The following is a 288358-nucleotide window of genomic DNA, read 5'->3' on the forward strand; positions in this document are numbered from 1 at the left end:
AACCATCCCCTAAATATATGCAATAAAAATAATCATTTTTATACGTGAATAATTTTAACAAAACTTTTCGCCTTTATACTTTTAATCGTTAATAGGATTTTCAAAAATCCCATTTTTTTACTCACATTGTCGAAAAGGAAATGTTCTCCTTTTAAAACCACATTGTTTTTATTGAATTTCTTTTTACATACCTGAATCCTAGAAAATTGTTGAAAATCTTATAATATTTTCATTTATTTTTCTTCTTTTTATGCATACAAAAAGAGTATACTAATAATGTGTGTATGTAAACATATTAAATGAATATAATTTGTATATACATTTATATACAAAAATAATATGGAAAAAAAATATAAGATATAATTTTAAGAATAAATCTGTGTACTTCTTATATGCAATATAAGAAGCAATTAACCCCCTTTAACTTCAAATTAAATTATATTGTACAAGAATAAATAATAACTTATAAGTGTACAGATGTATGTATGTATATTTTCAACATGAATATTCATATAAATTTTAATCCTTTGTAACTGTTTATTTATATATTACAATATACATGCATATACATAATATAAATACATTTTTTTATTTGACTCTTCACTTCAACAATTTTTCAAAGTTAAAAAAAGAAGAAATTTACAACGTAATTCAGACTTAATTTACAAGAACATAAAATTACAAAAAGAAAAAAAATAACAACGCCTATAACTAAAATGTCAGAGTACAAATACAAAAAAAAAAACAACAAAATTCTTCCTCCACCTCTCACATTATTAAAAAATATTATTAAGAATAACTTCTGAATATACACCAGAAAATTATACTAGAATATCCGCCTTTTTGACTCCAATTGTCGGAAACTTTAAAGCATTTTCAACTTAATACAAAAATATATAATATATATAAGTACACAGGGTGTTATATAATATTTATGCATATGTTAGTATTATGTTATTGAATATATATACATATGTATGTTTGAATGTGAATAAGCCTTACTGAAATTTCAAATTGAAAAGATGAAAAAAGATATTTATTCACTTGATGCTGCTTACGCTATACGTATATCGATATTATATCGTCGGCTGAGAAAGAAAACAGCGTATAACATTTATACGTCGTTATCCGATTTTATCACCATTGGATTCTCCATAGTCGATTCTATAAGTTGAGTTACTTTATATTTCTCTAGCTTTTCATTCTAACATACTTTTTAAATAAAAACGAAAATATTGTACAAAGCATTTTTAAAAACTAATTAATAACAAAATAGCGTAAAATGCGTTTACTTTGTTTTATTGCCAAACCGTAACTTTTTACAAAATTTAAAATAACGTAATGAATTCTTACACTATTTTAGTAGAAAATTTATCATTCAGTTGTTAATTTCAATACCAAATAAAAAAGTGTATGTTACTTTTACACACTTTTTAAATTTTAATAAAAAAAATTTTTGCAATAAACTGAAAAGTAAAACGGTGTAAGAATTTGATACACTGTTTCATATTGTCTTATACACTACTTTAATTTTGAATTTTGAATCGTCTTCCCTGGCAAACAATGCAATAAAACAGCGTACAAAACAAACGTACATATGTACATTATACTTGTTTAATTTTGTTTAATTCTATATGCATCTTCATGTATAAGACAAATATTTTTAACAAATAAGTATTCTGTTGGATTTTGTTGATCAGTACAGAACTTAAAGTTATAACTTTTTTAATAAGTGAAGCAAATAATTAATAATTTAAGGCAAAATTTTATACTCACAACAATTAAAATAATTTTGTTGTGTCACGTAAAAAGAAAAGGAATAAAAATTTTAATGATGAAGAAGTGGTAACGTTTTTCGAGAAGTCACCAGAAAATTCTATTACAGACTTTTCTTCTGGCTCTGATGACAATTATGAGCCTAGCAAGAGTTCAGCATCTGAAACGGGTGAAGCGGAACCAGAAAAACTTACAGAATGTTTTATAGACTAAACGTTTGATAATGAAAACATTACATCTACATTTTTATAAAGTACTAATCTAAGTGAAAATGTAAAAAAGCAATAAAAAAAATTAAAAAAGAAAGAATTCAAAGCAAAAGAACGTTACAACGGAATTTGCAACTGTCAACACAATTGCGTTGAAAAATTTCCTTAAGATGCAAGAATTAATAGTAATAATTCGTATTGAAAGCTGGGTGATTATGGAAAGAAAAGATTATTTCTAAAACATACTTTCACACACAAAGTATACTCGTATACAAGAAAACGACCGCGAATGTCTCGAAAAAATTTTACGCCTTGTTATACATTCTATGGTAAAACCGTTTGCAAAAAAGCTTAACTTAAGCATTATATAATACACATAAAAGTTGGCTAGCATACTTATAAAAGAATCTTTAATACAAAATTTAATAACTCGTTTCATGTGCGCAATATGAAAACATGATCAATCAATCTTAGTTAGAAACATTCAGTAGCATTTTATCAAAACTTGGCAGAAAAAGCCTCATCTAAAAATAATTTATCTAAATTAAACGAACCAAGCTATTCAGAAGACGAGATTGAAGAGCTATAATTAATTTTTAAAACTAAGTTTCAAAATTTCAAGTAGAAATAATGTACATTTGAATTATCTTTTATGTTAATATTATTTATTTTTGTTTACAACTTTTCATGTTACATTAATATCGATAAAAATACCTGTTTATATTTTCATATGTTGAGTTAAAGTATGTAATGTTAATTTTGTTTCTCAAATTATATTAATTTTTTACAAAATAAAATAACGTATAAATAAAAATGAAATGGTGTATACCATACAAAAAAATTAAAATGAAACAGTGTATAACTTTCTTCATATAATTTCTACCAAAAATAAAATAGTGTAAGAAGTACCAAGAAATTTCAAACCTCTAATTTTCTAAGATCTACAAAAATTTATTTAATCAAATTTATGCAAATAAACTATTTATTCCCCCAAAAATGTTTAACATAACTTTTCAGGATAGTCAAAGATGACAACCGGAAGATTTTAGATTCGAAACTTCATTTTCATTTTGCAAAAAACTTCAAACGCGATTTACTCAAAACTATACCTTTTTTTATACACTGTTTTATTTCTCAGCCGACGATATATATATATACATACATATATCAAAATGTATTTACATAAATATATTATTATTTGTATAATATAACTGTTTCTATTATATATAATTAAGTGAAATGTATGAAAATTTAGAAGAAAATAAAATTAATAGGTGAAAACAAAAATTAAGTTTGACAATATTATAACAGATTTTTCTGTATAAAATAAATGTATAATATGAAGGTATGTAGATATTTTGTAATGAAAAAACAATCTTTTTATTAGAATACTTTTTGTTTATATTCTCTAAATTTTTACTCTACATACCTTTATTCTTTCATAAATAATAAATACATTTATTATATACAGATATAATAACTTACTTACTTACATAAAATTCAAAACAGACAAATTCACACGGTTATGGTATAATCTTTAATAAATTTCTAGTAGGTATGCAATATTTTCCCGATTGTATAAAAGGATTTGTTTTATTTTTTTTTCTTGTCTTCTTATACTTGTTATACTTTTTCTTCTTCTCTTTTTTCTCCGTTTTTATTCTCTATTATTTGATTTGAATTGGTGTATTCTCGATTAAATACATAAAAAAAGAAAACAAAACATATTAGAAAATATCAAAAGGCCTATACAGAAATGTATAATTTTCCCAAGAATAACAAAGCAATACAGGAAGGGTAAATAATATAAAACGTTAAAAGGAACAACCAGAATAAATAGTACAAATAAACGCGACAATTGAAAATTTGGCAATATTTTCCCAGTTATAAACATATGAATATTAAATGAAAACTAAAACAATGAAAATATAAAAACAATAAAAAATAAAAATTAAACGAAAAGATCAAGATAAAAGAACTGGCAAGTCTAAAAATCACATATAGACTTTAGAAATAAAATGTAGCAAAAATTTAGTTTTTGTAAAATCTACTGGATGCCAAAATAAAACTGAAATGGGAGTGGAATAAAAGATATGAAGGGAAAATAAACAATACAACAATTGAAATATATAAGAAAAAGTTTGAAGTTAAAGGAGTTTTTTTGTATAACAATAGCTAAATTGTACAGTTATAGGGGATAATGTTGAACATTTTTAACTCTACATACTAAAATTATATCCAGTCATTTTGAATAATATAATCTTAAATATAAAATTTTTGAATGTTTGTACACACACATACATACTATAATAATATATTTTATATGGCTGTAAGGATAAAAGGAAATATAAATAAAGTTAACACACTTCTCATTTCATTCCAATATTATATAAGACACAATATGAAATTTTCTTAAATGATGTTTAAAATTCATATGACAAACCCATGTATTATTAATATAAAAAAAGGGCTACCAAAAACTATGGTTAAATTTTAACTACAAGTTAAAACAAAACTGGAACAATTCTTGTTCGAATTTGTACTATATTTGGAAAATCTTAAATAGGTCAAATAATATGAATATGCGGGTATAATTAATGGGGCGCTTACTTCTATGTAAGCTTCATTCTTTGAATTTTCCCATTTATTCATTTATTTCGATCGTCTAATAGACAAACAGAGGTCACAAATATTAATATTTGAGAAAATTTGCTAATTATTAAACTAAAAAAGGGGTAAGTAAAATAATAGAAATTGTGAAAATTGTTTTTAGTTAAGCACTAAGATATTGGAATATCAATCGAGTCTTTCAGGATATCGTGGTGGTGGTGCAAGATATTAATCAAGATTTTTGCATGTGTCCGATCTTGTTGCAGAAGCATTCGTAATAGATGAATTTGTTTTCTGTAATCTGGAAGAATTACAAAACAAATATCTCCTTGGCAAAGTTGTTGAAATTAATAAAAAACAAATGGAATGGTTTCATAATCTGACTGGCTTTTTTCTAAAACTGGCTGATTTTGGTAAATTTTTTTGCTTCGGGTTATCGAATTCGAGTTTTGCCGATGGTTTCTTTTTGGCTTAGTGTTTGGTTTCTTGGGGAAAGCCATGCGGCATTTCATTGCTGACTTAGATTAAGATTAGATTTACTGATTAAGACTAAGAGCACGATCATTTGTAATGTAACCAAATGTGTGCCAAAAACTGATTATATTGCTTAAAGAATTTGCACAGAAAACTGAAAATTTCAGAATTCCTCTAAAATTTCGATAATGAATACAATACCTTCCTTATCGTTTAGAATGCAATTCTTTAAAAAGGAAACTATATATGACTTCAAGGGTTTTTTTTCACCCATTTTTCTATATTCATCGATAATTTCCATTTTTTATTTTCATCTTTTAAATATTACCTCACTCAATATCAAGTTCAGCCAATTTTTAATGGAGTTTTATCGTATAACATTTTGTTTTGTCTTGTTTATGTGTATACATACATATATTTCCCCGAAAATCTTAACTTTTTAACTTTGTTTTATATTGTATTCGAATGTAATATGGCTGATTATTTGTTGCTCTTTTAGACATTCAGAAAAATTATATGAAAAATGAACTCTTAATTTTTTGTTTTTATTTATAATTTTTTCAAGTTGAAAAAATGCGTTACGTTAGGAGTGAATCATTAGAAAACGGATGTTAAGTGCTTATATGATATTATATATTACAATATTCTTTTGTATATACTTGTTCGTATATATACGTATTACATTTTGTATATTTAATATATATACATATATATATATATATATATATATATATATTTAAAATAGAACCTTTTGTATAAAGAATTTTAATTTGTGCTTCAGAAATTTTTTTATTCATTACAGTATATTATGATATATAGATATGCTATATACATATACATGAACTGCTTACTACATTTTACATAATATTTACATATATACATATACATATTATATTTATATGATTTTAGAAATTTAAAGATTTGACGTATGATGATGAATTTCAAGATGATTTTCAAAAGTTTTTTTTATATAAAAATAAAGGATGTTTGCATATATACGTGTAAATATACGTATAGAAGTATATATATATTTTCAATTGTATATATGGAAATAAAAAATAACTAGATTTTCTAAGTTAAAAAAAAATCTTTGATAATATTAATTTTAATTTTTTCTACTCTTATTTCAATGTAAAAATTTTTCAATTTTTTTTTTATATCATGGAATTTAGATTTGAAATGCTATGGAAATTCTCTCATTAAGAAAAATTTTATTATAATCAAGTATAATTTATAAAAGAATAAAGTAAAGAAATGGAGTGTGAATTCGACCTACACCTAATCCATATTTTTTGCGTTCCTACTAAAGAAATACAATAATCCGAAATTCTTCGTAATAATTATGAGAATAATTAATAAATGGGGCACTACTTTGTACGAAAATCCTTTTATATATAGGTACTCCTATATACTATTAAAAATGAGTTATAAATTTAAAATATTATTGCAGATATTTTGCATATATCAGAATAGTAATGCACTTAACTATTCTTTTCAGGTATTGCTTTATATGGACTGGTCTAATTGAAATTGTTATATGGCAATAAATGGAACGCTGTATGATTGCTATCTACTTTGAAAACTTTATGCTGAAACTTTTTTTTTATAGTCATGCAATTAACGGTATGTAGAATCAATTTAATTTCATAGTTGAATCTCAGAATTAAACTGAATTAATTTATTATACTGATGTAATGACAAGAGTAATGTAGCCAAAGTAAGGTATAGTAAGTATTTGGAGAATAATCTAATTTCTAAGATGCAATTTTGTTCGTTCATTGAGAAAATATATATATCAGGAATTTCTTAAATTCGGTAGTTAAAGAAATTATAAAATTAATATTATATTCAAAAAATTCAATATTCGACATAAAAATAGAATTGACATTTTCTTGTAGAACTTATGGATATGCAAGGTTTCTGAAAATCTATTCGCCATCTTTTCTTTCTTTTATGGATCTAGTCTTTTTCATTTCAATTGGCCGTCATTATTGCAAGTTATAAGCAATAATTAAGGCTCTATAAAATTTTCTTTTTGAAGATTTCTTTCATCCTTTAATGGACTCTTTGCCAAAAGTGGCAGAATATGGAAATCGTCAAACTTCACTAAAAACTACATACATGGTTTTTGAAAAATACGTTATAATAAAATTCTCCAAAACTTAGTAATAATACAAAAAAAATCTACATAAATAAAATAAATAACTTCAAAAAAATTTGTTGCCAATAATAAAGAATTTGTTAATTTTGAAAAGTGGCGACTTAATGGGAAGAAAAATTAGAAACACAATTTATTTTAAGAAGTAGACAATATTAAAAATTTGATATGTATTCACTATATTGAAAATTTGACAAACGAGTTAAAGATATTGGTTAACTTCAACGATCACGTCATGTCACAGTTTTATGTCATTCTAAAGTCCTTGTATCTCTGCTGTCAGTGTCCCTCATAGTACAAAAAGCAAGTTTCTATTAAAAATAACATTTGTGCTTTCGACATAGAAAGCTTACTTACTACAAAACAAATGGCTGGATTGGAAAAAAAAGAGTAAAATTATTAAGCACATTTTTTTTTTTCAACATTGTTGGAAATGTGCTAAAAATATTAGCAATGAAAAAATTGGTTAAACCCAATAATATTAAATTTTCTCATTTTTTTCCCTCTCTTTCTCTGCCCTTGTTTTTTTCTCTTTTATCTAATCAATATTTTTAAAGGAGGAATGCTGGTATAGTTTTTTTTCCTTCTTTTTTTTTCTTTATTTTTAAAACGAATTTCCTACTAACAATGACAACATTTTCATTATTATGTAAATTTGATATAGTCAATCAAAAAATTTAATCTCAAACTTTTCAAATGCTAAAAGATAAATATACCGTATTATTAAAAAAAAAAAAAACAAGAACGAGAACGAAACCAAATAAAAAATAAAAAAAAATAATAAAAATTCCCTTTTTTTCTGTTATAATATTACATACACATACATACACATAAAAAACGATATAAAAAAACTTTTATATTCATTCTAATATACTAGGAGAATAATATTATGGAGGAGAAGCATTTGTTTTTTCGTTTCCTTTATTATAATACTGCCGATATGTGTGCGGCATCATACATATATTCCATTATATTGAACTTTGTTCAATTTTCCAAATTTAACTTATAGCTTCTGAAACATAAAACCCAACCATTTTAGAATATAAAATATTCAGGCTTCATATAGAATTTAGTGAAGAGCCTGAAAAGAGTGTTGCTTCTTCATTGTTATTATTTGCTTTTGTTTTTTGCCTTTTTTTTCTCTCTTTCTCTTAAGGATAAAAAATAATAATATGAAAAAATAATTTTTTTTTTTTCACCATAAAAGATTCATACATATATGAGGGAAAAAAAATAAGAACAGAAATAAGAAAAATAATAATAGTTCTATTTTTAATATCTTAACTTATGTGACATATTATAAAGGGTCTGATCTACTCTATATATGCATGCATGTGTATAAGGTAACAGAAAAACACACTAGGAGGAAAAGGCAACAAATTGATATAAGGAAGAAAAAAAAAAGAAAGACTAAATTTTTAATTTTGTTTTTCTTAAAAAGTTGCTTGGTTTTTACTTTCTATATAACCATAATATAAAAGATTTTGTTCTCATAATGTCTAATGTATTTTCATATTCATTCATTCATACTCCGTCATCTTCTGTATATACACACATACGTCATATTATAAAGATATATTTGAAATTCTTTTTTTTATATAAAATTTTATATAAACTCTTCTATACTGCGATAGAAGATTTGAGTCTTTATATTATCATTTTTAAGTTCCCCAGATTTTCATCTATTTGACATTGAACTGATTTTCACTCTTTTTTTTTTATCTCTCTTTATACAATACTTATAGTTTTTTCCACAGATATCAACAGAAAATTTTTTTTTTGTCATTTCAAATTCTAGTGTGACTTAACTTATATATAATTGTATTTGGAAAATACAAGTAGGTTAATATAAAAGAATTCTTATTAATTTTTAACCTCTTATTATTATCGTTATTGTATAAAGAAAACAAAAAATTGAAAAGTCAATTTTCAATATGACACAAACTTTAATTTGTTTTCAATTCATATACTACTAGCTACTTAGTTTTATTGTTCGATTTTGTATTAATAATATGGTTGTGTTATTAAAATTAATACAATGATTTTATATATAGCTGTTTAGTTGAGATTCAATAGAAAAATTTTTAATTTGATGTCTTGAATTTATATAACGACAATAATTTTTTTAGTATATACGCTTAGGACTGTACAACACCATTATAGCTACCTCAAGAAACATCTAAGAACAAATTTATAATCATTTTATAAGTAAATTAATAATAATTTTACGATTCAATTTCTTATCCAGATAGTATTTCTGAAAAAATTAAATTTTGCATTTCCTTTCTATACCAAATAATTTATTTAATTTATCAAATAGTCCGTGTTCACTTGTGAAAACATTTACATAGAGTCCCAGTGTACCATAATATGTACGCATATGTAGTACCATATGTACCAGTGTAGCATATTTTAAAAAAAAACAAAAATTTTTTTTAAAGCTCCATAACCGGGTATGAATTAAAATTAATTTCTGTATAAAAAAATAGACTATAAGATTTCACAACTTTTTTAATTAGATACCATTTCAGATTTTCTTAGCGGCAACACAATGGGAACTTGTGAATTTTTCTTTATGTTTACCAATTACATGACACTCAACGTTCTGTAATTAAAATTATCAACCAAAAAGTTTTGCAAACACAAAGAAAATAGACACTTAAGCTATATTTTTTAATAAAATTTTAAATTGTATTGTTTAATGCTTAAAAGTAGATAAACTAATTAAGGCTAATATAAGACAAAATTAACTTTGGGTTTAGATTAGGTAAACGCGCATACGAGTATTATGTGCAAAAATGTCGCAATGTTGGTAATACGCACATCAAACTACTGAAAAAACATTTTAAATAGAATTTAAAAAGTGTATATAAAGGCAAATTTCAGTTTAGAATAACAAAAACTTTTTACCAAATATACGACATGAATCACTTTCATATCCGTACGAACGTATGTTCGACAGGTATAAGCAAATATATTAGTAGGGCCAATGTGTTTGATAAAAATTGTTAAAAATGTTTGGTTCTTTATCGTAGCTGCCATATAACTCCATAAGTTATTTGGCAGAAATTATTGGAATTATAATATAGAAATTTTGTGGAAACAAGTGTATTTTTAGATAGGTGCCGTACAATTTCAATAGTAGTTTGACCATGGTTTAGAAAATATTGAAAACACAGAACTGAAATTTTGCATAAATTAATATGGGTAATATGGTAACTTAAAGTCGTAGTCTGTTCCATAGTCAGCTATGGCATATTTACTCGCACCTAGGATAACAAATTCGTATAGGTATCACATACTTGACACAGTCAACTCTATTCTTACTCGTTTTTTTTTAAATATTACGAGAAAATTACCTCAAAAGAGTAAATTAAAAATTTCTTAAAAAAAAAATTTATCAAAATAATAATTTGTTATGCATATTTCATATTTCTAGGTCTTCATATTTGCTAAATTTATATTATGCAAACACAAAACATGTTAAAAATGTTGTAGTTATTCTAGTCCCTCGGACACTACTTCTAGAAGTGTACTAGTTAAACTTTTTGTGCCTCACACAATATAGTTTGAATCGTATATGAGTGCAATATCGAATATTTTGATACCAGTTTTAGATATAATAAAATCAAACCACTTTTAAATCAAATTACTTTATTCCCCATTAAAAATATAGAATATTACCCAAGAACCGAAAGAAAATCAAATAATAATTTAAAAATATTTTTAAAGTAAAAAAAAAAAAGTGAAAAATTAATGATATAGTTAACGCTAAAGTTGTACGTATATATTCGGAATATATTATAGAAAATTAAATAAAATTATAATATTTACTATTTAGGAAACTGAAAATATTTCCAATTTAATGAAAAAACTCAACGAAAACGAAAATAAAAAAAAAAACTGTGCATTAATGACAAAAACTGCAGTGAAAAAATAAAAATTTTTTTTTTATAGGTATATGAAAATCCTTTTTAAAGTGGTATAATATCGCGTGTCCTGTCACCATTTATAAGATTCAGTCAAACGTAACGACAATAATACATAAATTTCGTGAATATAAACATAAAAGTATATTCACATATACATACATATATACATACATGTATGCATGTATGTTTTTTTTTTGTGTAACATTTTTTCCCCTATACTTTTAATTTAACTTTGTATGTTATCCTTATAAAAATCTAGTGCATTTCATGAGCTAACATAATTACGTACATTAATATGTATGTTTGTACATACACAAAGTACAAATGCATAATAAAAAATGTACTCGCAAATAAAAAATTATTTTATAAAAGTATTTTGCTATTCTTTTACGATTTATTTAATTTTTTTTTCTATATAAAAGCGCAGTATAAGGTTTTATAATCTTTTGGATTGAGTCAGGTGAATCACTTGTATCAACTGAATACGTTTTTTTGTTTGTGTATTTCTTTGTTTTTTTTTTTATTTTGGTTGTCTTAATTTATTGGAATTCAAAAAATGAATATTATGCATAATATACACTACATGTGTACTACAGTACAATTGTATGTCAGTATATTTTATATAATTATGTTGTATTGCTGTATATATTTGAAATATAAATCTACATATACAAGTGTGTATGTAAAAACTAAACGTCAAACAAATAAAAATATTGCAATATAAAAATGAAAAATAAAAAAAAAAACTTTTTTTGCACATTTTTTAAAAGGTAGGTAATCATATGAAATTCAAATAACAAAGTACATACCGTAAAAAAAATTATATATTAAATGAAAATAAATTACAAACATATACTAAGAATTTTCATAGTATACGAGTGCATATTATTATATAGGGTGATTCAGAAATAAGAGCTGGATCAACAAAACTGAAAAAAAATTCATGATTTTGTGGAAAATCAAAATATTCTTGTTTGAAACCCTTTTCTCGTTGGATGAGGTGGTACACAATTTTTAGGAAAATTTCATCAGATTTATACTTGCACATATACATATTGTATGCATATTTTTGCTCACAACTTTAAAGACTAATTCTTTATAAACTAATAGTAAAAATTATGGTAGGTAAACTGGGCGTATAGCATACGACAGCAGAGTGAAATTTAATCATTTTTAATATTTTCATCGTCTTGAAATTTTTACATTTTTGCCCAATTTGCTTTCGGTGAACAAAACTGAAGAATTGCAATAAATTTTCTCTAAGTGAGTTTTTTTTTTTTTTTGGAATTGGAAACGAAACATTATTCCTTTTAGCAATATTCGAGTGAAAATTAATATTTGTAAACTAAAATGTAAACGGATCCTTACTCTCATCGATAATTCTCTTTAAGAAAATTCAATATTATTCAATGATTGCTAATCTTGTATAAAAGAAATAGAGGATAAACACTTTAACATAAATGGTATTTAGTACATTTGAATAATAAAATGATCACAAATAATTAAGTCCAAAAAAAACCAGATCTCAATCGAAATTCAAAAGAAAATTTGAATATAAAAACAAAATTACTGCCAGCAACTGCAAAATACGAGTACAACATTTTCGCTTATTATCACCGAATTATCATTTCTTTTTACAATGTAGAATAGGCACAACGTATACGACCATATACTCGTATACTTAATCTTTGTAATCCTATAAAAAACACAAAAAGGATAATAAGTGTATTTTTGAAAATATTTTATGAAAAATAAAAAAAAAATGGAAGAAGGTATTTTGCGGTTAACGATTCGAAAAAAAAAAGAATTATTTTTCCATCATCCCATCCTTTGTTCGACGAAAATATTACCAAATATTCAGAACAGTATACGACACAGCACTCTCATTCAACCCTAAATATAATGGTACAGTACAAAATATGAACGTTCAATTCGATTTTACAATTTTAAAAGAGAAAAAAAAAATATTTTCAATATGAGAATCTACTAATATTACCCAATACAAAAATGTTATTCGTTTCACTCTTCCTTTTCACTGTGAGCCAAAAAAAAAATTTTTATAACATTTTAATGACAAAAATCATTATTATAAGCTCATTGATTTAAATATTCTCACAAAATTTCTTTTTGCATTTTGAATTGTAATAAAAATGTAAAAAAAAACCATATATGAAATTTTTAAAATTAAGCACCACAGTGTGACATTTAGCCTACATAAAATATTTTTCAAAAAAAAAAAAACAATATTAAAGAGCACAAACTTTTATTCTTTCACAATATGGTGTGAATTATGCCGAACTTCATTTACATACATACATATATTACTCGTAAAATGCACTTTATTATTGATAATGGCATTTATCATCAGGGATGGGCAAACATAAGATGCTTTTATCACATAAATTCTCACCTGCTTGAATAGACCGTATGTGAATTCATACGATTATTTGAAATACGTAAAAAAAATTTATATAATTTTAACGTTATTTTTATTATGAATTTATGGTAATTTCTATTTGAATTGATACAAAGTATTTAAAATTTAAATATTGCACATTATTCACATTATTCGGTCCTATTCTTAGAATTCGGTCATTAGGTAATATTTCGGTCCTATGGGCATAAAATGGTCCTTTGAATAAAATTTGGTCCTATGGATATAATTTGGTCTTACGGATAGAATTCGGTCCTATGGATAGAATTCGGTCGTATGGGCATAAAATGGTCCTTTGAATAAAATTTGGTCCTATAAATATATTTCCGTCCTATAAATTTATTTCAGTCCTATGGATTTATTTTAATTAATGCAAAGTATTAAAAATTTAAATTTTGAAACGTATTATACAATTTGGCTTTATGTATAGGAAATTAGAAATATTGCTGTTATAAAATTACCGAAGAATTACCCATATTATGTAAAACGAATATTTACACAAATATTTTACGAATAAAATTTAAATACGCACGTTTTCAAAAATACCAAGTTAATGAAAATACGACTATAATTAACACACATTTAAACACTGTAGACATTTCAATGTGTTAATTATAACACATTGAAATATCTACAGTGTTACCCGCCCATTTGAATTTTACACTATTTCAATTACCCACCAAATTTCCGAAATAAGTTAAAATTGAAATACTTGAGACTATCTTTTGTTAAAAATATTCGAAAGAAATTTTGAAAACAAGATATATATATCCAAAGTGAAAATAAAAATTTTTAGAGCCGTATTTAATGAATCGGAGAGCCGCACTTGCCTCTTGTGTGCTATACTTTTAATGTAAAATTATTCCATAAACTTAAATTCTTACGTACACTACACTTACATACTTACATATTATATAAAATTTTTGATATCCAAAAGCATAAATATTTTTTATTCTCTAAAGAATACAAGCACAAAAAAAATCAGAATCTAAGAAAAAATAATAAGAAAAAATACAACTATTATTGCAACAATGCAACTATGCACACACTGTTAAAAAGAATATTTTAACTTGAATAACCTTAATAATAGAAAAGAATAGCATTTTTAGATAATTTTGCAAAGTACAACTTATAAAAAAAAGTTTTGAAAATTTTTTTTTTATTTTCCAAAAAAAAACAGACAAGAAAAAGAAATCTACATATATTTAAATTAGTGCATACTTACACTTTATTCTCCTCTATTCTCAGATACAATATCTTTTAGATCAGAATGAATAACATAAGTACCTGTGGGTATGAATATAAATTTTGAACAAAAAAAAAAAGTATCATCTATATACTAAATTGCGAGTCATTTGAAATATTCAAATTTTTCCAAAAAAAAAAAAAAAAATTAAATATGAGAAATGTCGAATGGCTGCTGTTCAAGTAATTCAAATAAAATTTGAAAAAAAAAAATTTAGAAAAGAAAATTTAACTATTTTTTTTATTATTATTATTATTATAATTTTATGAGAAAGTTTAAAACTGTTTATATACGAATATTATACATATGTATGTAGGTATGTGAATAATTATAGTTTTAGATTTAAAAAATAAAACTTTAGACAAAAAAAAAACAAAGAACAAAAAAAAACCAAAAGGAACCGAAATGAAACAAAGAAAATATTAAAAAGTTTAAAATTCATATTGTATAACAGTTTTGAAATTTTAACATTTTATATAAATTTCTATAACATTATAGCACTGTTAGGTCTAAAAATATTAGAATGACATAATTCTTAAAAAAATCATATTTTTTTTGTCTAAACTTTTTCTTGAATAATAAAATAGTTAGAATTCGCCTATTTAAAACTGTGAGGTATTATTATTATTATATAAAATGGTCAATCAAAAAAAAAAAAAAACTTTTTTATAATAACAAGTTTTATATTACCAAAAAATACACACCTTAACCAATATTTCATAACAGGGGTGGCAAAGTTCTTTAAGAACCCGAATAATTTTTCATAATATAAAAATTTTTCGAGATCCAAAATTATTTTGTACTATTATACAAAATTAACTTATTTAAAATTGTAAATTAAAAATTATATCAAGTAGCAAGACTGATACAAATTGTTTCCTTCAAGTTCAAAGTCAACTGCCCATTATACAATGAAACTTTAGAAATTCAAAACCGATCTGGAGTCAATCAATTACGAACGATTATGCCACTGCTCATCTTTATTCGCATAGTTTTCTATGAATCACTTGACTTGGACGGAAACGAAATTTTTTATAACAATACACTTGCACTATAATTTGAAGAGAGATTTGGAAATACATAGGAAACAATAACAATTTTTCAAAATATAATAGAGCAAAAATTAAAAGGGAGCTCAGGTACAATTAACAAGAGATACAAAAAATTCTTTAAAGAGGCTCGTGTGTATCACTAACCGCAATTTGGCCACCCCTGATTTATAAAATAAATATGAATTGATGAATATTTGTTAAATATGTATAGCTCTTATGAACGGATACAATGTTCTCTATATAGAAGAAATCAGTATACAATTTTGTACAAAGGTATTCATTTATTTTTAAAGTTTCTTGTTTTAAAAATAGAAAAAATTAAAAAAAAAACACTATTGAGTATCAAGTTAAATTATTTAAAGTAAAATAATTTACAATTTTTTTTTTCACCTTTAACAAAATGGAAGCTTCATAATATATTCAGCAGAATCTGTTATATTGCATTTATTAAATTTACTTCCGATTTTACTTAAGAACGGAGAGATAGATTTGAATTGCATTAAATTATTAACCAATTCTAAATAAAATTATTTTAAGTTCTTAAATTGGATAAAATTTATAAAATCTATATAATATAATTAATTTGGCTCTTTTTAAAATTTTGGTATAATATACTTGTGTTTTATTGAAATTTGTCGAAAAACTGTAAGTACCTAGCTTCTTAATAGAATTATTTTCTATTAAAAATTACTTACATCTGTACTGTGAAAATTCTATTATACAGCAATAAAATCTTAGTTATATAAAAAGTATATAAATATAATTAATATTCAATTGTTATATGAAAATGTTGAAATCATCTACAGGAGTAATGTACCTAAAACTATTCCTCTCAAATAGTTTTTTGTGTGTAGGCTGCTCTGATGTAATTGAGAGCACATTTCCAAACTATTACTGTGATTTTCTCATAACATTATTTGTCTTTCCCAATAACCAAAAGTTTCATCGAATTAGTTTTACGAATCCAGTGAGTTCCGGACAATATTCATTTTGAATTTTCACATTGATCTATTCAAATATTAGAACAAAAAAAAAACACTTTATGATAGGTAAAAAAATTTTTTTCATTAGAATCAAATTGAAACAGAATTTAGTACTCAGACAGGCATTCAATTTTTAATTTTGCAACTGTTTGATTGCTTATATTTGTATTCGTTACTTTTATATTGAGGCTTGCACACATTCTCATTGTATGATCACATGCAAATTATCAACCAAACTGCTTGAATCTTTTTTCCAAAGTGATTGCAATTTCTAATTAACACACTCGATTTGAACTACTCTAATTCGTTTAGTTGTATAAATGTTTTTCTAATTAATCAGTAATTGCTAAAATTGCATGCGTCTATCTGAGCCCATAATCAATTTTGTTGATATTACAATTACTATACTTAATATGAAATTGCATTTCGAATTTTTTAAATACATTTTTACCGACCGTATTGTATAAACAATAGGTAGGTTATGTGATGGCAACAAATTTTGCATATCGAGTTTTCGGTGGGAATGCACTTCTCCATAGTAGGGAAGTGTAAATAAACTATTTTTAGCAACCTGTCGGTCTGTCGGTCTGTCGGTCTGTCGGTCTGTCGGTCTGTCGGTCTGTCCGTCTGTCGGTCTGTGTGTGCACGCGTGTATCTCAAGTTCGGCTGAACCGATTTTGATGAAATTTTATATGTAAGTTTGTTTCCACCATGGCACGGATCGATCAACTTTTGGTATATATCAGGCCTCGGGAACTGCACTTTTTAGCGGGCCTGTTTTACATTTTTGAACATTTTGAAGAAAGTATTCAACCGATTTACTTGAAATTTTATATATAAGCTTAGCTCGACCGTCCGCAAAAATTCGTATGTTTTGGAAGAAATCAGGCACCGGCAACTAGACGTTTACTACGGGCCAAATATACATTTTTGTGTATATAAAGAGAAATAATCAACCGATTTCATTGAAATTTGATATATGAACTCCTCGTATTAAAACAATGAACATGTAAATTTTTTGGAAAGATCAGGGCTCGAAAACGGATTTGCGGGCCGATTTTACATTTTTCACCATTTTGAAGAAAGTATTCAACCGATTTACTTGAAATTTCATATATAAGCTTTTCTCGATCATACGCAAAAATTCCTAACTTTTGGAAGAAATCAGGCACCAGCAACTGGGCGTTTACTACGGGCCAAATATACATTTTTGTGTATATAAAGAGAAATAATCAACCGATTTCATTGAAATTTAATATATAAATTCCTCATATTAAAGCAATGAACATATAACTTTTTTGGAAAGATCAGGACTCGAGAACTGATTTGCGGGCCGATTTTACATTTTTCACCATATCCACAGAACAAATTGATGGAATTTCTTGAAATTTGATATTTGAGTTCTGGTTGTTACCCAAACTAACTGGCGAGCATTTCAGGGAATTCGGGTGGCACAAAGCGAAACTCTACTAAGAGCCAAATTTACATTTTTCTAAGTATGTTAACTATAAGCTTACTAATGTCGTAAAAATTGGAAAGAAGTATTTAACAGACATTTTTATAATATTCTGTAACACTTTCATTTAACTAGACAATACACAATGCGGTCGGTTATGTGCTGACCACATCAGATTTTTTTATTTCAATTTACATTTGATATTCAAGTTTTAGTCCAATTTTTTAAAATATAAAAAACTATACACTAAACTATTACGAAATTGAACGTATGAGAACAAAATCGGAATTCCAAAAAGAAAACTCAATGCCAAATTCCCCCTTTCGCAACAAAAACAAAAGCACGTTAATATTATTTTCATAAATAAAATTCTTTTATTTATTTTAATATTTTTATTTACTTTTAATATAGTTCAAACATTTAAAAAACAAATTTACTTTTTTCCAATTACTTTAATTGAAAATGGATTAAAAAAAAAATACCAGGATAAAAAAAAAAGCTTGAATTTACCCACCTACCATACTTTTGTAGATTTTTTCTGTTTCTTTTTTTTAAAGCCAATAATTTACAAACAAATGAAGGATAAAATACAAACGTAAAAAGTAAATAAAAGAGCGCGCATGAAAAAGAGTAAGAGAAATAGAGGGAGAACGAATTCGTTGAAAGAATTAAATTTTGAGGTGATAAAAATGGAAAAAATAACAAAAAAACATTGTTGTAATTAACAAGTACACCTACCGTTTTTCGCGTAAATTAATTCACTTTATACACACACTCTTATTTGTGTATTTTTTAAACATTTTTATGATACAGGTTAGCTCTATTCCTTGGGGAGTTTTTTTTTTTTTTTTTTAACTTTATTTATTGATTATTCAATTACAAAAATATTTTTTGAAGCAAAATTTTAGTTTCACTTAAATATTTTAAATCTTTTGAAAATCTTTTGTAGCATTTTACATTTGGGGTTTTTATTCTCCTTATATAAGTATTTTATTTAAAATGTGTATATGTTTTTTTTAGTATTTATATTAAATTCTTTATTATACATATATTTTATATAAATAAACAAAACAAATTTTCTATTTCGTGGGTATACGGATATAAAAATTGGATTTACTAACGTAGAAGCAGAACGATTTTAATATTTAAAAGGTATGGAAAAAATAACACTATGCGAATTCCTTATAATGCGAATACGTTAAAACAAACTGAAATCAAATGAAAATAAATATATTTGTTTATATATTTGTATTATATATTATTTATATTATTATTCAATTTAATTTTGTTATAGACTCTTATTATATTTGTTAATGTATAATGTATATACATACATATATAAATTAAATAAACGTTAAAGTACTCGTATAACATTCGAAATATTTTTATACACAACATTTAAAGGAAGTATGGTATGGCAAGGATTTCATTAATTTTCCAAAGTGACAGTTTTAACTTTTATTTTTCTTCCTATGTATACATATATATTTCCTCTATATATACATACATATAAATAACTGTGAATAATAATATTGTACAGCTTTAATCGCGTGTTCTAATTTTCTAATAAGTGTGTACTCTAGCTTTAATATTAAAGTTGAAGAAAAAATAAAATTATTTTTCAACGGAAATTGTATAAAAAAAAAAAAATTGTGGCAAAAACAAAACTCTTCTATATTTTTTTATAAATAAATTTTTTTTTGCAAAAAAAATAAATAAATATAAATTTAATATGAATGCATTTGAAAAGAGCAATTGTGTGGTAAAATGTTTAAGTGAAAATTTTTGCAAATTTTCTATTTTTTTTTTTACAGAAAACTCTTAAGCTATGTGTTAAATTATTTGCCGTATTGAAATGAATTAGAGTTTGTATATAAAAGATTTTTAAATAAGTAATACTTAAAAGTCAATCAATTATGATTGCTTGCTAACACAATACAAGTCGATTTAAGAATTAAATTTTAAAATTATTTAAATACTATTTCTATCGTATATTATTTTTGAATGCAAAATATATTGGTAATGTCTCTAAACATTTGGAAAATATTTCAGAACATGTTTAACCTGTTTCCTTGAAAAAAAATCCGAGTCACAATTGTAAAACTGTTTCCATTCCAATTGAAACCATTGTTTTGCTTTGAACGCGGTGACTATGCAAAACATTAAGTAACATAATATTAATAATAACCCCCCCCCCCCCCCCCCCTCTTATTTGATAAAAACGACAAAAATATTTTTCCGTTGAAATATTTAATTCAAATGGGCTATAATTATCATTAAATGTAGAGTTCAAACATAAAAAACCCACCAAGTCTAACTTAATTTAGTTGTTGATTTATAATCGCAAATAAATTGTAAATCTCTATATTTTAAGAGTTATTTTAAAAATTAAACTCTCAACATTAAGTTGAATGAAAATTTTTTTTTATTTTAGCACCGAATTGTAAGTCATTTTAATCATATGTCTGTCCGTCGATCAGTAATAACTACAAAACTGATTGAGCTAAATTCATCAAATTTCCACAAATTATTTATAGTAGTAAAAACCCGAACTCTATTTTACGAGTAATTGGACGTGATAGAGGCAGTGGTTCCGGTAGTTTCCCTATAAATTCAAAAACTATTTGGCTATAACTCAAAAGAATATCGAAATTTTGCGCGAGCAAATATAAATGTTACAAGAACAACTCTTGGCCATCATTTGCAATAAAATTTTCTTATGTGAGTATATTACAACTAAACCAGTAGTTTGTGAAAAAGCGTGGCAATGAACATACAGCACTTAAGATCATGCTTTCCTATAGATATGGCAAAGCTGAAACGATTAGTTAATCTTCCAATTCTCGTTTTTAATAACTTTCGAATCAGAATTTTTGCTTTTTCTAAGTTTTTCTGTGTATATTTTTCCAATTAGATTATTCGTTTTTGCAAATAAATTTTCTCTTTTTTCTTAAAAATCAACTGAGCTGGTCACCTGTCAAAACAAAACAGGGATTTTGCAACGAGATGCGGAATGTAACAAAATTTTTCTCCTTTAAAAATTACATGTCATTTATAATCAAGTCCTAGTTATATATTTTGGACATGGTTTAATAAAACGATGTTTAATTATGGATTTAAAATGTATTTTCTTAAATCCAAAATCCTAAAATAGGTCAGTCAATTCTGATTGCTCTGCATTCGACATTTACTCAAGTATTATACCTGCATTCGACATTTTCTCAAGTCTATTTGCTTAGTTCTTCAAAAGTAGATTGTTAATTTGTAGTTTGTTAATTTTGTCCAACAAAATTTTCTAATTCAAAGTTTTCTATATAATAAAAATTAATTTAATTCTTTTTAAAATATTCTAGATACGTATGTTTTAATTAACGAACATTCTATAACTAAACATTGTTTTGATCCTTAATTTAATTAATGTTTACAAACAAAATTCGACTTGCATTTCAAGAAAAATTTATCTGCACTGAAATATTTATTTTCCAGATTAGTAAATACATATTATTATGAACTAATCTAGCAAAATAATGAGAACTGCAAAAAAAATCAATTAAACCAATTCGTATTAGAAATCAATGATATTTTTTTTGTGCAATAAACGAGAACATTAAAAAAAATTTTCTAAAATATCTTGCATTAATTTTTATCATTTTTTTTCTCAATTTTATGACATTTTTAATAGTTTTTAATATGAGGAGAGTATAAGAATAAAAGTATAAAAAAAAGTATCCGAAAATTCTGTCAAAATGATGTTTAACATACACACACATACATGGAATATATTCAAAATAAGGACATTAAGGATAAAATTTCAAAATGCATAACAAGAAGATTTTTAACTTCTTGAATTATTTACAATCTCTATATATATTTGATACAAAGCAAATCTGGTACTCTTTATTGACATCGAAAGCAAAAAAAAAAATGATAAATTGTCGAAATCTAGTCAATTTATTTAGAACATAATATTTTGGTTATGTAGAGAACTAAAAACTTTTTAAATATGTTCTGGTATTATAATGCCAGTATATACCAATACCAATTGCATAAACAAAAGAAAAAATTGAATTAAAAAAGAAAAGTTTAATTAGCCAAATTAATCTGGTTGACCTAGTTTATTTATTTTGCTTTCTTTCCTTTTTTTGGTCACTCAAGAACATACTCATGTTTTATCTAGCTACTATAGAATTACAAAAAATATTTTCAGTTCATATTATATAAGATTTTATTTATTTTTTGATTTTAAAACTAGATTCCAAAATTGAATACAATTTTAAAGGTCACCACAAATCTTATTCCTATACAAAATACAGAGTATGTAATTATTTGAGATCAGTAAACTAGATATTCAATTTTCAATTTATTTACTTCAAATTCTAAAAAACTAAAATCTCAATAAATATTTATAGGGACTTGAAATTTTAGATAAAGAAAATACAAAATTATAAGTTAGAAGAAAAAAAATTTAATATTAGTTTCGTTAATATTATTTCTGTTCTTTAGAATAGTTTTCCAATTCTTTCATTTGTAAATAAATGTACATATGTATATATAGTTATTCGAAAGACAATATAAAATTAATATTATACTTATATTTTTTCTTTTCTTTCATTTAGACGGGAATTAAAATATGTCTTTAGGGTACCCATATTAAAATTCATACTTAAATTTTATATACATATAGGAAAATATTGTATACAATATAATTACATAACATATATATACAACATTTTATATGCTTTAAGGAGAAAGGAAAAGAGAGAACAATATTGTATAAATTTCTATTCATTTTCGTCCTTTATATTTTGTAGTTTTCGTTTTTTTTTTTTTAAATAAGAAAATAACAGTATCATTATCGTAAATTATTACAGCAAAATTTGATATAAATTTTCTTTTAATACCGTATATATAGTAAATTTATTCTAAAATAAAAAAATATTTCACTTAATGTACAGAAAATAGTTTGTTGTTTTTTTTTTTTTTTTGCATTTGCTATTCAAAAGTCCTTTCTTAAGTGTACATATAGATTTTCTTATACACCGTATATCTATAAAAATTGTATTTGTATTATACAATATAAGAACCAAAGGTATAATAAATTTGTCAGTTCGTTTTGTAAATTGGTTGTAAATTGGAAGAGAAATTGAAAAATGGTGCATAATAATGAAAATTAATTTTAATATTTATTTATTTTTGTTCTTAATTTCATTCAATTGATTTATTCGAATGCTATATATGGATGTGTAATTTCAAAATGTCTATGGATTTCAAAGTTTGAATTTTAATAATTATGCAGAAATTATGGTTACATTTGCTTTGGTAAATATTCACGTACATAGTTACCAAAATTTATGGATATTGGTCTTATGTGATTACTAATTTGAATGATTTTAAATTTTGCTTAATTGATAGAAAATGTAAAAGTAATTTGAACAATTAAACTTACAAGACAGGAGTGGAGCATCTAAATTTGTGTAATAGAAAGTTTAATATTTACCTTAAAACTACTAATAGATCAACTCACTAAACTGGAAACATCAATTTTTTTTAAATTGTTTCTTTGCAGTGAAGTAAGCTTTGATAACTTTTTTGGAAAAAATTAATTACCGAGAAGATATATTAAACGTCTTTTTTATCTGAAAATAAGGGTCTAATTAAGCCAACTTAATTTTATTAATTAAGTACACTTTATTTTTGTTTTCCCTGTTTGTAATGTCTTGGGAATATGCAATTACAGAGCACATAACTATAATGTAAATATTGAAATTTTAAATGTGTTTAAATCGTGGGCTTAAAATATTGGAATCAAGTTGAATTTAAGTATTTCATGAAAAATTTCAAAAAAAAAAATTGCAAATTTTTTTTTACAATTTTAACATAGCAATGTTTTTTCCACTTTAGTTCTGAATAATTTAAAATTTTAGTTTCCAGATTGATGATTCTTGCCATATATCTATCTACTCTCAAAGAAGAAGCAAAAAAACCTTTAAATAAAAGGGATTTAAATAATAAAAGTTGAACTCATGCTACGCTATTGAAAAGAAGTAAAAAAAAAAATTAAAATACCTATTTGATTTTTTAAACTCTTAAAATTTAATTTAATTAAAAGCGCTATAAAATTTCATTTAATCAACTAAAAAAATGGGCAAAAAAATGAGCACATTTTAAGTAGTATACTTAGCCTTCCTATCAGCAGAGTTTTATGTAAATTTATTAAAAGAAAATTCAAAAAAAAAAAATTTTAATTTATTAAATAAAGTAAAAAAAAAAAATAAAAGAGGAACAATTTTAGTTCATCTTTTTTTTTATGAAATTTTAATGACATTAACTTAAAAATATTTGAGCAAAATTTTAATTTCAAAATTTCGTCAAGGAAGTTTTGTTTAAAACAACTTTGGTACATAACCAATTCCATACCTTGTTTTCTTTTTAAGTGTTAAAGGTACCTTGATATTTTTTTTTTTGCATTTATTATGATATTAGAGATTTCACTTATTATCATCCTTTAGATTTACTATGGTCTCCCTCTTTCCAGATAAAAATAAAAAACTATTCTATGTGTTTAAAGCCGAACTGAATTTTTTCAATAAAATCCAAAAAAATGTATACAAGAAGGTGTAAAAGAGGTCATTATGATCCTTTCAAATAGAAAATATACTTGAAAAAAAAATGTAGATAAAATAGTAAAAGAAACTAAAACAATTAAAATTGAAAGCAATGAATAAAGTAGAAGAAGAAGAAGAAGAAGAAGAAGAAGAAAAATAAAAACAATTTTTGTTATAACTTTTCACTGCCATTTCTTATTCATTCTTCCATTTTGAAATTCAAAGAATAATAATGAAAGTATCATTTAAATTTTTTTTTTCTTTTCTTTACCCTTTCTTTCTTTTTTTAAACATTTTAATGAATAAGTTTAATAAAAATCACAATGAAAACTATTTTCATGAAATAAAAGTTAAAAATAAGTAAAAATTTAAATTTGCAAAGTTGTTAATTGAATTTATCATCCTAAGGAATTTCACAGAATAAAATTAAAAATAACAAAAAATTTGTAGGTGATGGAGGAATAGGGGGGAAAATGGAGGGAAAAACTAAAACAATTTAAGTAATTTTAAAATAATTTTGTGATTTTTATTAAATTTATTAGTAAACAATTTGAAAAACAAAAAATAATTCTTTTAAATATGGTTACCTTCTTCCTTTTTCTATTTATTATTTTTATATCTGAATTATTTACCGTATAAAAAAAATTTAATTTACTTATATTCTGTAAGAATAGGGCTTAGAGTGGCCCAAAAAAATTTGCTATAATTTTTAAACCGACGAGTTTGTAAAAAATTATTTCTTAGATGGTTTGCGAAACAATTATGAACAACTTCTCAAACCGAATTTTCAAATTTTCCTAGAAATGATTCAATTTCAAACACGCTCAATTCCAAACCTGTTTTTAATATCACAATTCAGTTGTATTCACAATATTTTTGATTCCGAACTCGTTTGATTCCGAACAGTTATATTCCGAATTCGTTTAATAAAAACTTTCTTAAAACCACGCAATTCTCAATTATCAATTTGCCTAATTTCATTCAATTTCGCTCGCAATCAAATACGATTTATAGTTTTCATTGTTTTCAGCTTTTCTATCTTCTCAAACTTTTTTGTAATTTTTTGTGTATTTCAAAAAGTTTTCACCCATTTTCAACACAAGTATAAGCAAAAATATTTTAGAAGCTCGCTTAATTCACATAATGCGAATTTATGCGAGCATCGCTTAATTCCACGACTCTTCCAGGTCCAAACCTTTTTCTATGTGATATTAAGCGCGTTCGACTGTAATTATTGCTGCATATATTTACAAAAATTTTGCATACTTTTAGGGTCATCCTAAAATAGGTTTTAGATTTATTACAGTTAATGGCTATTCAACAAAAAAATAGAATTAAAATCTTATAACATTTTTCAATTTTATTACATACAAATTGTGTATGTACATATAAGTTAATTCATCTACTATCCATAATAAAAATTTATAACTCCTATAATTGCTGAATAAAAAATTCTTTAAGTATTAATTAGGTAACTGTAAAACATCGATTACCAGTTTTTGTATACTTCACATTCTATGATTGGTTATGATTTTTACCTGTAAAATAAAAGAAAAGTTTAAAGAAATTAGCAACGATTAAAAAATTTAATTAATGAAAATACAAAAAAATTTCATAAAATTTTAAAGGAATTAAGCACTAAAGTTAATGAATGTGCAAACACCATTTTTAGTTGCACGCTTCAATTTCAAATTGCAGAAACTTTAAATGAAGTCGTCAATGCTTTTAAATAAATTTTATTTTAATTAACAAAATTTTAATTATTAAAGAAATAAAATTTTCAAATTTACAAAATTGATATTCGAAAAATTATTTGGAATGAAAAGAATGTCTAGAACTAAAAGGGTAGAAATGCAGGACTTAATTTTTGTAATGTTAAAACTTTACAGAAACATGATTATGAAGGAGAGAGCAACAGTAGGTATAATTTTGTCTACATGAAAAGTAACTTATGTCACAAACAACCTGTTATATATAAATATTCTAAATTTCAATATTTGGATTACTGTTATACGCATAAAACTTATAGGTCGTCCATATTTCATATTTTATCTTAACAATGAAATAACTTTTTATATTCATGTGGGCATCATGCATACATACATACATATTTATATATACATCTTTATATTATATATCTAATGTCATATGGGTATCTAACTTATAATTTCAATACACACATAACACAATTTAAACAATAGACAAAATATTTTCAAAATAAAATTATAAAAAATTTATCAAGAATAAGAAGAAAAATTAAAAAAAAAAAAAAGGAAAAAATCAAATTAAAATCAATAAATTCTTTAAAACAAAAAACTTTTTTTTTGGTCTTAAAACAAAAACTGTTTTCCTTAAAATATTTTCAATAGAAATCAATAGATATTTTCAATAGAATAATATAGGATGAGGAACAGAAGTAGAGGGTATAAGTTTGGGTAATACTAAAAATATCATAAAAAAAAAATTAAATGCCAATTCATTAAAAACTTCTATTATAAAAATATTTTCCTTACTAATTTTCTCTGAATTGTTTTTATATGAATATTTTCTATAAAATTTAATGATTTCCATATAAAAAGAAATTGTATTTAAAATTTTTGTCTTATATTAAGTTAAAAAATTACGGAAATTGTCCTTAAAAATTTCTCCTTTAAATAAAATATTTGTTAAAGCTATAGTATGTGTGTGTTTGTGTGCATACATGTTTTCTTAGTATGTGTATATATATGTTTAATATTTTCATCTTCTTTATTATAATCTTGAATATTTGATTGACACTTTTGTCGGGTCCTTTATCTGTTCCAAATTTAAAAATTCCTCACAAATAACAAAAAAACAGCATGATATTAAATTGTTTTTAGATACTTCTTGTAATTGAATTTTTTTTTTCGAAACGAGATTTTTTCTTAAATTTTTAAATTTTTTTTTTGTAAAACATTATAAAAATAGAAAAGATATTTTAATATTTAATGAAATTTTATTTGTGTAGGTATTATGAATTAATCATAATCTTTCCCGTTCTAATATAAAAGAAGATATTATACAAGTGTTGTTTAGGAAGCAATAGTAGCATAGTGAGACATTTAGGAAGCAATAGTAGCATAATGATTTTATGATAATATCAGTGAACTACGTTAAATACCTTTTAAATGTTCTTCTATTGTTGTATTTTGAGCTTATTTCTCTAAGGTTTTTAAATTTCCAATTCGGAAATATTATCAAAATGATTTGAAAGAGAAAATTCTTTGAAATACGAAATTTTTCGTTTTCCCAAATTTTAAAATGCATTAAACCTCACAGTTCTATTAAAAAACCGCGTTATTATGCTTTGAGACTTGACTTAAAAATAAAATTTTTTCTAATCCCTTTACATTATTTCCAAATTATACTCTCTTTAAATTTTTGTATATACAATTGTATTTCTGGGCAAAAATCTCTCTCTTTATTTTCTCTTAAAAAAATCTCTTTAAATTTCTTTATACAAATGTATTTCTAAGCAACATTGGATATCATTTCATTAGTACGTTAACCTTCATTAAAATTTTTCGATCTTTTTGAAAGGATCATGTAATTTTTCAAATATAAAAATAACTGAGTTGCATAGTGACTAATTAATTTATAACATCTGTGAAATAAATCATAAGATTATCAAAAATTTCTTATATGGGTAGCACAGTTTAGCTTGAATTAAAAGCTTTGAACAAAACTACTGAGATTATGTAAAAATTAACAACGGTTTATAATAAAGAAATTCATATGAAAATTCCAAATTCAACAAATGGGTACGTAAGGATTTCCAATATATTCGCATTTAGTATATTATATTCTTTAGTTTTAACACTAAACAAATAAAAATTTTTTGTATTAATTCTTCTTTTCTTCCTGGAATCCAACTTCCGTGCGAAAACAAATTTATGGAATTGTAATGAATTCCATAATTTCCATTTAAGGAGACACCGTATTTATGTCCTTGTCTTCTACCACTTAAAAATTAATATTAACTTTATATAATATCACTAGTATACAATTCAGATGAAGTGTTTCAGAAAATATAAGAGCATCATGTTTTCATACATATACAGGGTGATTCAATGAGAATTTTTTTTTAACATTTAAACACTCAAATTAAAGCTTGAGAAAGTGGCCAAAATTCTGCAAAAAAAAACTTCAAAAATTCAAAAAACTTCGTACGAAATTATCGGGTTGGAAAAAAAAATAAGAAGGTAAAAATTAAATTTTTCCAAAGTTCGAATGCTTGGTATTCCGAATGTACATAAAATACAAACTAAAACTTAATATTTATTTCAAGCTCTGTTTTCAGGCCCTTCCAAAAACTGGTTATTTAAAGGTTCTACCTTTTTCGGAAGGGAAGTTATAAGCAAAAGAATTTGGGCAAGTAGAAATTTCGTGAAAATTTTTTAAAAGTCCTATATAGTTCTGAACAAAAATTTTACTCATTTTTGATGCCCTAAATGATGGTATATATTATGTCACTGATTACTGAATTACCCTGTATATGCTTATATACCGTATTGTACTCACTTAATTTTTAAACTTTGACAAGAATACTTTTAACCTCTAATATATTGGATGGAATATAAGATTATTATTTGAGTTTCACAAGAAAAATAAAATTAAAATAGAAAAAACATTTTATTAAATTGTCCTATTTCATAAATTTCATGTTATACTTATAATTCTATTTAATTTCTCCTTTGTATAAATAATTTACATATAATTTTTTTTCAGTGTTTTCTTTAAAAATTACATTTTGTTTCAGATTTTATTTTCATTATTCAATAATTTGAAAACGTGTCTGAATAAAAAAAGCTCCTTCCTTTATATACTTGACATGATTTTTTTTAATACACACATATAGATATATATATATATATATATGTACTTTATTTTTATTAAGATTATGATTTAAAAATATAAAAATAAGAAAAAAAAATATTATAAGAACAAAGTGTTACAATTGATAAAAGACTATTGACAGAAACACGTATTATGCATCCCTACCGTAAATCGTGCATAATGAAAATATGTAAAGCGAATAGAAGATTCTGAGAAGAATAATATTCTTATAATGATGTGTTTGGGTTTATAAAGTAGATCTCAACATTTGAAGATGCAATTTCAGTTCATCATTCGCTGTTTTTTTTTCTGTTCCAAACTGTCTATATGCATATAATGCTGTTGTTATTTTATGCTTTAAATCTGAAATAATTGTTGTACATAATAGTACACATAGATTACACTGTTATAATATTTTGTATGAATACACGAATTGTACAATATAGTTGTAGGAAAATACTTTTGTTACTTGTGGTACAATTTTAATTTTTGTTTTCTTTAATTTTAGTTCGCCACCCGTTCTATTTTCCCTTTCATTTTATATATATATATTTTTTTTTTTGCTGCATGAATGTTTATTATAATAATAAAATCCCTAACTGTGTAAATGACAACTTGTTTAGTTGCCTGCAAGACATTTGGTTGTTGTACGGATGAAAATGAAGAAAACACACAAAAATAAATACTTGCAGCTAGAAAAGAAAAGAATGAGAAAAGAAGAGAAATAAATACAATCTCTTTCTTACTTTCTATATATATTTTAATATACAAGATATTTTGCAATGTATTATAAATGTGTGTGTAGTTGTATAACAAAATTATCTTTACATAAAATTAGAACCAACGAGTTGTATTTCGTTTCATACGCCATTTAATTAAATTGTTAAATAAGGATATTAAATATTTAAATTTTATAAAAAACTATTTGAACTTGAAAATGCATTTGTATAACAATAATTCCAACTACACTAACATAGCTCATATAAATATAAGGATAATTGAAGGGAGTAGACAAGAACTGTTATAACTGTTATATTCCTTGAGTTCTTAAATGATTGTGTAATACGAAAATAATAAAATTCAGTTCATAATATCTTTTAGTTCAAGTATTTAATTTCAATTATATTTTTTGCAAATCTTATTAAGAATATTTCGAAAACGTATACCAGTTTTGTAGTATTCTAGGCATTCTAAGTTTTAATTTGATTTACTCATGAATTCCAGTTTTACTCTATTAGCACGGGCTCCATTTAAATTTTAAAATACCAATCAATTAAAGTAAGTTATAAAAAATCACAAAAGGCAGCAAGTTGCTAGTTTGAAAATTATTAGAGTAAAATTTCAATAACACACGTTCGAATTGGCATACATGAATGTTGACAACATAAACGTTTTCTTTAAAAAAAAAACAAAAACAAAATTTTTAGAAAAAAAAACCAAAACTACAATGGGTAGAAACAAGAAAAAATAACAAAATTTTTACCATTAATCTTACTTAACTAGTTTTTGAATACATACATACATACGTGCATATTATACATACTTATGCAATGATACGTGCAACAAACCTTAACAAATTTCAATAAAATACCAACTAATTTTCAAATTTTATTAATTTTTTTTTCATTTTTCATTTCAAATCAAGTGTTTCGAATTGTTTGCAGTTATTTAAATTTTGTTACACTTGTAATTTAGACTTTGTTTCATAACTATATTATTGTTAATTTCATAAAAAATCATTAAGTATTTCAAAATGTTGATAAGGTTGGAAATAAATTGAGTAACAAATTACTTTAAGTAATGAAGTATGGTGTTAATATTTCCCGTTTATTTGAAACAATCTCTCTTAATAAATAAAATCATTCCGTTTCTGTGAATAACAGGAATTCATAAAATTTTCCTCCATTTAAATTATCAAAAGCTATAAACAAATTACACCTTAAAGGTAGATTACAGATACGCGATACTATATAACATGTATACCATTTAAAGACCCTCCATGAATATGAAAAGAAAATCACATATTAATAAAAAAATTTCACTTTTAACTCAAAACTTAAAGAATGGCGTATAAATAAAAATATCATTGCTACGAGGATTGTATGACGACGTTGATGACAACACAGTGTTGTATGTTTTGTATGTAAGTCCTTTTAATTTTTCTTATTTTATTTATTATGTTGCATTTTTTCTTTTTTTTTTTTACATTTCGTATTTGTATGAATTTTTTTTTGTATTTCATTCCAACTTTAATGCTTTTCATTTATTCATTTTATAAAATATATCTTGACATCGTATTAGAATGCTATGGTGCATGGGAATCAAATAAGTGCATTATAAATCCTTAGAGTCAGTTGTATAATAATAATTTTTGTCACATGTGTACAATATGTGTACCTACTCTTTGTATCAACACGTACATATATGAATGTTGCATACTATATAATTTTGCGTATATTTATGATGTTTACCATGAACACATTATTTTTAATTTTTTTTTTTTTTTGAGATATGTGAACAAGGTGTTTTATTAAAGAATCGTTATGAAATTGTAAAAGTAAGATTTATCTTATATCATACTAAGTATAGTATAAAACTTAGTATAAGAGGAATACAAATTTTGTATTTTCTAGTTTTCTTAAGAGGCATAATATGAGAAATTAGATTTATTCATTGTTATTAAAGTAATCAGAACCTGACTCCCATATTTTATTATGTATTGCATAATCTCTCATTATTTCATGTGAAAACACTCGCTAATTCATAACGTGTCATATAGTATGTTTCAAACATAAACAGGGTTCCCAAACCATGAGGGGAAACGACACGAAAGTAAGGTATTTTTGATATTATTGGGTTAGGCCTCTGGTAATTTTTATTTTCGATAATTTTAGCTTCCATAAATTAAAATTTATTTTCATTTTAAGATCCTTTAAAATTTAATGATTTTTCTGGTATAAATGGCGTTATCTAACCATTTAAGGCAGATAAAAAAAATAATTGACAAATGAAGAAGATGGAAAAATCTAGTAATTGAGATGTTTTTTCGGCTATAATTTTGTACTTTCTATTGAAAAACCCTTGACATAAAATAGAATTGCAATCACTGCTTTCACTTTTTTTCTGGTTTCATTTTCGTAGTCATTAAAAATTTTAGAATGCTAGGCTGTCCTCCATCGGAACGTTTTTCATGGTTCAACTTATTAAAAGTTCACAATTTTTCAAAAAGAACCCAGTAGTTGTCAAAAGAAATACTTATTTTAGATTGAAAGTGTAATTGCTAGCAAACTACTACAGAGTTGGTTTTTACAATAGCTTGTAATAAAGGGAGTATATTACAAACTAGATGCACGTAAATACAAATTCCTTATTAATGACTATTATTGCTCCAATTTTTTCGTTTTCTCTTATGAATCACCTTGTACACATGAAGAGAAATTCAACACATCAATTAAAAAACAACCAAAAAAAAAAATGATTGAGTCTCAGGATTTAAACTACTTTTTAAAAAGTGTTGAGTATTTTTCACTAGTTCTTCTCTATATTCTAATAACATATTTTATAAAGTATGAAAGATGTGTTCTTTCATTGTTGCATCTATGTTTACACTTCATGCTATCTGTTTATTTTCTTTTTATTCTTATTATTTGTTAAGATACGATTTTTTCTACTCATTTTAGCGGTCTGTTCAACAATGACAATAAAAGATCATATAAATAAAAAGAAAATGAAACGCAAGAGAAAAAGTTGTGTGTAAAAAGTTTAGAAAAGAAATTGTGAGGAAATTATAAAATTTTATGAAGACACAAAAAATGGAAAATACAAACATGTTTGAAAGTGTGTTTATCAAATTAATTGAGTGTTCAAATGATTTTGAGTAGAAAATTTGAATGCATGTAAAATAAAATTTAAATAAAGTTGTGAATCAATTGCGAAATAAGAAGCACAATGCTATGTATTATTCGTTTAATTGCTGTTTGAATATACGCAAATATTTTATTTCTAACTCCTTTATAACTGGAATGAATCGATACCTTATTGCAAAATTAAAGTTTTTAATTTTATTAAATTTCAAGAATTTTACAGCGTTTCTTTGAGTTTGAATCCATTTAAAGCAAGAAAAGTATAATAGCTCCTTTAACTCTTATGCTATAAACGCAATCTTTATCTAAGCAAAAACATTGAATATCGTACTTTTAGAGTTTTGTGATCCAGAGAATTAAACCCACAACCATAATTTATATGGGTCACTACAGTGCTCTTCAGACTTGTTCTTCTCTTCTGTAAAGAAAATATTCAATGATGAATTCTTCTTATTTCTGTTATGGTTTTCAGTGTTTAGTTATAGTATGTAAGTGGTGTACCTCTTAATAATTTGCATAATAGACACAATTAGTTCTTTTCAACATTTTAGGTTTTACAATTTCAAGTTGTAATCTTATAGTTTTTAGCAAAAAATTGTATTATAAGATTTTTATATCTCCCAAGACTATACAATTTTAAAAACAATTTGAATGAATCATAATTAAGTATTTTGAAGCAAATATTTTTATACAAATACAATATGGAACTTGAAATACAAATTATATCACATACTAAAAATATATTAACTGAGAGCAGGCCCGATTTCGTCTTGTTTTGCAAAAAGTACGCGCCAAACTTTTAAAGTAATTAACAATATGCATTAAACATTCCACTTTGCGTATAATAGTTGCATCCCCGTTTCCAACGCTCATTGCATATGTTTGCTTTGCATTTATAGTCGATCCAGAGCTGAGTTTAAATATCAACAAAATTATTTGTGTTTAATGCGCATTAATACTTAACAAAATACGCTTAATTAATACTTGTACAACAATAATAAAAAATTTTATATTTTTTACGTTCACATTTGGTCTATAACTTAAAACAATTTAAATTAACTGCAATTAATCTTTGTTTTATTTTCATAACCTGCAACTTAGTTAAAGAAATATTAGATATAAAATGGAAATTGATATAGATCTATAGTGCAGCAGGAAAATACTATTGAAAGAGAAATTTAAAAAAAATAAAAAATAAAAAACTTTATAAAAAATTACAATCAAATCCCAAAAATGGATAAACATTAATTTAAATAATTGACTTAACAAATTTGGTAAATCTTTTTTAATGAAAGAAGAAAAAAAAATGAAAATTACTGCAAGCAAGTCACGGTATAACCTAAGAGGTCGTCTTGGAAAAATGAAAGCATTGAATGAATGTGAATGTAAAACAGTAGAAGAAAGAAAAAAAACGGGCAAAAATACTTACTCATTCTCTTTTACGATAATATGAAAACGCAAATTTTTAACAAACAAAATTGTTAAATCTACAAAAAGTAGGATAGAAAACTGAAATGAAATCAGAACTTTGATCAAAGAAAACTCAAAAATTTTTATAGAAACAAAAAAAAAAAAAAAACAGCTAATGAAAAATTTGACAGACTTTAAAATAAATCATGCAAACTGCTAACATTTAAACTAGCAGTTTAATTAACTTCGGTTTTTTTTTTGTTTTCTACCCCACTTTGCACACAAAAAAACTTACAAAAATTAAAAGAGTTGAAAGTTTTTCGCTTCTCTTTCTTCTTTTTGTATAACAATATTTTCTTTTGGCTTAACACTCATTTCAATATAAAAGTTATTTATTTTGTTTCTCTTTTCTTTTCAGTTTTCTTACGATATTTTTATTGCAATAAAATTAGTTCTGTCTTAAAAATAAGCCTTTTTCCATTTCTTTTGTTGAAAAGTTGTTGCACCTCTTTTCGAACATTTGCAATTTATTTTTGTTGTTTCATTATTTTATTTTTTTCTTTACAAATCGGTATGTTGGTATTTTATAAAGTTTTTTAATTTAACATACAGTAGATTTTGTTTTTGTTTTGGGTAACTTACTTAAATTCTGATAAATACGTAAACTGAGGTTCAATAGATTAAGAAGACAGAAAAATTCATAAAAACAGTTGCAAAATAGAACCGGAGTGAGGAGAAATATTGAACAAAATCGTTACGAATCGTTACGGTAGCTGAGAGTAAATAAATTTAAAATATCTTGTTTAATGTGAAATATTAGAGTCATATTTTTATAAATCAAACGAGTTGCTTAGGACAAGCGCCAATTAAGATGAACATTAATATTGGGAGGGAGCCAAAACAATCATCACTTAGACGAACAAAATGTAGCTATTAAATTGCCTAGAAAAATCCTCATTATTTAATGGTAGTAAGTTAAGGGTTAAGAGTTTATTAGTACGAGACGTAAAAAATGTAGATTAAGTTTTATGGGCAAACAAAAAAAAGGCAAAAACAAAAAGGAGTTAAACTTTAATCATCTAACCCAAACATAATTTAAATTCCTTAAAACTATACACCTCAGAGCACCCTTACCAATATCAAGATGAAAATAACTAAAATTAGAATTGGGTGTAACGCAACATCCTGATCATTGGCTAATTCCAACCATAATCCGTACTATGATGACAAACATCAAAAAGTTCCAACGACCTCAAGCTGTTCGAATTGTCGCTAAAAGACACCTGAATAAAAATCATGTCAGCAATTATCCGACTAGAGCGTAAGATAAACCATTATTGCGACACCACAAATTAAAACTGTCCAAGTCGTTCTGTAACGAAAAACAATCACTTTTAGAAAAAACCGTTTTGTTGTTCCAAGCCCACACACTTTTTTGCAAACTATTACCACATTTTTTTGTTTATTTAAGGTTTAATTGGTAACTCTGTTTTTGAAATTGAAATCTTGTTAAAATGCCTAAATGCTCTAATGCTTTCTAAACTAAAATTGTAAGTATTCATTAGTACAATTATCACTTTATCAAAACTAAAATTTAACTAACTCTTTTATATTATTCCTTGTTTCTTGAAAACGAAATAAAATTTGTACATATTTTTTAAAACAAATTATTTTTATAGATAATAAGGAAAAATTTAAAATTTTCCTGAAACAAACACATCAAAATTTAGTTACAATTCATTAAACATTTGTTTGAACTTTTGAATTTAGGTGTGGAATGATATAAGGCAAACAATAACCAGAGAAATCTGATTTTTTTAACACATAAATAATGGAAAATGAGAAATTTTTTGCTATAAAGTAAAAACTTAAAAAAAAATATTGTAAAAATGTTTTACGATGTTCAACAATCATCAATAACCGTGTAAAATCGCTGATAGTTAAGCGATCAAATTAAAAGTTGAAAAAAATACTTTGAATTAATAACAAGAAAAATTAGTAAATATGCATAATTAAACTCTTCACAAATTTTATTTGAATATTATCTGCTTTTAGGCGGATAAGGTCTTGAGTTACTATTTTTAAAGGTGTAACGCTTTTTAAATGTGTATTTCAAAAAAGTATAAGCAAGTCAATTATCAATAATTGGATTCCGTGTTTCCCAACATTCTACTTCTTCTAGATCTAGCATAATTTCAACAAGTTAATATGTAGTAGAGAAAACAGAATACTGTTATAATATAATCTCAAAATGGTAACTCTAGAAAGCGAAATAGACGAACAACTAAATTTATAATACCAATTTAATGATAAGACAAAAATAATTGAAAATAAAAATTTTCAAATCATTAATTTCTTGCGATGCGGAATTAAAAATGAATGATTACTCGTATATTGTACGGAAAAAATGAGAAATAATTTCTTTTATATAAAAGTCTTTTTTTATTTTTTGTAACATAATAACAATACACTATTAAGACCATAACACAATACCGTGCACCATTATCTAAAACTTGTAAAGCAAAAAGTGTAAATTAAAAAGAAATCTTCGATTAAAATCAATTGGAAACGTATTGATACCTCTTGAAATATGGTCTTGACTACCAAAATATGAAAAATATATTTTTTATAAATAAATTGTAAAATATTTTCAACCACTTATGTATGATAAATGAATGTAAAGTCGAAATACAAGAGTGTAAATTTTATTCTTTTCGATTTTAAATAAAACAGAGTTTCGTGCGAAAAAGTCAACAATATCTGTGATAAATTTTATTAATTGATTTTGTAACTAAACGCTTAATTAAAAATTTTCTTGATATTTTGAAAATTAAGAAGTTAATAAGGTAAAATTAATAATATATTAGTTTATTATTGTTAAATTATTTATGAGAATTTTTTTCAATAAACCAAGAAAAATTCTCATACATTGGAATAACATACACACATAATTGGTTTTCATATTACTCTATTCCAATTAATTTGCCCACAACTGCCTAAACGCAAAAATCATACTCATACTTTTTTCGCTAAAATTCTAATTTTAATGAGAATTCAATTAAAAGTATTGTGAGAGCTTCACAAACTGAAATTTCTCACAAAACAATTATTGCAGACCTTCGCATTATAAAAAACTAAAATAAAATATACTCTAATTCAGAGATTTTCAATAATTTTGCATTTTAGTTTATTACTCTAAATTATTCCTTTGTCAGCTCTGTGCATTTGTGGAAAAATGTCTGAATCGAAAATTTAAAAAATTTATGAATTTATGGGGGTTGAATCAAGTATTCGAAATTTTTGAAATACAAAAATGCCTTCTTTTTAAATGTCGGGTGAGAAGGGTATTACATTTAAATGTGTTCTTCTATCTTTACAATATCCGCATACAATTTCTGTTACACTTCTTTGTGCCACCACAAATTCTGATCATAGGTAATTCTGTTATGATGGAAGCTGTAACTCCGATAACTCCAGAAGATATACAAAAAAAGCATTGACAAAAATTTTTCATTCTTGAAATGATAAAATTTTCCCTACATTTTACCTCTTTTTCAATAGCAACATTTTTATTCAGTCCAAATAAAAAAAAAAGAATCAAAACACAAGAAAAAATTATTCTCATAGTTTTCCCTTTTTTTTAAATTTTCTACCAAGATTAAAAAACAAAGAAATTTTTGTAATTGCAATTTCAATTTTTTATGTGGATTTCTTCTATAAAACTTTGAATATTATTTTTATATTTTTTTATTTATCATGCTTATTTTAATTCAAAATCAAACTGTTGTGGAAATATGCAAGTTTTTTTACAATTTACAAACATTTCTGAACTAAAATTATAATAAAAACTAAATTTGCAATAACACAGCAATTTCGAAAGTAAATTTCGAAACTTTATAAATTTTTTTGAAGTTTCGTTCAAATAAGACACGAAGAAGTTTTATTAAAAAAAGAATTCCTTAAAAATTATAGAAATCTAAAGTACCTATATATAAATGCTATTAAACATTAATACATACTATAAACGTTTTTCGAATTTCTAATTTCGAATAACAATTCGAAACTTTAATAATTTCTAAAGATATTCCAATATTCACAGTTCTTTTTCGAAGTCTAACCAATAAAAATAGTAATAACAATTAACTATAAAATGTGTTTAATTTTTGATTAATAAGATGTGAAGTTGGTAATAACAAATACCATATCCAATGAAGAAATTTACCATTATAGTTTTACAGTAACAATTGCCTCGATTTACTGCTCTTCCGCCTAGATTTGCAGCCTGTTAAAAGTTTTACTTTTACATTTCATTTCTCATTCTCTCACTTCCGTTACTTTATTACGTTTTTACGCTCGTTGCTCGAACTTTTAATTAGGAGAGTTCAAAACAAAGAGCAAATTTTTTAATACATTGAACATTTTAAACTGATGTTTCATACTCCCAAATTTATTTTATGCTAATATTAAGGAAATTTTTGATTTCGCTATTAAATTTTAATTTCTTATATTAAATATTTTGAATCATTTATCAAAAATGAAATACATACATAGATGTTGATTATTCGATCATTTACCAAAAAAAATTAAAAACAAGTAAAAACGTTTCAGTCGGTATAAACCGATTGAATTATACCCTGCACCTTTCGTTATTATGTAGCAATTACACGAACCCGTGAAGTCATTCTATAGAAACTTCACGGATATGTCTGACCTATAATTGGACATCCGACTGCCAAGTTTCATGAATCTGACTTTATAATTTTTCCAAACATTTAAAATTAGCTTTAGGAGTTGTATGGCAAGTACCTGAACCTGTCAAGCAATTCCATCAAAACTTCATATATCTGATCTACAATCGGACACACAACTGCCAAGTTTCATGAATCTGACTTTATTATTTTTCCAAATATTAAGAATAAGCTTTTAGGCTTGTATGGTATCTACTCGAACCTGTCAAGCAATTCAACCAAAACTTCAGAAATATATCTGACCTGTAACTCGACATACAAGTGCCAAGTTTCATGAATCTGACTTTATTATTTTTCCAAATATTTAAAATAAGCTTTTGGAGTTGTATGGCAAGTACCCGAACCTGTCAAGCAATTCCACTAAAACCTCACAAATATATCTGATCTACAATCGGACACACAACTGCTAAGTTTCATTAATCTGACTTTATTATTTTTCCAAATATTAAGAATAAGCTTTTAGACTTGTATGGGAGCTACTCGAACCTGCCAAGCAATCCCACCAAAACTTTAGAAATATGTTTGACCTATAATTGGACACACGACTGCCAAGTCTCATGAATCTGACTTTATTATTTTTCCAAATATTAAGAATAAACTTTTAGACTTGTATGGGAGCTACTCGAACCTGCCAAGCCATCCCACCAAAACTTCAGAAATATATCTGACCTATAACTCGACATACAACTGCCAAGTTTCATGAATCTGACTTTATTATTTTTCCAAATATTTAAAATAAACTCCTTGAGTTGTATGGCAGTTACCCGAACCCGTTGTCCGAATTAGTCCAATAACAATAGGGTTCGTCCTTGGCACAAAAGAAAAAACTTGTGAAAGTTTGGTGTGGATATCATTATTCGTTTTTGAGTTATCGTGCGATCGGACGGACGGACGGACGGACGGACGGACGGACGGACGGACGGACGGACATGTCTCAATCGACGCAGAATTTTACGCTGAGCAAGAATATATATATATGTCCATACCGCAGATGACTCCTTCAAGTAGTTACAAACTCCATACCAAAGTTAATATACCCTTCACGAAGTGCAGGGTATAAAAAACAACAAAAATAAATCATTATTAATAATAATAAGGTTAGGTTAGAAATACTGCTCTCCCCACTTTGTGTATCCCTGTTTAAGTTGTGGATTTAAAATTAAATCTTAGGAGAATTTTATTTCAAGTTTAAATTTTATAAGTATCAATAATATACCGTCGGTTAAGAAGCAGAAAGCATTAAGTCAGGAAACTGTGTTTTGAGTAAATTCAATTTGAAAAAATCGTAAAATTGTAAAACTAATCAATTAGTGCAACCATATTCCAGATTTGCATGATTCTTTGCCACAACAAAGATTATATTATTCTGATTTAATTCATCTATGAAATCCGAATTCTCAAAAAATGCAGTTAGTGCTTTCTGCATTTTAACCCACAATACTGTACTTTATGTATGTATTGTGTCACATTATATAACGACCATAATATATCTACCAAATATATCCGATTATTATAGGTACCCATAACATTAAAACCGTATTTTTATGTATATATATATAAATAAATTACGGTATATACATACATATACTCGTATGCAGACAAATCATGTTTCGTTATAAACTCTTTTCACAAAAACAAAAAAAAAAAATTATTTAACATTTTCAGTATATATAAAGGTTTTCAAATATATTATATTTTGTAATTTATTATGTTGCAATTTTCTAAGATTTACTATCACGTATTTGCCACTCACATACGAATATCCAAATATTATTATGTGTATAGCTATATGTGGGTACCTACTAGATATATACATAACATTATTATATACATTAATTTTACATGCACGTTATTATATTTTGGGTTTATGAATGTTGTTTAGTTTTCTATCAAATAATTCACTATTGCTATACTTTACACTCTTTATATTATCATATAAAATTTAGGATACTACCTACATATATGTATATGGAATAGCACGTTCTTATAGTATTATTATGTTTGGATAATATACAAGTATTTAAGTTAAAACTCTTGTGAGAAATGATAATGTAAGTTTTATGTACTTTTAACAAATTACCTCTAATAAATATTTTAAGTTATACTAACTAGAATCTTTTTAAGTTGCTTTTAAAATAAAATTGAAGGTGAATGTAATAAATTATGAAGCAGATATAATAATGAGTAGAAATTTTTAAAAAATATTACAAGTAGTTATAAAAGAGTAAAATTTTTTAAAAAGTCATCAATTTAATCAAAATGTACCAGCTCAATCATTTTAGTTTACTCATCAAAAGACGTATACTATGTTTGTTCTTGTATAGCGATTCTTAAACTTTATTAGTTTTGTGTAAAATTTTCAATGCAGGGTACTTGCATTTTAATATTATGCAGTTAGATTAATTTTTGACAAGCAATTATTTTGATCCTTAATTTAATTTTTTTTAATGTTTCATCAAGTGAATTTTGGTATGACATTTTTGCAACAACGTAAAAATTTGAAAGACAAATGATTAATTACTAAAAGATGACAGAAAATTATAAGCAACATGAAAAAATTCAATCCAAAAATTGCCAGCAGAGTTTCAATAACTTGGAAATGTTAATTTTCTAAATAAATTGCTCATTAATTGCTGATTAATGATAGAAATTCAAGGTTACTGTTAAAAGAGTAAGCACCTAGTAGAGAAAACAGTAATCTCTAGTAGAGAAAACAATAAAAAAACTGCAAATTTTTAAAAGCAGAACTGCACACTTTGTTGAACATAATTTAGTAAGTAAAATAACTAGACACGCGGTGATTTTCCAAAGTTCTCCTCTTTTTATTTCGACTCTAACACTCGTTTGCACCTCTGGAGTTATTAAATCTCTTCCGCCTAAATGAATATTCTACAAAAATACCGGTTTTAGGAAAAAATTTTTAGTAATTTTTGAATATTTTCTATAGGTATTATGTATACATTCTAAATTGTTATACAAACTATATGAAAGAATTTTAAAAAAAATAATTTAAAAATTTTTCTCCATACATACTTATTATATTATTTTTTATTACAGTATACTTAATTCCTAATATTGGTCAGATCAACCACATTCTATTTTTATTTTGGTTTCTTATTTTATAGCTACATATAAAGTATATTAGACTAAATATTGAAAGTGTTACTCTTTATTGTTACAAGGTTCTTGTTCTTATTTCAAAATTGCTTATTTTCAATATTATTGTACACTCTACCCTGTTTTTACTCTGTAATTATTTTCATGTTAATTTTTTTGAAATTAAAATATAAAAATAAAATTTCTTATTTACTATTGAGTAGATTTATCGTAAAAATAATAATTTCATTCAGTATTGTATACTTAAATTATGTGAAGAAAATAAAGGCGTTAATTAATTTAATGAGCAGAAGAGATAATAAATTATATTAGATGTAATAGAGTCTTGGAGATATTGAGGAGTTGAAGAACCTAGATAAAAAAATTTTATGTAAGCCCGGTCTAATATCATTTTATTATAAAAATCACCCATTCTTAGATCGAGTATTTCGAAATGCTCCCAAGAACGAATAATGTAGATTTTCAGTTAAAATTAATTTTCTTTCTGAACTATTGTAAATTAATGATTTCATAAAAGCTTACATTAAGGAGATCTGTAATACTCTTTTTTTACCAAAAATAACACGGTTAATCTTAAACATTATAACCAAACAAAGCAATAATGAATAAGTTTCAAATTTAATCCGATTGATGTCCAATAAAATGAATTCTCAAAAATACTTATATATACACATATATTTCTCAAAAATACTCATATCCAAATAATCAAACCAATTTTGAGTATTTCCGGAAAACTTATTGGAATTTGTGACGCGAATGACAATTAGATCTCAATAATCTTGTTTGCTATAGTTCTGCCTCAATAAAACCACCATACTTTGTTAATTTTTTTTATATAAAAATTGTAATTCAGCTTAAAATTTTTCACTTTAAATTTTTATCTAATATAGAGTAGAGAAGCATCTGGTACGTAAATTAAGAACAAGGTTCTCATGCAATTAATTCTATAATATGATTTTCTACTATATTGGTATACCAAATTTTATATAAGTATGTATAGCTGCATTACATTTAAACAAAGTGCAAGTTTAACTATTGTGGTTTTACATATATTTCTAAAAATATATCTTATGCATATATGTATGTATGTGATTGTAATTCACAAAATTTTTGTATTTGGGTGACTTCTTTTGTCTACGAAAATTTCTTTTATTATAATAAATTTTGTTTTTTTTTCAATTCTTGTTTTTCTTATTGTTTTTACAATATTATTTTGAATAATTTTTACATGATGGTTTCTGACATTCATGAAAATTCATAAATTATAAGACAACAAAAATAACAAAACTACAAAAGAAAACTATTGTGAAAATATTTTTCTTTTTTTTTTTTTAATTTTTTTTTTATTTTTAAGTTTTTCTTTAACTTTTTGTTTGCTACAAAACTACCTAGTACTACAACTGCATAATTGCAAAAAAATTAGTTTGTTGAATAAGAAACAAAAATGCCATTGAATGGCAAATGAAAGGAGAGAAGAGAAAAATCTTGATGAATTTCAATTATTTGTAAATGACGGAGGGAACAATTACCTATCACAACAAAAACAAAAAAGCAACATTATTTTTATATTAAAAATTAACAAAAAAAATTAAAAAATAAACAAAAAATAAAAATTTTATCTAATTTAATTTAAAAATGATGATGAAGATTTCCCATTTTCATAAGTTTTTCATTATTTTTTATTTAAAAAGAAAACCAACTTTTATTTAAATTACTCTTTAGTATTTTAACAGTAGATTAAAAGTTTTTAAAGAGTTTACTTAAAGAATGCATTTATGGTTACAGTTATGTGATATGCACAGAATGCATTGCGCTTTTGCAATGTGATAGTGAAAAGTATTCCATAATAATTTATAAAATTGTGATATACGAACTTGGTTGTAACAGAAAATACTACAATAAATTTCATTTGGATTTTCTTAATTGTTCACATGAGAATATTAAGTTAAACGCATTAAAAACAAATTTTTAGTAATTTATGACTTAATGTACACTCACCACGTACATAATAGGTTATGTTTGGCAATGTAGTGTAAATTTTCGCTCTTTTTGCATATTGAAAATTGTAACTTTAATGCAATTTTTCTTTATAATTTAATGTGGTCGCAGGTATTATAGTTGGAAAAATTAGAAAAATTCCTGAGAAAATTGTGAAAATTTTGTGTAAAACAATCAGTGCTGCCATTTAGAAGAAATGCAAGATGAAATCATAATATTTAATATTATTAGATTTTTCATTTGAGGTCATTTTGCGGAAATAATTTTGAAAGAAAGAAGTGTTTCAGACCTCGGCCGGGTTAAAATTTTTACATCTTTTCTTAGAAATCTATAACTTTTTATCTCTTATATATGTTGTATTGTTACACAACTTTCATACAAGACAAAATTAATTTGAAATAGCAAAAATTCCATAGTAGATACTCATTTGTGCCCAAAACTATGCGCTCATAACTTATATACACAATTACATAAAATTATTTTTTTGTTTGTTTTTTTAAGAAAACACCATATTATTTGCTTTTTTTTTATATAAATATTATATTTGTGTAGAGAATTTTTTATTTATGTATAAAACATATAAAATTTCCTTAATTGTTTTTATGATGCAATTGTTTTAAATGCAGTTGCCAAAATTTTTGCTATCGTATTTGAATCAATTTTACAAGTTTTATAAATTTCACCACAATCAACTGTATTTAAACGTTTACCATTTTCTAATGCTTCTTTAATTGCTGTACCATCTAACATATATTCAATAATATCATTTTTAGCTAATGCATGTATAAATTGATCAATTTGATCTTGTGTTCCTTGTAATAAATTTGTTTCAGTTGATCGTACATATGTACAAACGGCACGTTGTACACAACCAGTTGAATCAATATCATGTTTAGCTAAAACATCATCTAATTTTGACATTGCTGTATTTAATGTATTTGAATCGAATGTATCGGTTTCACTTCTTGCATAACCTTGTCCACCATAATAACCAGTATTAAAAATACTTAGAATTTTTGGTATTAATAGAAATGCACCTAATCCAATTATTGAACCAATAACAACACCAGCTAAATCAATTTTTGGTGGATTATAACCAGCAACACCAGTACCATATGTATTTAAACCACCACCATAACCAGTTGTATAACCTAAACGTTCGATACGATCTTTAATATTAATATTTTCAGCTGTAATTGGATCAGATGTTTCTTTTGAAAAATTTTGCATATTATTTCCTTGTTGTTGCATATTTTGCCATTTTGCATCTAATCCTTGTTTTTGTGTATGATGTGGCACTGCACCAAATACAAATGTAATTAAAAATAGAAATTTTCCGAAAAGTAATAATTTTTCCATATTTTTTTTTTTGTGGTTTTTTTTTTCAGAAATTTATTAATCAACGAATTAAATACTTTGACACTATGAAACTAACTGTTTAAAAATGCATATTAACAGTTGCTTTTATAAATAAGAAAAAAATTTGTCAAAAAATTTTTTGGTTACAGTTATTTGAATTTAAACAATAAGAGGATTGCGACTGATTTAATATTAAAGCAGAGGAGGGAAAAAAATAATGTTTTTTTTTTTAAGATTTTCCGGCTTAAAGTTTATTTAAAGAGTAAATATAACAAAAATAATGAAAAAAGAGTACAAAATTCTAAAGTGGTTGTTAAAACAATTATTTTCACTATTTACCTATAAATTGCGTTAGTCTTCCTATTATGTGATGAATGCAGTTCAAGTGGAAAAATTACATGCCATATAACTTGAACTATCAACATAAATGATAATTTTAACGTTATATAAAAAAGTTTAAATATAAATAGATGGTATAGAAAAAAAATAATAACAATAATAAAAAAAAAAAACAGCAAAGTGGGTAAATTAATGACTAATGTTTTTATTGTGTGTTGTTATGGAATCGTTGATTTTGGATCATATTAAAATGGTAGTAGTTTTTCGCGCAAATTCCAATCTAAATTCAAACTTATATACACGTATCTACTCTTACAGTAATATTTTCTTCATTTCTTTATAGATTTTTTATAATATTTCATATTTATCTATACATTTTGCATTGTTATTAAATTTATGTATTTTTAATAATGTTTTTTATTATAACCAGATGTGTAATGCCATAATCATAATAATAATAATAATAAGGAACAATAGATGAATTGAATATTTTCTGACAAAAGCATATTTTTTCTTATGATTTTCAATTTTCATTATAAATTTTAATATTACAATTATATATTTTATTACATATTAGATGTCGTAATATTTATATTGTAATAGTTTTTCTTTAAACAATAATCAGACAACGAATAATTTTTCTTATGAAATTTTTAAAAACAACAAAAAGTAACAATGAATGCGTTTCTCGAAATGGTTTCAATTGTCTATGTAAATATAATAATGTTTTCTATGTCTAAATCTATTACAAATTTTTGAATGTGCAACTTTAAAAGCAAATTTCCGAGAATAATCAAAAAATATGAAAAAAAAAAAAACAAATTCATTTTATATTTTTAAACTGCGGAAGCAAGACATAAACAAATTTAGGAGCAGATTTTATAAATTTTTCTTTTTAATTTTTAATTTTGAAAATGAAAATTTTAAAATTTTTGATTTATGTTTTAAAGTGCTTAACATATTTTACGACAATTTTTTAATTAATATTTTCTTTTCGATTATAATTTGAATAAAATTCATTGTCAGTGTACATTTTAAAAATTTCAAAAGAATTTTCCAAGAGGACAGGTAAGAATTTTTATTTTATTATCAAATATATTACCATTACATTAGTTTGTTTATAAAAGAATATAAAATTAGTAAAATTTTTTTGATTCTAATATTTTTCAAAAAAAAAAAAATTTATTTTTTCATTTTCATTTCAAATTAAAATCAAATAATTGCCTAATATTTTCACAAAAGTGAATGTATTTATGTACATAATTATGTACATACCTAATGTATGTATGGACGTGTGTATACAATTTTTTTTTGTTAGTAACTTTCAAATATCATGTAAACAGCATCCGCCACCGCAGATTCTTTCGTTCCGGGTAATTTATTATAGGAATGAGACTAAAATCACAATAATTTTTTCTTCTAAATTGCACATATTCCCATATGTACATACATATGTACACTATGTATTATAATATAAATAAATGTAATTAGTATACATAATTTTTTTTTTGAAAAACATATTTACATACATAAGTATAACGGTATTTATACATTCATAACATAACATTCGTAGAACATAATTTTGTTTATTTGTTTGCTCTTAATCGACTAAAAATTTTCATCATATTCATTAATAAATGTATATAGTAATAAATATATATTGGTACGTGTGTATGTTCATGCACAATTGTGTGTTAGAATATTACAGTTGAATCAGTATAACAGGAAAACTTGTATTGGCGAAAATTACAACAAATTTTTTGTTTCTATCAGTGAAATATTTTTACATTTTATGAGTAACATTTATTTACAAATTTTAGAGAAAAATACAAAAAAATTTACAAAATTTGCTCCATTTTCTCTAATATAAAAATTTTTTGAAACTTTAATAGTGTTGATGATCGTGTTTGTTAAATGTTAGTTGAAAAAAAAAATAGTGTAACAATCCTCGATAGAATCGAAATTAAAATCAATGCTCAAACGCTGCAAATCAGAAATGTCCTACAACTAAGATAAAATTGTCTTTCTCTTGGAGTTATTTTTATCGAGGTTCAACTGTATGAACGTAAAAAAGAAATGAATTTTTTGTGATTGTTTCTAAAACTTTTAAAAAATTGAACATTAAATTGGTATAAAAATGAAATTTTATAAGAAAAAAAAATTTTTCATTTAAAAATAATCATCGAGCATCTTGAAGGAACATAGAAATGTTATTATGACCTAAAAAAATTTAAAAAAAAAAAAACAAATTTATGGTTTTTTTCTCTATAATTTCGACAAAAATATCTATGAATTTTTTTTTTAATTTTTTTTTCCTTTTTTAATAAACAAAGGGTAAATTATTGAAAAAATATTGAAAATATGCCAAAAAAATTACTAGAAAACATACACAACGGCTGTTCGCAAGACGTTCTATATTAATTTTAGCAACCTTGATTGAAGATTAAACTAATATATTATTGTTATTGTATTATAATAGAAAGCGATTGAGGTAGAATTTATTATTACTAATAATAATATAATTTTAATATTCCTGTTACAAATAGATCTCGAAATTAGATGACTATACCATAAGGTTAGGTACTACGAAATTGCAATCAAAGATGTAATTTTTAAAATATAGAATATGCTATATTGTAATTTAAGTGTCGAAATTCTATTTATATAATTTTGGGAATTAAATAATGGAAACAATTTTCTGCTGAAATTATATTGTTGTTAATATACTCGTATATACATTAATCAAATATAAATTAAAGCTGTATTATGGAGAAGATTTCTGATTCTGAATTAAGATTACTAAGATTAATTTACTTCTCAACGAAAAGATTGTAGCATTCTTGATTTTATATTGCAGTTAAATTAAGTTAATAGGATTTCAAAATAAAAGGAGTGAATGAATTTCAAAATAAAAGGAGCTTAGTGAATTTTGAAAGGATAACAAACTCGAAAATGGAAAGGAGGCAAAAGTCGTGATTTTTTAATCATCGGTCAAAATTTTATATAAATATTTCCAATGATAGAAATTTATTAAACAATGCCTGTGGAAATTATACTTTCCAAAATTCAAAAGAGCTATAATTTATCACTTTTAATTATATGAGACAAATTTAAAAAAAATCGAAATGGGTCATAGCTTCACAAATAGGTCTAAATCTTAAAATCTTTCAAAATAAATTCATAAAAAAAGAATTTCAGATTTATTAAAATAAACTTATTTCAAACTTACAATGCAGAACTAACTTAATTTATTTTAGCGAAAATGGCAATACTGTTCGTATGACAAATAAGAATACCTACTTAAAAATTTTTATTTATACTAATACTATGCGGAAAATTGAGTAGAAATATTAAGAAATTGAGAAAAAATTTACAAATATTTTACTTTAAATAATTTTAAAGAATCTAAATAATTTCTCTATATTACCCTGTATTTTCATACATATGTATGTGAATGCACAGAATAGTTTATATTTTCAAAAATTACGAATTTTTCGTTTAAAATTTTAATATTATGCTTATTTAATATATTCTAAAATATTTTATAATCATAGAGTCGCATAAAACATGTTATTCTTATATTGGAGTGTTATTTATTTTTGATTTAAAATATTTAATAAATATTATAATAAAAATTAATTTTATATAATAATAACTGACATTTATTAATATTAACACAATATAACAATTAAATCTAGTGAAAAAAATTTATCAGCAAAAGAACTATACAATATACTTAATGCAGAAGAAATTTAATATTAATTCTGTATTTAAATCTCTTGAAATTTCAATCAATTAATATTTATAGACAAATCAGTGCATAATTTGGAAACAAAAATTTCAATTCAGAAAAATTTTCAAATATATTTGTATGCACTCAATTAACATAATATATACATTTATAAACTTTTCTCAATAAATATACATACATTATTATTTAATCAATGATCAAAAATTATTCGGCAAACATCCAATTAAAATTTAAAATTATAATATAGTGCATACTTAAAATATTTCGATACAATGTATATAATAATTATGATATACAAAAAAAAAAAAAATTTTAATATTAAGCAACATGTCTCTCTATCTCTCTCTATAAATACTATATGATTATTTTAATATTGAGTGAATTATCAGTGCAATTAAAATTAAAATAAGTAGAAAATTTCGAATAAAAAAAAATAGAAAAACCACTAACAATTTAATGACAATTTACTACATAAAATGAAAATAAAAAAAAAAATTATTTTTTTTTTAAATAAATAAAATAAAATGCATTTTTCTTGTATTTTAGGTTTTTTTTCACTCTCGCATTTATAAATTGTGACAAAATACACTTATGTCTATTGTATATGAAAATTAAATTTTAAATTATTTTGTTGCAAATTCTTTTTTAATTATATAATAATATATTGAATTTAAAAATTATAATGTGAAACAGATTATTTAACATAAAAAACAGATTTTTATAAATTTTTTTTTAATTTTGTCATTTTTGAACACAAATTTTATAACATATTAACAAATTTTTTTTAAATTACATTTCGTAATGTTATACGTATGACAAAATCATCTTCACATGTACATATGTATGCCAACATTTTTGTAATTCGACAAACTCATCTACATTTTTATGTATAATTAAAAAATTACAAGAATTAATATAATTTTTGTTATGGTGAATAATTTTTTTTTCTTACCACTTTTTCAAAAAATTTTGGAAAAACTGCTTTTTAGTTTCACTCTGCCCGTCCGTCCGTGAACCCATTTACAAAACCTGTACAGCATTGAAGATAGAGAAATGAAAATTCCCGATAAAAAAAAAAAATTTTACCTATCTCTCCCCCCCTCTAGAAGTTATAGAGGTTGGAAAGATCTAAAAATGCCATTTTCTGACTTCTTATTTAAAGGAAACCATAAACATTTTTCAAATTTTGTTGAGAATAAGAGAAATACTGTTGTTACTTGATCTACTACGGCAAATTTATCGTTATCTAAAATTTTTTTTTTTTTTCAAATGCTTGATATCGTTTTTCTTCTAGACAAAGGGTTAAAGGAGTATAAAAATTTTAGCAACTTTTGGACACTAATAAATAGTTCATTTCAGCAGAAGAAAATATTTTTACACCTAAAATCGCCTGTTGGAAAATTTGAATTTTTGGCACCTTATATTTCTGAAATTGGTTGCTTTTCCAAATTTCTATAAACGTAAAAAGCTAACAGTAAATTCCATACCATTAAAAAATATAATTATTTTTCTTAATTAACCCTTAAGTTCAAGCATTATGTTAACGACTCTTTCAATTTTTTGTTTTTTGGTTTATTTCAAATATTAAATATATTGCTCATCGTAAACGTCTGCAATTTTTGAAAATTATTCGTATATGAATGAAACTAATTTTAATAATGTAGTACATCGCTAGATTGTTTTTAAAAGCAGTACTTTTACTTCTTGAAGGGAAAAGTGCTACTTTACATACCACTGGTTTGACCCAACTCTATTTTGAATTACAATAATAGTGATGACGATTTCTGTACCACTACACATACATTACAGTATTAAAATTATATTAATTGCTAAAAATAGATTTTATAATACAAAAATATTAAAAATATATTAAAAGGAAATACAAGAACTAATATAATTTTTTTAAAAGAAAAGTGAAATATTCTATATAGAGATTAAAAGTAGAAATTATAATTTTAAATTGTACATATATAGTAATATACACATATAAATATGTTAATTTTTTTCTTTGTATGCGAGTAAAATTTTTAGCCATATTACTCTAATATTTAATTTAAATTTAGAAATTTTAAAATTTAGTACAGCGAAGAATGAGGATGAATATTAAGAAAATGACATGTTTATACATTATTTATACATACTCATGCATAATATATAAATAAATAATTTAAAAAATATAGTTATAAAACTGTAATACAAACACAATATGTTATTCTATAGTTTTGGACAATATGTATATATGAAATTTGTATACGAAAGTTCTATATGTATAAGTACATTAAATGTGTTATATACGAAGTTCATTCATCTAACTGTATTTTAGCTAAGTGTTTTAATGGAGTATAATAAGGTAAAATTGTATTTTTTTCATTATTAAGTATTTTTCATTGAAATTAATCAATTTAAATGAGAATATTAGTTAATTTAAAAGTTATTCGTAAAATTTCCTTGGTTCTTATGGATTGTATTTATAAAATTACATAATTTTCGCATCAAATTGCATTTAAAATTTCTCCTAATAAGTCGAATTGGAAATTTTAATTATTTAAAGAAAATTTCAGTTCTTAATTATGTAAAATTTGAAATTAGAAAAATATATACGGGCCGTTGTTCGGACGTTACTCCGAGTTGAATTCAATAAAGTATAAAATAATAATATTGTGAGTATAGGTCAAAGAATTTAATTTAAAAATTTCTACTAAAAAATACTTTCTTTTCTCCTAAATCCAATTTAAAAACTCTCTATTGAAAAATTTCAAATATGCAAAATAAACGTAAATTGCATTCTTTAACACCCTCCTCCATATATGCATAAAACATTTTAAGAATGAAAATTAAAAATCATATTAACATACATTTTGTGTATTTAAAAAATATTTTTAGACCCACTGAATATATTACATTTATATGATATACGTACATATACATATGTTATACGTATATGAAATTTAAATGAATATTATGAACTTTTAATTTATTTTTAGAAAAATTATTTCAACTTTTTTTCATACTTAAATTCATTTGACGTAATATTGACCATATTTAAACAAGATATTAAAATATTATGCGCATTCTATATACACATACATATTTCTATATCGCCTGCGCAATGAACTCATATACATACATATATTATGTAGGAATAAGAAATTTTATTGTATATAATAAATTACAATAATACTACATTATTTATGAAAGAATTTCATCTTTTTTTTTTTAAATTTCAATTTCATTTGTACGTTTTTATAATATTTTATATAATATGCTATTAATTTTTAGTATGACAATTATTTTCTGTAATAAAAATACATTATTATTATATTACAAATGATATTTTATTTTGCTTCATACATAATGTTATGTAATAGTATATTATATCCGACTGCCTATTCACATTACATGTACATATGATATATACATATTTATGCACTTATAATATTCCAATACATTATGAGTATATTGTTTAAAATCAATGTTTTAATTCTTGCTATATCATGCTGAAAACATACGTATACAAAGTAAAACACCTTTCTCTGTAAATTCTCACATAATTTGATAGCATTTTAATGGAAAATTTCTTTTTATACACCTGCTTTATTTTCATTTTGTTAAAGGTACACTTATATGTACATATTAAATATAAATATGTATATGTGTACGATACACATTTAATATATTATCTAAATTAAATTAGTCAAACGAGTAAACTCATTTCCCCACATAAAAGAAGAAAAGAAAGAAAAGAACAGTACCAAAAAAAAAAATCAACAATTCATTTTATTTTGTTCATTTTTCCCTAAAAATCAACAATTTTTTCCCGAAACAAGCCTTGGGTTTTAATATGATTATATTTGTAACACTTCTTGGATTTTCGTTTCTTTTCTTTTTTTTGTATTTTAGCATATTACTCAACAATTTGTACTTTTTATTATTTTTCGAGGCTTTTTAAATTATTCATTTCCCTGTTGTTTTATTCTATCCTTTTATATATTTCTGTTATATTAACGTTGGTGTATATGAATTTTTTACATACTTTCTCTCATATGTACATATATATTTTATATATACATGTATATATAAATTATGTATACTCTGTAACATCCATAAGTACGTATACAATTTTTATTTGTGTTCTTAACCTCAGGTTTTTTTTGTTCTTTCTCATTTTATTTCGGCTATATTGTGTGTGTCTTATTTTTTTTTGTTTTATTTATATTTTGGCTTTTGTTTTCCTGAATTTTCATAGGAAAAATTGAAAATTTTCCCAAGAGAATCAACAGATATATTGATTTAATTGATTGTCTGCGTTCAGAAGAACAAAACAATAAAAAAACGAATAAAAAATGAGTAAAATAATTTTTCTCTTTATTTCATTTTTTTTTTGATTTAAGTGGGGAGGTTTCGGTATTAAAAAGCTTCTCTAAAAGAATAAAAGTTCTATAAGTACCAAACATTCATATATATACAATATGTGCGTGTGCATTATATATATTATGTATATAAGTAAATTACTTGTATATTATATATTTGTACTCATTATGTATGTGTATATTTTATGTACATAATGATGTAGCCAAATGTATTATATTTACAAATCACTCAATATAACATTGTGAACATACAAACATACCATCATTATTGATAAAGCTAGAGAGTCTGCAATACAGTAATAAGTATGAAAAATAAAAATAAAAAATGGAGCAAAAAACGATAACAAATTAAAAACAAAAAAAAATGATAAAAAAAAATTAAAACAAGCAAGAAAGAACGAAAACAAGTGAATAACTTGATTTTCAATTTGGTGGGGATACTTACTCAATAATGATGATGACAACATCCAATTGAACTCTTAGCACACTTTTCTTTTATTCTTTATAAAAAATTTTAGTATACATCGTAATGTATGTATGTATGAATGTATATTGTACATACTTATAGATTTGTTTAAATGGTAATAAAAAATGCGCAATAATACCGTTATATTTTAACTTTATGATTCAAATATACAAAATAGTAAAACAAAACGAAAAGAAAACGTTTAATACTACATTATACATAATATACAGGATGTTCAAAAATTAAATGAACTAGCAAAGAAATTGAATTTCATGCAAAAGATTAGTTATTGCAATGTTTCCACATTAGTTTGATTACGCAAACGGTCTTATAGACATAGGTTTAACAGAACAGACTCATTGTATACATACCTATTGTATGTTTTGGAATATTTTGAAACGTGATTTTTCTTACAGTAAATTTTATAACACATAAAAAATTTTATGACATAAAGAATAATTAAAGTTTTTCTAAAATTTATGAATATTTTCTGATTATATTTTCAAGAACAGATCAAAAATAATTTAATAAAATTGCTATAACTTTATAGATGTCATTGGACTCTGTATAAGAATTTTTCTAATACACCTATAAAGAATTTTCTGTTTTATCAGGTATCTGCATTAATTTCAATATAAATAGCATTAATATAGTATTACACCTAATTACTTAACATGCTGAACATAATATACACATGTGCTTATATACCTATATTTTTATATTATATTTGATAAATTACGTATGTATATTATTATGGGAGCCTCGTATTATATACAATTAATGCATAGTAATTTACAACATTGTATACAATATTTTTAATGATTTTACTTGCTTCGTATACATACCTATTGTAACATATGTAGGTATTTATGTAAGAAAAAAAACATTTAATACAATTATTATTTATTTGCATATACATATGTATGTAAATGTATATTTATTATCACTCATGTAAAATGTAGCTATATATTCACAAAACGTATAATTTTGAGTCTAGATCAATGTTGAAGGTTTATATTACAAAAAAAAAAACAGTATCGTTTAAAATATTATTGAAATTTGATGCTTGAGAAATTGCTGTATTTAGCAAGATTCTAAACAATTCATTTAGTACATACAACAGCAACATAAAACAAAATCGACAATTCTGAGCTGAATTTACATGGAAATAAAACCATATTTGTAATATGACTGTCCCAATCAAAAACAAACTTTAATTAATTGAATATAAGAGATAGCTATGAAGTTGGAAATCGCCCTTTAAAATAATTTCCTATTTTTTCTGTGTGGATGTTCAATTCTAACAAAACAAAAAAGGAAGGAAAGGTCTAAAACGCTGCATAAATGTTATTATACTAGAAGGGCTTAATTAGTCAACTTTTCTCAAGTGAAATTCCAAAGATTTAAGAGAAGAGTATTGCCCCAGATAGGAGATGGTGATTTAATTCCATTGGAAAAGAGCGTATCTCGAAACCAAAGATATTATTACAAAAACATTCATAATATATTTTGTACTTATATATACGTTATGTATGTACACGTGTATTTATAAAAATATATTTTAATGTATTAGTAATTATATAAATAAAAGTTCAGATACATAAGATTATAAATACATAAATAGAAGAAAATTTTCTTTTAAATTGTACAATGCGATTTTTATCTATACATAATGTGGCTGCGAAAAAGATATGAAAATGTGCACCCCATACACATTTCTCCATGAATAATACTCGTACATAAACATAATATTGTTCGTTATACATACATAAGAAGAAAAACTCATGAAGCAACGTATTTCAAATCACATATAATATTTTTATATATAAAAGGATAATAATGTACCTATAATATTGAATAAGAATAACGGACGTTATAAGTGGAATTTCTGATTCATGTATAGTTAAAGAGAGAAAAAAAAGGGAGAAAACTTTATTGGAATTTTTTCGTTAAGAAAATTTGTTTTTTTTTTTTCTTTTAGAAATTCATACTCTATATAGACGTTCATACACTTATTCTGTAATATAGACATGGTATTATTTACAAGAAGTGTAGGTACTTATATGTTTTGTTATATTTGTACTTTAACTTTTGTATATACAAGAATATTTATTTTTTGAATTTAATAATATAAGGATAATATATATAGGAAATATTATTTACGTATATATACGAATTAGGTAGAGCGGAACTTATTTTATGTCCTTTTGGTTTTCTTTAAAAAATTCATTTTTTATCATGATATTATACTTGTATATAAATACAATATACTTCATATATATATATTCGAATCAACTTAGAAAAAGAAATTAAATAATACTATACTTGAATTCTCGACTGTACTCAAATCTACATTTCAGCGAAATCATGTATTAAGTTCGAACATGATAATGCAAATTGGTCAATATAAAGAAGTTGGGAAAAAATGTATCTTAGAGAGTTTTTTTCTATTTTTTTTGCTTTTTTTTTGGAAAAACGTAAATTATATGGTTTTATTTTATATATTTAAATAGCCCCCTCTTTAAATCCACCCTCTCTTTTATATTGTCCTGTCTATTAAAATAATCCAAGAAATATTTTTAATTTTGTATCATACCAATGTAGTAAAATGACTCTAATATTGCTCACACTAACCTAACCGAGCTAGACTACTACGGAAATAAAATTGATAAATAAATTCAACACACTCGATTTTAATCAGGGTGCTTCATTAATATTATGTTTAAATTTTTAAAATTAGTTCCTTGAAAACTACTTATTCTGTTTTAGGTAACTTTAAACCCATATTAGGTACACATTTACATACATACGCCACTGAGATACTCATAAATTTTGTATACATGTATATATAGATAAAATTACAATGGATATCAGATTTCTGGAGAAAATAACGGGAATAGCAACGCTTTCTAGAATAATAAAATGGTAAAAGAAAAATCCTTTTTTCTTTTCTATTTTTTTTTTTGTATTTTTTTCTTTTTATCGTAACAAGGAAACATATATATATATATATATATATTTTTATTGATTGTTTTCTAATGTTTGTAAAACTCTTCGATTTTATATTATTCTTATTATTATTGTTATGATTATTATTATGTATCTACACTCATTGTTATTATTCTTTATTATATAATGTTCGTATTCAATTCATTTAATATTAAATATGAGAAAATGTATACATTAATAAGTATATAAGTATATTTTATGTAATTCTTTTAATATGGTTAAGGTGGAGACTGTCGACCGACGACAATATTATAAAAGAAAAAAAAAATCTAATAATAAAAAAAAATTAGAGTATAAAGTATGTAAAAATATTCATATTATTATTATACATACATATACATTTTATTTTACTTCAGAATGATATTCGAATTCGTAAATATAAAGAAAACAATATTCTAGAAAGTAAAGTGGGTAAATACCTATTCTCATATACAATAAAATATGAGGGCAAGAAGACAAAAGAATCTATTTGGCGTGAACTAAAAAAATTCTAAAATAAAATAAAAAAAGAACGTTTAACAGCAAAATTTTATATTTAAAAAGAAATTATTTATTGAGTACACTTAGTTATAACATGAAAATATTATATACATACATACATACAATCACAAACATTTAAATATAAATTTGTACATCAGTAACTCAAAACTAAAAGGGCCCGACGAAATTTGAAAAATTTTTATATTATGTTTAAATCGCTTAGATTTTATAGATTTATAAGTACTTTATAAGTACAATAAAACTATTATTTTTAATTAACTTGGAATAACAAACAAAATTTTTCTATAAATGTTCATTTTCTTTCTAAAAGATAAACCGAAACCGAAGTACCAATAAATTTTAAAAAACACTTTTTCCACCAAAATTTGTTAATGTGACTTAGACCATTTGTGCTCTGGGACTGTATTATATTATTAGAATATCTATAAGTACTTATTTTATAAGCTATTAGGCTGGAATTTTTATTATTACAATTTTTTGTCTTTTCTTTTTTTTTTTTTTTATTATTTATTTATGCTCCTTGTTTCGCTTTATAAGAAAGAAAATGGCCCGTTCTGTGCGTAAATATTTTTTTTCTTCATTTTTTTATTATTATATTTTTATTTTTCTTTCCTTTTATTTTCTTATACTCTTATTTAACTTGCATAACACATGCATGTATATGTACATATACGTGTATGTGTATCTAAGAAGTTCTGAGTTGATTTGAGATAATTATTCTTAATAGTTATTCCATTTCTATAAATAAGTCGGTAACAGAGACTTCTCTTCTCCTTTATGATAGTAGATTTTCATTTAAGAAGTAACGATGATGAAGAAGAAAAATTATAAGTAAAAATAAGAAACCGATATACAAAAAAAATGAAAAAATTTTTTTTCTGAAAAGGTGTTTTTCCTCGTTTATGCTGCTGAACACGAATACTTATGGGGTGGAAACACAAAAAAAAAAAAAAACAGAAAATAACAAAAAGAAAAGATAATAAAAATTAACTTTTTTCCTTTGATAAAAGATACAGCCAATTAATTGGATAAGTTACCTTTTCATGAGAGAAGAATACCACATTAAAGTTGATTTATGGAAATCGGTTATTTTTAATGGAAATGAATTTGTTTTGAAATCATCTTTACCTGAAAATACAAAAAAAAAAGAAAATTATATTAGAAAAAAGAAAGAAAAACATTTTTGGAATTAGAAAATTAATAAGACAAAGTATTTTTTACCATTAAATAAATATGTGTTTTAAATAAAATTAGAATAATATAAACAACATAGTGGGAACACTTATATAACTTATTAAATACATACATACATACATATGTATGTGTGTAAATAAATAGAAAAGCTTCATTTTCATTAACAAATAGTATCCATGAGGTTTAAGTTTATTTTTTATTTTAAGGGCGAAATCCCTTAATGACTCAATAAAATTTGTTAATTATATGATTTGTAATAGTGACGATGAATCATTATACTTATAATATTATCGAAATCTAATCATATTAAATTAAAAACAAATTTGTAAAATTATTGGATATCGAATTAGATTAGAATCAATTGATTTACCTGCAAAATTAAATAAAATAGAAAAATAATTGGTTAACCCAAATCTAGATGAAAATAAAAATTTATTAATATGTATATTTGACACCAGTTCTTTTGTTAAAATTAATATAATATTAGTTGACCTTGTAAAGCAATATTGGTCCGCCATTTCGACAGTAATTAGCATTAATATGTCTGACACAGATGAAAAATAAATTTTTTTCATATATTTTAAGTTGTATTTAAAAAAAAAATCAAATTTTGGCAGTATTGGTGCAGTATAAATTCTAACCTAATAATTACATATATTTATATAATTAATTTCAGATATACAAGGTATGTATTCTGTCTCGCGCATTATAATTGTAGAATTATATTTGTATTTTAACGATTTGAATGAGGAAATAATTTCAGGGTAAAGTAGGATAAGTTTATATAGGATAGGATGAATCGTATTTAGATAGGATAGGATGAATATTGCCTAATAAATATAAATATTGCATATAATTAGAGGGAATGTCGAATAAATTTTAATTGAATTAATAAAAATTCAATTACATTGCATATTAAATAATTTTTAAGTTAGAAGATTTTGAATTTTTATCACCTATCCAAAAAAAAAATTGAGAAAAAACGTACTTATTAATCCTTATCACTCAGTCCGTCTATTCCTGTGTTTGTTTACAAAACTTTAACACTCTTAAAGATAAAAAGTCGAAATTTTTTAAATAAGTTGGTCTTTACCATATGAAAATGTTGTATCCTCAAAGTCTTAAAAATGCCATTTTTTGAATATTTCTTGTAAAGGAATTGAATTCTGTAAACGCAGAAAAGTGGTGGTGAGCTTTCTTACGTATTTTGTTTATCAAATACCCGTCATTTTTTTTTCAAATTTTTTATACCGGTTTTATTCTTGACAATAAGCTGTCGAAATTTTAACAGCTTTAGGATTCTTAAAAACACTTCATTATACTAGAAAAAAAAATTTTTTTTTTATAATTCGATCCCTTCTCAAGTTATCGAAAAAAATAGTCGAGAATTAAGCCTTAAAAATCGAAAACAGTATGATTTTTAAAAACAAAAAAAATACGATTTGAATTCATATTTACAAAAAATTCTTAAACTAAAATGAAAAATTTTATATTATAAATTAAATTTAATAAAGTAAAAAGTATAATTTATCTACTATTCAACTTTAAATCTATTCCATTTTTTTAAATTTTCATAATAAACTGTATAAGACTATCAAAATTCAGTAATTTCAGAATATGTTTGTGTATATTGTGTATAACATTTACTTTAATATTATGCAGTTAATATTATGTTTTACAATTTACTATAAAATTTTTATAGAAGGTTAAATTTTCTAACAAAACAATAATACCATGGTTCTTTAAAGTCTAAAGAACTAAAGAAAACTAAAAATGTATTAATAATGCGTTTAATAATAATTGATGGATCAAATATAGAATTGTGAAAAAAATTACCTAACGTACGTATATAAGAACTAGCAATTTCAATAAAATTTCCCTCAGGAATAAATTTTTGCTATTTAAACAAAATAAAATATTATTTATTTTGAAATTTTCTATGTAAACTTAATAAAAACTTTTCTATAGTGTTTTAATAAAAAAAAAGACTTACTACTCATTATTTTTTAATGATTTATTTAAAAAAAAAATGTGTGTTTGTGTTGAACATAAAAAATGTGTTGATATGTCAGCTATCAGATTGAACTTTAAACTTTTCTATATGTCATATTATACCAATTGAAAAAATATATAAGTACATACATAAATTCCTTCTTTTTATTAATTTCAACTTTAAAACATGCTATATTTTTTTTTAATACTATTCTTTTTGCAATTTCTGTAAGTGTTGTAGATAAAAACGTACTTGTTAATGTTATACAATACAATCATCAGTATATATATATATAAAATGAATTATTATATAAATCCTGACTTATTCTTTATTTATCACACACATACATACTATACTATACACACATATTAAATAAAGGTTTTTAGGTTGCATGTTATCCATAATAATAATTTTAAATTGAGAAAATAAAAATTGAAGAAACAAAAAAAAAAAAAAACAATAAAAACCATAAAATGTCGCCGATGTAAAAAGACGTAACCAAGTAGAAATTTTCTGATTTATTGGAAAAATTAAAGATTTATAATAGTGCTATGACAGGTATTTATGTCCTTGTTCATATTTATATACATTATATGTATACACATAAGTATATACTTGCATATTATTGTTCTCTTTTGAAAATTGAAAACAATAGCAATACATACATATAAATTACATGTAATTTTTATATGCATTGGTTGTATGCCGTATATAGTCATAATAAGAATGAATATTTGTACGTGTGTATATATATATATATATAAACAAATTTCATGTATATGTGAATTTGATATTTTATTGCAGATATTTTTTTTAAATTTCAATTTTTCAAAAATTTCCTTTAAAATTTACAGGATTAATCGCCTGTCTACCCTCCTGTCTGGTGTTTTTATATTGAAAAAATTATTAAATCTATGATTTTCTTATATTGTAGAAGACATGAATATTGTAGAAGACATGAATACAATTATTATTGTTATAATAAATTATTAATGATTATAAAAATTTTTTATTGAAAAATAAATTCTAAGTAAATCTTAAAGGAAAAGAAACAATTATGAAAATAAAATTTTGATTTTCATATTTCCAGATTCGGAGACGATTTACAAGTCATATTAACATTAATGTATAAAAATATAACATGTATTTGACAATAAAAGCAATAACACCAAGGATGAGTTCGTTCGAGTTTTAAGTTATTATTATTAAAGATAAAAATTAAATTCAATCATATCTGAAAATTAAATTAATTATAAATTATTCTAGATACAATAAAATTGTAATTTAAATAATAATTGTAAAAAATGGGTTAGAAACTAATTTAAAATAATAGAACAAAGAATTACAATATCATAAATGTACAAACCACAAATGCACGTTATCTATATTCACTTGCTTTATTATTTATTATTTTGCGGAATAATTTCCTAAGCAATATATTATTATATTACTCATTTACATACATAATCATATATAATAATGCACCAATATAATATCATATCTATATGCATTGCATTATTATTTTAGACTCCTTCACATTATTATTACATAATGTAAATATAGAAAATTCCCCAATTACACTAATTGTACACACATCAATATACAATGAACTACAAGTACTATTTATAAACGGAACATAAAATGATACCCATATACAAATAATTATATTTTGTTAGTTCAATATACTTCAATGCTACTTAGTATAAATATTGACAAAGAATATAGGGAAAATTTGTATAAAAGAACAATATTATGTAGATATTTACATATGCGTATAGGTACGCACATTAAATCTCGATACTATATCCTCGTATGTATATGAATAATTACCAAAATTATAAAAATAAAAGTTAAATTTACCTTTATAACTATTTTGTGAGAAGGCCAATAATGACAACCATATTATTTACGTACATTAATGTATATTTTTGATTTTAAAATGTAAAAGTTAAAGTTGACACCACAATGAAAATATAGAAAAACTCTGTAATATATCAGATACGATTGCAAATATTATAAAACTGAGAGGATGTAATTTTTTATTTTAATAGTTGGATTGTTTGAAGGCTATGTTAGAAGAGGATCACTTTCTATACAATTCGATTACGCTTCGTTTACAAACAGAATCCAAATATTAATTTGTATTTCAAAAAATTCCCTTTAAATTAATTTGTTAGACATAGTCAAAAATGTAAAATAGACTCTGGGAAAAATTTTTTTTAAAATTTAGAGTCACTGCATAACCTGCCTTGCTGTATGCAATGCAGTAATTAATATAATCTATATGGAAAGAATTGAAGAACTTAAAATACAATGTGTATATACAAACACACTTACATTTATATAAAAAATTAATGTTTATTTTAAAAAAATACTTTATTTGTAACTCATATTTTCAACTCCATGTACAAACAGTCTATCGATCTTATTATTTCCACAGTATTCTGTAGAAAACGCTAAAGAAGATTGAACGAACAAAAATAATACTTTTTGAGGTAATTAAGGGTCTCTCACTTGAATCCTGAATTTGAACTGTATAAAATTATATATTAATTTTTTTAAAAATCTGCCTATAGCTAAAAGTACTAATAAATTTCTTTTTTTCCTGCTGTATAACATTGGTTTTGTAAAGAGACATTGCAATATTAAGTCTAAGTAGAAAGACACTAAGTATTAAAGCATTTCTAACTAATCTATTAACTAGAGTTTCTGTACTGTGCGTTACAGATTCAATTTTCCGATTATAAATGCTCCTATAAACGGAATATGTAAAAGCTTGAACAGAATAACATTCGGTTGGAATTAAAGAAATAGGAATCAGTTTCACGTCAGAAATAAGTTCGTTTTATTAACAGTTATTAAAAGTTAATATTTTAACTTGATTATTTGGTTTTCTCACATTCTATAAAGACATCATAAGTATTATCGACTTTTATTTATTTCGCCAATTTTGAAATTTTTTCTCCGAAAATCGCAGAGTAAAACATGTAATTTAAAGAAAACCACTCTAGGCTAATAATTGAACCTCCGACTTCTTTTTCAATCAATTTGGTGTTCTCAAAAAATAGTATTTTTAGTATAATTAGAATATAAAATAGCATCTACAGTATAGCTTCAAAAAAAAAATTCTATTTAACTCCACTGTCTAAGACAATTTTAAATATTTTTGAATTCATTTCAAAATATACTCAAACATGAGTTCAGAATATGTATAACACTACACATAATTTCCTACACATACGTAGTTATATAAATATGTAGGATGTAGTTAAGTCGTACAACTTTGAAAAGTGAAAAAAAAAAATTTAATATTAATAATATTTATGTATCTTATTACAGTGAATTTGCATCGATTATTACAGTGCAGTGCAGCCAGTCGTTTATATACAAGAAAGTTATGTAAAAGAAAAAACAAAAAAAAAATAAAATATAGAAAAACTTTGAAAATTTTTGTTTTTTTAATAAAAAAATTCAAGAAAATTCCATTTATTGCATTTGCACACACAAGAATATCATGAATGGAGAAAAAGCAAAAGAGAAAAATGCAATATTGAACTAAAACTCAAGAAAAATTACTTTTCCTCCATAAGTTTTTTTTTTTATACTTTGTTGTACTTTGTTTATAAAAAAAAAAAATGAAATTTGTTGTTTTTTTTTTTTTGTTGGAATTTTTTTGCCAGTTTGCATAACATTTTTATTTTTAAATTTCTTGCACTTCTTCAATTTTGTTACGGTTTTCATTTTCATTTTCATTTTTTTTTTTCCTTTCTTACTCTTTTATACCATTAATTAATTAAAGTTTACCCAACACACAGCATATACGAAGTACAGTGGAAATCTGTAACTGATATTATGGTTGAAAAATAAAGTTTCGTTACTTTCTTAAAATTTATTTATTTCTGATTTTTGTTTCTTTGATTTGATTTTTTTTCTGTTTTTTGCTCAAAAAAATAATTCAGAGAACACAACCTGTTTTTGTTAAGTAACTTTTCTTTTTTTTTTGTAACTATGTACATTAATAGCTACTATATAAGTACATAGGCAGAATAATATAGTTTATGCTTATTACAATATGCTTATTGCTATAAGTACTTGTAAATTTTGTCTGTTGCCTAAGTTCAATATAGACTGAGTGAGTTGTTTTTTTTTTTTAAGCAATTGCATTAAGGTGTAAAATAAGAGAGGTATTTGGTTATATACGAAAATGTTAAATTGCACGGTCTGCGATGCGTTTATGATAATGAAACACTTTAAATGTGTGATACTTAAATGAAATAACACCCCCTGGTACAGCACAGAAGATGGATTAATGGACAGAAAATATAATATGATAGATAAGGCGAATTTATTCTGGTAAATTTTTTCATATTTTGATATTTAAAATAATTGGTAAATTTTGAATTTGAATTCATAAGTAAATTTTTGCTTCTAGTATAACAGAATTTCAACTAAAATAAAGTTTGAGAATGAAACAATTATAAATGTCAAATATTATAACACTTTTCAATTTCGAAAAATAACAATATCTGGGGACTGGAACAGATTTTTTTAATGCTGTCACTTACGAGCTGATCACATCTGATTTTTCCCCTATACATATAACGAATTCTATATTAGAGCCATGCAAATATTATTTTCGTACATATAATATACTAGTAATTTTTATATGTAGGGAAATATTTTTTTAATTTTTTTCATAATATTCAGTTTTCTTGTTTTGGTTCTTTTTAAAAAAATAAAATTTGTTACTTTTCTAGACTTTAAAATTTTTAAAGGTATCACATAACATCACGGTTTTACGATTTCTTGTTTCATTTTCGTTTTATTTGTATATGTACGTATGTATATTATTAAAAGGAACACACACATACATTTATGAAACATGTATGTAAAACTATATTTTAATTGTGTATAAAAGTAAATAAGTAATCTTAGTACTTAAATATGTTTATGATACTTTTATTAGCTTGCATAAAAAAAAAATTTGTTTTTCAGTATACCGTATATGTACTTATAAACATATACACAAAAACATATACCTATCGATTAATGTATACTTAAATTATAAAATGAGCTCAATCTCAAACTTATTCATATGAGAATTCATTTTAGACAGATTGTAATAAATTCTTCGTATAACAGTTATAAAATATGTATATATACTTATATGTGTATGCATATAATATTACTCATATAAAATTTTGTAAGTTTAGGTTTATTTTTCGATTGCTAACTAGTTTGAACATTGCAGAATTTTTTTTTTGTCAGAATTTTTAGAAGCTAGAATTACGAGATAACGAAATTGTTTTGCTCTATATTTTATATAATAGAAATATAATATATGCATATATAATTTGTTATAATATGCATATATATTTGTTATAATATGCATATATAATTTGTTATACATGCCATATATGTGTATTACAATATATATACAAATATTAATAGTAATAAAAATATTTAACCTTTTTTAATTTACTTCAAAAATATAATTATGTACATTATATACACACATACATAAAATTGTATTCATATATTACTTGTAAATTTAAATTATCTTAAATTTTAAGTTTAAAATTACCAAGATATTTTATGGTAGCCTTATTTTAGAAAAATAAGTTTTACAAATTAGAAATTCCGTATTAATAATATTTTAAAGCCCGAAAATTTTTTAGTTTTTATTACAAGTGAAACGACAGTAATGTTCACAATTAACAAGTATTAATTAATTTTTATAACAAATGCCTATCTTCTGGAATTCACTAGTATAACATCAATTACAATTTAATCAGCTTGAACCACATACTCGTATAACGTAAGCAAAATTAAGCTTAAGGTATAGATGACGCAGTTAAAATAAAATAGTATTTTATATGACAATATCTCTTACTCTTTTTAAAGATGTAAATATAACACTTCAATCGTATATAAAATTCTTTGCTACACAAGTGCATATTATGGCTAAATGAAATGTTTCCAAAGAGCTTGAAGATTTTCGTATAAATTTACCATTCTATTTATTAGATACTCAGGTGGTAATTTCAAGTGTTATAATATGCTTTTAGGTAATTCCTGTCGTTAAACGAGCTCAAGAATTTCACATTACGGCTCTCAAGGAAGCTATATATACATTATATCCCGAAATGAATCATTTCGTAACATTCATATAATATGTAGGTATTCTACACATATAAATACGAGAATCTGAAGAGTTCACATCACAACAACACCTTATTGTGGAGCAACCATCGATGTCATGGTTCTATTTTTTTACCTTTTCAGAGTTCTCCATAACATACAAAGTTGCATGTACCTTTTACAATAAATACAAAACTCATTGACTTGCTTTTGTTCATGAAATCATAAAAACTTTTTTTTTTGTAATCTTATCTTTCAAAGATTTTTTGATAACAATCAGAAAATGGATCTGGTTATTAGCGCGTACCTATTTATTGAAAAAACAAAAAAAAAAGAATCCATACATGCTTACTTTTATATAGTTAAAAGTTAGTTTTTAACAGAAATGGGGTGAAAAAAAAGGTTACATCTAAAGTTCTTATCTTGATTCCCAATATTTTATGGAATTTTGTATGTGTAGTTGGCAGTAAACCTTTCATATCTGCCATTCATTATCGATTATTTCATCAAAACAATTTTTTTTTTTACTAAAATTTTTCGGTTCTTTCTTTTTTTTTCTGTCGAAATCGAAATTATATAGATAATGTTATCAGAGGAAAAAAAATGAAACTATTATATTTTATGTTGTTTAAATTAATAAAAAAAAAATTTTTGATGTAGGAAATTTTATCTTATCGTTTTTTTAATAGATTGATAAAAACTCCAACCATAACAACCATATTTTTAATCTGTTCAGAAAAATTGTTTTTATCTGCAATGTTCGGAATTTTTACCTGTCAAAAACTTTTTTGGTTCAGTTGTACAACCGTAAAAATATATTGCTATTGAACAAAGTTCTTTGAGCCAAATAGAAGTATGTATTTACATGTAATTGAGGAAATTGTATGCTAATTCAAGGAAAGTAACATTAATGTAGAATTATTTTAACGTATACTTTTAGTTTGATAAAAATCCCGAAATATTCGACTCATAAAAGAAAACTATAGGGTAAACTCGTATTACAATAAGGTAATTTCGTATTACTATAAAAATGACGTAGTAAATCGGAGTAAAAATTCGAAAATTGGCAATTAAAACGAATTACCAAACTTGAAAGCATATAGCCCTAACGTATAGTTATGGAGAAGAAATAATGAGAGTTAACGATATTCTGGGATGAAAAATTACAATATCTTTTATGATAATAAATTACAATATCTTTTATGATATAACACTATTAAAAGTGCGAGACTTATGCGTCTGAAGTCGGTAGTAAGAACAACTGCAACTTGTATGACAATCAGAATGCCTGTCTTATCTGGCAAAATTGCATCATTTGTTAAACGAATGATAAAAAACGGATAATAATTTGTTAAAGTGAAAAAAATTATAAACCGTTTAGTGATTTAATAATATATCGAAACCACAATGCAACACACCACCCACATAAGGGATTTACTGTATTTCGAAATCAAGCGTTAATTTTTTTAATATTTTCGCAATTAATATACTAATTGCACAATATTTGAAGTGAACTACTTACTCCATGGCTCCGAAATGTTTATATATGTTTATGTAAGTTAAATAGTTTCACTACCGTTTTATAAACACCCCAGATGTGTTGCATCATTGATATTGCTCAATTTCACATTTTCTTTAAATGGAAACAAAAGCATTACGAATGAACAAAATAAAATTTAACATTCAAATTCGTACTAACCCCTAAATCCAAAATCATGTTATTGAAATTCAAATAATTTTGCTTTGATTGCGCATATTTAAGATCAACAAATAATTTTTTGTAAATTACATATTTAATAAATTAATTAACAAGTAAAAACGTTTCAGTCGGTATAAACCGATTGAATTATACCCTGCACCTTTCGTTATTGTGCAGCAATTGCTCGAACCTGTGAAATTATTCTATAGAAACTTCACGGATATGTCTGACCTATAATTGGACATCCGACTGCCAAGTTTCATGAATCTGACTTTATAATTTTTCCAAATATTTAAAATTAGCTTTTGGAGTTGTATGGCAAGAACCTGAACCTGTCAAACAATTCCATCAAAACTTCACAAATATATCTGATCTATAATCGGACACACAACTGCCAAGTTTCATGAATCTGACTTTATTATTTTTCCAAATATTTAAAATTAGCTTCTGGAGTTGTATGGAAGGTACCCGAACCTGTCAAGCAATTCATCTAAAACTTCACAAATATATCTAATCTATAATCGGACACACAACTGCCAAGTTTCATGAATCTGACTTTATTATTTTCCCAAATATTTAAAATTAGCTTCTGGAGTTGTATGGCAGGTACCCGAACCTGTAAAGCAATTCCTCTAAAACTTCAGAAGTATATTTGACCTATAATTGGACACATGACTGCCAAGTTTCATGAATCTGACTTTATAATTTTTCCAAATATTTAAAATTAGCTTTTGGAGTTGTATGGCAAGAACCTGAACCTGTCAAACAATTCCATCAAAACTTCACAAATATATCTGATCTATAATCGGACACACAACTGCCAAGTTTCATGAATCTGACTTTATTATTTTCCCAAATATTTAAAATTAGCTTCTGGAGTTGTATGGCAGGTACCCGAACCTGTAAAGCAATTCCTCTAAAACTTCAGAAGTATATTTGACCTATAATTGGACACATGACTGCCAAATTTCATGAATCTGACTTTATTATTTTGCCGAATATAAAAAATTTGCTGTTGGAGTTGTATGGCAGCCACCCGAACCGGTGCAGCTATCCCATTACAATTTCTAGAGCATGTGTTGAATATAATTGGACACATGTATACAAAATTTTTTATTTATAGCTTTATTAGTTTTTGAAATATTTAAAATAAACTCTTTGAGTTGTATGGCAGCTACCCGAACCCGTTGTCCGAATTAGTCCAATAACAATAGGGCTCGTCCTTGGCACAAAAGAAAAAATTTGTGAAAGTTTGGTGTCGATTGCATTATTCGTTTTTGAGTTATCGTGCGATCGGACGGACGGACGGACGGACGGACGGACGGACGGACGGACGGACGGACGGACGGACGGACGGACAGACGGACATGTCTAAATCGACGCAGAATTTTACGCTGAGCAAGAATATATATATATGTCCATACCGCAGATGACTCCTTCAAGTAGTTACAAACTCCATACCAAAGTTATTATACCCTTCACGTAGTGCAGGGTATAAAAAGAAATTTCCAACACATCAGAGAACAACAAAACGTTCAGACAATCAAATTGTTGTATTGTCAACACCTTTTTAGCAGAAAATTAAACTATTATTCTCAGCATTACATTCTTAGCATTTGAACATGAGGGCATGATTTAGAATATCATCATGTACATACATTCATACGTATATATATATATATACGTATATATACGTATATATACATACAGATATTCATAAAAAATGATTGCCGGTAACATTTTGTAAACCTTTTTTTGAACATCGTTTTTTTTGCTCCATGCATATTTATATGACACTTTGATAATATCAAGTCAATTACTAAATTTCCATTTTAGTATTGTTATTTTTGCAAATATAACGTGATGTTACTAATTAAAACTCATGTTCCTTTTCTATATTTTTTTTTACACGTCATGTTTAAATATATTTTGTGCATATAAGCAAACCTATGAGTGAATATAAAATAAATTTTTTGTACACTTATCACTCGTATAACGCAGAATTCGTGTGTTTTGGAAAAAAAGAAACTAATAAGCATGCACTGTAGCATGTAAGTCGATTGTGTTAAAATTCTTTTTAAAGGAAATTAAGTTTTATATGATTTTAGTAAGAGTATTTTATTAAGTCAGAATATTTTTTTCATTCTCAATTTCTTCAATTGCTAATATTAATCTTGAATCACCTCAAAAAAGCACTGATTGTAGTTTTGTATAGTACGTTATACAAAGAAACATCATGGTTTTGTTTTACTTTTTCCTGTAATTCCTTGCAAGTACTGACCTCAACTCAATTGAATTATTTACCAAATATATTTAAATTGACGATTTCAATTCAACTCAAAAAATTTTATGACAGTCTTGTGCAATCTTATATTTATAATATAAGTTATAAATATAATATAAGTTGTATAACATTATATGAGGTTCAGGTGTACTTCAAATTATTAAATAATATTTAACATTGTTTATAATGAACAATTTTATTTCGAACCTTATAAAATCTAAAGCAAAATTTTATACAAGAAAATAATTAAAAACTAGTATTTTATTGTATACTGAAATAAAATTGCCTCCACGCAATTTATGCTGTAGCTGCTGGTGTGCTTAAAAACGATTATACAGTATATAACATATGTATACGTTATGTGTACACCATTGTCAATATAAAACGATATATATAATAAATTGAGTCATAAAAACGAAAACGTAGACTGGAATGACCATTTTTATATTATATAGGAATTTTACTTTTTTTTTCTTAATTGTAGACGCACCAGAAATTCCAACAGGCGGAATCAACTTAAAGGCAAAAGCAAAGAAATGAAAATAGTAACATATTATGTATAGCATACCATAATAATCTGCACAATTTCCATTCACTTCTTTTAATGTAAAACAAATAGTATAGTCTAAATATAAAAATACGATAATGCTTAATTTTTGCTTTAACAAACACAAGTAACAATATACAAACATATATACCAATGCATATAATATATTAAATCTTTTGCATGATTCTTTTATTATAAATAAAAAGAAAAAAATGAAAGTGGTTACACAACTTAGTAACTTGCTTTTAGATTGGATTTTAATCATTCGTTCATGGTATGTGGCAAAAATAACCTTAAAATTCTTCTTTAATTCTTAACTTAAACTCTGGTCAAGTTTTAAAATTTTCTTTCTTTCATTTTCGTTGAAAATTTTTTAAAAAATTTTTTCAATGCCGGTTAAAAAGCAACAAAACCAGTTTTATTTCGATTTCAATATTGTTAAAGGTTGGAGGTTCTTGTTTTGCAAAATTAAAATTTATAATTTTACATCATTAACTATATTAAGTGATTTTTTAAAATTATACGTATTATAGTGATGCTACATTATGTGCATATTTTTTAAGATTTCATAAAGGATGCATTAAAATATTAAGTACGTGTATGTATGTATACTTAATTATCCATTCATTATTCTTTATTATAGACTATTAAAAGGCAATAATATTAAATTGTGATATTAAAACTTAACGCACTTTTATTAAATGCGGTGTACATTCCTATGTGTCTATATATATTAACAAGATAATTATTATACAAATGTTGCTATGAATGAAAATATAAAATTAAATAAAAAAAATTTTCAATAAGCTTATTTACCAATTCTATTTTATTATTATATGAAATTTTTAAAAAAGGATATTTTATTTACCCATTTTAATTCTCTAAAAATATTTTCACAAATACCAAAAGAAACTTAATAATGAATTTATTGGAAATTGCATTAACTAGTAGCTATATATATACTTAATATTAAATATAAAACATGGAAACTTTATCTGTACTACCTACTAAGGATTAAAATGTGACAATGACAATATAAAAGAAGTCTGCGTAGGAAAATCGGATGTAAATATCTCAATATTAATATAAATTTTATTTATAGAAATAACAAGCAATAATATTATTATAGGTTCTAAGATTCAATATCGGAAATAAAATACTTAAAATGCAAAAAAAAATTGCATTTATAAATATTAGCAATTAAATCACGTCATATGTTTTATTCCTCCATGTCCCAGAGAAATTCGAATTATTTAAGTAATAATATAGAATTTATGCTTTGAATTTTGTTATTGTCATTTAAAATTTCCCGCTTTATTAATAGGGTACAGGAATTGTTCTTCTTTGTTATGAGACTAAACGAGCACAACTTTTTTTATTAAATGACGCAGTAAATTATAAGATATATAACATGTAACCACAAATTCACAATGTTAAAATTTGTTATTTCAGTGATTAGAAGGGAAATTTGTTTTAGTCGAATTTTGTTGTTTTTCAGTTTACTTTCGAGTTGAATTCTAAATAATAGTACTTTGTTTAATATCAAAATTTTAAGAGAAATATAAAAATTTTAAACTTTTTCTCAAATGTGGAAGTTCAATATAAATTTTCGAAATTAACTTCTTCGAACGGTTTGATTTTTAATAAAGTTGGGTCAAACCAATGGTTTGTATTGTAGCACTTTTCCCTTAAACAAGTGAAAATACTGCTTTTAAAAACAGTCTATGTATATCCACCACACTATTAAAATTATTTTCATTTATAAACGAAACTATTTCTAGGATTGCATATATTTAGGATGAACCATTTATGCAGTCTTTGAAATAAAGCAAAATTTAATATAAACAGGGGTTAACATAATGCTCGATTTTAAGGGTTAATTGTGTGAGTTAAGAAAAATAATTATATTTTTTAATTTCATGGAATTTACTGTTAACTTTTTGCGTTTATAGAAATTTGAAAAAACTTGCGGTTTCAGAAATATAAGGTGTCAAAAATGCATATTTCACAAATTTCAAGAGGCCTTAACTTGAGAGGGGGTGGAGATGGAAAAAAATTTTCTTCTAACGAAATGAACTACTTGTTAATGTCTAAAAGCTCCTAAAATTTCAAGCTTCTACAGGCTGGGGTCTAGAAGAAAAACGACATGAAAAATTTGGAAAAAAAGGACTTTAGATAACGGTAAATTTGAACGGCCATTTTGTTTTTCTAAAGTTTAACTATAGTATACCGCGGTAGGGGAAGCAAGTCACTGCCCTTCTGCGTTTGCAAAATTTCAAAAATGCTTATGGTTTCATTGCAACAAATAGTTAAAATAGGCCATTTTTAGTGCTTTGGGGGGGTATAACTTCTAGAGGGGGGGAGATAGGTAAAAATTTTGTTTTACGAAAATAAGTTTCTAGTAAAGATCTATGTATGTATTAAATTTCAGCTTTCTATCTTTAAGAATGTAGAAGTTTTGTAAACAGACACACGGACAGACGGACGGACGGACGGACGGACGGATGGACGGACGGACAGAGTGAAACTAATAAGCACTTTTTTTCAAAAAATTTTTGGAAAAGTGCTAAAAAAATCAACTCAATCAGGCAAAGTAACTCAATTGAGCAAGTTCCATTACAAATTAAATAAGACAAATCGGGCACCATATTTTGTATTCCGTAATATATGAGGTACAATTTTCCGTACTTAAGCTTTAAAAGGGTTAAAAAACAATTCGATTTTAAAAATTAAAGTTTTTTATTAATATCATTATAAATTTTTCTTTTCCATTCCATCATATATAATATTAAAGAACAGACAGACAATAAAGATAATTGAGATCATTAACTATTTTCTTTTTATTATTGATTGCTTCATTATAACTTCAGTTTTTTTGCATAGAAAAATGCGTATTATATTTTATCATTTAACCATTCTTTTTGCCACGTCGTTGACATAAAGTAGAAGAAATTTATAGGTATATACATGCATAAATGCATTTGAATATTTGTACATAACGTATACATTCTAAAATATCTACTTATACGTATGCCTTAATCGGTTTTCTGATACGCTACACTATAGACAAGTGGTTATATATCCTCTTTATATATATATGTATGTATTTTTATAGGGAAGACACCTTCAAGTATACGATAAGCGATCACGTTTTAGCTATAAGCCTTGAGAAAATGTAATAAATCTATCGAATGAATTATGAATACCTTTTAAGAAATGAAAAATCAGGAAAAAAAAGTAGGAAGAAAAAAAAATCTAGCAATAAAATTTGACTTTTCAGTTTAGTTGTTTTTTTTTTCTCTTTTTATAATATTTTCTTATACTTTCACAATAAATGATTCAAATATGAAAAATCAAAATCAATCCACTATCATTTATTATTCTAGCACTTTATATATATATATACATATAACATATATATCAAACTAATCAACATCATTATCATTTTAATATAATATTTTATATATGTATAAATATTTTGGTATGTAAGTATATATACATAATGAAAAATTATACAATCAAGAAGTGAATCAAGAACACCATATTACAAAAAAAAAAAAAATATTTGATTTTAGCTGCCAGCTATTTTTACAAGACACCATCAAACTAAAGAGTGTTATGGCAGGATGAACACAGGATGAAGAATATACCAAAAAAAAAAAAAAATTTTTTTTTGTTTTTTTGTTATTCTGTTTTTCTTATCAGGTTTTTTTCCTAAATGGCTGAACTTGCTTTATAAAATATATTTAAAGTAATTTTATATTTTAATATTATTGTATTATAAAAAAAACTTACATAATACAAATCATATTTTCTTTTTTATGGTATATATTGTGCAAGAATATATGTTTTTCAAGGATACAAGAAATGTTATATTCTATGTGTATACTCGAAAATCTCCAGAATATAAATTGTCCATGTTTTATAATATTATTTCTATATGTACTCATAATAATAACCTTTCTCTTATAGATGAAAAGACACAACAAGCATATACTGCACATTTTATTTGTTTTTTTTTTTTTGTTCTTCTTTAAAATAAAAATTGTGGAACAATAAAAAGATTAGACGAAGAACTGAAAGAGAACATCCTCCTAAGCGTCTCTAAAATGCGAGTAAAAATAAACTTATTTTTCTCTTTTCCTATTGTACTGCAATCCACATATGTGTATGCAGTTGAACAATGAAATTTCTTTGTCGGAATTGTTCTGTGCTAGCTGTTCTTTCTTTAAATTCTTATATTGCCATTTTTTCTACTTTAAATATTTTTTTTTTTTTCATATTCTTATCATAATTTTCATTTTTCATTTAAAATTTCACTTGAATTTTGTATAATAATATGCGCATATTCATATGCGAGGTTCTTTTTCTTATTGTAGTTTACATTCATTTCTACATATAGTTCTTTTTTTTTCCCAGAATAACTGAATGTTTTAGTACACCTACGTCCTATACACATACAATTTTTGAATTCCTATTCATATTTTGAAGAAGTAAAAGTGTAAAATATTTTTTGTTTTTTTTTTTTGAAATTATGAAAAATATTCATTTGTAAAAATTAAAGGATGTCTAAAATTGTATGCATTTCAAGAAATTTATGAGTTAAATTAGAAATAACAAAAAAAATATTATATATGTGAATTTAGGTGAAGCAAAAAAATATGCAATTGTCTTAAGATTAATTGTAAGGATAATAATTTTAAAATTTGAAAATTAAGAAAAGTGGGTCATTAATTAAAAAACAGAAATGTTATCGTGGTAGATTTTTTTTTGATATTCAATATGTCGAGGGCAATTCGACAAATATTCAGTAACTTGTCTATTTTTTATCAACACGGACTTACTTCAATATCAATTTTTCAAGTTCATCTAATTCATGTTTTGATATTGGAAAGCCAAAATATAACTCGGATTTTCAGATTTCAGACTAAAGATGTTTAAGATGCCAATTAATTAAAAAAACCCGAACAAGAAAATGTAAAATTTATTTGGTTATTTTGATTTTTCTGTTGAATTCGTCAAATATAATTTCCATAATTATGGTTTAATATTATGCATATATAAGAAAGAAATATTATACTATTAAATTATAGCTTTCATTAAATAAGAAATTATTACAAAAACTTGTACTAAAGGACATGTTTTGGTCTGTGCCTATACTTATATATTGTACTCTAATTCGATTTATTTCTCAGTGTAACTTTAATAGATTATGAAATCTAATTAGTATAAATTTTTTCTGATCAAAAAATAATTATATTAAGTACGAGAAAATTTAATTCATCATTCATTATTTGTACAAAATATAATTAAAACAGATTTGGAAAAATATTTGCAAAAATTGAGACTATTGATATACTCTATTTCATTTGGAGAAAAAAAAAATATGAAAAGAAATCTTTAAAATGCGTTCTTGCAAAAATGTGATTTCCTGGTCATAATATAGTGTAAAAGAACGCTTGGTCTGAAATTTAAAATGTTCACCACTTATAACTAATTAAAGCAATTTTGTTTATATTCACCACAAATTGAATAACTCTAAATCTAAATAATTAATGTTTACGTTGTATACAAAAATATCACCCAATACAATATCACTCAAAAATTATGGTACTTTAAAACTAAAGGTTAAAATCATTTTCAAAATTTATTTGATTTTATTATTTACATATACACATACATATGTACATATATTATAAAATTAAATCGAACAAATTTTACAAATTTTTCTTTTAATTTTATTAAAAATATTTTATTTATACATACACACCTTTATTTTAATATACATTATGTACCAATTATTTACAACAAAAATGAATTAAAAGTAAAATTTTATAAAAAAAAAAAATAAAAAAAAAAATATTATTGTAAAAACATTTTCATACCCTAACAAACAAAATAATAAAAGAATAACAACAAAAGCAAAAATTAAACAAAAAAAAAAAAACCTTAAAAGCCCCAAATACAAAAGAAAACTAACAAAAGACTTGCCATGGTCGTCGCTTTTTGTAAACTTGGTAAATAGTCAACGATAATACTGTTATCTTTTATTTTTTAAAAGGATTTTTCATTTTTTATTTTGCAAAAAAAAAAAAATTTTTTTTATAATGGCATTTTGTATAATAACTTCACATATACTTATTTACGGTAAAAGTACTTTCATATATCGTATATTATGTACGTTTCTTCTATATTCGTACATATAGGTAATGTTCATAAGTTCCAATAGCCTCCTAACCATTTTTATTTTTCTATACTTAATATAAAATTTATACTAAAAATATGGTTTTCATTCACAAAACAAAAATATCTTTCTAAGCATACAAAGGAAAACATAAACAGGGAAACTGTTATATTACGAGTATATACTATGTATACATTATACGAGTACTGTACGTATTTTGTTATATTGTATTGTGTGTATAAACATTATATACAAAAAAAAAAGGAGCAAAATCCCAAAAATCTTTTTCTTGGGTTTCCTTTTTAATATTAGACTTCCTTCCTTAATTCTATTAAATCAAAAAAAAAAAAAACAAGAAAATAAAAATTCCCTCTTTATTTTTTTATTTTACTCTACACACATATTTTTTGTACATACGTAAATAAAATATTGTATGCATGTGGTTTTAAAAGTGACTCTGGCAGACGACGACAAAAAGTTTTGTACACATAAATGGTATGAAATTCAAAATTGTGGTTGCGTTTTTTCTTCTTTGTTTTCATTTTGTTTTTTTTTTTTTTAACTAGGATTTATAAGAATATGATTTTTTCTTTTGCATATTCATACACACATACATGTATATCGTAATATGATGAACTACCTTTAAGTTCATTTAATATGGAGAAAATAAAATAAAAAAAAAAAAAATAACCAAAAATATAAAAATATGAGTAGATGAATGAAAAATTACAAAAAAAAGAAAAAAAAGGGCTACAAAATATAAGTATAAACTTTTTAATACTTAAAAAACTACATAAGGATGCAATTTTTCACGAAATGAATTGAGCGAATTGCATATTATATAAAGAGAGTCAGAATTTCAAAGAAAGAAGAGAAAGAAAAATATTGTATTTATTATTATTATTATTTTTTGTTTTGTTTATTGCTGAGTTAGAAAATTAAGTAAAATTTTTGAAAAATATCTAGAGTAAATTTTTTAAAGAAGTAATGGGGAATTTTTTTTATTGAGAATTCTCCATATTGTTGAAAATTTAATAAGAAATGTGAATTTTATAAATTGTAAATTTTTGTTTTTTTTTTCCGGTACGGAATCACATGGTTGTTATTCAATGAATATTATTAATGTAAAATGAATTTTATCATTATTATGAATTTAATTTAAAATTTTAAATTTTTTTTAAGGATATTTTATTTAATTTTATGGTAAAAAGATGTATGGTAATATTGTTATTAGAATGTTTCTTGATTAACTCGAAATTTTTTTTAAATCAAATTTTTGTAACAATTGAAATAGAGAATTATTATGCCAACATGCTTGAATTGTAATTACTCGTGAAGTCTAACTTGGAAAAAAAGGAATATTGAAATATTGGAAATGAGATGCTCGTTTCATTTACATAAGTGATATTTTACGTTACCCGTTGGGTTTTCCTATATAAATACTAAATACACACACGAAGAACCCTATTGGGTTTCTGTATTTCACAAGAATCCTGTAAGAGATTTCAACCCATTTCTTAATATAAAAGTTAAAAAATAAATTTAAGTTAAACAACTAAAAACGTTTTAGTCGACCTCAACCGACTGTATCATACACTGCATTTTGACAATATGAAAATTTTCATAGTTGTATGGTAAATTTCATAGTTGTATATGGTAGTTACTGAAATCTGTCTAAACATTCTATAAAAGCTTCATGGATATGTCTGGCCAATAATTCGGCATACGACTGCTAAGTTTCATGAATCTAATTATATTATTTTTTCGAATATTTAAAATTAGCTCTTAGTGTTGTATGGCAGGTACCGGAATCAGAGTAACGATTCCATTAAAATTTTCAAATTATATGCAAAATTTAATTGGACATACATTTACAAAATTTAATGTAAATTATTAATTTTTGAAATATTTAAAAAAAAAAATCTCTTTGAGTTGTATGGCAGCTACCTAAACCCGTTGCCCGAATTGGTTCAATGTAATTATTCGATTGGTCTAATGTAATTAAATTCAAGTCCTTCACAAAGGTGTACGGTATTCAATTTCGTTTCTTTTATATTTAACAATATCTTTATGAATAATCAAAAAATTTAAATTTTGAAATTCTAAAATTCTATAATTTCTAATCAAATATGTTCCATATATTTTTAATAATTAATTATTTCCTTATTTAAATAATTTTTTTTCATTGCAATTTTTTGTTTGCTTCTTTTGATTATTAATCACTTTGTAAATAGTTAATAAACTTTTTCCATATCCATATCGAAGATTAATTAAATAAAACAATTTTTATTAAATACAAATAACTTGACAAACTTACTGAATCATCTCTGGGGTCTTTTTTTTCTCATTTACAATTTTTTGTTTTTGTTCTCATTAAAAGTTCGAGTCAATAACCAAAATAAAAGAGGAAAAAAATAAATAATCGAAATAAGGTTAACTACAATGAAAATTGAAAAATACTCTGAATGACAAATAGATATTTAAATTAATTGATTTTGGTATTTTTTTTTTTGGATGTTTTCCATACGTGCATTTAAAATTGATAACAGATTGGAATACAAAATATACCAACCTGTATCGTATATTATATCACATAGTATTTAGCTATATACAATCATTTATAATAAAAAATTGGAAAATATAAAAACAAGACACAAGAACTTTTCATAAATACTTTGATAAAATTTCGGAAAACAAAAAACAAATTTTTTTTTTGGCTATACTACAGCATAAAAATATAAAATGTCTTTAATATCCTTTTTTTTTCAATAAAATAAATTTATTTCAAATTCTATATATATACTCTCCATTATATTCCAATACACATGCTATACACATACATAATATACTTATACACATTTTTTTACATCATATTATTAAGTAAACATATAAAATGTATTGCACGTTTATAAAAATAATATAACGAATAAATATTCCAAAAAAATATTTCATCACATTTAAAAATTGAATTGCCAAAAGTTTCCAATTTTGAATGCTTATATATATTTAATTTTTTATTCATAATATACAATACACCATATAATATTTAGTACTTTCATTGCACACGTGTGTTTACGAATATATTGTATGGATAGGAGTGTAACAGACATAGGTACATATAATAATATTATACAGAGTGTTTCGCTTAAGATGACAAATAATTTCAGAAATAATTCTTTGATCGATTTTTACAAAACATTGTATTGGTCGGAGGGTGGTTTGCAAATACACTTATTTTCAAGCTACAGCCTGTTGAAAAAAAAAAGGCACCAAAATTTTCCTGCACACCATATAACATAGACTAATCATATTGCCGGGAGCTTGTTTTACAGGCGATATTTTGCTCTTTATTTTTGGTAATTTGATTTGAGCCATAGTTTTCGAGATAAAACTCGTTAAAATCAGAATTTTTGCTTCTTTTTGAAATTTTTTATAAGAAACGCAATATTTTTTAACATTTAACATTATGTATAACATTTTACCCTTTTTCTCATAATGTTCTTGCATTATGAGAACATTTTCCTCTGTCTCTTATAGTTTCGCCACTAAAACATGCTAAATATGTTTAAAAAATGTGCTAAACATGCATACGAGTATTTCAATAAAGAATGATTTTTGAAATTATTTGCAACCTTTTACGAAACACCCTGTATATGTATCATTTATATTATGAATAAAATATGAAGTAGAATTTGTTCCATACGAGTACAAAGTTATTCGCTTTTAATCTTTATAAGATTAAAAGTTTGAATTTTATATCATTATGTATTGTGTATACTTATGTAAGTAACTGAACTTATATACAAAATTCAAATTAAATTTAATAAATAATATAAAAAACAAAAAAAAAATCTTAAAAATCGAAAAAATTCTGCACATTTTTCTAAAAAAAAAATTTGCAATTTTAACAATTAAAAATTTAAATTATAAAAAACTAAAAAAAAAATTTAATGTTATACGATCACATAGTATGTATATGGAAAATATTGAGTTATACTGAATAAGAATCTTAAATTAATTATTATGATTAATTGAATTTAATTAGGAAATTTAACACAAAAAAAAATGGAAACATAAAAATTAATTAATTAAAATCAAATAGGATGAAAAATAAATGAAAATTTAATCAGTTAAAAATTTAAATTTTCTTTTTTTGTATTTAATATGAAATTTTAATCCTATATAATTAAAAATTTGGAAAATAAGAAATTAATATGATGGCATGTTACAATTAGCATTGAACTTTATACCAGTCCTACACATATCAATGAGTTTCTTTGAATACTGAATGACTGAATTTCAAATTTGTGTAATTATTCACAATTATATTTATACCCGTACGAACGTATGTTCGAAGGGTATACTAAATTTGCCTTACCGTTTGTAACGCTAAGAAATAACGGTGTTAGATATAGACTCAAGTGTATGGTTTTGATCAGCGTCAAATTCTGAGTTGATTTAGCTTTGTCTGTCCGTCCGTCCGTCCGTCCGTCCGAACGATAACTCAAAAACTAATAGAGCTAAGTTCACCAAATTTTCACAAATGATTTATTGTAGTAAGTGCCAGAACCCTATTTAAATTGGACGTGATCGGGGGTACCGGTTCGGGTAGCTGCCATACAACCTCAAAATTTATTTTTCTATATCTCAGAAACTATAAAAGTTGTGGTATTGAGATTTCACACAAGTGAATATATTAGTAGGGCCGATGTGTCTCATAAAAATCGTTGAAATTACTTGGCTCCTTCTGGTACCTGCCATACAACTTCAAAAGTTATTTGACTATATTTCAGAAACTATTAAAGCTATGGTATTGAAATTTCACACAAACGAATTTATTAGTAGGGCCAATGTGTCTCATAAAAGTCGTTGAAATTACTTGGCTCCTTCTGGTACCTGCCATACAACTTCAAGAGTTATTTGGCTATATCTCAGAAACTATAAAAGTTGTGGTATTGAAATTTCACACAAACGAATATATTAGTAGGGCCAATGTGTCTCATAAAAGTCGTTGAAATTACTTGGCTCCTTCTGGTACCTGCCATACAACTTCAAAAGTTATTTGACTATATTTCAGAAACTATTAAAGCTATGGTATTGAAATTTCACACAAACGAATTTATTAGTAGGGCCAATGTGTCTCATAAAAGTTGTTGAAATTACTTGGCTCCTTCTGGTACCTGCCATACAACTTCAAAAGTTATTTGGCTATATCTCAGAAACTATAAACGCTGTGATATTGAGATTTCACACAAGTGAATATATTAGTAGGGCCGATGTGCTTGATAAAATTCGCTAAAATTTCTTGGCTCTTTCTGGTAGCTGCCATACAACTTCAATAGTAGTTTGGCACAACCAGTATTTTGAAAAACACATAGTACTGGAATTTTGCATAAATTAATATGGTAATACGGCAACTTAAAGTCATAGTCTGCCCCATAGTTAGTTATGACACATTAGTTATTCGCACATAGGATAACAAATTCGTACGGGTATCACAGAGTTGACAAGGTCAACTCTACTTTTCTTCTCGTTTTATATAAAATAAAATAATTAGAAGAATGGAATAATTATGAGAAATATGGCGGCTTCAAAATTTTTAATGCTTGAGTTTATTCGAATCATATGGCAGTTTGTTTGAAAAACATTCACCTTATGTACCAACTGAATTAAAACTGCACACTAAGTCATAAAACGAATATAATGCTTAAATGTCTTTATTCATTTTTTGTGTAACTTGAAGAAAAATTCAACCTTATTTAAAAATTAATAGAAAAATGTTGCAAAGTATGAAATAATTCGCTTTAGGTACAGCATATTTTATTCAATTTGTTAGGAATTTTGGACTTTGATCAATTAAAATGTAAATTAATGGCAAAAATAATGAAAAATAATTTCAAATTATTTTATTCGAAATAAGAGAAATGCAAAATCACTCACTAAAATTTACTTTGCAAAGATTATACTTGGCTCGTTTCTTGAGTAAAATTATTGTACCCTTTACGTGTAAGTAAATTTACTCTGCACATTTGTAAGAAAAAATTATTTGTAATTAATTGTAAAATTTGTGATCTTTTAATTTTTTTACTCCCATCAAATTATTTTGTACTACTGCTATTTAATTTGGACTCTTTTAATTACCATCTAAATTTAATACGAACATTTTTACAGTAAGACTGACTGTATAGAATTTTTTAGCTACTATCGCAAACACAGCATGAAGAAACATGATATTGCTAAAAATAAAGGAAGCGCTAAATTTTACAATTTGTGAAATATGGCAAAATTATAGAAATAACACTTTTCGGGATCTTAACTTTCTGTTAAGTAAAAAATCAATTTTATTTTTATCCGTGAACACAAATATGTTATTATTAATCGGTAATTTTTTAGGAACACATAAGCTTTTATGTATAGGTTAGCTATACATAAAACAATATTTAAAATTTTCAAATATTGCAAAAATAAAATTTTCATCTAGACTTTTACACATTTTTTAATATGTTGGATTTTCTGACAGAATTACAATACTTTCTTTTTTTTTTTCTGAAAGGGACAAAAAACACATACAGAATTTATATTTGAATTGAAATTGGAACTTTATGGTATATATATAGGTATATATGTACATATGCACAATATTTTTTTTACCCCGTAACGGTGACCCCATTTCAATAACACCCACAAGATTTATTCGTATTTTTTTAATAAGATCTATTCAAAGTTAAATAAAATATTTTCTTTATCCACAAAGCAATAAATTTTCCATCAAAAATACATTTTTTTTGTTTTGCATAGTTTTTTGCTTTTTTTTTTGTGTTTCTTTTTATTCTCATTGTGTTTTTCAAATTTTCGAAATTACTTGGAAATTTGATATTTTTGTATACAAGTTTTTGTCAGATTCTTTTTATTTTACTTTATTTTGTTTTTTTATCATATTATTATTATTGTTGTTCCCGCAAATGTCCTTAAAATAACAATTCAAGTACATTTATATACATACATACATATATTATAATATAATATACTTAATGTCCAGGTATTAGTGGAGTTGGTGTATTACAACATAATAATACGAGTATAAGATAATATAAAAAAAAAAAAAAAAAGAGGCAATACGAAGAGGGAGTCGGCGGACCGGAGGGAATGAATGGAAAAAAAAGTGGTCGTAAAAGATATTGAAAATAACTTTTGTATTTCCTGATAAATTCACAATGCGATAAACGAAAAAGCTGAGGATAAGAATAGTCTATGTAGATATACGTGTGTATGTATGAATGTATGTATGTATTTTACAATTTAATTTTTATATTTTTGTTTTATTATATTGTTTTGGAATGTCAAATTAAATTATTGTTATAATGTTTAGGGTTTGGTCTTTTTGTATTTTTTTTTTCTCGTAATATGGTAATATTGGTAAGAAATTCGTGAATTTGCCATACTCTTTGCAGTTTTTTATCTTGTGAGAGGAATTGAAAATAAAATTAGATTTGATATATTTTTGTTTTTTTTTGTTTCCGAAATTTTTTTATGTTTATTATAAGATATTCTATTTTTATTTCGATATAAGGAAACTGTTATAATTTTGCATTTAATGATATGAGGGTGTTATTTAATGTTTTTTAAATGAAAATCATATCTACGGCAGATTCAAGTCACCGCCTAGATAACTCAATGACCTGTAAAACTGGGTCTTGATTCTAAAGTCAAATTGAAGCTAATACTACATATATGTTAGACACATACTACAAATACGTTATTTATAGCTATCAAAAATGATAAATGTAAATATTGTCGTAAAATTTATTTGAAAGATCAAGTATATTTAGTCTTAAACTTGTTCTTTAAATAATTATATTAACTTTCAATGCGAAAAATTGTGAAGCAAAAGATTTTAGCCCAATCAGAAGTCACGATATTGAAAACAAAGAATCAATTATTCTTTCATATACTTTTTATATTTGAAATATTTTCAATTCCTAAAAATATCTTGCATTATATTTTCGTAAATCTTTAACACTTGCTTTTTTTCCAATTCGCTGTAAAATTTTTGTAGGTTTCTCAATAACACAAAAATATTTTATATTTTGCAGATTACAAATCTCAAACATGTGATTGCCAAATAGTATTATGATAAAGAATTTGAACCAAAATCAACACAAACTTAATAAATTCCATAGTAGACCACAATATTAATCTTTAATCAAGACGAAAAACACAATGTAATTGAATTTGATTGGAAGGAAGTTTTTAATTTTACAAGTTTATTTTATTAATGATTACTTATAACAATTGCTATGCTTACTATCACGAAAGAACTGAACTTGCAAAATTTTCATTTTCTCTCTATATCAACAATAATTACATAATAGACAATGGTATAATTAACCCTCGAGCTTTTCTTGTATACTTTTTCCATTGCTAACCGAAAATTTTTAACCTACATTTTTTTTTCTTCTTTTGAATAACAACCATTGTTTACAAAATAAAAACTAAAATTTTTTGCTTTTTATAAAAACATGACCTTTAATTTTTATTTATTGAATAATTTTTAATTTAATTTTTCACATTTTATACGGTCATAAAAAATACTTCAATCCAAATAAATACTAAATAATATGTTTGTGCAAATGTAAATAATACCGTTACAAACGAAAATTATTTTAAAAAATTAGAGTAGGTAAAAAGGTGGCGGTACTGATCAATTATAGCGAATTTGATTAATTGCTTTAAGCTTTTGTATATTTTTTTTTTGTGCCATTTATTTTAGGCAAAAAGTTTCACTCCCTAATAAAATGGAAACTAAAATATTTATTTTTTTTTTACAATTTTTTAAAAAAAATATTATTGTAAATAAGTGTGCATACAGGTACCCAGTACAGGTATAGGTATAGAGCTAAGTCATGAAAATTTTTGTTAAATTGTAATTGATTGATATTTTGTGTAAAAACCGTAAAAAATTCTTTATTATAAAGTTTTATGCATTAGGGGTCGGCAATTAAAAGGGGTCGGCAATTTTTTTAGAGAACGCGAAAAAAAAATTAAAAACTTTTCCACTAATTTTTCGTAATTTTTTGATTCATTGCTTTTAATTACGAAAAAATACCAAATTATTTAAATAAATTTTCACTTTTGTGAGAATTATACGTGTCTCATTCAGTATCTCTCAGTTTTACTCACTGTTTGATGAGTGAGTGAATATCACGCAATTTTAAATGAGAAGAATGTATTCGATTTTCGCTCTTTCGAAAAGCAATATAATCTAATATCGAAAACATTCTTTCATAAATTCTCATAAAAATTTTTATTTTCTAATTTTAAAATTTAGTTCGAATATTTGCCATATAACATGCAGAATAATTTAAATAGTATCTCAAAATCCATTGAAACCCACATGTTTCAACTTTTACAATAAGACATTTATTTTCGGTGCAAAATTCTAAAATAAATTTAGTACGGGTTACATAATACTTTTATCGTCTATCACTTGAAATTCGTTCGGGTACCCTAAACTTTACAATATCAACTCTGTTTTACTTCGTTTTATTCAAGTTTCTAGCTATATTCATACAACAATCTAGAACTATATTCGAATCATTTTCATTTTATACACGGAAAATTATTTTATACCCATAACAATTCTCTGACACAGTTTCCCACAATATATAAAAAAGGTTTAGATGTTATACATATAACAATGTACAACATGAAATGTTTATGCAGTGTTTCGATTGGCAATGGTTTTTTCGAATTATAATTCAGGAAAAATCGCAGGTTCTTATTTTAATCAGTTTTGAAAAATTCGTGACATAAAGTTTAAACGAAACCAAAATTATAAAAAATTGTCAATAATTTTCTTGGGGGTCGTTTAATTACTAAGGTCTGAGATGACAATTGCACGTAATTAACATTATAATTTTTTTTTTAATAAAAGTGGTTCGAACCTGCATTTGGACCCCAAAATGCATTTAAGTATTATATGCACAAAACTAAAGCATGTATCTGAAACGAAAACCTATAATACCCAATTTTTAATAAAATATGTTGATATACAAGTTGATATGCAAGTGTGAATGTGCAATCTATGATTTAATTGATAAGATCCGATAATAACATTATACAACTTAAAACTTTACCAAAATAGAAAAAAAATTAAGAAGATAAACAAGATTATTATACAATTTCACCTATGTACACCTACAGGTATAAAGATACCGAAAACCTTCTTAAGTATATTAGACATAATATGCAAAATTACCCTACAAATTAATCTCAATTTTGTTTGTTGAAGAAATTATTTTCCAAAAATTCTTTTGTATTATGAGAGACGATTTTATTTGTTTAATTAAATTCTTCAAACAAAATTTTAAATCTTATATGATTTTTTTTTTTTTAATGTTTGCTTTTCCATACTAAAATAATAATTCAATGGACATAAAAGATTAATTTTTAACGAAACCATTAAATAAATTAGAATTTCACATTTATGGCATTTAAATTTTGAAAATAAACATTAAACTATTGCATATTATTTTATGTATGGGTATGTGATAATTCCATGCAATAGATTGTTGCCACAATTATTACTAACTGAAATAGAGGAAGGCTCTTAAAGTTCAAGAAGGAATATAAAAAAAATTAACTGAAATTTCTTAAATTGCAATTTTAAAGTTTCTGAAAGAGTTTTACAATCATACCAGATTAAGTTTATTCGCTTAATATCGCTTAAATTTAATAGTGCCCTATTTAAAGCAATACAATTTACGGAATTCTTTCGACACAAATTTTAAATTAATGGTTTATATTGTATTGAAAAATATCGGATATTTTGATAACATTTTCCAAAAATTGTATTGCTTATTAATATTTATTATTGTAATCGTACCTAATAAAATTTGAAATTCCAAAATTTGAGTTATAAGTCCGCATATAATAACGCTCCATTTTTCAATCAAATTACGATTTTAGTATTTAATCTTACCAAATTATCGCTAAAATTTTTATTTATAAACGAAATGTAACATACAAATTTTTTATCAAATCATGAACTTATATCGTAATTTCGAATATTGATCATCTATAAATTAATTAAGTATTTGCCAAAATTATTTCAAGTTTGCTAATAAATAGTTAAGGATAATTGTAAATATTCGAAATCCAAGTAAATGGACCTGTGTCCATCCCACACTACAATGAATATCATATAGCACCTTATAAACATTAATTGCAAGTTTAATTCAAATTTATAACTATATTCCGTATTGTAAGATATTTTCAATATTTTATAACACCTTCCAATCTCACCTAAGATACTAACTATAAAAGGGTATAATAAAAATGTAAATTCACAGCTATGTACCTGTAAATACAATTTTCTATTCAAATTTTTTTTTTTTTTGTATTTTTAAGTAAATTAATTAACTGACACGCCATTTTAACAATATGTAATTTTCCATATAAACGTATGGAAATTATGCTTGGTAACTCTACTATACTATACAAGTATAAGACCATAATATCGTACAGAAAAGCTTGTGATAATAAAAATATCTCTATCTATCTAAACTATATCTTTATGGATTTTAAAACATTTTTCATTTATATATATACATACATTTATATATATACATAATACCTGTATTTATATGATTTTCTTGTTATATATAAATCCAATATAATACGTGCAAGTATAATATAAATTGGTTTGTCAAAGATCAATGATTTTAGACCACTTAAAACGGTATTAAAGCATTTTAATGTATCACATACATTATTTTACATATATATTTTTAAATATATGTGTGCATATGTATATGAAGAAGATCAATTCATTTTCTTTATTTTGAATTCTGAATAAAAGGTTTTTTTCATTTATATTTTTGTGTATAGTAATTTTTTTCCTTCTAAAGTATACTTAAGTCTATATGCTAGCAAGAGAGCTATTTCTATATACATTAAAATGTACTACAAAAAAAAAATCTATTTTCAAATATTAGAGAAGATAAATTTCTCATGCCTACATCAATCTAAATGATTTTACTTTTACCATATCCCTATATATGGTGTACATTCATCGTACACTAGAGTACTATAAGTTCGATTACTTAAATTCTATGTCATTTTTTGATCGCATTCGCTAAAATATTTTTCATTTTTTAACTCTCTGTTTTTTTTTCTGATATAGTTTAAATTTCGTTATGTAATACCTAAGGGATATTGTAAAAAAAAAAAAAAAGAAGAAAAGTGGCAACAAATGGGAGGAAGTAACAACAAAAAGTATAAAAAATTACAAATAAACAAACGAATAGGAAAAACAAAATAACAGGAATTGCAAATTTTTAGTCATTTGAACATGCTTCCACTTTAATTGTAAGCTTGTTTCGAAAATAAAATTTGAAGTAAATGAACTTATTAGTTTAATTATGTATGTCCTTCTCGCCATATCTCTAGATGATTTTTAAAGTGGATAAGATGGAAATATTGAAATTTATAAGCTTCTTTCCAAGAAGTTCTCTAGCAAATTCCTACATTTTTTAACAAATTACGTCGAAGGAACAAACGTCTTAAATTTCAAAAGACCTTCTCAAACATTAAAGACTGTAGTTTTTTTCTTTCACGATCAAATGGTATAGGAAAACTTAATTTAACCAAAATGTTGTCGTTTTCACGAATCCTTTCGAAATTATTCTTTTGTCATATAATAATTCAAATACTTAATATAAATATCCTAAATGGCAAGACGTAAAAAATTTGAAATTCAAATAACCAATTTTTTTCCTGTATCCTTTCTCTCAAGTTATGAACCTATTAAAATTTTTAAATTTTTTTTTTTTCCAATACAACTAGAGAAGTAATTGAAATGTCCACATACATAATATGTCAAAAAGTATTCTTAATTACTCCCAAATTCAACTACTAAATTAATGTCCCCCCTACCCCCCTATAGTTTTCTTCACTAATCACAATTATGCAATATAGGAGAACGCATTACCATGATAAGTTGCTTTCAGGCAACATTGGTCATTTAAATTTTAAATGAAATATACTATTTTTCAAGCCATTGATTTTTGAATCATAAAATTTGATAAATTGAAAATTGCTTTTCCTATTTCTGCAAAAGAGTAGAGTTATATCTTTGTACATACTATATAGACAGTGTTATGACCACTCTATATAATGCAAATATAATGTATTTCTGTTATTCTTATATATTCACATGTATTGATTATTTTATGTAAATTTTATATATATGTAAACTTAGTCGCGTATATCAACCAATATCAATTTTGATGGAATAACACTAAAATCAATCCTGAAAAAAAATGTCATATGTAGATATAGAAAATTTCGCTTAATTTTTATGTTATCGAAAATTTTTCGTATACGACCTATACCTAAACCTAATCATACCAAAATTATACGTACGTATAAGTTAATATGAAAAGTAAATATACAAAACTTACATTTCTATATAAGCTCATATGTAATGTTTGTATAAAACATTCTCTAGAACGCCAAAATTCACTTTTTCAAAGGGCAAGTACACACATTTGTATATGTTTGTATATTTATAAATATTCAAGTAAGTATGATATACATATAAATAAAACATATTTTTAATTTATATAAAAATCTACATTACTTTCTATATATCTGATATAAAGTATTTGCTTTTCTTTTTTCTATTTGCAGGAAAACTCTCTAGACCTATGAAAATTTTATGTGGCGCCAATAAGTTTATTAAAAATATGAGGTCAAGAAGAAAAAGAAAATATAGAAAAAAGAAAAAAAAAGAAACACAAAATTATTTTTGCAATATACATATATATTTACATATATACACGCACACATGTATATGCATATATATACATATATTAATATATGTGGGTGTATATATATGTAAAAAAATTGTGTATAAGTTCATTGGCTTTAACACTCGTGTCGAACTTTATTAAAATATTTTTTTATTTAATTTCTTTTATTCCAATTTTGTATACATATATGTATACATGTATATATATATATACATACATTCATAGAAATAAAATGAATTTTTATATTTTTAATACAGAAATAATTATTAAATTTAATATACTAAAAAAAAATTTCCTAGTGATCCATAAAAATTTTGAATCACGGCGTTCCTTTTAACGTGCATATAAGCGTACATTGTATTTAAATATTATAATAGAAACATGAATGCATAGAACACCAATGAATGCATATATACATACATGTATATAATATATACAATCTATTCAAATTATAATAGTTATAATGGTAGTTTCGCTTTTTGTTTCTTTTAAATATTTTGTTTTTATTGTCATTCAAGTCGATTATATTAAAACAAAATTACGTCAACCATATAAATACTGAACATATACACATATATGTATACGTTCACAGATATATATAAATATATATATTCATTTACTATAAAATTCGCAATGCTCATATCTACATTCACACATATGTATAACATTTATACATACAAAAAATAATCAAAAAAAAAAACTCATCAAGGACTATCAAGGACTTTTAATGTCAATTTAATTTTTTATGTATTCACCATAATATATGAATATTTAATATTGAGTATATAGATATTCTGTATATTGTGTGATATAAACATACATGCATACGCAGACAGGTATGTATACAAAAATTAACAAAATACAAAAAAAAAAAACACAAAAAAATTACTAAAAAATACTATTCATAAAAGAGGATGCAGAGATTAGTTGTATCACTTTTTTTTTGTGAAAATCAAATAATTTTTAATCATATTAGATATAAATATATGTATGTGTGAAGATGAGCGTATATATAAGCGCATACAATTAGTACAAGTTAAGTTCCAACATCGAAAACAAAGAAATAAATTTTGGACAAAAAAATTGAGATTATAAATAATGAGAGTTGCAGGCATTAAATTTTTTATAGAATGACAAAAATATTCTGTTAACAAAGCTATTAAAAATATTATAGCCCTAAAATTCATATAGACATTTAATAAAGGTCTAAAATCATTTAAATAAACTTAATAAAGAATATTGAGTAGTTAAAAGAAAATTTGAAAATTGCAAAACAAAATATGTTTGTATTGTATGTACATGCACATGTTCGGCACGCGTAATGATGAAGTTTTTGCATATATAGAGGAGCGCCAATATAAAATTGGTTTCTCTTTTAAATTGGATTTTATCTTTGGATGGGTTGCGGAGTATTAAATCTAATTAATATTGATTATGGTAGCAAAAAAAAGAGAAAATGAAAGTATATTGCGGACCAATATTAAGATGTTCCTGTATTGTAGTCCAATACAATATTCATTATAATTCAGAGAAAGTTATTAAGTCTTGAGAAAAAAATGTAGTTAAATAAATTTAGATTAAGCCAATGCTTTGTAAAAATTACAACAAGTTTTTGTATCAATAAACAATCTAAATTATTGGAAATAATCGTTAAATATTGTGAAAGTTATGAAGTACACACTTAATATTTCACTGCCATTCTATTAAATTTTTTTTTTGCATAACTATGGGGGCAAAACAAAAAATTTAATATACTAAACATAATGAAGGCAATAAGCAAGCTAACTAAAAAAGTTACAGAACATATAAACATTATTACTTTATCTGATTTGATTTTGGCAACTTTGCACTCCTGAAAAACGGTAAACTATAGATATTAAAAGAAAGGAAACAGATTACTTTTAATGAATTAATTAAAGTGTCTAAATGTTGTTGAATTCTTCTGATGTTAAAAAATTACGAAGTTAGTAGTTAATTTAACGTTAACATATGAGTCGGACAGACAGAAGTTGTTTATTTTCTTATTTATAGAATATTTCGTTTATCAAAAATGGCCAAAGTACTGAATTCTGCATAAAAATTGCATTGACATAATTTCTACGAATTCAAATGAATATACGCTATCAAAATTCAAACTGGAATTCGATACCTGAACTCAACAATATAAAAAAACACAAATATGGAAAAACTTACATATATACGTAAACATGTATGTAATTATACTTAAAAGACTGAAAAGCAAGTAATATTAGAGAAAATTTCAGATTAACGAAAGTAATTAAAAATAAATAGCGCAGAAAATATTAGGTAAACATTTAACACATAACCAAAATCCTAAGAAGGTAATATAAACATTTCTTTTTACTTAATTAAATATAAAATTACGTTCCGCCGCACCTTATCCTTATTTTGTCTATACCTACATACATAACGTGTATGTATGTATGCTATTTACAAAATTAATATTTTCGTATATTAGACGAAAATTAAGAAGAAATTTCATAAAAACTATTTTAACTATTTATTTTGCAATAATTGTGATTAAAAATTCATATAGAATAAGAGCATTTTGAAAATTAAAATAATAAAAATATACAAACACACTTCTTATATGAAAATTGATATCGAGAGAAAGAACCACATTTAAGGAAATTCTTGAATTTAAATTAAACATGTTTTTTTTTTTTTGGTTCATTAAATATTTTCCATTTTTAATTTTAAATTGAATGAAAAATAAGACAGAATTATTTTGCAAATTTTTAACTAAACCTTCAGGCGAATCTTTTGAAATGTCATGTTATCGAACATTCAAAATTTTAAACACAGGGTGTCTTGTAACAAAGTGCACTGCTACATACCAATGTATAGGCCTCCATGAGTAGATAAAATTTTTGTACGAAAACGATATTCACCCCTTAACAGGTTCGGAATTACAGGGCCTTAAATTCAATTCCAAGTAATTTTTTTACTTTTTGAAATTTTAAGTATAATTCCGCGTCTGTGTAAGTGACGCCCATTAATAAATATGATTTGATAACCTCGGAGTAAGGGTATATACATTAGTTATAATCTGTTCAAATTTCGGAATCACATAACTTTAAATTTCAAAGAATTTGAAATTTTAACTTTTCATTTTTAAAAAACCTTAATTTTGTAGGTTATGTAACATTTGAACTTTTTCCAATTTTTCCACAGCTGACAACCTTGTCTACTGAGCTTCCATATAGTACATGAGTCATCACGTTACTTGATCTGGTTTAGGAGTTATTGAGAAAAATATAGTACTATAAATCCTATTTTATACCAAAATTTTTTTTTTCAATTACTTAAAAAAATGTACAACAACCGTTCAAAATGGTGTCTCTGTTATTGCAAATATGCAACTTAACAAACGAGTTTCCCTTACAATATCTAAAGTAAAGGCCGGAGAATATCATATGGTGCCTCTAATTGGTACAGCCGTTTAAGTCAGATTTGATATAGGGCTACTGCGTGGCACACATGATGTAATAAATAACCATGCCCCGGTTTCGTACATCATTGATCTTAAACTTGTATTTAATGTACAGGCAATTAATACAAAAAAATAAATTAATTTAATCGTTATACGTTTCCCAGGATTTCCATTTAGGAATTTAATTCGTTAATTAAGCGTGAAAAATTTTGGTTTTTCTTTAATTGTAGACGCATTACAAAAGTTTAATAACTTCTTTTCAAATTTTGTATTGAAATAAGAATAAATAATTTTACAGTTATTATTCTTGAAAAAAGAAGTTTTTTTACCCAAAAATATTTTTTCTATATGACATTTGAAAAATTTTTTTTTCTTTTATATTTTTTTTATTAAAAGAAAAGCATAAAATTTATTTTATATGGAAAAATGCGGCGATTTGGGTAATTTAAGATTGTAACAAACTCTTATACTAGCATTTCTCTTATACTCAATACAAAACTCAATAGCTTTTAACTATAAAATTTTTTTCTATTATTTATGCATTAAATAAATTTATAGCCAAATACACATATTATGTATGTATACATGTGCATGTATGTACCAATACTTGTATATAATATCGATATAAATTATAATTGATATAAATATTTACAAGTTGTTATACTAAAAATTTTGTACTAGAATGTCACGGTATTATGTTAAATATATGTATATAAGTTTATATGTATAAAATATTATTATTTTATATTTTGTTTATCCTTGATGATGGTTTTTTTTTTTATATGAAGTAGGAATATTGGCGTCAGTCTTTTAGACGGCATTTTATTTTTCTCATACTATAAAAAAAGAAAAAAAAATTACAAATAAAATACTATACTGCTACTTTATTACATTTATGTCTATACATAACTGCATACATAAATCTATATTTATATACAGGATAATAAAATGTGTATAGGAATAGGAAACTATGTTAAAATATGAGAAAAGTAAAAAAAAGAAAACAAAAAAAAAAAACAAGAAAATAATTTTTGATTTTAAAATAACTTTTTTTTTTTCTCTTCTACTTTTTTGTTGTTGTTAAGAAAAACATGTTCTCAGTTTCAAGTTAAGAAGAAAGAATTTTGGGGTTTTTTGTTTTTTTTTTTGTATTATCCGCTCTTTATTTAATTTTTCATTTTTATTGTTTCTTATTTTCATTCTTCTTATACATTTTCTTCAAAATACATACATAAATATTTCGATTTTTATCTTTTTGATATTTGATTTAGCTAGTAGTAAGAGAGAAAAAAAATTATCCTTGAAATAAATACAGAATTATACAAAAATATACTTGTATATATAAGGACTACCAAATTGTTTATTAGACTCAAGATAAAATAGAATTAAATTCCTATGTCATTTAAAGAAAAATCAGTTAAAGCAGTAGGTAGTTGTAATGAATGGACAAGAATAGAAATGGCAGTAGCGGTAGTTGATAGTGATGGTGGTTTTGTATTGTGCTGGTAGGAGAATCGAAATGACAAAGGAGTCAAAAACTGATATTAAAAGAAAGCAAAAATTGTATGTATAGTATACTTTTGCTTTTTTTCTCTTAAATTGCTATTTTTTAACTTTTAGCGAAAAGTAATAATAAAAAATTGTCAAATAGAATACAGAAAAAAGAAAAAGTCTTGAATCATGAAGAAAAATCGATATTTATTACTTTATTTTTTATAATAATATTTTTATATGTAATTATTGCAGGACAAAAGAGCATTAAAAGTGTCTGGGTCTGAGTGGAAAATTTTATTTGAATTTTATTTTTAAATTTTTTTTTTTGTGTAATTTTATTTTTTACATAAAATGTGCGGGATGTTATGTAAAAAAAATTTCAATTTTCTAATTTGACAACCATGCTTTGAAAAAATTTATTTAAATAATCTGTGTAGAATAAATTTTTTTTTTTTGATATTATTAAAATTTCATTAGATAATCTTAAAATTAAAATATTTTATTTTACTGATGTTGTATTTTATAAAAATGAAATTTACGTGAATTGTTCATAAATTCCAACTCACATCCTTTTGTTTCAATCAAATACAATGATTAATTTCAAAAGTTTTATTTGTTTTGTTAGCGGTTGTGGATTGTTTAAATTTAATTTCAATAATAATTCAGTAATCGCGCAGTACAATATACAACAAGGCTTCTGCAAAAAAAAAAACACATATACACTGAGCAAAAAAACAACCTAAATTCAAAAAAAACAACTTTGAATCAAAGTGAAATCAATATGATTTCCGAGTAAACGCGTTTTTTTTTAATTCAAAAACGAACAACTTTGATTCTAAAATGCTAAATTTGCATTGAAAAACAACTTTGAATTAAAGTAGTTTCATATAGATTTAAAGATAGTACATTAATATTTTGAAAACGATTTAACATTGTTTCTAAAATGTTGGATTTTAATTCAAAAATTAACCGATATAGTTTTAAAAATGTTCGTATTTGATTTAAAAATGTTCGTATTTAATTTTAAAAAGGTTCGTATTTAATTGAAAATATTTCGTATTTGATTTAAAAATGCTGGTATTTGATTTTAAAAGCTTCGTATTCGATTTAAAGATGTACTTATTCCATTTAAATATGTTCGCATTTGATTTAAAAATGCTTAATATTCATTTGAAAATGGGTATACTTACTTTTCGAAATTAAATTTGTAATAATGCTGTAAAACAAATTCAATTATGTAAAAAGGGTCCTGCTTTTTTAAAAGTTTTTGCATATGGAAATAATAAAATACAAAACAATTTTTTTATCTTAAAGCTTGTATTCTTTTATAAAATGTTACATACTTAATTAGATTTCTTATAATATACTTTCAAAGCTTTAAACTAATTATTAGCACTTCCAATTAAATATATTTACTTATTATTTACATTATATGCTTTTATTTCTAATGTAAGTTTTTCCATTATTTATCTGATACAAATGTAAAGGTGGACTAGTAAAATATGATATATCTTTGATATACATATTACCAGAATTTGCACCAATGCAATATGACTGAAAATGTTCATCAAAATTTTTAACTCTAATCGAGTAACATAAAATAAAAATATCGTCCTTTTCCAACATAAAACAGTGAATTTTATATAACTCTAATATAGCATCTATATTTATCTTTCTAGTTAAATAATAATTTTTCTTATATAGAGTACCCTTATATGTTACTGATTGACAAATTTGTACAGATTTAAAATTTATGCAAGCGTTATCTTTAATATTAAGTATTTTAGAAAAGAATTCTTCTTTAGATAGATCTACCATTTCCAAAGAATCAAAACTTAAAAAGGAACCAATACCATTCTCATGATCAAGTAAAAACTTAGCAAATTTAAGACTGGACTTAATTGAAAGGGAGTGTGGTGGATTCATTCTTGATGTTATGTTATTAAAATAAAGTTTCGCATCTTTGTGCTTAGCTTCAAACCGCATTGTCCAAATATATTTTAAAGGACCACATTTTTTTATCGCTGTTGCATAGTGCACTAAAAAATGATGTTTTGGTTTAAGTGTACTACCATAAAGTTCTACATATAAAGAATTATGTTTTTCTATTAAATCATTTAATAAATTCAGTTCATCAGTTGTATATTGAGATTTAAATAAAAAATCTAAAATTTTGATAAGAAGAATTAAAAGCTTCCAATTTTTATTTTCTAAATTAACTAAGTCACCTATCATAAGTGGTAAGAAGTGAGTAAATGATAAACTTTCACTTGCAGTCATTTTTAAGTTAAAAGATTTAAGCCTGTTTATTTCTAAAGGAGGGGACACATTGCCAACTTCGATTTCGCCAAACTGGAATAACTTTTTCCGACTGTTGATAATCTCTAATGTTAAATTATTTTCGTTTATTAAAGCCAATAAAATTTGGCATAGATCGTAAATGCAGACACCTTCTAAAATGTCGTGCATTACGTCGAAGTAAAAATTTTCTGTTACATGGAAACTTTCCAGGTTATTAAAAATACAACCATATTTTATTCCAGTCTCTTGGCAATTATTTTCGATAACCTGTTTTTCATAATTTTCTTTATTTCGTAAAAATAATGAATATTCTGAAGTATCAGCTTTCATTTCTTCTCGACTCCTCAAACAAATTCGACAATACCTCTTTGAATTAAAAGATTGAACAAAACCTAAGATACTATTTATACCTAAATTATCTCCCACAATAAGACCTAAAACGAAGTGAACATTTATAGTTTTCTTTCCTGCTTGTATTTCGACTCCGCGCTCTAAAATTTTTAGTTCATCCACTAAGTGATTAAATGATAGTTCGTTTCCACAATTTTTTAAGTTGCGGGTTGAAATAAAAGCACAATGAAATATAAAATCCAATTTTGATAATAAATATTGTGGCATCGTTGGGAAACTTAAATAGCAACCACAAATAGAAAAAGGATGAGTCCCTAAAGCGTTATTTATTTGGAAGTCATCGAAATATAAAATAAAAGGTATTACATAATCCGATTGAAAATTAAATTTTTTTGATTTAAAAATTTCACCACTAGCAAAATTTTGAATACTACTTTCATTTATGTATTTTTTAGTATTTTGAAGAGTGTAGTCCAAAATATTTGGAATTTCAAAAATAGCTTTGATTTGAAAATGTAAAGGCATAATATATATATAAGAAGAATTAGGAGCCAACGTGGGATTTCCATGAATAACTTTTTCCGACACAGAGTTGTTTATAAGAAAGGATTTTGGACTTTCATACAAGTTCATTTCTTTCAGGATTTTAAAAAGTCGATACTCAGAACGTATATCTTCAAAAGGATTTTTACAAAAATCTAATAAGCACTTTATATCTTGTTGGACGAAATTGAATTGCGATGAATTTGAATTTATTATAGATTTAATAGCATTCGATATAGTTAAAAGTAAATCAGATATCAAATTTTGAATGTTTAGTACATCTTTCCTGGGCATAGAATTCTTAGAATGAAGGCTAAGAGACAATTTTAAAGCTTTTTTTTTTAGATTTTGAATAAGACTTTCGTTAGGTATGGCTGAACCTGGTGAACTAGAAACAACTAAATTATTTTGTAACTCAGTTGATTCGTTTTGCAATTCATTTTTGCAAGTAGTATGATTGGTATTTACACACACAGTATTAATTCTATCACTATTATCAATGTTACTTAATTTATGAAGTTTTTCTAAGTGATTACGATAGCTTGTAAAACTTGAAAATAACTGATTGCAATTATCTTGTTTGCATTGAAGTTTCATACATGTTCCGGAAATTAAATGATCATATTTCAAATGGTGTATGAGAATAATAGTAGTTGGAAATTTTTTGAAACATTTAAAACATAAATACATTTTTGATTTAACAGTTCATATAATTTAAAAGAGAAGTGATACTTGGTGATTTAAAATCAAAAATAGTAGAAATATCAAAAAAAAACTTTTGTATAAATAGCCACGGTAATTTACATGCTTGAGGATATTCTAAAGATAGCACTTGAAAAATTTTGAAACATACATTTAAAGCTTCTAGAAATGACTCAAACTTATATAAGGTTTTATCAAAAAAAATATAAAAACTTTTTACTTCTTCATCGGATATCCCTTCAACGATGATAAATGGTTGAATTGTAAGTCCAATTGAATAATATTTATTTATCAGCTCGCTGATTTTCCTTTCATAATCATTGATTGACGTTAAACGAAGGACGAAACTCTCTTGAGCGTCACTAATCGTCACTTTTTTCTTATTCTTTCCAGTTTTGTCCTTAAATCTTGCTGTGGGTAAGATAACTGCATTCAATAATATAGTCAAAATATAGTCTGCAGCATCTAAAAATAATTAAAAAAAAATGGGGCAACAATTTAATTAAATAATCATTTGAAATTTGCATATTATGACAGCAATATAATATTAAATTTTTACTTTATAAAAATTTATGTCTAACTTAAATAATGCTTTACCTATATTTGTGGTAGATTTAGCAGTTAAAAATAGTTTCCTATAATAATCGTTTGTTATATTGATTTCATAATAATTTTTAATTTTTTCTTTAAAAATGTTCCATTTCGAATATAAAAGAAGTTCCTTTTCAGGGTACATGATTCTAAAGTCAATATTAATCTGAAAGGTAAAATAAAATTAGATTTTTAATATTAAAAGTCGAATATTAGCTAAATTTAAAACATACTAATTCTGGTGCTCTTGAATCACAATACTTGGGCCAGTCTTTTAAAAACGATGTATTTGATAAGCGCTTAAGGTCATGCTGACGAAGGCTATAAGTTTTTTCCCATTTATCTAAAACTTCATTCCAATCAGAGCTATCCCTGCTCAAAGATGTTTTTAGTGCTTGTGCAATTGATTCATCCACTTCTGGAACTTCATTTATCATCTCATCACCGCTATTTAAAATTAATTGAGATATTAAATTAATTTTGGGTCTCTTCGATCTGGCATTGACGTACTTGCCGTACAATTTTCCGCTGGGATTCCTTTTTCCTTGACGTGGAATAAAGTAGTAGTCCTGTAGGTATTAAAATTAAAATTAAAAAATAGTTTTTATTTCGATATTTGATTACCTTTGCGTTTTTTTCACTTGGAAAAGATGCACATATTTGATCAACAAGAGAGGGAAAATCAGATGGTCTTAAATTTATGTTATTGAAGATAATTTCTTCCACGATTATGTTAATTATCGTATCTCTATTTGCATTACTTAATGAATTATTCTTTTCATATACTTCAATTAAAGATCTGCCTTTAGACGTTTCTTTCAAAAGAGTTGATATTTCCTAAAAAAGTTAGTAACAAAAAGTCAATAAAATAAATAACAATCTTATTCAATTTTTTTTCTGTACCAAATATCTTAAACTGACCTTAAAATTTTGTAAGGGATGAAATTGTGGGGTTGATGTTCCTGAGACACAAGTTGAGCAAGTTTTTATTCCTGCTGTACTGTTTTTATCGCTTTTTTGAGATTGTAACCATTTTTCAACTGTACTAATACGAGACAAAGTATCATCGTCGATATTAAACTGCAAATGCAAAAGAACTTTTAAAATATTGACACTTTTTGTGCTATTATTATAAGCAATCTTTGTTTAATTAAATCAAATATTAAATCAAATATTAAATCAAATCCATTATTTAGTTATCAAATCCATATTAAAGAAGTTTTTGGCTAAAATTTTCACATTTCGGTTTTCAGTTTGAGCAATTTAGTATTTACCTCTTTTTTCCGCCACATAAATAATTTTTCCCTAAATTCTGCTCGAAGCCCGTAAGATTTTATTGCTCCATATATTTCATCTTTACTTATAAATTTTAGACTTCTAAAAGTTATATCAACCGCTAAAGTATCGTAGTAAAAAAATATTTTGAATACAAAAATTTTGACCCGTATCAAATATATTTATGAATATATTATTGTTATATACATTTACCTTTGAGACTGGGAAAAATTTGAGGCATTTCAAATTCCTTTAGCAGTTTCATTAAATTTTCATCATCTTTGTCATTTTCGCTGGTATTTTCCACATTCACATCTTTTGAAATTTCAATATTATTGTTTTCATCCCCGGTGATAATCTGGAGCACTTCTCCGTCAGATGTATAAATCACATCTCCAACTTGAAAATTATTCATTTTTTTAGCTTTTCTGCTTTTAATAGTTTTTGCACTTTTAATATAATTAATATAAATAACTTTATTTTAATATAAATAACTTTTGCCACACTTTATTTTTTTTAAATAGTTCAATTTGTAATTAATTTTATAATTTTATATACACTAATAAGCAAACACTTCAACTCTTTACAAAGACTCAATTAGAAATGAAAAAATAACAGTACATTTCAAAACAATGTAATGTCAAAATGTTTCAATTTTAATCTAAAAACGTTTAACTTAATTTCAAAGACGTTCAACTTAATTTCACAAACGTTCAACTTAATTTCAAAAACGTTCAACTTAATTTCAAAAACGTTCAATTTAATATCAAAAACGTTCGACTTTATATTGAAAATGAACGAAATGTTTTTTATTTTGACAATTTTTGGATGTATACCAAACATAATAAATTTAGATTCAAATAGGTTCATTTTTAATTTAAAATTGCAGCAATCTAAAATCAAAAATGACATTTTTATATCAAAGTTTTCATTTTTGAATTGAAAATGCTATCAAGAAATTAAAATATTTCAACTTTATTATAAATATGTTCATTTTTGATTTAAAAAGGTTTCGTGAAAAGTTTTAAAAAATGTTTTATAATGCAGCATTTTTATTTCAAATACGTTCGTAATTAATTCTAAAATGCCTTTTTTCGCTCAGTGTACGTAATTTAAAACAAGAATTATGCCGGTTACTATAGGATAATTAAGTAAAGTTTCGTATAGTGATGAAGGTTCTAAGTTTTTATTTTATTGACCGTCCATAGTATGTTCCGATTTAAAAACTTTTTAAATATTAAATATTATCATAATTTAAATTTCAAAAAAAGAATTAAAATTAATTTTTCATTAATTTTTTTGTAATTTTATAAAACACGAATTTTTCTCTTAGCACACATGCTTCTTTTTTAAAATTAAATAAGAAAGCAATGGTGAGTAATGTGGAAATACAAGTGATTGCGTAACGCGTAAATAATAAGACTCAAACCAACGGAGTATTGAAGCTTTGTAAGGTAACAATTTTCTTTCTCAAGAAAAAGGAATAGACTTTAATTTAAAAAATTGACCCAGTAAGTTTAAAAACTACTCAATCTGAAGGTTAGGTTAGGTTGCACGGCCCCAACGAAGAGCACATTAAGGCAAACCAGGACCGTTGTGATGCTACCGAATCTCTCCCCTTCTTTAAAACTAATCTGAGTTCCTCAGAAACCAGCCAAGTCCCTAGCATTTACATTTTCTAAGTCCGTAGTTCGGTCTAAAAATTTCTGCCTGGAACCCGTCAATGGACATGAGCATAGCAGTTGGTTCAGCGTTATGATCGCCAATCTGACAATGTCCATAGATATCTTGTGCGACGCAAGTTCAGCTTTTACCACAACTTCCTTGTCCCGTTACATTTTCTTTCTTTTTCTCATCTGAGGTTGGTACGTTTCACTGCTACATTGCGTATAGCAGCAGTCTGAATTCAATCTGAAAATCATGGGAGTTCAATAATATGGGAATTTTAAATTAGTACTAGAATCAAAACTTTTCTACATTATAAAATTCCGCCTAAAACTTTGCAAATTAAAAAATACAAGCAAACTGTTTAAAAAGGAAAATTGCAACAAAAGTTTTATACAAAAGTAAATCGCTTCAATGTTATGGTCTTCATAGCTTAAAAATCACTTAGGTACAAAATTCACAATTATTTAACTTTAATAATAATTAAGGAAGTGCAAAAAATTATTAAATACTTATTTAACAATCAATTATATATTAAAAAGTCGGAATTCATTTAAATAAGCATTCTCATAATAAAACTTCACACTGCTCACCTCTACAATCCTTAAGAACATATTATTATAAAAAAATTTATAGAAAAAAAAAATTACCTTCAATAAAAAACGTTTGTGCACTTGAACTATGGCAAGAACAGCGCCTTATTATAACATATATACATACATATGTATAAGAACACCATACACTTCTTTCTCAAATTCATTTTCCTTATTTTATAGAAGAATAAACGTCATTATTATTTAAAGTTTTATAAAAAAAAAAATATTTTTTGCAATATTTTTAGAATTTTAAAGAAGACTTTATTATACCGTAAAATGATTTGTTTTGCATATATACATATATAATATGCTTGTAGTGTTTTTATGAAAACTAAAATAAATATTAAATAGCATAAGTAAATATGCCCGCATATTTCATATATGTATACATTATGCATATTCATTTTTACCTACATATAAAAATATTGTGCTATCATAATAAAATGAAAACAAATATAGGCGTACTTTCTTATCGAAATATACAAAAACCATAAGAAATAAGTGTGTTTAAAAAGAAAACACAATAAACACGCACACACATATTATATAAACATAATGATAATATTAATATTTTCTTAAAACATTCTAGCATGAACGCATACCAGCTATACGCAAATACCTTTAATACACAACTTCCTTTTTTCTTCAAAGTTAAAAAGCTTAAAAGAAACAAACCGAATAGTGTGTACAAACAGAAGAAAAATAAAAGAAGAAAAAAACTCATCATTTCTAATATATTTAATAAAAAAAAAACAATAAAAACAAAAAAAAATATATTCAATATTAGTTTCATTTTCTACCACAATAACAAGGTCGAAAAAATAAAACTTAAACTAAAATAAATATGAACAAAAATTAATAATAAAAAGTAAAAACGTTTCCAGTCGACCTTAGAAAACTGAGTTAAATACCCTACACAGTAGAATAATATTTTCGAGGCGTGTATAAACTATAATTCGGCACTTTCTTCTACCTCTATCAGTCAATATTACGCAGAATCTTGTAAAAATGTATTTGATCTGTAATTGGACACAAGAATTTAAAATTTGATGCAGCGCCCTTTATAAATTTTTGAAATATTTAAAATAATCTTTCTGGGTTTGAATGACATCTATACGAACCTATTGTTCGATTTGGTTCAATTCTAATAGCAACCTTCATTACAAGAAAAGAAAATAAATTTTGTGAAAGTTTGTTGGCGTTTACTTTTTTTTTTGAGTTACGTCCGAAAGGCGAATGGATGTACAGGCAGATTGCAGACTACTCTTTCATGTATTTACAAAGTTAATAACATTATTCCATTTACTAAAATGTAGGGTATAAAAAATAACAGAAAAAACACTGAAATAGTATAAGAAAAGCGTATAGATACTGATGAAGAATCATATATGGTAAAAATTCCGATTGAAAATATTCAATGCTGAATAAATATATGATAAATTTTTTTTTGGTGATCAATCAAATATGTCCAATTCTAATAAACTTTGGCAAATAAAATATATTATTTGGATTTCTATATAAGGATACAAAAGAATAGAGAAAAAAGAAAAATTTGTTATATAAATTGTACCCCACGGTTTTAAAAAAAATATTCTCTTTTTTATAAAAATATCCTGCAGTATCAAAATAGATATGTGTGCCTAACATTTCAATAATCTAAAGACTATGTAATTCTTCAGACTTTGTTATCCGTTACTTAAGTATTGTGCTTATATTATATATACTCAAAGTAAATAAGCACTAAATCTTTAAAAGTGTCCTAATAATGTGCAACTAATCAGTGATTTCTGTTACTTAATTATAAAATAATTAAAATGAGTCCGATATAAGTGATAAAATTTATGATTTACAACTTTTTTAACTGTCTTTTATTCTGAAATAAATCAGATCCGACAAAAGAAGAACTTACTATACTATCTTCATGATGGCTCACCATATACAACAGCGCATATTACAACTGAAAATTAAGCTAACTGAGATTTAATTTTTAAAGAAAGAAATCTAGGAATCTGACCAATTGTTTTATTAAAATAATTTTATTGGAACAAAATTCATAAATTAAAAAATTCAAAATATATGCTTAGTGTTGGCAAGGAATGAATTTTAAAAAATGAAGAACAAATTTTATTTTGTTTCAAAACATTATCGTAAATAAATTATTTTTGTACCGATGATCAAATTCGATGATTTTTAAAGTACCACTTTTTCTTTGAATAATTAAAAATATTGTTTTTGAAAAAACTTTCCCACTTTAATTTTTGTCATTCTCATTGATCTTCAAAATTATTTCAGAAAAAAAAAAAATATTGCATACTTCTCGGGGAAAATTAAATATTAAAAGGAGCGATAATAAAGTTAATTGGGGAGTGAAAGTAAGAATGTAATTATATCTTTTTTATTACAAAATCTTTTTGCCTTTAGTTTTCGGCTTCTGGAAATGGAAATGACGTTTTCAAAATACAAAATACCTTAAACTGAAATTTTATATGCAAATGGAGCGAAGGTCAGGCAATAAGTTTCTTGGTAGAGTAAAATTTTCTTTTAGAGCAATAAATTTCTCATAAATATTCATTTGCATATAAAATTATAGCTTTCTATCTTTAACAGACGAATGGATCGGCGAAGGACAATTCATTCCAACTTTGGCAGAATAGCGCTAATAAATCGACAACTACTCGTTAATTTTTTTAATGCAGCTATAAGTAAAAAATTATAAAAATGACACTTTCAAAGTCATAAACACAAACCTGCTATTATAAAATATTTCTCTGTTTATACGCATTAAAAATTTTCTTATACCCGAATTGAAATGCTCACAAATTCTTTTTTCGCAATCACAAAAACCTTTACCAGTGCAAAACGTATAATGTCTTTTTCTTTTTTATTTCTTTATTGTTAGACCCATACACGTGTACTGCGGGTGTACATACATCCATGATTTTTTTTTTATAAGTTTTATTACTGAGTTTTTAGTTATTGATATTTGTTTTATAAACTTTAATTTTATTTATCTCTATTTTCCTATCAAACGTTGATATACAATAAAAAACATAAAACAAAAGTATAAAAACAGAAATTTTGCAAAAAAGAAAGGAAAAAAAGCAAAAAAATAATACCGCCAACCAAAACCCCTTCAAAAAATAAAAAAAATAATTTCAGTTGTTTTTACCTTTATATTTAGTTAGGATTTTTAGTATTTCTTTCACAGACTGCCATGCACAAAAAGATTGTAGGGTAAAACAAAAAAAAAAAAAAACGAAGAGAAATAAACAATTTTCTTTAAAAGAAAACTTTTTAATAAAATCAGGTCAAAACAGAAAAAAGAATAAAAATACAAAAACAGAGATAAAATTGTAATAAAAAAAAAAAGCAAACAAAAAAAAGGAAAAGTAAAAATAATAAATAAACAACGCGAAAACGAGTAATGAATAAATAAAAAGATAAAAAGGTAGTTTTTTAAGGTAATTAAAGTTTATTTAGAAAATGGTAGAAAACCTTTAAACACAGAAGTTTCTGAATGAATTTTCTCTTTTGTTCCTCCAATTTTATTATTATATTTTTGTGAGTGCAGAAAAAGGTTATAATAATGGTGGCCAAGGTAAAACAAGGTTTATTTAACGAAATTTACTTAAGCAGTTCAGTTTATCCTTAAACTTTTATTTGATGTTCGTGTTTCATATTTGCGTAAAAATTTTATTCTTATTTTTTGTGTTTCTATATTTTTCTCTTGATTTCTTATAAAACTCTTACACTGCAATGCCATCATTTGTTTTAAAAAAAATTCCTTCTTTTCCTCACATTTTTTCAATAAATTTTTAAGTATGCGTTTTATTATAATTTTTTGTTATTTCTTTTCATCTATATGTATATAAGTATTTCATATTAATTATTAAAAATTTCTTAATATTTTGTTTGAATAAGTAATCAAAATATTATCCAAAATACCTTGTGATTATAGTCAATTTAACTACATTAAAATAAATATAATTTCTTTGAAAAAAATCTGATGTGGTCAGCACATAATCGACCACAATATTATATTGTATAGTTAAGCGAATATATTACAGAAGATTATGAAAATGCCTTTTGAACACTTCTCTCCAATTTCAAGGATGTTAATTGGATTTTAATTAACATTCCTTAAAAGATATTAATTTGGTTCTTAGTAGAGTTTCGTTTTGTGTCATCTGAATTTTCTGAATTTTATTTCGCCAGTAAGTTTCGGTAAGAATCAGAACTCAAATAATAAATTTCAAGAAATTTCATCAATTAGTTCTAGCAGCTTATAGTTTCGGTTTCGTTCTTTTCAAAACACTTACAATTTCATTGCTTTAACATCCTCAATTTAAATATTGAATTTCAAAGTTATTGATTGATTAGTTCTTCTTATATACGCAAAAATGTTAAATCGGACAGACAGATAGACAAGCACACCCACAGTCTGACATCTCACTAAAAATGGTTTATTTACACTTTTTATCGAATAACGAAAACCTTGATATCCGATGCATTACCACCGAAAACTCGATATTCAACATTTGAAGCCATTACATAACCCCCCTTATTGTATGTAATTAGGTCGGTAAAAAAAGTATTTATAAAAATACTTTCGTATGAAAATAAAAGTTATTGAGAATTAAAGCTGAATTAAAGGTATAAAATTGAAAATTTTTGAATAAATAATTGTGGGTAATAAATGCATTTTTGTTCTTGTATTCATTCTTAATAGCATAAAAATTGCCGACTACTGTGGAATGCTATATTGCTGGTAATAAGATTTTTGAAAATTTCATGCGCAATTCGTTTTACTTTAATAAAAAAAAATATTTTATTTTCATTGGTTATTTTCATTGGTAAATATTAAAAAAATTAGAATATCAAGACTTCAATATTCTAAAATCAAACATCTTTTTTTATATTTTTAATGAAAGTACGGTTTTGTACGGTTAACAACATACGGTTTTGTCTTATCGCAGTTGATCCAATAATATATATATATATATATATATGCAATATTTTAAAATTTGCCATAAATTTATGGGTCGTTACGCATAAAATACGCAGAAATTTCCTGTTTAATATATATACATAAATCTCATGATCATGTTCATAATCCAAATGAACATTTTAAAAATCTTTTGGCAACGAAGGCAAGGAATAACCGACTTGTATGCTCTTTATTACACTTCTTTCAAATTTTAAGGATGTTATAAAGCTTCTTCGTTACATACTTAGAAAAATATGACATAAACGGGTCTTTCTATTAAATTCTACTTCACTTTATACCATCCGAAAAATGTAAAATTGGTCCCTATTTGGTTTTCCGAGCCCCGATATTCCCAAAAATATTATAAATTCATTGTTTTCAGAACTTAAATTCATCTATTTAATTTCGAGGTGTCGATTGATTATTTCTCTTCATAATCGCAAAAATGTAAATTTGACTAGTATTGTAAACGTCCGGTTGCTAGTACCTGATTTCTACTAGATTTTCGGTGATATCTATCATTGTCAAATGAAGCTTATGTATAAAAGTTCAAATTAAACTACAGATCCTGTCCACGATAATTGTCATATCCCAAGAGATGATTAGTTCATGACATAACCAAAGTAAGCTCGTATATTAATTTTCATGGAAATCGGTTTGGTAGAAATCAAAATATAAATTTGCACAGAGAGACTAACAGACAGACCGACAGACCAACAGAATCTAGACATCTCTCTTAAAAAAATTTATGCTTCCTTATTAATTTATTATTATAATTAAAAACTCTATATGCGAAATTTGGTGCCATCACATAACCTTTCCCTCAATGTATGCAATGCGGTTGGAAGAAATTTGAAATTTATATGGTTTTGGAACTTATATAAATATCCTTTTTTAACTCATGTACAAAATTTATCATAAAGAGCAGTAAAATTATAATTATACTTAATAACAGTCCCAATAACTCAACTAATTTTTTGATTTTTATTTAATTTTAATACCGTAAAAATAATTCTTCAATAATAAAACGTAAACTAGTCGAAATTTAAATAATTTTTACGATTTTCCTCATGAATACAAAGAAAATATTTTTACAAAAATAGTAAAAGCAATCTAAAAATTATTAAAAGAGATAAATTGCACACAAAGTTTATGAAATAAATTCTTTGGCGCTATGTACATTTTAGCTCGTAAAATTAACACTTGGTATAACATAAGCTAAAATTAAGGTGTAATAAAATTTTAAGTGCTTATATAATATAAAATAGATAATAAAAAATTTTTGCACTATCAATTGTATAATGGGGCAACATAAAATAAAAATATCAAACAATAAAATTTCAACTAAATAAAATCCTTTTTTTCAGGAATCATGAATATTATTATCGGTTAACTAAGGATTAATGCTATATTTTGAATTACGCTTGTTGAATTTGATACCCCTCCGACCATACTTTTTAATTTTTATACACACTTCATCGTAATAAAATACACATTATACAATTTTTTTTATTGACATAATTTATTGTCTGAAAGCATTCACTATATTAACTTTGAAATGTTTATTATAATAAAAACTTAATTTTTGTAAACAATTTAAAAAAAAACATCACACCCTCTAAATAAATAAATTTCGTTTTTTATTTTATATAAAAAGGATAGGCAAGAATTTTATCCTGTAATTATAATTTTCTTTTTAAAGGGCAGACGTTTTCAAATGGGACGAAATATTCAAGTTATTATGTGATAAATAAGAAAAAAAAATTGTGTAATTAAAATTAGTTTTGAATAAAAATTGTATAGGAGACCAAAAAGTTATAAATTAATTTATTACACAAATACAATTACACTTATAAATTACTAAAAAGATGGAGAAGATATAAACACAATTTTAATGTGACTGTAAACACTATAGGCCATACAAATGAATTGCGAGTAAAATGGAAACTGAAGACAGTCAAAGACATCTTGTGCGGATGAAGGATACCAATAGAGAAATTATATTAATAATAGGCTTCTTTCTTCGAGTAAAATATTGAAAAACAAGAATCAAAACAAAACGTTGGTTTGATAATAAATTTTGTGCAGCCAGACTAGTCAACATATCAAGTAAAGATTATCGCGCACCCTGGCACTCATTGAATTGAATGACCGATAATATCCGATAAATATTTAATTCTGATATTCAATTTTTCTACTAAATCCCCCCAGTTCAAGAATCCAGAGAATTCTGACTACACACAGAGCCAGAAATTTGCTTAAAGTTTTTGTATATAAGATAAGAGGCATGGTACGATGAACTTCACCTGATAGAAAGTCTACACTTAGATGCATGCTTTAATTTTACATTTTAAAGTATAATGTGTATGAAAATGTAATTAAATCAACTAAAAATAACCTGCAGATTTCCGCTGAATTTCTTCAAATCATATTCTGATCAAGATTTCTATGACATCACACATACAGACAAATCCTGCGCCCATAAAGTGGTAAGTAATATTTATAAATATATATATATATTTTCATGAATGCTAATAAAAACCACAACCGTCCTAGAAGTTTTTATTCCTTAAACATTTCCTGGCTCATAACTTTATATATTTTTCTGTGACCTGTAGATTGGAGCGTTGTTACTTTATATCATTGATTGTAAAAAAATACTTTAAGTTTCTGCAAATATAAATCAATTTTATTTTTTGACAAATTATTTATTTTGCGCGACAAACTATGCCATAAGAATTACAACCTCTCTTGATAGTGTTATATAGGATACAGCAAATTACTTTCACTTAATCTATTCCAAAAAAAATATATACATATTTTTATACACACACATAGTAAATATATAAGGAGATATATAAAGATAATCAACAAATAATAAAAGAAAATCTAATAAAAAAAATAAGTATTTTACAAGGGGGGGGGTCAAAGTGTACCCATACAACTCAAACAAAGTAATTTAATACTGTTTACTTTTACAAAAAGAGACTATGAAAAAAAAAAACATAAGAGAAAATTAAAACAATAGAGTATAATTTTAAGGGTTAACAAAAGCGTTAACAATAAAAACAAAAAATGAAAAAAAAAAGAAATCAGAGAGAGAGAAAGAGAAATTTTGAAAGGAAAAACTTTACCATGCGACTGTGTACAAAAGTTCAGTTTTTCTTATGGAAATAAATTAAATCTATTATGAAAGAGTAAGTACTCGTATAGTTACTAATTCATAAAATATAAAGTCAATGAAAATATGTAGAAGAAAATATAAAGAGGTAAGTTAGAATATGCTGCACTTAATTATTTATCATTGCACTTTATGTTAAACTGAAAAAAGAAGTAAAAGAAACTTTTATGGTATAGCACAAGACACAAAAGTTAAAGATCTTTTAAAGTTATTATAGAAAATCTTTGTAATATTTCATATAAATATAATATGTATGTATATAACTACATAATTACATAGCAGTAGAGTTTTATTGTTAAGTTTTGGTAAAGAAAAATAAAATTTGTAAAATTTTCTTTAAAGTTCTGAAAAAATGATGGCAATGCAATCGAAATAAGTGTACATAAATTAATGATTGTAAAATTCTGCAGAAATTTATAAATTATTATTTTCAAATTAGTTATTGACTTTTAATAAAGTTTCTTGCATATTAATTTTCTTTTATTAAAATAAAATTTTATTATTTATTTTAATGTAAAAAATTTTATTCCTACACTCATATTATAGCATGTAACCCAATATTGAATTACTAATACAGCCTATAGTTGTTTAATTAATAAGTAATGTGCCTATTACCGGTGAAAACCGCAGATATCCAAAATTTTAAAGGTTCTTAAAGAGTTTCTCCTCCGAAATTATCGTCAACATTAGCAAAATAAAAATATTTTTCGAAAATTTGTTTCTTTGAAACTACACCAGATATATATTGATTCCGAAATTCTAGAAGGGGAATAAAATAGCGTTTTAATGTCAGAAAACAAAATTTATAAATGTAGGCACAATTAACAACATTATTTTAATAATTCTCATTAAATAATATTAACTCTCTTCCAAAAGGTTGGCAAAATGAAGACATATTTTGATATATAATAGAGAAAATGTAAATAAAATGCCGAATTTCCATGCAATGTTTGACCAACATATATTCGACATTATTTTACTTATACTAATTATCAGAAAATTTGGCACCCTTAAATCGGTATTTAGTAAACATAACCTAAATTAGTTCTTAATTCTCTAAATTTATGTATTAGGTATACGGAAAATTTTAATTATACATAAGTATATATGGTAGAAAGCTTAAAGAGATGAGCCATATCGATCAAGAAATTCTATTATCAGTCCTGGTTCTGAATTGTTTGGCATCCTATGCGGTTTCCAAAAAGTGCTCTCCTTACCTCTTTGGAAACAATGAACAATATGCAATAAAAACATTGCGCATTGCGCATTATAAATCACTTTCTTGTAAATTAATAATGGTGAATGCAAGATAAGTCATTGTCTTTTGTTTAAGTATTAAATGGGACAAGTATTGAATGGCATAATGTTTTCCGGGGCCTATTGCAAATTTTTGCATATATGATAGATTTGACGCCGTCTGTTATACATAATCAATAAATATAATATCAAAATTTTTAAAAAAGAATGATCGATTCTGGAAGGAATTATTCTGAGTCCCTTAACATCAGTTTTACGTAAACTATTTATGATTTCAATACGGTATTTTGTAATTCGGTATACAAAAAACAAACAATTTCACATAAATATTCTTTGTTTACTTTACTCCTTAATTTAGTAATTTTTCAAAATACATACATAATCATATATGCATACGAATATTGTTTACATTTTATTTATTCTTTAAAGACTCAATAAATTGCTTTAATTTACCTGAAATTTTTAAAGTTTATCGCCTTTTATATTACGATGATGATATTGATGATGATGATTATGATGCAATTTAAAAAATTATTTGTTATACTGACGTCATTTATAGCATAACAAGATTTCTCCTTGACATTCTTTCTATATACGTATACATACACACATACATACATACATATAAATCATAAATATTTGTATATACTTTATGTATATATATATAAAATGCACATAACAAGAATATTGAAGTAGTAAACAAATAAATCTATATATATATATATATATATATATATATATGTGTGTATACATATATATTTTAAGGACTACATGTATAACAGCATCATATTAAAAGTTTCCAATAAAAAAAAAAATCTTTTTTTAAAAGAAAAATATTTTTTAATTAAAAAAAAAGAAATTTTTTTTTTCTTTTTTTTGTCTTTTTGATTTTTATTCCTCTGATATTTTCATTCGATACAAATAAATAGTTTGGTTCTGATTTACACTTAAAAAATATTTTCATTTTTTTTTCCTAAAGTTCAATTTTTTTGTTTTTTTTTTGTTTTTTGCTCTGATGCAGTATAACATAAGTTCACTTCAAATTTAACTTTATAATATGAAAATAAAAAAAAAATATGCAAATTTTTTATGTTAAATTTCAAAATAGAGGAAAAATTGAAGTAAAAATTAAATCTGTAAGTTATTGGCATTTTCTTTTCACAATTTTTTGTATCAAAATCTAAAACAATTATCATAGTTGGAACAAAAACTAAAGAAAAAAAACAAGGAAAAAATTATGGTTCTAGCCTTCATTTATTGTAAAATAAAAATAGGTCTAATTAAAGACTTACAAATGAGCACATTTCCGTTATACAAATTAATATTTTAGTAAAAAGTAGTGATTTTTACACAGTTCAAGTTATTATAATATTGCATATTTTTAGGGGAAGCGAAGAAAAAAAAAATTTAATATTAATGGTTGTTAAATTAAACCGCTTATTAACAATCAAAATATAAAAGATGTTAATGAACGCAATTCTGCAAAACACTAACTGTTAAATGCAATAATGCAAAAACATAACCTAATGGATATCCAATATACTTTTAAACTAAACAATATACAATTCACATACTCGTATCATTTAACTGCTCTACTTACAACAATTTTCCTATATTGTTGACAATTAAGCAATGTTAATGAATTGTTGATTAAAAAAAAATGAATAATTTATTAGCAACACTTGTTTATAAACATAAATATAATGCAGTTTTCATTACATATCCCGATATATTGCGTTTATGAAAATGACTATAATTTTAAAATTTTGTAATAACGAAACGTTTATCATAACCGTCTACTTATACTTTAATAGAAATTTAATAGGTTCTGAATAAGGTACAGAAACTAGAATAATAATAAAAGAATAATAATAATAGAAAATTTTTACCTTTTCCCATGAAATGTTGCCAAAATTTTGAAAACATTACAAAATAATATTAAATCAAAATAGCAATTTTATTTTTATATACCTGACATCTTTGAAATTTCAGTGAAAGACGGTAATGACGACTCTCTATATCTGCCGAGTTACAAGAGTATCAACAATTACAAGAGTAAATTGTTAAAACTCTTGTAAAATTCCATTTGTAAAAATTTCAATCTGTTTTAATATTAGTGACGAAATTATTTGAACAGATGAATTGGTGACAAATGGACAACACAACACTAATAAGCATATATTTACAAATTTATTCTTTTATTAAAAATAAAATACCCTTAAAGTATTAAAAATTATACAGTTTTTTAACAGAAATCTTTTATATTTCATACTTATATATATGCATCCTTTAATATATTCATCAGAAACAACAAAAGGATATTGCACATCGACACAAATAAAAAGAAGGAAAATCCAAAAAACAAAGAATTGAAAATTGAAAGAATTGCCATATTTTTTTGGCCGTGATTATAAAAAAAAACACAATCAAAATAAAGTAGGAAACAAAAAATAATGAAACAAAATGTATAACACTGCCAACCAAAAAACTAAGCAAAATCCATAAGAATTCAAAAATATTGCTAAATTATAAACAAAAACACGGAGACTCTTTAAAAAATAGATACAACGATGGTATATAAGGAGTGGGGGGAAACGGATTGATTTGATTTTTACTTTTTGGTTTTTCATTACATCTCATAGCCAAAAAAATGTCTTTTAGACCAAAAATATTTTTGCCCATCAACACACAATTCCAATTTTTCTTTTCTTTTTTTTTTTAATTTTCATTCTATTCTTCTGTTTTTATCTAAAGGGTGAAAATTCTGAAATAAAATAGGTGTAAAGAAAGATGAGCGACAAGGTACAGAGGGGTAGTAAAAAAAAATGAAATGGAGAAATTAACCGATTTTGCCAAGCTTTAGAATTTTGACATCATAAAAGATTTGCTTGTTGTTGGTGTATAAACCAATATAGTAGATGGTTTTTTAAAGTAATGACGATAGAATCATTTTAATTGTTCATCATCATCATAGTTGAACGAATTGCAAAATTTGAAAACCTGCCTTTTTTTGTTGCTACTATTGTTGTTTTTATTGTAATTTATTGTTCAATGTTAATTTATCCATTTTCCACTCTCTTTTTTTTTTTAGTCATCATTCCCCTCCGTTGCTTTTGTTTATAATTTTTTTTTTTTTTTGCTTTCATTATTTTGCCTTTTGTTTTAATACATTATCTTGTTCCTGTTTTATATATTTGCATATCTAGATGTCTATTAGCATTACATACATACATACATATTTACTAATATATTCATAATATTCATATAGTATGTATGTATGTAGAAATGGTCGTAGATTATACATAAAATTTTTTGAATGATTCCAGCAATAATCGAGCTATAGTCGAATCTCTTTCCTCTCATTTTTTATATACATATTCTATGTTGGGAAATTTCCATTCTGGTTGAAATTTAGAAAATATAGAACAGGGTGATTTTGTTTTCCGTTTTATTTTTTATTTTGTTTTTACTTTTTTTTTCTTTTCATTTTTGATTTATTTCTTTATTTTTATTTTGCTCTTTTTTGTTTTTTCATATAGGCGACTATCATTCATTATAACTGAAGTTTCACTTCAATTTTTATGACATTCCATACAATATAATACAATATGGAGTGTTGATATTTCGTCATATTTTTCGTTGTAATAAATATTTTATATACATATATTTATACCTGTTTAAGTATATATATATATATATATATATATATATATGTATAAATAAATGTATGGATATGTATTTGCTTTGTCTAGTATTATCATTGCCTTGTCATCTTTATTTCAAATAAAAAAATACCCATGTGGAAAAAAACTAAACACATTTAATACTTGTATATATATATTTATATATGTATATGTATGTATAATTAAAAAAGGATGATGATGATAATATAAGAGAAAAAATATTCATTGACATTGTTGAAATGTTTTAATTTTATTTTGTATGTGTATGTGTTTTCGTTTTTTTTTTTTTATTCTTTTCAGCCTTTTTGTGTGATGAATATTTTTCAAAAATATTACATATAGCTACATATTTATATTTTGTTATTTATATACAAACTTATATACAGGAAAACTGAAAAGTATTCCTGGAATTTCAATTTAATTTAAAAGCTTTTCATTAATTCATATATACATAAAATATATTGCAGTGAATGAATACCAACAAAAAGAAAAAAAAATAAAGAGCAAAAAAATATGATGCTGAAAAGTTATTTTTCAAAATTATTATTATTTTTTTTCAGACAACATGAGAAAAGTGCTAAATATTTAAATAACAAAATTGAAGAAATTCAAAAATTGCAAAAAAAAAAAAAAATATTAAAAAACAAGTAGCATATTTTCTTTTATACTATATAATAATTTTAATAAAATGCAATTTATCAACATTCACTGAAAAAAAAACCTATATATAAAATAAGTATGCATTGCATATATGGTAAATTTTAATAAAAATAAAAAAAAAAATACAAAGGCCACACCTGTAAATTTCAATCCAAATTCCATATGGGTTTAATTTTTTTTTAATTTATTTATTTTTAGACCTAAGGTAAATGAAATTCTTTGTATTTTGCATAATTCTGTTTTTCCTCGTTTTGTTTCTGTGTAATGGAAAATCTTTATCTTTATTTTAATAAGAATTCCGTAATTTAAAATCTAAAAAGCACAATATAATTTTAATAAATGTGCTAAAACTTATTTTGTTTTTTACTAAAAAAAACAAATATTTTAATAGTTATAATATTTATTTAGTTCTGTTTTATAAATTGAAATTCTCATAAATTAATAATGAAATGTGGTTAATTAATTTAAATTTAATAAAAAATTTTTTGTGTTCGTCTTTATTATCAATTAAAATATTTAAAATATAAATTAAATATTGTGAATTGTTTTGATGGTTGTATACTTTAGATTTGATTTTAAATATTCAACTTATTTTTTGAATAAAATGAAAAGAAAACTGCTTTAAATAGATCCCATGGTTTTTGAGAATAGAAGATTTTTTATTTAAATTAGCTATGTCCTATAAATCTATATATAAGAATTATTTATTCCTAAGTTGAAACTTTTATTTTACTATTAAATATTTTCATGTTTTAACAAATTAATAACAAAAGTAAATAATATGTTAGTTGTAATAGAAATTTTAGGTTCATTAGCATGAGCACTTACATTAATAAAATTTAAATTTATTTAAGAAAAAAATATTTTTTTTTACACTTAAATTCTTAAATGAAAAATTAAAAATTAAAATTTTATTAAAAATAAATAACAATTTATTTTTTGGGGTTTCTATTTCAATAGAATGAAACTTGTTTCTTCACAATATTGTTTAAAGAGTAGTTCAGTAAAATATTTATAATTTGTGACACACAATATTAATTAAGCAATAATAATATACACAATAATAATATACTGAAACGGTTTAAAAACAATATTTGTTATTTGTAGCACGTTTTTGACTTGACAATCGTAGCGATAATATCTACATGGGACATGGAAACTTAATTTTTTTTGGCCAAAATTCCCGGAAATACACTATTTTTTATGTCACACATATAATGACTCATGTAGAATTTCATAGCGTCAGATACATATGACTGACATGGCACAAGCAGAACTTTTTATTGTGAAAATATTAAATATTAATTTTCAAATCAAAATCAAGGATCGTAATGAAGGTGCGTTATATTCAGTACGAAGTGCAATTTTTATAAAGTTTAAAATTCCGAAAAATTTCTTACTTTTGATTACAACAAATTATTTTACTTATATTAATAAAAGCGATTTGAATGGACAAATTTGAATGGATAAATTATCACTGCTATATTTTTATAAGACACCTACATATATCAATGAATATTGAACTGTTTTTAAGGTAGCCTCATCTTAGAAATAATTATGGCTTAATTTACAGTGATGAAAAAAAGAACGTTTTGGTTTTAGTGCTTAATCTTTTTCTCTCTGAATTCTTTTTATTAATTTCAAGCTTTTTAATTAAGAAAAAAATTAATTTTAATATTAAAAGTAACATACGGCAATTTAAATAACAAAAATCTTGCAAACTAATCAAGTTCAGGAAATGTTATTGAATATTATTCATGTTATAGGTGCATTATGTTAACTATAATATAATTCATTAGGAAGTAACTCGGGTAATTACTGAAAAATAATATGGAAAATGTTTCATTCTAATGATAATTTCTTAAAGTTTATTATTTCTTAAACACTTCTTTTGGGTTCGATTTACGCACAAAATTTAAATGATTTCACAAATTTATTAACAATTTTTATTTCTAGATCAGTGAACATAACTAAAATTAATTAAATATTTTCTGAACAGTAATTATTTTCCAATCTAATCAAAAACTTTCAATTTCATTATTCAAATATATTTGATTCAATCAACTTTTGGTTTTAATTTGATCACGTTATAAAAATATCATTTTTATTTCTTAGTTTCCCAGAATATCAAAAATTTTTTCTAATATCGTAAAGTTCTCAATATGGAACACTTGTATATGTACAGAAAGAGAATTATTTTTCAGTCAGTCAATATTTTTAGTAACATCTTTACAATTTATTTAGAAGCTCATTTATTATTTATCTTAAATTTTAAACAATTTCATCCAATATTATTAAATTGATAATCATTACGTATATACATTAAAATTTTGGTACTCAAAAGCCCAAAATTACTTTCTCTTCTTATCTTTTAAAGATTCAGGAAAATTTTGAAAACCACACATACAAAAAAAAAATACACTTATTATCCTTAATATTAGTATAGCAATAATATCAATTATTACAATAGTTATTAATTTAAGTAGAAGTGTTTTATGTATAGGGTATATGAGATATTTTTCCTTTAATAGCAATTTGAAATTTGAACTTTTTAAGTGTAAGTATAACTAACGAGTTAAGTGTTGTATAAATGAAAAACTTGAAAAAAAGAAAATATTTAATATACCTTTTTCTTTTTATTTTTTTATTTTTATTTTTTTTTTTTTTTGTTTTCATCATCCCTTTTTTCATTTTCACTAAGTGCTTTCCTTTTATTCCTTGATAATGTTTATGATTCTGACCATAATAAAAATAAAAATTCTAAGGAACGTGTTTACCTATTCTAATCAAATAAAATTCTATACAGTTTTGTTCCAATTTCTTTTTTTTTCAGTTTTTGATAACAGTACCAGAGAGAGTAAATCTACATATATGCATATACATAATATATTGATTATATAAGAAGTAATGTAATATAAGTATATATTAATATCGTAATAATAATCTTAAGGTAAACAATTTGTATGATTATTCTCAAAGCTCAAACACTTCAATATACATACGTGTATGTTATGTTGATACCATTTGTATACACACATACGTATACAAATTTTTATATTTTATAATTATACATATGCATAATATATTTTACATGGCGTCCGATATTTAATGATATTACCAAAGTAGGATAATAGAATGAACCCGAATGAATATAAACACTTTTTCTTTTATAGTTTTCTCTACGTCTCAAATTAAAAGTGGAATAAGAGCTAAATTCAGCCCAAAAAAGAAATATGTTTAAAAAAGAGTACATTTGTTAATATTATTTATACCGTAATTTCCGGACTTTATTAAAGGTATCGTTGTCGATTATACTAGTTAGAATTTTTCAAAAACACAGTAAATTTTTTAATTGATTTTAATGGCTCCTGATGTACAGGTTTTTTAAAATTGTAGACACGCAAAATTCTTTCTTATAATGAAATAATATGATGGTATGAATTACCTATTAATACTTTTTCGTATTTAAATACATTATTAAGTTATTGCTATATATGCACTTTAATGGGTCCTGAAATGTGTTTACAAAAGTCTCTTTTCTCTATCTCACCGTTGAGTGCGATAAGGAGGCTAATTAGCCCAAGATTAATAAGACAAAAACACAATCGATCACTAACTAATATTTAATATTTATTTTGCTTTATTCCATCACTGTACTTCTTGTATACCAATCGAATCGAATACACTCTGTATAATTTAATTGAAATTTGTATCATGTTAAATGTTGTTCCAATAATCGGAATATGTGTTAGTGTTGTAAAATTAATCGGTATTAAATACAAAGAATAAAATATCCATGAAAATAAAATTCCGATCACGATTATTCGATTAGCAGCAAAAAAAAAAAATAATAAGTATACTATAAAAGAATTTTCGCCACTTTTAAAAAGAGGAAAATTTTTTTTTTACTCTTCGCTCAATTTTCAGTTTTTTTATCCTTTAATGAAAAAATTTTTAAATCCTTATTATTTTTTCTTTAATTTATTATTATTTTTTTTTAATTAATAGTTATTTATGTATGTGCCACACATAAATAGTTTTATTTTTTTTTTTAATAAATTTTAATTTTATTCAACACTACGCTTCTCAAAAATTATAATATTGCAAAAAAAAAAATTCCATTTTTTATAATGAAAGGATGCCGAATCGTCAATAAGCATATATACAAATTTTTCAATTTTTAAAAGTTTTGCTTTAAAGTTTTTGTTATTTGTGCGGAATGAATAACTCTGATGATTCGTGGTATAGTAACTAGCAAGTGTTTTTTGAATATTTCTGAATGAGCGGAAACAAATTAATAAATTTCACGTTTTTTCAAGTGAGTCAAATTTGCTCCGAACTGTGAATCTTGCGATTTTTAGCATCACTCTGTCCGTTCGTTCGCTCCATCTACACCCTTGAAGACAGAAAGGTCAAATTTGATATGTACACAGACATTTAGCTGAAACATATTTCCGTCAAACAAAATTTTAACCTATACCTACCCCCCTCCAAAATTTAGAACCCTTCAAACTCCTAAATATGCCATTTAATTGCTGATCAATTATTTTCAAGAAATCATAAATATTTTTCGAATTTTGTAAGCGCAAGAAAGTTGGGGCTGGCTTTTTATATCCCGACATAACTTAGTTGAATTTAAAAAAAAACAACAATTTGTTAAATTTTTGATATCGTTTTTCTTCTTGGCGGAAGCATGTATGTGTCTGAAATTTTAGCAACTTTTAGATACTAACAAATATTTTAGTTATTGTTAGAAGAAAGTCCACTCCCTCTCATAACTAAAGTCGATAACTTACTCTCAAATTTTAAGGCTTTTCCAAATTTCTATAAATGTAGAAAGCTAACGGTAAATCTCATGTCAATAAAAAATATAAGTATTTTTCTTAACTCACACAGTTAACCCCTAAAATCGAGCATTATGTTGACATCTCTTTAAATTTTTTCTTTACCTCACCCTAAAAGTATGCAATTGATGAAATAGTTTCGTATATGAATAGTGTATAATTTTAATAATGTAATACATACATGAGTGTTTTTTAAAAGTATTATTTTCACTTGCTGAAGGGGAAAAGTGCTACATTACAAATCATTGGGATCGCCAAACTTTAATTCTTTTTTTATTCAATGTATTTCAGTAAAACAATATTTACTATTATGTAAGTTTTATTTTTAGTACAATTCGGGATCCTTATTTCATAAGGGGACTACATTAACGCAAATTTTTTTTCTAAAAAATTTCTTGTCCCAAAAGTCTGAATATTCTTTATTTAGTACACAATTTTATAATAATTTATTAATAGTCTTCAACTTCTTTAAGACTTATAATTTTCTATTTTTGAAAACTATTAAATTGCAATGCAAATATCATGGTAAAACAGCAATATTGGAGGTAACCAGAATACTAATTTCTCATATTTAACATAGAATTGAACACAATTGTTCAATTTTCTGTTCTAACAGAATTATAATACACTAATAAAGCATATTATTTACTTATAAGTAATTCGAGAATAAATTGTAAATTTAAAAAAAAAACCTGACCAAAAGGACTTCCTTATCCTACCATAAAAACATTCTTCCTTTATACAAAAAACCCTAATTTGTGGATAGAAGTTAGACAAAAAAAAACAACCATTATTAAATTTTCTCTTAATAATTGCGTGAGTTATTAAATTTATTTATTGTTATACTTGTGCGTCTATATTAACAGAACAAAAAATTTTGAGGGAAATTGAAAGAAAAAACCTCTTCAATTAAATTTATTCATTTGTTTTCCTTTTTTTTTTTTGTATTTTTTATTCATTTTATTCATTCTGGTTTTTCTTGTTTTTTTTTTTTTTGCTTTGCGATTAAATTACATAGAAGAAATTTTCTTTTCTGATAGAGTCAAAAGAGAAAGACTGATATGATAATTTTTTTTTTTTAACTTCTCTTTCTCATCCGTTTTTTTCTTTTATATTTTTCTGAAATTGTTTTGCATAAATACTTTAAATATTCACGGGAATTCTCTAAGGGGCTACTATATTTACATATTGAAAAGGTATCTATATATATATAGGTACGTATGTATATATAGGAGTATATAGGTGAAAAGAAAATTTAAATAATCTGAAATGTAGTATAAAAGGTTTTTTTTTTCCCCATTTTGTATAAATTCAAAATACAAAAGGAATAAAACAGAAGAAATTGCAAAATGAAAAACCAAAAATTCTTATACTCCTATATGAGAGCAGCAAAAAAAAACATAATTGCAATCCTATTAAAATTCCTTTCCTATACGCTTATGTACAAATAATTTACAATATGAATACTTTTGTGTATGTGTATGTTTAAACTTAATATAAATTTGATATATTTTTATAAAATTTGAATTTTTCTTCACATATACGCATATATACAAATAATATTAAATCAATAAGTATGTCTAAAAATATGCATAATTTTGTATTAGGTTATTTTACAAAATTAAATTGTTAAAATTGTTCAATTAAATTGTAAAACTCCTTTTTAAATATAATTGACATTAATCTTTAAAGTACTTTTCATTTACATACTTGTAATATTGGTTTTTCCTTTTCAATTTAAATTTAAAAAAAAAAATCAAGATTTATTTTATAATCATTACGATTATAAATATTATTATATAGAAAATTAAATACAAATATTTAATTATCATCGAAAAATTAATAGAAAAGAAATTTAAGATTTTATTTTAATTATTTGATTTCGTACAGGAAAATAGGAAAAGTGTTCAAATAGAAAATGATAAGTTAACAGATTAAAATGAAAATAATTATTGAAATTGAAAAAGAGTAGATGTAAGAGTAAAGATTTTTAAATTTTATTTCCATGTGCTACTTTTTTTTTCAAATTCTTTGAACATTTAGAATTTCTCAAAGAAGAGAACAACAGTAAATTTCAAGGTAAGAATACAATTAATTTTACAGCACATATACGAGTAATAGTACAGTTAATATCAATATGGAGTTAACACAATTCTTAATATATGAAAACTAAATTGATAAATTTAACTTAATTTACAATGAAATTTTTGAATGAATTTTTCAATTTTCTGAAACTCTTCTCTCACAAAAGAAATTCTAATGCTCAAATTTAAGTATAGGGCTCTTATTATTCAAAATTTTTAATAATATATTTTTTCGTAAAAGACCTAGATCAATCTTCAGATGTCTTTCTATTACTAGAAAAAATATATTTTCAATTTGATTAAGCTTTAAACTATTTACTTATACGCAGTTCAAAAGAAAAAGAAGTTTTTCTTTCACAAATTTTGTTTCTTATTAAGAATTTTATTATTTCATATTGAATTATTTATTAAATTTTAAAATTTAATATTTAAAATATACAAAAATTTTTAAAATTAATTGTTATTCGCTTTGGGAATCGTTATGATAAACCATTGAATTGCAAGAAAAGAAGAAGCATTTTAATTAATTAAAATATTATTAAAATTAAATAATATGCTTGTCTATTAAAAAAATTTTACACTATTTTACATGAGCAATACAAGAAAGCAGTTTTTTACAATTTAGATCAGAACGGTAACCGCAATTCTATGCCTTTCAAATTCGAAAATTGAGTAAATTACCCACCAAATTTTTTAAAATAAAATAAGAATGCAGTAAAAATTCACAGAACATGTCATTGAAATTGAAATTTTAAAAGTTTATTCTTTTCATTGTTAGTCAATTTGGAATTATATGAGAATTTCATTTGACAGTTGAAAGTAATGGCGTTATGATACTCGTATCCATAACAATTTGATATTTCTTTCAAATTTAAGTAAATTTTAAATGAGTATGATCCAAAAAGGACAATAAGAAGTCATATTAAATTGACTTTCTATACTTTGTTATTCATTCATTTATTTAATATTATTTACATTGTAACAAAACGTGCGACCACATTACACTGTTATACAAAATACCATACAAGCCTATTAAACTCAGATTAAATGTTATTTTAAATAATAAAGACAATGTTGTTATTATAATTTTCGTTTCCTTTAAAAATTTGTGTATATATGCACACACACGTTAATAATTATATTGGAAATAAATGCTTTTATACAATGTAAAAAAATCTTCTTTTTTATAGGCTTCCCCTGCGTGTAAGTGATACTTTTTTTTAGCTGGCTTTAATATTATTAGGATTCCCATAAAATAAAAGAAAAAAAAATTTAACTTAAATAAATAAACACTAATTCTGCTGTATACTCTGATATCGGATTTTATTTGTGTCCTTAATATACCAATACACTGATGAATTTACTGAAAACAAATACAATGAAAAATACGATTAACAAAAAAAAAAAAAATAACGAAAATAGAAAAAAATTAAATAAATAGAAAAAAAAGGAGTGTAAATAACAAAAGAAAACTAAAAGGTGTGGACACATAAATATAATTTTTTTATAAGTTTAAAGAAAGCGTGTCGCATTGAACACAGCAAAAAAAATTTTTTTTTTTTGTTTTTCTAAAGGAGAGAGAAATTACGCTGTTTATGTATATATATACATTGTGTCTAAAGGAGAACAATAATGTATTATGGAATCAAACCATAAAAATACTTATATAAGCATAGCAAATACATGCATACACACATTATATGTAGGTGCAGAAGGTTGAAAATTTCTTTGGAATCTTAAGATTTTTCTTACGACTATTAATATTAATTTTTTAAAAGATTTTCTTTTCTGCGACAGCAATAGGAAACCTTTTTTTTCAATTAAAGATTATTAAAATGTTACGGAGCAGAAACTTTTGATTCCAAATCTACTAACATTCAATGAGTATGTACATTTCTGGGTTCTTAGTTTAATTGATGAAGTGGTTGTCGAAATCTTCTTTTGCCTTTAATTAAAATTAAAAATTTTACCAAACGAGTCAGTTGCCGTTTAAGCAGAAAACGCAAGTCATGGGAAATGAAACAAAATCCATGAGCATAGGGAGTGAAATAAATTCTGAAAATTACGTACTCTCATTTAGTACACTAAATTTTGTATTAAAATTGTAAATCAAGAAGAAAAAACAAGTCTTTCATCTTAATTAATTGGGTTTATACTGACATACTTTTATACTGGCAGTAAAATTGGAGAAGTTCAATGAAAATATTAAGTTTTTGCCGATACTTAAGCGGCAACGTCAAAATCAACTAAAATTCTATATTAAAAATATGAATTGCTTATGTTATAAAGCACAAGAACCACAATATTGAATGTCAAACTTATAAAATTCCAAACATTTTAAATATACGATTTAAATTGGTTGATTTCTGGAAAACTTGTTTAAGTTCATTACTGTGCTTTTGTGTGAGGCATCTGAATCCTTTGGTATAAAACAAAAGTTGTATTCATAAACTTGTGTTTACTGTTTCTGAAAAATCTATATGTAAACACTTATATCCTGTTTTCAGTGTATTTGCAATGAAAGTTTTTAAAGTAATGCAATTAATTTATTTTATTTTTAGTTCAGGTGTTATTTATGGATTTACAAACATAATAATTTTATTCATGTATTTTTATACTATCGCTATATAGGTACAGATGTTTAAAATAGGAAAAATAATCTATTAAACTTTGTAGCGAACTTATAAAGAAGATGTTGATATCACAACATATTATATGGATGTTTTTTTAAATACTTTGTTATATTTTTTCCAAAAAATTAGAACAATATAAATTTTCTTTTGATTTATTTGATTGAAATTTCTTTGAAACTTTTATTTCCGTAGCGTTAAGTTGGCTGTACTAAACAAGATTGTACATAGGTATGCATGTATATAATTTAAATATGAATGAAAATATCTTGTCCTTGGCCAAAATATATTTGCCGTTCCAATTTAAATTAAAAAGTACATGGTAATTGAAGCAAAACTACAAATTTATGCCAAAACCCTAGGTTCTCATACTAAAACTTCATGCTAAACAAAACCCTCAACTTATTTTAAAATTTCGTATATCTCTGAGTATATGATAATATCAAATTAATAGCAGTAGAGAGAAATTAATACTGTTTGGCCTAGCAATTAATTGCTGAATAGAATTCAAACATTTCGTATTAGTATATTCATATGGACTCTAGGGCAATTTACAAACATTTTCATTGTTTCAATTCGTATGAAAATATTTTGCAAACCTTCCGTCCTTTTCAGGAACAGTATACAAAATTTAGAATACTATAGAACTGTATAGAACAGCTTAGAATTATATTATGAAACATTAAACATGAAATCTTTTAGATTTCTTCATTAGATTCAACTAAAAAGAACTTAAAAAAATTTTTCGTAACCAACACATTTTATATAATTAAGCAAGTTTGTTCTATTTTAACTAAGTTTAATACTTAGTTGACGACATAGCATTAAGAATATAACATTATATATGCGTATGTATACTCGTATGTACTTACTTCCATTTTTCTTTTTATATTCAACTTATAAGAATATAACATTATATATGCGTATGTATACTCGTATGTACTTACTTCCATTTTTCTTTTTATATTCAACTTATAATGAGTACAAAGTCTTTTAAATGAAAAATAATGTAATGTAATTAATAAGGTGGTTGGTTAAATTTTTTTGTTGGAAATCTTATAAAAGAATTGCAATTGAAGGCTGGGTTCATTTTAATAATGTTATATACGTAAAACTCAATGATATTAAAATAATAGCTCTTTTTCAGTTAAAATATAAGGAAAAAAAAAAACCAAAAAGGACTTTGTCTTAAATCTTAAAGATTTCAAAAAGAAAAAAAAATATATAAAAACTTTTACATAATTACTGCCTTTTACTCTTACATACTATGCAACTCTTATATACAGTATGTATATTACGTTATGTACGTTACTATATGTATAACAAAACAAAAAATGAAAAAGGAAGTTACACATTTTACAAAACAAATGCTGACGGTTTAAATGGAAAATTATTCTTCTATCTCATTAAGTTAAAGGAAATCCAGAATCCCTTTTTTTTATTCTTCGGGTATAGGGTATATTTTATATTGCTATTTTCTATCTTTATATACAAAAAAAAAATATACCTATATGAAGAAAAAAGGAGCATCAAGGATATAGAAACAATACGTTCAACATCATCATTAAATTATATTTTTCTCAATATCAAAGAATTGTACGGTTTTATATACAGTGAAACTCATTAAAAATTATCCTGTATAATACCGCAACCTATTTTTAATAAACAAAAGTTTCTTACTTCTCTTGTACTCATTTCAAGTTTATCAATTTTGAGCTAAATTGTTATTCAAATTTGAGCTAATTCGTTATTTGAGCTAAATATAACTGCAGAATCCAGTTGCAAAAAAAAAAACTAGATTCGAAATAAAAATTACTTTCCGGTAGTCTCAATTATTGATTGGAATTTTAAATTCCAAGTTTTCTTTATTGATTAATGAGGTAGGTACAGCAGATCTACAGCACCACAATTAGCAAAAATGTTCCGTTTCACTACCACGACCCTACGATCACAATGCCACCATTGATCGTACGATTACAGGTGGCTCATCTGAGCCTAACGGTTGTCTTGAAGAACTATCTTAATCCCCGATGCCAATTTTCGTATGAGATATTGAAAAATGCTGATGACCAGCGTCACGTGTAGACTGCCGTCAGGCAGGGAATGTTTCCAGGAGCCCATCCCCAGGAGCCCATCATGGCGACATCTTTCTTGCTGCCCCGTTATTTCAAATAAAAATTTTTTATTTTATTTACGTTTCACCAGGTTTAACTTTTTGTTATGTATATTAATAACAACGGAATGAATAAGGATATTGCTGGACGGTTCACTTTCAAGATAAAGGAGCGATACTACTGAATTTTTTGATTACATACTTAATACATTTATGGATAACCTTTGATAATATTCAATTTCATTAAAAATGCCCCATTAAAATTGCATACCAAAAATTGAGCAATTTTACTTTTTAAAAAAAAGGTCAAGAAGAATTTTTTCCTTTCGGATATTTAGAACGGGACACCGAATTTTGCACATTTTTATGTGTTTTTAAAGGGATTTCACTGTTTCACATTTTTTAGAAAAATAAACCTTTCTACACGTTCAACTTAAAAATTAAATATCTTAATATAGTAGTAATTTTAATATAAATAATAATTTTTATTTATGGTAATAAATCTCATCAGAACATTTTTGAATAGCTTTACAACAGATTATTATAACGCTTTTCTAAAAATTATGTTAACACAGATTACTAGCAATATACTTATAGAGTTCCTGTTTTTTGTTGTTTTCCCAAAACCAATTGAATAGCATGCTGTTGGTTAAAGATTATAGAATAACATGCCAACATTCAAAATATTTCGCTCCTTTTTATTTAAGACTTTTTAAAGTTTGTTAGATATGAAGGTATAGTTTATCTATTATAATTTTTGGTTAATATTTTTTTCTACATATTTACAAAAATAAAACTTATAAGATAGAAAGAGGGGAGAAAAGCAATTTATACAAAAGTTTTAATAGGAATTCTTTTGACCTCTGTTAAGTTACAAATAACAAACAAAAATAAAAAACAAAAAATTGGAAAAAAAAGGATAACTTGATTAATAATGGAGTATTATATTTCTCATAAAACAAGAATTTATTGCCGTTTGATCTTTTTATAAAACTTCATCTCAATTTTCATTTTGACCCTCATTTGATTTTTAGATCTTAATATAATTTAACTTTCTCACATATGTATACAACCAAAACTACATCAATATAATCACACACTTACATATAGATGTTATGTATCGACATTATCTTTTTGACTGTAAATCATTTGACTTAATATTAAAATTATTATATAATATAAAAAAAATTTTTTTTTACTTTTTTTCTCAGAATTTTGCGGTTGGGTCTTTACATGGTAACACATGTTACAATAGCACTGCGTATAGTAAGTGCAACATGACAAATAAAATTTCTTTAAGTCTCGGAAAATCGTTTCCAGGCGTATAATTATTTAACAATTCCTTTTTTCTAGCCAATGATAACTACATGACAAAATCACTTATTGAAGTGTAGAATCGCTTACGAAGCTCTTCTTTCTACGACATTCCTTAATTCTGAAGTATTCTCCCAAGGTATCAACGCAAATTTAAACTCTTTGTTATAATACCCTTTTAGCATTTTTGATCGCAATCACCTAGATACCCATTTGTTTGTTGAAGTTTTAGAAAACTCCCCTGTTTTGCTGCACTTCAATTTATATTTTAATGTGAAAACTTACCTATTCTTAATAAGGAACGTTTGCCGCTCTCTATAAATGGGAAAATAAACTTTTTCTTGAACAGGTTGAACAAGATAAATTAATGCATAAATATTTTATTCTATTTTACACACTTTCAAGAAAAATCAGTATATACGTGATCGTTACATACAGCATAAGAATTTTTTGAAGAAATAGACCTCAACGCGGGTGTCTTGGCATTTACATGGGGTGATCAGCGTAATAATTCATTTACTTGAAATGTTATTATTTCAAGGTATCAAAAGTTTTATTATCATAATTCTAAAAACGGTTTGTTTTAATGTTTACCTGTGGTGAACATTTAAACAAACCGTTTAAAATTATAAAATTATAATTTTATATAAATTATTTTGTCCTATTCCTCTTTTGGGGTAAATATTCCAAATTTCATTTTATATTTTAATAAAACTAGGGGCCCCTGTGGTTTGCTTATAAGCAGCATTATCTGTTGTAAAAACAGGATTGTGGCAATCAATTTTAAAATAAGTTTAGAAAAATTTGTACATATTATGGCATACATATGCAGGTTATACTTGTATATGCATAAATATCATATTGGTTTGAATACTAATGATAAATAAAAGTAATGGAAATATTTTTAGTTTAATAAATTTTAAGATGTAATATGTGTCACTGTTAATTACATAGATATGATTAAAATTCAATTTAAGAATTAGTTAACAATTAAGAACGAAAAATTTCCATCGTTTGTTTGTTATCCATTTTTTAAAAAGAAAAGAATCCGCAATTGGAAATAGTACCTTTCACGTTAAACTTTAAAACCGAAGTGAATGTGAATTAATAAAAAATCAATGCCTCTTTACTTTATACAGACCTGGCTTGGCTACTTACTCAATTGAAATTTCGCAAGCACACGAAGAATAATTACCTTAGTACGTAACGTAACGTTATTCGTGTTCTTATATCTCTCACAATTTTTAGTTTTATTTTTTTTAATTTCATTCCATGTTAAATACAACAACAAAAAATTATTTTACTCTTACTTAACTCATTTAAAATATTTCGCTTCCTTTTGCTTTTTATTTTTGTTTATGGTAGTAAAGCAAAAAAACAAAAAAAATATTACTACTCATTTTTTATTCTCTTTCGCTTTTCATTTTTTGTTTTTGTTTTACAGTATGTATAATCAATTGAGTAATGTATCTACCCAGTATTCTCTTTTGCTATTTTCATTTTTTTGTTTTTGTTATTTATTAGATTATATGTATACCTGTTCATGAACTGGAAAAATCTTGTAAAATATAATATAGATTTTATTATAAAACCATCAAAATCTTTGTTGGTTGATTTGTTGACGGGGCAGATGCAGCAGGTCCACCGCACCCCAGTTAGCATAAATTTGACGTTTTGCTATCACTACTCCGTGATCGCCAGGCGGTCATTGAGCGTACGATTACGGGTGTCCTATCTAAACCACACGGTTCTCTTGAGGGAATCTATATATAACCCCTGATGCTAATTTTTGATGCCTCGTTCTGACATTAATCTTTGCATAAACATAACATTGAGTCTTATACAAACAATATATTTTATAAGCAAAATAAAAAATACAAAATAAAATTGTCAAACTTATAAATTTTAAATAATTTAATTTCAAACTATTGACCGTAGCACTTCTCTCGAAATGAAAATGGTGTAAAGGTGAATTACTCTAAGTTTAATTTAGTCCGAAATTTTAATACCTTTGCAAAAATAACACTTATTAATTTCAAATTAATTATCTTTCATGTTTTATTCTATGTAGGAGAAAAAGGTGGATTTATTTAGAAAAGTATAATTGGATTTTTGGTATTGAAAAATAAAATTGTTGCAAAGTAAAATTCTATATAAATTACATAAATACACATGTACATAAATATTTCGCATTCATGTATTTTAATTTATTATTCTTAGTGTACTTGTATGCGTATGAATAAAATTTATCGCATTAAATTAATTTGAGTAAGGTCATTTACATTTAAAACTACTTTGCAAAAGATTATTTTCAAAGCATAAAAAATGAAATGTCATTTATAAATACCGTATTATATAGAAGTATTCTTCTATACAAAGGGAATAAAGGAATTTTGTTTTTATTTCTTTTTGGTTGTCTTTTTAATAAAACAATTGTTTTGTGCCACATTTATGACCAAAAGACGCCATGAACACTATAGAAAATGCCATAAAATATAAGAATATGTTTCCATTATACAAAAAAGTTATAAAATATTTGTATGAATGCGTGAATAATGTACATACATAGATACTATATAATATTATGATGTAGAATAACTACTAATAACAAAATCGATTCGAAATATACCAACTTATGTATATGTGTGTGTATATTGTATGCTATCAAGTTATTTTAAAAGAAAAGTTGAAAATAATTTTCGTTCTCTTCAGTCTAAAAGTCTGCTTTCTTTCAATCGAAATTTGCTAAAAAAAGAAAATAGGAAAATAAAAATGCGAATGTATTAATTTAATAAGATATTGACATATTAATGTATGTTATGCTAAAATGACGTAGAATTCACGGCGCCAATCTGTTTATTTTCTCCACTATTAATTTTGATATTTTTGTATTTTTGTTTTTCTATTATATTAAGGTCACACGGTGTGGTAACATTAAAAATTTTATTTTTGCAACTTGTGGTTGCCAAACTCAAAGATTAGAAGGTTTATGTATTCACAAAATGTTTTAGTCACTTCTTTCACTTGAAATTCAATTTTGACGCGATGAGATCAGTTGAAATATATTTTATTTTGAGAAACAGAAAACTTGGACTATATGACATTTAAATTTCCTTAGCATGGTAAATTTATTTGGTCAACCTAACTATGTAAATCACCATAAACCAAATTGCAAATAGAATAAAGAACTATTGAAACAAAGAATGAAATTTGCTTTGATTGGTCAAAATTATTTTGCAGAACGGCGACGCAAAAAATTTCAATTAAATAATTTAAAAAGTAAAGAGATAGGATACTGCTGTATTAATATAACGCGTTTCAAAGCAATCATAATGAATCTTGTTACATAGAACCATTTTTGAATAGAACTACTTTGGAAAAGTAATAAATCTTGTTATATAGGAAAGCCAATTACGCCCCAAAATATTTTTCACCAGGAAAACCAGTAACCAAACCACTGAATGCTTAGAGCTGTACATCGTTAATATTTTAGATCACAGTGCATTTTTTTTACAATGATCAGTCTCCAATCTTCAGTAACAAACACATGTAAGATAGTTCAATTTAAAAAATAAGTCTACTTATAGCACGTTCTGATAAAAGGTATTTAATTAAATTTAGAAAAGGACTAACAAGGTCAAAGGAAACAATTTAAATTCAACTGATTTTATTAATTTTTACATTAAAACATTCATACTAATTAGTTTTAATCAAATTAATATGGCAACCTTGACTCGCACTCTATAGAATATTTTTCTTATCATATCTTGATTATTTTTCTTATTATTTCTTATTCTTCCTTTTAATTTTCTTTGAAATATATAATTATTGTCAAAAAAAAAATAGTTAACTGAACGTACGCGATATTATAACTTTTTTTTTAATTGATGTTTCAGTAATTTGTTTTGTTCTTGCCTTAAAAATATAACAGTTTATGTTCGAAAGAATAAAAATCCATACACGTATTTATAAAATAAAATAAAAATGATGAAAAATAAAAGATAAGAGGAATTAAAATAATTAAACTGACGACAGCCAAATAAGTAACAAAAACAAAAGAAATACCGATAGAAACAGAATTATAATACGAACCGGACCGTATCAATACCGTATACCATATAAAATTATACATATTAGATACACATACAAACAAATGTGTATAATACAAAAATTTAGAGAAAAATAATAATATCAAAATTTTCCTATAAATTTCACTTAAAATTAAGAAAAATTTATATAGAAAATATGCATACTTTTATACACAATATAAATATAACAAAGATTATTAAAATAAACAAAAGAGGACGAAAAAAAAAGGATATAAGTATAATGTAAGTAAGTATAAGATTCACCCACACAATTCAAACAAAAATATATACAGAAGACACATCAGTTTATAAATATGCCATAGTAAAATAATATTAATAAATAATGTAGAAATGAAATAGAAAAACAAACAGAAAACAGAAGAAAAAAAACTCAGACACAACTTATGGTATAGAAAAGTGTGTGTTGAAGGACATTGTATATAAAAAACCTGAAGCAAATGGCGATTTTCACTCTCACTATCTCTTTTTTCTCTTTGATTTTCTCATTATGTTTCATATAAAAATATAAAGTACGAGTATAAAATAGAACAAATACGGCATAATTTTTTAAACTTGGGTGGTAAGAAATACGAGCTATAAGACCATGCTGTTATAAGTCGGGTATTATACATATATATACGCATGTATATACGGTCTTCTTATAAAATATAAAGAGCAAGGAAGTAACAGATGTACGGAGAAGTTATTTTATTTTTCTCTTTTTTCTATATTTTTTTGTTTTTCTTGTTTCTCATGTCCTTTTTATTTTTCCTTGCCTCGTATATTCGCCACGAAGGTTTATCTTTCAAGTTTATGGTAATATTTTTAATGGAATTAAAAATAAAGAAAGTTTTTTTTTTCTTCCTCTTTTATTTTCGTTTATTTTTTGATATTTTTTTTTTCTCATTTTGTTTGGCTTCTTTTCCATCGCTAACTACTTAAAGAAAATACAATACTGTTACTACCTTATACCTCATTCATTTTATTCTCCTGATGTTTTTCTGACCATGAATTTTAGGATTTTACGAGCCTATTTTCATTTTTATAAGACACATGTAGATATGTACAAAAATACATACATATATAATTTGTACACAAAAGATTTTATTTACTAAAAAAAATGTAAAAAAAAAAAAAATTAAAATAAAATAAAACAAAAGAAGCGTATTGCGTGCTCTCAATAAAATTCCGACAGGGCAGTATCGTAAAAATGTTTTTTTTTTATTTTTTTAATAAAATATTATTTATATGTATGTATTATGTATATACATATAATATTAATACATGAGTATATAAAAATTAATTTAATTTAATACAAAAAATAATTCTTATTTTTATATATCAAATATATATATTTAAAGTGGACAGTATGCGTGATATCAGCCAACGTATATGTATGGGAGTATATTAAAAGCCTATTATACAATAAAAATTAGAGTATACAAGTCATATATAATATAATATCAATTTACACTGATCTACATGTTGAAAACTTTATATGTCATATATCAGATCTACTTTCTCATTTCAAAGCGAGAATACCTTAGCTGCACAAAATAAGAGAGAACTTTTTAATAGAAATTTTTCTTATGGAATGCTTACAGCTTGCACTAATAAAAATAAAACTTTTTTTTTTTAGTTTTGCTTGTTCTTTTTAAATTATTATTAAAACACTGACAATTAAGGAGATCAAATATAAAAAAAAGTAATTTTATGTTTTTAGTCTGGTCACAGCATTCCCAGTTTAAAATCAAACCAATCCCGATATTCGGATCCCTATATATTCGAATATATCAAACCAATTCGATATGGAATTAAACTAGTAACGAATTGCTGATTAGTTTCAGTTCTCTATTGAAATAAATATAATCAAGACTACCAAGAAGGACGCAGCTTATGTAATAATTTATAAATATTATGTAAACATTACTTGGAAGTAGTGAAACAATTATAATTTATGAACACCTAAAATATAGTTTAATAAGACCATACTGAACAATATTAGCAATTATAGTATTAGGCACACTTCTTATTCATATGATTATTGTATGAAATATTATGAACTTATACAGACATAGTAGATTATTCAAATTATATTAGTATAGACCACCGATCACTTCCTTATTTCTTATTGGAATCGGAACTACTGTGCTTGTAATCAACATTATATTATTAATGGAAATAATATGTACGTGGAAAATAATAGGCGGATATAATTGCATATATATACATACAAGTAAATAAAATGTTTATTCCCTTAATTATTTGAGGTTTCGCAGAGTTATGTCTGGAAACAAAGAATCAATTTCACTTTGGAAAAATATATTTATTATTAAGTATAAAATTATTCAATTGAATATATATACTCGTACATATATCCTAATACGGGTACATGTATATATATTAATATATAATTATAATTATACGCATACGTAAAGATATCATTATTATTATTATTATTATTATTATTATTATTATTATTATTATTATTATTATTATTATTATTATTATTATTATTATTATTATTATTATTATTATTATTATTATTATTATTATTATTATTACGTTAAAAAAGGACTAAAGCACTAAGGTCCAATACTCATCAGTATTTTTCGTAATTTTTTTTTTATTTCTCATGCTTTTATTCTACACTTTTCTGTTTTGCTTTTTTTTCTTTATTTTCTGTATTGGCTTTTAAAAGCAACTGAGAGGGATCTTTTAAGGGAAAATAAAAGCTTGGGTCGCTTAGAATATGTTTTGTAAATAATAGACATACATACATACACACATATATTCATATATATATAGATATTATATTTTTATTTATTTTTGTTTTTGTATTTTTATGCCATTACGCCACATTAATCAAAAGTCTGGTTGTCTTTCCTACATATACATATAGTGTACAACGTGCTCAGTTCTCTAAATCTCTTCTTCTAAAGACCATAGGAAATAATGTGAATAAATTGAGGAAAAATACGAGATATACATAATATTCATATATACATTACTCTTATATACGAATATAAATAATATATGTATGTTTTATTAAAAAAAAAAATCTTTGTTCTCAAATTATTTAAGAAAAATATGCTATACGCTTTATTTGTTATATTATAAGAGGAGAATTTGTACTCAAAAAAAAGAATTTATGTATGTACGTATAAAAGTTTAAAAATATTTCTATACAATGTACGTACATATTATAAAAAAAGTGATAAACAGAATTTCGCCCCTTAGGAAGAAAAACCAAAAAATAAAAGGAAAATAAAAAAAAGCAAGTTATAACATCAAAAGTAAAAAAAAAAAAATTTTTTGTTTTGTGGGTTAAACATTAAAAATTGTCCTGGCGGAAAAATTAGTAGAGCAATCAATTTTGACTTTAGGTAAACATAACACCATCAGCGGGAGCCCTATACCAACCAACTTCGATATAGACTTTATATATTATTATATTCTCTCACTCTACTCTCTTTAATTTTTTTTTTTTTGCTTTGGCTTTTTTTGTTCAATCGAGGATATATTTCAAAAATATAAGTGCCTTGTTATAAGGATGAGATTGTATTTTATTATAATTTTTTTTAATTTTTATTTTATTTATTTCATTTTCATTTTTGTTTTCATTTTTCGGTACTTTTTCCTCCTTGTTTAGATAGTGTTGTATACTGTGTTATAATGTCAACTCATTTGCATAATAAATTTGTTGAAGTAATGCGTTTCATTTGAAAACCTTAATGATGTAAAAAATATTACGTTAAGGATTATTTTTAATATTTTAGGATATTAAATAATGATTTTTAAGGATATTTCATTTTGTTTCTTTTTTCTGTTTTTTTTTTTGGTTTTTTTCTGTTTTGGCGTTTATGAAAGGAGAAAATAAAATATTAAAGGTTTTAAGCAATAAGTTTTCATTCAATGCTTATAAAACAATTAATGGTAGTAAAAAAATACAATAAAATTTAAGAGAAAAAAAAAAGAGAATAAAGAAATTAAAAATAAACAAACTATACACTTGTGTTGTATAAGGAGTTATGGGCTCCTGATTGATTAGATATTTTGTTAAATTTTGTTTTAATTTTATTAAAAAATGAAATTAATAATGAATTTGATTTAAAAAAAAAAAAGGAAAAATTTAAAGAATATTTGGGTCTTTTTTTTTTGTAGATAATGAAATTATTTTGAAATTTTCGAATTATTGAGAAAAATTTATAAATTTAGAGAATTTAATTGGCTGAAATTGCAAATTCTATTTTAAAAAGATTGAGTAATATTTTGATAACAGAAATAAAGCTTATGAATTAAAACACAAGCACATATTTTAAATATCAGAAAATCATAACCGAACGTTTCGATCATTCCCTAAAAGCTAAGCCGTAGTAATTACACAATTGAACTTTCAGCTGAACCACAAATTTTATTTTATTAAATTATTATAACAATTATAATTATAATTATAATAATATAAGACGAATGATCCCTACATTACATGGACAAAACAAAATATTGGGGAGGGTTTAATGAGCGAATTTATCTAGAAATTGTCGAACTAACAAATATCTACTACATTGGTGATAAGTACATAACTACATTATGGAATTATATGTACTATATATGAATTGCATAGCTTGTTTTAAATATTATGCTTGCAATTGAAAAACATTTTATACAAAACGCTTTGATGTTAAAGTACGAACATAATTGGACGCCATTATTTCTTAAAATTACCAGTTAGCATGTACTCTTTTCTAAATATACTTATGTAGAATATCACAAATTTTTATACTAACATTGAAAAAGTCTTTAATTATTATTAATAAAATAGAAATTTTAAATGTTACAAATAAAATTGCAAGCAATTTATTTCTGAATTTTTATCATTCTATACTGTTTTCTATTGAGATACAAGAAAAATATTAAATTTTCCTAATACGATAACTGTTATATATTTTCTAAAATACAAAATAGAATATTCATTTTAAAAATCATCTTTTTTTTTTTATTATATTCTAAGACCATATTGCATTTGATAACGCTATGTAAATCACAAACTGTAAAAGAAATTCTAATTTCAATTTCAATTTTCAAAACAAGAATTATTTCATCTGCATCAGTCATATTAATTAAAAAATAAAATTTTAAATAAAATCAAATTTATTTGCGATTGTGTTTATATTTTATACAATTTGCTTATAATTATTTATATAGATTTTACCTTTATTTAGATACAAACTTACTTCTGGCAAGTTTTCACTTCCTAAATCCACATCGTATATGTATGTAAGTATGTATATAAACTGAAATTTGAGACCAACAATGTAGCTTAATCGTCTGGTTAAAACTTTAATACAAAAAAAAATAAACTCTTTATACGCTATGGTAGAATTGAATAAAATTTCAAAAATAATTTCCTTATTCTTTATTCTCGTATATATAGTAAAGTACGTCAATGTCCGAATCAATTTAATTTCAAATACATATATATATACAAAACAAACATTTTATATATTGATTTTGTATTGACACATTTTATATTACAATTTATATAAAACATTTTTAAGTATAATACTTTATAGTTATAATAATATTATATAATTTGTACAAAATGTATCAATTTACACTTATTTAAGATTCTATATACATATAGTTGAAATACAAATTTCAATTTTACTCCCATAAATATAGTCATGTTTGTAATTATATAGCGGTTGCAATATGTACCCCTAACATTATCATTACACATGGTATAAATGATAAAATATTCAAGGTGTATTTTCATTCTCATTATAATATTATTAACGTATAACACACATAATATGTGTACGAGTAAAAGTTTTAAATTTACCGTTATATTCTGATCGGAATATTTGTACTCCAATTTGTGCCCACTACTACTGTACTGTTGCCTGGCCGTTTTATGTATTCCACGTTCATATATCCTTATATAAAATACTATATTACGGTAATTGTTTTGTAAAAACTGAAAGTGCAAAAAAGCTTGTACGACATAATGAGGCATACGGTTGGGAATTTAGACAAAATTTTGCGAAAACTTATTTTAGAAAATACTAATTTCTAAAATAATTGAATATAACAAGTATGACATATCAAATAATACCGGAAACTTTGTAGAATTTCCCAGTTTTGTCGCAATTTTGTCAGACTAATAAATTAGAAACCCATTAATTATTTTACCAAAGCGTGCAATTTAAAATTATTGCAAAATGATTTTCACTTTTTACCGACCGTATTGTGTAAACAATAGGTAGGTTATGTGATGGCAACAAATTTTGCATATCGAGTTTTCGGTGGGAACGTACTTCTCCATAGTAGGGAAGTGTAAATAAACTATTTTTAGCAACCTGTCGGTCTGTCGGTCTGTGTGTGCACGCGTTTATCTCAAGTTCTACTGAACCGATTTTTATGAAATTTTATATGTAAGTTTATTTCCACCATGGCACGGATTGATCAATTTTTGGTATATATCAGGCCTCGGGAACTGCACTTTTTAGCGGGCCTGTTTTACATTTTTGAACATTTTGAAGAAAATCTTCAACCGATTTACTTGAAATTTTATATATAAGCTCAGCTCGACCGTCCGCAAAAATTCGCATGTTTTGGAAGAAATCAGGCATCGGCAACTAGACGTTTACTACGGGCCAAATATACATTTTTGTGTATATAAAGAGAAATAATCAACCGATTTCATTGAAATTTAATATATGAATTCCTCGCAATGAACATATAAATTTTTTGGAAAGATCAGGGCTCAAAAACTGATCTGTGGCCCGATTTTACATATTTCACCATATCTACGGCACGGATTGATGGAATTTCTTGAAATTTGATATTTGAGTTCTGGTTGTTACCGAAACTAACTGGCGAGCATTTCAGGGAATTCGGGTAGCACAAAACGAAACTCTACTAAGAGCCAAATTTACATTTTTCTAGGTATGTTAACTATAAGCTTACTAATGTCCTAAAAATTGAAAAGAAGTATTTAACAGACATTTTTATAATATTTTGTAACACTTTCATTTAACTAGACAATACACAATGCGGTCGGTTATGTGCTGACCACATCAGATTTTTTATTACAGTGATGCCACTGTTATACTCTTTTTCTTTCGAAAATACTAAGTTTTTAATTTAAAAAACCTCCTCTTCTAATGAATCAAACGGCAACCCTGGCGAATATTTATGTACACATACATTAAAATGTATGTACTTCCAATTGTATAAATATGGGAAAAATATTATTCATTTAATTATTTTTCGTGCAATTATAGTCGTATCATAACGGGAATAATATTAATACATACACACATAAATATATACATATATGTACATACATTCACGTAAAAATATTTAATTATTTTTTGTACAGCTTATCCCTTAAAGGTTGATTTTCTGTTTCATTATTTTATGAAAAATCTTAAAAGCAACCAAATGAGTTGAAATGAAATTAGTACAAATTTTGGAAAAAAAAAACATTAATAATAACACACTTTTGCATAAACACGTACATAATTATATTCCTATATACATTCGTATATATATATACAATTTTAATAGTCCTAAAGGGAAACGTCCATAATATTATTATTGAAACGCGATGGCATGTTAAAATTTCATTTAGTTATAATAATCGATTGTGAAAAAATGTAATATTGATGATGGAAAATTATAATATTTTCTTTAATTATTTTGAGTTTTTGCAATATAGCTTTTTTGTTTTATCATACATAAATATTTTGTTCGTTATTGAGTTTAAATATAAGCAAATGTTAGTGAATTAAAATATTGGACGACGTAAAAAATTCGAACATCAATATTGAATTTACCCAATATACCTAATATTTTGTTACAATTTTAAATTTGGGGCAAATTAAGAATCAATTTAATTTTAATAAAATAATATTTGATTAGATGGAAGGCTTACACTGGAACAAAGAAGAAAGAATACAATCATCTTATAAGCAAAGAAATTAAGAATAATATTGACAGTAATTTTAATTTCCAATCATATGTAATGAATTTCAAAGTCGGTATTCGAATTAGCAAAATATTCTTCATAGTTATTGTATTCAATTCGTAAGTGTCTGCCTAATATTCTCTTTATATTTCTCTATTAGAACACTAATTTCTTATACACCTTTTTTCGCTCTCTAACGAAATGTGATTCATATTTAGTTTCAAAAAGTGGATTTCCTTCTGTAAAGTTCCCTTCCATATCACTACAATTTCAACATTAATTATTAATATATGTGACGACTAAAGTATTTTTATCATTACAATTTTATCTTTATTTTAATTTCTTCTATAGTGTGATCGACTAGTTTTGTACTAACAAAAATTATTAATGAAATTTTAGAATTCCTGTTTAACGTATATGAAAATTTTTACACTGCTCTTAAAATAGTTGAAAGTAATTTGTCGAGGAAGACAAAAATTTTCTGGGAAGACAACGTTCTTCCCTATAAAAATTTGAAGATATACAAGTGTAAAAGCTAAAATATAAATTTTAACTTTAGGTTTAATTTACCATGCTAGATTTGAAGTCATCTACTGGTAATAATTTTGTGTTCTTGGCAATATATAACTCATGGATCGGAACTATATACCCAGTTTGAAGTGAACGCTGCAATGTAAGTATTTAAAACTTTAAATAAAATTTATATTATGCGCTTCAAACGCTACGCGAATGCCCTTAGCTCTTAGAGGCGCCTGTGGATAATCTTCTAAGTTTTTTCAAGGAACTGCAACGGGTTTAGCGCAAAATTGTGTGTTGTGTAGGAAAGCCGACGGGATTTCTGGTGGCCCGGTGCTGCTTACCCTCTCCAACAAACTTACTAAATACATTCTTATCCTACAAATAATTTAACTTAACATTTAATTTAATTATTCCAACAAATTGTTTTTATTTTAAAGCAAATTTTTTCTTTGAATTCGCATTTTATTCAAATGTTTTATAAAATATAAAGAAATCCCGCTGTGTAGTTTTTAATTTAGTCACGTCTACACAATTATTATAAAAACTAAATCTTTATTACCACTCAAAAATAGTTGAACAAATAATTCAAATATTCTTTAAATTATCAGAAAATCCAGAAATTTTCAAAAAATCTACCATATTGCAAACAACTTTTATTTTAAAGAAGAAGAAGAACATTTTAATTGCAAAATAATTAAAAAGTTTTGAATATAAAAACGTGACCGACTAAAATAATTTAAGCAAATTGTTGTCATATCAAAATTATTACATAAAAATAGGATCTTACGGCATAATTAATTAAATTTTTTGATTTTTACGTATTTTTCAACATGGTAAATTAAATTGTAAATTAAGTGTATTTGTAGATCAATAATTACAATGAAATAAAAAATTTTTATTTTTTTATTTAAATCATAAAATTTGTATAATTATTAATGGTGCCAGATAAATACATCTATTATGAACATTATACCATAGCTATATGATGCAGAGTAAATTTTTATAAATAGAGCAATTTAATTTTTTTAATGTAAAGACAAACTTATGGCAGCATAAAGGTTTTTAATGTTACATTGTTAAAAAATTACAGAGTTTCTGCAAATAATAAACGCCAATTTACTCTTTGAAAACCTCAAAACCAATTTAAATTTTGTTATTTGCTAAATCTTTATATTACATTATTGTAGTGAACCTTACTTAGTTATTAGAATATTTAATAATTAAGCACTATCATCATATTTACTGCAATTCCATAATATATGAAGCATTTTCATACAAATGGGTCAGTTATTAAATCAATTTCCTCAAATTTTTTAATTTAATGAGATCCATGTCGCTGACCAGTGACCATGTAAAATGTTGAAAAAAAAACCTCGAATTTTACAAAAATTTTGACCAATATATTTTAGTAATTGACGTATGTATGTGTAATTTGGAAATCAGAAAATTATAAAAGAGGGGGATGCGGATCTTTCAGGCAATAAATACCTCAGGAATAACAATTAAAAGACAAATAATTGGACTGAGAGATTGATTAAAAGTGCCAGTTTTAGAGAAAAACTGTAAGACTACATTCGTGAATTAAAAAGAAAGCAAAGGAAATGCATATTAGGCCTATAGAATTGGAATGGTGTAAAACCGAAATATAAATGTGGCCTTGCAATATTTATAACTAATGTAATAACCGCAATAATAATGCAATCAATGAAAAAATTAATCTTTGGTATGCTTGAGTCTGTGAAAAATTTGCTCAAATTTATTCACCATTTTTCTTAAATTCCACTCTTGACTCTGCAATTCAACTGATGTCAAAAATACACAATATGATATAATTGTAATTTTTTCTTCTTTTTAATAAAATTTAAAATATTTTATCTAAATAACATAATTTAAAAAAATTACTGCTTACGCTGTTAAATCGGCACCGGAAACGGAATTACCTGAAAATAAAAAAAAATTTTCAACATTAATAATTTTTTTTAACAATTCTAAAAAAATTAAATTCTCTAGAGAGTAAATACAAAAAAGTTCCTGTTCATATACACACACCAAAACATTTTCTATTGAAAAATTTTAGCACATTTTTCATAATGATGTTAACAAGTCATTATTTACATAGAACAAAATAATATTGATTAAAAATTTTATTATGTAGAAATAATGACATTTTGATAAAGTGTGGTGATGACATACTTAACAATATAATATAAAATCATCAAGAAAAATTTTTATGAAAAATTTAACGACGCTTACAATTCGTTATGTTTTTCACAAAACAAAAGAACAATAATATGAGTCTCTAATGCATAACAGAGACACTGTTATTCCTTACAATAAAAAAAAAAAGAATTCTGCCTGTTATCAGATTCACATTAAAATAATTTTGATAAAATTTATGATCTTCAAGATTTTTATCAAGAGAAACCATTTTTTTACACTACCTATGCACAAATGTTTTACATAGAATGTAAAGAAATCTTGTCTTGTTTATTATTGACATCAAAATGTACCCAAAAATGTGAGGTATATTAATCATTCCAATAGCTTTAAATGTACAGAATAATATAAATATACACAAAATAATCCTATAAGCTTTACAGTCTCTACTCAATTTGATGCTGGAAATTTACACAATTCCCTTTACTTTGCACAGATTGAATGCTGGAAAATTCAACACCTTGTTCCTCAAAAAAAGTGTTCGAATTAAAATAAATTTTGTTAAATTATAAATTTCGACTTTTCGGAATAGATCCTTGCTAAATTGACTCAAGTATTTATGATTTATTGCAACGTCATACACCACTTAAAAAATCAAAGAATAAATAAATTATCATTCAGCCGATTTAGGTCAACAAATTAAAATAAAAAATTTATTGCAAAACTCCTCGATTAGAAATTATAAAATAAAATAACAGATTTGATTCCATTTGATTTTAAGACTATTTCCATATAACGCTTGAATAGTAATTAAAATATATTCATTGAAGATAAAGAAATGAAACCACTTAATTTTCCCAACAGCCAAAAAAAAAAAAGTTCATAGTGATTCTTAAATACGAATAAATTGGAAGAAATCTACACCACACCCCTCAGAATGCAAAATAATTCAAGCCTATTGTCTAGACAAAACATACCAAAAAAAACAAGGATAATAAACAAGATAATTAAGAGAGATTATAATTCGCTCAACAAACGAATTATAAAATTATAAAAGAAGTTAATAAAAATGACAACTAAAATCGAAAAGTAAATAAAAATTAACAAAAAAATTTTTCATTAAAAAAAAGCAAAAATTTATTATTGTTAAATTATTCTTACAAAATGAAAATTATTAAAATTAAAATTCTACAACAATAACACCACATTTATGTAAATCAAAAGAAAAAACAAAAACAACTTGAAATACAATTATATTTTCATTATTGTTTTACAGTAATTTTAGCAAATTTTCGACAAAATTCAACACTTATCGTCCGGCCGTCATTGCAAAACTTAAATGTTTTTTGAGACATTGAGATGTTGTCAGCAATGCAATGTGATACATAAAAGAGATCTTTGCCATAAATCTATTCCACGAAAGGAAATTCTCCTCAGTCTTTCCTCTCTAAGAGTTAGAAACTTAGTCCTTTAAATTCTAATAGTACTACTATCTAAAAATATTTTGTATCGGAACTATTTAAGAGTTTGCCTTTTAAAATTTTTATTCTTTATTTTTCTAAATAATTGCATAAAATACAGAAATCTAATAATTTTTTCTAATAAGAAGAAGACATTTTTGATTTTGAAAAAAATTAAAAAAGTGAAATTTTTCATTTCTTTTAAATTAAGGCGTTAAGGTACTATTTGTATTATGCTCCAAAATCGAAGCTTAAATCTATACAGTAAAGTTCGATAACTTTTGCATATCAAACTGAAATATTATCTGATAGAGTTCTGACTACGAAAATTAACATCCAAGTGATTGAAAACAAATCTGTTATAAATTCCCATAAAAATTTAATTGTCGCCATTTTAATTTTAGAAAATTTGACAGTAACTCGAATGAGCATAGAATAATTTCTATTATTTGCCACTAGATGTTAAACAGATTCTACGACTTCGACCAGACTCATACAAAATTTTAGATTTTGTAGTATATTGTAAGCAGAAACTAAAAGAATAAAACATTCTTATAATTTGTTTAAATGAAATGTGCTACTTTGAAAACCATTTCTTTGATTTGCTTTTAATATCAAAAGTTAAAAATTTTTTATAATTTCAAACGCATATTCCCTTCACTCATGCAAAACAACTAATTAAGAAGAAAACATTATTATAGCTTTAATTTTTTAAAAACTATATAAGAATAAGTTTAACTTTTATATTTAATCTTATTATAATTTAAGCTTTTAAAATAAAAAGGAGAACAAAATTTTCCAAAAAAAAGAAAAATCAAAAAATTAAAATAAATAAAATAAACTTTTCATTTTTCCTTAACTTTTAACAAATTTAAAAGCTATTATTCATCTGATTTAATCTTAATTGCTTCTTCTCTCTCTCTATATGTATATGTCTCGTATATACATATATATTCGTATATATATAGAATTATAGGTACATGAATTAATACACACGTACATAATTATACAAACGAATAGAACAAAATTTTTTTTTTTTCATGTTTTTTTTGCATATTCTCTGTACTACTTTGCATTTCAAATATATATAGATGAAAAACTAAAAATTATTATAGAAGACAGAAAAAAATAAATTGTTATACAAGAAAAATAGAAGAAAACTCATAAATTTTTCAAGTTCTTACGTGCATTATTTAATTCGAAATCATAACAAAGAAGTAGTTAAAAGTACATCAAACTTTTGAGTAAATACCTTAAAAAATCATCATAATTTGTCATGCAAATAGCAATAGCAAAAGAGAAAAAAAAAGCAAAACATACAACAAAAAAAATGTCACTATAACTGTATGCACTTGTGTATGTAAGTGTTTACGAATGTATAAATACGAGTTCTACGCTAAATTAGTTCGACCTCTACATAAAATTGAGTATGCTTCACAATTGTCAGTGTTATCTTAACATCAAATAAAAATGACAGGTTAATCTCATAAACTGGGTCCAATTTTGATACAATATAATGCGATTTACAATGCAGGAAATTAAGAAATTATTTAAGAAAAATGGATATTATACAAAGTCACTTATGAAAAAATAGTTCGTGAAGTATTAATGCTACAACTAGATAACTCGAAAATTTTATATTTTTAGATAATTAACCTAGGTGTCATGAAATCGAATGCTCTTTTATCTGCAATCAATATCTTAGCTTAAATGTGTTCTTAAATATCTGAAAATGATAATGCCAAAACTTGATATCTTTATCATAAATTATTTGCTAAATTTTTAAAAGTCAATATCTCTGAACCAATAATTGCGAGCTTCTCTAAACCAATAATTGCGAGTTATCTAATTGTAGCATTAACCTCACGAGTTGCTAATATATCTTCAATAATAAATCTTCAATTGCCATGCCACCCATTTCAAAAAGAAAAGATTTTAGAAGTCATTTTAGAACTTAATTTCCTAATAAAATTTCCAATTTCTACAATATATTAAATGCCAGCCACCACTCAAAGCATGACAGTTTAACATATATCTTAAAAACGAGAGGTACAACGCCATTATAAAAATTAAACCAAAAGAAATGATAACCAAATTATCCGGAATCATTAATATATATTTAAAATTTTTGGCATTGAAACCTTAAATAAATAGATTTAAATATATTTTCAACGAAAAAATTTAGATTTTATAAGGAATGGCTAACGAGTAATTTGGAGTAAGACTTGTGTTTAGTGTATGCATATAAATTTTTTTAATACCGTCTTATTTTAACATTTTACATTTTCTATTATTATTTAATCGTTGTACTGCAAATTTTACTATATTCACAATTATATATACAATATATACCATCTCATATATATATATATATATATATAGAACAATCTTATGCAAAATCTAACTAGACACATGGTCCCTGGTACAATTCCTTGTTTTAGTTTTTTTTCTTTTGATTTTACTATTTTTGTTTTTTACTCTGGTTTTTGAAGTCTTATTTCGATATGGCTATAGAGATGGAATATTATATCCAACCAAAATATCACCATCATTCATAGTAGAATAATGATAATGCTTACATAGTGTGATGGTAATGACGATGATGATGAAAATCTAAATTCACATCATCATAGTATCATGTTATGAATCACATTTTAAATCCGTATCCACTCAACTCTTTTATACCCTATATATACATACATACATATACAACTAATATAACACAAATTATATACATACACACATGTATAATTTCTCTTTTCTTAGTTAATATTCAGAATTTAACTAAGTTCTTTTTTTTTTTTTTTTGGTGGATGAAAGGATTTATTGTAAAGGACTAATAACATTACACAGAGAAAAAACCCAACAACAGAGAATCAAAAATATCAAAAAAAAATCAAAATCTCTAGATCTCGGTTATTTCAATAACTGGGAAATGATGGATCAAGAGAAAAGAATATTATATTATTTACAACATACATACATATAGATATATATATAGATATTTGTATGTATAGCATTTTTAAATGGAAGAGCATAAAAATAACAAAGGAAATGATTTGCATAAATTCATTTTTTTCTTCTCTTCTGCATAACTCTTGTATATTTACAAAATTTACATTTTATACTTTTTTATACCATTGTAAATTGTAAGAACTTATATTAACATAAGTACATATATATACATATAATTATACTTATAATATAATATGAATATTTTCTAATACGCGAGTTATTTTGATGTAATAAAATTTTACAAAATTTATCTGTATACACATACATATTACATACATTATGTAAATGCATACAAAGTAAATGCCACAGTATATTTTAATATGTGCATTACACCTGTTGCACGTCATATAATTGCATAATTACAATTTCTAAAACGATTAAAATAATAATATTGTCTTATGTAAAATATATATATATATATATGTATATAATTTAAATCCCCCTAAGATGTACATAATTTTTTTTTAAAATCAAAAACCATTTTAAGGAAAATTTACAATATGACATTCATTTATTTACTATAAAGTAAAGGTTCTTATATAAATAGAATTATAATTTATGATGAAAATGTGATTTAAATTATATTACTAATATATTTTAATGTTTTTAAAATTAAATTAAAATTTGAATTTATTGCTATATGAAGCATATTGATATATGGTTTGGTGTTTAACCCTTCCTGGAGCGGTTGATTTTTTAATCCCTAAATTCACGTAATTTAAGAATAATATGTATTCTTAAATTACGTGTTAAATTAAAATTTAAACTGTGTTTTCCGAATAACAAAATCTTTATACTCCGAGTAGTTTCTGGACCTAAATTCTATTAATTTCAAATTGTATTAATGCCGAAATTTCAGTGTTTAAAAAATATTAGCTTTATTTTTACCTGTGTGTATTTTTTTTTATTAACATAGCAAGATTAAATTAAATTTTTGAATTAAATTTGATATTTAAATCTTTAACATGTTGCCAAAACTATGTTTAGTTTATAAACTCAGAATTTCATGCCATTTCATTTAGATAATTTGATTTGTTAAATTGGAATTTTTTCTATCAAATTTTATCCTATCATAGCTTTTTTTGTATGAGACTGTCGGACCACCTTTCCCTCTTAAAAAATAAGGTCTATAAAAATTACCCCACATATTTCACATATATCACCTTTGGTAATGAAAGGGTTAATACAATTTCTATAAATACTTATTGTGAAAATTTGAAAAACATTCGAAAATTTTATGATATTTGATGTTGTGTAGGCATAAAAAAATTTTCAACCTAAAATTATGGTCATTGGTCTTGCATAGTAAAAAATTATATGTACATATTTTGATAAATATGTAATACAACAACGTAATACATTTATTACAAGATAAATTTTTGTAGATTTCAATTCAATTTGCCTAATGTCTAGTTTTACTTATTTAAAAATCAAATTTTATAGTGGAATTTAACAATTCAATGAAAATTTGTTAAAATATTTGACAGCTCTAACACTTTAGTGAAAAGGTCCTAATTATAATTTCTAAATTTAATCTTAAAAATAAGATCTAAAAACTTTCAGTTGCCAAGAGTAAATTTATAGTTTCGAGTAAATGATGCTCATACTAGTACTGTTTTTAAAGTTCTGTTAAACAAATAATAATAAAACGAAATACTGCATAATTTTGAATTGTTGCGGCTTAAATCTCAATTTATTTTCATAAAATTGGTATAAATCGAAATGTTGCTGCAACTGAATTAGGAAAACCGAAAACTATTTCAATGTGTCGCGGTATTAAATTAAAATTTTTTTTTTGTATTTGGTAGATATCGTAAAATATTGCGATATTGAACTTAACAAATTCGAACAAAAACTGAACTCTGAAAATTTTAAATAAAAGCGGTGATTTTCAATATTATCTTTACGTGATGTGGACCATAATATGGAAAATTGTTCTGCTCTTTCAATATCATGCCTAGCTAAAAATTTAACAGGTGCAATTCAGAAGGTGCTATTTATGAAATATGATTAGAAATTGCAAAATATTTGATTCGAAAAAGGTGTGGACATTCAAAAACTTATCAATTTTTAAAAATGAACCAATTCGCACAAATCTACATATTATACAATAATATATACACCGTTATACTCGTATAAGCGCTTGTGTATAAATAAATAATTTATAATTGTATTATAAAAGCGATAATTTACTTAAAATTTCTGACAATCTTTAAAAATCCAAATAATTTTTAATGTTATATTTTATAACAATATAAGCTGAAATTATAATATTAAAATTGTATGTAGTAAAAAAAAAATTTTAACATCACGATTTTCTATAACAATACAAGAGAAAATTAATGTTAAGGCGTTGACATAACGACTTTATATATATATATATATACATAAAATGTACATCATTATTATTGATAACAAGCGAAAGTAAAAATACTATATATATGTATGGTATATACAAAAACAATAACAAAGGTTTGTTACCTATATTTTTTTTGTTGTTGAAAATACAAGTTTGAATACTCTGTGATCTATAACATCGCGTATAACCTTTCGCCCACAATTTTTTTTTTTATTTTTTTGCTATAGATTTATTCAAATTCTATTTCAATGAATATTATAGAAATAAGTTCATTTGCAAGTTTTTTTTTTAAATAGATAACCATCGTTTTTTAAAATGTGAGCATAAAAAAGTATCATGAACTAGAGTGTACACTTTAAACCTTATTATTAACACACGTTAAAGTTTTGTTTCTCTTTTGTGATTTTTCTTGTTATTGTTTTATTGTATTTAGTGTAACAAGCAAATTTCGTGATTGAAGCTTTCAACATGATCGTATAACAACATTTCTTTAAGAAATTTATTAAAAAAGTATTTTACAGATCGTTTATTTTACTTAAAATATTTTCTGGTTAAATAGTTCATTTTCTCTATAGTTAAATAGTTCATTTTTCTACAGGGATTCAATGTGAACATTTGCTTTAATTGTATAGATGAAAAGTGTTCGTGATAAATTCGAAATATTATAAGGAAATATGTACTGTTGTGATTTTCTTAATTTTTCTTATAAGTATTTTCTTATGAAAATTATTACAGACAAATGTATATACACCATATACATTTGTATATACCTATGAACTCAAAACCATATTGTAAATCACAATATAAATTAATATATTCAATGAAAATTCGATATATGAGGGATTTATGTAGAAGAAGAATAAATTACACGAACGATTGGGATTAAATTGTGGTTTATATTTTGGTATTACTAACAAAACTCATTCCTATGTAAAATTTTAATTTAATTTTTGAAATATAATTAAATTATTTTTTGAATTGTATAAAAACTATTCGAACATTTATATTTCGATCGAATTCAAATTAATTAAGATTCATGGATAAAAGTAATTTCGGAAAATTCAAAAGGTCTAGCTTATAATGAACAAATTCCTGCTGTTATAGCAAACATGCGAGTGCCTTCACATAATTAATTAATTTTCCTCACAATTTAACTCAGTAAAAATTCATTCATGTCTTTATTATGGGCCTCTATCTCTTAGCGTTACAAAAAATATTAAAAATTTTAACCGAAATGAGAAACATAAAATCCTATCAACTACTCGTCATAGTGGCAAATAAATATGACAGTTTTTAGCTGTCATTATTAACATAATCAAACCAGAAATCAAATTATTTTTTTTAAATAAATTACTAAACAAATTATTTTCTGCATAGCCGCATAGCGAGCGACCTAATTGCAGTATTAAAACTTGAAACAAATTCCTTAGTAAGTATCCAAGTATACTTAGATGAATAACACTAGTAAAAGAGACAATCTTATAATCTAGTTTAAAAATTTTAGAATATTTTGGACCTAATACTTACAAATACAAGAAAAATAGCTATTAAAAATAAAAATATAAAAAAAAAAACACAAAATGTCAAAATGTAATGCTAATCAATTCTTCTTTCAAAAGATGCGCTTTTTTTTCAATAGAAGTGTTGAAAAGTAACCCTGCAAAACTTCTGGTAAGACTAGATTATTTAGTAGATTAAATTCTGCATAAATAATGCTCATGTCAGATGAACTTAGTGTTGAATTGTTTTAATGTTTCGATTTTTCACTTTTGGCGATCAGCTCTACAAAAATATTAATGTCGTACCATTTTTTATTGCCTTGCCATTAAATACTATTACAATTTTGTTTAAAAACTCAAAGTTACTAGTTTTGAATGAATGTTTAATCTTACAAAACGTATAATAGTTGCAAAATGAAAAAAATTCAAAATCTCTTATGATCAACGCATTTAGATTTGTCCACTTTAGAAATCAAACTTAACTTACTGATATTATATTTTATTGATGTTTGTATGGTAGTCATACTCAATACATCTTCAAATTTATTTTTCATTGTTAACATTTTTCATGTTCATTTTAATTTTTTGCATAATTAAAAACTTTATTCCATGAAAATTTCATTTTGAATATTTTAGACCCAAAAAATTTGAATTTTCCTTTTTCAAAATTTTCTCGTTTCTTTGTATTTTTTCTTAATTTTTTTTTTGTCTTTTTTTCTTTTCATTTACCAACGCATCATATATATGTACATATTATGAATATCTATGTATATATGTATGTATTTGTGTTCATTCTATAGAACAACCACTGGCGTTCTTTTATTCAAAAAAAAAAAAAATTATCTTCATCAAACTTTATCAATTTGTTTTTATCTTTTACAGTAGCAACATCAGCTGTCACTTACCAGAAGTGCTTTTTATTTGTAGTAGGTAATCAAAATCACTTTAATCAAATAAAATATTCATCTCATCACTTTTTTTTTCCAAAAAAAAAAAAAAAATAAAAATAAACACAACAACTCGGATTCTTTTTTTTTTCTTATACCTTTTGTTATATAAATAGAATCTCTATATTATATCAAATTGCAGCATCTCTCTGATGCAGAAGCATTTTTTTAACAAAAACAAAAAAACAAAACAAAAACTTCATATAGCCGCTAATAAACGACATCACACTGAGTATAATCTTCATATATGTACTCATACAAACACACGTATGCATAACGATTATATTTTCATCCTAAAATAAAAAATATATACGTGTATACATCATCTCATTCATATTCAACTCAGCATTGAATTATGTCGTGGGCGCAAAAATATATTATAATATGTACGAAAATAGGCTCGCACATACAGACATACTGTACAATACTATATTTAGTGATTATATTCCATATATGCACGTATACATATATATATATATATATAATATGTTTGTATATGAATATGAACTATTGGGTATCAACAGATGAAAACTGTTTTTTAATTTGGTGGATTTTGTGACCTATAACAGTTGGAAATCAAAGATACATTTACATACTTGCTCGCATTCACAGTATGTATTTATGTATGTATGTATAAACATGTATTATCTATACTCTATCATTTATAAACCAAAAATAAAACACCTGGGGTCATTGACTTTTATACACAATCGTTTTATATTCTATAGTTTTTATTTTCTTTAATTTTTTTTTTTTTGCGTTTTTTCTTTAATCTTTTATCTTTTAGAAAATAGAGGATAGAGAATACAATATATATATATATATGTATACTTACTTAGTTGATAATATTTTAGTATTAAATTTTATTTTTTTTTTAATCTTAAAATCGGAACAAAGAATTAAATTTTGATTAAACATATTGTGAATGTATGACATTCGTGTGACTCAATTGTTCGAATTTATTTAAAGTATAGTATGTGATTTTGCTCAAAATGAAGAGTTTATGGCTATACTTTTATAAAACTTATGAAATCTTAGGCAAAACAATAGGATTATGCAGTTAATTGTGTGCAGTTAATGAATTTTTTTTAATATAAAAGTAATGAAACGACTAAATTATTATTTTTTTATGTATTATAAAATTTGTAATAGCCTTTTGAATATTATCAGGTTCTAATACAAAATATTAGTAAGTCGACGAGTCACGTACGTCTTCTTTCAATTAAAACAATTTAATTATCAATAAAAGTACAATCAGCGTTTCTATATTTCTAATTTATCTGATTTGTCTGATTTTTCAAATGTCCGTCAAATACCAGATGTACCCAAAATACAAAATTTTTTTAACTTTGCCAGATTTTTCACTTTAGAAATAGATTGGTCACTGACAAATGACTTTAATTTCTTGTTTTGTGAATTATTATTCCAGTATTAAGTAAAAATTGGCATTTACGTGACACTGAAACTTGATAATAATTTTATTATCGTGAATTTTGATACACAGCGACTGCCTTTCTTAACTAACGGAATACCCATTTTGATATTGTTTGTGAAGTAAGGTTGACTATATTATGAATATACATAGTTAATCTTCATTTTAATTGCAATTTTGTAAAATCAAATTAAATTCAGCAAAAATTATACTTTTAAAAATAATTTGATTTAGGTTTTTTTTTAAAATTAAGCTCTAAAAAGAATGGTTTTTGATAAAAATAAGCTATGTGACATAGAAATTTTTTTTAACAGATTTTATGCCAGTCATTCTTTATTATGTTACCAGATTTTTCCAATGTTTTGGAGAAAATTTACCAGATTTTCTTTGAAATCAATATAGCAACGCTGATTAAATTGATACTGCCTATCAATTTTTAAGTAAAGTTCCTCTAGCGACTGCTAGATTAAAAATTTTTAATTAATTATAGTTAAAATTTTAGAAAGTTTAGGCACCATTTAATTGTCATATGCAAAAACCTTAAATTCTCTTAATTTTTGTTCCTAATACAGCCAACTTACAGTGTCATCTTGTTACTTTATCAAAACTTAAAATTATTATTAACTAAGTCAATATTTTTTTTTCTTTTTTGGAGTGTTGAACTTGAACTATGAAATATCGATTTGTATAATGTGTTTGGGCGTTTCAAATAAAGTCAATAAAATTTTTATGAAATACGATAGAAAAAAAAATTTAATTTCTTCAAAATTTATTTGAGAAACACATTTATTGAACTTGAACTTATAAATTAAATGAATACCAAAAAAACGCGTAATTAATGTTAAAAATTGTATTACAAATAAGGTTTTTAAAAAAGTCACATTTCCTATTGCTTTTTCACCATATCATTCGCAAAAACAACACTATGTCACTCACTTCATTATTGCGAATATGCGTTGTTTATAAACAATTGGACTTATGAGTTGTATAGTTGCAGAATTGTGTTGTAATATGCCAATTATACCAATATACCAATTGAAATCTTAATATTTTACGAAAATAAACCATTTTTGCAATTTTTTATTCTGTTGAATGCAATGAAAAGCCGAACTTTTATTCATCCGTGAACGACATTAATGCAACATAAGAAAAAAAAATAAGTATATTTGACCGACTTCCCCAGCATTAGTGAACACAAAAGAATTCCTATTTTGAAAGTCTTTAACTCAAAAAAAACTGAAATTCAAATGAAATAGTTCAAAAAAATTACACAAACTGAATTTTTTATGCAACTAAACAAATACTACAGGTAAAAGCAGGTAGATAATAATGTAGGAACGTTATACTTTGAAGAAAAATATAAAGTAAAATTGAGTAAGAAATTTGATCATCTGTAATTCAAAAAAAAAATGTCTTTTATAAAAATATTTAATTCATTTTTTTTCCAAATATTAAACAACAAAAAAAAAGAAAGGAAATTGCAAAAAAAAAAGTGAAACCACACATGGGTTTAATTTTTATATTCTCTTTGTTTTATACCGAGTTTACCTTTAACGTAGAGCACCTTTACAAAAAAAAAATTACTACTTATTCTCTTGCTGCATGTATGGTAGACACGATATGTTCAATAAAAATGTGTTGAGCAAAAAAAAAAACATCATCATCCTAAATAACCAAAGCAAACCTACACACCACCACCACTAACATCTAAAGTAACCATTTTTACTTCATTATTTTCTTTTTCTTGTTACTTTTCATATTATCATTAGGTATACATTATGGTCAAATATCAAAGAATTATCTCATGTTCAACCATACCTACATACTTTACGTAAATATAATACATACGAATGCAGACGTACGTGTATATACGTTTAATGCAAAAAATAAAAGGAAAATTTGAAACACATTTTATTTTTCTTCTACTTTATCGTAAACTTCAATCCCATATATTGAAATTTTAATATTTTCGTCATTCTACTTTTTAACCCATTTGTGGCATATTGAATTCAAAAATATTAAAAATAAATAGAAATAATACTAACATATTTATGAAACAAAAGAAATACCATAACACTTTATAAACCTGTATAAAAAATATTAAACCACCAGAAAAATAAAAAAAAAAATATTTTACTTGTGGTTTTCAATAATAATTATGATATAGCTTGTTGGAATGTACATCAAAAACTGATTCTTGTCATGCCATTTTAATTATAACATAATTTAACCCAATTTAGTGCAACATTGTATTAGACTTCATGCACTTAAGTCATAAATACAGTAAAGTCAAAAATAATATAAACGAAGCGATGCATTTTTGTTCCGAGAAATACACAGAGACAAATAAAATATTGATTTGGTAATGTTATAATCTAAAACGTTTTAATCTTCCTCTAAAATTTAATCGTCGAAAACTTTTAATTTAAACCTTCATATTTATTTAATTCCTGTGACGTTTTTCATAAAGATTAATCTTCAAGGAAAACATCACAGGAATTCAGTAAAATCAAATTGGACCATGCTTTTTAGTTTTAATAATTTTATACAGTATGACACTGTACGATACACACTTATAACACGATTATATGTATAAATTGTATTTACTGATTACTTAAATAAAAAATTTTTGCCCTCTTAAACGATTTGCTTAAAAATAATTTTTCATGTACAAAAACAGTATTTTACGTAAAGGTAAATTAATATGAGATTTGGAAGTTATTTACTGTAAATAGTCTTCAGCACTAACTCAGAGTTGACATAAATGGGTTCTACTGTAAATTATTTTTATTAGTTTAAATGTAAAATATAAAAATTCATCGATTATAAATTGTAAATTAAATTTATCTTTTTAGAACAATTTGAGTGTAGTCTAAAATTTAAACACTTGTATAACTTGGTTGATGATATTTTTAGAGTATAAATGAAATTTTGAGAATAATATTGGCAATGAAAAATATAGAGAATCCCAACAATAAAATTACAAAACCTGAACCGCGTAATCACAATAGATTCAAGTGTATCACGATGGCTTAATACTAGAATCAAGCTGCAATATTAAAGGGGAATTCCATATGAAAACGTACAAATTATATAAATTGATTTTTTTTGAATTGAGAAAATTGATCGAATTTTTAAAGATATTAGGGTTAAATTTTTTTCTTTTTTTGATGTTGATTATAATGATATTGATGATGATGATGTCATTTATTTTTACCTTGGTATTTACTATATATACTTATTCATTTATTATTATTGTCTCCCTTTCTCTTCAATTATTATGTACATACATTTTTTTTCTCGTTTTTGCCTTTTTTTTCATTTGAATCCACTTGAGAAACTCTGAAATTTTAGAACCTTTTATGATTTTATAATAGCTGTTGTGAATCATTTTGAGATATTTTCATGAAACTAATTTATACCATACCTAAATGTACATAATAATGTATACATACTTAGTATGTACATACATGTGTGCCCATTATACAATATAGTAAAACGTAAACCCAAACATATGAAAATTACAAAAATATTAAATACGAAATGATTGGCGTAGCTTGCACCATTTTTTCTTGTCTTTGGTTTTGTTGTTTATAAATTTTTTTTTTTACTCTTTATTTTATAGTGCTTTCGTCGCTAAAATTAAAACGAAACATCTAAAAATAATTTTTTCTGACTTGTAAAAATGCGACAATGAAATTGAGTGTGATATTTTTTTGTTTTTTTAAAATGTAAGTATTTATGTACACACATTCCTATATATTAGTTTCCTTATGAAATTTAATACTATTTTTAAGTCATCGTCACATTTAAGTTGACTTTACTGAAATGTGTGTGTTTACATTCATTACATACATATTATGTATATACGTACGTTATGTATAACGTACATGCTTATAATATTCTCTAAAAAAAACTATAATTATACGAAAAAATCTTCGATTAAATTAGATAAACTTTGTAGTTTAGAGGTGTAGGAAAGCGGGTAAAGGGTAAACAATGCGTTTTAATTTTATTTGTCACCAAAATCATATCAAATTTCATATTTGAATTTTAACTCAAACAACAATTTTTAGTAAATGCATAAGTACACTTTGTTTTTATGTTACAAACAATATTTTCACATAAAAACTAAAATTGTTTGAAAAACGAAAATCATATAGGTTCAAATTTCAAAAATAAAATTTCATCAATCATAAATAGAAAATAAAGGTAATTTCCCCCTTATTTAATGTACTGTATTGCACACTTTTACAAGGGTAATGCGTATTTACTTAAGTATATTATTGGGAATTGGGTAACCCTCAATTATTTAAAAGAAATATTCTATATTTTTCTTACATTAGAAGAACAGTACCAGATCTGTTCTATAAAATTAATTTCAGAAGAATAATAATTATGTTCATTAACTTTGTCTATTAGAATACTAAAAACAACAAAATTTTTAAGTTAGTGAGCCTTCGAATTACCGAATTTAGTATACTTGGTATGCAAAAACTCAATAAAAATAATATTAAAAATTTATCAATTCTCTATTAACTAATAAAGATTTTGAATAAAATATGCAAATTATTTTGCTTGAACGAATTTGGTACAAACGACGTATTTCGAAACGACATACATACGACTAAGATCTCGAAAACAGATTCTATATTATCGGAATTAATTAAACCTAAAAATTGTGTTTTGATTAAATTACGTTCAAGTTTATAACATAAAACTGCCATCTGCAAAACGGGATAAAACTTTTTGAGTTTACCACGATTGAAGTCAATCGCCGTAAATTCTTAAAAACTTTAAGATTTTCTTATTTTCGCAAAATGCTATAAATTTTACTGAATATGATTTATAGTGCAATTATAAGAATTTATTGCACAAAATTGTTGCATTATTTGTTATACATCTTAAGTTTATTTAAAAAATTTTACAAAATGCTCAAATAACACTCCTTATCGGTAACACTTTTTCAATTGTGTATACAGAATTGTGTTCATTTTATATAATATATTTATACATACATATACATATATATATGTATAAAGTATGTATAATCTAATCTTTTTTTTTTGGTTTTTTTTTTCTTGCTTATTTTATTTTTAATAACTTAAAAAACAAAAACGAATAAAATGTGAATATTATTTTCTAGTCTGATTATTTTTTAACAAAAAATAATAGTGTATAATATATAAGTATATAATATATACATTTAAGTAAGTTGGTATATGTGCAAATTTTTTTTAATTTTATATAAGGATGAAATTTGAGTAACAAAATTTCCAAGTAGCTGAAAGCAAATACTTTTGAAATTTTGTAATATAATTTCCGAAACGAAGCAATAGATTCAAAATTAATTTTTTAAAACATTTCTAGATATCTAATAAATTTTAGCCTTTTATAATTTTTTATTGATTTGATTGCAAAATACTGTTTTTGGGCTGGGTTTGAATTATACTGCAATAGAAACTGATTCCGGTAAGACGAGCTTCAAAACAACATTTCGCTCTGTAAAACGAAATTTAATTTTTCAATTTTCTTTTAAAATTAATTTTGTATGCACATGCTTAATGTGTAGGGTTCATATTTTAACTTCTCTAGCACAAAATTTTCTGCCACACGAACATTTCTTTTTAATTTAATCATTTCGTTTTATGAAGGTTTCGCTGTATTTTATGATGCAAAAAACCTTGCACATATTTAATACTTACACTCATGAAAAAGCGGGATGACACATAAGGTGCAAGTAAAACTTATTACTAGCGATTCTCGAAAAAAAAAAAAATCAAAAGTGTCTTTGTTAACAAAATTTCTATACATTTTGAGATAGAAAGCTGAAATACACACAAATAGATCTTCATTAAAAACTTATATCTGTACAAAAAATTTTTTACGTATCTCTCTTTCTCTTAAAGTTTGACTGTTTATTGTGATGAAACTGTAAATATGTTTTGAACTTCGCAAGCGCAGAAAGTTCGCGGTACCTTTGCTCTTCGACGGCAGAGCACAATTTTACACTTAAAAGGCAAAATTGCCATAAAATTGAATCATTACCTAAACATATTTTTCAAATTTTTGATACTGTTTTGAACTTAAAATTTTTGACACTATTAAATTAATAATTTATTTTGTTAAAAGAAAATTTTTTCCCTCATTCACATTTCCCAGTTTATCACCTGTCAAAATTCATAAAATTTGAATTTGAATATTACCGAAACTGCAAGCTTTTTCAAATTTCCATAAAAATAAAAAAGTAACGGTAAATGCCATACCATCAAAAAGTACAAATATTACTCATAGCTCGCTAACTCAACCAGGTCAATTAAAATATTATATTAAAGCTTCTTAAATGTTCTTCTTCTATTCATCCCAAAGGTATGCAATAAAATTTATTTAAATAATGTAGTAAAGTAGTAGACTGTTATCAAAAGCAGTATTTGCACTTGTTTCAGGGGTAAAAACTTCCTTATTTTCGGCTTCAGTTCCAATTTTAATTTGTTAAATTTAATTTTTTTTGCTTGTTTATGCACCTACTGATAAATCTATTATTCTACTTAAAAACTTGGAGTCGTGCATGTCTTTCGTAAATTTATTTTAAAAATAAGGCTTACATCAGTTATACTCGAATTTAATTTTGCAATATCATATATCATTTTTGTATAATATGTAGTAAATTTGTATAATATTATGTAGATATGTACATACAAGCAAGTACGTAAATTTGTAGGTTAATTTAAGAAAATAGTATAGATATTCAATCAATTTATTAATTTATATGCAAAAGTATACTTCAGTAAAAGAACATTATAGATTTTATTAACATGTTGTTATTATTATAGATAAACTAAATTCAAAAAAGTTTTATTGTTATTATTTTTTTAATTGCATATAAAAGTGTTGGTGAATGTTATGGTTTTTAGATTATTATTAAATTTATATTATATACATATTATATATGTGCGATAAATATAAGGATAACAAGAAAATATAAATACAGATTGTATATTTTTAAATAAATTATTTATAATTATTTTTTCTACATTATTTTTACTCTAAAGCCTTCGTTATATGAAAGTGTTCGTACATAACATAACAAATATATAGTGTAAGACTTTGAATATGAATTTCTTTATTTAATTTTATTTTTATTAATGAATTAGATATACGTTATGTATACATAAACACATACTTAATAATAATATTAATAATATATTTTACTACAGTAACACCTCGCTTAACGCAACTGTTGAAGCTTGGTTTGCATATAATTGCAACAAAGATTGTTTCGTCCTTTCATCTGGCTAAACTCACTATTATTGATGAATAAACCTAAACTTTTACATAAATTCCTACATAAATTCCAGGATTTTACATAAATTCCAGGATTCCGTTCGAAATCCTGGTACCTTAACATTTTTATAAAATAGACAAAAAAAAATTATATCTGATACAAGGAAAAATAAAATTTTTCATGCCACCAAACCATTTTCTAATTAGATACTATTTTTCTTAATTAAATTCATAAAAATTTCTTCAAATATACTAGATTTTACATTATATTAGACATTATGGAATACATTATTCTCATTTAACATGATTTTAGTGTATTTTAAATTATTTTGAAAACAAAAATAACAACTGCTAATCTTAAAGTATTTGTTATTTTTAAACACTGTAATATGCGGTGATATGGCTACCTTTTTAAATCAATATGAGTTATGCATAATATTATTTTGTACACTAAGAGAGATTTAAAAATTGGATTATATTTTCACGTTTTCATGTTTCCTACACAAAATTTAAATCGGATAATAGTTAACTTAATAATGTTTGTCCAGCATTAAAAGATTTCTATTGATTGCTTTTTTTTTTAAATGCATTCTTAGCTTTGTTACTTTAATAATTTTATGTATATAAATTAACTTTGATTTGAAGTTCCTCAATTTAGGTCCGCTACAAATTTAAAATTGACAAGTGGAACTTAAATGTCTTGAAAAAAAAATGCATCAATAGGGCTCAGTGTGTGTCCACGAACTGTCTGCAGTGAACTAGACGTTAAAATTTTCTTATTTTATTTTGCTTTATCTAAAAATGCTTAAGTGGAATAGCAAAAATATTTTAAAAAATTAATCGACAATAATGGAAAAAGAACGAAATCACTGCTTACAATATGAAATTTAATTTTCGAATTTTATAAATTTGGACCTTAAATACGTTTTCCATTATTTTCAAATGTTTTTAAATATATTCACGTGGAAAAAGACTCACAATTACCTCTAATACAAGTTTCTAATACAATTAGAAAGCAGAATGGAAGTTTCTTTAAAAAATTAATTTTAAAGTTGATAAATCCTCAACAATAGTTGCTAATTTTGGTTTAACGGCAACAAATATGCAATACCAATTAATATTAATCTTTCTATACAGTAAACTTGGATATTACGAGCAATTAGTTTAGCTAGCTTATTTAATCCTGTATTTATAAATAAGTTTTAACCCGTTGGCTTCTGTTGTAATCGTTTGAAAGCTTTCTAAAATACAAACAGATATTTGTTTACAAACCGATTGAAGACAGCGATATTACAAAACTAGACAACTATTTAATTTATTCTAAAAGTTTTCAAATTTATTGTTTTGGACTCCTTTTTATACCAGTAAATTTATTTATTAAAAATCATATTAATGTAACCGTTTATTCTCTTCCTTTTCTATAATATTGATATTAAATTTTCAATTTTTTTCCTGGTTTCTTTTTTTTACCAAATCATCTAAAAACTAAATTTAAAATTTTTCGTACAAAAAGAATAAAAAAAAACCAAAGCCTTTTAATAACCGTGTGCCGTGTTTATTATATGTAATATAGGTGCACATACATTTATACACAAGAATGTCAAAATTTCAAAAATAACAATCTATTCAATACCCAACAAATTAACAAAACTGAATGTAACAATTTTACAGACAAAAGAGATTAATATTAATTTTCTTTGAGGGCAACAAAATTGTGATTTTAATCGATTTATAGAAACAGATAAAATAATCGATTCAAATAGCACTCTCGTAATACTCGACAGCCGTTATACTTTTATAATTTTTTTTATATTGTAGTTAGAGAATAAAATAAAATTAAAAAAAAACATTTCTTTGCAGCCACGCCACTTCATTTTAGCCACGTTTTTATAGTTGAACCACCAGATTTATGTTACAATTGTGATGACTTTGTTTTTTTTTATCTTTGCTGTTTATTGTTTTCAGGTTAGTTTAGTGGGTGAGGCTTTTGATCTCTCTAAAAAGTTGTTAAACTTCGTTTTATATTTTACGTATACTTTTTTTTTTGTAAACATTTCGATGCAAAAAAAAAATGTTATTAATACAATTTTATACTTTTAATAATAAAACAAAGCTACTAACGTACCCTAATACTTTCCATTTTTATGCATACATACATACATACGAATATGTATGAAGGCGATGGCTGCAAATATATTTTTAATATGGCTATCTGTATAAGATAAATTTTTAGCTCATTTCAAACAAAATTGAAAAATGTGCTGCATGTCAATTTTTCTATTAAAAAATTTAAATATTTTAGATGTACTCTATTCGTCCGTTTAGTCTTAGTCCGTTTGCAAAGTGTTTGTTGAAATTTTATAAAAGTACAAACAGAAACTTCTCTCTCTAAAAGTGTTTTTTTGGTTTCAATTTACTCTCTCTAAAAATTGTCGTCTGTTAACCGTAATAATAAATAACTTCAATAAAATTAAATTTTTTTGTTTTTTTCTTTCCAATTTTGAGCATCACTTTCGTTTTCTCCTACACGACAACTCTGAAATTTTAAAAACACTAGTCATTAACAAATAATTTTTTTCGTTAAGAGAAAAAATATTTTTCCAAGTTCTATTGATTGAGAGTTATCGATTCTCAGAATTAGAAAAACTTTAAAATTTTAAAGCTCGTACTTTTGGTCAAATTATAAGTTTATAAAAATAAATGCCTTCTTAATAGAAAATATTAATAATTAAATATTTTAAATGACTCAATTAACACTAAAATCCTTCCAATTTTCTATGGCTCCATTCAAATTTCTTCTCTTTATAAATGGAAAAAAAAATATTTAAATTGGACTAAAGGAATGAATCATTTTTCAAGTTTTCTTATTTTGAAATGTGCTTTTATACAAACCATTGATTTAATCTGAATTTATTTATAATGTGCATGAATATGCACATATCTATTACAAATACATTCATGTATGTATATAACAGTGAATAAAATTTTATTATTAAAAAATAAAACATTTCCTAATCGCACTTCAAGAGCTCCATATGGTTATTTGATTATATATGGTTCAGATTTTGATTATGAAAACATGCAGTAAAAGTTTTTAATTTTAAATTAAATTTATAAAAAAATAAAAGTATATATATATTAATGTAGCATGAATTCATGAGTACCTACATATATCTACACCAATGTACCATGATGTAAAGTGTTATACAAATTTTTCTGGAAACTTATTGCTTTTAATAAAATTAATAACAATACGAACGTTTCTCTCAATATTTTTTTTTATCGTGAATTTTTATTTATCGTTTCTGTTTTTCTTTTCGTTGATCTAAAATTACAATAATTGAGAATAAAGCAATAGTTTTACACTGTACGTAAAAATTAAATTAAAATTAAAAGTGATTTTTTTTAATTTTGTCTTTTTTCTGCAGAATTGATACAATTGCAAATTTTAAATTAAAAAAAAAATTACAACTAAATTTAGATTATTATAAAATAAATTATTTTTTGTATTAACTAAGGTCATGAATTACGGGAAAACCTTATTTATGCATATTCGTATATAATAAAAATTATAGCAATTAAAGTTTGAAAGTACTTGTATGTTACTGGACAGCGGCTATTCTATTTTTGTTTTCCATTTTGAAATTAATGTCTGAATATTTTTTTTTTTTGCAAGGTTGACAACATAGAACACATAACTTATAATACATTATTTATAAAACGAGATATATACACACGTACATATGTACATATGTAGAAATAGTTCCAAGTAGTTGAATATACACAAACATACTTATATAAATTTCAAAAATATTTAAACCTTTTTCAAAACAAAAATTTTAACTTTTATACAAAAGAGATTTTATTCTAAAACGTTATCGTTTAGCTTTAATTCTGATTAGAAGAAAGAAAATTCGTGTGCAGCATATTACATACGTTTCGCTGGATCAAAATCGACTGGATTATACCCTATCTAACCATTCCATAAAAATTTTATGGATATATTTGACCTATAACTGGACACACGAATTTCAAATTTTCAATATTTAAAATTAGTTTTTAGAGTTATACGGCAGCTACCCGAACCAGGCAGAAATTTTATTAAAATTATTAGAATATAACATACATAAATATGTAAAACCTAATTAGACATATTATGTTTACAAAATTTCATGTAAATATCTTTATTAAATTTTGAAATATTTAGAAAAATCTCTTTTAGTTATTTAATGACTATTCGACCCCATTGGCCGAATCGATCTAATAACAATAGGGCCTGTCCTTGGCAGAAAAGAAACATTTTGTGAAAGTTTAGTTGTATTTGCTTTATTCGTTTTTGAATGCAATCGGGCGGACCAGACGGACGGACATGTCTAAATCAACACAGAATTTTACGCTAATCAAGAATTAATATACATTTCCATACTCCAAACGATACCTTCAAGTGGTTAAAAATTCCATACCAAAGTTATCTGCATTAACCAGGATATAAAAATATCGGAAAATTTTTGTTTTTTCTTACAATAGCAATAAACTAAAAAATTAATTCTTTTTAATATTCTAATTCTTTGAAACTATAAGGTTTATTGAACTTCTATAATAATAAGAAAAACGCAATCATTCTCTTACTTCGAAAGAAATACTCTTATAGCTAGAGCTTTTCTAGTTAACTTGCTATTCTAATTAACTGTCGATCCTTTTGTCGAAATGGAACGAAACTTTATAATCAAACTCTTGAAACTATAATAAAACTATTAACAAAAATTTAAGAAATCCCATCATTTAGTTTTGAAATAAAGTGTTTGTTGAACTTCAAAAGTGATTTTCTCGATTCAAAACCTATGTCATATGGATCAAAATAGCACTCATCCGACGATACATATGCCTAAACGAAGTTAGTTAAGTTATTTCTCCAAAAAAATTTTCTTATTTTTTCCCAATATATCAGGAAAAATTTTAAATTTTCGACGATGTCACCACACATTATTCGACAGAACGATTTAGAATGCTGAATTCCGATTTTTATACTTTTTGGAAAAAGCGAGATAATTAACATATGGGAGAGATGAGGCATGAGCATTGCATAAATTTTATTTCAAAATTGCAATCAAATTTATTACCTTCAAATAAATTTTAGATTTATTTGAAGGTAATTTTTATTACTACACTGAAAGAAATAAATTATTTCATACAATAACTTACAATGGATTAAATTTTAATGAACAATTTAAATTCAATACTTAAATGTACGTTTGTGTTTTTATTAATGGAAGTTTAAAATCATTAAAAAGTACTCTACTTTAATAAAATTATTTTTCACGGAAGCACAGCACTTTATTATATATGTATATGTATATATACATATATACATTGTACTATGTATGTATGTTAATGTGTGTATACTTAATTTTTTTTTTTATTTTACTTTGCTCTCTATTTACGAATAAAATTAACTTAACACTCATTTATTCCGTGCAGAATATTTATGTTAATTACTATCGTATTTACTTTTAAAATAAATACGTTAATCATAATACTTAAAAAAGAAAAAAAACAACAACAACAAAAAAAGCCCGCGTATTATATTTATTTTTGCTTGCTAAATTTGTGCCATGATAAATTTTTTTTTTCACGAAAAGTGGTTTAAGTTGTTCATTTAATCTTCATGGTTTTATACATTCGCCTTTATTTACTGGTCTCCAACATTTGTATATATACGTTAATATTAAAAGCAATGCAAGTCTTTCCATAAATACATACTGTGTATGTATGTACATAAAAATATGTACATTGGATTGTACACTTTTATAAAATACTTTTTCATAGTCCTTTATATACAATTTTATAATATTATGAAAATCGGTTTTCTTTTTTTTTTTTTTCATTTTATTTTAATAAATTCAATTTTTATTTTGTTTGGTCAGAAATCCAAAATCATGAAAAACTTTTATTTTCATTTTCCTGCTCTAAAAGTATTTAAATACCAACTAAAAATATTAATTTAATTAAAGAAAAAAAAAATTTAACATACAGATTACATGTAACAGTTTACGACTTTATAATTTTAAAACGGATTACGGATTGTTCACACAAAACTTTTTTTTTTAAATTTAACTTTAATCGGAAAGAATTATTGAATTGCAATTAATATTGAAGAGAAGATACTGTCCATTATCTTCTCTTCAATATTAATTGCAATTCAATAAAGTTGTACTCTTAATCATGTAATTTGGATGTCCTCATTTATTTTTGAAAAGTGACACACGAAATTATCAAAGTGAAATGTCAAAAAGTCCAATTTCTCCAAATGAAATCAAATGCTATTTCACAAATAAATAGACAAATTATTTTAATTTGAATTGTTTTGGAGTATTATTGAATGGTATCTAAATCTAAAAATATTCCAGATAGTTCTTATGTAACATCATCATTATTAAAAGTGATCACAATATTACATTGAATTCGAATTTCTAATGATTACAAAATAAATACATATGTATGTACATAATAATATGCTTACGTACATATTATTATATGTGCATTTATTAGCCACTCACTTTAGTGGTTGTGGATTAAAAATAACCTGTTGCCAAAAATTAAAAGTACTAATATTAAAATAATTATGAATATAAAATTATTTTTAAATTTCAACTTTAAATTGTTGGACGAAAAACAAAAAACAACGTTTTACCAACAAAATTTCCACAATTTCCTCTTAAATTTCCAACAACATTCAGTGTCTAGTATTATAGGTACACATAGTACATAAAATTGGTTTGTATGTTAATATAATTTTAGTTAGCATAATTATTTTCTAGGATTATTTCTGTATATAACTACATTATACTTATGTATAGATATGCTTATTTTTTTTTATATATTTAATGTACTTATTTATGGTACTTTTATTTCTGTTTCTATCCGTATATATAATCGTTCTACGCTTTACCATACCAATGTATACTTATTATGTATACATTTATATATAGTACAATATGTTTTATGTGAATATAAAACGATTTTAGTATACATAAGTATGTAAGTATGTATAAATTCATATACATATGTATGTATATTATCATAAAAATAGAGTTGTATATCACTTAAACGTTAATATAAATATATAGGTATGCAAAAAAAAATTATAATTTTTTATACAACATGTATATGTACACCTACACTTTAAATTACGTTGCATTTTAATTGTAAAGAAAAATTAAAGATGAAACGAATAAATTTTAGTAATTAACAAAAATATTTCAATGTTTCTAATTTTGAATCGAAATTGCAATTTAATAAAATCATTAAAAATGGTATGAATTGCAGTCTTATCTCTAAAATTGTAGCAGTTTTTTAGGATCGTAAAAATATCAGAAATTTTATGCAGTTCATGTCAATCTTCATGTCAAATAAGTAAATATGTATGTACATATATGTAACTCTCAGCGAATCTTTTATACCATATTTTTTGAGAATCATAATAAAATCGAAAGCTTTAAAACGAGTTCTATCGATTTTGCCACTGAATTAATCGGGTAAAAATTCTGTAAAGCAAATAAGTAAATAAGTAAGAGAGGGGGGCTCCACCCGTACACCCGCGCAAAGCCCATGCACTAGGCCAACAGAAAAAGATCCATCGGCAACCCCCATGCAGTTCGTCACACTCTATCCAAACCAGCCAACTTCACTGGCGAAGCCCAAAAGCCGCGCAAGAGACACCCCGGAAAGGTCCCCCAGGCCATCGTAAAAAAGTTCGGTAAATTAAGGTTAAAGTGTCTAGTGTACATACATACAGTCATATACATTTAATATACATACATATGTACTTATAAAAATGAACCCATTTGTACATTATACAAAGTATATGTATATCTAGAATTTTGTATATTTTAAAGCTATGCAACACCATCAGTACAATAACCACGAAAATTTTTATAATTTTGTCGCATGATTTTATGTAAGACCAATTTTTAATGGCCCTCCGCGATTCAATATGAAAAGAGAGTATAATAACAAAAAAACAGCAACAACAACAAAATGGGCAATAATATTATAAAACAGCACAATAATAATAAAAATGGGGATAAATTTTGGATACAAAAAAAAAAAAAAAACTTTACAATTTCCATTTCATGTTAGAAAAGACCTAGAAAACTTGACACCAAAAAAAAAATGAAAATGAAACAAAATGTTACACAGAAAAAAAAATAAAAATAAAATTCCACAAAAATATTCTATTATTATAATTTAATTATTTTTTTATTATTTTAATTATTTCTAATGCTACTGTATAAAAAGTTTTTCTTTTTTGTTATTTTGTTTGGTTTGCTTTTTATTATGCTTTTTTATACAAAAAGTAGAACTTAACAATAAAAAAGTAAATTTTCTTCGAAAATATTATAAACAAGAAATACAAAATACAACAACAACCAAAAAAAATGTGACAAAATAAAAAAATTTTAAATATTATTTGACAGTAGCAACAAAAAAAAAAGCAAGAAAAACTTTTTTTGATAGTAATAAGACAGCTAATTGAATTTAGATGTTTTAAGCAATGAATAGAACAGAAGAATGTTCACTTGCCTTGCCTTCTTAATGCTTTGCTCATACACTCTTATAATTATATTTGTATAAACAGTCGAACCTCCATTAATGCAATTTACAATGTTGCAACAAAATTGGTTCGTTTTTCAAAGGATTTGTGAATTAATGATTGTATAATCAACTTCAATCAAATATCAAATTTATAGAAAAAGATAAATTACGTTTTGTATACGTTTTGTTTTTTGACACAATAAAACTCAACGCACTCAAAACATTTGTTAAATATGCAAATCAAAAAGTTTGTCAGTTAAAGAGAATTTGTAATTACAAATTTCGCCTAACTAGAGTGAAATTGTCATCAAAATGACATGAAAATTTTTTATATTACGGATAATTTTAGTTTATGGAGGTTTTGGTTTAATAGATTAAAATTAGAAGGAAATTCTGTTTATAATGAAAAATGCAACAAAACCAGTTAATATTGAAGAGAATCTCGTTTTACGGGAATTCGTATTATAGAGGTTTGACTGTACACTGTCATTTAGTATATAATGGAGAGAATAATGGAATAACAAATTATTGTGAAACAAATTTTGTTATAATTTTCACAAAAGGGGTCAAATCAAAAGTTCTTGGTTTTTCAATTGCGGCAATTTCAAATTTATTTCTTACTTTTATTAGTTTTAAGAAAACAAAAAGAAATAAGAAAAATGTTTTTTTTTTTTAATAAAATTTCAAGACAGAAAAAAAAAATAAAAACGATAATTTATAAATACCGAAATGAAAAACTGCAAGAAAAAAAACAAAATTAACTTTTACGATATTTTTTTTCGTTATTTCGTTTAATTGAAATGTCAACAAATTTGAACTTTATGGAAATTAAATTTCACTTGTACAATAAAATATAAACACAATCATAAGAACATTCACTTCTGTACAATTAGACGTCGAAATGATATTAAAATCAACATAAATAATAAAATATATACACATACTTACATACTTGCATATATACATACAAACATACATATGTAATGTGTCAGTGAGAACATAATTTTAAGAAGAAAAAATTTAAAATTTTGTACATACAAACATTGCAGTAACATTGTGTTATAATACTGTTATTGTACTAGCAATAAAGTACTTGATGAAAGTAATAATGAAAGTTTTCATCAGTTATCGGATAATTACTGTTAAAAACAAATTTTACAGTGATGCAAACAGTTATAAGCTTTCGTTTTTGATGATGTGTAATTTATTAAAATTAAATTGAAATTTATGCATATGTACTTACATTGCATGTACATATATACGTACACACATACATATATGTAGTTTTATTTAGAAGGAGCTAAGCAAAACTACAAACGTGTTATTGATAGCCCTTAGGTTTACTTCATACAATTTAATATTCCTCTTGCTACTAGACATGTTATGTATAAATAACTTATTATTTCTTCTCCCCTATTAGTAAAGCGCTGTTCGTGGTGAATTAAAGCTTTTAATTTTGAAAACAGCAACGGTAAATTTTGAAAACCAGTTAACACGACTATACAAAACAATCTTTTAATAAAGACAAATCGATAGTAGATAAGATATCATAATTTTTGTCCTTCACAGTATATAATTTTAATATTAACTGCTTATTATAATTGCTTAAAACTACATAACTGTGTAGCACATCATGTGTCTATATACACAGATATTTCACACATACATTAACAATATTTCTCCGATTTTAAGATCGAATTAAAAAATAAAAAAACAGTTAAACTTGGATAAAAAGAACTCTGAGAGACAGAAATTTTTCACTCTTTTAATGTCTATAGTTAATCTTAATAAATGTTACTGTTTTTTAGTTCAACGTGTCGGCATGTACTTAAAACACTTATCACCGTGACTCCATTAAAAAAACCAATTTCATTGCTTTAGAAAATCAAGTTTCCAACTTTAGGAAGCCAAGTAAAATAAAAAAAAATTGTCAAGATTTTTTGAATAAGCGGTGTTTTTTGAATTGGTTTTTAATTTCCAATCCATTTCAGTAGTGTCATTTTAGGAATTATGTATAAATTTGACAATGAAATATAGATGCCTCTTTTTGCAGAACTATTTACCACAAAATCGAATTTAGTTCTAGTTTAACATGTTTTGTAGGTTATAATATTGTTAAAAAAAAAGGCTGGGAAAACTTCAATACCTAATAGGCGTTACACTCTTTCCCAAAATACATTTTATCTAGACTCGATTGTATCTGTGTATGACCAAATATCTGAGCGTAAAGAGAATTACGTCTTATTAATATGTAAAATTTTATTAATGAAGTCATTCTTTTCTTTTGTATTAGAGATTCATACCATCATCGTTGATATTTTGGTTAATATAAAATGCTTGTTTTAAACTTTTAATGAATGAATATTTAAAATTCATTGATTCGAAATAAAATTTAATTTAAAAAATAAACTACATACATATGTACATATGTAAGTACATGTACTACACTATATAAAGTATATGAATACATATTTGATTTGCTTAATTTAAAAGTAGTGTTAGTTCAATTTTTTTTCTTCGTCTTTTATAATATAAAAATCAAATTAATTTAAAAAAGTGTTATTCATACTGAATGAATGAATAGTTGATCTTTTTAATTTTGATATGATCTTTTAATTTAATAATAACAAGAAATAAAAGCGTTAAACATACCTACTTACAATAAATGAAATAAACATACAATGTACATACATACACAACATGTACATACATTTCATATTAGGTTAGATATTTAAAAGTTTACTATAAGTTGTAGAAAATTAAACAAATTTTCCTAATATCCATAAATTTAATTAAAATTCCGTTTGCATGATGTGTCATGTGTCACAAGTCTTAACCAAAAATTCAAAGTAATATTTCCGATCAACAATTTAGTTTACTAAATTTTATATTAGAGTCAAGCAAGCCATCAGCTTGCTATATGTAAAAAATTAACTTGAAAGCTATAATCAGTTTTATGAATTCAATTCAAGCACTGTGAATAGTTTTTAAATAACGTAAACGCTGCTTATTAAATTTTAAAAAGTGAAGTTTAATCAAGCCAATGTTTTTGTAAAGAAGCAATTTTTCCTTGACACAAATGAACAAAATTTCTTTTATTCATATTATATCAAAAATATTATACCTATTTATTGCATACATTTAGGATGACAGAAAGAAAAAAATTTCAAGAAATGTTTTAAAGAATTAAGAATGGAAGCGGATGGTTTTTGATGGCAATAGCATTTGCGCCGAAAAGTCAAATTTTGCGAATTTCGAGGGAAAATAACTTGGAGTGGTTGGAGTTCCAACAAAATTTTCAACTATAAATTATTTATTAATTAAGTTTTCCCACAAGTTTTCGTCTAGGAAAAAAATTATACAAAAAAATTATTAAAAAAGCTTGTCTTAGCTAACAGATAATTTTAGGTAATATTTTAGGTTAATTTGCTAGTTAATTGCTGTAACAGTTAATAATGGCTGGTACTATGTCCCCTAAATGCTCTATTGCATGTGCCATGGCATAGAAGAAGCATGTTGTTACCTGCCTACGTTTGCGGAATCTAAAAAGTTTTTGTGGGTTTGTTTCAATAAATTTCAAAAAACGCTGCATTTTTAGGATTTCAGGAAATGAGGAGTTGGAGGGAGTGAGATGTCGGAAAAAAATTTGTTCTATTATAACTTTTAACAAAAAATTCATTTGGTAATAGAATTTCAGTTTTCTATCTCGCAGGGTGTAGAAATTTTGTAAACTGCACTTTTTTCAAAAATTTTTTTCGGAAAAAGGCTAAAAACCAAAAATTGGTGCAATTCAAAATGGCAAGAATTGAAATTTTTAATTTTAATTCATTTCTTTTAAATACATTTACATTGTAAAATCGGTTAAGAAATGTACATTAGACTCATAATATTTAAATAAGTTCAAGCAATCGCTAAAAAAAAACAAATATTTTACGAAGTTTTCATTAAAATTATTTTATGCACGTAATTAATTTGACTATCTCACGTTAGCACAGTAAACCAATTAAATACAAGTATATATACAATGTATGTAAGTTAACGAAACCTACACACATAATACTAAATAGAAATTAACACATTTTTTTTAAACTAAAATTTTGATTTCATAAAAAACTAAAATAAAAAAAAAATAATAATTGCAAATAGTTCCTTTTTCCGCTCAGATTTACTTTTAATTTTAAAGTGTTCAAGGAAAGATTCTTAACATACAAAAAGCACTTACATACCAAAACAAACAGGTAATTTTAGTATTAATTAAATATGCGTGCAATATATTTTATATATATTTTGTATGTATCTACATGTATGTATCTAGTCATTTTTTAAATACTTAATTATGTTAAGATGAAAATTTTAAAATTATAAAATTAATTATACGATATCAAATTGCGTATAGGAATGGTATAGTTATCTTGGAAGTATATTTTAAATGCAATTATAATTGCTGAATAGAATAAAAAAATTATGAGGAAAATAAAAAAAAAATATTAATTTTGCAAAAAAAAATATTAATTGATTCTTAGAGTGGGTATTAAAAAATGGAATTTTAAAATAATATAGACTTTTCAGTCAAAATTTCAGAAAATATTATAAAAGTTTTCATTTAAAATATTATAAAAGTTATTATATTATAACAATGATATTATATTATAGAAAATATTATAAAAGTTTGGATTTTAGTAGATACTCTTTTTATTATTTAATATTTAAGTGGCAAAATGAATTGCAAAACTATGTGTTCTATATAAACGGTAAGTAGCATTTATACTCACTATATGTGGTACGGATTTTAAACCAGAATTTTTGAATATTCCTGCGAATTCGTAAAGGAATACAGTATTATTTCTCTTTGTATTACAATAATTTTTATGATTTTCAAAATGAAATTTAAAGCAATTCCAAGAATTTGTAAAATAAAATGGCATTATAAAATTAATGAATTTAGGCAATTATAAATAAATTTGGTTTTATACTTGTAAAAGAAGCTATATTTTCAAAAATGACAAAAATATTAAAGTTTTAATAAGTAAATTATTCAATTCCATTGGAGTAGTGACTAACCTATGAGAGCTGACCATTGTTAATTATCGGTTTCTTTGTTTGAAACTTCCTATGTAATGGATAATAGGAAATTCGAAACCTATGAAATGGAGTCCTAATAGCCGACGGTCTCCACGTCGGAGTTTAAAAATTACATGATTTCCAAAGTCAGATTCAAAGTCGGAGCCTTATATTTTTTATTTTTTGGAAATTATTTATAGAATTTAAATTCTGTCTAATATCTTCGATATGAAAATTTGGCGAATCAAATACCCTTACGCAATTGAAACAAAACAGGAAATAAATGTGATGTACAAAACAACTGAAATTTTGCTAAAAAAAAAACAAACAGCGAAATGAACAAACACATTCATACATTTAGAAATTTTAATCTTCTTAAATTTACTGTCGGTTTTATATCATCACTAAATTAATTTAATTACAAATGAAATTGAATTATATGAATATATACACATACATACATACATAAACATAAGTATATATAAATTTTATGGTATGTTTTTATAAATATTTTATACAAGTAATTTTCTGTTCTTTCACATTTACAAAATAATTTTCGAAAATTTTATAACTCCAAATTGAATTCTAAAGGTAAATTTAAGGTTAACTTTAGTACCATTTAATAATATTGCATTTTTTTTTTATCATTATAATTTCATTACATGCGAATAATGTATACCTTCGAGGTGTTTCGAATTTTTATTGAATACCAACCGTACATAATGTATAAATGTAAAATAAATAAAAAAAAAAATAAAAGAAATTGCAAGCAATAAAAATTTTTATATTTTTAATGTCGGTTCGTAAATTTTTGTTTAATTTTTTTTTTCCCCCACAACTTTAATGTTGTAAAAATGAGTTTAAAAGTTGAATTTGTTGAATTGCACTTTTTGTATAATATTGTGTGTATATGAATGGCCTCTTAAATATACCATTTAAAAATATAATATTTTTAAACAAATAATTTTTATTTTTATTTAAAAATAATTTTTTTTTTTCATTTTCAATTGAAATTTTAAAAAATGAATTCAAGAATTGTACTTTTCCATTCCCTTTTGTCTGAAACTGAATTTTATTTAAGAAAAATAAAATTTTATATAAACTCATTTGTATATATATATGTATATTTTATGAATACAAAAACAAAATTTATGTGGGTCGTAAGTTCAAAAATTTGTGTTTTTTTAAAAATAAATGAAACTGGTCAGTAAATTATAGTAAAACATGAAATAAAAATTCATAATCTTCTTCGAATATTCAAAATACTTAACACTTTTATTTTTTTATAATAAAACAAATTTTTCCTTATTTGAAAAAAAAAACATTAATTAATTACAAAATAAAAAAAAATATCTTTATAACTTATCGCCATTAAGGCACCCAAATAACTAAAATTTTTTTTGATCTTCTATTTGTCAATTTTTAAAATTTATGGTGTGCTAAAATTTAATATGACATAATATAAAGTTTATGAAAAACCAAAGTAAATTTTTGGCAAATTTAAAACTACATACATACATACTTATACTCTCATAACATAAAGGTTTCTTTCGGGAACATTTTTTTTTAAAACTTTGCTCTTTGTTTTTAATGCATTTGGCAATGAGTAGGTAAATCATTCCAATAAACTGCAGACAAAACCGGCATTTAATTTTATTTTAATTTTTTAATTATTTTAAAATTTAAAAGTGATTACGAAAAGTGACCTTATACAAACTATTTTGGTAAAAAAATTAAATAAATTTTGAAATACAAAAAAAAGGCAATATAAATAAGATTAAATTTGATTGTAGACCATCGATATTAGCTCACTTTTAATAAATAAATTTGATTATACCTTAAACAGATAAAGTAAATTTTGATTAATCAACATAACCTAAATTTAATTACTTGTAGCTTTTGAAAAAAAAAGGAAAATTATACAGTCAGTACGAGTATAATAGTTATAACAATATTACTTCTAAAAATTGTATACTTTCATAACATTTATCCAAATTCAGCATCCTACATCTTATTTATCGCAAATCGAAAATGGAATATAATTAAAGTTAGGCTCGATTGACATTCGTTCTATTTTTGAAATTAGTACATGTAAGTAGTCATATGTATTACATAAATAATTATACAAAATAAAAATTGGCCAACTTGTTGAAGGAAAATTTAATTTTTTTTTAAGAATTTTCAATATTTAAGCTGCAATAACTCTTTTCTTGCTGCAATCTTGTACATATACCGTGTATATAAAAATATATTTATGAGAAGCAATATGCACGATAGTAACTGAAGTATTACCTATCTATTAAATTCTACAAATATTTGTTGCCTTGCCATCCACCCTGGTCTCGCAACACTTGTATATTTGTTTCTTGTTAGAGTTTATTTTTACATACCAACTCAAATTGTTGTATAACACAATTTTATAAAGATTCCAGAAAAACATTCATCCTGTTTAATCGAGTATAAAAGTATAGAAGTAGTGATTTTTAACTGAAAAAATTTGCAATCATTTAGCGAGTTCGAATTGCAGATATTTCACTGTATTTAGATTATCTTAATAAAAAAAATAAAGTTTTCTATAATAAAACCCAATTAACTTACTAAAAATTTCAAATAAATCCCAATTTTTCAAATGTTTTATTACTCAATAAGTAGTAAGTAAGTGAAATAAAGTAATTGGTCACAATAGATGTCAACAATATTTTATAATATGAACACATTTCCAAAATATATAATATATACTTAAATGTATATTCCGTAAAAAACATAGATAAGTTGACACAGATATCAAGTTTTAGTTCTAGTATTTCTACTTATATGCAAATAAATTTTTTTTGAAAACTGGTTTTCAAATTTTTCAAGATTTGATTTATTATTTTCAATTTCGAATATAAGTTAAGTTGCTTAGAATATTTATTTGTTAAATTTTTAAGTGCTGAAAATTTATTCAATAAAAAATTCAACTATCTATATGCAAAACTTTAATCATTATAACTTAATCTTTTTCTTGAACTTTGGCTACACAACGTTCTTACTTAACGTACAAAAGTAAATTTATGCAACAATAAATTTTTAAATAAAATTCTATAAGTAACAATAAAAATCTTATATTTTCTTATACAAATAAATTTATAGTTATAAAATAAAACAGATTAGATATTCATGCTTTTCTAAAGAAAAAAAAAATTATTCTTGTAATTTAAAATTTACTTTAATTTTTTTTGGTAAATTTTAAAAACTACTAACTTACACATTATTATGTATGCATTTTATATTAGTTTGTATACGTATATACATATACAGTAGAACCGGTATAAAAGGAACTCGCATCAAAACAAAATTCTTTTATTAGCAACTTCCCGTTCGAAACTTACGCTCTTGTAAATCGTTTAAAGCAAAAACCTTTTGTAAACACAAATGAATTAGACGCATTAGTCGCTTTTTTTGGCGCAAAAATAACTTTTAGCACAGAATTTTTTTTTAATTTCATCTTGAATTGAGTATTCTAACACCTGCAGTTGCCATAAATTGTGTTGCCAAAAGCTTGAACAAAATTATCTACTTGAAATTTTATTTGTTTAACTCCTTTATAAAATTTTTGCCAAGCTACCTTCATAAGTTGCAAATTTGTTTTAAATTAAGTAGAAACAAAATTTGTGCTTATTACTGAACTCGTTTTTAAGAAAACCCGAATATATATGGAAACGAAAATCGTGAAATATTCGATGAAAACAATTATAAGTGAGTGCGACTGTATCATATGATTTTTACCATATAATTTATTCAGTTCTCTATATACACACAATGTGTATAACATTGCATATAAATAGTTATTATTATGGTTGTACGTTAAGTATACATATATACTACTCTACATACTCATGATAACCATGCACTTACATTCAGATATGTGGTTATAGTTATCAAAAAGTTTCACCAAAGAATTATTTTTGTATGTGAGAAAACAAATTTCAAAGAGCAATTCATTAATGCAATTATTCAAGCACACATTAAAATTTATTATTGTTATTTTTAAAAGAAATAAGAAATTTGTTTCAAAAGAGATAAAAATCTTTTTAAAATAAAAAAAAAAAAACAAAATTATTGTAATTTTTTTATATTAAAATTAAGAATAGAAAAAACTCGTAACTATAAGACACATTGCAAGAACTTATAAAAAAAACTCATAAACGTACACTCAATTTAAGTAATACAAAACCAGAACAAAAAAAAACCCAGTAGGATTTTTAAGTTTTGATAAAAAAAAGAGAACAGTTAAAAAAAACGTTTCCGACGAATTGAAATTTAACAATTAATACTTGGTAAGTCATGGATTATGACCACAAAAAATTTTCTATTTTTACTTTACAGCAAAAATAGAAAATAATTTTGCAGAATCATTTTTTTAAAACCTTAGACGTGAAGTAGAACAACAAAATAGCTTTATAACATTTTTTCCTATTGATTTCTTTTTTGGAATTCAATGAAATAGAACCAAGAAAAAAAAATAATAAAATAGAACTGAAATTTCTTTTTCTCATTTCAGTTATTTCGGAAATAAATCGGAAAAATTAGATGTAGTACTCAAAATTTGATATTAAATTAACAGTTATCAAAAAAAATGTAAAGAATTCAAAATATATGTACATATATATATAAATATGTATATATGCAAGTGTATGTAAAAAAGGAAAGTAAACTCTACTTTTAGATTTAGGCCAGATACAAAACTAATTCTTTTCAATGGTTAGTCAAGTACGTTAATAAACTCGGCTAATCATAAGCACGATTTCACTTGAAATTTTAATAACTTAAAAAAAAAATTAATTTCATTGCATTTGACAACTAAAGCTTCGTTTAATAAAAACGAAATTTTTTTTTTGAATAAAATTATTTTAAGCCACAAATGATGTTGATCTATTTTATGTACATACTTACTTACTTAATGCCTAAATTTTCGTTTTCACTAACAATTTCAAATTTTTTATTATGTACATATATTGTGATAATATTTGTATGGATGTGCAACAGAATTAGAATTTATATTAAAAACGTTTAATTCATGCCTATACTTACTGATTCCTACAGTTTTTTAATAACTATAAGATTATTTTAATATTAACCCTAAACACTCTATGATATCGTCTGAGCTATACCGCAGTTATAGTTGCTAAGCTACTGTTATTCTTACAGTTGTTAAGCATATAAAATTTTCTTTATCTTTAACAAAAAAGTAGTTCTAAATTCCAAGTTACTATTGTGAAAATTATAATTAATCTTAGTATATTGAAGCAATTTTTGTCAAGTGGTTCAGATTTTGAGAAACTTATTATTTTTTTCGAACAAAAATGTTATTTTACAGTAAATATTATGGAAATATCTATGGAATGTTAACTGTTAAATCAATGCTTCGATTTTTTAAATTACTTTTTAGATTAACTGGCTATATTTTCCCTGTTGCGAAGAAATGGGCTATTTCTGAAAAGTACATTCATATTCAAAACAATATACAATTATATACATAATTAAATTTAAAACTGCATTCAGAAAACTATTCAGCTAAAATAATTTCCGGAATTTTAAAATCAAATCGGAGTTAACTCCGATTATAATATTCTGTTAATACAATTATGGTGAATATGCATGGAGAGAACAATAAAATGACAGCGAACATTATAATGAATTGCAAACTGACTAAAAATTCATTGAAATTATGACAAAAATAACATTGCTCAAAAGCATTTATAGCAACAATAAGAAATTGTTCAATCAATAAATGTGACATTCAAAATGTCAAAAAGACAATATTCTATGCCTATAAGGGTTAATTTTAAATTTAACATTCATAGTTTCTCAAATACTTATAATGACAACTAAATTTACAGCTAAACTTATTTTTTTTTTTCAATAAGTTTTTTGGCAAAAAACAATCAAACTCGTACATATAAACTTACTTAAATACATACATATTTATATACATATAAACATATAAATAACCTACAATTTGACACTATTGAATTTTATTTAATGGGCATTATTTATTTATTTTATTTTCCAATAAATATACTTATGTATGTATGTACGTACATAGATATCTTGTATATATTAAATACTTTGGATAACAGCGTGCATTAATAAATGTGAGAACAATATGAATTATCAATTGGCCGTAATAAAGCAATTTCTTATAGACATTTATTTTATTATTATAAATATCAATATATGTATGTATGTATATATATACTTATTTATGATACGTAATTCTGTGAAATATTTTCGCCTGAATGCGCTTACTTTCATTTTCTAAATCATGCCAAACCATAGCTTGTAGCTAAAATAACAGCTAAAATAAATTATAAAAACAAAAGCAATCTTATTAATTCATACACTTTCATACGTTCATATATCCATACGTATGCATGTATGAATATACATATGTATTATATTATGTATATAATTTCTATTAATCTTATGTTCATTTAATTTATACTAGAAACGAGTATTAGTTTTTGAAAAAAAAAAATCATTGCTAATAAATTTATCTTCTTTCTTGACTATATTATGAAATATCTATGAAGCTAGTATGCAATATAACAGTATACATGCACATATGTATGTATAACTATATTGAAAATTGAAAGAGTTGTTTGCAAAGTAATTTAGATTGCATAATAATTATTATACAAAACTATTATAGCTAGACGTATGTATGGTTAACTTTGTGAAATGGAATTTAAGACACATAATAATGTATGTAAATGATGTATGAAACATATTATAAAACATATAAATAATTACAATAATGTAATCGTAGTTACCATCCCACAAGAATTTCATATATGAAAGGAAAAAAAAAAATAATGTAGATAAAATTTTTTAGTAGAATGTTTAATAAATAAAAACAAAATTGAAATTTATCATTGAGGAAATTGTTAGTGTATGCATGTATGCAAGTATAGTGTACATAAATTGAATATATATTTACAAAATATTAAGTAAGAGACAAATTTCTTTAATAATTATCGAAAAAATTAAAGTGAATGAGGAAATTTGAAGTTAATATATGTATGTATGTGAAATGTAATTATGCATTGATTTCATTTTCAGAGAAACTATATACTGACCGCACTTGATAAGAAGGAAATTAAAATAAACAATTACAAAAAAAATTATTTTCACATGGGAAAGAATTCATGAACGAGCTCTCGCAGATCCAAATTGCTTTGACTTTCATTTAAATTTTTTTTTTTACATATACTATATATACATATAGTGTCTAATATATTGTCATCTCAATAAAATTTATATACCTACTGTCAGAGTTAAATTAACTATATTTGAAAAGAGTTGAACTATGTTATTGAAATTTCATATGAATTACTTTGAATAAGAATCCGAAAAGGCGTACACACACAGGCTTTTCAAAAAAGTCTTACGTTATGAATAAGTGAAACAAAACCTCACTCAATCTATCTTTTAATAAAAATACCATGAGAATTTCTAGAATGAAAAGTTAATAGATGCCAGTTTAATAGAACAACCTCTTTAAGAATATAGAACAACCTCTTTGCTTTTATTCACGCGATACTTTTAACTTCTTACGGAAAGCCGATTAATTGTTTTTCTTTTTCGGTTATTTGAACAAGGAACAAATAATTTTGTGCGTCTATAATTTACAAATATTATGCATCAAAATAATTTTGAAGTATTTAGCAAATCATGTTTTGTAAAATAAAATGAAAAACTAATTCTCCAATTTAAATTTAAAGACTTTTCAACTAGTAAAGATGAACCCGGCACTGTCTTCAACCACATAAAAACATGAAAAAATGACATCCGCGTAGAAATAAATGACATTCTCGTATTATCAAATTTATAGTTGTAGGTAGAATGTGGGTCTTCAAGAGGTACTCGCAATTAAAAAAAAAACAATTAATAAAAAAAAGGTCTTCATTTTATATTTACTGTTATGAATACAAAATTAACAAATAATGCATAATTACTTATCTATGTGCATATATTCTACACTACATACATACATAACATATACATAAGTATGTATAAAATCTTGCAAAAACTGTTCATCTAATTAAAAAATAATTTACTTAAAAAAAAATCTGGTTTTTTAATTAGAGGTCATATTAAAATTTTAATATTATATTAAAACCTGATTTGTTATGGAAACCTGTGAAATTTAATAATGACTTTAAAAAACATATTATTTAATATTAATCTTTTAAATATACACAATAAAGTATTAAAAAAGCTAATTTCTCCGAAAATAAATTTAAATTATGTGTATATTTTAAGAGAAGCCCATTTAAAAAATTAACCCGTAAATATTTTAATTTTAATGTCGATTGCTATATAATTATTATACTTGTATATTAAAGTATAGTATTTATATAATAAATAACGTAAAAGCTTAAAATACGATACAGAATTTTTTTATATATTTTTTTTAGCGAATTAATAATTAACATAATTTAAAAAGAAATTTTCATATTTACTATTAATACACTCCATTGATTTAGTCAAATTAATAAGCAAGAACATTTTTTCAGATCAAATGGAATAAATGGTTTACTAAGTAATTCTTACTGACAATATCTAATCTAAATAGTTACAATGGTCGACAACCTTTAGTTTCTTCAATTAATACTCGTAGAACCAAATTTCTTTTATTACCTTTCCATTTTTTCCTTAATTCTAAATTTTCTAAATTCTTCTCGGTACTCGGTAATTCTTCTCAAATATTGGTGTACAGTAAAACACGGTTAAGTGGAAATCGATCAGCCAAGAAAATTTTGTCCACTAAAGCGTGTTTTCCACTTATACGAATTCGACTTAAAAAATTACCTCCGATGTCAAAGAATTGAATTTATTAAAAACTGGTTCTAATTATAAGTTAAAAATTAAAATTTAATTTCAAAATCAACAAAAAATTAAAAAATTGCACATTTAACTTCATTATAAAAATAATAATAGCAATGGTAAATTAATTTCCCTTAATAGAAAACATACATAATATTGACAACTTACAAACTTTTTTTATTCACAAAATATTTTATGATTTTTGATTGGGTTTTTGTTTTTAACGTTTGTAAAAATGCTTTCTCAAGATTTTCAATACTCTGCATATTAGATTCATCTTCAAAATTATTTTGTTCTAAATAAAGTTTAAGTGTTGAAAGCGCTATTATAGCATCTTTTTTGAGAACTTTAGAAGGAGGTTCAGAATTTTCCACAAAATTTAGTTCTTCATCGTTTTCCTCATTAGTTTCTATTATATTTGAACGAACTTCATTTATAATTTCTATGTCAGTCCAATCACCGTAACGTTCTAGATTGTCATCACATGCTTTTTACTATTTAATACTTTTTCTGGTATCGAAATCAACACTCAAAATTTGACAATGACAGAAACTAAAATATTTTGGGTAGCTACATAGTGTTGCTTTTCTTATTTTGTAGTTGAGAGTGTAGTTTTTCATTTTTGACATTTATGCTAAATAAAAACAGGGATGTGCAGTTAACCGAATAAATTTACATATTAAGTATTACATGAGGGAAAAAATATATGTGCAGATAAGCGTGTTGTGCACTTATCCGAATTCCACTTAAACGAATTTTTTTATATGAAAAAATCAAAAAAAGTACAAGCCACGAAAATTTGATGCAATTAAGCGTGAAATCCACTTAAGCGTGATCCACTTAACCGTGTTTTACTGTATATGAACTTTGCTATTTTTTTCTTTGAGAATAACATAGGTTTTCAACTCTCAAAACTCATATATATATATATATTATATCATACGTAATTACAAATGTTTCATACACTATACTCTACAGAGAATCAGAAAGAATAACTCTTTTATATTATTCGAATTGAATTTTCAATTCCTTATTCTTAAGATCCAAATGAATATACCTAATAAATTCTATAACATCATACGAATCAAAAAATAAATAATTTATTTCAAATATTATTATAATTTATACTCTAGTAAGTCTTCATTAACATTTTAGAAAACATTAATAAATTAAAAAATATTAATTTTTTGTATACTCCTCTATTACCCAAATTTTAAGTTAGATTTATCTTAGTAATTTTTGGGAATCGATTTGTTTAAATATAATTAAAGCTATTTTGAATCTTATTGTATTTTGGTTTTTTTTCTAAGAAAACCATCAATTTGTTGGTTTTGTTTCTTTATTTTAAAATGACATCTTCTAAAACGTGGGAGTGATTTTTTTTCCTATATAACCATATAAAAAATTTGCTTGGTTTATAAAATATATGCAAATTTTTCTAAACTATTCAGTATTACGTCTACTTTTAGAAAAAGTCAAGGTGACCATATGTCAAAGGATAAAGAGAGAGGTCAAAATTGGTTAGAAAAATATTAATTTTTATTTTCTGTTTTTACTTTTCCTAGTCAAAACAAAAATTAAATTGCTTTTCTTAGGCAAATTGATAATCCGTCTCGATAATTGATAATTGTCTTAAACATTGGGGAAAGACGGCGAAACCTCGATATTCTAAATTATTAAGATGTTTTTAAGATTACTTAGGTTAGAATATTTAAGCATCATTATACAAACACATATTTGCAAAAGAAAAAAACTTACTATAAGTATTATTAATAATTAATGTTAACAAATTAAAAATCAACATTTTCTAAAATCAGAGAAGCTCCCGCTGAAATTTACTAAAGATTCGATAATATTGACATATGTATATGTTTATATAATAATTTCTAGACCATACTAAATTACAAACATGTATGTATAAAATTTAAATTAAAATTTAAAATCAAGTATGGTAAGGTTTATTGATATTTTAATTTACAAAAATAGTATGATAAAATAAATAAACTTTGAATGTTTTAATGACCTACACCCACTCATTTTTCGATAGTACAATTTTTTATGTTGACTATTATTTTTTATTTTTTTAATATTTTTTTAAATCAAGAAAATTAATTTTAATATTTTATATGGAAAAAATGAATATTATGTAAAAAATCCATACTATATACATAGACAACATACTATATTGTCTATCACTGCAATATGTACATTATCTATGACTGTGACTGTGTGTTTTGGGTATTCAGTAATTTTTTTTTTACTTAACTTTTCATTCATGACTATTTATTGCATTCAATTTTCATCAATATAAAATCAATAGAATATTTTTTTAAATATATAGATACCAAGTAATAAAAAATACAATTTTCACATAATTTTGGCTCCAGTTCAAAAAAAAACAAACAAAAAAATCAAAAAGTAAATTTTCAAAGTTTTCCTCTTTTGTTATTGCAAAATAAAAAACAGTTTTTCATAAAAAGAACAAAAAAAAATAAATATAAACTCTACTTGCATTCAATATTATGAAAAATAATAAAACTAGTAAATTTAAAAATATTAAAAAGAGAAAACAAAGCAAAGGGACATCTTCAAGATTATTTCTTAACTTTGAATTATGTTGAAGGTTCGGTTCGTCAAACTGTGTAGCAATTTAATAAGCTGTTCAACTTAAATAAACAATAATTTACCCCTGAATAAAGTTATCGAATATAAAATTTAAAATCATTGGTAATTAAATTTTTTTTAAATAATAGTGAAAATTTTTCTGAATTTGGCAAACATTTAATGTTCGAAATAACTAAGACTAAACTGATAAACAACAAAAAAAAAATCATTTCCTTAACACGTCAACTCCCAATGTATCACCGATGTAAATCTAATTTATTAGCAAAAACTCCTGTTCACCGGATTAAATAGAAAACGTCTCAAACGTCCTAAACTTCAGAAAATAATTAGTAGAACCTAAAAGTGATACTTTCTTAATCGACTCATTATGAAGAGAGTGGATGAATCCTTCTCCGTAAGCATTTTTTTGATAAAATTTGCGAAATAAGCAGATGAAGAACTTTTCAAAAGGCATCATAGAGATGTGTGTCCATATTATCGCTCTATTCCAAATGATTAAGTGAATAAGGGCAAAATCATAAACTAATTCTAAAATGCTACAGAATAGTTTTATTCTAATTCAATAAAGAAGCGCAAAAAACTGAAAATTTAGTACATTTTACATATGTACATACATATATACGTATACGTATTTCTATATGTTTCGATTTCAAATCATGAAAATCTATATGCATTTATCGTTAATTTAATATGTACTGTCTTTGGGGGAAAATTCGTTTTAAAAACATTTTCATACGATAACAGTACTAAGCCGGGAATATTGCATCTTCCTGCAACACAAATGTAACAACTCAATTTAATATGCCATTAGAAACTTTTGATAGTTATCTATCAAAATCAAACTGTATTGTCCCAAAAGATATGTATGTAGAATTATTGTATCGTATTGTATTTCGGCTAGAACTGATTGAAATATTGCATTAATCAAGGTTTCGTTAGTTAATTATGCTACGCGCACGGAAAATTAAATAAACATACACAAGAACTTAGCTAAAATATACATGTATTTATATGTGTACATGGACAAGAAGTATACTCTCTTTTTGACAAAAAATGTGTTTTTTAAACAACTCTTTTAACGGTTCAATAGTAAATTTTTATTATTAAAAATAAAACATATAAAATTCAAATTAAAAAGAACTAAGAAAAAATGGCAAATTTGTTAATCAAAAGCGGTGAATTTTTCATACAAACAGATGTATGTAGTATGTATATTCATGTATGTATATATATAATAATGTAAAATATCGTTATAATTCTTCAATCTATTTTTAGGCTTATCTTTGCCAAAAAAGAAATAATTTTTTAATGTAAATAAAAATTAACAGCGAAACCAACAACAACAAAATATTTATTTTCTGGCTTTTGTTGTAAAAAAAAAAAAATTGTATATAAAAATTATAATTTTTTTCTTTCTTCTTGTTTGCAAAAATAAAACTCCAAAAATACAAACTTACATACAGGTTTAGTATACAAACATACAAAAACACAAAACTTATCTAGAGATTTTCTATATAGTATCTTTCTACACTTACTACTTTTACGATCTTCGTAGGTATTTTATATGTATGTGCATGCCATGTGTGTGAATTTATGTACATATACATGTGTGTTTATACATATGTCACAATATATTTTATTGATTTCGGTGGTTCTTGGTTCGTTCGCAATTTATTATAGCTAGCAATTTTGACTTGCTTATATTATTTATGTAGATTTACCGCATGTACATATGTATATCGGTATGTAACATACATTTGTATAATATTACTTTCGGTATATTATGTATGTATGTACTATATTTGTTTGTTTGTTCTTTTATTTATATTAAATATCGCGCAACACACTCGTGAATATTTCATATCGTGATGGAAATAAAACAAAATTTTCGCGAAAAAACACAATGTAAAAACAAAAGCAAAACCAAATTAAAGAAACGAAAGAAAAAAAACAAGAAACAAGATGAAGAAAACGCGTCAAAAATTATCGCAGACGCAAAGTGAATTAAAAGTTTTTGTTTTGCGATTTTATTTTTAATAACAATAAAAAATTAAATACCAAATTAGACGAATTCAAATTTCAGTGATGATATCATTATGGTTTCGAAAAGCTTTAATAAAAAAAAAAATTAGAAAGAGAAAAAAAAATGCTCGTTTTATTAAAAAAATGCTTTTCTTTTTTTAATTTTTTTAAAATGTTCCTTAACGCTTTTTATTTAATTTTTTTTCTTTTATTGTTTAGTTCTTGTGGTTTCTTTTTTTTTTCAATAAAGTTTCAATCATTGAATGGTTGAATGTTTCCTACTAAGTATGCACGGACAATAGCCAGAAACCAAACATTAAATAAAAATTAAATAAAAAAAAAAACCTGAAATTAAGAAAACGTTTTGAATAAAATTTAAAATTACAACTATTAAACGCGTTTATATTTTACCGCGGAATTTCATTATTGGTATACCTAAATCGAAATATTAATTATTTATTATATTTCTAATGAGAATAATATTCTTATCATTGGCCTTGCATGTCGAACATTATTCACAAATTCGATTCGACTAAAATTTAATTGAAAATTTGATATCGAAACGTTTATGAATTTTGTTTAATGGGCATAAAATTAACGGCGTTTGTTAAAGAAAGTGAACAATTTTTAATGTCTGATCATCAGATCATCAAATATTGTCCGCAACTGTTCGATATTATGTAAGTATGTACACATAATGTGAAAGTTCTCAAGATTCCCTTTATTTTTGTTTTACCGAGAGTACTTCCAAAAGTGAAAATTTATCTTTACAAAAAGGTTTTTTGGTCATATTTTTCATGTAAAACTTTTAAAATGTCTAAATTTTACATCCAAAAATATCTTGAAAAATTTATTGGTATGGAAAAAATTTGGACTTGTCTATTTGGCAGCACTGTTTAACGATACTATTCTGCTGGTATTTCGATTTTCGTAATTTCGATAATATTTAAAAAATTTCTTTTGAAAGCAAAATCAATTCTTTATTCAGTATTACTAAATTATCAATTAAATTGCTATCCCCTTAAATCAAGCGCATTATATACAGTATATGTATGTCAATTTTAGCCTTAACACTACTAGCTATAAAAATATTTCAGTGTCAATCCTGTATTTTAATTCAATTTTAATATCGATTAGAGGCTACAATCTTAATATGATTTGTTTTATAGCATTTCTTTGCTTACATTTTTTCTCATCAATGTACATCATAATCACTGTAATTATAAATTTTAGTATATTTCCATTTTAAAATAAAAATTTTACAATTAAGTAAAAAGTAGAGTAAAAAACACAATTTTTCTTGTTTCGACATACAAATATGCTGGGTTGCAGTATACTCTTAATGATCAAGTATGTCTGTATGAACCTATAACGAAAATTAACTATATAATTATGAAGCACATATTAGTTGGTAAGCATTGTTAGATTTATATTTTCCTCTACAAATTTTTAATCAAAAAGATTTTTTCCAAAATTTAGATAATTTGTAAAAACCACCTATGTAACACAAATGCCCTTAAGGCCTACAAAATAGTACAAATCACTTTATACATTTCACGTGTGCACATGAAAAATTAAACTATTTAAAAAAAAAACTTATTTCACACTTGATTATCAAATTATCAACGTAATTAACTATTACATGAAAAATAAATTGAAAAATTAACTAAAAAAATTTTTAAGTAGAATCTAAGTAAATACTTGTAAAACTCTCATATTTATTTACATACTTACATACAATATTTAGCTAATATGTTGGACGATACTTTCATAAGTACTATAAAATATTTTTATCAATAATAATTAAGAAAAGTGCAGTTTAATAAAACTGGTTTTGAAATTCTTAAGTTTCTGTGCAATAAATGACGTTTAATATTATTTTGTATTTTGTTAATTAATATGTACATTAATAAGGAAGACGTCTTGTGAACGTTTTCCCTCTTGTGAACGTTGTTCATTTACTTAATTACAACTAGAAATATAGAATGTTTTGGTATTGAAAAAAAATTATACCAAAAATGTACTTGTGTATTAAGAGAATAGTTGTAGAAATTAATGATAGCATGTAAAAGTGAGTCATTTGACCCATTATAATATGTTAAGTATTCTAATTATAACCGTAATTAAATTTCCTAATCCAAATTCAAGGAACTCTAAATTTTTATAATTCTCAATGCGTTATACAACTATTAAATTTTGATTTAGAAATTTGTCTAAAGTCAGAGTGGTTTCGAACTCTAATTAGGATTTATTAAAGCTTCATGTAGAAATAAATTAAAAATTAATGCTATTATTAAATTTTATAAAATAAGTTGTACAAATACACAATTATTTTTAGTGAATTATCGGAATCTGTTTAACCCTTTGGATTAGCATTGGATTATTTACATTGTCTACGTTATTTTAATTCTATTAATTCAAAATTCTAATGTACATAATTTACTTATCAATTTTTACTTACACTAAAGTAATATTATTTCATCAATAATATTACTTATACTACATTTATGTATTCATGCATTGATATAACCATAAATTAACGTTATAATGATCAATTACATACTTAATATATTTAATTAAAATATATATGATAGAATGACATTCTTTGAATTTAATCAGATTATAAATCACAACTATTTACCTATGTATGTATAGTAATTTAATTAGTATACTTGTAGGTGGCACATCAATTCTTTATTTACTTAGCACATTTTTATAGTATGTATGTATATAAAGAAAAACCTATAAGAATTAATCATTTTAGAATTTTCTTCTCTTTACTTTTGTATACGCGTAGAAATAATTTAGGAACGCAAAATTTAGATCTTACAAATTTACTTAATGTATGTATCTACAAAAATAATGGAAAAATTAGGAATAGAAATATAGATAGTATGTAAGCTATGTAAGTATTGAAAGGCATAAATTATTAAGTAATTTTAAATTCTCAAATTAATACTATTATAATAATGTATAAACCAGATAATTACTATATATACTTCCTATAAATACATATGTATGCTTAGTATAAATAAATTCTCAGAAAATTGTAATAAAGTAAATAAATTATTGAAATTGAAAAGTAAATAATAATTATGTACACAAAATTGTTTTACACAATTATTGCTTATATTATGTGAATAAGTATGTATATACTAATTTGTATGTACATATGTAGCATGTAATTGATTATACAGAAACTTATTAGTGTATGTTAGCTTGTTAGCTAAAAAACTAAATCTACATTATCTAGGAATACCCAACAAAATGTATATAATATGTACCAATCTATGGAAATGAATATGTAAATATGTTTATAAATTATACATACATATACCCAATATGTAAAAATAATTATTAAATAAGATAAGTGAAAAAGAAAATAATAAGTATGTAATATTTATAAGAACTTTTACTTTTTCTATAATTTTAATGTAGCGACGGCATCTACACCACATCTATACAAATACAATATAATAATAATAAAAATAAATAAGAATGAAAGTTAACAAAAATAAATATATGTAAATAAAAATAACAAAAACAAATTCCCAGACAACAGAATCTAAACAAATTCACGAGGTAATGGAATATATGTTTTGCGTATGTAAGTATGTAAATTTAGTGTATTTACATTTATATTTTTTTATATTCTAAAATTAATTTTGCGGCATTCTCGCAATATACACACATACTATGTACATGCTTTCATATGTACACATTTTTACTTACATTACATTTTTCTCACCTATTTTATATTGTATGCACAATAAATATATATATTTTTTTTATATATACTATATATAATTCTTATCTATACATTGGTTTATGCATACATACATAGGCACGCTGTACAGGTATATATATGTAATATACAACAAGGTATTTTTGATGAAAAATATTAAATAAATTTAATGCAAACACGTGGATTTTTTTTTACATTTTGGATAAACAACATAATCATTCCATAATATTAAGCATAATTATTATTATTATGAACATATGTATGTATACGTCATGAAAACATCTATCATGAAAACATACATGCATTATGTATTTTACATAAATATACATCTGTACAAACATGGGTATAATGTAAGTACATATATTAATCAAGAATATAATATTAAAAGAAATGAAAAGAATGCTTTTTATATAAAATAATTTAATTATAAAAAAAAAAAATACGAAATTTATTTGAGAACAAAAAACAGGTTGTGATTAATAGAAATATACGACTTCTAGACATATAACGGTTCATTAATAGACTCAGAACACACACATTGTGTTTTTTTTTGCAAAAATATTCATACAAACATTATTAATGAATAATAAAAAACATGAAGAGTTGAAAATATTGTATTCGCAAAATACACTCATACGTACACACATTCTCATATCAGCAATGTGTCATATACATACATAAATGTATACTTATTGATCGTTGATGATATTAAAAAGGCAATCACCGCGCTTAGTTAAAGCTTTTAATAGAGATTATCTTAAAACATATTTTATTAAATACATACATGCATACATATGTACATAATATTTACTCGTATCCATATTCTCAATAATTTATAATGCACACGAATTTATGGTTATTTATTTTTCTTTATATTTACTACAGGTAAATAACACTCATTCATTATACATTCAAAATTTTTTTTTAACTTTAACACCTATGTACATACATACATACATATGTATATTATATTAGAGTCAAAAATTTAATTATGTGTGTATATCAAAAAATAATTACAAATACAAGTGCAATAATATTATCTAATGAAAATTATTCATAGTTCGTTGTTGCTTAAATTATTTTCACAAAACGAAATACACACATAACGATCTTAAACTCTTTTTAATTAAGGCAGGTAAACACAAATTATAAAATTGATCTTAACTAATATTTTTGTGTTATGTACATATGATATGTACATAATATATATTTGTGTATGCATGTTACAATAAATATATTTTCGAGCTAACTAGCAATATCAATTGTAAAATGTAAAAAATACCAATTTTACAGTAAAATAATTCTAAACAAGGAAGCAATAAACGAAGTATAGAAAACCAAACTCAAAACTTTCTCACCTAAAAACATTTATTCTCCTTTTTCCCAATGAAGCGAAATGCCCTCTCGAATATAATTTCGTATAAGCAATTTTTTTCTTCTCTGTCAGCTTTCAAGTTATAACAATTATAAAATGTCAATATTTTTTCCAGAAAATTTGGCATTAATTGTAAACATAGAAATTTCAATACAAAAATTAAATTTAGTAAATAATGAGTTAAAATATTTACTTGTGGGCTCATGAAGCATTTTTACTTGAAAATATTACGTAAACAGCAATTTGTAAACTCTTTATTAGTCATTGAATTTGGTAATTTTTATACAACGATAAATAAGTTGTAAACAAAAAATCATATCGCGACATTTATTTTAGTTTTCTCACTTTCAGCCAATTTTTTCTTATTTTGTATTTCTCAATTAAAATTTTGTTATTTTGTTGTACTTACTATTTATTTACAATTTCCATATATAACATGTATTTATTAATCTACGTACATACTAAAGTGAAAAGATCGAAAACAAAATATAAGAAATATGCTACTTAAGCTTAAAAATACAAATTTGAAATTAATTTAATCATTTGACGCCGTTTTAATTGCATTTTTAACGCTTTCCCGGTACTTACTTACAAATTATGATAAAAAAACAGCGTATACATATTAAATATGTGGTTACATGAAAGAACTATCTAAAACAAGTTCATTAGTTTTTAGTTTATAAAACTTCAGTTTTTTTTTTAATTTTATATAAGTAGTTTAGACTGCAAAAACTTATATTTTATCAAAATATGGTTAATGTACACAAAAATAACAAACTTAGAAATTTTAATTTATAAGTGACTTAAGCGCTTCGGTAAACATTAGTGCTCGATTGTAAACTTATTGCAACACATACAACTAAAAAGTTGCAAACAGTCTGTAAAAAATTACACAGTAATAACTCTGTGCTGGATTAGATACTTTAATATAATGGATACTTAATTTGCAACCTCAGAACTCTTGTCTCTCAGAAGATTTGGGTTACTTTCAGATTAAATAATCCAAAACAATCTATGAATCTTACTAATTTCCGTTCTAAAAATCAAAATTTCAATATTTATTTAACAGTTACGTAGACTTTACTTTTTTTTACTTTAAAACTTAACAAGTTTTTCTTTGAAACCACAGAATTATTATCGAATGAAACCTCTCTTCTGCTATTCTTTCTCTCTCACTTTTTTCTCATAAAAAAAATACTTTAATTGTATTTCTTTTTAATTTTAAACATTATTATTTATCTTTACTCTTTAAATGTCATAAACCTGACTTTTCATTAAGTGTATATTGTGAATTTTTATGTTTATAAAAATTACACATCTATATACATACATACATGCACAAAGCTTATAATATAAAAACTGATAACATAATTTTAAACTCTAGTTTTAACAGCAAAATTCGATATAAATGTGTAGAATTTAATAAAGCAAAAAAAAAAAAACCAAAAATAAATAAAATTTCTTTATTTTGTATTTATAATAAAGTAAGTGTGTATTTTTATTATTTATACGGATTTGTACGGATCCAAGGTTAAGTTTAATATAAAAATTTTAATAAATTTCAACTTTTACAGTTTTAAAAAAACAAGTATTTTAGATTTAATTAACAAAAAAGGAAAATCAATGTGAATAAATTCTAAAAATTGCGATGATATAAAAAAAAATAAATATTATATTTTGAGTATAATAAAAAATTCATCCAGTTGCGCCGTTAATTTTGGCTTAAAACTAATCAAAAAATATTAAAAAAATATGTGCAACTTTCTAAAAAAAAATTAAGAATTACTGAAGTCATAACTTATTTTTGGTGTAGATGATTCTATAATTTGTTCGAAAATATTTATGTGTTTTTTAACGGCTTTAAAATTAAATCTTCTTTAGATAAATTTTATATACTTATAAATTCTTAACATTATCAACTCAAATTTTTGTCTATTTCCTAGAAAATTACCTACATATTTGTATAGTGTATGAGAATCACAAAATAATGTTTCTGAAAAAAGGAAGTGACATTTTTTTAGTTATAAATTTTAGTGCTTTAACAAGTGTATCGAATATAATATTTAAGATATTTCTTTTAATTGTAACACGATTCTAATAAAATCTAAGAAATACCAGTTAAGTACAGAAAAGCCTTAACGGGATTTGGATTGATAACCTCAAAAAATCTTTTCAAACAAAAATTTTAGATTTCACCAAGACTCTTCGAACAAAACTCCTTCGAAATTTGATTAAGTATAAGTATTTGTAATTAATTCAATTCAATTTTGCTATAACGGGGTTCAAAAAAGCTTAAGAAACTTGTTATATAAACCTTGATTATATAGCTTTAAATCGACAACTTTTCTAATTTCCCTTTCTAAACTATCGCAGAACTATTCTGAACAATTTCTTAATATTTTATGATGATCGAAAGAGCGGTTTATTTGTGAGGAGCAGTTCACTTAAAATTTTGGTTTTATTTTGACATATCTATTTAATATAAATATATACATATGTATTGATATCTATAGATTATTTATTTACTCATAGTTAAATCAAAAATATTAAATAAAATTTTTAACTTTTATGATTCCTGGTACATTGAGTATTAAGTATTATGTTAGTCGTAAATTCGATTGTATAATAAAATAACATAATTAAGTATGTACATTTATGTTATTAGCACATTTATATTCGAATAAATATTTACACATGTCACCCCTATCGCCCGTATTTTGTAAAAAAAAAAACTCTGTTTGCGATAAGTGAATATTTAACAAAACAATAGATTTCGGTTAATTTTTTTATCTACAATACTTTTGCATTGTGAATCTACATGCACAATAAATACATAAATAAATTTAAAATATTTTACAAAGTCATTAGTTGATAGTCTAAGCAGTTCATGTCAAAGTTATTTAAGTATAAATTCTATTAAAAAAATTGCTCGAATATTGATTAATCAAGTAAAAAATGGCTGTTTCATAAAAACTGCCGTTATTTCACTTTTCCAATTTAATTCCAACTTATTTTTGGAGTACATAAAATTCTTGTGAATTAAGAACAGGTATCCAATTAGAATTTATGAGAAATAAATGAGATTCAGAAACAAATTATTTCAAAAATTGGTTCTGTAAAAAATTATTCGAACTTTTCTATCCATCCACTCCATACAATATCCATTGAGATAAGAACTATTCCAGAGAAGTATTTCCGAAACATTGGAGATAAAAAGTCATAATGGAGCAACAATCTATAGAAAAATATCAAATTATACTATTATTTTGTTTATTTTTGATTCTCATTTCGGCAAAATTATTAAAAATACAATAATTTGATTCCATTTTTAATTTTGTATACTATATCTCAATATTACAGAAAAGAAAAGTCTAGGCGTTCTATATACTAAATCGAGATACTCGTGTCACGTTTATGTAAATTCTCCATATTTCAACTCAATAATCGAAAAAAATTTGCTTTTTAATTCGATCAAAGAGAATTGCCCCTGACAAAATTTGGTAAAATTATTTCTTGGAAAATTATGCGATTTCGAAATAAAAAGCGACAAACTTTCTGGACTAAAGTAAGATAATATGGAAATATTAAGTAAAAACTATTTACATACAGTTTCGGTTAGGGTTTTTTAAATTTCCCAAAAGTAATTATAAGTCTTTAAGTTTAATATCTCCGAAACTAATTGTTTTAAGATTGATTTGCTTAGGCAATCTCCTTATAGTCAGGTTATTTGCTGTCATATAAAGAAATTTAATTAAATTGTTTTAGAAAGATATGAATTAGTTTCTCATTATCAGATTATTATTATACATAAGTAGTTTTATTGAGAAAATAATATAAAAAATAATAAATTGAGGCTTATTTTTGTAAATGTGGAACAGAAAAAAACCTTACCTTTTTTTGATTTTTTTTTTGTTTCTTATTATTTCAGTTCTTGTCTTTAATAACCAATGTCTGCTTATTTAAAAATTTTTTATTCTTATTGGAGTTTGTAAAATAATTCGTTTTTTACGAGAAAACCTTTTTTCTTAATCAATTTTTAGATCTTTTTTTTTTTTTTTTGTTAAAACAATTACAAGTTTTGATTTAAAAATGAGACTTTCATTTAAGTTGTTAATTACAAATATGGCAAGAGTTTTTTTTCAGATTTATGAAAAAAATAAATAAAAAAAAAAGTAAAAGAAAATAATAAAAACTTTTAATTTTTTTTTTTTATTTGTCGAAAATTTTTTTTATTAAATTTTCTTATTATTATTCACTTTTCCTTTCTTTCTTGATAACTGTTTTTCTTTACTATTTTTTTTTTTTTATTATTTATTTATAATTTACTTTTATAATTTGGCTGTAAAATTAACAGTTTGCTTTATTTTTTGTTGTTTTTTTATATCTGCTTTATTCCTTTTATTTTATTTAACACTGAAAAACTTTAAATAATTTATTTTGTGCAAATTTTAATAATTTTATAATATATATATATATATCTATATATATACTAATCATTAGAATGCCTATTTTAATTTCTTATTTTTATTTAAAATAATAATTATTAATATTAATTTAAAAAAAAAAAATTATTGACATATTTAAGAAAGTTAAAGAAAAAACAAGAAAATAAATTCAAAATAAAAAAATTATATTAAATAATTTTAATAATAACAATATTCGAAAAAGTAACAAAATTAAATGAACATTTAAAATTATTTATGATATTATAAAAATTAAATATAATATTAATTTATTAGTTGAAATATAATATAATAATTAAATACAATATATATAAGAATAATTAACAATATTTAAACGATAATAATTAACGATATAAAAAATTTAACAATATTTTAAAGAAATTAAAAAATAAAATAATTTTTATTTAAATATTTAAGAAATTTAAAGTTTTATTATAAAAAATAAATTATTGGCATTTTCTGAATTCGAACTAATTAATTAATAAGTGATTTTTTATATGATAAAAATGAATTTAAAAAAAAATTAATTTTATAGACAGAAAAAATTTATTTTCATTGTCATTGTTTTGGATTTTTTATAATAGAAATATAAAATGAAAGTGAATACAAAAAAATAAACACAAAAAAAAAAATATTTTCGAAAATATGATCTTAAAATTATAACTTATACTGTTATTTAAGAAATTCAAAATACAAAAAAAAAATTTTCACTTTAAATTTTTTTGTTTTTGCAATTTTTACTTATGAACAAATTAAATTTTTTAAAATAAAATTTTTTATAAGAAAAAATTAATATTAATTAATTGTTTTTATTAAAAAATATCACTGCCTCCTCTCTTTGTATACATTAATAATATTTTAATATTTAAATTCAATTTTGAAAATAATTAAAAATTTTTAAAACAAATTTGTTTTTTTGTGGAATAAATTCAAATAAAAATAAGAATTTTGTTTTATTAATTAAAATTATATAAGTAAGTAGAAAAAAGAAAATTTTTTAATTCACGGTGTTTTAAAATTATTCCTAATTTTCTTCTAAATTATAAATTTAACTTAAAAATTTATTTTTATATTTAAAAATGAAAACTAAAACAAGAATATTTTTTTTTTGCTGTTGTTTTTAATTTTTAAACAAAAATTATTTTCCAAAAACTTTTTCAAAATTTTTCTCAACTTTATTCAATTTATTTTTAATAATTTTTTTTCGTATTTCTTAACATTTATAAATTATTTACATTTTATTTTTATTTTTATTTTTTTTCAACAAAATTTAATTTTTTTTTTAAATAACATTTCAAAATAACTTAAATATATATGGGTATGGTATGCATTTCCTTATTCCTTCATATTTTTTTTTTCCTTTTTATAAAATTCCAATTTAAAATTTCCCTTAATTTTAAAAACTATAATTTCCTTTTTTTTTTGTAAATTTTTTTAATATTTTTTTTTTTACTTTTATTTTTTATTTTACTAATATATTTTTTTTTCCTTTTAATTTTTTGTAGGTATTTGATGAAAAAAAATTTTAATAGGTTTACTTTTTTAATCCAAAATACAAAACGATTTTTTGATGATGATTGTAAATGAGCTATGTATGTCGGACGATAACGGTAATTTTCAGTCAAAATTCATTTTTTGTTTCATTTTCAAAAAAAAAAAAAAAGAACGGAACTTTAGAAAAATATGAACGAGATTAATACCTTTGTTTTTGTTTTTTTGTTTTGATTTGATTTGGAAGCGGTAGAGAAGCTGAAAAAAGCGCGCGTTAAACTATAATGAAATATGGAAAAAGAAATTAAAAAAAAATAAAATTTAATTTAATTATATTTAAATAAAAAATTAAAATAATAACTAGAAGAAAAAAAATTCTAATTAATAAAAAAATTAAGTTTTGCAAAGCAAGAAAATTTATAGAAGAATAATTAAGAAAATAAAAACATTTTTAAATTAAAAAATTAACAAACAAAATTAAATTAAAATATTGAAAAATTAAAAAAATATTTTTTTTTGTTTATAAATAATAATGGAAATTTAAAATAGGCAAAGATGATATTTTAATTATGTTTATGAAAGCGTAACAAATTGTTTAATTTGCAAAATTGGGATTCAATCCTAACAAAAAACACCATCAACTAAGCTACTTTACAAAATTTAAAAAAAAAAACAGAACAACGTTTCCAAAATTTAGAAGACCGTATAGTTTTTTTTTAAATATATTTTTGTTATTTTGAATGATTTTCTGATATAATTATGAATACTCTTGATATGATAACGGCGAAATTTTCTAAGCTAAGCGGGAAACTAAGCAAAATATTTTAAGATTATTTTTTTTTTTGGTTTTTTGAATATATGCACAATACATTTGAAGATTAATAAAATAAAAAATTATTAGTAAGATTAAAAATTAGCAAAAATTTAAAATAAATAAAGAATATAATTAAAAGCACAATGATTATAATAAAATTAATTAAAAAAAAAATTTGTTTATTTAATTTTTTTTTTGTTTTTACTATGTTTATAATTATGAAATCACAAAAAAGAACAAAAAAAAATTTAAATTAAAAATATTCTTTGGAATATTCTTAATTTAAATATTATTGGTAACATTCTTATAATTTTATAAATGAATTAAATGTAAATTCACAACTATAACAAAAAAATACAACAATTAATTTGAAAATTTTTTCTATTTATTCTTGAAACAAAAAAAAAAATAAAAACAAAACTTTAAAAAAAAAATTTCTTTTTTTATGAGTTAAAACATTTTTTTTTCTAATTGTTTTTTTTTTTAATTTTTTTTTTTCTTTTTTGCTTTACGACTCTTTGTTATTTTTGTTTAAAGAGTATAAGAAGAAAAAAAAATTTAATATTATTTTTGTTTATTTAATTTTTTTTATAAATTTCATTTTATATTTTTTTTCAAATTAATAAAATTGTTTTTTTCATTTTTAATTAAAATATATTTTTTTTTATATATATAAAACTATATAGTAAAAATTATTATATAAAAATACATGTAATAAAAGCAGTAAAAGCGGCAAAAATTTATAATAAATATTTCTTGCGGGGAAAATTCTGCGAAAAAATTTAGCGCGACCTATTCGCACACGTTGTCGCTCGTAGACTAAAGGAAAACTTATAAAACTAAATTGGAAAATGAATATACGACGAACGACTCTTCTATACGGATTTTCTTTGTATTTTTTCACAACACAAAATTTTTTTTTTTTTTTGTTTAGTGGATATTTTGTTGGAGAACTAAAACAAGGAAACTGATCCAATTTAAAGTTTCGATAAAAAATAAAATTAAGAAAAACAAAAAAAAAACATGTACATACATACACAAACATACTAGAATTACAGCATAATGAAGGAATAAAAATTACAAAAACAAAAAAAAACCTTATAATAATAATTTTACAAGAGAATGGCGCTTACGATGGTGAAAAAAATTATAAAAGAAATTTATTTAATATAACAAAAACAAAAACAACAGAAAAACCAAACACAAAAAAAAAAAAACTTTAAACGAATCAAAAGCACTCTTCGATTTAGTTTTAGAATTGAAATTTGAAGGCAAAAGGTGAGATTTTTTTATTCATATATTCGTTTATTCCGTTATATTCCGGATGAAAATAGAGAAAAGAGAATGAGAGAAACAGAAAAAAAAACACATACAAAATAAAATTATAAAATATAAATTTCATATTATATGAAATTCGTCTCTCTTACTCTCTCTCTCTCTCTCAATCTCTCGGAGTCGTAAAATAAAAATAATAATAGTTCGTTTTTTTTCGTTCTGTCGCAAAAAAATTTTATCCGTCGTTTCTTTCGTTTGGTAATATTATTTAACTTTTGTAGTTGTGTAATTCCGTAATCCGTTTTATTTTTAAAATAGATAAAAATTGAGTGTGTGGTGACATATGGTTTTTGAATATTGTATGTGTTGTATATTTTGTATTCACGAAAAAAAAAGAGAAATGGCATAAAAACAAAGGGAGAGAATAAAATTTAAAGTCTCCATAATTTTGTTTTTTGTGTTTTTTACTTAAAATAAGATACAAATAAAAATACAGCGAGAATACAACGTGGCTGAAAATTTTAAACTTTTTACTGGGGAATTTCTAAATAAAGTGGTTAATACACAATTTATAATATACAAAATTCAAGGATATTTTTTGTTTTCAACTTCAACTAAAATATCAACTGATTAAATTTATGTGTTTGAAAAATGGAAATATTTTTTTGAAGCGGAATGGTACTTTAATTTCTTCAAATAGATTTTTAATTGTTCCTTAATTTTAGAACCGCTAATAACTTGATATTTTGTAAGTAATTTACATTAAAACAATAGTTTTTGTGTATTACTTGCAATGTTGTTTAGCAAACAATGCTAAACATTATCTATTTTTGAATATTTGATTAAAGGTACTCTAAAGGTCTAAAATCTGTTTCATTGTGTATAAACGTTGTTCATAGAATTTTTCTTGAGAAGAACTGAATGCTGCGGTATATTCTCATCAAAACAAAACTATCAACTTTTGCTTATTAAACTTTGACCGAATTTCGATAAAATCGAACCGCACAGAAAAGTAAGAGCAACTAATCTGTCTAAATTTATCTAATAGAATTTGGAGTTATTTTATTTTGTCGCACATTTTTCCATTTTCGAGTAGACGTTAGCATTTAACTACTAATTGTATTTGTTTGAAATGTATACATTGCAAGTACGTATTTTCCTCTACATATAGAAAACAAATTTGATAAGAAAATTTCGAGAGTTAAATACATACACAATGACAAAAGTTTTTTTATCAAACAAAATTCGTCATATTATAGCTACTATGTTTTCCCAATAACGAAACTAAAGTACCATTCACTTCACGTTCACTATCCAAATTTTCTACAAAAACAAAGAGAGTAAAACGATAAATTTAATCAAAATCTTATTTTGCAAATTGTTATTACTCTCCTAACAATAAAAACAAAACAATAAAAAAGGTTTTTTCCAACTCTCTCTCTCAAAACAATTTTTGTTGTATTTAATTCTTTTATATATAATACGAGTAATAAATAAGAGGTGTATAATATTTATTTATCAAAGAGAGAAAACATGCGCATTTTTATCTTGATTTTCTGTTACGAAAACAAAAAAAAAAAAACGAAAAAAAAACGGAATCTTATGTCATCATGCTAGAAAACGCCACATGTTCATTTTTACTTTACTTCGCTTTATCGCTTTGTTGTTTTCATTTAAACTTACTGCTATTTCATTTTATAGTATGTAATCATAATAGAATAATAAAAATAATAGTAAAGAAACAATAAAAACGCAAAAAAAAACCGTGAGTCATTAGTTTTTGCTTTAAAAACCCAAGAAACATTGGTTCGGCGTTGTATTGTGAATTGTGATATCATCAGACTCATAAAAAATAATTATTCAAAAAAAAAAAAAAACTTGTTTTGTTATATTCTCATTTCTCATATTATTTTGTTAAAAAGTATGGAATGAGTGAAAGTAACAAAATGGAAATGAAACAAAATTACGTTATTATTTTTAATTTTCGAGAGGTTGAGTGAGTTAACTAACATGAAAACGGAAATAAATTTATTCGTGGGGTGAACGCATACGTACCCATATTTGTTAGTTAATTGTGACGAATTTCAGCTATATCTAATATCGTATTTCCGTATTTTGATTTTTAAAATAATTGTTTCAAAAGTTTACAATAAATTTTTGTACAATTTTAGTAAATGGAAACTTATTAATTCTTAATTTTAATTTTTTTGATTATTGGCTCTTTACTTGCAGTATTTTTCTGCAGTGCCCAGATTTGTATAGTATTTGTATATTATGCAGTACTGTTTAATTTTAAATAATTTTATAAATTTGATTTTTTAGAACTCAAATATACCCCGTCTATCAAAATAAAAGATCTGCAGCCAATTTGACGTTCTTATTTTTGGCAAAATCTAAATTTTTAGTACCATTATGTCAAAAACAAGCGAAAATGACGCCAACTTGACATATTTTTGCAGACTAAAATTTCGATATGTATTGAAAGAGAAACAATATAAGCGGAAATTTTTTTTTGTAACTAAAGTAGAATTGGTAATCTACATTACATTTTTGTTTACCAAAATATTTAACAAAAAGTAGATTGCATATTCTGCGTAAAAATTTTGCAGTTTTGTTGGACGCCCATAGTTTCTAGAGGAAAAGAACAAAAATCTTTTTACATTCCACTATTAATTGAATATTTTTATTAAAAGCAGGTATGTATAAAGAAAGCTCGTGATGCACAAGACGAGTATTTATTTAAAATTGTTCTTAATCTATAGTACAGAATTACAAATAAAATATTTTTCAAAATTAAAAAAGAAAATTTATCAAACACTAAAAACTTTTTAACAAAACAATTGATTTAGTTAAGATTTTTTTATTTCTTTAACCAATGACACGCAATATTCTCTCCTATTCCTTGCTAGATTTGAAAAAATGAGTCAATAATGCACATAAAAAACTTTATTCAATATTTTTATATGCGTATATTATATACATACGTACATACATAACATATATAGTAAATAAACACAAGTGTATGTAAAATATGTACATCGTTAAGAATACTGGCGCCTAAATAATAAATCTCAACCCCCCGTCTCTTCTAACAAAAATTCTTGAAGAACATTTTTGATTATCGTTTCAGAATCATTTGATCCTAACGGTATTATATACGCGTTCATTTTAAATTCATGTAATTTTCACTCATAAAAATTTTCTATTCTCTTTTTGAGTATTTGTCATCGTTTTTTTGTATTAAATTTCTACTATTGCTTTGAACATAATATAATTTAACTGAATTGGGCACAAATACAATAACTTCTTTTTTGTAGTAGCTTTTTCTTTTGACTTCTCTAACCATTTCAAATGTTTTATAAATATCACCCATCGCACGATATTGTGGTGCGTTTTATGTAATATTGTAAAATAAAATACTCATTTCCTAGAAAAATATGCAATAATAACTCCTACTCATTTTCTTGCATACATAAAGAAAAGAAAAAAGAGTTTAAGAAACTCAAAGTCATTTCTCCGCAGAAAACATTAACTGTACTCTACACAGCCACAAAACATTGGGAAACTTTAATAACAACTGCAAAATTGGGGTGAAATACAGGAAAACAAAGAAAAGAAAGTACATACTTGTGTTTATACATTCAACGTTAAAACAAAGTAAAACTAGTTTTGCTTGCCTTGGAGAAATACAACATACTTACCATACCATATGGGCTTTGTTTAATTTGTAATTTATAAATTTAAATATCATTCCATTCCACTTCCATCTATCTCAACTCTATTATCTATTCTCCTTAACTATACAAAAAAACAAAATTTGCAAAATTTTCTCTAAAGTTAGAATGTAACATTTTTATGTGTTTATGGTGAATTTTACATAATATAAGCTCTTTTTCTACCAACTCTACAATAGAGAACTGTAGTATATTAATGATAACGCAAAGGAAAATTCTTTATTTTCTGGAGAATAAAATATTTTTTTCTCTTCATATTTATACATTTCTCAGTAAAGCCTTATCTCTTGGAGCACATATGCACGCATACTATGAAAATGTTTGATTTCAATAGAGTTTTGTTTTTCTACTGTTTTGTTTACGTTTCCTTTTACGATTTTTCTTATTCTTGAATAATGTTAATAAAGCTTTACATTAAAATACGAAAAAGCTTTAAAGCTCTTGTAACGTAGTCAACAATATAGTGAGGATTATTTGAAAAATTTAAATTTTTCGTTGATCGACCTCTTAATGTTTTAATTTATAGCTTCGACAAAATCGTGTAGAGTATTAAGAAATTTGTCGAAAAACGTAGAGCGTTATGTTAGTATCGTTATTTAAAGAATGGAAATGTCTCTCAAAATTATGCTATCTATTCCTAAAATTCCATTCTATTTTTCCATAATTTTTCTATTTAATAAATGCAAAAATAGGATTGTAATGTGTTTCCTTACCTTGGGTTCAGCTCCGCCGATTCGTTATACGAATTTCTTTATATTTCTTGGCTAGTTAATAAAGCTTTATTAACGAATTATAATAGGCATTCACAATTGGAAAGGTTTCAGTAAAATTAATTAATCTGATGAGGCATAAATTATGAATGATGAATTACGATTGATGTACTTGAAATTATTAGCCTTTCAAACTAAGTTCATTGCAATAACGCATTTGACTTAAATTCAAAGCGTGTTATGGAAATTAGTACGGCTTGAATTAAGTTTTTAACTTTATGGAGAAAATTTGATAATGCTAACAGCGAATTGCAAATGATAGGCTTTAAAATACAAACAATAAACCAAAATCTATTCGAAAAATCTATTTTTCTCTTTTAGTTGGCAAGACTCTATTCACAATGGACAATAATAATCGAAACTTAAATAAACCGATTAGCACCTTAATGCAATTTAATTTATTCGGCTCACTTCGATAATGGAGTTGCTGATGAAATAAGTTAAGTTGACATTCGATTTGCATATATTTAGGCGCACGAGAAAATGCGCTTATAAACTTTCAAATATTTATGAAGTTTGGACCAAGTTTCAAAATTTTTTCAATAAATTTCTTTAAATTATATTTCAAAAAAAGAAAAATTTTTTTATATTTATGTGTGTGTGCAAATACTAACTACTATTAGTGAGTAAACGCTCATGCAATTCATACATTTTCAATTCGACTAACTTTCATATCAAATAACTAATGTAATAAAAATCATCCTACGCTTAATTTCTTCGCAGTTTTATTTGATCGGCTTTTTATATACATACATACATACATTGTATGTATTTTAGTTTTTGATTTATTACAAAAATTCTTCCATGAAAATAAAATTTATTGAATTAGTTTTGTAAATTTTTGGGGTAGTTTATTAAGCAAATTAAAACTTAAAAACAACAATAAGCATAAACAAGCTATGAAATAAGTATAAAGAGAAACAAAAATTATCTATGAAAATTGCATCTTCCATAAGTACTTAAAATATGCCATTTTCTAATGAAGGAGCAACTACTTATAGTAAAAATTATTTTGGTTTTTTTTTTTTAAGTATACAGTTATGGGCAAGTAAATAGCATGTAAATTTTGTTTTAAGAAAATTTTCTAACTTAGTTATAAATAAATTCTTGGCATTTTGAGTGATAAAAAAATGGTCTGTTATCTGGCCCAAAACCTCTGAACTTAAGTTAGAAAGAGATTCATTCAATAATTTCTGTTTGGATTTCTCTGGAGGATTTAGAAAGAGCTTGTTTTTTAGTTTTCTTCACTTGCCTTGTTAAATGAAATTTTTCGAATGATGTTCCAATTTAGGTACTTGTATTTATAGATCATTCTGGATCAGATGAGCTGCATTATGGTTTCAATATTTTGGAGCGATTATTCTGCTTCGTTCCAGAAATATGGCTATTATTTTCGTTACAAATCTTTGAATTGTATGAGTTTATGTTGTAACTGTCATATTTACTCCTATTTTATTTACTTTGTTCATACTTGATTTATTTTAACAAGATATAGTAATAAAATTCTTAAAAATAAATGCATGTGATATTTACTTGTCCATGTATGTATACATGTGTACTTCCAGAATTCATGTGCATGTAGATATAATATAATATGTGCAGTTATTACTATTAATAAAAAATATTGTGTGAACTTTAAAAGACAAAAATAAGCAATATTTCAAAATAAAATAAAAATAAGTCCATACATATGAAGTCTTGACATAATTCCAAGAAAAAATATTGTTCCACTATAGATAGATAGATAATTTGCTTTATTTGCCAAAATAGAGATACAAAAACTGATAGTTTTTAACTGTCGCCTTATTAATAACAAAAACTTTGTTTATTACGCGTAATAATTTTCATTTTTGATAAAATGCCTAAGAATTCAATGAAAATTAAAAACGCCAACACTGAATCGTTTTAAAAAGGACCCTTCTAAATAAAAAAGGAAACATTTTAACATAATAAAGATATTACATTGTTACATTTCATTTACAAATTATGTACATGCAATATAAATATTATAAGTAAGAAAAAAATATGATTATTTTCAAATATTTCTCATCGTCTGTGGTCCGTATTATGACCAGATATTATGTTTTTTGAGATTTAAATAAAAGAGACGAAAGGTGGCATTTATTATCGAAACGGTGTTGGTGGAAAAACTCCCTTCAAAAGCATTCTGATTTTTCCTTTGACAAGGGACGACCTTATCAAAAAACATAATTTTGAATTATTCGAAGACTAATGGGCATTAATTCCAAAGCTGAGAGACAATAAAAGGTAAACAGAATTTGCAAGTTATTAAATATGGGTTCCAGAAATGTTACGAGCTAAATACTAAATATACCTACTGCAATTCTACCTTATAATCCAGTGGGTAAAAGCATTATGTTGAGGATAGAAAACTTTAATTTTTATGGGGAAGGCGAAAGAAATAAAAATATAATAAAATGTGAAATTCCTTCATAAATACGAACAAAATACTTCCAGTATGCAAAATAAAGTCTTTTACATAACTGGGAGTTGGCTCTTTGGCAGTGATATACATACTTATATATGCAATTATTGATGTCTATTAACATTGCATAATATGAAGCAATTAATTTTCTAAATTTTTTCTTTCAAATGTAGGACCGTGAACATTAATAATATTCTCGAATTTTTACATAGGAGTATTAATATTATTCTAAGACCTTATAGAAGTGCATCATCAACATTTTTTCGCGTAAATCTTATTTTAGTTCTGAAGATGTGTACTTATTTTTTACAGATCGCACTGCATACAATAAGGGAAGTTATGTGATGGCAACAAATTTTGCATGGCTGAACCGATTTTGATGAAATTTTATATGTAAGTTTATTTCCACTATTGCACGGATTTATCAACTTTTGGGATACATCAGACCTTGGGAACTAGACCTTTTAGCGGGCCTGTTTTACATTTTTGATTATTTTGAAGAAAATATTCAACAGATTTACTTGAAATTTCATATATAAGCTTCATTCGTCCGTCCACAAAAACTCCTAAATTTTAAATGAAATCAGGTACCAGCAACTGGACATTTACTACGGACTAATTATACATTTTTGCGTATATAAAGTGAAATATTAAACCGAGTTCATTGAAATTTTATATTTAAATTCGGGGTGTAAAAACAAAGAACTTATAAATTTTTTGGAAAACTCAGGGCTCGGAAACGAAATTGGGGGCCGATTTTACATTTTCTACCATATCTACGGAACGAATTGATGGAATTTCTTGAAATTTGATATTTTAGTTCTGGTTGTTACCGAAACTAACTGGCGCGCTTTTCAGGGAATTCAGATGGCACAAAGCGAATTTCTACTAAGAGCCAAATTTATAATTCTCTAGGTATGTTAACCAAAAGCTTACTAACGCCCTAAAAATTTGAAAGAAGTGTTTAAAAGGCATATTAAAATATTCTGCAACACTTTAACTGAACTAGACAATAAATATTGCGGTCGGTTATGTGCTGATCACCTCAGATCTTTCTATTACGTCACATCGAATAAATTCTTGCGGAGATAAATTTTGTTATAACTTTCAATTAAAACCATTTAAATGTTTATAATGGGAACCATGTTCCGTGCACATATTTTGTATGAGTTTCTAGTTCTGCAAAATCATTACTAACATACAAAATTTCAATAAAATAGTAAAATTAAAAATAATCAATAAGTTTTAAAAGAAGTTTTATAATTAATAGTAGCTATTCACATAGTCTAATAATTATTAAAAATTATTAGAATTTTGGAGATTTAGGTAAATTAGTTCCAATTTTTAAATTATTTGTTTTTGAAATATTTTGATTATTCGCAAGTGCATTAGTTGTTATTCAAGACAACTTTATACCTATTCCATTTGGATTACAATGTCAACTCTATAAAGTTGCATATAAAAATATTCATTTTCGGAATCTCAGTAGTTTTTTTTTGTCATTTTTACAGTGCATTTTATTCTTAAAGAAAAATCAAAAATCTTAATATGAAAATTATATCGCAGGTTTATAAGAAAATAGTGGAAATTTTTTCGTGTTAGAATGAAAAAGTTTTTGCAAGTTGATCAACCTCATTCTTATTCACGTCTTTTCTTTCTTTTTTTTCATTAATATTGTATGCGAAATTTTAACATTTTTACATGTATAATATTATACTCGTATATGTTTATGTATATATGTATAAGTGTTATACATTTATGTGTGTAGGTACGGACAGGGTCAACATCGAAAATTACATCAAAATGTTTTTCAAATTTTATTCTGCCCAGCTTGAATAATAGCTTGCAACAAATACATAGTTCACATACAGTTACAATTATTTCTTAATCTTTCTGTTAGTTAAATCGGTATCTAGCCTTTAGCTTTTCAAAATCTTGGCGATTTAAGATACCCAAATTTTATTGTGTTCCAAATTATATGATGGTTGGTATTTTGCAAAATACAGAAAAATGTTGAACAAATATCAGAACTTTAAATTGATACTAAAATCAACTGCTAACCTTAAACTGGTTTTTCATTACTTTCTGGAGTAATTAGTCGTCTACAAGGCAACTAGAAGAAATCTTAAAATTTAACTGCCTGTAAATATTCATAAATATTTTATTTTTATAAAATCAAACATTTTTTTTATCTCCTCCTCTCTTTGAGTTTCTACTCTTCGAACTTTGGAACTTTTCAATTGTTTTTTTTTTTTTTTTTCACTTACTTATATCTAACACAATGCAAGTTTAATTAATTCATAAACCCACAGCTTTGTATAACTTAAATTGTTTAGTTGGTTGACGTGGCTAGTGCAGTAGGTCCACCCTAATTAGCACAAATGTGTCTTTTTTCTACCACTAGCCTATGACGGCCAAAGCCGGGCACTCACAGAGATAGTGAAAAATAGTCTCCCACTTGTCCATTTCCCGGTAACTCTGACACATTGTGTTGAAAGACAATCTCAACCCAGCTGCATAGTCTCCAAACATGGTGTTCTGTAAGGCTACCGTTAGGCAGAAATGTCCCTGCAAGGCATCCTCAGGAACCCATCCGATTTCCTACGGTTGTTTTGGCCACATCTTTCCTGCTGTCCCGCTTGTGGACAAGGCTTTCCACCTGCATGAGAACATTTCATCTTCGAAAACAAAGTGAATTAATTTTGTATACATTCGAGAAAAAAACGAAATACGCAATAAAAAAAATTCTTCCTACACGAAAATTACATTAACAATAATTACTGGTTGCTCACATATAACAGATACTATATGTAATAGTTAATCACTTCCTTCTCACTAAGCGAGGAAAAAAGCGAGATGCGCGATTGCGCTCTTAATTTAATTAGCAATCTAATTTAACCTTGAAAAATTCTAATGCTTTATACTTACTATAGTGATTACTTTTATGTTCCGCCTAAACATATGCAACATTTCATATTAGCACAATTTCTAATTCAATAAAAATATTATGTCCATTATTTGCATAGATCTAAAGCTAATACGTGTGTATTAGTGTGTTAGTCCGAAACATAAATTTTTTGAAGCCCAAATTTTTTGTATTTTACAAATTACGTGGTCTTCATCATCTGCACTATTTAACGCATATTACCCTGTACTTTATATTATGTACATTTATTTAAAGAAGTTTTTTTTTACTAACATAGTTAGTAAAAGATTTTCATTTTATTTTAGTCGCTTTAATTTTTTAAGCTTTCTTTCGTACATATTATTATATAGAAATATAAAAGAAAAGGACATTATACAAAATATTCTCTACACGTAAACTTTTGACATTTAATTAGCTTTTACAGTAGTGAAAATTTATTCTAACATGTATACGAACAAATAAGAACAAAAGACACAAAATATATGTATGTGTGTATAGTGTATGTACCTACAAACTGAAAACAACAATTTACGCGTTTAGGTACAAAAAATACTATTATACTGAGTGCATAACTATATTTGCTTTTTTCAAAGAGTTTTTCAGAAGTAAAACAAATGCAAAAAAATTTTTTTTTTCCTTCTACTCACGTTTCTTTATATTATCCAGACTTGGCTAAACTCTTTGTATTTATTCTATATATAGTTGCAAAAACAGAAAAAAAATAATGTACACCTGTATATTTAACGTTATCTATAATTTTTTTTCCGTTCGTAGAGGGTATAACGTATGTATGTAAAATATGTGTGCATGTTTCTGCAATCTTAACTTAGTTATAGTTTAAAAAAGGATATTTTCAATCATTTTTTTATAGCGACACAAAATAAAAACTATGTTATAAGCTAAAATTAAATAAAATGTAAAAAAAATAAGTAAACAGAAGAAAAATTTGAAATAGAAAAAGTTTACTAACAATTTACCTCTTATTAAAACAGAGTTAATATTTCTTAGTTAATTACTTTATATGAATTTTTTTTTCTTTATATATTTTGACGGTTTTGTAGATTAAGACTTTCCAATCATAGCCACAGACGTGATCAAACTATTAAATAATGTAAATTATTTTTTACAAATAATTTTTTCTTTCTGATTTAATGTTTGTTCCTAAAGAAGAGTTTGACACTAAAATATTATAAAGTAAATTTATTTTGTTTATCATAATGTTTAAAAATTTAATATATTTTTTAATTTATCAATGGTTTTTGTAACATGAAAACGAACTGCAGTTGAAATACGAGTACATCTTAAGTTTATTAGAGTAAGAGAAGGTGATGACAATACAGTTTGTATTAATTATTTCAATAAAATACAAAAAAAAAGCATAAATTTTTGTAAGGAGCGTATCATCATACTGCATTTAATAAAAACAAGTTCAGTAATTACCGCCGACTGTGCTAAAGGCCTAAATTTTTAAATAATTAGAACAAAATACCCGAACATCCAATATGGGAAACATAATTGCAGTAACATTGAGCGCAAATTGTAAACAAAATCGCATTTATGCGATTATACTAGCAATGTACAGCACGAAATTTCAAGTATTCTGTGCTCTTAAGAGATCGATTATTGTTTCTTATGCAAAGCCAGAAGAGTAACAATACTTGAATTTTCCTTCCTTTATTATGTTTATATTTATTAATTATTCCAATATTTTGAATTTACATGTGTCATATATTACAGAAATTTATTGGTAATAATTATTACTTAAAATTGCTCTAATTTCCCGTAATATTTTAAAATTATTTAAATCAAATTAATTTTATTCACATTGATAATTTTAATTGTCATTCAATGTCTGAAGAAATAAAAATAACTAAGGTGCATTCACATTCTCTTACAAGCATACAAACTCGCATTATGTATACGTGCTTGTATTTTGGAATTTTTATTATTATTATTATTAAAAAAAAAATCATTCTCATTTTTAGAGTATATGCTTTGGTTTCCCACCTTTTATCTTTTTGAAATTAAAATATGATGGTGAATATTTTTACTTCAGAAAATATTTAGAAAAGTAATTTCGAAATATATAATATAACGCTTTTAAAATACAAAATCATCAATATAATAAGGGGACGAGATATTAAACAAATTGAAGAAGTTCCAGCTAGAATTTTAAAATAATTTTTTTTTTTTTGGCTTTTTGCATTGTCATTATAATAATAAAAATAATAATAATAATAATATGTAAGATGACTTTTATACACCCATGTACATATGAAAATATTTATATAACAGAATAATTGTATATGTAATAAATTGAGAAGTTAAGAAACTGTAAAAAAATAAGTATATGGTTGCTTTCATTTTATACACATTTCTTCACCTCTTAAACCACATAAATTGGGAAACAAAAAATTAATTTTTTTTTTTTGTTTGTTTCCCATTATTATTTTTGGCATATTCCCAATATAACCATGTACAAACCCGTATATATAGGTATATGTGTATCATACCAACCAAAATCACATAATGAAGCAATAATTTTCATTTTTATAATCACAACATATCGTAGCTATACACACAAATATGCTATAGTGTTTGCTTCATATATGCACATATTTTGTACATTATAATAAAATGTCATTTAGTTAGTTACTCTCATATATTATAAAAAATTAGAGCTAACCATACATACACACATACACAAATGAAAAGAGGTGTAAATACCTTATAAAAATTCCACCTCTCTATAAATTAAGAATCTTCGTTTCACATCTAAAAAAAAAGTTCAAAAATTCATCAAAATACAAAAAAAAAATTCTTTTTAATATTTATTTGTACATATGTTTGTGTACACGTGTATATTATTTTCTCAAAAGTTTTCTTTTACTTGCGGGTGGCGTATAGATTGCAAAATTTTCTTGTCTTGCTTTTGCCTCTTTTATTTTTGTTATTTTCTTTAAAAATGTGCTTATGATGATGATGGTGTAATATTTATGATATCGTTGAAGGAATGTGAATAAGTTTTACATTAAAAATTTTAGTCATGTACCTAATAACTCCGAATTAATCATCTTTTCCTATCAAATATAAATGATTCACACATTATACAACGGGAATCATGATGATGAAAAGATCGGTTGTTCTATGGTTATTTTTAGTGCTTTATTTAGATGAATAAAAAAAAATGAAAGGAAAAAAGAAAAAAAAATTATTATGAAAACTCTTAAACAAAGTAAAAATAAAAATCAAAAAATAAAAGGAAAAAAATAATAATAAAAAAAAAAAGAAAACTAGTAGCCGAACCAAAAAAAAAATCAAATTATGTCCTTGTTAGTTTGGGCATCTTGTCAAAGTTTTCATATTTTTTTAATTTTTTCTTTCTTTAATTTTTCTTTGTTTTCCTACTATTTTTCATTATTAAACAAAATTAAAAAGTTTAAAATGCATCGAAAAGTACCATAGTACAAAAAAAAGTACCATAACTTTATAGTAGATTTCAAGTTTTAAGAACATGATCCTTTTTATATGATGGACATAAATTTCATGTATTTGAAATATTGGTTTTATGTTTCCTTTTCTTATTTTTTGCTTTCTTGTTTTAATATTAACGTAAATTGTAAGTAAAATTGTCATGTTTTATTAGAAAATTTTGTAGAACCAAAAAAAAAAAAAATTTTACAGCTTAAAAAAATTTTTAGTTTTCATATGACACCGAAACAAAAAATGTGATGTGATCAGCATATAACCGACAGCAATGTGTATTGTCTAATTTAGTGAAAATATTACAGAATATTATGAACACTTCCTTTTAATTTTAAAGAGTTAGTAAGCTTTTAGTTAACATACCTGGTTAAAATTGTAAATTTGGCTCTTAGACGAGTTACGCTTTGCGAATTTTGAATTTCCTGAAAAGTTCGCCAATTAGTTTCGATAACTACCAGAAATCATATAACATATTAAAATTCAACAGATTTCACCAATTAGTTGCAGAGATATGGTAAAAAATGTAAATTCACTCCTAGTTCGACTTCTGACCGTTCCAAAAAAAATTATATGTTCATTATATTAGCGCTCCGAATTTAAATATTAAATTTCGGGGAAATTGATTGACTATCTCACTTTATATGCGTAAAAATATAAAATCGGCTTGCAAAAAAGTCCAGTTCCAAAAGTCTGATATATCTTAAAAGTAGATTAATCCTTGCCATAGCCAAAAAAAACTCACATATAAAATTTCATCAAAATCGGTTCAGCAAAAATTGAGATGACAAAATAGTTCATTTGAATAGTTAAAAGTGCGTTACCACTGAAAACCAGACATCTGAAATTTGGTGCCATCGAATAACCTTTTTGTATGCAATGGGGTCAGTAAAAAAAGTATGATGTGGTCAGTACAGTAAAATGTTGCATATACAAGATTGAGTAAATTTCATTTACAGGCATTCACAAGTTCTAAGAAAGGTAATAACCATGTAGTAAATTTTTATACGTGTTTTTTCAAAAATTCGATTAATAGTGAAAATTTACTTTTAAGAATTCGAAAAGTTTGTTAGCTAGTTTGGTTAACAAAAAGAACTCAAGAGAAAATTTTTTAGAATTTCCGCTATTTAGCACTTTAAATATAATCAAATGTCTCTAAAATGCCGCTCGTGAGAAAGTTCAGTTTCAAAAGCTTGATATATCCGAAAAACTTTTTAGTTTTTTGCTTTAACAAAGTTTACAAAGTTAACTACAAATTACTTATACAAATAGATCTACAGACCAATATTCCGCTAAAATTAGTTTAGTCATTGTCAATCATTTGAGAATCAAAAAGAAATGCATTTTCTTGCGAATTATGGTGCTCTCACAATACCTACCTTGTTATATGCCGAGCGTACAGTTAAAAGTTTAATTTGAGCAGCTTGTACATTCTCTCTTAAGGAAAAAATTAAATAATTAGAAAGTTTTTAAAATATTTCTGATGACAGAAAAACTTATGAAGACTTTAAATCTATTGGGTGTATTTCCATTTTCCTTGACTTTATGTTTTTTTAAATAAATTCTAATATATTATTAAAAAACATTTTTTTGAAAAGTTTAATATAACCTTACAAGATCATATTTATTTCAGATTTTTTATTAATTATTGTAGAATGGTTGAATTGCTTGTGATTTTGAAAAAAAACTCCAGAATACAAAAACTAGTACAACCAGTCCTCCGACAAAATTTGACTTTTGTCATACAGTTTCATTAACAATTTAAATAACATAAATCTTAAAACCTCTACTCATACTGCAATGTTCAAGTTTACCTAGGCGTCAGATTACAAGAATCACATTTCTAAATAAAAAAGTTTGTCCATTATACAACTTCAAATTCTGTTCGAAAATTCGTATGATTCTTAAAAGATTTTCGAAATTAAACAAAAATTAGCGCACTAGTTTTATTGTGTCAGTACCTCTTACCTTTTACAATGTTTACATATTTCAATTTTACACTACATTTGATACCACTGTGTCCAAATCCAAAACGCAGCCTTTAAATTATAAAGGGCAAGAATTATTTGACTCTTTAAAATCGGCATTATAGTTCAATTGACTCTTTAATTTCGGCATTATAGTTCAAAATAGCTTTCCACGAATTTTCGGAGTAATTCTTGTTTATTTCCTAGACGGAACCTTAAATGTTTCAAACAGATGAACGGTAACGTAGCTAAATTTACCAAGATTTGAAGGTGGTTCAAAAATATTTTTATATGTGATAATTTTAATTAAAAGTGTTATTGAAATAAGTAGAAAGTAATTCAATCACTTGATATGATTAATCTGCAATATACTTCGAATTACCTCTGCCAAAGTATAAACTTAAAAATGTTAACAAATGTAGGCGGTAAATGTAGGAAGGGAAAAGTAGAAAAATGAATTTTAAATCAAATTGTAAAATTTGATGTGATCCGTGTAACATATTATATAAAGTGGCAAATAATTTCAGGGACGATACTTTCGTCAATTTCCAGCCAAAAATTATATGGGTTGCCGAGTTGCAGATATACTCGTTTTCGAGCTACAGCCTATTAAAGGTAACCGATTTTTCCTGCATATAAATAAATGCTTGCAACTTTGAAGCCCTGCGTCGCAGAGTAACCATTGCAGTCTTATTTTACAAACAATTGATTGCTCTTTATTCTTAGTCTTACAATTAATTTGATTTGAGCCATAGTTTTCGAGATAAAGCTTGTTAAAGTCAGAGTTTTTGTTTTTTTTTAAATTTTTTTTTACAAAATTCGATAATATCTAAATCTAATATTAAACCTTTATATTCTATAGTTAACTCAATTGCATCCTATAGTTACATGCATTCATTTAAATACTTCGAATAATTCATGAGTAATATAAACACCAACACAAATATTATTATATTATCTTACACCATGTTGATTCAATAAAATATAAAATATATTTTTACATTCTATAAATTTCATTTATTACAAACATATTATGAGGACAGAGGAATTACTACATACATATACATATATATTTTTTTTTATTTTAAATTAAAATTTATCTATATACAGATATTCGTAAATCTATGTATAATTCCCAATTCAATACTAACCATATTGAAAGATCTTTTCGTTTTGATTACAATAATTTCCGGTTAATTGAAAAATTTTAATTGAAAATTATACCTCTTTTTAGATTTTAAAAATTTCTCCCATAAGGATTAAGGATAAAAAATAAAAAATAATAATAATAAAAAAAAAATTTGTTTTTTTTTTAGTGGGAAAACTTGTTAAATTATTTTTTTTCCGGTTATTTTTTTTTTTTTGCTGGTTGGTATTGAAGTAAAAATAATATTTTACTATATTGAGCGCATCATCGTTTTTGTTTAAACGGATGAAATCAGAGTTATGCAACAAAATATTACGTAGTGCACTTATACAACATTAAATTTTAAGGCATAAAATTTAAAGTGAAATGCCAAATAAAATATTTCAATTGCAAAGGTTTATTATATACGAATAAGTCCCCATTATATAAAATCAAAGTAGAATTCTAAAATGTTTTAAATATTCTCTAAATTCTATCTAGTATACATTGTATGTAGTAAATCCTTGCGATTTTAATTTTTATAATACCCTTGAGATTTTATATTCATTGAACATATTATTTTTTTTCATTATTCTTGTTATATCAGAAATTTACTTTGCCTATAATATTATACATAATTGTATGTAAACTGTTTAAGGGCAACCAAACTAATCAGAGTATTCAATAACATTGTATATATGTAAATAATAATATAGAAATAAATGTTTATATCGAGTATTTTGCATATTGGTACGTACATATTATCGAAAAATTTTTCTATGTACTTGCATTTTCATAATATAAGCAGCAATATTTCTGTTGTTTTTATCTAAAATTCAAAAAAAAGAAAGGATCTAAAAAGTACCGTTCAAACTCAATTCTTTTTATCAAAAATAAAATAAGATCATTAAAATAATAATATGAAAACCGCATGAACTCAATTTTACTTTATTATCTTAGATTAGAAATATATTATACAACACTATAAAACCCTCCACTACTATAATTATATTGTATATCACATATTGTGCTCTATTGGAAATGAATTTGATGATGATTCTGATGTAGTGTAGGAGATGAAGAGTATTGGAAGTTTCATTTTTACACATCATTAACCATTATCTGCTCACTCATGAGAATTTTTCAATTGAAATTTTTTTTTCCCTCTTTTAAATTTCCTGGTTTTTTAATGTCTAAACAAAAATATTCATATGAAAAATGAAAAATTGTAACATGAAAATGTTTCTGTGTGATCATATTTATATTGGCAAGGACTGCCAATATGCTTTTGACAAAAAAAAAATTAATAAAGAAAACAATATGTAAATATATGTATAAGAGGAAGGAAGAATCACAATTTGAGAATTTTTTTGTAAAGTCCAGCAGAAGAAAAATGAATTGAAAGAACAAGTGATTTAATTTTTTAAACAAATGCAAATTTCTTCAAAATTCTTTTAATAAATCAGGTATTTTTCTTAAATAACAAAGAAATTTAATGAATGTAATAAGAATTATTTTACAGTAAAATCAAGAAATAAATAAATTGAGGATCCATTTGAAAAATTATTATTAACCCTTAAGCGCCATTTGAAATATTATTATTAACCCTTAAGCACCACTAATGTTTTGAAGATGTTCAAAAAAATTTGTTAAAAATGACTGTTACTTTTCTGTAAATTACGGTAATCTGCAGTACAACTTAGAACAAGAAAAGGCAGTTGATTTATACTAGTTAATTCTACAACTTAGATCTAATAATAAACTTAAATTGAACCGAAATCGGTAAAAATTATCAAAAAAAAAAAATAAATTTATGACTGATCTAGAACTATCACGATTCCTCATAAGTGCACTACTTTAATTATCTGTAGGAAAATAAGCGGAATACAAGAGGAAACAGGCTCCTACTTCTCTTAAAAAAATCATTCGGTTTAATTATTTGAATTTTCGAAACCTTTCTAAAAATTTGACAAAAAAGAAAAATTTATGTTGTATGGAAATCACTTATTATATTAGTGATTCGATTGTTTTACAACAACTTCACTCGACATTAATTTAAGTGTTGGTTTAACAAATTAATCATACTTCAACAGGTTGTCTCGTTCTCGTATCAAAGTATACACTGCTATATACAATTGAAGAGGCAAGTGGACAAAGGGATTAAACGTCAATCTCGTTTTTTAAGTCGTTGAAAATATACGAAATTTAATGATGTTCTATTTGAAAAGTTCGATTTTCGTTAAAATGTTAGTTAACTCCTTTGTCCGCTTACCTCTTCAATTGTATAGGCCCTTATGAGTAGACAAAATTTTTGTATGAAGATGATGTTCACAGCTCAAAAGGGTTCGGGGATTCAGAGGCTTAATGTGAATTTCGATAAATTTTTTCATTTTTTGAAATTTGAAGTATAATTCGTTGCTTGTGTGTAAGAGAGGCGCATTATTAAATACTATTTTCAAAACATCTGACAAAGGGTTTTCATATGAACAGCTACATTAGTTATAATCTGTTCAGATTTCGAAATCACATGAAATTTGTCAATTTAAAATTGAAATTTTAACCTTTCATTTTAAAAAAAAAACTTTAATTTGAACAAAATGAAGTTAAAGGGCAATTTTTTTTTTCTAAATTTGTGAAAAGGTAAACGAATAGGACTGAGATTTATATGTGCGATTTTAAATAAGGAATATATACGTATAAATGTGTTCTACATTCCCTTATACGAACATGGCATCTGAGATGAGTGGCATCTGAGTATGTATATAAGTATACGGGAATAAAGTACACATGCGTCTTATAGAGAAGTATTTTGGGTTGAAATCAATATATTTAACTTTGTAATATATTGGTTATGGTCAATGTTTTTTATGAAATTAATTAAGCTCAAATTATTTATAAAATTAATAAGCGCTATTAGTATAGTGCTAATTAACTTTATTAATGTCCGCTGAATCTATATTTGGCCAAGATAAAAACACAGAAAAAACAAAAATTGCAAAAAATTTAAAATTATTGAAATTTTATTTGTAAGCTCTTGAGATTTAATCGAATTAACAAAAATATTAGGTGATGATAGCACAAATAAAAATATATTGCATAGGATTAATTTTCTTATTGAAATTTTCAATGCAATAATCAAGTTATTAGGAAAAAAAAACCCTGAAAAAAAAATTACTTTTGATCTCCATTTCTAGGTATTTAAAATTACATACAAAGCTCATACACGTATTTAAATATGTTTGTATGTATTTATACATATTTCATTGTACAAATGTACTACAATTTTATATTATTGCATTTATTTATTCCAAGCAATAAACTTGAATTCAAACTTAAGCTATTTTAGTCAATTTACTCTTCATTTTGAAGAAATGGAAGATTAAAAATCGTATATATACACACACACATATACATATATATATATTTTTATAATTTTTCTATAACTTTTATATAAGTATAAAACATTTACAGCTCATGTAAAATTTATGCAATTTTCAATGCATATTTTCGGAATTAAATTCCGAAATTTTATTGTAAAGCTATTAAAGGAAAAACTTCATCTTATTCTTATTTTTTTTTACTACTTTCTTTCTTTTTTTTTTTATCCTGGAATTTACTTTCTTCTCTTCAGAAATGTTTGCTTAATGTTTATGAATATGTGCTCTGTTATATTCAAAGTATAATTCGATGTTTTATCCTTTTGTTCTAATAAATATTACAAAAAAAGAAAAATAGCAAGCAAATGAAGAAAAATAATGAAGAAAAAAAAGTGCTCATAGAAAATGTTAACAAGGAATGTCAATAAAAATTTATTCAGTTTCTCGAAGAAGAAAACAATAGGTCTGTCAACAGCATTACAATCGAATATAAAAGAAACAAAGAGAATCTCGAATTCAAATATTTTCTATTCTGTGGTCCTTTTCTTCTTCACTATGTATTACATATATTTACTGTGATGATATTCAACTTCAGACGTCAGTCTTTTAAGGAAAAGAAAATTGTACTTAAACAAATCGACGCAAATGCATACATACATACATACGTATATTATGCATAAATGTAATGTTAAGGACATAGTTCCATATATTTAGTATACGGACATCTATAAGCTACTCAAAGTAATGACTTTTAATGTTTATTTATTTTTTTTTATTTTGCAAAAAATATAATTCTTTTCAATAAAACAGAAGCATTCAAGAAGGATGATGAAATGTACCAGAGGAGCTGAAAAACTAAAGATCAACAAGTTATCATGAAATCATAATATACATATGGAAATGTATGTATATACATATGTGTTCGTACACAAGTATAAAAGTATGTATATCACACATAATATAGAAAAATCAAGAAAAGAATTATGTACGTATTAAATATTTCAAAAAGAACAACTTTATGTGTAACTAAACATAATAAATTAATATTACATATACATATGTAAGTATATGTGCTACATGTATGTGCATCCACATAAATGTCTTTTATATTATGTACACATGCAGTTTCATTTCATCAAATTTTTATAAGAATTATTAAGAAAATCTATATGTTCATTCCATTTTCCATGTAGGTACACTACTAGTCTTTTATACGTAAATGTAATTATTTGAGATTAAAGAAAAAAAAAACAAAACAGTAAAGGGTTTTGACATCATATTTAAAGAAAGTAGTAATTTTCTTGGTCTACATTAGTTCACATTTTACAAGAGTTCAAAATGACACATCATTAAATTCGCATATTTAATTTTTCTGGAAATTCGTTTATTACTGCAGTTTCATTTAAACAAAATGCAATTAAATTGATGTATAAATGTAGTTCTTCGTAAATTCAATGCAAATCGTTACAAGTTTTAATTGCCTTAAATTGCGTTTTAAAAATATATTCAGAGAGAAGAATGGCCTCTTGTCGGCATTGCATTGAATCAATAAAAAATCTTATTTTAATACTCAATTTACTTAATTATCTTATAATAAAAATAAACGTATATAGCCAAAGTAATAACTAAAGCAAAATGGTTACATTATGGTATGGCCACTTATTTAAAAACAATTTGAACAATTATGACTTTCTCGAGACTAGTGGCTTTACAAGGAAACACGAACCATTTATAAATTTTTCACATTCATAGAATGAACGAATCTTCGAAGGATAACGCTTCGCAATGTCAACCCAGTTTAGTCTAATAGGACTATTACTCTTGTTGGATAAATTTAGTAGTGGTTTGTAGAAATTATTATTGAATTCTGTGGGGCGGATAAGAAAAACTCAGTAAACCTTCGGGAAAAGTGTGATGTTCTCGCTTATAGAGAAGGGAAATACTGGATGGCTTTGCTCTTACGACAATGAAGTTACAATCTTTCGGACATAAAAAGTGCTAAGGTTTTGGAGCGTGTATTGTAGAATACATTCTATACTCAAGGGTGCTGATCACGATAGATTCTTATACCTGGCCGCGGTACACTATTGTCCCAGTTGTAACAAATAACTTTTAAGGACAGCCAAATAGTTACTTACACTAACTTATAAAAAATTAACTGTAGTTCATGCTAAAGCTCACGCGGAATATTTTCTTTGAATTTTTACGAGAAAATTGTTTGTGTAGGGAGGGAAAATTCAGACGTCTAGAGGTCATTTTGGAGCGTTGAAAGAATCATGTTGAAAAAATACAGTCGACAACACACTGTTTTAATTTCAACATTTTTGAAGCTTGCTTTGAATATTTCCAGAATTAATGTTTTTTATTATGTTTACTTTAACTGCAAAACCTTCTCTAGACATTCGAATTCACTTCCACCGTCATATTGGAATTAAATGGACATTATATTTTTGGCATTCAAACCTTCATATTTTATATTTTATTATAAATAACACGATCTTAAATATAAAGAATCGCATTTCAACAATTATTTCCAATGCGAAATTCTGAAGAAAAGAAGAAAAAACCAATTTTCTACTATTAAAAAAGAAAAGGACCGCTTGTAGATTACAAAATTACAAAAAGTGTTAAGCAAAATTTATACAAAAAAAAAAATTAAGCAAAAAAAAAATAACAAAATTTATAAATGAAAAGGATATCCATTGCGTTTTAATCTCACTATAGCGCAGTGCCGCTAGGTAAAAACTTTTTAATTAGTTAATGGGGAAATTAAAACACAAAACAAAAACGAAACGAAACGAAAATAATAAAAACCCCAAACATTGTTCTTCGATTTTCTTTTTCTACATTATGACATTGTTGTTTTTTTTTTTCATTTTTTAATATGAAAACAATAGGAAACGGAAAAGTGCCAGGAAAAATGCTTTTTTATAAAACAAATTTTATTTTATTTTCATTTTAAACAATTGTATTTTCTTGTTTTATTTTCTTTATTTGTTAAAATTTAAGAAAAACATTAGAATAATTCAAAAAATTAGCAGTAGTTCTAGATAATATTGCAGCACTTGCTCTATTGTTATGCAGCTAGCCAACATTAAACAAATATTGAAACAATGAAACAACAATAAATAAAATGAACATTTCAGAAAAAAAAAAAATGAAAAGAAAAAGAGTTAAGTTTAATTTTCAGATAAAAATAACAAGAAAAAAGGAGAAAGAGAGAAAGAGAGAGAGAGAGAAAAAAACAAAAATTAAATAAAATCAGTTTGTTATTTTTTTTCTCAAGAACTTCCTTTTCCTTAAATAAACAGAACAAAAAAAAAATATGCTTTTGTTTTGTATTTGCAAAAGAATGAGCAGTCCTAGAAACTTTAAATTAAATTATAAATATGTATGTGTATGTCTCGTGTATGTAAATTCATTTCAATCTTTTAGGTACAATTCAAAATTCAAAAATTTGTATGTATTCCAAGCCTTAATATTGCAACTAGAGTGTAATTTGATGTACTAATTCTGAATGTTAATAAAATGTACCAATGATTCTTGTTAGTTTGCTCGGAAAAATAAAATTATAATTATTGTACATCTGATTCTAAATAAGTCTCAATCAAATTCCTCAAATTTCAAGTTTAAAAAACCATTAACATGAACTCGATTTTTGTTTCAGATTAAGTATGTTTCTGATGAAAATAATTTCTGCTAATTCTCATTAATCCAATTTCGTATTTCCCATATTTCTGTAAAGATTCATATACCATTTAGCTGGATCTCTATAGTTATGATAATTTTGCAAATTTTCATTAAATTTAGTCATTGTGTTTGTTTAATAAATAAATAATAACAAAAGCCTTATGTTTTTTGATTAAATTTTTAATTTTCAGAATAAAAATTTGATTTGGATGAATTAAATATAGACACAAGTAAATCGCACTTCTGGAATTATACTAGCATATTTGAAAAATTAAGTTTAAAGACTTTCAAGTTCAAAATTTATTAAATTTTATTATAAAATGTTTGAAAGCATTGAATAACAAAAAAGAATCTTCAAAGAAGTCTCAGTAAAAGTTTCTGGCTGTGTGGCCAAAAAAATGTACACATATTTCGCGACGTAAAATTTTTATCATACATTTTTGATTTAAATGGAAACAATAATTTAAAACCTGTCAAATATAGAAATATACACACATCCTGTGTATACGAATAAAATGTAGAGGCAATCTTTTGAACTTCTAAAATTTAATTTTTGCTACTTACATTAATTGCAGTGTTGAAATATGAAAGCAAACCCGAGAATTTTTAACAAAATGATAAACGATACCTGTAACAAGTTGATATAAAATTAGATTATTTGAAGATTATAGGTAACAACATGAAATGGGATAAGTTTTTCTGAACGTAGGTGGATGTGGGTATAAGTTATCGATATTTCCTTTTGGTCGATTATTCAATTCAGACAATCGTACCCCAGGTATATCCTTTTCTCTATAGTTAGCGCATCACAAGAGCTTAAAATAAGCACCGTCTCTGCCTCCATATCTTAAAATTTGTATAAAATGATCTGTAATTTTTCCATAGTATGTTTGCGCATGGTTCATACCCCGTTAGAAAGTTTAGTATTAGACGAATCCTTTTCCTATCCTAACGTGGTCTGTGCATACTACCATTATTTCACTATTTTTAGCATAATTCATGTTCCGACAATGCAATTATAGGGGTGATATACTTACAAATGAATAATATGATTCACAGTAAAATTGGAATTTTCAAAAAAAAAAAAACAGAAAAAAAAACAATTTATTTTATTATTTAGATTTTGTTATTTTGTTGCAGATCCTTTCAAATTTACAATGATTTTTAATTTTACTTCTTAAGGTAAGTAATGTATACCTAAAGATGTTTGTATAAAATATTTACATATATGAACAGAATAGACCGGTTCTCGTAGATTTTGAAATAAATTAGATTTATTGTTAAAATTTTCAAAATAATAAACCATAATTAACTAGACTTATATTATTATATTATTATACTGTTATACAGCGTCCTTGAAGGAATAATAATAATAAATTGGTATAGGTTCATATATAAGTGTATGTTTGTATATTATGTGTATTTTATAGAAACTTCCAATCTATACCTTTCTTCTTATATTTTTTTTTTCTTATTTATATACATTCGTAAATAGACCACAAAAAACTAATAATGATTGTAAAATAAAAAAATCATTCTTATATTTTTGCAATCCTTTTTTTGCAATAAAAAATTTCCACCACAATTATCGTAAACCTAGATAAAACGTGGAAATTTTGTGCTGCATCAGCAATACCAATTCTTGGCTTTCTATTTTTTTTAAGTTTAATGATATACTTTTCAATACTATTATATAAGATAAATTAAAATAAAAAATACTGGTAAAAAGCAAAATCAAAAAACAAAGAAAACGAAAAAAAATTTTGGGCTTTGACTTCTTATACTTATTTTAGTATAGAAATATGAATAGCATCTAGCGCATCCAAATACAAATTCAACCAGGCACATAAAGAAAATTAAAAATGAAAATAAAGAAAAACCTGAATAGATCGCGACTTGAATTCATAATGTGATACAAAATCTGGATGCCTTTAAAGTGCTATTTTTTTCTTGTTTTACTGGTTTTTATTTGATTCTTTTTTATGTCTCTCTGATTTCTGCAATTATTATTGCAGGATTGCAAAATAAAATTTATATATACATGCACACTATGTACATAACAAGCATATACATACATATTATATATGTAGAAACAAAAATAAAGAAGAAAAAAATAAATTTTAAATGTGAATGAATTACTAACCAAAAGTGCTACCCCACCCAATATATTCTATTCATAATATTAGCTTATAATGTACATTCATATGAAAGTATAAAACGACTAAGTATTCTAAATTTTCTATTTATTTTCCATATATGTAAGTAAAAAAGTTAAAATTTTTTGTAACTTATAAATAAAAAAATTCTTTGAAATGCAAAAACTCCTGCAAAGTTTACTGATTTGACAAGCGCTACAGCTACTACACGACACATGAACTGAAAGACCTACACTGAATCAGTAATAATATTTTGAGTAAAATAAAATGGAAATTACTTCAATTCTTCGATTTATTTATTTTTAATTAATATTTTTCTTAAATTGTAATAAAGTAGAAATTTTATAATCGGTCCAACATCGTGTAATAAAGCAATATATTACGAAAAGTATGAGTTAGAACAAACTGTTATAATATCGTAATACGATGAATATTATCAAAACATTTGATTTCAGATTTTGAGCGCCTACGATCATATTGCCCACACACAACTTCAACAATAGATTTTCTATCAAGAAATTTTAAAATTGCACAAGTTATTTCCAAATTTCATGCAATATTATAAGACTAGCAATTGAAGGTCTATATAACTCAATATACGTTAAAGATTAGGCGTCTTAAGAAATAGGACTAATTTTCGCTTAACAAGAATAAAAATTTATTGTCTTGAAAAAACAAATAGAAGTACTTGTAGCAAAAAATTCAAAAATGTCGAAATTGTTTTAATAAAATATTTTATAGAATGACTTCATTGAAATCACCAAATAAAACGGTTGACTTCTAATCGGGTGAAAGAACAAATCGATAATTCTTTTTAAATTAAAAAAAAAATTTGAAAAAAATAATGAAATAAATTTATTTTTAAAATTGTTGATTTACAAGAGATCTCAATTTTTCAGCGGTTGCCATTGAAGCAGGGTAAAATTTAAACCTAAATTTAAAAGTTAATTTTAGGAATCATTTTCATGGTAAACTGGACAAATTTCAAGAGTTTATCAATGGTTGTAGAACAAAATTTCTTCGTACTTCTTCTACTCCTGCGCAACTTATTTCACCTAAAATATCATTATAGCGTTGCCTAATTCTTGTGACGCTATAAGATTAGTCGCATTTCAATAAAAGCAAAAGAAATTTGTAAACTCTTATCCAAACAAATTTTTTTTAATCTAACAAAGCCTCTGTATACCTTAAATTAATTTGTAATTCAATTAATAATATTAATTATTATACATGTTTTTCGAAAATTTTTACTCAAAATTTTCTCCTAAATTTATGCAAAATTATAAAGCAATAAGAGAATAATATTAAATTGTTAAAGAGAAATAAGCAATTTCTACAAACCATGAGTTTGAGCTGCCGTTGGGAGATAATTTTCCGTGCTCCCTGAAAAAAAATATAAAATATATTAAAACAGGAATAAATGAAAATTTAAAAATAAAATACGAATTTATTAAATATAGATCATAGTTTTACAATAACCGAGGATTATTACTATTGATTAAATAGGTTCATAGTTTTACAATAACCGAGAATTTCATTTGTGTTAATAAAATCTGAAAATGCTTTAAATGTGTTAATAAATCCACACATTTTAACAAAACCAAATAAGAAATCAAAAAATCCAAAAAAGGAATCTTCAAAACCCTATGAGAATCTTAGGCTTCGGAGTTGGACGCTTTGGAATAATTTCAACTCCAAGTTGAATTGGTAATGAAAGAAATTGAAATTATTTTTGAAAAATTTTATTTGCCAATATTCTTACCTTCAAATTGTATAATCAAATTTTAGAAAATCATTCCACAATCCGTCTTAATTAACGGAATAATTTTTATTTTATTTAAGTCAGTGCAGTTTTCGTAAAAACTATCGAATTATTCCGACACTAATGATAACAAAATCCCCCTATAACGTAAAGTACGTCATCGCTACATTATTTAAATAATTATATTTTTTAAAAAATTTTTATATTATGAAATTATAAAATTATACAAAAAAATAAAATGCTATAAAGATCTTAATATTCTTAACACGTTCATTTGCATTTTATAAACAGATACACTTCATACACGTATACCTATATACTTAATATTCTCCAACTCGCTAATTTTTTAAAACATTATTAATATTGTACTACATTATAGTATAACATTTTCTAATAATTTTTAATACTAGTGCAAATTTTTTGGTATTAAGTAGGACTTTTTAACTTTGCATGTAATAATACCCAATTAAACTTTAAATTTTATTGCGGTATTACTAAAGAGGGCAAATAATAATAAAAATAAAAATAAAACATTTGAAAATTGTCCTCGAAATTCTCTTATAAAAAAAAATTTCCTTGAGTATAATAAAAAATTAGCACCAAAAGGGACTATAAGTTTGGCTGCTATTACACCAAAATTCTCATTATTTTTCGGCTCATATTTAACATTTTACAAATTATATAAGTATTTAACATTTTAAATTTGATGGTAGCTTACAACACCGCATTCAATTATGTTTTTAAGTTTCACATAAAAATGTTTTTTTCCATAGTTTTCTTCGGCTGATTGTATATGCACTCATTTTACAATCATCTCTATAATTTCTCATTTACATACTCATAATATATTAATACTCATACATATTTACGTATTATTGCATTTTACAGTAAAAGATTCCATTTAATAAAAGGGACAATTTTCAAAAATTTATAAGAAGATGGCATGAACTATTAAAGGACAACTACCTATAACTCTGAAGAGCAAACAAAATAGTTGAAAATTTACAAAAACAAAGAGAATATAATAATGAAAATTGTAATAAAAAAAAAGAAAAAAAAATTGTAGAAAATATTTTGTGTGGAAAAGCTCAGAATGATAACGGAAAAAAAGGAGAAAATTCCAACATAGAAAAAAAAATGATATAAAAAACTTCTATTGGGATTGTGTGACTGACGTCTTAATTGCATGAAAATTATGGAGGAAAATACCTTCAATGAATTTGTAATGAGCTAAACATTCTCAAAATAATAATGCTCGTACTATATGCACATATACACAAGTAAAATATTATAAGTTTAAAATAAGAAGGAAGAATTTCTGAGGTTGAAAACATACACACATTCATTCATCTATTTTTTTTTTCCTTGTTTGCGAACTATTTGAGGTTATTCCAAGTCTCCTTTGCACTAGAATTTTATTTATCTATATATTATGTGCTATAAGTATCTAGCCGCAAAGTGCAAACAGAAAATATAGCATGTGTACAATGTACGTTATGTACAAACATAAATGTATGTGTTTGCTATAAAATTGCATTTCTAAAATTATATTATTTCTGTGTGTTTGTAGAGTGACCATATATTTGTTTTCACATTTTTTATTTAAAAATATCTGCCTTTATTTTTTTTTTTTGGAGTGTTCAGAAGTTTGGTAAAAATTTTTTTTCTAATTCGTCACATGCTGTTTGATCCTCTACAACACTCGTCAAAAAATTTGTGTAGGCTTCAAGGTAGGGAAATTTTGAAAGTCAATAAATGCTAATGGAACTAAATTTCTATACAACTCATCTCTTCGGATTTAAGTTATTTAACTGTGTAGTGTATAATATACCTAGATTGCGAATCTGGCAAAAGAAAAATTGTCATATTTTTAAGAATGTCAAATTAATCATTATCTACAAGAGGGTTACGAATTTGCCAGATTAAGTTTCATTTCTAGTCTCATCGCACCTACACGGAAACTGCACATTGACTCTCAAATTTTTATTTTGTGGATAAATCAACCAATAAATTTAATTAGATATCCCCTTTATTGTTATTTTTATGTAATGTATTAGTTATTATTTCTCATATTTTACTACGCCGACTTCGCGCCATTTTGTTCTTCAGCATTATGGAACTTCTGTTAAAACAATATATTTTAAATTTATTATTTAATATTGAATTTTAAACTGATTCATGCAGTTGACATATTACGAATAATTGACAAAATAGTCAAATTGTGGTCACATCCCGATGTTACTCGATTATACACTGAAACCAACTTCTAAATTATTAAAAACAACCTATACCACTAAGATATTGTTAAAGGTCTCTCTAGTTATATTTTTCCTCATTTTACATTTTAAATAAATATCTTATATTTATACATATACATCTGTAGATACATACGCAAATTATATTTTTATTCTGATTATCTATACAAAAGTGCAAGAAACGTTAAAAAATAAAAATTAACGCATCGATGCAGAAATTTTTCACGTTATTATTATTATAATAACCATGAGAGAAAATTTCATTTAAAATTTCACTTTGAAAATTAAGTAATTATTGTCAGGTATTGTCAGGTTGGTGTTGTTGATGTTATTATATGTTGCACACTGGTGTATCCCAATTCTTAGAGCACCAAAATAAGTTGTTAATTTAGGTTTGTATTAAATAAAATTAATTTTAGTTTTGCTTTAATTTTTTTTTTTTGTGAAAAATACGTGGATGAATGTTTTTACATTGTCATCATATTTTTCAGTCCCTATTCAAAAGTAAATTCTGATCATCCAATTTTTATGATTAAACTATAAAATATTAAGGTTTATACGCAATTATGCATACAAAAGTTTACTTGTGTAATACTTGTGAATTATTCTATAAAATTTAATTTAAAATTTTTACTAATTTCAGAAAATTCATAAATGCTCTATGTTAAGAAAAATTTTAATTATGTACATCGACTGAATAAGGAAATATTTTAAAACAAAATAGATTATTTGACATTCTTAATATTTTAATTTAATAATTTTTAGAAGAAGCACTCACAAACTTATTTATAGAGAGATAAATTGCATGAATTTATACCGAATTTAGAAAATTTTGGTAATTATCTCAAAACCTGCTATATTGAAGTTTAATTTTAATGAAAACTGAAAATTCAGTTTAGTTCAGGATCCATATGTTGATTAAATTCCTTCTTTTCTATGCGCTTCTGTAGCTTGAAATAATTCTTGCATTCTCACAAGGTGATCTCATCATTTGAAGAAATTTTTTCTAGTCTGTATAAATAAGTAAAATTATTATTAACAAGTAAAAACGTTTCAGTCGGTATAAACCGATTGAATAATACCCTGCACCTTTCGTTATTGTGTAGCAATTACTCGAACCTGTGAAGTCATTCTATAGAAACTTCACGGATATGTCTGACCTATAATTGGACATCCGACTGCCAAGTTTCATGAATCTGACTTTATAATTTTTCCAAATATTTAAAATTAGCTTTTGGAGTTGTATGGCAAGTACCTGAACCTGTCAAACAATTCCATCAAAACTTCACAAATATATCTGATCTACAATCGGACACACAACTGCCGAGTTTCATGGATCTGACTTTATTATTTTTCCAAATATTAAGCATAAGCTTTAATACTTGTATGGGAGCTACTCGAACCTGTCAAGCAATCCCATTAAAACTTTAGAAATATGTCTGACCTATAATTGGACACACAACTGCCAAGTTTCATCAATCTGACTTTATTATTTTTCCAAATATTTAAAATTAGCTTCTGGAGTTGTATGGCAGGTACCCGAACCTGTCAAGCAATTCCTCTAAAACTTCAGAAGTATATTTGACCTATAATTGGACACATGACTGCCAAGTTTCATGAATCTGACTTTATTATTTTGCCGAATATAAAAAATTTGCTGTTGGAGTTGTATGGCAGCCACCCGAACCGGTGCAGCTATCCCATTATAATTTTTAGAGCATGTGTAGAATATAATTGGACACATGTATACAAAGTTTTATATTTATAGCTTTATTAGTTTTTGAAATATTTAAAATAAACTCTTTGAGTTGTATGGCAGCTACCCGAACCCGTTGTCCGAATTAGTCCAATAACAATAGGGCTCGTCCTTGGCACAAAAGAAAAAACTTGTGAAAGTTTGGTGTCGATTGCATTATTCGTTTTTGAGTTATCGTGCGAACGGACGGACGGACGGACAGACGGACATGTCTAAATCGACGCAGAATTTTACGCTGAGCAAGAATATATATATATGTCCATACCGCAGATGACTCCTTCAAGTAGTTACAAACTCCATACCAAAGTTAATATACCCTTCACGAAGTGCAGGGTATAAAAATGATAGTCAGAAGCGAATTATTAAATTTTCTTTTAAAATGTAAGAAATTTGCGATAAAAACTTATGGGTATAACTTGCTCCATGCTAAACTAAAAAGTAAATTACTTTCAAAACAAGAGAATTGTAAAACGCTACAATTAAAAACTAGTTGAATGAGTGAAACCAATTGTTTTCAGCCGTTTTCTTATACAACGGAAGGTTCAAATTCTAATCTCATTGTAATTTTAATTTTCACGAGCTCGAGTAATTTAAACGTTTTCGCTCATTCTGAATTTTTTTATACCGTGCACCTCCACTTTGGTATAGAGCAATCATTTTGGCATTCACTTTGGTATAAAGTTTGTAACCACTTGAAGGAGTCGTCCGCGGTATTGACATGTGTATATATTCTTGCTCAGCATAAAATTCTGCGTTGACTTAGGCGTGTCCGTCCGTTAGTCCGTCCGTTCAAACCGTCCAAACGGACGGACACCAAACTTTTACAAGTTTTTTGGTCCTACCAAGGGCGGCAGAACATACGTAATGTCCAATTACATTTACGTATGTTCTGAAAATTTTAATGCACTTGTTGGGTTAGTTGTCATACAATTCCAAAAATATTCGCAAATTTTAAATATTCGATAAAATAATAAAGTTAGACTAATGAAACTTACCAGTTGTATGTTCAATTATAGGTGAGACATATTCGTGAAGTTTCTATTGTTTCGCAGATTCGAATAACTGGTATACAACGATGGAAGTCAGTTTTAGATATTTCAAAATTTTATAAAAATTTCATCTTCAAAAATTTGTTCTATGCTCTTATTCAAACTTGATGTTCAAATTTCAAAGCGCGTTAGAGTGGCCTGTGTTTTAATGTTAAAATTTGTTGAATAAAATTTTCTTCATTTTTCTATTTAATTCGTATATAATAATACTAAAAGAGCAAATTAGATCTATTAAATTTACATTACACTTATATTTACAAAATTTATGATTAATATCTCATTTCTAAATCTATAATATTGATTCAATTGAACGTTGTTCATTAGAAGCTTATGTTTGACACAAAAGTATGCATTTCACATAAATCGAATATAAAGTAGGAAAACATGAAATAGTAAATTTCGCAATATTTTTGGTTTTTTTTTTTTCTTAAAACTTAATAATTTAGATTATTTTTTTTTTAAATACATAACTAATTATCATTGCATTATAAATAAACTTGTAAATTTAATAATGTCAAATATTGTAAACTAATTACTGACAAATATTCTAACTTCAATATTTATACTATTTAATTGAGTAATAAATTAATGAGTCTAACAAATTAGTAATTTGATATAATGATTTTATATTCTGAAATTATATACATACAAACATACATTTATGTGCATATTTAACCACTAAAATGTATACAAAAGGCCCGCATAAATTTTTCAATTAATTTTATTTCAGTTGTGTGGTTGTGTGTGTGTGCGTTTATGTGTACGAATTTTATAAAACAAAATCTACTTTTACAATTTTAATAAATCCATATTTATTTTGTCATATATTTTACTGCCTCTTTTTCTCTATTTTAATATACAGAGAGAAAGAGAGAGAAAGAGAGGGGAGGGAAATACATAAAATATATTATTATGTTTAAAAGGATATAAAATAAGTGTACATTGTATTAAAAATAAATAATTTATGATGTTTATACGTTAAAAAGGATATTTTAACGGCTAATATAATTTTTTCTAATATTCTACAATTAATAATGTCTAAAACTGTAATATATATAACAAAATAATATAAAAGGGAAAACTATATAAAAATTGTATTCAAAAGTTCATAAGGCCTTAGCATATTTTATATTAGGAACTAAATGATGACACAAGTTCCAATTCTCTATATTTGTGTAAATTATGAAAATAATGTCCTTTTTAACACTATATACTTACATTATATTTAATTTTCAAAATTGAAATATCAATTTGATATTTTTATAGAAATGATTGATAAAACTAGTGTCAGAGTTATAATACAGGAATATTAATTAATTTTGATTCAAAAATAGTGCATTTATATTAAAAATTTTTTTTTGGATTTTGGAATAATAAATCGTTCTATATGTATAGTATAAAGAGTCCGTGGACATACATATGGCATTTGTATGAATTTGTAATGATTGTAATTTTAGAGACAAATATTTAAGTTTACGTAATATTTTAGGTCTCTTTAAGTTTATATAAAAAAATTTCATACATGATTGATAATAATTTCATCATTTTGGAATTTTTAAAATGTTTGTGTAAGTATTGCGAATGGAAAATGATGGTTGAATTAAATCAGTGATTTTCAAATTAAATAATTTTTTAAGATTAAGATTTACTGGACGTACCTTTGATATCGAATAATAGGAATATTCAATATATATTGATTGTTTCAAATTGAAAGTAATGTGGCCAGGATAACGTTCCAAAATTTTCAATTTATTTGTTGTGTATGGGTTCAACCTAGCTATTTCTTTTAATGTAAAATTATAGAAAATCTTGCAACACTACAAAATGATGGAGTTGTTAGTTTTCCGTCAATATACTTCTAAAATTTGAATGCAATTATACGAATACACAACATTTAAGTTTTTCAAATTTAAAAGTATTGTGAAATTTGTTACACATGGCTACTCGGTAGCATATTTTCCAACCGATAACGGGCCTATACATAGTTGCAAACAATTGAATTATATTATTTTTACTAGAATTCTGAAATCTCTATACTGTTGAAAACTTTCAACTCGAATTTATTTCAAGCAAAAAAATTGAAAATTTTCTACGACACGCAATGGACGCAAATTTGCGGTATTAAATTTTTACGAAATGGAAATTTGTTAATTTGAAATCTTTGCAAATCATTTTGCTGTAATTGTATTTAATTTTTAATTAAGCTGTTTCTCGTGAAATAGAGTCAAGTAAATACAAAACTTTATTGAGTACATGCAATATTCCCTTTAAATTTATACACCCAATGGTAACCGGTGTTTATAATTCAACATAAATTTTTAAGAAATTCTAGCTTATACGAATGAGCAAATTAAATATTTGCCAACTTTATTTATTTTCTAAAAATGTTGTCACTTTGAATTTCACTGTGAACTCTTACCAACATCCTTTATTCACTATTTAAATATAGAATTTTTACTTTTCCAGTTGAAATTTTCGGTTTTACTTAATAGATCAATATTATGTAAAAATTTTATAATGTCTCCTAAACTTGTCATCCTTCAAATTCAGTCAAGTGGCTGAATTTCACATGAATGTAACTCACATGATAATTTATTATACGAATAAACGAGACTCTTTAAGACTCCATTTACCCCATAATTGAGAAAAGTGAGCTACAAAATCGTGCCTTATTATGCCCTACCTCATAATTGTAAGATTTATTTAACATATACATATACACTGTGCACGTTTTAAAACAATTATGTTTAAATTTGTTTTTAAACATTTTGAAATATTCATAACAAATTTAATATTTAATTTTTTAAATAAATAAAAAAAATTAAAGAAAAAAAAATGTTTTAAAATTTTAATAAATTAATGGATTCAAATTCATTTTTTTTTATTATTTTATTCTTCTTATTTTCTCTCCATTTAGAAATGACTTTATTATTATTACCCAATATTATTTTGCAAGTTATTTTCTACCCTTTTATATATATTGTATGTGTATTTAAAAAAATATATATATGTGTATGTGTATACAGTCATCCCCATTACATAATTTAAAAATAATAAAACGAAAATAAAAAAAAAATATATATATAAAAATTAAAATTTAAATAAAAACCCACTAGGCAAACAATCGTTATTAAATAAATACACACAAAAAAAAAATATGAAAAACGTATGAAGGACAAGAACCATAAATATTAAATTCACAATTTATTTAATTCTTTTTACTTTTATTTTTTTATATATATTCCAATGAATATAATAATATATACAGTAACACATTATATAGATATGTACAGTATCGTTTTAGATTATCCGGACAATTGGAGACACGAGATCTTTCTAATTGTCAATGAGTTGCGGATTATTCCGAATTACCAATTTTACAAAAATTTTATGAATGGCAAAATTATTAAATACTTACAAAATTCATTTCAGTTGATGTTAAAGCTCTCTATAATAGAGAAAGTGATATCGTATTGCGTATAAATCCTATCACATTAAGGTTTATATTGGAAGTGATATAAGTCCTATTGAAATTTTAAAACTCTCATATTTTCAAAGCTATTTGGAATTGAAGCTTATGTTATCGGATATGAAAATAAATATCTTATAAAACGAATAACAAATTAACCGAAATTTCCACTAAGTTAATAAGTCAACCGAATTTTTGATTACTTTAAATCCAAATGGAGCAGTATTTCATTTTTTATTTAAATGGACTTAGATCACTTTAGTCTTATATATGTACTTATACATCATACAAGCTAATTGTAATTTTAAAGAGAAAATCCATGGAATTCCTTTTCATTTTGAACAATAACTTCAAATTTTCATAAGAAAATGCTTATACTAAGAAAATATGTCATAAATAATTATTTTAAGAGTTTAGCCTGGTCAATTATCCCGAGAATTGTAATTTATTGTTTAATTCTCGAGAATTTAAGCTTTAATTTAAACAATCACACTTTTAAAAATCTTCCGGCGAAAAGCAAAAAAACAAAAACTAACTGTTTCGGGATTTAAAATCTTAAAAGATAAAAAATTTCAATGTCAAATAAGAAGCAACTTCTGAAATTCAAAAATTTTATCACTTATATTTTTCAATGAATTTATTCCTTTTAAATTTTTGCATGATTATGGAGCCACCATAATCATACTTTGTACATGATTATGGAGCCACCAGTTACGTCAGAATTATTATTCAAATTATTGTGTTGACAGTTGATCAAGTATGAAGTGTCCGGAACAGTACCAGGCCGATACTGTATATTAATCCATATTTATATGTATATACATATATAAGTAAGTATATGTGATTTTTTTTTTAAATTCTTGCTACATTTTACATTTTTTTTTTTTTTGTATTAAAGAAGCAATGTAGTGAAAATTCAAATGTAATTGTTATATCAATTGCAAAAAATTTTAACCATTTATAAATTTATATGTTTGTATATGCATGAATGTATAACCAATATATAATTGCATGCTATGTTTTATAGCCCTTGTAAAAATACAATATTAATATTAAGTATCAATATACAGTGTTATAATAAGTGTGTAAGGAAAACATAAATTAAAAAAAATAAAATAAAAAAAATTAAAAAAGATTACCAAAATATTCGAATAAAAAATTATTATATAATGTTTACATACACATTCACACACATACATATTATACAATAATAAATTTGTTGATTGTAGTCTTTAATCAATTAAATAATATTTAAAATTAATTAAATTATTTAAAGTTATGTAAAAACGAGGAGAAAAGTTGAAAAAAAGGAAGGAAAAAAATAAAATAAATAAAAAAATTGGAATGGAAATTTAAGGAAGAGTTTTTTTTTATTTTTTGCTCCACCATTGCTTTTACATTGTACTTGTGGAACAAAACCAAAATATGCTCGGTAATGATTAGAGATTAAAATAATTTCTAATAAATAGGCGTTATAACGTTAGTGTTTGCAAAAAAAAATCGGATGTGACCAGCACATAACCGACCACAATGAGCTAAAGCTAAATTTAGCTGAATTCACTGAAAAATTCACCAGTTAGTTTTAGTAAAAACCAGAAAAGTGTAAGTAAAATGTAAAATGTGCAAAATCACCGCCTATAGTTCGATTTCCGAGCCCTAATTTTTCAAAAAAAGCTATAAAGTCAATGCTTTAACATTTCGATAAAATGTAAAATTCGGCAGCAAAAACGTGCAATTCCTAACATATCTCAAATCTCTATTTACGCTTCACATAACTTAATATACATAAAATAGGGAATATTGTATGCAACGCGATCCGTAGAAAATGTGTTTCTTATTCGTGAAAAAATTGAAATGTCACAAACAATGAGAATTTATGTCTCGAGAATAAAACGTCTTACCTATATCTATATTTGGCTAGTAATAGCCTCTTTGTGGTCATAAATGTCAGTCAGTTCTTCAGATACGTAGTTTAATGTATTAAAAAATATCGAACTTTTACTTAAATGTAGGTATTTCTATAGATGTTTAAAAAAATTACAAAAACAATCTGATGGACAAAGTTGTTTAAAAAGAAGTTTTATTAGAATTCAATTTTTTTAAAAGTCAACCACGGAAAAATCTTAAATGTTCAAAATTTTAACAAAGGGTAAAATAATGATCAATAAAATTTTAATTTTATTAAAAGAAAATATTTTTCTATCTTCTTTCCCTTATAATTTGATAGCCTTAAGTAAAATTCAAAATTTGTTTCATCGTTTGAATAAATAATTACCAAGTTACCCAAATTGTAACAGTTCAAAATGGTTCAGCGTTAGGCTAGTTAGTAAATTGTTTTCTGAAAATTATTTCTTCAATATTTCTCCTAAATGTATGCAAAAATTTTAAATTAATAAAAAATATTAATTATTAATCAATTTAATTAAACTTTCAAAGTTCATTATTAATTTCAAGCTTATTTTCTATACAACTTTAAAGTACAACAATAATTTGAAAGATTCTTTAACGTTTCTCTGATTAATTATGATTTTAATAGAATTACCGGCATAGAATAACGGTATAGCTATTAATAAAATTAGTTTCCGGTAAGTTTGTGGACAAATGAAGTTTTAAGAATCTATTTAAGAAAAAATTAATCAAATATTTCATCAAATAGTTTTATATCTCAAATATAAATGTGTATAAGACTTAAATTTTATGATATATTTTAGAAAAAACTTACGAGAAGAGAACCTTGACATAAAAAATAAATTTCCATATAGTCAATCGCCTATAAATGAGTATATTGGTACAATTTCCCACAAGCTTTCGTTAATATATCCCTCTTTCAGATTCACTCCTACGAGAAAATTTAAAGATTAGGTTCTTCTGAAAACGCAGTTCAATACTAACTCAATACTAGATTATTGTATAAAGCAGTTCTTTTAAAAATTGAGAATTTTTTTTAAAACTACAACTGCAGATAAGACATTTAAGAAATTTAACGCAACATATTTCAACAGTGCGAACTAATAAACAGAATCGCAATCAATGCAAAAAAGTTTTTCTAGTTTAATATTAAAAATGCGTACACGTCTGCTATGTTTTCAGAAGAACCTATTATTACAAAGATTTTTATTAATGCATGGAAAACTATACAGCTTTTGTTTAACGATTTATTTATTGATCGGATTTAAAGTTTAAACTGAAAGCATGATTTCAATCAACAATTTTAAAAATAAACTCATTTTCGCTTTCAATACAGAAACCACTTGCCTTCTTGCAGTTTTATTGATTAATCATTTGTAATGGCATGACAATAATTATCATTTATATTTTTATACATTTAGTATCATTAACATTATGTAAAAATTTCTAAAGTAAGCAACAATGGAAAGTTTACTATTTATTTTCTAGTACGTACCTTTAATTTATTTGTACGAACTGTGAAATATGTAGGATTGTAATAATTATTTAATTCATCTACATACTTACATTGTATTTATATATGTATATAATTTGCATTTGCATGTAGAAAAAATATTTGAAATTTTTTTTTTAAAAATATTATTTGATTTCAATGAATTACGTGGTATTTAACCGATACCAGCATATTTTTCATCTGTCAGTATTGCTAGCATATGTTCACAAATTTTGGGTTTCGTGATTGCATTTTTGTTTGTTTTCAATCATTTTTTTTTTATTTTTTTTTACAAATTATGATATTCAAAAATTTTTCAAAACAAAAATATACAAAAAACATTAAAAATATTTTACCATCATAATTATTTATAAAATTTTGCGGGTGATTGACAAATTGTAACTTTTTTTTTTTGCTTCTTTTAAATCACTCATTTGTTAATAAAATATATTTATGCTTAATTGCGTTTTGCTATTAAAATAAATTAAAATAATAATAATAAAAAAAAAATAGTAAAATCAAGAGAAATAAATTCTACTCTGTAAAATATTGTGGAATTTATGAATTAAAAAATACATATGTGTATAATATATATGTATGTATAAATTTGCTTTCTGTTAATCGCAAGATAATAAATTTTAGCACCACTTAAACCTACTTTAATTAAAATTCTCTTTTTAAGTACTAAAAACCGTAAGAACATTTGGTAAAATATATCACACCAAAGTTCTAATTTCTTATAAAGTTATTTATAACTAAAGACATTTTATCTTAACCTTTGTGTGCACATTCAAATTTATGTACTTATTTCTTACACCAAACATATATCAGGAATGTTTCTGTTATAATTAACAGTAATAGAATTACATTTTTATGAGAGCATATTGTAAAATTCGGGCATATAACATAATTCACTCTTATATCAAAAAACAGTTTAGAATAATAACTTCGCTCGGAAGTAGGGTGAAGAGCTTCATCTATTTTACATTTTATAAATTCACAAATATGATGCAAATATTCTACACAAAGAATAACTAAAATTTACTGTACCGGCTCAGGTAACAATTATTTTTTACAGTTTGAAGTTCGTTATTGGCACACTTGTTTTTGTATAGAGAACAGAATCTGTTTAAATTTTTACTTTTTATTGCGAATTATTTTTTGAAGATCTGTTTGGTTTACGAAATACGTGGTATACAAACCACATCGTTTGGAATGGATGAGGTTTTTATATATATATATATATTTTTTTTTTATTTTTTTAATTTTCATCAGTACTTAGAAAAGTTCTGAATATTTTAGATCATTTAAATCTCTGGAAAATATTAAAATTGAGTATGAAAATTAAAAATTATTTCCGGCTAAGCGGGTGTCAACAGATGAGTCAACCGACTGAATAACACAATAACTCAACGGACACCCTACACAATAATAATCTGATTATAAAACCTAGTTTTTAAAATAATTAAAATTTTCTTTTGGAATTGTATGGCAGCTACTCGAGCTAGTTTTTCTTTTAAAATTTTGGAATCACATACCTTTAAAATGAAGAATTTTAAAATTTTTAATTTTTAATTTTGGAACATAACAAAGAACATGTTTCATTAATAAAGCGCCATAGCTAAGTTTTTGTTCCAATAAGGTGATGAATAAAATTTAATATACTAAAACTAATGAATTTAAACATGTTCCATTTTTTTCTTTAATCCTTGTGTTTCATTATGAATTTTATCATTAATGTATTTCCTGAAAAATAACGGCTAGGAACGCTTATGGTTTTATGTTGTTTATGTTCTTCAAATGAAAACCATTCAGAAAATGTTCTAGTGTTTTACTCTATAAATTGCAAGTCTTATTCTTATAAATTTCCATCTTACGTAAAAATGGTTGCTATTCATCAATTCAAAATTTCTTCGATCAAATAGAGTAATTGCACATTTTGTGCTTTTTCATAAGCTACTTTTTATAATACATAATTTTTTGGCCATGAATGACAAGGATGTTGCATTCTTTTAACTCTTTTGTTTCTTAAGTTTGTTATTGATTTGAAAAATTTATTAGTCTGTTAGCAAGAAGACTTAACAGGCATTAGATTTCTAATAAATGTAATTTTTTTTAAATTTTTTTCATTAAGATTCATCAGTTTTATGGGTAAATATTTCATAATATGCATTTAATTAATTATATGTATGTATGTAGCTCAGTTCATACTAACTCCTTTTTATTTATTTATACCTAGATAAATAGTCATATACTCTCGGCATTATGATGCCAGAATTGCTTTCTAATTCACAATCGTTAACTCTGACTACAATATTTTTATTTAGCTCCCACATAAGTTGAAAACTAAAGGCTAAGCAAATGCTTGATATAAAAAAAAACATTACGAATTTTCCTAAAAATTTGCATTACTCAAATAGCACTCATTTTTCTCCCACATGATATTTTTGTTTTTTTTTTTTTACAATAATATTTTTATAGTAATCAGGCACGATATTTTTTTAGTAATCATTAATTTTGCAACTATAAAATTTTATTTTTTAATTAATGGTTAAATAAGGTTTTTAATTAAGGGTTTTAATTAAGAGACTTTAAAGAAAAGAACATGTTCGTAGAACACAAGAACAATAATATAATTATAAAATATACATTTTTTCCCTTCCTGCAACATACAAGGTTATTTCAGGTACACCCAATAACGTGTGCAATATTTTTTTAACCCTTAAAAATTATAATTGACTTGTGCAATATGCAATATAAAATCATATTAAAAAATAATTTTAGAAAATGGAATAAAGGGGTGCACAAAATAACAAAGAACCAAGGATTTTGAAGTAGGTTTACTGTTGTTGTTTTCGTTTTAGGTTTTTATGTTGCAGCTGTCGGTTTTTTTAATACATCAATTTCATTTTAATAAATTATATGCGAAAGAACTGATAACCTTTATGAATAAATTTAGCAAATAATAAAAAAAAAATTTAAATTTACAATTTTTTATTTAAAATTAAAAAATAAGTTTTTGTGGCGACTACTTTCTATTTTTTAACAATACGAAAATTGTTAATTTTAAAGGCAATTTTTATTGTATTAAAGGGAGTCTGGCGTCTTTTCGATTTTAAAACATGCTATTTTTATATAGTGACTAATTCTAATTATTTTTTATAATTATTACAGAGTATTTTCAGTATTTCTTTAATATTATTTTTATACAAGTCTAAAAATCAGTTTAACAATGTATCTAGAGTAAATTAAAGAGTTTAATATTCACAAACAATGCAAAATATTTTACAATTCACAAATAATGATTCTATGCTCATCCTTTATAAATGCTATTTTTATATTATTTTGCAAGGATATTTACAAAAAAAAAAATACAAAAGAAAAAATAAAAAAAAATGTTCAACTCTTCTTCATGTTAAATGCGAAATTCTTTTTTATTGCTTGGGTTTTGTGAATGAGATACAACCAGTGTTGCCATACTTTGGCTAAAATGGGCCCTTTAAAATTTGATTGTGAACATTTAACTATCTTAAAATTAAATTGATAAATTGTTTATTCTAATAAAACAGATTTTCAATATAATTACATTCGGCATTGCCATATTAGCTTGTGTTGTTATTTGGAAAATACCGGCAACGTTTTCCAGTATTATTGGAAAATAATTTTGTTTCACATTTTTTGTATGAACTGAAACAATTTTTAGCCTTTATAAATTTTTAGTTTATTGTTCTTTATATAATTAGGAAGCTAAATATTCGTTGAAAATTTCCGGAATTGTAATAATACTGTATGCATACGGAATTCAGCTTATGAATGTCAATTGCTGAATTGCTTATCGATACAGTTTTATTAAAATTTCGATATTAAGGAATTTTACGAAACAAATTTATGTATTTTCGATTAAATTCGTTTTGTAAGAGAGCAAACAAAAAAAGAGTATGAAAGAGAATGAAAAAGTTTTAGGATTTTACGATTAACGACACCGCAATATTTATAAGTTTCTAGTTTGAAATTTGAAATGACAAAATCCGAATTTCAAATAAAATTAGAATAAATGTTTTAATTGTAAAATTAAGAATAACATCAATTTTGGAAATTTTTTTTTTGATCTGAATTTGGTCCAATTCTCTTCTTAGTGTTCGACCAATTCATTTTTTTTTTTTGTGAGTGGCAACTCTGAATCCAAACGATGCATGTACATATATGATAGAAAAGATAGAATGAGATAGTTAAAAATGTTCTCGCTAAATATAGAACTGTAATGCTCTATACGTCATTGCTATATAGCGTACATCGAATTGACAGAGTATTAAAACAAACCCGACAACCGAATAAAATTTATCGCATTTCTTTTACTCTCCCGAAACTATTTTTTTTTCTCAATTTTTTTTTTTTGTTTTCTTTATTCTGAACATTTTTTTTTTATTTAGTTTGTAAACTCTCGAAATAGCTGAATGATTTTTTTCTTTTTTAGTTCACAATTTTCGTTCTAAATAGGAAAATCCAATAAAAAATGTTTTGCCTTTTCAACTTTCCGTTTTCAAAGAATCAACTGAAGCGTGGTTAAAATGAAAAATACTTTAGATATTTTTGTTTTTCTCTACTTTTTATTGGATTGTTTGGTTTTCTTTTTCAATTCTTTACCAGTTTTTTTTATTTATTAATTTTCTTTTTTATTTTTTTATTTTTTTTTAATAAAAGTATAGGAGCGAACAAAGTAAAAAGCTAAATAATAATAAAAAAATTGAGCGGAAAACAGTTTAAATGCATAATGCTTAAATTTCTTTAATTGTGAACTTCAAATGGAACATATTGTACAAGTGGACGTGCGAAAGGAAGAAATCTTTTTCTATATATTTTTTGTTTTTATGCCATGGGTTTTCCCGCAAATATAACGCTTTTGTTTCTTTTTTTACAAAATTTCTATTTGATGTGAAAATTTCGTTTGTCTTATCAAATAATACAATTTTTTTTATTTTTTTGCTCTCCTTTGTTTTTTGATATTTTTCTTGGTTTTTTTCAAAACGTCACAAAGGGGATTTAAATTGTCTTTAATCAAAAAAAAAACAGCGCGATATGGAATTTCAAGGTTAAACTAGAGGGTCATATTTTAAAATTATAAGTTTTTAATAGTCAAGATATCCTGGAATAAATTTTTTCAAAATAGAATTGTAATCAAATAACCAGAATTTTCTGTACCTATCCAAGTTGTACTGAAAAATATCTCTGGAAAATATTCAAACTATTTCATAATTCAATTCTAATATAAAAACTAGAAAATGGAAAAAATTTTTAAATTTCATATTGTATATTAATTATAATTGAAGTAGGCATACCAGCAAATCAATCTAGGAAAATAAAGAACAAAGTGTCAATTCTTTGGCTTCTGTATGGATGAAACCCATGACAATGAAAACATTTTATAATAGTAAGAATTTCTATACAAAGAAATTAGAAAAAAAACTTCAAGAGTCAACAGTTTCAAAAATTATTTTAATCTTAAATTGTTGTTTATAGTAGAATTAAGGGTCTAAATGGTTTTCATTTAATAAATTATGAAATAAATTGAGATATTCAGCGGAAGGAACTTACAAAGATTTTGGTTTTTTGTTTTGTAATTTTATTTAATTTTTATGCATTACTCCAAAAGCTTTAAAATAAATCTGGTTGTTTCAAATAAATTTGGAAGTACTCATATTTTTTCGTGGTACATAGAATTTTAAGTTTAAATAAGCTTTGCCTAACTAATTCTTAAAATATTTTATTAATCATTTATTTTCCAAAAAATTGCAATTGAATTTATTCATAACCAAGAAATATAGATAATTCAAATAATATGAAAGTATGTAAAAAGTCCAAAAATTCACAATTTCAAATTGAACTTAACAAATTTCGAATATTTTTTAATATTTTAAATTTTTATTAATATCACCCATTTTACAATAAATTATAAATATTAAATATCGTGACAATAAAAAAAATTTATTTTAAAATTTTTAACAAATTCGATCAAAAAATCAAAAAAAATTATTGAACAAATCTTCTAGATCTACAATTATACAAACTAACATGTATTCTAGTAAACCAGGGGAGATTCTTATTTTCAAACATCACACTTACATCTATTCTAAAAAAAACTATTAATGAAATGCATATTGGTTTGCATTTGCCTCTTAACAAAATATAAGATTTTATTAATAAAGAATGTTTCTAGAAACATTAAATTTAATTTTAATAAGTCAATTATTTTAATAAGATTATTATAAGAGTTGAAAGGACACGTAACTTTAATATTTTTGCAATAAACTCTTGATTAAGTAAACAATCCATCATAAGAACTTTTTGAACATAATGGTAAAATTTTTGTATGTTTTTTTGTTATAGCTTTACACCTTTCTTCAGCTTTAACTAGATATTCAGAGTTAGTTGGGTTTACTGGACAATTGAACACTTTTGAAAATTCATCCAAATTTCGTATTGTTTGAAAAACATAATGCGTATTAGAAATTGTCATTTCTGGTTCTTCACACTTATATTGTGCTAAAGCAATAAAATATAATTTTTCAAAGTTCCATACACCATTATCACTATATTTAGTATTAATCAATTCTCTTTCTTTATGCAAACCAGAATTATGATTTTTGCTTATATTGAATACATGAGTAAGTGCAATAAGTTGTCTTGGATATTCTCGAATAGTTCGAATCAAATCTAAACGTTCAGATTTATTTGGCTCACGTAATAAATCTGATTCACGTTCTTCATAATTTTCACTACTGAAAATGTTATACCATAAAGTATTATATAATGTGCTATATAAATCAATAAATGGTCTATCCTTTAAAGTCTGTGTTAAGTCACACCCATCGAAATTATCAATTTCTTCCTCATCATTCTCACTTATAAAACTTTTAATTGGTTCACTAATAAAATGTTTATAAACTTGTAAAATGTTTGAATAAAATTCATTTTTATTAATTTGGAAATGCTTATAATATCGTTCGATTACTCTAACCGGTAACACTTCTTTGCACGATTTCATCGAATTTCGATACTCTTTTAAGTCGTCATAGTTATCCGTAAAATATAGTAAGAAGTTTGGTTTAACTTTATTCTTAAGACCACGAATATGATTTTTGAATTGATTAAGAACCTCAATAGTACGATGAGGAGTTTTACTTTCAAAAAAATTTTTCCTCATGCGGGTTTTTATTGCTAAATCATAGAAAATATTTATAGGCTTGTTATTGTGACAATCTTTTTTTAATAATGCTTTTATGTATTTGTAAGTTAAATAATTTATTATAGTATGTTTATTAGTTGCATCAATCGCCCTTAATATTTTTTTAGCTCCAATCAAATCAATTGCTACTTTATTTAATTTTATTTTATATTCGCTGTCAAATTTATCACAGAGATCTTTTAACTTGATATTATTAAGCTGCAAAAATTCATCGAATTCTTGAACGTTTTTGGTTGTTAACTGAACCATTGAATTTGGCTTAGCAATTTCATTTAAAATGTCAACTGTTTCTTTGTCTAATTTAACAATTTCATCAATGTCATTGGTGTAACCGGCTGCTGTTAGAATATACTTAATTTGATTATCGTATTCAACAATATCTCTATTAAAACTTATTTCTAATGCATCACTGTGAGAAAACGGATATTCTTGATAAAAATCTGGCGGCACTTCAAAAGTCAATGGAATTTCTTCATTGTCCAAATGATAAAATTTAAAAAACATGTTTGTTATATCCTTACTTGTTACTTCATCGTTATTTGTAACAAATTTTAGGTCACTGATTTGTGTAAAAATATTTTGAATTCTCTTTGCAGTATCATTACCAGTGTCACGAAACTCTTTCATGCAACTTAAATACATGTCGCGAACTTTAACTTCCCCTTTATTACGCGTTTTGGCGAGCAATGACGGTATATATGAACTTAGATTGTCTTCGTCAAATTTCGAATATCGTGAACCTTCTTCCAAATTATTACAAGCATATTGCGCAAAATTTGTGCATGGATCAACAGTTAAATTTACTTTGCTTTTAACAAAATCAATAAAACTTTTTAAATCTTTTTCACTAACATAATTTTTTGTTGCTAAAACCGGTACCGTGTGTAACAAATTAAAAATAAGTATTAAATTTATAACAGTTTTCATTTTTTATATGATGTTGTTCTGACTTGCAGAAAGAACTAATTGCGGAGACTTTCACTTAAGAACTGAAATGTTTTTTGAAAATTTATTCCTAATTAATATAAAGTTCCTTTGTTTTGACTGACTATATTGTAGACGAATATGTAGGTATAAAAACATCAGAATAATTTTCGCGATAACCAATGACCTTATTTTTAGGAAATAAGTCACTTGACTGAAAAAATTCTATTTAATTTTGCCAAAATTAAAAAGCATGATATTTTTGTGCGTAATATTGGCGAAACTAATATAAACAAGGAAGTGTAAAACGTTATACAAGTTATTTTTCAAGCAATTTCAAGGAAAAAGGTATAATATGGATTCGAATAATATTAACTTAGAGATTTTTACATAGAACCGTATGCGAATTCAGCCAAATCACATAGAACTCTCATCATTTAAATCCGATAATTTCATTTTGGAGTTGGATAAGTGTTTCATATGATATTTGGTCAAAGTATTCAAGATTCATTGTTGTTGCAGAAATAACAGTTTTGGTATTTCTTTGAAAAAAGGATAATTTGATTTCGTCTTATAATTTGCTTGATTTCGTTAGGACCTAAAATTGTAAATTATGTGGCATATGACAATACTATAAAAAATCGACTAAACTATTGGACGTAGGATGAGGGATGAGTCTTATTTACAAATTAAGGTCTTTTGTTACACTAATATCAACTATAAAAAATTAAAATTTTTACAAACTTTACAAATTACAATAACTAACTGTTGAAACCATTATCTTAAAAATTCATTGAAAAATTAAGAAGAGAAAAACCAGCATTGTAAAATAAAATTTTTTGCTGGTTAAATATCCCGCACGTTCATGAAGGGTATTTTCACTTTGGTATGGAGTTTGTAACCACAAAAAGGAATCGGTTCCGGTATGGACATATTCTTGTTCAGATAGATAGACATGTCCGTCCATTTGTCCGTCCATCGGTCCGTCAGATCGTACGATAACTCAAAAATACATAATGCAAACAACACCAAACTCCCACAAGTTGTTTCTTTTCTATCAAGGACAGCTGCTTTTGTAACTGGATAGATTCGTGCAACGGGTTCGGGTAGCTGCCATACAACTTAAACTGCCATAAAGGTTTTTTTAAATATTTCAAAAACCAATCACGATATCAATATCAAAATTTGCAAAGTTGTGTCGAATTACACTTCACATATGTTCTGAAAAATTTAATGGAATATTTGCAATGGTTCGGGAAGCTACCATATAACTCCAAGAGCTAATTTTGAATATTTGGAAAAATAATAAAGTCAGATTTATGAAACTCGGCAGTTGTGTGTCCAATTATAGGTCAGCTATATCCGAGCAATTTTTATAGAGTGGTTTGACAGGTTCGAGTAGTTGGTATACAACAATAAAAACTATATTTTCATTGTTGAAAAGATATTTCAAAAATAAATTTTCAATTCAGATGGCGAAGGTGCATGGTATAATTCGGTCTATACCGACTGAAACGTTTTTATTTGTTTCCATAACTCTTTATATAATAAGGTCAATTCGAAGATATTTACTTAATACATTTATGAAAAATAACAAATATTCTGCTGGTAGTTCGGGTAACTTTGCATATTCTTTTTAATTTCCTGCTAACTTTAATATGCAGGGTGATTCAACAACAGGTTAGATGCTATATACTATGGGGTATAGGGTCAAAAATAAATAAAATTTTTGTTTGGAACGTAGTGTTAAATCGGGGCCTTTTTCGAGGTTCTACTGAAGATCGCCGGAATAGTCAAAGGACCGCCTGTTGTCATCTCACTCACTGTTTCTATGTAACACTGTGGGAATTTTACTTTAAAATTTATATATTTCAATAAAAATCTCAAAATGAAGATTCTTCAATATGCCAACTTCAAAAATTATTTCCTGATGCAAGATTTACAATAGTTGAGATTTATAACATTAAAAATTTATAAAAACAAATATAATGATAATTTTTTGAGTTTATGCATTTTGTTTAAGTCTTGGAGTCTTGAATTACAAATTGTTTTTTTCTTATATCTCCTGTACCATAAACGATTCTTAAAGGTTAAATTTTCGGGACAAAAAAACTAAAAAATAAGAAATATGTAAAATTGGAATTTTTATAAAGTTCGAATACTGGTATTTTCGAAAAAACATAGAGAACAAAATAGCTTTTTCCGATCTCTTACCGATGGTATATGGCTCCTAAATTGCTGGTGAACACCCTGTATATTTTGTTTGGCATAATATTAGCAACAATCCCTTAGTCATGTTTCTAAAGAAAACATACTTATATTCTTTTAGGCTGCGATTTTAAAAAACATATTACCAAGTTGGAAATCTAAGTTTCAAGTATACCCATTCAATTAAATTTCTCGTTACATTACTCAATAAACTCGTTTAATTTTTTTTATGACCACAAAATTTAATCTCTTACCAAATCTGTTGAGTAATCAGTAGTAATGCATTGTAATTCCTATTTAAGGAAAAATATTAATTTTTTTCAAAATTTATTTTCGATATAAAATTTGTTCAAAAACAATACAATTGAACTCGTTTTTGTAATCAAATAATTTAGACAATTCAAATAAAATGAAAGTAGGTAAAAAGTCCAAAAATTCACAATTTCAAATTAAACTTAATAAATTTCTATGAATATTTTTTAATATTTTAAATTTTTATTAATATCACCCATTTTACAATTATAAATATTAAATATCGTGACAATAAAAAAAATTATTGAACAAATCTTTTAGATCTACAATTATACAAACTAACATGTATTCTAGTAAGCCCGGGGAGGTTCTTATTTTTAAACATCGCACTTACATCTATTCTAAAAAAAAACTATTAATGAAATGCACATTGGTTTGCATTTCCCTCTTAACAAAATATAAGATTTTATTAATAAAGAATGTTTCTAGAAACATTAAATTTAATTTTAATAAGTCAATTATTTTAATAAGATTATTATAAGAGTTGAAAGGACACGTAACTTTAATATTTTTGCAATAAACTCTTGATTAAGTAAACAATCCATCATAAGAACTTTTTGAACATAATGGTAAAATTTTTGTATGTTTTTTTGTTATAACTTTACACCTTTCTTCAGCTTTAACTAGATATTCTGAGCTAGTTGAGTTTACTGGACAATTGAACACTTTTGAAAATTCATCCAAATTTCGTATTGTTTGAAAAACATAATGCGTATTAGAAATTGTCATTGCTGGTTCTTCACACTTATATTGTGCTAAAGCAATAAAATATAATTTTTCAAAGTTCCATACACCATTATCACTATATTTAGTATTAATCAATTCTCTTTCTTTATGCAAACCAGAATTATGTTTTTCGCTTATATTGAATACATGAGTAAGTGCAATTAGTTGTCTTGGATATTCTCGAATAGTTCGAATCAAATCTAAACGTTCAGATGTATTTGGCTCACGTAATAAATCTGATTCACGTTCTTCATAATTTTCACTACTGAAAATGTTATACCATAAAGTATTATATAATGTGCTATATAAATCAATATATGATCTACCCTTTAAAGTCTCTGCTAACATATATTGAAAATTATACCATTCAAAACCATCAATCTTTGATTCATCATCATCACTCACATAGTTTTTGATGGGTTTACTAAAATAATATTTGTAGACTTGCAAAATGTTCGAATAAAATTGATTGCTATCAATTTGGTAATTTTTATAATATCGTTCGATTAGTTCAATCGGCATCAATTCATTCCACCCTTTATTCGACTTTCGGTAATCTTTTAAATTATTATATATATCCGTAAGATACAGTAAGAAGTTTGGTTTAACTTTATTCTTAAGACCACGAATATGATATTGGAATTGATTAAGAACCTCAAGAGTACGATGAGAAGCTTTACTTTCATATAGATTGTTCCATATACTACTTTTAACTGCTAAATTGTAGAAACCATTTAAAGTATTGTGACAATCTTTCCTTAATAATGCTCTAATATATTTGTAAGTTAAGTAATTCATTATAGTATGTTTGTTAGTTGAATCAATCGCCCTTAATATTTCTTTAGCTCCAGTTAAATCGATTCCGATTTCATTAATTTCGATTTTATATTCTCTCTGAAATTTATCACAGAGATCTTTTAACTTGATATTATTAAGCTGCAAAAATTCATCGAATTCTTGAACGTTTTTGGTTGTTAATTGAACCATTGAATTTGGCTTACCAATTTTGTTTGAAATGTCAACTGTTTCTTTGTCTAATTTAACAATTTCATCAATTTCATTAGTGAAACCGGCTGCTGTTAGAAAATATTTAATTTGATTATCGTATTCAATATCTCTATCAAAAGTTATTTCCAATTTATAATAGTCGTCTTCCTCATAATCAGGTGGTACATAAAAATTCAAAGGAATTTCTTCATTACCCAAATTATAAAATTTAAAAAACATGTTTGTTATATCCTTACTTGTTACTTTATCGCTATTTGTAACAAATTTTAGGTCACTGATTTGTGTAAAAATATTTTGAATTCTCTTTGCAGTATCATTACCAGTGTCACGAAACTCTGCCATGCAACTTAAATACATGTCGCGAGCTTTTGTTTCCCCTTTATTACGTGGTTTGGCGAGCAATGATGGTATATGTGGAATTAAAATGTCTTCGTCGTATTTCGAATATCTGGAACCTTCGTCCAAATTATAACAAGCATATTCCGCAAAATTTGTGCATGGATCAACAGTTAAATTTACTTTGCTTTTAACAAAATCAATAAAACTTTTTAAATCTTTTTCACTAACATAATTTTTTGTTGCTAAAACCGGTACCGTGTGTAAAAAATTAAAAATAAGTATTAAATTTATAACAGTTTTCATTTTTTATATGATGTTGTTCTGACTTGCAGAATGAACTAATTGCGGAGACTTTCACTTAAGAACTGAAATGTTTTTTGAAAATTTATTCCTAATTAATATAAAGTTCCTTTGTTTTGACTGACTATATTGACTGAGGTAATGAACATCAATTGATATGAAATTAAGGTTTACTGCCATAAATTTAATTTTAAACCATTACAGTAATTTTCGGATTTACGTAGACGAATATGTAGGTATAAAAACATCAGAATAATTTTCGCGATAACCAATGACCTTATTTTTAGGAAATAAGTCACTTGACTGAAAAAATTCTATTTAATTTTGCCAAAATTAAAAAGCATGATATTTTTGTGCGTAATATTGGCGAAACTAATATAAACAAGGAAGTGTAAAACGTTATACAAGTTATTTTTCAAGCAATATCAAGGAAAAAGGTATAATATGGATTTGAATATTAACTTAGAGATTTCTGCATAGAACCGTATGCGAATTCAGCCAAATCACATAGAACCCTCATCATTTAAATCCAAAATTTCATTTTCGAGTTGAAATAGTGTTTCATTTGATATTTGGACAAAGTATTATAATAGATTCTTTACTGTTGCAGAAACAACATTTTTGGTATTTCTGTGAAAAAAGGATAATTGATAGCTTATGATTTGATTTCGTTAGGATCTAAAATTGTAAATTATGTGGCATTTGACACTGCTATAAAAAAATCGACTAAACGTTTGGAAACAGGTAACCACGGTCATATACTTATTAAAATTATATTCAATATTATAACTTACAATACTTATAAAAATAGTATACAAGTAATTTTCATATATTCATAATTTTCGATATTAAGAACTAAGGAATAAGATAATAATTACTAATATAAAGAAAATCTATACAGCAGGCTAATCTCAAACCTACTTAAAACTGTATGACTCAATGAAACTGCGGCATAAATATTTATGATATCATGTACCAGCCCCATACTCCTCATAGGAGTGAAAAAAGATAAAAAAAGAACTTTAAGATAAAAAAAGAATATTAATCTTATAAATTAAGAGTATAATTACCATAAATTACTGTAAATAAGTAAAACGCTTCAGTCGGTATGAACCGATTGAATTAAACCCTGCACGTTTCGTTGTTGTATAGGAATTACTCAACCCTGTGAAACCATTCTATAGAAACTTCATAGAAAACCATTCTATATATATGGCTGACCTATAATTGGACACACAACTGCAGAGTTTCATGAACCTGACTTTATTATTTCCCAAATATTTAAAATTAGCTTCTGGAGTTGTATGGGAGCCACCCGAATCGGTGCAGCTATTCTATTAAAATTTTTACAGTATATAATAGAATATAATTGGACACATGTATACAAAATTTTATATTTATACCTTTATTAGTTTTTGAAATATTTACAATAAATTCTTTGAGCTGTATGGCAGCTACCCGAACTTGTTGCCCGAAATAGTTCAATTACAATAGGATTCGTCCTTGGCATAAAAGAAACAACTTGTGAAAGTTTGATGTCGATTGCATTATTCGTTTTTGAGTTATCGTGCGATCGGACGGACAGACATGTCTAAATCAACGCAGAATTTTACGCTGAGAAAAATATATATATATGTCCATACCGCAAATGACTCCTTTAAGTAGTTACAAACTCTATACCAAAGTTAATATACCTTTCACGAAGTGCAGGGTATAAAAATCGTGCAAAGCATGTTAATAAAATATTTTTATTAATCTTTTATATAAAAATATCTTAAATTTTGTGTTACTAAATCCAGATGAAATAATTACAAAAGGACTGCTGTTGGAAAATTTTTTTCAAAAATTCATAAAAAAATTTAGAAGACGACTACAAAATAAAATCAATATGTAAAATGCAAGTAGCTATTAAAATTCGAACTTTTATTTTTTTGCTGGTTAATTTTAACCTAAAAATGCGCAACAGTTTTATTTTTGATTCTTGAAAGAACATTTTTGAAATGAATATTAATTTGTTTTTTGTTTTTAATTTTAAATAAAGTTGTACCAAACTAATGGATTGTAGAATAGCACTTTTCCCTTCAAACAATGAAAGTAGTGCTTTGAAAAACAATCAAAACAATGTTATTACAATTAAATTCATTCATATACGAATATATTTCAAAGATTGTATAAATTTAGCATAAAGCAAAAAAAAATTTAATGAGGCGTTAGCACAGCACTCGAGTTCCAGACACACATTTTTACATTTTTTATACATTTTTTTATATATATGGTAGTTACAACATAAACCCAATTTAAAAGAGTTTAACTGCAAATTATGGCTGCATCATCAAATTCTTTGTTCAACATTTCTGCTCTGTTCAATCAACTTATAAAGTGGTATGGCAGCTACTACAAGCAGCCGAGAAGTTCTACGATTTTTATTAAGAATAATCGCCCTACAAATATATTTGCTTGGGCAAATTCTCAAAACTATGCGCTGAATTTCTGAGACACGGCAAAATAAATTTGGAGTTGTAAGCGCTCACAATATCTCAACAACTTTTAACGAATAAAGCTGCATTTTTACCATATTTGTTTTTGCAAAATTTCAGTACTGTAGATTGAAGAGTTTTTAAGAGATAGTCAAATTACTTTTCAAGTTGTATGGCACTTATGCAAAAATTAAATACTATAGCTTTTATATTTTTTGAGATATAGCCTAAAAAATTTTGATGTAGTCAGGCAGGTTTCCGAACTAGTACTTCGATCATATCCAATTTAAATAGAGTTCTGGTATTTACCATAACTAATTGCGAAAATTTAGTGAACTCAGCTCTCTTAGTTTTTGAGTTATCGGTAGAACGTTGGGACAGATAGACAGTTATGGTTGAATCAACTCAAAATTCGATGCGGAACAAAAACATATACTGGAGTCCAGGTATAATAAAGTTGTATCAAACTAATGGTTTGTATTTTTATTTTTTGTTCATCCTAAATGTATACGAGTACAACAGTTTTATATATAATTATACTCAGCACCATAATGAAGGACATATTAACTTTGTTATTGAGTTTGTAACCACTTGAAGGAGTCGTCTGCCGTATGAACACCTCACTTTAATTCTGTGTTGATTTTAACATGTCCGCCTGTCCGTCATATCATTCAGTCCGTACTACTGAAACGGTTTAACATGTTTTTAAACTGTATTTGACTAAAATAAAAATAGTTTAAAACCTTTGTGAAAACATAAAATCGGTTTGCTGTTATATAAAAACGGCTAGTAAAATATTGTTTACATTTTTTATTTTTATAAAATTTTTATTAACGCTAATATCTTTGTGATATTAGGAGTTTTCTTTTCACAAAATGGAATGATAGTCAAAAGATTCCACCATATAATTCATCAATAATTGAATTCCAAAAATTTTTAAAAAATAAGGATTCAAATTCTTAATCTAATGGTGTTAGTGTTAGTTAGGGTATTAAATCTGTACTGCCTGTTAATTTTAATTAGATTTGGCTTACTAGCTATTTTTTATTTTTTTCCTACAGAAGTTAACGAAAACCTTTAGACCCTTATTATGATCGGCAAAACGAATGAAATTTTTGCCGAATAAGAATTTTTGGTATTATTATTAGCGAACTCGCCGAAATTTTAGGCGAATGAGCTGTGAAATCTGTTTAATGAAATGTCTGTAAAATACATAAGTGTTTTTTACCGATCGCATTGTGTATACAATAAGTAGGTTATGTGATGGCAACAAATTTTGCATATCGAGTTTTCGGTTAGAACGCAAGTTTTGTGTTTTGTATTTTCTTTTTTTTTAAAGGAAAAATAAATAAAGAGTTATATTTTGTTTATGAATTTAAAACAACTTTATTTTATTTATTTGAATTTTTATTCTTATCTTTTTTTTTATTTAAAATTCTCACAATTAAATTCTCACAATTTAAATTTATTATTTATTATTTATAATTCACAATTTTCTTATATGACAATTTTATTCAATTTGATTTTCTTATGATTTATTATTTTTAATTTAAAATTTATATGGCAATTTAATTCGATTTAATTTTCTTACAAAGATAACTTTTCTTTCTTTTACAGGTAATATATGACAATTACTATAGTTTATAAAATAACTGATGTTTTTACTTTTACGGCTAACGACTGATTAAAGCTTAATAATTATAAGAAACATCACATAGTAAGGTAGTTTAAATGAAATTTGTTAATTAAGCATTTTTACATAGCATGATTTTTACACGCGCAAAAGTATAACAGGTAAAAATGCTGATGTGATTATTTATTTTAGAATTTGAATTTAATTTAGTAGAAAGAATAAAAAAAATATTTTAAAAGGAAAAAAAATTGTTTGTTTAAATTAAGTGGAAGTAACGGGTAGAATTACAACTTTATTCGGTTGTATAACTGAATATGTAACTTCCCCCTCCTTAAGATTGTTGTTCTCCTGGACAACATATTTATCTTTACTCTTTTTAAAACATTCTATGTGATCTTTCTTGATATACAAAAATATGCTTATCGTAATTATTAAAAAGATTGAAATAAAAGTTGTATTGAAATAAACTATTACTTTGTTTTTATTTTTTTCATAGGAAATTTGTTCAATTTTTTCTATGTTTTCTATTTGTTTCAAGTGAATAGCTTCTAAATTAATGGAAAAATTTAAATTATTTAATATTGAATAATTGGGTATTATAATGTTTTGGTTATATTCACTGATTTTATTTGAAAATTTTGAATTATTAATTTCGATAGTACAATTATTAAAAAATATAATATGATTTTTATTTAGAAAATAATTTATTTTATTACAATCATGAGTCAACTTTATATTATTTGCATTAGTAACTAGTACCATACCAACTTCAATTTCTATTATTTTTAGTTTACTTTCCTGAATTTTAAAACAATTTTTATATGAATTATGAATAAGATTTGCTAAACAATTTGATGTTGGTTTTAATTTATTAATGTATTTTTCTTCATTCAGATAATATGTTTTATTACGAAAGACTATGACGTCAGTTATATCTATTGAAACTTTTTCAAACTTTGAGTTAGGTATTGGAATTATTTTAAAATGGTTTGCTTTTTGTTTACTAATTTTGGGAATTTGAAGAATGAAAATTAATGAATTATTACGAATGGCAACTGCATTTTTTAGATTTTGAATTTTAGATAAATCAATTTCGTATTCATCGATTTCTTCAGGACTAAGTAGTGATCTTGCCATTGTTTGGTATTTTGCAAACATTATATTTTCCTGAATCTTTTCGATTTCTTCGTTTAGAAGATTCATATTGGTTAAAATTTGAAGATATTGTAATTGATTGACAACGTTTTTGTGGTCGACTGAAACATAGTTTGAAATTCTATCTATTATTATTTGATTTTGTTCGATATTGGTTTTAAGAGAATTGATATTTTCTTGAAATATCGAATTGATTTTTATCTGATTATTAACGTTGCCAGCTATATTATTATTATTTTGCTCTACAGTTTTTAAATGGTTTTCTAACTCAATTTTATCTTCTTGTTCTAATGTTCCAAAGATCCATTTGAGAAAGGATCCTCCAACATTAATTAAAGCCCTTTTAAATCTTAATGGTAAGATTGTTTTGAAGGAATGGTTAGTCTTGTTAATTTTATTTTTCAGCATATTATATAGGTTTTTATTAGAATTATTAACGAAAGGTAAAGTATTTATTTGGTTTTCTATTATATTTATTAATGTTTGGATTTCTGTTAAGTTAATTATATGAATTATTTTATCATAGCTTACAATTATATCGATGTTTTGATGTTGCGTTATAGTAAATCCAGCTTCGGTATCAATTTTATTTACGTCTATTATAGTTGAGTTACACGGGATTATCATTGATGTTAGTATTATTATTAGCGTTATTATTATTTTTTCCTGTAAATTTAAATTTTCTTTTAATGCGGGTCGGATGAATGTTATAATTTTTATTATCAAAGATTTTATTATTTTTATTAGTAATTTTAATTTTTTTATATTTAGGTAATTCCTTATATCGCACTATCGCGGGATTATTTATTAAAATTTCTCCGGTTTCGGGAGGTTTAAAATGTCTTTTATTTTTGTTTACTTTATTAATTATTTTTTCTTTATTATTTTGAATCTTATTTTTTATTTTTTCGAAATCGGTTACTTTCCCGTTAACAAAATCGATGGGTTTTCTTTGAGTTGCAGAATGGATTGTTTTATTATAAGCTTCTACGGCTTTAAGAACTTTACTTTCTGTGTCGAGATCAGGTTCCGTTAAATTTAGAATTCTAATATGTTCGGTTATGGTACCGTGAGCCCGTTCGATATCTGAGTTCCCGGTATGACTTCTTGGAGAAGTGAAGTGAATTGCGATATTTTCAACTCTACAGAAATCTTTTAAATTGATACTGTTAAATTCGTTATCAAATACGAATTTTTTGGGTTTACCGAATAGTGAGTTCCGTAACTTTAGTGTTTGAACTATTGTTACGCTGTTTCGATCAGGTAACTTTATTATAGAAAGGTGTTTTGACATTTTGTCTATAGCTGTTAGAAATACTTCCTTTTTTATATAAAAGGTATCAACATGGACGATCTCGTTAGGTTCAGACGGACTTTCGGATATTTCGAATTTATACTGAATTGGATTTCTGTCATACTTGGCTAAATTGCAAGCATCACAGTTATTTATATATTTGTATATAAAATCTTTAAGTTTCGGAATATAGTATTTATCTTTTAATTCGTTAAAATTCTCTAATATGCCACGATGGTTTGTATCTTCGTGGTTTTGCCTAATAATTTCAATGATTTCTTCTTCGCTATCAATTTCCTTGGCAAATTTGGTGCATTTAACAAATTTAATTTTTCTACAGTTACTAAATAATTCTATCAATTTTTCTTGCAATTTTGCATATTTACTTTCTTCTAATTCCGAAAATATGGCTGTAACGCCTGTTTTGATATAACGCCTTAATACATTATTTAAATAATTTTGATCTGATAAATCTTTTTCACTTATGAAAATTTTCCTATATCTATTATATTTAATCTCAATTTCTTTTGTTTTATTTTTTACTAAATGTATTTGTGTTAGATATTTATTAATAATGTTGTCTACAATCGGAATGTGGTCATCCAAATTTTCGATGCCACTATGAATTGTAGCCATTTCACTTTCTCTATCCAAATTTTTATTATTATCGATTTCCATAGCATTTATTTCATTTTTTTCATTATCTAATCTACTTAAAAAATCTGCTACCTTATTATCTCTACCTTTAACATATTCGATGTCAAAATCGAATTCGTTGAGTTTAATTTTCCAACGCTGAAGTTTGGAATTAGGCTCTTTTAAAGAGTGTAACCAGACTAAAGGTTTGTGGTCTGTTCTAATAGTAAATTTTATGCCATAAAGATATGGTCGAAAATATTTAGTTGACCAAATTATTGCCAACAATTCCTTTTCAATTGTACTATATCTTATCTCATGTTCGTTGAGCGTTCTACTGGCATAAGAAATTGGGTGGCCATTTTGTGATAAAACAGCTCCAATTGCATATTGGCTTGCGTCAGTAGTTAGTACAAATTTTTGGTTGAAATTTGGATATTTTAAAATTGGGTCCTTACTAATTATGTCCTTAAGTTTGTTAAACGCTTCTATATATTTTAAATTATTGGTATCTATTTTATTATTTTTCCTAAGGCAATGGGTTAACGGTTGTGCTATTTTGGCATAGTCTCTAATGAATTTACGGTAATATCCCGTAATTCCCAGGAAACTTTTTATTGCTTTTCGCGTGGTTGGAAGTTTCAAATTTTTTATTACATTAATTTTGGAAGGATTCGGTTTAATGCCTTTATCGGTTAGCAAATGGCCAAGATATTCTGATTCTTTTGAAAAAAATTTACACTTATCGATTTGAATTTTTAAATTATGTTCCCGTAATTTATTGAAAATTTTTGAAATAGCTTCAACATGTTCCTGCAAGGACGTGCTAAAGATTAATATGTCGTCTAGATATACGACACAACATATATTAATGAATTCGCGTAACACATGATTCATCATGCGTTGAAAAGTTGCAGGAGCATTCTTTAACCCGAATGGCATCCTGATGAATTCGTAGTGACCTTGTGGGGTCGAAAACGCGGTTTTTGCTTGGTCATTTTCATCAACGAGTATTTGATGAAATCCCTTTGCAAGATCTATTGTGCTAAAATATTGGGCCCGACCAAGTTTATCAAAAAGAGAATCGATGTTAGGGATTGGGAACTTATCGTCGATAGTGATTTCGTTAAGTTTTCTATAATCCACGACTATTCGCCATTTTCTTTTACCTGAACTATCAATTTTTTTGGGAACTACCCAAATTGGGGAGTTATAAGGTGAATTACTATGTTTTATAATATTTTGGTCTAACATTTCTGCTATTTGTTTTTCTACTTCAAATTCATGAATTTTTGGAAATCGATATATTTTGGAATATATCGGCTGGGAGTGTTTAGTTATTATTGAATGCTTCACAGAGTCAACACAGGTTAATTGTTGACCTTCCTGATAAAACAAATCCCTATTTTCATATATAATATTTTTTAAGTTTTTACACTCTTCTATATTCAAATTTTCGTCCTTGATATGATTATAGATTTCACTCGGACTCAAATTTATTGAATATAGTTCGTGTGTTTCTCTAAATGGGCAGGCATTTTTAAATTTTGTAACTTTGCCCCTAATCTCTATTTCCTGATTCTCTAAGTCTATTTTTGCACCAACTGCATTTAATATGTTTTGCCCTAAGATAGCGTCGAAGTTCCTATTATTAATGTTTACAATTTTCCAAAGAATTTTCGCACTATGGTTAAATTCCATTGGAACATTTGTGAGTTTTTCAAACAAAATATTATTGTTTCCAAATAAGGTGTTAATTTTAATTGGTTTTTCTAATTTATTAGGTTTAATATGAGGCAATATATTTTTATTAATTATAGAGGTAGTAGATCCCGTATCTATTAAGCAATTAATTTTAGTGTTATCAATAGTAAATTCTACTATTGGTAAATTATTTGATTGCGAGGCTCTAACCGAAAATTTTCTTGGTTATCCTCGCCGTGGTTTACGTCAACTTCCATTGGTTCGGAAGGACGATTATTTGATGTATTATTGTTATTATAATTTCTATTCCTTGCACTATAATTATCATTATAATTTCTAAAATTTCCACTATTTCTGTTAAAATTTGAAAAATTTCTGTTATTATTATTATTATTATTATAAAAATTACGCGGATTGTTATTATTATTATTAAAATTACGCGGGTTGTTATTATTATTAAAATTACGCGAGTTGTTGTTATTATTAAAATTATGTGATCTGTTGTTGTTATTGTTGTTATAGTTATTGTTACGATTATTATTCGAAGGATTATTTTGTCTTTTAGAGTTATTGTTATTTTGGCTGTAATAGCCGGAATGATTGGGACCTAAAGTTTGTAAAATTTCATGAAAAGCGTCATCTAAAGTGGTGACGTTTTTCGCTCGCAAAAACATACTATCTGAACGTGGTAACTTATTTAAAAATTTTTCTAAAATACTAGCCTCATTGTTACTCGGGCTAAATTCTATTGGTTTATTATCATCAAGGTTATATTTAAAATTTAGTTTATTTAATATTTCATTTAGATCTATATAAAATTGACTTACATTGTTATATTTGATTAAATCTGCCATTTCTTTAAGCTTTAAATAACTTTCCTGGACTCCAAACGTCCTTTTTAGTTGCCGTTTTATGCTATCCCAATCCGTGGTGGTATTAATTTTTCTGATTGAATCAGCCGCCGGTCCTTGTAACTTGTTGGTGATGATTGATATGATGTATTCTTTTGATCCTTGATCCGGTGCTAGGTTTATAAACGTTTCTGCATCTCTTATAAATGAGCTGAGATCGTAGTCCCTGTTACCTTTGAAGTTGGGTAACGATCTAGCTTCGGTTATGAGATCGCGAATAGTAATTGTATTTGCCATAATTACCTTTCTTTTTTTTTTTTTTTTTTTTTTTGTTTTTTGTTTTTATTTTACTTATAATTTATTGTTAAGGATTTTATGTGATATTGTTAAAAATAAAATTGAAATTTGTTGTTAAAATTTTTGTTATTTTGTTATTCGCACAAAATATATTTTTCCTTTATTTTAAATAAAAAAAAAATATTTTTTTTTTTTCTTATTTATTTTATTCTAGGTTCACCCATTAATTCTTTAAAAAGAAAGCTAATGTTTCAGAAAAATGTTTTCTTGATAACTGTCACTGTTTTGAAATTTGTGTTAAGCACTAATTTGCACTAAAATTCCTTGATAACTGTTACAGTCTTGAAACTAGTTATTTTTCTTTTTATTTTAATAATTAATATTAATTTACACTAGCTGGGCAATCCTACCGACTGCGCCAGTTTTGTGTTTTGTATTTTCTTTTTTTTTAAAGGAAAAATAAATAAAGAGTTATATTTTGTTTATGAATTTAAAACAACTTTATTTTATTTATTTGAATTTTTATTCTTATCTTTTTTTTTATTTAAAATTCTCACAATTAAATTCTCACAATTTAAATTTATTATTTATTATTTATAATTCACAATTTTCTTATATGACAATTTTATTCAATTTGATTTTCTTATGATTTATTATTTTTAATTTTAACAATTTAAATTTATTATTTGTTATTTATAATTCACAATTTTCTTATATGACAATTTTATTCAATTTGATTTTCTTATGATTTATTATTTTTAATTTAAAATTTATATGGCAATTTAATTCGATTTAATTTTCTTACAAAGATAACTTTTCTTTCTTTTACAGGTAATATATGACAATTACTATAGTTTATAAAATAACTGATGTTTTTACTTTTACGGCTAACGACTGATTAAAGCTTAATAATTATAAGAAACATCACATAGTAAGGTAGTTTAAATGAAATTTGTTAATTAAGCATTTTTACATAGCATGATTTTTACACGCGCAAAAGTATAACAGGTAAAAATGCTGATGTGATTATTTATTTTAGAATTTGAATTTAATTTAGTAGAAAGAATAAAAAAAATATTTTAAAAGGAAAAAAAATTGTTTGTTTAAATTAAGTGGAAGTAACGGGTAGAATTACAACTTTATTCGGTTGTATAACTGAATATGTAACTCGCACTTCTCCATGGTAGGGAAGTGTAAGTATGGTAAGGTCTGTCAGGCTGTGTATATCTCAAGTTCGGCCGAACCGATTTTGATGAAACTTTATATGTAAATTTATTTCGACTATGACACGGATTGATCAACTTCTGGGATATATCAGGCATCGGGATGTGCGTTTTTCAGCGGGCCTGTTTTACATTTTAGATCATTATGAAAAAAATATTCAACACATTTACTTGAAATTTCATACAGCTATGGTCAAAATAATAGAAACACCTAATATTTTTGTTCGTAACAATCCCAAATCATTATATTTCCGCCACCATGTTTTACGGTTTTGCGCGTGAACCTGGGATTTAATTCAGTATTTGGTGGTCGTCTAACCAAAGTAGGAATATCTGGCCCAAATAAATTAATTTTTGTTTCGTCCGAACAAAGGATATTGCGCCACTTTTACACCCTCTGGCCCACTGTACTCCGAATGAGTTTTAGCAAAAAGTTTTTCTATGTTTAATATTGTTTTTACTGACATAAGGAACTTTTCGAGCTTCGCGATCAAATAAATTATTTTTGTTCAATATTCCGCGTATGGTTCTACCACTCACATTAGCCTGACATTCTTTTAAAATTGCTTTTGAAGATTTGAATGCGTCTTTTTTACATATCATTACAATTTTTCTGTTCAGTTTTTCACTTGTTTATTGCTTTCTTTTTCATGTTTCAGGACTTTTATTACTTTTTAAAGCGTTAAAAACTAAATGTACTGAACGTTCAATAATTGTGGCAATTTCTTTTACACTTTTTCCTTGGTTTCTTAAGTTTTTAATTATTTATTTTTCCTTAACACTACAATGATTCGATCGAGCCCTAATTCTGCAATATTTTTCCAATTTTTCAAAAAATTAAATTATTTAATTATTATAGTTTAAATATTGTTCAATATTTGCTTAAATAGTTTAAAAAAAAATTAGTTTTATTCATCAATAGAGCTACATTCGTCGGGTGTTTCTATTATTTTGACCAGATGAAATACGGTATTTTTACTTTCAAATGGTGAATTCCCGCAGATTACAGTTTTTTAGTGACAGTAAATATATTCACAATAGAACATAATATAGCAAAATAATTTTGCAAAAGATAGCATTTAATTCGAATATAATTTACAAAAGATATAAAAGAAATTAAAAACGTATATTAAGTGTTTCTATTATTTTGACCATAGCTGTATATCCTATATGAAATTTCATTCGCGGAGTCTCCTAATTTTTGGAAGAACTCAGGCGTCTTTCTTCTCGCCTACTTGACAAGCCATTCTATTTGCCTATTCGATGCCTAGCCATCTTAATAAGCGTATAAATGTTTCGTACTAATGTACTAAACCCTATTTTTCTTTTGTGAACTGTTAATTTGCATAATAATTGATTCTTGCTCTAAGTAATTCCTCTGGTAATAATAATACTGAAATATAATTTTATTGGTTTTCCATGAAATCTTATATAGAGAATATGTTGATCTGCGTGTACGCGTGTATCTCAAATTCAGCTGAATCGATTTTGATAATATTTTCACGGGCCGATTTTACATTTTTGTTCATATAAAGAAAAATAATCAACCAATTTACTTAAAAATGATATTTAGTTTGGGGTGTTAAAACAATGAACTTATGAATTGTTGGGAACGAACTTGACGCCAATTTTACTTCTTTTATTTTTGAAATTTAATAAAGCTCTGGTTTTTACTAAAACTAACTGACGATTCTTCCGGATCGATTGCCACTTTAATATTTTGTTTTATAATTTTGGTTTAAATACTTGACTTTATGTCTGTGACTTTATAAAACACCTTAGAAAGTTAAAAGCTAGCGTTTCAAGTAAATTAAATTCAAAGTTTAGGTCGAATACAATGTAGTATGATTCCAAATTACTTTGTAATTTTGATTTAGTTTTTGTTTATAACCACAAAATCTAATCAATTATCACATCTATTTAGTAGGCAATATGAATAGATTGTAATTCCTATTTAATTAATTAATAATAAGAATAAAAAGAAACAAATTTATTTTCTAGAAAATTTATTTTCCAAATAAAAAATAACTTTTTATTTAAAAACAATTCAATTGAATTCATTTATAATCAAATAATGTAGACAATTCAAATAAAATAAAACTTAACAAATTTCTATACGAATATTTTTTAATATTTTAAATTTTTTTTTCGCATATCACTCATTTTACAATTATACATAATATTGATTATCATAACAATAGCTAGTATAAAATTTATTTGAAAATTTTTAATAAATTCGAAGATTTTTAATTAAAACAAAAAATATTACACAAAATTCTTAAAATCACGCCTGAATATTATCTAATAAATTCGTTTCAAAACTTACACGTTGTTGAATTTTAGCTATATTTCTTACAGCTCTAATTGTCATAAAATTCCAAACACTTAAAACAATTACAACTAATAGGACTACAATTACTAAAAAGTAAAAAAATGAATAATTATTTTTAATACTCTCTCGAATATCTTCAATATTATGAACTTTAACTTCGACAAGTTGTTTTTCACCAAATAATTTTTGTAATTTTTCACCGATTGCATCAAAATTAAAATTAACATTTTCAATTATTTTCTCTCTATTTTTTTCAGAAATTCCTGTATTCTCTTCATTTTCATTTTTTTCTCTTATCGGATTTCTAAGAACTTCTTGAGCTTTATCTTCTTGTGGTTCATCAATTTCACCATTACATTCAATACCGGCTATACTTTTAGCAGTTTTTGGAACATAATGCCATGGTGGTAAATAATCTAAAATAAATTTTATATAATTAAAATTTTTTTTAATAAGATTGTTATAAAAAATATAATTAATTGTTTGGTTTACATATATGCTCGATTTTTGTTAATTGTAACAGAATAAATTTTAAAATTTATGAAAAAATTAGATGGGAGTGCTTAAGTGGGCGTAGACTGTGCAATTAATGAAGTAGTTTTACTATAATATTTTATTGAGGTTTTTAAATATTTTATTAAATTCTGCTATAATTTTAATTGATTGAAGATTTTTGGAGTTTTTTAAAATTATATTTAATTACCATGAGGTCAAAGTATGAGAAAACTTTTCTGTGTATGACTAACATAACGTTCGTCATTTCATCTTTGAATGAAAGTTGATTAATTAAATTACTGAAGGTTCCAATGAACAAATTCGATTTCATGTTTTGAATTTATAATTACAGTAATGGCATCAAATTTTTTATATTAAAATTTGGTATTATTTTTAAATTACATTTCAAAAATGACAGGCGGTAATTGAAAGAAAACTATTAGAAAAAATTTGTAGTTTTCTTATTAAAACAAAAAAAAATTTACTTACACCTTACCAAAATACATACAATAGTACATACGTGTATTTGAAAGTATTTCTTAAAAAGGGAAAATACCACTTGAATTAAATAAGGTGAAAATTAAAAATTTAAGTTACATAAATCGAAAATTTTAACATGATAAGGGAAAAAAACGGGGAATTACCAAAAATTTATTTTGAAGAACAAAATGTTTATCAAATAGCTTATCAATTTCATCATACAATCTACGATCATAGAAAATTTTATAATAACATTTTATATTGGATAAGTGCCAGTTAAATTGTACATATGTATTTTTCAATATTGTATAGTAATTTTTAATAAATTTTTAAATTAAACCTTTATTTCATTCCTCTCTTAGTAAGAATAATAATCTCAATCTCATATTTAAATTTATATAATTTATAAAATCAAATATACATACAATTCAACTTACCTATATATTTGCTACTAAAATATTTAAGCATATTCATTAAATAAGAACAATTCCATTGATTTCCAATTAGTTGAACTTTAAGACCATCCGAGAAAACCTTTGTATTATTATATTCAAATTGACTTAAACGATTTCCACTTAAATCCAATTCTTTTAAATTAATTAATGGTGTTAAAGTATGCCAATCAAGTGATTGAATATTATTATATGAAATATCTAAACTTTTTAAAAATTTAAAATGTGTAAAAGAACTATGAATTAAGTTACATAGATTTGTCGATGATATATTCAATCTGGATAAATTTGTAAATTTCAATTGTTGTAATTTAATATCAAAGCATGTATTATTTGTTTTTGTTTTCGGATTTCCTGATACATCAAATGTCTGTAATATTTGTAATGAATCAAATAATTCTGTATTATTCCCTGTTTTAAATATTTGTATTTCATTTCTTTGTAAATATAATGTTGATAATTTCTTCAAATTTTTTATATTATCAACACCAAATTTTGTTATTTCATTATCACTTAAACTTAAAAATGTTAAAGATGGTAATTTATCAAATAAATTTTCATTTAATATTTTTAATTTATTATTTTGTAAATCTAAACGTTTTAAATCTGGTACATTATCAAAGATTCCATTTGGTAAATTCTCAATTAAATTATAACTTAAATTAAAATTTTCTAATTTTTTCAATTCACTTAATAATTTTGAATCAATTTTTATAATTTTATTTTGTGATAAATTAATATCAGTTAATAAATCATTATTTGTGAAAATATCATCAATTTTTTCTAATTGATTACCACTTAAATTAATTATTTTTAATTTTTTTAATTTTATAAATTCATTTACATCAATTTCTTTTATTTGATTTGATTGTAAATAAAGTTGTTCAATATTTTCATTTGTTATAAAAACTCCAGTTATATTCATTATTCTATTCCGTGATAAATCTAAATTTTGTAAATTTTTAACATTTTGAAATGTTGCTGATGTTATTTCGGTTATTTTATTACCACTCAAATTTATTGTTTTTAAGATACGTTGAACATCATATTGTGGTGTTAACGGTGCTTTTATATCCATTTCACAATCAATTATTGTAATATTTTGAACACGAGGAAATGCACCAAAATAATTTCTTGGCATTTGTGGTAAACTACATTTTTGAAAGATTAATGTTGAAGCATGTGTAAAAGCAGCATAACCATCATAATTAATATCGATCGGTTCATCTTTATATTCGGAAAAATTAAAATATTGACATTGATATTGTTGTTTTCCGGTATCCAAATAATAGCAATTATTTTCTAAATTCGGTATTTTATAACAATAAATATTTGCAATGAAACAAGTAAATATTAAAATATATGAAATTTTTTCGACTTTTGTTGACATTTTGTTTTTTTTTTTTGTTTTTTGATGTAATTTGATATTTTATATAGAAAATAATTTACTAATCACTTTTTTATTTATTTTACACAGCATTTATAAATTATAATGACTATTCTCATTGAATTTGAATCTACGACTAAAATTTATTAATTTTCAGCACTTTTAAATTCCTATACTTATTTTCCAGAATATAGAGTTATCAGTGTTTTCAAAAAAAAAAAATAAGTATTAGCTACTATGTATAAGAAAGAATAATGTAAATTCATTTGATAAGGAACTGTATAAGTGTAATATTATAGATCTACATATATTGCATAAGTAGTACATACAATATTTTATGTAAATAAAGTTCTAGGGAACAATACCCGTACCGTAGTTTCAATAGAATTAAAAAAAAAATTTTTATTAAATTGCAAATCGCCTTAGAACAGATTTTTTTTTTATTTTAATAATTTTATAATTAATTAGAAGTAGACTGTAGGAACACGTATAATGTGTCACGAATTTTCCAATTTCGAATCTTTATTTTCATGATGTCATAGGGTTAAGTTGACATTTTTGTTTTTTGATAGATAATAATAAAAAAGAAATTGCTTATTTGTCATAATGGTTTTTTTTTCGACTTATTTTAATTAATTTGTATTTCAAAATTTAATAAAAAAAAAAAATTAAATTTAAAAGATTATACTTTCTAATTTAATTTTATTTTATATATATAAATTAAAATTAAAGTGAGAACAAAATAATCAACAATAATAAATATTAAAAGACGAAAATATTGAAATTTATATAGTGATAAAGAAAGGTCACGACCCCGCATTATTATCCGAAAATTTGAAGAAACCATAAATATTTTGACATAACAGCATTATATATATTATATATGTATGTATATAATTTATAATATATTCTTAGAATAATCAAAATGTAGTTTGTGGTATGTTTTTAATTTGCCGGTTAAATAAAATTTGACGTAAATAATAACGCAAGCAGACAAGAATTTTTTTTTTTTTAAATTTAAAAATTTTTGAAAACAAAATCAAAAAATTTTAATAATTAAATTAATTAAATAAATCATTGATAAATTTTGACATATTAAATTTGCATGTGGCTATGGTCACAAAATTTGCTAATCACACTAATGTTGACTAAATGTTGACTAAACTAAATGAAAAAGTAACATGTCAAGTTCAATGTCATATATAAAAATGTTAGCCATAAAACGCTATTGTTAATTTTAATCAAAGTCAAGGTGGTTTCTGTACAAAAAAAAAAAAAAATTGTGTCAGAACTTTAATGATTAGATGACAGAAATTTAATAATTATTGAAGTCATATTTTTTGTTAAATTTTTACGTTGTAAAGTAGGAGACTGCGACTATTTTTTACTTTTAGTAAAAAAAAAAATTACTCAAAAAGTGCTTATGTTATTCAAGTAATACTGTTAAACACCAAATACGTATTAAAAAAAATTAACCAAGTATTGTTAAGCTGGCACTTTACCAGAACGTCATCATTCTGATGGTCATGATCACTTCAATTTGCAAATGGCAGTCATATTTTACAATTAATGCAGTATAATACAAAAAAAAAAAAATTAAAAATTAATAATCGTTTGCGGTAGCAGTTCTAGAACTAGAATTCACGACACTAGCGCCAAATTACATTGACTTTGACGACTTTTTCAAATTGTGTTTCACTTTTAAATGACGCACTTGTGAAAGTGACTACTTTGTACTTAAACGTTATAACATAACGCTTAACAAAATAAAAAAATTTAACAAAAAATTTAAAGAATGAAAAAAAAAAGAAAAAAATCTTATCTACAAACCGATATATATAAAAAACTTCATCCCAACTTTTCATAAGTGTCATCTCATTACAACTTTTGTTGAAAATTGGGCTTTTAAAAATATTTATTATGTTTGTAAAGTAGACAGCAATGAAATTAGATCCAAATTGAAATGACAGAGAATCCAATTTAAATAATCTGATATTTCCGAATCATTGAAATAAATAACTCAAACTATACGGAAGGCAGAATACTTTTCCGATATTTCGTTGATATTTCATTCATTATTGAGGTTTAAGAAGCGAACTAAGGTTTTTATCGTAAAAAGGTAAATATCTGCTGATTTTTATTTATTCTTTCGAAAAGTCGAACAAAACGTTTATGAATGAGTACAGTAACGCATTTTGACATATTCAAAATATTCTGATTATTTGGAATAAATAAACAACAACACCCCCTATGCACTAAATAATCAAAAACCAAATTTATACAAATGATTTGTGTCTATAATGAAGTTCTCAAAATTTTTACGATAAAGATCACTGCTATCATTTCTGGCACTATAATAAGTAATGGCAAATAATACCTAATTTTAACGAAAATTAATTTTTTATAAGAGAATGAGACGTTGCCTCAAAATTCAAATGTAATTCAAATTTTTTCTCAAAAAAATCTTGTTTCAAAACGCAATTGCAAATTAATAATGTAGCCACAAAATTATCATTATTATTATTTTTTTTTTTTGATGACTAAATAATAATTTTATAATAATGTCATTGTTTTGTAATTGTAAGCATTTTGACACAATTTTATTTATTTTTTTTTTTACAACATTATTCCACTTTCAATAACTTTATTGGTTTTTAATATAAGAAAATTGTAATTGTGTGATAATTGAATTTTATTATCTTGTATAGTGTAAAATAAAATAAATAAACAAAAAGATTATTGAATTCGAAACGTGATGTATAACCTTGAATTTCTTATGATAAATTGCAGTCTTTGCAGTTTCCTGTACATGAGTTCATTGAAATTTGATACGGTTGAAAATATCTTAAAAGTAAATTTATTTTTACCACAATATTTTGATTATATTTTAAAATGAAAACAAAACATTGTTGCATACAAACACACTTACATATGTGAGAACACAAAAAATTTTTCATTGCGATAATTTTAATATCTTTTTTGAATATTATAATTTTTATTTTAAGCCAGACGGCCTCTTAATGCCCGATAAACATAATTTTTGGAAAAAAAAAATAATTAATCAAAATAAAGAGTTTTAGATTTAATATCAAGAAATTACAAAGTTGACTTTAATGAATTTTAATTGCCGTACATTTGTTTTCATAGGATTTCTGGCAAACAAGTGGTAGAAGAGATTTGAACTCATGTTGTAGGGGTATACTCGTATCTATACAATATAAGCATACTTGTTCGAACACTGTTAATTTTTTTTTAGTTTTGTAATTGTCTTCCGAAATATTATTAAATTAATTTTAAAATAGCATGTCATTTACTCGAACATTCATTAAATTTCAATTAAATGGAAAAAATATAGTCTAAAACTACAAGCGTAATAACAAATTAATAATATCCCCCAAAAATGATATGCATTTCTGTATAGTTTGTACAAGTAAAATTTTAATGAAATTCGAATTGGGCGCGATTCAGATACGTATTTAATAGATTTTTCTTAAATGTGAGTTCTATTAGAACTATAATATGGGAAACCAAAAATAATGTATGGAAATTAACAAAATTTACACAAAAATTATACGTTATTATCAAGATATGTAACTGAGAAATTCGCAGCAGATCGAAAGAAAACATACCCTAGAATTAATCAGAAGGTACAAAATATCAATAAATTGTTCTACTACTCGATTGTATACTCTAAATTGTATACTATAATTAGGCAGAAACATTAAACTTAATATTTGTAGTTTTAATTTTGAAACTGAATTTTAGAAAATCTATAAATATACTATAAATATTCCAAATCGTGAAATATATAATATTATTTTGTAAGCCTTAAATACACAAATATTTTTACGGAATATTTAAACTTACTTAAAAAGGAATGACATAAAGTAAATTCGAATACAACTTGTATAAAATTTAATATTTCGAAAATATTATAATAACAACAACATCATTAAAATTTTAATTATAATTTTTCAAATATGTTTTTTTTTTTTTTTTTTTGGTTTTTTCTCCTCATTTGTAACCTCATTTTTTAATTAATTCATAATTTTAGGTTTTGATTGTCATATTGTTTTTAAGCACATATTGCAATAAAAATTCAAACCTCCTAATTATCGTTTCAATTGTAAATCAAACATAATATTAAATTTAAATACATACATACATATGTACATATATTTTTATATACTAACTTATTATTATGCTTACAAAGTTACATAATATGAAATATACATGCAAACTTTAATAATATGCACATACATTATTATTATTAATAAAATAATTACATATTTACGATATGTAAAATGCATAATAATTATGTACACACATACATATATAATAGAGTGTGGTATATTTTTTTACATATTCACATATGTACATACAATATTAAGGAAGTATACGTACGTACGTACATATAGCAATCAAAAGTTCTCCGGAAATAAATATTTCAAAATCAGAGAAACCAATAAAGTCAATTTAAATGTCAACTGCAACAACAAAAATAAACGAGAAAAAAAAACAAAACACAATACCAATAGTCAGTTGTATTGTACACTTCCCCAATCGCAAGATTAGATGGCCTCTGGTGGAATTGGTAGTTAACCGCAATAAATGCTGTACTACAATTAATTTATTGTTTTTTAGTTTTAATGTAACGCCAATATTCACAATAAAATATCAACATATTTATCTACAAACATAAATACATACATACATACATCATAATATAAAAAATCCTTTTTTTGGTTAAATAATTTTATTTTTTCTGCTTTTCTATAATTTTATTTTTAAATAACACAATCGCAGCTTCATTACAAAAATATTGTGAATTCAATAGAAAACAAAAATAATAACAACAACAATAACAAATAATATTTGCATTCAAAATAGAATTTTGTATTAGAGTTTAGATTATTATTTCAATTACAATTACAAAACAGCAACTTGTGGAAACGAACTCCACATATGTTAATTATCAATTGTAATAAATATCATTTTAGTGATAATGCATCTGTATGTATATGTATATATGATTAAAATTAGCTAAATATATTTGAAATTATTGAAAATTTAGACCCCAAAAAACTAACGAAAAAAAAAAAAAAAATTGTATACATTTTGTTACACCACAATCGAAAGTTTTTCATTTTTTTGGTTATTTTATAAATTTTATATTGCTTTTTTAAATTTTTGATTTTTCCTCTCGGTCTTTAAAGATTTTTATTGAAGCTCTCACATTCTAGTTCTACATTGTACATATACATAACATAGATACATTCGCTTCAACTTACAATCGGACATTCGTATTAGAAATAAAATTTTATTTTAAACAGAAATAATTTTTTTTTTACAAGACCATATTAATTTTGGTTGGGGCTATGTTCAATTAAAATCTTACAATTAGTTTTTAATTGATTTATATTGAAAGTTCGATTTTATTTACCACATTGTACTACTTATTCAATACCGTATTTGTAAGAAAAAATTGAAGTGCTATGGGATAAATTTTTAAAATATGGGATTGAACATAAGTTTTACAACTTCTCACGAATTTTTTGATAATATTCTACAAAATTATGTAGGGTTAAATTTTTTAAGACTTTTCACAAATGCTTTCTCGAGATCGTGGTTATTGTAGGTGGGCTATTTTCTAAAAAGCTTTTAGAAATTTTTGAAACAGCCCTTTATTAAACGTAACCTTAGTTGATACTATAATTTTTCAAAACCGATCCGTATAATTTAGATAGATGTATAGCGAAATATCTGCATCTAATTGAATTTTTCTATTTTTAAATGAGTTTCACAAAATTTGGGATCTCAATTGTGGTAATTGATTTGAGTTCATATTAAATTTTTTTTTTAGGCTGTTCGAAAATGATTTGTTTTGGATATCAAATTAATTTCCTATTAGTATAATTTACATTAAAGTTTACTATATTTAAAAATTTTAAATTTTAACAATGAACGTGTATAGTAAGTGCTTTTGTGTATAAGTGCACCGTTTATCATAATAAGTGCGATATGGAAACCTTATGAAATCTTAAACAATGATTTTAATAAAAAAATTTTGACTAAAATTTTTTAATCAACTTCGTCTTTTTAAAATATTAATCAAAAATATTAGAGAACCTTTACCTATTAATAGTAGGTATATATTTTTGTAACAAGTAGATCATAACCCAGAGTAAATAAATGAAGGCCAATTAAACTTATTTTAGAAATTATAATGATTTTTTTTTTCAGTATAACTAATTATTACAATAATTTTTTTTATATTATTTAGTACAATATTGTAGTAAATTTAGTATGTAAAAATATTATTCTTTGTTTTAATTTAAAAATTATTTTAAAGATTAAATTGTACAATATTATATATGAGCATTTATATACATTATGTATATAAAATGTCTGTGCATTGCATTCAATGACAAAAGTATGCATAATATATAAGTATGAAGATAACATATTATTCGTTTTATAGACAAATATATAACGGTATATTCATTATATTATGGGAAACCTAGTGTCATATTGTCAGAGATAAAAATAAATTTTTGCTATAATCTTGCCGCAGGCTCTTTAATTAAATGATAATACAGAAATTGTATAATTTTATGAATATACATACACACAATCATTATAATAAGTGATACATATATATATAAACATATGTAATTTATTTATTTGTTAATTCGTTAATTCATCAATTTCGCGATATGAAATTCATTTCGTACCAGGTATTCATATTACACAATATTGTTATAATTATTATTTTATATTTATTATCAATATTTATATATGTACATATTTTAAATGCTCGTTGTTGTCAATAGAACCTTATATTATTTATAAATTTAAAAGTGTTTATTGCGATTTACAAAGTATTTTAACTTTGAGTTAAATGGCCAGGTTCTTTTTGATCACATATCAAATGCTAAATTTCGCGAAAAGTATTATACAAATTGAAGCAGGACAAAATTAATAAAATGCTTAATTTTACAAATAAAACACTTATTTTTAGTCCAATCTGAGATTTGTATAAAAAAATGACAACAAAATGTTGACGTGAAAACTCTCATAATGTTTTCACTATTTTACAACTAATACGGAAACGGTAAGCTATTAAATCCCTAATAAGTATTAAGGGCGTTCATAATCACAATCAATAACTAAATTTTAAGTTCTTGTTACTTTTTCATAATCAAATTTTATACAAAAAACTTTTGATAAAGGCAAAACTTAAAATTTTTTCAATATTTAGAAAATGGGGCAAATACGACTAAATAAGAAAATTGAACCCGTTTTTAGCGATTTGTCAAAAATGGCGAATGTTTGAAGAAAATAGTTGAAAATGATAAATATTCACAATTATTCTAGATTTATTCAAAAATTTACAGAAAAATAACAGTAGAGTCTCTATATATGAAGAATGCTGCATACATTGAAGATCTCATATAACCAAAAAATATGTTTGAGATTTGAGGATATACCCTCATTGGGAAAAGGTATTGAGAGTGTTTATTAACTAAAATAATTAAAAAAAAAATATTTTTTTCACACATCGGATGGACAGATAGAGGATCACAGAAACATAAAAATTCAAACTTTCTATGACGACGGAAACTATCAAGAAATAATTAAATAATCAATTTAATCTCTAATTTCTTTTATACAGGACTTATAAATTTCCTGTGTTCAATTTTCAAAACTTTTAAGTTTGAAATAATAATACAGATCGAGAACACTACAAACTCGAGAAAAGCATAATGGAAAAAAATAAGTTTGCTGAACTCGTTTTAAACTCATAAAATTTCCTAGCTATCGACGTACCAATGTCAATGCTATTCCAGTTTGGAAAATATTTATACGCAAAGTGAAATTCAAAAAAAAAAAAACTTTAACTATTCGGAAAATAAAAACTGACTTTGCCGCGACTTTTTTTTTTCCAGCCATTTAACCATAACTCCATGTAATTTAGCCAATCTATAACATTCTGATATTTATTTTAACACAATATGTATGAAAATCAGGAATAATATGTCTTAAAAACGAAAATCTGAGTCAAATCATAAGGATGATCTTCATACCATCACGAAAACTCTTTTGAAAAGCAAAAAAACCATTTTACAATTCTTTACTCTTTCTGCAATTAAGTGATCTCAACATTATTTATCTAATAATTTAACTTTTCTACTAAATAATTAAAATTATTTACTCAATCGAATGAGTTTTTAAAGAGTCCTCCTATGTATATGCAATAAAAGTAAAAATTTTATTTTGAAATTGGTTATAATTTCACTTCACTTACTTGTATGCACATGTACGTGTTAAGTAAAGAAAACACAAAAGGAAATACAATAAATTTTCAACCTTACATAATAGTTTCTTTATGCAAAGGTAAAGTTGAGTATAGTATAACACAACAACCACTTTTATTCACAGACAGAATTTTACCACAACGTCTTAAACACAACAAAAAAAAAGAGAAACTTCTCAAAATTTACGATTGCAATTATTATAATAATTCATAAAATAAAAACGAGGTAACATTTCAACTTTTTTGTTAAAAAGTTACACTTTTACAAGTATAGAATTTTTCCCACATACACACATACATATTATAGCTTTCCTCTTTCTTTAACATATGCGATACTTCAAGATTTTTTATAATATGTGTAAAGCGTATGAAAATTTTATGCATAAGAATTAAAAATTTTTATATGAAGCACATAAAAAGGTACACGGTTGAATTCTGAGTATTTCCCACTAACACCAAATCAATTTTTCTTTTTAGTTTATGATTTTTTAAGAGGTATTAAAAACAAGGATATAATACTAAGTTTTTATAAGATAAAGTGAAGAAAATGCTCCTTATACAGGAATAGGAAAAGAAATTACATATTAATTTTCTCATAAAATTCATTTTTTAACAATTTAAAATAATTACACTCAGATTTCAGACGTTTCGTTTATGGTTATTTCAAATATACTTGTATATAGTGAAATAATAATTTTCCGGGCTATGTGATTCGGTTTAATGATCTATGAGCTACTCTAAATTAGTTTCATTTCATTCAGACTATAAATTTTACATTTGAGTATTTATACTTTGTATTCAATTGTCATTGGTATAATCACAAATTTTTCCTGAATAGTCAATTTTTAAGATTAGTTGTATAATTATTTCGCGTGAACTTGTTCATATCGGAGATCATATTATGTCGTTTTCCCGTTTCCAAACTGAATGCCATTTTTATTTCAAGGAAAAACTAAAACTGGCTCTAATACCATTCTAAGCAGTATTTGTAACTTTAACAGATAACATTTGAATAGGAAGAAGTAATGACAAAGCAGTAGTAAGGCAGCAATAGTATACATGATACTATTAATGCCTGAATTTTTTCATTAATACATAATGAAAACTGTTTTCTTAAGGTGATGTATATTAAAGATTTCCTTTGCAACACTAAGGAAAAATGAAATTAAATATTGAAAATATGTTTATGACTGTAATAATACTTGAACCCAAGTTAATTTTAATACAGACATATTAAGTAATACCTGATTTGAGCTGAAATTTTTCATATTAGAATATAGGAAATGATTAAATCATTTTCAAAGCAGTAAGAATACTACGGGTCTATATGGTAGTTGTCATGCTACTTTTCATACAACTTTTTATGCGGTAGTTGCCTGCCATACTTATTCTTAAATAAGAATGCAAAAATATGGGCATTTCTTTTAAAAGATAATGAAAATTAACTGATTTCTCATTTGAATTATCACAGAACTTCAATACGAAATTATGGCCAATTCTACATGATCTAGCATTTCATCTGTTTTATTATTTTATCATTTCTGGAATATAAACTGTCGTGTATATAGATGAAAAATATTATGACAAAAATATTTTTTAATCATTAGTTTTAGAGCATTTTAAAAACTTACGAAATTAATATTGATCTTCGATTATAATGTACTCCTGGCAGTTGTATTCCAATGACACAATGTGTTCAAAATTAATTTATTCTGAATTGCAATTCGAATAGATCTGATATCTCTATTGCATCCAAAGTTATTATTTATATCGTCTTTTCTCTTTGATAGAAAACCCTTAAGAAGAATATGCAAAGAATAAATTATATAAAGACGTGCCTTGATAGTGTGGACTTCATATTTTAATAACTCAATGAGCAATTAGATACTGCAAGAAATTTTTCTAAAATTTGTAAAAAGTATGTGTAAAATGTAACATTTGTGATTAAGTAAGTTGTAACTTAATCTTTTATACTAATTCTTCGAGATCTTTATTCAAGCTCAATATACATTGGTGTATAAAGCAAAAAATTAACCAGTAAACGAACATAAAATGTAGATCTTGATCTTAATTTCAATATGAGCTTCATTACTTTTCACAAACCTTGTAATTTATTTCTCTATCTTCTATATTTTACCATAATATTATATAAAAACTTTTTCTAAATAATTATGCCATAATGCAATAACATTATATCTTAAGTTTATCATTTTTTCTCCTGTACTTGTATAACTACCAATATACTTTGGGCTTATTAAAAATTAAAATAGTTTCGTCTACATATGGTGGTTAATTTAACAGATGCAAGTGTAAATATGCATATATGAATGTAGCGCATATAACATGTTTATTTTAAATATTTTGTACGTGTTTCATGCACCTATACCAATGTACGAGTAAAAATATTAACTACGTATGATGAAGATTACGAATATACTAGAAATATAAATTACAATCTTAAGTATAATGTTTTCTAAAAAAGTTGTAATATGAAGTAATGTAGAGAAATAATATTAAAATAATTTATTATACTTAGATAAATATGATACATAGTTGAAAGATGATCATAATATAAAACATTAGGAAAACAGGAAGCTTCCAGAAAATTTTTACAACATTTTAAGAAATTCAAATTCAATATTTATTATTTTCTGAAATCTCAATTAGCCTAATTGTTTTATCCTGTTTACAAAATCTTGTTTTAGTAGCTCATTTCTGTATATTTTGTAGCCATTTCTCAAACCTCTATATGACTAAAATTTTAGATAAGTTTTTATTTCTGGTAATAAAACACGAATCAATTTTAGCGTTGGGGCTCTTTTAAAGCCAGCATTTTTAAATTATTATTAACCAATTAATTACTTTCTGGAGTTAGAGTTAGGAAATTTGAACCATATTGGAAATGTTATAATTGTTTATCTTAACAAACTATCTTCGAATATTATTGTTAGCATAGATCTTAGGTCTGCAAATTACTAAACAGCCTTTATGTTCCTATTGAATAACAGAAGCAATTTAGATAATATTTTTAAAATTGATCCAAAATTTTTTGATTAAAATTTTCTAGTATTGGTGGAAAATTGTCCGGATTGGCAAGAATTTTAAACTGGGTCAATGGGACAAGTGATTTTTCTCGCTTTATTTCAAAATTTCTTTGGTTCTATTCGGTAAAAAGTAACTAATTACAAAAATAATCATGTACAAAATTATTTCAATTTACACATATAGGAAATCCATTAGAAACTGGGACGTAATAACATATTCTAGGCCCATTTAACCCATTTGTTCTCGTCATGCCCCTTAAACTCATTCAAAAAAATTTTTATTTTCGATTTTTTGGTTCTTTTCTCATCTTTCTTGTTAAAAATAGAAATTTTAAGTAATTTAATGAAAAATAATTAGCAAAGGCGTACAAACGGTTTAAATTTATTCTTTATGGGATTTTTTCTAAAAATGGTTTTAAAGATTTGCAACTAGTCATTCATAGTTTACTTGCTAAGTTTCCATCAATACCTTTCCCATTAATTTTCATTAAAATTTAATTGAAATTTGAATTAAAATTCATCATTTTGATAAAAAATTCGCCGGTTTTAATTAACTAAGCTATGACATGTACATTTGCACTCGGTTTTAAATTAACCCTAATTAATTATTGTGTTGCACTTACACATGTGTACGTCTTTAATATTCCGAAATTGTTAACCGAAAACTTTATCATATTCTATAATGTAAAAAATTTAACACACACAGAACTGCGGGTTTTTGTTTTTTCAATTCTTAAACAAAACAAATTAGTAGATAAATTAATGTCATACAAAATATAATATTTATGAAAACATTTTATAAAATTCTTAATTTATTACCTTAAACAAATATACAAACATACATACATAATATAAAAACTGATATTAAAATCTTTATTAACTGCGGAAATTTTATATAGAAACACAGAGAATCATTGAAGATAATTTCAGCCTAGAAAACCTTGTATACCTTATATTACAAGCGCATATAAACTATACATATAGATAATTTAAGTACATATAATATTTGTCCTGTTATGCAGATAATAAATTATAACTTTTTATTATGTATGCGTTTATATGCTCCTCACTATTTCATTAGGTAATTTTTATACTTATCCGTACAAGCATAATTGATAACGTACACCAAAATTAATTTGATATTTGTTTTGGGTCTTTTTTTTTGAACTGAGAAGAAAACTTTATAATAAAGGTATTAAAGCATATACACATACACAAATGTTAATTTATATGTTTGTGGTTGTATATATTAAATGTGAAAAAATACAAGAGTCAGATGACCTATGGTAACTTTAATTGTTACTAGAAAATTAATTAAAATATAAACATTTTTATATTTTGTAAGCAATTTTATATGAAGCCACTTTTTAACCAACAAAATCTATATGAAATTTTAAATAAATGAAATTTTTTTACCTTAAGAAATCGGGGTATCTGTTTTCTAAGTGCATTGCTATACAGCATTCACAGCCCAACTAGTAAAGAAAATTTTAACTAGTAAAGAATACATTCCTTAGCTGTATTCTTTACTAGTTAAAACTTTCAGTACAACTCGGTTCTCGAATATTACTACATTACTTATAACCTTTTCAGGTTGCCGAATTTGAATACTTCGAAATTCGAAGTAAAGAGTTTTTTCTTAAAAAGAAATTAATTATGTGACGATACATTGGAGCTTTTAATAATTTTAGCACATTTGCATCTCTGAAAACTGAACTGAAATTTGGCATATCTTCTTGACTGCTATGATTTGGAAGTTATTGAGAATAATAGTTCTTTATTGTACCAATGGTATTTAAAAATGGTGCCCCTCTTGTCTTATACAAATCTGCAAGACTTCTAAACTTTTAGTTTTTCGAGCATTTATATAAATTGAAGGCCCAAATCGAATTAAGTGATATCTTTCATTGGCACCGTCTTTAAATTATTTTTAACTTCAAAAGTCTTTTGATGAAAGAAGGTTTTACCTATAGACCTGTTAAAAATATTTGAACATCAAAAGCCTACCGAAATTAAAGATAGTTTAAAACAAAGTTACTCTTTCATAATTTTATCAAATAAAAACATGAAGAGATGCAGCGCGGAACTTACAAAACGGACTTATATGCTCTGTTGACCGTATCAAAGCATATGCAAAGCATCATGAAATATTCATTCTTTAAAAAAACACTCATATACCTTAAGAAGCGTGTAACGGTAAATAACTTCATGTAGCTCTTTTAAGAAAAAAAAGAAAACTATTACACTATTATTTTAACTTAACACATTTGAGGTTTAAAAAAAATGTTCTCATTTTCTATGTCCTGTTCCTCATCGTTTTAGTCGCCGGAAATTCTAAAATAAAAATTTCCTGCTGCAAAGAGTAAAAAATAATGTGAAGACGTATTATAGCAAGTTTTGTTTGAAATGCAAAAAATTGTTTATTTAACCCAAAAGAAAACCCACGTTTAAACTCGGCTATAAAAAAAAACATAGACGAAAATTAAGGATTTTGCAGACATACCATACCATTTTTGGCATACACGTGACAATAGAATTAATAATGTGAAAATTTATTAATATTCCTAATTTAGTCACGTTTTAAATCGTCTGGATACAAAACCAAATTATCATAAGTCGCATGCATCCAATACAATCAAAAATAACTTTAACAATTTAATTTTTTCTTATATGTTCTTTGTGTAGTACAAATTTGTTTGCAATGCTCTCATACATGAATGTATCCATATATATATTTACATATACATATAAATAAATTATTAAATAAAAGAATATCTCATTT

The 288358-nt window shown here is 24.6% G+C and overlaps 2 protein-coding genes and 1 long non-coding RNA gene across 4 annotated transcripts; all 3 read right to left on the reverse strand.

Moving 5' to 3' along the window:
- Positions 1–45564: 45564 nt before the first annotated feature.
- LOC129606476 (uncharacterized) lies at positions 45565–55013 on the reverse strand (the record flags this gene model as incomplete). Its single annotated transcript, XM_055516818.1, is given in 4 exon segments — positions 45565–46226; positions 46686–46702; positions 49016–49074; positions 55008–55013. Coding segments are annotated over 4 exon segments (744 nt in total), but the record flags the coding sequence as incomplete, so codon positions are not given.
- Positions 55014–59357: 4344 nt separating this feature from the next.
- On the reverse strand, positions 59358–204950 carry LOC129606306 (uncharacterized). Of its 2 annotated transcripts, XR_008696761.1 has the most exons (4): positions 204808–204950; positions 201222–201751; positions 146793–146823; positions 59358–59851 (listed from the first exon to the last, which is right to left on the reverse strand). It is a non-coding gene; the product is annotated as an uncharacterized LOC129606306 (long non-coding RNA). The 2 variants fall into 2 exon arrangements; XR_008696760.1 differs by lacking the exon at positions 59358–59851 and having other exon boundaries at positions 145999–146823; positions 204808–204947.
- Positions 204951–271074: 66124 nt separating this feature from the next.
- Positions 271075–273322, reverse strand: LOC129606413 (uncharacterized). Its single transcript, XM_055516737.1, has 2 exons — positions 272814–273322; positions 271075–271817 (listed from the first exon to the last, which is right to left on the reverse strand). The coding sequence occupies exons 1-2, from the start codon at positions 272848–272850 to the stop codon at positions 271354–271356; spliced, it is 501 nt and encodes a 166-aa protein (XP_055372712.1). The 5' UTR covers positions 272851–273322; the 3' UTR covers positions 271075–271353.
- Positions 273323–288358: the final 15036 nt, after the last annotated feature.

Source organism: Condylostylus longicornis, unplaced genomic scaffold (assembly GCF_029603195.1).
Source record: "Condylostylus longicornis isolate FDR11 unplaced genomic scaffold, ASM2960319v2 ptg000018l, whole genome shotgun sequence".
NCBI classification, from domain to species: domain Eukaryota; kingdom Metazoa; phylum Arthropoda; class Insecta; order Diptera; family Dolichopodidae; genus Condylostylus; species Condylostylus longicornis.

Coding starts and splice junctions, on each gene's coding strand:
- LOC129606413 (XM_055516737.1), bottom strand. CDS start 272,850: ATGAATATGCTTAAATATTTTAGTAGCAAATATATAG. Junction 271,818..272,813: donor TTTTAGTAGCAAATATATAG/GTAAGTTGAATT, acceptor AATTTATTTTAG/ATTATTTACCACCATGGCAT.